This window comes from Paramisgurnus dabryanus, chromosome 12 (assembly GCF_030506205.2).
Source record: "Paramisgurnus dabryanus chromosome 12, PD_genome_1.1, whole genome shotgun sequence".
NCBI lineage: Eukaryota > Metazoa > Chordata > Actinopteri > Cypriniformes > Cobitidae > Paramisgurnus > Paramisgurnus dabryanus.
In genome coordinates this window covers 11,340,882-11,619,912 of record NC_133348.1, presented here as the reverse complement: position 1 = coordinate 11,619,912, position 279,031 = coordinate 11,340,882, and the positions used below count along the sequence as shown (strand labels likewise).

Sequence of the window (279,031 nt, the reverse complement as noted above, 5' to 3'; positions counted from 1 at the left end):
TGAAACTAAACTTTTGATTTTTTTACTCCAATGTCACCTTAGGGGCTCGGTAGATTGTTCACACAAAAATGTAAATTTTGTTATTATTAAAAGGGATAGTTCATACAAAAAATTTAATTTTGTCAATAAAAAGGATTGTTCACACAAAAATTAAAATTTTGTCATTATTTAAAGGAATAGTTCACACAAAATTTAAAATTTTGTCATTACTCACGCTCAAGTTGTTAAAAACCTGTATAAATTTCTTTGTTCTGCTCAACACAAATTAAGATATTTTGAGCAATGTCTGTAACCAAACAGATGTGGGGCACCATTGACTTTCATAGTATTACAGAAGTCAATGGTGCCCCAGTTCTCTTTGTTTATTAACATTCTTCAAAATATTGTTATTTGTGTACAGGTTTGGACAACTTGAGGGTGAGTAAATAATGACAAAATTTTGGGTAATCTATCCCTTTTAATGTATATTTAAGTGACTCAATGGATGTCACTTCATGAGCGCTTAAAGTTGTCTCTGGTACAATGTAAGCAGATGTTTATGTTGGCTGATAACGTGGAAAAACAACAAGGTGATAAAATGAAATCTTGGCGTTATCTCACATTTAAATCATGTGTCAGGAAATGTCAAGAATTATTTCAGTTCAGGGATCATTTACTGTTTTATCGGCTCAGGTTAACGCAAAAGCACTTGTACACTGATTGTAGTTGCTTTGTGTGTGAATGGTTTGGTGATTTAGTGTCTAAACTCCATAGCCTTTATGTATCCTATGTGTGTGTGTATTTAAGAAACTGTCTAGACTTATGCCATCATGAAAATTAAGCATCTTGCCACCCCTAATACATTTTACTAATGCAAAAAAGAAAGCGATTTAAATTGCAAAAACACATTTTGCATATATTTGTTGTTTTGCCTTTAAAATGCATAGTATTACATTCTGTTACATTAAAAAACAAAAATGGTAAAATAAAGAAAACTTACCAGTCATGAGAACGTGTTTTTTAAATACAGAATTGTTTTAATTGTCATGAAAATATATCCCAACACAAAAAGTTTAAAGCCTAAATTGTCTTTATTTACTTTATTTTTTGCAAATTGAAATCTGACCTAGTTGTGTTTTTTGTTTACCCATAAACATGAAAGGTTTCAAAGAGTTTGATCTGTTAACATAAAGCCACAGATAATATATTTACATGTTTTATAGATGCACGTACACACATCATTCATCTTTACAGAATTATGTGCATCGATATCTGAAACAGCTGAACAAGAGGGGCCCTAATTTGACCCCAACTTTTAAAAACATTCAGAAAGAGTCCAAAAACCAAATGTTACTGTTTTCTTTCATGTCTTGCATTTTGTTTTAAAGCCTTGGGTTATGAGAGAAACAAATGGTTGATATACCGATATGTTAATGAGCTGCTTATAAATGTATTATTTAAGCAAGTTTCGCTCCAGGGAAGTGATTAGTTTATTGTGGCATAAGTGATTTCCTCCGGATCGCATATTGATTGTTCGTGATAGAGCAGGCGGCTTGTTTGCCAAAGAACAGTTGAGATTACGGACTGATAAAGTGCTATTTTACCTAGTGGAAAACCTGATTTGTCTTTTGCTTTGTTTGGTCTGAACGTGTGTTTCGTGCTCTATGAGAGAAAGCTACATTTGATGCATTTCATCCCATTCTAGATAAAAGTCCTTATTTTTGGAAAGTAATCGCTGTGTGTAAACATTGACTACTTCATGTTCCTAATGCACCACAGGCTTACAATAGGATGGATTATATTAAAAGTGCCATATAATGTAAAAATGTATTTTCCTAGGCATAGATGAAATGTAAACCTTGTGCATGCAAAACACCAGTGGAAAACAGACCAATCTCAATACAACAAAGACTGTGACGTTACAGTCCAGATGTACGTCCCAACATTAAAGGGATACTCCAGTTTAAAAAAAAATAGACTTATTTTCTAGATCTTCCTTACAAAAATTTGTTTTCCTGTTTCAGAATCTATTCAGCCAATCTCCGGGTCTAGCAGTACCACTTTTAGCATAGTTTAGCATAAATAATTGAATCTGATTAAACCATTAGCATCATGCTCAAAAATAAACAAAGACTTTCGATATTTTTTCTATTTAAAACTTGACACTTCTGTAGTTACATCGTCTACTAAGACCGACGGAAAATTAAAAGTTTATAAGTTAATTTATTTAAATGTAATTTATTTAAAAGGCAAGAAATTTTGCTCCCCTTGTGATGTCAGAAGGGGTTAATACCGCCCCTTAATCTGCACTATCCAACCACGAGACTGCAATTTAGTGCAGAGATTTGCTCATTTGCATTTAAAAGGAGACTCCCAAAAACAGCACATTTCTGCTCACACCTACAAACTGGCAATTTGAACATCTTATAATAAATTATCTATATGGTATTTTAAGCTAGAACTTCACATATGTACATATTGGAGCACCAAAGATTTATTTGACATCTTGAAAAAGTCTTGTGAAATGTCCCCTTTAAATTAAATACAATATTGTTACAATGCAGTAGATTACATAGTGAATGTTAATGTTTGTAAACAAAGACGTGCGGGCCCGGTCGGCATAACAGGTTAAAACAAAGTTGTTACTGCTGAGTTAGCGCTATATGCTAGTTAATGCTATATGCTAACGTTTAGGCTAAGTTCCACTATTGACGTTACAGTTACGTTTTGCAGGTCCATACTGAAAAAAACACAAACTTACCACTCAGAAACGTCCATTAACAATCTCCAAACAATTGATTATTCCTCAAAATCTGATACAGACTCAAACATAAGATCTGTTTACACACACACAGAGCTACTGAAGGAGAAACAGCCAATCAGAGCAGAGCTCAACATTATTATTCATGATCCTTTCAAATAAGGTAATATTAGATCATTTCATTCTAACCCCTCGTTCAGACAGCCAACGACAAGCAGTAGCAGAGCGACGCGATCTCATTAATTTCAATGGAAACCTGGCGACTTCCGGCGACACGAGTGACAGTGACCGTTGGCGACCGTATGGGCGTGTCCAGCGACGCGAGAAAGTTAAGAAAAGTTTAACTTTATGCAAATGTCGAGCGACTTTCGGGAGCGACTACCAATGAGAACAAAGCAGTGGAGTTCACATCACCCTTCTCTCGTCAGTTAATGGCGTGGATGGTACTCATTTGTTTATGACAAGCAGATTTAGAAACGCCTCATTGAAAGAGACAAGCGACACACAGCGATAACGTCGCTGGCTGTCTGAACGAGGGGTAAAGGACAAATCCTAGGGTTGATAATTTTTTAACTTAATAAAGTCACAAACCTTCTGTGTAGATATCAGAGAACAATTTAACAAATTATTTCAGTGCATTCTTTGGCACCTTTAAATTATGATTTTAGCCTTTCCCTGTTATGACATTTTTTTATATTTTAAAATTCCTACCTTTGATCCCCAATATATGCTTTGGTTTAGTTATATTTGATTTCTAAGAAGAAGAAGATCGCAATGAATGTGAGTGTTGCCAAGCCAACTATGAGCCCTGAATTTCAAATGACTGCACTGTCAAATGTGATATCAGAAATCCTCATGCTCTTCTGCGACTACATGGGCCATTTAAGGTCACACAGTGTTGTTGACTGAACAAAAAAGCACAAAATCACACACACACACACACACACACACACACACACACACACACACACACACACACATAGTCGTTGTGTTGAATCCGAGCAGGAACGTGCAGGCAAACAGCCAGGGTTAGTGTGACTCGAGGCAAACAGATCCTGGATACTTCACAACTTCACAGAAATTCATGCCGCCGTTTGCCGTGTTTGTTGCTTAAACAGATTTTCCATAAATGATGCTACAAATAAAACTGATTTTGTTATACAATTTTCCGACTGAGGCCCTGAAGCGGAGACATCAATTATCAACCGCTGGCCCGAGAAACCGCGAACGTATTTGTCAGTAATAAAATTAATCAGATTGTTATTTTTCACCTAATTGCGCTGTTGTGACAAGAACTCTGTTGTATAAGCAGCGTAAATGTGTCCGGTGTTTTTGCATAAATTATTCTGCCAATAATCACACAGCTCTTGATTAGCGGTTTTGTAAGAAGAGATGATTTGAAATGATAGATGGTGTATCTTGACCCGAAGGTTAGGTTAGATTTGGTTAGAAGAGGTTAGATTGAGATTAGTGACGAGCATCGCTCGAATGTTTTGGTTGCGTAAGAGATGAATGAGCCGCTCGTTACGCCGGCAAGAAATTGCTTTCCAGATAATGATGTGAACCAAAATGACGCTTTGGAAAGGACACTGGTTCACAATGTTACCATAGTGATGTGTCGCATGCTTGTCTACGTTTGACACAGACATCTGTCACCCTGTTCTTTCATCATTTTTTGGTTGGGGTTTGCTAAGACAAGTATACACACATTTTTACATTCAGTGAAGTGAACAGTGAAGTGGCTTTTCTAATTATTGTGGAGTGTGTCCGAAAGTGTACCCTCATTCCCTACATTAGTTTGCTAATATAGTCCACTTAAATGAGTGAATGTCAAACACTCACGGTCCGTTCACATGGGGCGTAAGCGTTAACGCTTCCAATTCACTTTTAAAGGGTGACGTCATGTGTTGCCGAACTGAATTGTGGATCCATCGGCACCGCATCAGTGCCGTTGCTCGTGGCAGAAGTTGAAAATTTTTCAACTTTTCAAGCGGTAACGCGTGCGTCAGCCAATCTTTATGCAAATAACCTAGGCAGAACCAGCCAAGCCATTTAATCTCGCGACTAATTGAGCGTTGCTGCTAGAAACGCGCAAGTTGAAAAATCTGAACTTTGTCGGAAAAACATCCTGCGTTAACCAATCAGGAGCTTGCTCTAGTAGTGACGTGATTACAGGAAGCGAGCGGGGTCGCATAAGCCCATCGCATGACGCGAAACTTCCGCGTGAATGTCTTGATGACTAGAATTTTATGTGCGGCTTTTACGCGCGAATGAAGCTAGTACACTTTAAGGGCCCTATTTTAACGATCTGAAACGCAAGTGCAAAGCGCAATGCGCAAGTGAGTTTGTGGGCGGATCTTGGGCGCTGTTGCTATTTTCCCGACGGGAGAAATAACTCTTGCGCCAGGCGCAAATCAGTAAGGGGTTGGTCTGAAGTAGGTTCATTATTCATAGGTGTGGTTTGGGCGTAACGTCAAATAAACCAATCAGAACGCTATCCAACATTCCCTTTAAACGCAAGGGCGCAAGTTCCATGGCGGGTTGCTATTATTATGACGGATTTACCAGGCACAGGCCAGGAGCGGTTCACAGCCGAGGAGACCAACGTTCTTGTAAGAGCAGTCAAAGACAGAGAAGTTGTTTTGTATGGGGATGGGAGAAACCCGCCCAAATCAGCGTAGGTTAAACAGGCGTGAGAGGAAATAGCCACAATTGTCTCATCAGCTGGCATCCCCATCGTTGCGCCAAGCGCTACAATGATGTCAGGAGACGGGGGAATCCCAAGCTTGCCAGCATAAATCGGGCACGCCGTGTAACGGGAGGTGGATCTGCCTCTACACAGATCTGCGTCCACCCTCACCGTTGAAAGGGTTTGGGGGCTTTGAAATCGGACCCAAGAAACGCAAGCAAGGTCCAACCGCAAAGTACACTTACAAATCAAGTTCATATACATTAAGGTTTCTTATGAAAACATTTTAATTATTATTTACATAAAATAAACGTAATACAGCCACACTACAAACTTAAGAAAATATTTTAATCGTTATTTGCATGAGAATTTTTTAACGCAGCCACACAATAAATAAAAACTATCACCACAATGCTCACCACTACGATTCCCCTTATCTCATGTGTTAATATTTTTAAGTGTAACAATTTATGATTTGCAAAAATAACTGTTGCATCTGTGTAGATTAGATAAGCAAAGTGTATGCGCGTTGTGCACACTATACATTATGGTCAAGCATGCGCCCTTAAAATAGCATAATGAACCACGCGCAACGCGCCACTGACTTTAGACTAGTTTTTTTTGGTCAGTGGCGCAATTGTTTTTTGAAACTGCAAAATAGCATCAGGGATGGTTTGCGCCGGAACACGCCTCCTTTTTTGCGATGAACCGCCCAGGGAGCGCAAGTTCATTCCCTAGTTTGCCGACGTGCGTCTGTGGAGGGAAAAACCCGCTGTGCGCCGGTGCAAAATACGAATGATACATGCGTCACTGACAAAGTCAATTGCGCTGGGTGCGAGATAGGGCCCAAAATGTTCAAGCGTCCAACTACGTGCGGTACACGCGAATTTGACGCCTTAAACGCATCTGGTGTGAACCCACAGTAAGAGTTTAGTGTTAAGTGAGTGTCTTGCAAGTATTTTGTGAGCATCTCTTTCATCTTAAACCTTTTCGTATTTTACGTATATTACGCAGCAGGCACGTATTTTGACATGACGCATGATGCACGTAGGTTCACATGATGCTCCGAACACATATTTGGAATTTGCGCCCCTTGAAAAGAGAAATCACCGGCCACCACTGCTCCCCCGCTAAACGTAACCATCACAGCATGAAAGTACCAAAACGTACCAAGAAATCGTACAAATTCATACCTCCATGTGATTGCGTTGACTGTTCTTAGTCTCAGTAGAGTAAAAATAGCAAAGATCTCTGTCAGTTCACGCGTGCTGTTAAATACGCTGTAATGGAAATTTTGTCCTCTCAAGGGCTTAAGAAACTGTCCGTTCACATCTGCTGTTTGACACTCGTGTGCTCTCTCTAACAAACAGTGTGCGTAACGATTCCAGCTGCTGAATACTAGAAGCGTTCATTAAACCTAAAACCCCACACCTGCCCGTCCACCCCACCGATTCCCGCTCGAAATTACTCGCCCCGGTCGTGACCTCGTCTGACCCCCCCTCCGTCAGGTCTGCTCTGGAGTCGCTACTCCACTGGGCTCCGGCCAAAGTGCTGCTTTCAGATTGAAAGGCTGTTTCCCATCACCCCACCCCTGGTGTTCCCGACAGAGGGCCCACCACGGTGAGCTGAAACGCCTCGAGTGTATGCGCCATCCTATCCTCATTTTCCCTCTCCGTGCACGCAGCCATGAATCAAGCGCTGATTCATCAAAAAACTTTGATGAGTGATTCCTGTTTTCTCAAGAATCAACTGATCCTGCGGCGAAGAGTTATCTTGCCATTCGCCTGCGAAACCGAATCTCCGTATTGAAATATTTAAGAGCGCCGATCACTCCTGATAATAATTATACGGCCGGTCAGTGCTGCTCCGGTAAAAAGAAAAATGTTGTTTTACTCTGGATAAGCAAAACAAATGAATTAATAAAATAAAGTCCACTTGTCCTTAACAGACCTCAGAATCATTCTAACAATTTTACATTTCATTGAGAGTATGTGAGTAATCCCTGTAACAATTCCTTTACTCTTTACCTGAATTAGTTAACTTTACTAGAAAATTGTGTGGAAACCCGTTGCACAAAATCATTTTAGTTTTTAAACAGGGTAAAACTTAACAGGTTAAGTTATATTAAAGTGCACCTTTTTCGTTGCTAAAAAACTTTATTTTGTATAATACAATGTGTTTGCGTGGTGTTAAAAAACACATTATTTTCCACATACCGTACATTTTAGTAGCTCCAGATATACTGCTTTCCTCAAACACATTGATTTTGTACAAAAATTTGTACAATTTGAAAAGCTCTGTGTCACCGATTGGCCAGCTAACGAGATGTTGGAAACGATAACTTGCTTTACGAATCGTTTTACGAAACGATTACTTTGGGATTTGTACCTTTTGCGTATCGTTAACGTACTAATACACACTTACACACACAAGGAAATGTAAAATCGTGAATCGGACCATAGGTGCCCTTTAACACATGGCATTAGTAGTCTTTACTAAAAAGCATTAGTTCACATTATGATTTTGTTTGAGGATATATTTTATGAAATAACTATTAAGTTGAACAAAAATAGTACATTTAAATTAATTTTTAGTTCAATTAACTTAATTTTTTTTATTTATTTTGTAATATCAATTGCACTGTCCAACATCTCCACTTAGTTAATTAAGTTCAAATATTTTCTTTTCATTATATTACTTTTAGTGTTATAAATGGTATTATAACACAATTTATGATTGACTATAAATCAATTATTGAATAAACTTGTCCCTCCACATAAACACATCCTAAAACTGTGCTTTTGACTTGCATTGTCTGTACTATGGAGAGAAACACAATAACATTTTCTAAACAGGGTTCATGTTTACAGTGATCACCTGAATCTTGACTTCACAATTGAATTATTTACAACAAAACAACATCAATAAAATAAGAGATTTAACCTCTATTACGTTTTATGAAAAATATTTAAGTAGTTAAAGTTCTTATCAGTTCTTATTCTGTGGAAAAGCTTAAATAGATGTAAAGGATTATGGGTATATTCCTCACTACATGTTCTGATAATTTTAAATTTAATTTACTTAAATGTTTTAGTTTGAAGAATTCTGTATGTTTAAAAGTTTAATGAACTTTTAATGAATTTTTGAGCATAGGTCCCAAACACAAAATATTAAGTGATGTTTACTTCATTGATTAAGTAAAAATAAATATCTGGGTTTTTAAGTTTAATCAATTTAAAATTAAAATTAATTTGAACTCTTTTGACTTGTAAAGTTGAAATAAGCTAACTGAACCTTATTTTATAATTTAATCTGAACCAACTAGTCAAGAAAGTTAAATTGAATTGCAAATTTCAGAATTGCAATTGCAAAGTTGATTAAACTTAAAAATTTAAGTGCAAAAAGGATTTTTTTACAGTGTCAGAATGCTGTGCGTGGTTGCCGTGGCAACTCTGAATGGTTGCTTAGACGTTCTTAAGATGTTCTAAGTGGTTTTGGCATATTGCTAGGCTGTTGCTGTGCGGATGTTATTAACGTTACATTACATTACATAATTACATTATTATTAAGACATTATTAACTAAGATGGTCTGAGTGTGTTGCTATAGGGTGCTGTTTATATAAGAAATAAAGTTTAAAGTACTTTGTTGTTGCATACAAAACTCTTCTGTTGGACTTTTCTGTTTTTTTTTTGTGGTGGAAAATGTTCTAAAATTTATTTAAAGAAATAGTACACCGAAAAATGTATATTCTGTTATCATTTACTTACCCTGTATAAATGTCTTTGGTCTGCTGAACACAAATATATTTTGAAAACTGTTAATAACAGATCTGGGGCACCATTCACTTCCATAATATTATTTTCTCCTACTATAAAAGTCAATTGTGCCCCAGAACTGCTTGGTTTCAAACATATTTCAAAATAGCTTCCTTAAAAAAACATTTTAACAACTTGAGGGTGAGTTAATGATGACAGATGACAGAAAGAAATGGTTATTTTGATAACCACTGACCGAAAGGTTCTTTGAGGAACCACAAATGGTTCTGGTACAGTATGGCACCGTTTAGCACTTTTATTTGTAATTATTTGTTGCTATGTGTTTGCTTAGATTGCGTAAAAAACATCACACCTCTTCTTAGGCCAGTTTCCTCCAGTTTGTCAGACATCTGTGTGCAGCGCAGACCAGTCTTTACCAAATTTTATTGGCCAAGCTCGATCCCCCTGGAACCGTTCCTGGTTCTTGTCATTGTAAAGCACCTTTAATAAAGTTGTATAGTGCTGACTGTAAGCGCACAGCCAGTAGGAGCCCTCCTATCAGATCCCTTTTCCTGGAAAGCACATTTTTAGTGCGGCCTAAACCGGAATACGCGGTATTGTGGAGTATAATTAACAGTAGAGTACAGTAACTGTTTCAGTGGGTTACACGACAGCCTTTCATTATGTAATCGATGGTGGTGTGGTGGAGGACATCTCAGGGTTTCAGAAGCCTCCAGTCCTCACAACACATTGCACTTAATGAGATTGTGAAACATACTGTACTAAAGACAATCCTTTAACCCTCTGGAAATCCTTTAACAATCCTTTAACTTCCCTGTAAAGAGGTCTAGTTCTCTAGTAAAGAGATCTGGGCAGATGACTTTGTTACGTGCTGTCTATAAAGTCTGTGGCCTGGACGGTCTGTGTTAAATCTGTTGCACACGTACATGGTGCCGTTTAAGGGAATCACTACAAATGGTTAGGACAGAAAGTACACTTCAACAATTTACTGCCAGGAAGATGTGTAGAGTTCATTTTAACAGCAATGCTTTGTAGAGAGATTTCTGGGAAAGATCAAAGGCAAGTTTCCTAGTTGTTAATTTAGGTACACTCTTAGTAAAGTCAATTCAGAGAAACAAATAATACATGTATTGATGAAACACATTAAACAGACTGTTAACTATGTAGTACTGAATTGTGAAGTTACACCGTTAAAAAGTTTATCCACATTTCTGTGTTCAGGATTATTTGGGCGTGGCTAAAACGGTGGCTCGATGATGCACCAGAGCCACCGAGCATGGCCCCACCCAAAACACAATCGCAACTATCCATTTACGTCTTAGTGGTATTTGAAAGATGAGAGAGACACCTTGAAAAAGAAGTCACCGGCCGCCACTGGTCCTTTTATAGAAATAGACTATGAAAATTGCAGAATTACAGACATTTGGATTTTCAAAATTGAGCAATTTTTGAGACATTTGAGATTTTTTTCTGAAACTTGAATGGAAACAACTGCTTATGAGCAATTCCGGTGTTATGGATGTGACATTTGCAGTCAAGACTTGAAATAATTTCTCATACATTTTTTTACCTACTACAGTATATGTTGAACCATCTGTTTATATTTTCCTTAACCCCAGAGTCCAGAAATCAGAAATATATCAGTCATGCTTTCTGTTTTAAATGAAGGAAAAATGGATGCGTTATGAATACTTGGGAGACAACCAAAAGCAATAATACCCAACTCTTTAAAGAACATTTAATATTTATTTTCAGAAAAAATGATTGTGCATTTATGAGGAACACTGTAAACAATTAGCTGTAGTTATGCAGCTGTTTGCCAGTAACTTACTGTAGATTTACATTGATGTTATTTACTGGCAACAGTTTGTTTTCAAAGTGAAATGAACATTAATCATTAACAAGTCTTTGTCTTTACAGAATAAAACTAAAATAACAGCCTCATGTAAAGTATTCCAGGAACCAGCAAACAGTAATACTGTAATTTCTACAGATTTATTTTACAGTAATAACAACATTATGGACATTGGTTGCAAGTAGATTTTTGTTTAATGCCAAAAAAGGTAAAGGTCCATGAAGATATTTTTCCTTTCGAAAAGGAAAGATAAATTTCCTTTCGAAAATGTATCATTACACACGAAAATGAACTTTTTAAACTATAAAAAATAACAATAAACTGCTTAAAAACTTTTACCGCGACTTATATTTAAAGCACAAAGTATTGACATCTAAGATATCACAGTTCCTCCAGAAAAACGTGATTATGCGATCGCATGATTCAATGCATAATCAGCAAAAGTCTGCATATTTATGCAGGGGCCTAATTTTTTCAAATACGCCGCACTTTCACCGCATAAATTGCAGGTTTCTGCACACAAAATATGCAGGGCTTGCATGATTTCCTAATCCCCGCATTTTTGTAGCAAAAAGTAACATATATCTTAGCTGAAAGTTGAAAAATTTAGCATTTACATTACAAAAGCACAGCCTTGTCCCCTGTTGCTATGGGAGCGTTATGAAGTGACGTAATTACACCACGTGAACATCAATGAAAAGCTGCAAACCCCAACCGCAGTTTATAAGTTCCCACAGTTTTTGTAAGTTTCTGCAGTTTTTGCAAGTTTCCGCAATTTAAAATTGCAGAATTTTAAGTAGCATAAAATTGCATAAATATCCCACATATTCCATTGCATTTTTTTAAGAAAACGTGCCGCAAGATCTAGGATTTTTGCCCACAACAATCACAAAAAACTCAGCATTTTTCTGGAAGGACTGGTATCAACATGGTTAAAAACTTTAGGTAAAAACTTTACTTTCATGATAAGCTTGACATTTGCATGGAATTGACCTTACTTTTTATTTTGCACAATGGCTGCTTCGTGAACGAATCGGTGAATCAGTGGATAAAGAATCTGAAGCACAGTTTACATTATTGCAAGAGTCATAGTCAATGCATGTTGCATTATTTAGTTTATTTGAATTTTTCTATTTTCTGACATCTTTCAGAGACACCTTCTTACAAAAACACTAAAAAGTTTTTGCTCTTTGCTCCCCCTACAGGTTGGAAGCGGAATTGTCCATTACCACTGTCGTAAATACTGCAGCATAGCTGGCTCTGATTGGATTGTAGGTCTGCCGTAAAGCAAGTTTTTGTAGGTTTCACTTGAACTACAGGACCGCGACCCGATGGTTGGAAAACTTCTTTAGTGCGGTTTTGGTCGATAGAGGGCTGCAAAACGAATGCGAAAGTGCCGTTCACCCTGTTTCGAGTGGATGAACGACTGAAACTTTTTTGGAAACTTTACTTTAAGGTTGCTTTAAGTAATATTAAGAGAATAGTTTAAATTGATGTCATTGTTTACTGACCAATTTTTATCACATTTCACTGACCATTTCATATTATATATCTTATATATTGACATATGTGACCCTGGACCTCAAAACCAGTTTTAAGTCACATATAAATATTTGAAGAATAGCCAACAATACAATGTATGGGTAAAAATGATAGATTTTTTAATGCCGAAAATCATAAGGATATTAAAGGTGGGGTGCATGATCTCTGAAAGCCAATGTTGATATTTGAAATCACCTAAACAAACACGCCCCTACCCCAATAGAATCGGGACCTTCTTTTGATAGACACGCCCCTTACTGCTGATTGGCTACAAGTGTGTTTTGATACTCGGCCCGACTCCCTTTTCCAAAGCGTTTTTTAAAAATCACACACCCCGCCTTTAAGTAAAGATCATGTTTCATGAAGATCTTTTGTATATTTTCTACTGTAAAAAAAAAAAAAAATATATATATATATATATATATATATATATATATATATATATATATATATATATATATATATATATATATATATATATATATATATATATATATAATATTTATCATTAGTAATATGTGAGGGACTTCATTTGGAAAACTTTAACGGGGATTTTCTCAATATTTAGATTTTTTGCACGATTTTTATATCTCATCCATATATTGTCCTATCCTAACAAACCATACATCAATTAAAAGCTTATGTGATGAAGTTTAAATCCAATTTCAAAAAATGACCCTTGTGGTCCAGGGTTACATATATATTTCTTCCTCTATATTTTAGTGAACTACCCTTCAAGGTATTATGCACTACCTTTGTTTGTACATAAATGTTCACAACCTTGTGCCATCCATCTGTTTAAAAATGCTGTGTGAATGTTAATACATTAGTTTGTGTTCTCCTTCAGGTACATTAGAGATGTGTTTGATGTCCGTCTGCTCCTGTCAGATGAGTTTCCCCTGTGGGCACAGAGCCCAAACCACTGGAGTTCCCTCTTGAAATGGCGCCAGACGGGCAGCGTTAATGGCGCGTCGTGGACGTGACGCCACGTGTACTCACGTAAAGCAAACTGAAGAGCATGCGTCATGTGATTTGGAGGGACACGCTGTTTTTCAAGCTATTTCTAAGGTAGTTACGATAAACTGTATCTGTTTACTTGTGTGTTTCTATCTCTCTGATAACACATCACTAGATATCAGCAAGCGAGATGTTGTTGTTGTTTTGTTCATTTAAACGTGTGTCGACACACTTTGAACGCATTTCGAAATGCATTGACTCGTGACAACACTTTAAACGCATCAAAGCCACACAAAGACTCTTAAAGGTACATGGTATGATTTACAGTAAGATACCGTGAGAAAGCAGTCGCAGAATTAATTATCATAAATGGATTTATAAATAATTAAAACAATCAAAAATAATATATATATAATATTAATAGACTGACCCAGTTTTATATGTGTGTGCTATTGTATTTATGTCTATGTTTGAATGGTGTCACATTACTGGTTTTACGAAAGTCAGACTCGAATGTAAATTCGGCCTTGTCCGTCACGTCTGCAGTCTCAGTCTCGTAGGGACCGTGTCAATTTGAATGGCGCTTTAGGGATCATTAACACGAGACAAATGTTTGCGTCTGTCTGTCATGTATCTGACAAATGTCTTGGGCTGTTGCACCTGTGCGTCGTGCTGTTTTCTCAGCATCTCACGGCATTAACAAACTTGTCCTGAGATCCCCTTTGTCCTGAGCCAGCGGCCCCGTAACAAACTTTGATAATTCTGCAATAAGACCTAGATGATTGTTATTGTTATCGTTGAGTAATTTGGCTCGTTCTTCGGTTAGTTTCATGGTATTTGTTGACACAGTCTGATAACACATGCTTTGTTGTCGGATACGTGTAATAGTAAATGAGCGTACGCACGTATTTCGCAATGTTTTGATGACATTGAGAGTTAATTGTTTTCCCCCCGAGCGAGCACACAACGGCTTGCGTCACATCACATGAGTTACATCAGGTTTGTCTAAAAAGCAAGGGTTGTGAAGTCATTACGATAACTGTTCGTGTTGCCCGTCAGGTGACTTACTTGGCTTGTGTTTCTCAGAAGGGAAATGAGTTTGTTTGTCTGTTGAAAGCAAAGTCCACATTTCTTTGAGCGTTTTCAAAGGGGCAATTGAGGACAGCGCAAGTTCATCTTCAGCTTGCACATACTCCACAATTCATTCAAAAAGAAGCAGATACAATCTTATCTTCACTTTAAATCATTACATTTTTTATTCAGGAATGTGTGTAATATGATCCAGCTGTACATCTTTAAGCAAAGTCAAGACCGCTGTCAGACGGTCACCCTATGGGAGCTGTCATACGTGATTCTGGTGAAGATCTTTTATTAAATCTTGTTATCTTGTACCAGTGAGGTAAAACTCCTGGGGTTACGGCAGACGTATGTTTAACTCAGTTAAATAAACGTTTCGGACACTCCTCCAACAAATCTGAGGTTCGTCTTAACCAACAAGCTATTTCCCAGAAGAAAATCATATTGCTTAGAAGTGTGCATCATAGTTCAGAAGATTTGAAGATGTATTATTTGTAATTGCAGATGTTGAGACACTGCTGAGATCTTTTCTACAACTTTTTTGTGATCACTGAGGTTCAGATGTGAATATTTTCAAGTTAGTAAGTTTATAACTTAAGTAGATGATTGAGAAGATTTTGCTAATATCACAATGTTGATGTGCCTTGCAATAACTCCAATCTTACAATTGTTTAGGTTGTTTGTTTATTCGCCCAAATATGACCAACAGATGCGTTTACTAAATTAGCGCCTCATTAGATACTTTCTAGATATGTTGCAGTGATGTGTGGGTTGATCAAAAGTGAGTGGGTGCCTGTGGCCCCGGAGTCATCCAAAAATATTTTTAATAATATTCGAGTCATGTTCGGTCGGGTCTTTTGAAACAAAGATTCCAATTAACTATTTTAAACTATTACTACTTTTTAAAAATTCGAGCCAGGAAGCGGGTTGGGTACAATATTTATTTTTTGTTGTCCGAGTTGCGGGCGGGTTAGTTGAAAACGTCGGTCAGTTGTGGGTTGTTCATACATTGACGAGCGCATCACTGATATATTGGGATTTCATTCTAGTATTTGTTGAATTTCAACAAAAGCAAACCTTGGGAGTGACATAAAGTCACCCAACAGCAAATGTAAAAGACCCTTAAAAAACAAAACAAAAAACAACTCATTAGTATTTTAATTTGAACTTGTTTTTCTGCAGTATTGAAGATCTGAAAACACGGCATGTTTTTTGTTATTTTGACCTTGTTTGACCTGTTGCAATTTTTAGTAAATAAATGCAAATAAAACATAATTTTTATTAAGAATATGGCAGAAATTATGTTGGTAGTTGACAGAATAAAAAAATCATTTTACTTAAACACATACCTACTGAAAGGGACCGTTGAAAACATGTCTTAATCTTTTCCCCGACTGTACTGCAATATGATTTTTAATTTAAACCAGCGATGATTAATTGTATTTATATTAGGCGAGAGCAAGGGCGAAAGTACAATTTTTCAGAGAAACATAATTTTAAAAGATAACGTTTTAGACAGAGATATATATATTTTTGCTGTGGTCAATACCAGGTGGAATTTTGAACAAATGTAAAATGTCACTTTAAAAATAAGTAGTGAATTGTTAGATTTTTGTTGTCACACTTGTTTTAGTAAATATGCATGACTATGACCTTGTTAATTTGTAACTGCAAATATATTTTGTTGTTTATCTTTGGAAAAAAAATACATTTTCCTTTTAAATTTCAGTTTTATCAAATGTTTCAAACGCAACCTGACAGTACAAACTTGAATTGTTGAAAATAAAAAATGTCAACAGTATGAACACTATGACAATTAAATTAAATTAGAATAATATCAATTTAACATAATGCAACAGAATTAGCTGCAGGACAAAAGTAACAAGTGATACTTTCTTCCCAACAGAAACTCCTGAAATTTCAACCTGATTTACTTTTATTTTGAAAAACTCTTCAGGATGTGTTAAAACACTAAATAACCCGTAGATTCATGAATATAACCTCAATTAATTGCCCCAAGGGGATAAATAAAGCTCTAAACTATGTATTGTAACACATGAAACCAGAAACACAACCCCTTATAAGAAATAAAATCATAGTTGAAAACAGCTTTCTGGACCTACACGCGCAAAACGATAACAAAAAAAACGCAATAATTGTCAGCTCTGTGAAAGTGCTAAAGATGATTCATAGTTTGAAATTCAAATGTAGACAGGGCTTGAAGAAAATCACTGTGTTACTTTCGTCCCACGTTACTTTTGCCCCGGTTCTCCCCTTCACATTATTACACTTTTCAGGCATTTTGAGCAAATAACTTACCAATTAATTATAAAATATAAAACACAGCATACCAAACTTACAACATACTAAATTTTTCTTTCAAAAAGTACAGATATTTCAAGGTCAAATGCCCATCCGCTGTAAATATCAGATTCAGTGTACTGTTCGTCTATTGGCTCTCGTGTCTTGCGGCCGATTGCATCATTACGTTAGGCTGGAATGTGAAGCGCTTGGTTCGTCATGCTCTTATATTCAAGTTCATATTTATATGAGCCCTGACTGTGTGCATTGCGCTTACAGGGTTCTTCAAATAAAGTGATTTTATGGCTTCAGTTTGCAAGGGTATTTATTCTTTATAATCCTTTTAACTGTTGTTTATTGGTTAATTTATGCAATAAATCAGTGACTGTACTTTTACTTGCGTGTTTTATATTTGACTTAACCTAACCATGGGTTGTCATAAGCTGCTGGCCACTAGTGGACGTTTTTTCCTGTTATGTAACTTTACGTCCTAATAAGCTGCTTGCACAAACAAACCATCAGGTTGTTATTTGTTATTGTTTCGATAACTTGCATACTATAACCGAAACAATTACTTATGCACTTATATATTGCTGTTGTTGTGTTTTTCTAATTGCTTCTATTATTTACCTTATTTCTAAAGTGTAATTTATAGTCATGCGTACATGGTACGCCATAGGTTAAAGGCGCTCTAAGCGAATTGGCGCGTTTTAGACCATAAAACATTTTTTGTTACATACAGCAAACATCTCCTCACTATCTGCTTGCTGCCTGTCCGCTGATCAAACTGTAAAAAAACGCGATCTCTGTAGACAGCCCAGGCTTCACAAACTGCAATATCAACAAGTGGCCAAACCTAGCATCACAAAACAAAACAAAGTGTTCCAGCCAATAAACGACAAAAAGGATTTGGGGGTGGGGGTTGGGCGCGTTCATGAAAGCACGGAAGGGAGGGGGAGGAGTTAGCTACGCTCCGTCTGTTTGAAAACAGTTTCAAACGTCAACAATAACTAACGTCTCGCAGATTCGCTTAGAGAGCCTTTAAGCATACGCTGTGCATATCCTGACACGCATCTCGCCAAAAATGTAACATTACCATTCTCCATTCTCCCGTCAGGTAAAAAAATTCATAGGCATTTCACTTGCGATGGTAAAAGATGGGCCAAGTTGAGGAGTGATCTAACTCATTTAGTCATTTAGCAGACGCATTTATCCAAAGCAAATAAAAAAAGCATCTGCTAAATTACTAAATGTAAATTTAAATGAAACAATCATAAATAACGACTAAGATTACTCTGTGTTATATGAAGCCCCTATGGGGAAATGTAGCAAAAATTAAATAAAGTTTAGTTTCACGTGCCCATGTGAAGCTATCGCGTGCTCACTTGAAACTCTCGCGTGCGCTTCACTTGCCCACATGAAACTATCGCGTGCTCGCGTAAAACTATCGCGCGCGAAAGTTTCACATGAAACCAAACTTTAAAAAAAATTCTGCACATGAAGGTTTCGTGTGAGCACATGAAACTAAACTTTAGATTTTTTACTCCAATGTCGAATTTATTAAAAAACTAATTTTAAAAAATGAAATTGCTTTAGTTTAAAATCTGCTTTGCATCAGACAATAAAAAAGGGTCAAATGTGTTTAAGTTCTCTTGTTCATTATACTGATATAAATAATCAGTTTAAATCATTGGTATACATGACACGGGAATGACCTTTCAATTCACTCTAATCTTATGTAGATAATCCAGTAATCACATATTCACATGAATCATAAACAAAGAGTTGACACAGTTGAACCAAAACCAAAAAAGATTATGGTCTTTGTCAAGCTGTATGGATCCATAAAACTGGAAACAAAAGATGATTTATAGAAGATAAGAAGATAAGATATAAAAGATAAGAAATTTATATTTGAACAACCTTTGACTTCTACGGAGCCTCTAAGGGGACATAGAGCAAAAAGTAAATAAAGTTTAGTTTCGTGTGCGCACGTGAAACTTTTGCGTGCTAACGTGAAACTATCGCGTTTTTCTGCACATGAAGGTTTCGCGTGAGGACATAAAACTAAACTTTAGATGTTTTTACTCAAATGTTACCTTAGGGGCTCGGTAGACTTCGAAGGTTCTTTCCAGAACCAAAAATCCATTGTTACAAATAACCTTAATATAAAAATGTACAATTATTTACAATTTGTACTGTGATATTAAGGAATCAAAAATGGCTCTTCTATGGCATCTCTCTGAAGAACCTTTAAGGACCTTTATTTATTAAAGTGTATGTATAAAGTTTGAAAGGTTTCAAGTATCCTGAATGAGTAACAGTGACTTTGCTCAATGTGGGCGTGTCTTCCTGCGTCTTCCACCAATCTGATTGCTCCTGACTGAGATCTCCTGCAGTGAGTAAAGGATCAATCCAGGACAGAGCACCGCTGACATTTCACACTCGTCTGCGATTTTTCTCTGTTGTCCTGTTGCTTTTTTCTCATTATGTTGTTTACACAGAGCGTTCACAACAGGGTTTCTCTTCGAGCGTGGCTGTGAAGCTCCGTCCTCCGTCAAGGGTGATTACATAATATCAAAGCATCGACGGTAGGAACCGAGCAGGGCTTTTATTTCAGCACAGGACGACCTAAATTCACCTCGCGCTGCAGGAGGAAGCGGCTTTGTCAACCTCTCACGGTTCACGTCGGGTCACACAATCATCTGTTAAGAGGTTTGAGGGGTGTAACTGTTTCAAAAAACAGATCTGGGGCCAGAGTCTGCCAGATTCACTGCACAACAATTTATAGCTGGCTTCAGGGCCGACGTTTGCCCGAGCTGCAGAAAGCTGCGATGTTCTGTCGAAGGGCTTGTGTGGGCTCTGTTGAAGAGAGAAAATGTGGTTATAATCTGTCATCAAAGAGGTTGGCGAAGGCTTTTCAGCAGCTGAATGTTGTGAATTGCAGAAGTGGAGAAATCATAGAAGCACAGATCCAAGATGAATGATGGCTACGAGTCAGTATTTACATTTAGATTATAAACGGATAAAATCATTTGCCACTGAAGTGTTTTATTGTAGACACGATGACTTAGTGATGTTTGCCAAGACAAACATCACGTTTGCCATTGATCAAACATTGTAAATATTAATATGCACCCTAGATATTGAATTTTGTCCGTAGAATCCATAGACTGTAAAAAATATGGACGACGTATGGCGTCTCCATAGACTTTTATTGTAAAAAAATGAAGCCAAAATATTTTGCAAAAAGCTGCTGATGTCATTTGGAGCCAGAATATCCGCAGTAGTGATCGTGAGGTGGAGCCACTGTATCTAAGCCCCACCTACTTACCTGTCTGACACCAGGTGTGCCTCATACCATATGTATACTAAAGTCTACATGTCTTACGGCGGAGTCTCTAACATCATCACCTGGCGGCCATCTTACTTGAGACAGCTTGCTCACTCGTAGCATTGTGTTTTATTGGTGCAGGTACTTTTAAATGACCATAACTTGCTCAGTTTTCTACCGATTTTCAAACGGTTTGGTTTCTTACAAACGTTATCAACGTGGCTATAATTCTGGATGCTTTAACATTAACGTTTATAACAAACCAAACCGTTTGAAAATCGGTAGAAAATTGTGCACTTTTGGTCATTTAAAAGTACTTGCACCATTAAAACACAATGCTACGGTGCAAACTTTGACCTCCATATGCCAGCCTTTATTATACATATCTATGCCTCATACATCCTGAAAAGTGATCGCCCCCTGGTGGCTGGATGCAGTACAAGTCATAAACCCTGCCCTCTCCATGCAAACAAACGGGACTCGGGTCAAAATAAAAATTAGATTACACTTTCATAAATATTTTCAGAAAGATGGTTTTGGTCCTTTAAAGGTATAGCAGAAGATTTTCCCGAATTTTTAAAAGAACCCTCCACTTTAAAAAAAAATGCACATGCGCAACACTCTACCTGCTTCCGAGAGGGAACGCCTATTACCGTGTGCACGAGAGAGCATGCACGTGCGTAGTTCTTCTCTTCGCTCTGTTTACAAGTTGCTGAAACATTGAGATGTTTACCGTGTCTGCGGGGTTCGGGACTTGTACCAGGGCTAGCATCGCTAATCATAGCTACATTAGCATCGCTAATCATAGCTACATTAACTTTTACTAGCAGTAATTTTAAATGGATTTCTCCAAATAGCATCCCAAACTTTACCTGTCGACTGAGGCATCAGTGGGAAGCCCAACCTGTGTGAAAGAGTCTCCCAAAAACACTCTGGTCTTGTTTCTTTCTTCAGAGGCCTTTCTCTTCTTGTCATACAATTCGTAAACACTTTTTCTCTTGTGACCCTCAAACATTTTGAAAAAACACGGTGAGAACGCGAGCTTCAATGAATGGCTGAAACCGTAGCCCACCACACATATACACCTGAAAGTGCGCATGCACAGAAATCGAACCTAGGGACGAGCACGTACGACGGCATTACGTAAACATATAATCAGAATGATTGACAACTGGGATGACCGATAGTCTTGATGATCCACCCGGAAAAATAAAATCTTCCATTATACCTTCAAGGCAGTTGTTATACTGTATATGTTAATTATGTTCATATACTGTTCATTTTTACGATAAGTTTATAAAGTTTAGCTAGTAATTTTATGCTATAGAATGGGGCGTGTCGTTATGATTGACATTTGTGATTTACAACTTCTCTGAGAGGACTGTCGGAGCTTCGAGGGAAGATTGAAGTTATAACTAACTATTAATTTTCCATTTCTGTGTTATTTCACACCGACAAAATAAGTTGTATTTAACTTACCTTATTTAAGCAAGCCAGTTTAATGAGACGTTCAAGGGGTGTGGTTGAATTGGGGCGTGCCAGCATTTTGGTGGAAGTTTGATACCGAGGCTCCGCCTCCGGGTTCCACAGACAATTCCTTCTGCGCATGCCTTGGCTCCAAACTGACGTTTTTGCGTAACATGTCAGCGCCCATCGTCGTACATTTTACGTTCAGTTCATTACAAAGGAAAAAAGCAGCGTTGCGTCGTCCATCTTTTTTTACAGTCTATGTTTGACACAAACTCACAAATCAAGTCGTCACACTCCTTTTTATTAACTAACTTAAACCAAAACTTATTAGAAACAAACACTTAAAGTTGCCATGAAACAGATGTAGCGATTGTCTTCTTTCTGTATCGTGACATATATCCAAGTGAAATAAGCTTCTGAAATGAGAAAAAAAGACTTGATTTATGAAAAAACTTCAAAACAATGCATTTGTAGGAATCTGACAAAACATGACATAACTACACCTGTTTGAAGTTGATAGAGTCAGCAAAGTTAATTTTATGAAAAATCCAAAGTTACCACAAAAATTACCACATCCATACCACTGGTAACACTAAAAGACTTTGGCATTCACAAAGGTACTAACAATATCAATATTATATTGTTTGATTGACATTGCGACAGACAGCTTTAAGATCTACTGTATAATGCATCTAATATAATGTTACACATCAAATATTCTGTGTTGATTTCTACTGGGATTGCATACACATGCTTCAGATCTGTCAGTCAACACGAGGAAGATCTTTTCGAGTCTTGTCGCTTTTAATAACTTTTTAAACATGAGGTCCCGGACTTTATCTCTCCTAATAACTCTTTTAACATCAAGTAAGTCCTGCACTCGAAACCAAAATGTCAGACACGCAAGTGGATGGACACGCATCCTTTGTGTGTTAGTTAAACATTTAGGATGGTACACCTCTCAGAAAACTTGCATATAAAGATAATTTTAGATGTTCAATGATCATTTAGAGCATTGGATTCGCTAGACGAGGACATAATGTTCTTATTTTTATGAAAAAATTCTGACATATTTCGACAGCACAGGTCACATTTACTTTCTAATGCTGCGTTCACACCAGCCGCGAGTGATTTCAATGTTAACCTCTTATGGAACGGCTGAAAATCCACAAGGGGGCGCATTTGTTCCTCAGACGTTGCACAATAAACATGACATCCGAATATATTCATTATAAATCGTGAATGAAAAGTGAGATTCGAACGAATGTCTGTTAGTGAACTTATTGTATACACTATTTATATCGTAATTCGTTCAGAAACGTCAAGATTGTGAGATGAACAAATCGTTTTGGATTAAAAGGCTTGGATATTCCATTTCCTTGGACTTTTGGGGATTTATGAACAATTTGTTTTGGACAATTTTACCGAAGCGGATAAAGGAAAGATTTTGAAGGTAAGTAAATATCCTAAATCGGCGCCGCCCGGTTCAGGTAACTAACAACTAGATTACAGTTTTATGACTGCTAAAAATCATATTATGCTTTCTGTGTGCGCTTATTGGAATCCCGAAAGTCTAAGCTTTACTGTGATGTGCCGCATGACCGTATATTTTGAAGATTTAATGCTTCAAAGTTACAATGACGTAATGCAGCCTCACGTGCAAGGGAGGGGGTGTGCCGTGTACGGCACAGTGTTCCTTATCAGGTTAAGTCAATGTGAAGACGCGTTGATGCCTGTCTGGAGGTCTCGCAGCGCGAATGAGGCATTTAGTGCGGTGCGGTAGACGCGATTCTGCCTCATTCGCGCGTCTAGTTCACACGAATGCCGTGAATTGAGCCTTGCCGCGGCAAACGTGCTAGTTGTTTGAACTTTGGCAGAAAAACGCGCTGCGTTTACCAATCAGGAGCTTGCTCTAGTAGTGATGTGATTACAGAAAGCGATCGGAGTTGCAGAAGCTCCTCCCATGACGCAAATTTCGGCATGAATGTCTTGATGACTAGAATTTCTCACCCAAGTAAACTTAAACTGTTCAAGCGGCAAACTAGGCGCGGTAGACGCGATTTTTACGCCTCAAACGCATCTGGTGTGAACCCATCGTAAGGCTGCTTCTCAACTTATCTAGATCAAGGGTCAAAAAGAAATTGCACATTGCGTTAATTGCACGTCAATAAAATTAGTGGCGTTAAAATGAAATTTGCGCTAACACATTATTTACACCCTAATTTGTTTTATTAATGAAGCGCACATATGAGTAATTTATAAAATATAAATTATTTCATTAAAAAGTACGTTTTTAATTTTATGGCGACTTTAAAAGTATATCAACATGACAAGAAAAAACCATCGCTGGAAAAATTTATTTTTAAGTTTGTCTCGCATCCCATTCGTTTACACGTAGAGGGCGGAGTTTATGACCTATACTGCAGCCAGCCACCAGGGGGATTGAAATATTTTGGCTCAGCTTTTTCAGATGTGTGTTGCACATCAGGTTGAATCACGTGACATGTTAGGCAGAGGTGTGTTGTGCTAAAACCTTAAAAAAATATATATTTTGGTTAAAAGCAACCGCATACCGGCATTTACCCCAAAATCACAGCAGAAAGCTTTGAAGCACTGCATTTACTTCCGAAAATGTCCAATTTATTTAGTACTGAATTGTATTAGATAGTTTTATGTTAGTCTAGTTGTGTTATTAAGTCATGTTGAAAACATATGTTTAACTAAACAGACACTGTAGATATCTCCCAGCATGTGTTTAATACAGAAGAAAAACTAGCCTCTAAGTGAACCTTCATCTTAGTAATAACAGTGTAGGGTTTTATGTAGTGCTTAAGTAGGTCAAAGGTAAATCTTGGCTGGAAACCTGCAGGAAATACAGCGCAGTAAACTTTAGTTGTGAAAAACTTTTGGACTGAATGTTTGCAAACAGCATTGCTCTCTTGTGTTGTGGCTTAGACAAACATGTGACATTTATGCCCTTGCAGTTGTGAGAAATATTTATTATTTTGTTCTCTGTGTCATTCATAGAAATTTATGGTGCGCTGGTTTTTCGAATGCTTTCATAAGAGCAAGGCCCACCTCGGCTGGAGTCCAACAACACAGCGAGACCCTTAATCGCATTTCTTGACTGTTTTCCCAGAGCTTCTCAACATTTTACGACTTTGCTCTAGGAATATTCCTTTCTAGGAATAGATTGCATGTTTTGCCAGCGCTGCATGTGTGTTTTGCTATGTCTGAGAGTTTCTCATCTCTTTCTTGCTCGCAAAGGGCTGCGAACGTGCATTAAAATGCAAACCTTTGCATGGAGTTTTAGTTTTCTTTTAGGCTTTGATTTGCTCTGTGAAGCACATTGGAATATTCAGTAGAGTTTGTTTGGAGTTCAATGTTCGCGCGCTAAGCGTTCATTCGTTTTATGACATCATCATCTGTTGGACCAAGTCATCTCAACACGTTACAATTAATTTCTGCACTGACATGCGCCTGTGCTTTTAAACACAACCATGTGTTCGGTCCAGCTGCGCTGTTTGTGTTGCCCTACAAACAATTGTTCTCAAAATCTGCTGGTTTGCATTCTTGATTTATTGAGCTGATGTCATTCATTTGTGGTAAGGAAATCCAAGACCTCACCAGATGCTTCAGCTGAAATCTTGTTAAAAGTCCAATCAACGTTTCTTTTTTGAAAACACGTTTGCAGAGACACAACTCGATGAATCGTGCTCTGGGTGGTATGTGAAAGCATCACAGACGTTTTTATAGCGTTCCCCCTGCGTTCTGAGGACTGGTTTACGATTGCCGCGGGAATCCAAACGTTTTTTCGGGTTCGAGCTCGATGGCGTAGAAGTAGGGGGCTCGACGTCTGTGTTACTGTGAGAAATTTAGGCCTCTTAAATTTCCATCCTTTTTTTCAGCGTGTGGCTTAGATCCTGTAGATGTTGGAAGTGAAACTTATAAGCACAAGACCCCGTCCGCACTTTGGATTTACCACCGCTGTGAAACCATAGACAGTCCCGCGCCGAGAATGAAAGGCTTGAAACTAAAAATGTCAGCGTAGAGCGATACCGGTTGGTTTTTGTTCCGGCAGTAAATATGAGCTGAAATAATTATAGCAATAAATAACACAGACCCATAATTACTCTGTTCAGTGAAAAAATACTAGCCATTGCATTCCTGCACCCCCTTAAAGAGTGGGAGGTAAGAAAGGGAAAGCGTTTATTATAAAAAAAAAAACACTTTCGAAAGTATTAGTTCTTCATCCAAATTTTTTATCCAACACCTTCATTTATCAAAATACACAAAATATTAGCAATTCCATGCAAATGTCAACATTAGCATAAAATATATATATTTTAAATGTTTTTAACCATACTGATATATCAGATGTTAATATTTAGTGGCTTAAATACCAGTCCAGGGCTTAATTGTTCATGCATTTTCATGCATAGTTTTCAGGGCTGTCAAAAGATTGATCATGACTAATCACATACAAAATAAAAGTTTGTTTTGCATATTATATTCCTGTATATATATATATATATATATATATATATATATATATATATGCATGTATAAATTTAAGAAAATTGTATTTATGTATATTTTATTTATTTCTTAGTTCTGGGAAAAACATTAATCGCATACAAAATAAAAGTGATTTTTTGCATAATATATGAGTGTGTGCGCTGTGTGTAATTATTATGTATATATAAATACACAGACATTCCTGTATTTAAGAAACATTTACATGTGTACAGTTTATATATATTTATTTATATTTTATATATAAACAATAGAAATGGATATATAAATAAAAATGTTTTGAAATGTATATATGCATGTGTGTGTGTTTAAATATACATAATAATTACACACAGTACAGACACATATATTTGGCAAAAATGCACTTTTATTTTGTATGTGATTAATCACGATTAATCTTTTCCCAGATCTATTATTTATATATAATATAAAATATATTCAAATCTAAAAATATGTAAGGGATAATCCACGGCCAGCCATGCATTAAAGGGTTTTAATGCACGACGTAGAGGCGAAGAACCACCCGACGCGTAGCGGAGGGTGGTTGCCTCTGCGAAGTGCATTAAAACCCTTTAATGCATGGCTAGCCGTGGATTATCCCGCTTATACCTTGGTTATTTGCCAAGTTAAAGCTGTAATTAATGTTTACAGTGTAATTTTAACCGACAGGTAAAAAATGACGGTCATCTTCTTAAGTTAAGGCTCGCACTCCGTCCGCTTTAAATAAAGTAGTGCCATTGTATTGCATTTATTTAAATGAATTATCATATTTATTTAAATTCATTAAATAATTTATGAATGACAGCCAACACTGACAGTGACAAGGCAATCTTTATTTGAACTAATCATTTATTTAAATGAATTATGTAAAGTGTGAAATAAAACCGACGTCTCTAACCACGATTACTATAGATGGTTTCATCGGACGCACGTGATACACGTCTGGATCCGAACCTTACTTCCGGTTTCGTTTTTTTAATGGTCTGACTAGTTGCTAAACTGATCTCTTGAACAAATGCCTCGTCGAAAATAACAAATGTTTTGGTTTCCTAGGTAATCTATGTGTTGTTTTGTTTGCTTGTTATATAAATAAACTATGTTTAAAGAATTTGTTGTTATTTATTATTAGCGGAGTTTACCGGAAGTTACGTGCGGACCGCGACAGCGGCTTGTTTATGTTGTTACCGCTGAAACGGTCTATATAAGGACACATTACATTTATTGAAATGGATTAAATTAAATGAAAACAAAAATCAAACAGTTGGAAATCTCTCTCTCGCTCTCTCTGCAAGTGTAACTGTGTTACTATGGTTACCAATGTTTATAGTAGTGGATTAATTTCTAACTTTAATCAAACTGACTGGAACTACCTGTGCGTTAAACGGTTTTAATGCACACCTTCCAGCCAATCAGAATCGAGTATTTAAACAGACCATGGTATAAATAAATATATACATGTACATTTTCTTACATACATACATGCATGTGTGTATTTATATATACAAAATAATAACACACAGTGCACACACATATTATGCAAAAACTAATTTTTATTTTGTGTGCGATTAATTGCGATAAATCTTTTGACAGCCCTAATAGTTTTATTATTTCATCATTATGCAAAAATAAACTTTTATTTTGTGTGCGATTCATTGTGATTATTCTTTTGACAGCCCTAATAGTTTTATGCAAAAACAAACTTTTTTTGCGTGCATTTAATTGTGATTCATCTTTTGACAGCCCTTATAGTTTTTTTTATTATATTATTATGCAAAAATAAATTTTTATTTTGCGTGCGATTAATTGCGATTAATCTTTTAACAGCCCTAATAGTTTTATTATTATGCAAAAACAAATTTTTATTTTGTGTGAGATTAATTGCAATTAATCTTTTGACAGCCCTAATAATTTTATTATTTTATTATTATGCAAAAACAAACTTTTATTTTGTTTGCGATTCATTGCGATTAATCTTTTGACAGCCCTAATAGTTTTATGCAAAAACAAACTTTTATTTTGCGTGCAATTCATTGGGATTAATCTTTTGACAGCCCTAATCATTTTATTATTTTATTAATATGCAAAAAAAACTTTTTTTGTGTGGGATTCATTTCGATTAATCTTTTGACAGCCCTAATAGTTTTATTATTTTATTTTTATGCAAAAACATACTTTTATTTTGTGTGCGATTCATTGCGATTAATCTTTTGACAGCCCTAATAGTTTTATTATTTCATTATTATGCAAAAATAAACTTTTATTTTGTGTGCGATTCATTGCGATTATTCTTTTGACAGCCCTAATAGTTTTATGCAAAAACAAACTTTTTTTTTTTTTGCGATTCATCTTTTGACAGCCCTTATAGTTTTTTTATTATATTATTATGCAAAAATAAATGTTTATTTTGCGTGCGATTAATTGCGATTAATCTTTTAACAGCCCTAATAGTTTTATTATTATGCAAAAACAAATTTTTATTTTGTGTGAGATTAATTGCAATTAATCTTTTGACAGCCCTAATAGTTTTATTATTTTATTATTATGCAAAAACAAACTTTAATTTTGCGTGCGTTTAATTGCGATTCATCTTTTGACAGCCTTTATAGTTTTTTTATTATATTATTATGCAAAAATAAATGTTTATTTTGCGTGCGATTAATTGCAATTAATCTTTTGACAGCCCTAATAGTTTTATTATTTTATTATTATGCAAAAACAAACTTTTATTTTGTGTGGGATTCATTTCGATTAATCTTTTGACAGCCCTAATAGTTTTATTATTTTATTGATACGCAAAACAAATTTTCATTTTGTGCGCGATTCATTGCGATTAATCTTTTGACAGCCCTAATAGTTTTATTATTTTATTTTTATGCAAAAACATACTTTTATTTTGTGTGCGATTCATTGCGATTAATGTTTTGACAGCCCTAATAGTTTTATTATTTCATTATTATGCAAAAACAAACTTTTATTTTGCGTGCGATTCATTGGGATTAATCTTTTGACAGCCCTAATCATTTTATTATTTTATTAATATGCAAAAAAACTTTTTTTTGTGTGGGATTCATTTCGATTAATCTTTTGACAGCCCTAATAGTTTTATTATTTTATTGATACGCAAAACAAATTTTCATTTTGTGCGCGATTCATTGCGATTAATCTTTTGACAGCCCTAATAGTTTTATTATTTTATTTTTATGCAAAAACATACTTTTATTTTGTGTGCGATTCATTGCGATTAATCTTTTGACAGCCCTAATAGTTTTATTATTTCATTATTATGCAAAAATAAACTTTTATTTTGTGTGCGATTCATTGCAATTATTCTTTTGACAGCCCTAATAGTTTTATGCAAAAACAAACTTTTATTTTGCGTGCGTTTAATTGCGATTCATCTTTTGACAGCCCTTATAGTTTTTTTATTATATTATTATGCAAAAATAAATGTTTATTTTGCGTGCGATTAATTGCGATTAATCTTTTAACAGCCCTAATAGTTTTATTATTATGCAAAAACAAATTTTTATTTTGTGTGAGATTAATTGCAATTAATCTTTTGACAGCCCTAATAGTTTTATTATTTTATTATTATGCAAAAACAAACTTTTATTTTGCGTGCGTTTAATTGCGATTCATCTTTTGACAGCCTTTATAGTTTTTTATTATATTATTATGCAAAAATAAATGTTTATTTTGCGTGCGATTAATTGTGATTAATCTTTTAACAGCCCTAATAGTTTTATTATTATGCAAAAACAAATTTTTATTTTGTGTGCGATTCATTGCAATTAATCTTTTGACAGCCCTAATAGTTTTATTATTTTATTATTATGCAAAAACAAACTTTTATTTTGCGTGCGTTTAATTGCGATTCATCTTTTGACAGCCTTTATAGTTTTTTTATTATATTATTATGCAAAAATAAATGTTTATTTTGCGTGCGATTAATTGCGATTAATCTTTTAACAGCCCTAATAGTTCTATTATTATGCAAAAACTAATTTTTATTTTGTGTGAGATTAATTGCGATTAATCTTTTAACAGCCCTAATAGTTTTATTATCATGCAAAAACAAATTTTTATTTTGTGTGAGATTAATTGCAATTAATCTTTTAACAGCCCTAATAGTTTTATTATTATGCAAAAACAAATTTTTATTTTGTGTGAGATTAATTGCAATTAATCTTTTGACAGCCCTAATAGTTTTATTATTTTATTATTATGCAAAAACAAACTTTTATTTTGTTTGCGATTCATTGCGATTAATCTTTTGACAGCCCTAATAGTTTTATTATTTTTTCATGTTTCTTTCTCATAAATGCGCACACAAAGTTAAAATAAAATAAATACTATTTGTTCTTTGAAGAGCCATCCCTTCTCCATTTGATGAGTATTGCTTTTGGTTTGTGCATTTCAATTCAAAGTATCTTGTTTTCCCAAAAATGTCATTTCATAACATACAGTACAGTGGTGTCCAAAAATATTGCTATCATTGGTAAATATGAGCAAAGAAAGCTGTGAAAATAAATCTACACTGTAAAAAAATTCCGTAGAAATTGCAGCTGGGTTGCCGGTAATTTACTGTAGATTTACATTTATGTTATTTCATAATGTAAATTCCCCCTCATTGTCAATTGTTTAACTTTAATGAAATATAATATTTTTGTGATTTTTTTATTTTAATTTAAGCTTTAATTAGATTAATAGATTCATTTTCACTGATTTCTTTCCTTCTAGTACCAAGCTTGCCAATATTTTTGGCCACCATTGTCTTATAGGCTGATATTTTTCTGATGTCTGGACTCTATCATCAGGGGTTTAGAAAAATATAAACAATATAAATATTTTTAAATTTTTGACACAAAATGTTACATCCATAACGCTGGCATTGCTCATATATGGCATTAAAGTTGGCCGTGTGACTTCATTCAAACTCTTTCTGTATGCAAGAAGCAAAACTAAACACAAGTTGTAATTGCTTGCACTTTGTCCCATTGCTGTATCAAAAAACGAAAGCATCACGTCCACGCCAATGATGCATGAGACTCGACGTTTGTTTTCATTGACATCTAACCTGCATCTTCGAATCTGAGTAGTATTTGAACACTAAGCTACACGGCGTACTAGTCACATAAACGAATTTAATGGTGTAGTCGTTATTCCTTTGAAGCTCGACAGCTTGATAGCTTACTATTTGTTATCATTAAACCGAACGGAGGAGATCAGACATTCTCTAAACAATCCCGCTGTGATCTTCAGAAGAAACCCTTAAGGGACAACATGAGTTTGATTGGATAATGACAGAATTTTGATCGCCCTTGCCGGATTTTCTTTTAAGGAATTGCGTGTTCCGCTCTCCATCACTTTGGGAATATTTAGCTTTTAAATTCTCTGGAGTATAATAAGACTGAAGTCCATTACAGGAGATCATTGGCCGACTTTGTTATCAACACCATCAAGTGGATGTAATTAGGGTTGTAAAAGCCTCCAGGTCTCAGGCAGAGGTATGAGATGTGGAAACACACATGGTTTTATGATGAGGGCATCTGGATCTCATCCAGCACAGTAATATTAAAGCTCCAGCCGAGATGTTTGTACTTGTACACGTATATCAGCTTACGCGTTACGTAAACTGTGCGGCTGCTAACGTATATGACTGGATGAAGCCTCATGCGGCGTGAACTTTGCCCGGAGACTTGATTGTTTCCATGTGTTTGTATAGAGGACGGGATTGTTGAACGTGACAAAATACTTCACGCGGCGCGGGAGTCCTTTCTGTTCTTGTTTAGTTTTAAACGCTTATGTCTTGTTTTTATGGATGTCTCCTAATTTCAGTATATTTTATAGGATTTTGTATCCGACGAGGTCATTGAAGTTTTCATTTCATGGCTAAATAACACATAGTGTACAGTAAAAATTTATTTATCATTGGTAAGTGTTGCTAAGGACTTCATTTGAAGTCGATTTTTCGATATTTTGTACCCCCAGATTCTAGATTTTTAATAGTATCTCCTCCAAATATTGTCCTAGCCTAACAAATACATAAATGGAAAGCTTATTTATTCATATTGATGTAAATCTCACTTTCAAGAAATTCACCCTTATGACTGTGGTTCAGGGTCACAAATGCTTCTTTAATGGCATCTCTTTGAAAAAGGATTAGTCTATTTTCTTAAAAAAATCCAGATAATTTACCCACCACCATCTCATCCAAAATGTTGATGTCTTTCTTTGTTCAGTCGAGAAGAAATTATGTTTTTTGAGAAAAACATTCCAGGATTTTTCTCATTTTAATGGACTTTAATAGAGCCCAACACTTAATACTTAACTCAACACTTAACAGTTTTTTTCAACTGAGTTTCAAAGGACTCTAAACGATCCCAAACGAGGCATAAGGGTCTTATCTAGCAAAACGATTGTCATTTTTGACAAGAAAAATAAAAAATATGCACTTTTAAACAACAACTTATCATCTTCCGTCGATCCTGTGATGCGCCAGCGTGACCTCACGTAATACGTCATCATGTCAAGACGTTGTTGTATGTGGAATGATACAAATTAATGTCTTTGTGTCAGTTTATTGTTTACAATGGTCCGCAAATGTGCGTTTCATATGTAACACGTGACCTTTCCATGGCATTACGCAATTACGAAGAAAGAAGAGAAGTTGTGGTTAAAAAGGACATTGTGCCATGGAAAGGTCACATGTTACATATGAAACGCACATTTGTGGACCATTTTAAACAATAAACTGACACAAAGACATTAATTAGTATCATTCCACATACAACAACGTCTTGACATGATGACGTATTACGTGAGGTCACGCTGGCGCATCACAGGATCGACGGAAGATGATAAGTTGTTGTTTAAAAGTGCATATTTTTTATTTTTCTTGCCAAAAATGACAATTGTCTCTCTAGATAAGACCCTTATGCCTCGTTTGGGATTGTTTAGAATTCATTGAAACTGCAACTTTAAACTACATTAAAACTGTAAAATGTTGGGGTCCATTAAAGTCCATTAAAATGAGAAAAATCCTGGGATGTTTTCCTCAAAAAACATAATTTCTTCTTGACTGAACAAAAAAAACATCAAAATTTTGGATGACATGGTGGTAAGTAAATTATCTGGATTTTTTTTAAGAAAATGGACTAATCCTTTAAGCACCTTTATCTAATCAGCCATAACATTATGACCACCTGCCTAATATTGTGTAGGTCCCAGTGGCGGCTCGTGACTGCTCATCCGAGGGGCGGTAATTCAAAATCAGTGTTCGGAGTGTCATGTTAACCATGTGCATCATGTGTTTTGTCAAAATAAGTGCCTGCTGCACACACGTCAAAACTGTTTAGCGTCTGCAGCAGGCACTTATTTTGACAACACATGTGATGCACACAGGATCTCTCGATGCGCAGAACACATATTTTGAAAAAAGGAACCACACACATGACGGGCTACATACATGTTGTGACAAACTTCGCATCGAGTGCCCTCGAAAAAGGAGGCACCGGCCGCCCCTGGTAGGTCCCCCTTTTTACACCAAAACAGGTCTGACCCGTCGAGACATGGACTCCACTAGACCTTTCAATCAGAACCAGCATGTCCTGTTGGATCGGACCACACGGGCCAGCCTTCGCTCCCTACATGCATCATTGAGCCTTCACAGCTTGGTCCTTGGACCACTTTTGATAAACCACTGCAGGCCGGGAACACCCACTAGAGATGCCATTTTGGAGATGCTCTAACCATCACAATTTGGTCCTTGTCAAAGTCGCTCACATCCTTACGCTTTTTTTGCTTCTAACACATCAAATTTGAGAACAAGTTAAGTTGATGTGTTAGAAGCAGAAAAAATGAGCAAGCGTAAGGATTATGCATACGTTCAGGTGCACTTAAAAACCGACTGTAAAACGTCCTTGCAAGTTTTTTCAGGCAAAGTAATGAATAGTGTAATTGCATTTTGTGCAGGAATAAAAGATCGGATTAATATGAGTTTAGCCAAGACTTCTTTATGTGGTCGAAATGTAAATGTAGTAATAGTGTTGCTAAGGACTTCATTTGGACAACTTTAAATGTGATTTTTTCAATATTTGGATTTTTTGCACCCTCAGATTCCAGATTTTTAAATAGTTGTATCTTGACCAAACATTGTCCTATCCTAACAAACCAAACATCAATGGAAAGCTTATTTAATCATCTTATTCAATTTTAGATGGTGGTTTTGTGGTCCAGGGGCACAAATTCTTCTTCAATGGCATCTCTGTGAAAAATCTTTTAAGCACCTTTATTTCAAAGAGTCGTACAACTCGTAAAGTGTAAATATAAGTAAAATTTTTATCCTTATTTCCTTTATGTAATATAACAGAAAGCTCTTGTGTTATTTTTCTTCTTTCAGCTCGGGGAAAGAAAAGATTTCATTGTGGTCCAAAGCAGACACATCACATGTAAAAACAACACTACAATGTTAATAGTTGTAAATTGTAAAAAGTGTCTGTCAAATGCATAAATGAAAATATTTTGCTGCTTATTATAGTATGATTTCACAGAACATAAAGCAAGATAAACTGTAAGATCTGGACAGTAAGGTCTCGTATGGCCGAGGCAGTTCTGGATTAATATCTCCCAGCCAATCATTTTTTTTATTGGGATGATATAAAACAACAGGGAGGCATCTGAGGAACTTAACAGCCGTGCTATGCTGAACATCATTTTGTTAGTTAATGAGTTGAAATGGTTGCGCTCACTATGAAAACTTTTACATTTTAATTACTGGCAAAACTTTCTGTTGACAAAACAGAAGAGACTTGGCTTTGAATCCAATTGGAAACTGGGTCTCCTCAGGTCAGGGTTTAAACCCACCGTCACCCTTCATTTGGCATTGATCCTGAAAACTGTAAAGTACAAACACTCGATCAGTCTGTGCTGGCGTTTCACCATCATTTCTCTGTAGAAACAGTCAGATCAAACCCAATCATAATTCATCAGAACAGAAGAAAGGATTGAAGAAGGTTTCTTGAGTCCACTATATTGGCAGATACTATATGCACTTCAGTAATTTTGTACATTAACTGGATGCAGTAATAATAGTGTAAATTTTTTACATTTATTTATTTTTTTAGGAAAATTACTGGTAACACTTTACATTTGTATTTGTTAACAATTAGTTAATGCATTATTTAACATGAACTAACAATGAACAATACTTCTACAGCATTTATTAATCTTCGGCATTTACTAATACATTTATAAAATGAAAAGCTGTAACTGTTATGTAAGGAATAATTGACGACGGGCCATTGAATTATAAGAAAATAATGCACACCCAAGGTGCAATGCGGCACAACCGGAGTCAATTATTCCTCTTATACCACGGTTACCAACACAAACATTGCTCTGGTGCCTATTTTTAAGACATTTGAAAAGTTAGGTGTGCGGTTATCAGAAATTAATGCATACCCACTGAACATATCTCAGCCAATCAGAATACAGCATTCAACAGACCCGTGGTATAACACTACTGTAGTTAATGGACCATAAACTAACATGCACTCAAAAATTTCAATGTTTGGATTTACTTTGTCAACTGCATCCATGCAATTCGTTGAAGTAATCTCATCAAATATATTAGTTCATTTACAAAAGAAGTTTAAGTAAACGTAACAGACCTTAGTAGTGTCAACAAACAACAATTCAGTTAAAGGGGACATTTCACAAGACTTTTTAAGATGTCAAATAAATCTTTGGTTTCCCCAGAGTATGTATGTTAAGTTCTAGCTAAAAATATCATATAGATAATTTATTATGCAAATGAGCTGATCTCTGCACTAAATGTTAGTGCTTTGGTTGGATAGTGCAGATTAAGGGGTGGTATTATCCCCTTCTGACAACATAAGGGGAGCCACATTTCAATGAGCTATTTTTTCACATGCTTGCAGAGAATGGTTTACCAAAACTAAGTTACTGGGTTGATCTTTATCACATTTTCTAGGTTGATAAAAGCACTGGGGACCCAATTACAGCACTTAAACATGGAAAAAGTCAGATTTTCATGATATGTCTTTAATAGTGTGTGAATTTTTTTTATTAATAATGACAAAAAATATTAATAATTCCATTATATAAACTCCACCCCTTTAAATTAGGATCACCTATTTAAGTCCATAACTGTCTGTATTGGTTTAATTAATCTGTTAAGTTTATGCAACAATGTTATGTTGGCTAAACAAAGAATTTTAAAGTAAAGCTGAAAGAACACACTTTTATGTTAACTCAATTAAATTAAGTTCACACTGTTTTTTTTTACAATTTTTATTTGTCAAATATTTTAGTATAAACTAGTTATAATAAAAATTTTACAAATCAATTAGGAAAATCAATAGTAAATAATAATAAATAAATAAGTATCTTACAAAATTAACCACAAGGAAAGCACCTTATCAGGGAAAAAACAAGCATACAGTGATAACATACGTGTCTATATGTCCACAAAAACATTGCCATCTAGATTATCTCGAAAATTGTAAAACATTTTCCAAATTGACCAAAATACATAGATTTAGATTTTATTTTTCAAAAAAATAAGTAATTTTCTAAAGCAAAACATTAGGCCATCCCTTTTATCCAATGGGACACAGTATGACTTTTTGTCCAATAAAATGCAAGATTCCTTGTTTGCTGGAACCTGATTAAGTAAAATAACTGTATTGAAATAAACTAACATTAACAAGGCTAAATACATGCTAAAAACACAATTTTTCATTGTTTGTTCATGTTAGTTACTGCATTTATAATGTTAACAAATACAGCTTTATTGTAAAGTGTTACCAAATGACTATAATGAATGCTGCATTATTGGGAAAATAAAAACTCTCCCTACACCAAACCCTAACCCTACCCAATAAATACTTTAATTCTTAATAAACACTCGTAAGGCACTTTATTTCCACTTTTCGAAAATGTTCTTAAATTTTATTGAAGATAGATTAGAATCAGTGACATTGTGTCAAAAACCAGTCCACGAGCCATACACATATCGCCTGTGCCACTGAAGCCATCGCTATCAACACAGTTTTGTTTTTATTAACTTTAGTGCTCCAACCAGACATCGTCGGACAAAGCGAATGTAAAAAGACACTCTGTTTGAAAATACCCATAATCGTGTGGACAGAGCCTGAGCGAACGTCAAAGCCGAAAACACTTCTTCGATGGCATCTTTCAGCACTTTTCTTTTTTAAAAGTGTTGAATCTCTCACAGGGATTTCGAACACTCTTCCGATGAAATATACAAACGTTGGACATCAAATCATTCCTGTGATCGGTGATAGAGTCAATCCTTTTGTTGAAATGGTGTCTTGAAAACAGGAAGCTCAATTTTAAAACAGAACATCGAAGCAGATTATGACCAGATGAGGGTCAGGGGAACGTCGCCCCTGAACGAATAACAGCACCTCTTTTGAGAAATAAGAAATGACATGTCTTAGAAGAAACATACTTTATGCTTACTCAAATATATAAATCTGATATGAATATCTTCCCAAATTAATTGATGATTGAACTGAATGCAGTCTCAGAAACTAGGTGAAGGATCTCAAGATTCCCTCACGAGTTTAATGTGTGCCATGCAGCGCATGTGAGGGCGATCATCCATGAAAAATGACAGGACTCATCTGGGACATCGTTTCAACTTTCAAAACATCAAAGATGTCCTTGTTTATCGGCTCAGACTCCAGTGTGTCATATTTACACTTAAGAGAGTATAAATGGCTTTGGCATTATTAGATAGAGATCAGATGGTGATTGGTTTATTTATCTTGGAAGTACAGAACATCTGTCCTTCATTATTCTCACTTATACAAAAATAATTTTGAAATAATTTATGCGTTTGCGTTTAAAAAAAATGAAATTTTAAGTATTATCTGACATTAAAGCAAGTAAATCCACATGGCAATGAAATCTAGATCGGTGTCTCTCAAGAGATTTTCAAGTTCACACAATGTTAACAACCGAGCGTCAGTGTTAAAACTCATCTGTGAACACTTTCTGTCTTTAGTTTGGAGTGTCTGAGATTGAATTCAGATGTTGTACCATCATCCATGTGATGCAGAAAGGTTCTTCAGATGGTAGCCAAAAATGTTTCTTCTTATATTATCGTTTCGCACCTGTAATGTGTAATTTTAGTGATGTAAAAAATCTAGATTTTTATGAAACCTTTGTTACTTTAAAAGCCTTTTTATCACATGTCTGTAAGTGAAACACAAGCTGTCATACAGGTTTGAACTGCTCATCTTTACACAAATGACATTCATTTCAGTCATGTTAGGTTTGGTGTCCATGCAGCAGTTTTTTATTTTATTTTTTAAGTTAACCTACAACTTATTACACGTATTATATCAGTGTATTGTGTTACTTATCAAAAGATGACATCATCCTTTAGGAAGTGACATCATTTTGGAACTTTTGAAAAAATAAGAGCGTGAACATCAGTAAGTATTCGATCATTTCCAGTATGTTTTGTGGTATTACAGTTGTTAGTTCTTCGCATTTCACACGATTACAGAATCAGTATGGTAATATATGATAATTATCAAAAAGCCAGAGCTCTGTATTTAAATCCTTTGATCTTTAAAACGGTTGGGTTGTTTTAACCCAATATTTGGACAAACCTAACTGTGTGATAGTGCTTGCTTGTTTTAACCTATTTTTGGGTCAAATATGAACATTCCTAGCAAGCAACGGCCATCTAAACTCAGCCCAGATGTTAAGGCTTAAACAAAGGCAAAATTTGACGTTTAATCGTAGACATAAAAATCTTGAAATAAATCAATAAATGAATGAAACCAAATAGTTTGTAATCATTTTTGACTTTGCTTACATGGTGGTATATCAGACATCTCAGTTTTTAAAGATATTTAGGAAAAAAACGAAATGAAATCCAATTTCAAAGTTCATTTTGGTCAGAAGTGTGTTACTTAGCTGGACTATATCGGATTTAAAGTTAACCAAGACCAGGGGTGTCAAACATAATGATTGTTCCGCATGATAATTTATATATTTTAATTAAATACTACATTCATATTTTAAAATCTCTTTCACGCGAGACGCAGCAGTCGTAAGTGTCTTGTTCATTTTCAATAGGAGAGCGGCAAAACACTTCTGACCTAGACGGTGAAATGACGGTGATAGCTTGCTGTGTTTTCTATTAAATTAAACCCAAGTTAAACATAGTTAGGTTTGTCCATATTTTACCCGTGCATGAGTTGGAACAACCCAGCAATTTGTGAGTGCGTGCTCATTTTAATGCCCCTTTAAAGGGATAGTTCACCCAAAAATGAAAATAATGTCATTAATGACTCACCCTCATGTCGTTCCATACTCGTAAGACCTCAGTTCATCTTCGGATCACAGTTTAAGATGTTATAGATTTAGTCAGAGAGCTTGTTGACCCTTCATTGAAAATGTATGTACGGTATACTGTCCATGTCCAGAAAGGAAATAAAAACATCATCAAAGTAGTCCATGTGACATCAGTGGGTCAGTTAACTCTTTCACCGCCAGCGTTTTTAAAAATAGTTGCCAGCCAGCGCCAGCGTTTTTCATGATTTTCACCAAAGTTTAATGCCTTCCAGAAAATGTTCTTCTTTAAATATATAAACATACAATATACCAAATGAAAGAACAGACCCTCTGCTTTCAAACAAAAAAACCCGTTTCATCCTACCTTCAGTGGTTCTTTTGTAATCAGCTTTTGAATATGGGTAGGTTTCTGCAAAAACACCACATTTTGAACAAAAAGCAGAGATAATTCCATTTTTGTGACGGACTTTTCATAGAGATCCCATTCAGAGCGATCTTTAAAACAGACACGGACATGCAGCAGCTTGCCATAGGGCAATACTTCCGGGTTTAAAAAGTTGCAGAAGGGCGCCACCTGGTGGATAATAGCGGTATTGCGGAAAGACGGAAAATCTCGTCATTGGCGGGGAAGCGTTTTCTCTTAATTGACGAGATATCTCGTCAATGGCGGTGAAAGAGTTAAAATCAAAAATACATTTTGGTCAAAAAATTATTCAACATTGTCTTCTCTTCTGCGTCTATTGTGAAGCAATGCGTGGGACTAAAGTCACATGACTGCAGTGACGCGGCTGACGTGTTATGTGATGTGCCCCAGCTGTTTTTTTTGTGAGCCTGGGCTTTGTTTACAATCTAACTGTGGGTTCACACCAGCCGCGTTTGAGGCGTCAAATTCATGTCTACCGCATCTAGTTTGCCCCTTGAACATTTTGAGTATACTCTCTTCATTCGCGCGTGAAATTCTAGTCATCAAGAAATTTATGCGAAAATTCGCGTCATGGGAGGGGCTTCTGCGACTTTGCTCACTTCCTGTAATCACGTCACTACTAGAGCAAGCTCCTGATTGGTTAAAGTGATGCGTTTTTCCGCCACATTTTTTAACTTGCGCGTTTACTGCAGCAACGCTCAATTCGCGTGAACTAGACGCGCAAATGGGACGTAATCGCGTCTACAACGTCTCTCTAAATGCCTCATTCGCGCCGCTAGACCTTCAGATGCGCGTCAAAGTGTCTTCACATTGACTTAACATTGAAATCATTTGCGCTTGATGCCTCTATCGCGGCTGGTGTGAACGCAGCATAATGCTATGTACACACCAAACACGGGGCATCGCATTACTCACTCTAGATTACTCGCGGGATTTAACTTTGTGTCATGCGAATTTTTCGCTCGAGTTATATATTTTTAACTTGGGCGAAGACGCGTTTGAGGCGAATAGCGCGTGTTTTTGCAGCAAACGCGCCACCCATATCGCGTCATTTGCATCGTCCTACGTAAGGACGCGTCTGATCGCGTCTTTGCATTGACTTTGTATGTAATCTACTTTGTTGAATCGTTGAACTCGTTGAACTGGCCTCTTATGTGAACCCAAAGTACTGCTATGTACACACCAAACACGGGTCATCGCGTTACTTGCTCTAAATTACTTGCGGGATTTAACTTTATGTCGTGCTAATTTTTTGCACGAGTTGAATATTTTTAACTTGGGCGAAGATGCGTTTGAGGCGAAAAGCGCGTGTTTTTGCGGCAAATATCATATCACGTCATTCACATCGCCCCACGCGAGGACGTGTCTGATAGTGTCTTTGCATTGACTTTGTATGTAATCTACTCGCGCAAATCGTTGAACTCGCTTATGGTGTAAACCCACAGTTAGGGAGACGCACGCTGTAAGTTTGAAAAAAAAAATTCTTGCAAACATGTCTGAGGATAACACGTCATCCACGTCACTGCAGCCACGTGACTTTAGTCTCGCGCATGCGCTTCACAACAAATGCGGAAGAGAAGACAATTCTGAAAAAGTGGTAATTTTTGGACGAAAATTTATTTTTGATGCTTCAACACATTCTAACTGACCCACTGATGTTACATGGACTACTTTGATAATGTTTTTATTACCTTTATGGACATGGACAGTATACCGTACGTAGACATTATTTTCATTTTTGGGTGAACTGTCCCTTTAATGTAAATAATCAATAATGAGTTTTGACCAAGGCGAACTATATTTCTGAAAGTGTACAATTCTCAAAAAAACAAAAACAAATGAAGCCTGCCCCTAACCCCAACATCACAGGGACGAAAGCAAGTTGCACAAAAGCATATGAATGTGTTCGTACAATTAATACGAATTAGCCGCCTCGTAAACAACGAAACATTGTGCGATAGCAGCTTTGACTGTGTTTGGTATCTAATGAAAATCTCTTTACAGTCAGTCTTCACACAAGAGAGTTGCTGTGAGTTTTGGCTGTTAACTTTGAAGCGAAGCGCTATTATTAGCCCGGGAAGGCAAATGAGGACAAGCAGCGAGTCCATGTTTCAGCTCACATGATGAAACGAGAGAGTTTCTCCTCGCATTAATGATTGGAGTCACGACTCGTGTGTTTGTAAGGAGGTCAAACCCAAAAACTAGTTTGTAAAATTTACTCTCAATGATAAATGTGTCACAAGCAAAAGAAGCAAATAATCCGATTATACTATAATACAAATTAGCCACCTTGTAAAATACATACGCCATGATGGTAATGTGCATAAGCCCAAAGTCTATAATTTTTATATAACATATAAAAATATATATATATTTTTATATTTATATATATATATATATATATATATATATATATATATATATATATATATATATTTAACATTATTTTATTTATGTCATTCAAAATATAACCTAGATCTACACTGTTAAGTGTTTTAAGTATAATCAACTTGGATTTACAAGTTTTTTTATCTTGACTAGTGATGAGTTGCTGTAACTTTTTGAATAAAATTAAAATAACTTAAGCTAATTCAACTTTATTTTATAAGTTACAGTACAGCAACTCATCACTATTCAAGATCAAATAATCAAGGTTGAAATGATTATGCTTAAAAATGTGTATGCACATTTTTTACATTGTATAACATGTGAGAGTTACTACAGGAAATCCAAGGTTTTCCGACATACAGTAAATATTTGTATTTGTTGAAGTGAGAGGAATTTTATCTGTACAATCCAATCTGTTATTGTGATACGTGTACGATCAAGCAATTGAGGACAGTTCACTCTTTTAAATGTGTAACATTGACTTTATCTGCGGTTCCTAGAATCCCAGTATCCTATCTGAGCATTCATCCCTGGAGTCGCGCTTTGATCGGATGTTCCAACGGGACACAAATGGGTCTTTGTAAACAGGAGCACAAGCTTCGTGAGTCACATCTAAAAACCAAGAGAATCATGTCACAACATATGACACAAACAACCACTGCAGAGATCACTCACACAAACCCACCCAGAGACCCTCAGGACATTTGACTAACACATGTCGAAACATTGAGCAACAGTGACCTTGTAAACCCTTTGCATTTATATACCTGGAATCTCTGTGTGTAGGTGTAAGTGCGTACATTATAATCCTGACAACTTTCTTTGTATGATGACACATTTGTTAAGACCATACAATCATTGTCATCATTTACTCACCCTCATGTCCTGTATGAGTTTCTTTATTCAGTTGAACAAAACACGAGATTTTTGATAAATGATCAGCCCGGACAAGTTGAATTTTCTTTGTTGCCCTAAAAGAAATAATAATTATTAATGTGAACTAAAACAAGAGTACATTTAATAACTTACAAATTCATGTCATTCCAACCTAATTAAGCAAGTTCAATAAACTTCATTTAGTTACTTTTAGTGTTATAATAAATGACATAATAACACAAAATTTATGACTGACTATAAGTCAGTCATTGTATAAACTTGATTCTCCACATAAACACACAAAACTGGATCAGTGGAGAGAAATACAATAAAATGTGCTGAACAGGGTTCATAAGTAAACACTGATTAAACGGTGACAAATGATAATCAATAATATAAAAGATTTAACCTCTTGGACATTTTATTAACACATTTTTAAGTAGTAAAAATTTTAATCCGTTCTTATTCTGTGAAAAATTACTTAAATAATCAAAATATTCAGGCACAAGGGATTATGGGTATTCCTTACAACAAGTACTGATCAGTTTAAGTTTTTGTCACTTGAATATTTTAGTTGAATTGATTTTAAATGCTTAAAAGTTTAATAAACAATTTTTAAGTTAATGTGCCAAACACAAAATATTAAGTGATATTTATATCATTCTTTAAGTAATGACAATATCTAGATATTCATGGCCATGGTAAAATTTTCATATCAAAAAAAATAAAATGTAAAGTTCTCTTAATGAATAATGAGTTTTTCAAAACAACCCATATTGGCATCTGCATATATAATTAAGTTTGGAGCGTTTAGTTTAGTGTAAATGACAAAGATTGACTTAAGCCACGAGGACGCTGGTGCGGAATTTAGTGTTGCCAGATCTCGTTATTAAAAATCCTCTTTAGATCTAGCAATGTATTGAAATAAATAGTGTCTCAAAATGTTCTTAAAGTCGCCATGAAATGGAAGAGGGGATTGACTTATTTTCCCCGTGGTAACGTATATCTTAGTGAAACCGCTTATGAAATGAAATAAGGCAGGGCTGGATTTGAATTTCTCTATCAAGATCTGATTGGGTCGTGTTGCTAATCACTGTGATGTTCTCCTGGACTCCGCCCACCTGCCATACCATATGACCAGAAGTAAAGAGAGATCGTTTTGAGAAGGGGAGCAGATTTGTGTTTTTGATTAAAGATTATGAGGACAGATGAATTTTTTAAAAATAATAAAGCTCACAGATAAGTCATTTTTGTAAAAAAAAAAAAATACCACAATATTCCAAAACAAATGATAGTTTTACATTTTATTTTCATGGCGACTTTAAGTTAATCTTAAGAAGTACTAAAGACAAATTTGGAATATTAGCTACAAAATTTGTCTGAGAAAGTAGTGGTGCGCGGGGCACAAACTAACGCGCGGGGTTAGTTTTAACACGGACTGTTTACATTGTTGCACAGGGTTGAGCATTTAGTTTTTTCTGTATTGTTTTCACACTGCCAAAAGATGATCTGGTAAATTTTTTCATCATATGTTTTTTTTTTCGGTTTCTGAGTTGGGTGTGTAAGATACCAAAACCAATGCTATGTCATATTAATCAGTGTCTTGTTGACTAAAACATAGCATCGTTTTGAAATCTGTCTGCAACTCTTAACAACTTTTATGGTGGGCTTGAAAATATTTTGACCCAGCGGGGATAATTGTAACGCTGTGTTAACCCCTCAGCACTTACGATATGAAAACCGCTAACGTTAGCGTAATTCTTGCCGTTGTTTTAAATCGGCTACACACGAATGATTGCTGGCTGCCAACAAAATAAATGTGCCTGTCTTATCAAAAATCATGTGTCAAATGTCTTTAATATTGATCGAATAAGGTCATGTCAAAGATTAAAATCATAACGAGTAAGAGAGAGGGTAAGTTGTAACGTTTGCACTTCTGGTTTGGTGTAATTGTCCAAGAATGGTAAGCAAAAGAAACAAACTTCAAATGTTCATTTCTAGCAGAGATGTGTGTGTTGCTTGTGTAAAAATATAATTAGTCAAACTCAAATATTTTTTGAATGATTGAGCCAAAACCAAAAAGTTGTGTCCCACTCTCACCTACATTTATTAGTGCACTTTTCTCACCATGGGATAGCATTTGTTAACTCTTAACACCCCAACTTTGTATTTAACAGAGTAAAAATACACTGACAGAAGTTTCATTTTTAGGTGAACTATCCATTTAATGCCAATGTATAGTAATTGTTCATGTTAGTTCATTAATGTTAACAAGATAACTTTTTGTAAAAGATATCTCTGAGAGTTACACAATATTTTTAAATGCTTTAACCAGAGTCACATTGCTAACCCTTAATCTGTCAATAACAAAGAAAATCTAATTTTGAATTCCGTCAATGTTTTGGAAAAAATAGACACTAAAATCTAAAAAATGTGACCGTAAAGTCCAGACTAAAGTCTCATAATCTCATCATTAGATTTGGAGCATCAAAGTTAGATTTTTCTCATTGACATGAGCTGAGTTTTCACAGACAGGTTCACACATCTGTAATTGAAATGTTGTCATCTTTTGCAAAACAGTTTATAGAAAAAAAACCTGTTTTAACTCTTGGTTGGCAGATCATCAGTCATAAATACTGAACATATTTGGTGCAATGTCTTTTGAGGTCAAGAAGAACAAGAATCAGCAGTTTTGACAGCCTGTAAGCTTTGCGTCTTATATATTCCCCTATAGAGAAGCTCTTGTTTTGTTCTGGCTCATATAGATGAACGACTTAATGTTTTCCTCCTCTCTTCACGTGAAGAACACAGAGTCCCATAGATCGCTCATCTCACTACGTCAATAAACCGTTTAACCTTTACTTAAGGTGCACTTCTGTTTTCTTAAGCAGGCAGATGTCAAATTATTACCCTGACCCTGTCGAATGTTTTCTCTAGGGGGTCAACCCAGGTCAACATTTTGACAAACTGCAAATCTGTTGCTGACTTGAAGCTTTTCTGTTGAAGGTATTTGCATGCCTTATCCATATGTGTATGTGTTAAACCTGTTATTTGTTTATTGATGTACAGTATCAACATTTGAATCATACATTTAGTGCAAAGAAAGAAAAAATGCTGTGATGTATACTTACAATTTTACTTTAGTTTCATCTTTTGTCTTCAGTTGCTTCATTCCAAATGTAATTATTTATTTTTTCTTTAGATTTTGGGGAGAAATGTGACCTGTAAACACACAGCGGTGATTCATACTTTACAGTACATAAACATAAGAAAAAAATAAAAAAATGGAAAAAAACGTATATATAAAAGTATATTATATCTGTAACCATACCAGTCAATGACACCAGCAAATATTTACAGATGATATCATGGCCTTTATCCTAGTATGCAGTCTTCATGTACCGGGTTACAGAAGTATATCATGATAAAAAATATTCAAGACCAGAAAAAAGTATACAAATTTTCCAGTGGCATTAAAGACTAACTATGACTAACTAAGTTCACAACCTCACTCCTCAGTCACGTATTATGTTCAGGTTAATATATCTGAGCGTTCGGTGTGGTTGTCCTTACGTGTCCCTTATAGTAGAGCTGAGTTAACAAAGCTTAACTATTCAAATGAATATGCAAACGTAACCTTGACCTCAGGTTAGTGACTGTTTTCTCCTCTATTACTCTTCAGGGTCCGGTGTGAATGACCAGCAGCACAAACCTCTTCGTTTCTCGTTTATACTAACACATATTTCTACAAACATGACACAACTAAAAGTTTTAACAGGAAATGTAAGTTTGCTAAATCACTATGAGATCTCTGACCCTCACTATTCAACCCAGTATCACGAAATTACACACCTATAGTCACGTAAATTTGTGAGTCTTTTCCGTGACACTGACACGTTTACATGAACATATCACGTATTTCTGTTTACGTGACAATGACACACAACTGTTTTGTCCTATTTTCTTACCATTGTTGCTTTGGTTTAGGGTTAGATTTACATAAAATGACATTCTTGCCCAAACCCAACTCTAACCCTAATGCCAGACGACAATGGTTTAAAAATCAGAAAATAAAAAAACAAATCAAGGAAATAAAGAAATAAACCAATACTTAAAGTGACATCCTAACGCAAACACCAAATCTAACCCTAAACCAACGCGACAATGGTGTGAAAATAGGAAATGATCTGCTGCTTCATTCCTTGTTTACTGTTATATACCCTTACCTAAAGGATTATTAGGAACACCTGTTTAATTTCTCATTAATGCAATTATCTAATCAACCAATCACATGGCAGTTGCTTCAATGCATTTAGGGGTGTTGTCCTGGTCAAGACAATCTCCTGAACTCCAAACTGAGTGTCAGAATGGGAAAGAAAGGTGATTTAAACAATTTTGAGCGTGGCATGGTTGTTGGTGTCAGATGGGCCGGTCTGAGTATTTCACAATCTGCTCAGTTACTGGGATTTTCATGCACAACCATTTCTACGGTTTACAAAGAATGGGGTGAAAAGGGAAAAACATCCAGTATGCGGCAGTCCTGTGGGCGAAAATGCCTTGTTGATGCTAGAGGAGAAAGCTGATAGAAGAGCAACTTTGAGTGAAATAACCACTCGTTACAACCGAGGTATGCAGCAAAGCATTTGTGAAGCCACAACACGCACAACCTTGAGGCGGATGGGCTACAACAGGAAAAATTGGAAAAAATAGGAAAAAGAGGCTACAATTTGCACGAGCTCACCAAAATTGGAGAGTTGAAGACTGGAAAAAATGTTGCCTGGTCTGATGAGTCTCGATTTCTGTTGAGACATTCAGATGGTAGAGTCAGAATTTGGCGTAAACAGAATGAGAACATGGATCCATCATGCCTTGTTACCACTGTGCAGGCTGCTGCTGGTGGTGTAATGGTGTGGGGAATGTTTTCTTGGCACACTTAAGGCCCCTTAGTGCCAATTGGGCATCATTTAAATGCCACGGCTTACCTGAGCATTGTTTCTGAGCATGTCCATCTCTTTATGACCACCATGTACCCATCCTCTGATGGTTACTTCCAGCAGGATAATGCACCAAGTCACAAAGTTCGAATCATTTTAAATTGGTTTCTTGAACATGACAATGAGTTCACTGTACTAAAATGGCCCCCACAGTCACCAGATCTCAACCCAATAGAGCATCTTTGGGATGTGGTGGAACGGGAGCTTCGTGTCCTGGATGTGCATCCCACAAATCTCCATCACTGCAAGATGCTATCCTATCAATAAGGGCCAACATTTCTAAAGAATGCTTTCAGCCCCTTGTTGAATCAATGCCATGTAGAATTAAGGCAGTTCTGAAGGAGAAATGGGGTCAAACACAGTATTAGTATGGGGTTCCTAATAATCCTTTAGGTGAATGTATACTGAAAACTTAACACAGTTTTAATTAGACAATCAACTTACTTCATTGTTCATAATGAACATGTAATAATGAATTATGTAAGGAAAATTTAAAATAGAAATTAGGACCTAACTGCGGTCTTTGGATGGTTGTGGTTGGGGCCTACGCAGAGTGACATCTGAAAACACCAACAGATTGTCTCACTGGTGAGGTTTACAGGAATTGAAAAAAGAGTGGGCAAATTTTTAGGGTGGTTGTGTACACAAACGAGGGACACACAATTATGCATTTAAAAAGTGAATTCCTCATATTAGATGACCTTTAAACATAACAAATGATCTTGTTATCCATTGACTAGAGATGTGCTTGTTCTTCCGATCAGCGATTTATCTTTTACACCATTTAAATGATTGAAGATTGAAACAGAAGATTGATATATTCACAATACACAGCACATATCCCGATGGTTTAAGCATAACTTGTTGCTTGAAGAATTTATAATGTGAGAAATCTCTGAGTAATGGTGAGATAAAGTGCGGATGCTTCATCACCATGGAAACAACAGAAATGATTACACACACGAGCTTCGCTTCACATACTGTAGAGAGTTTACTGAAAGCCATCAGCATCAGATAAATATTTGAGTTTTACAAAGAGAAGAGACATCCAGCAACAACAAAGATGGTCCATCTTACAGGACGTTAAAAGCAGAAACATACAGACATGTTGATACTGAGTGTGATGGTTTATCTTCCGTAGAAGATCTTAATGAATCCTGTGGCAAGGTTTGCATGAAAATAAATCATGTGATGACTAAGTATTTAGCCAAACAAATCTACTCTGACTTCAGAAGACATATGGTTGACTTGTATAATGCTTTAATAGCGAATGCCACTAGACTTAAAAGGGCTACGGTACGTGAAAGATCTTTTAAAATCCTCATTTTGGAAAACATAACATGATGAGGGTGGGTAAATATGGACAGAATTATGGACTTTTACAAGATGTAATATAAGTCTCAGGTGTGCCCAGAATGTGTCTGTGAAGTTTAAGCTCAAAATATCCCACAGATCATTTATTATAGCATGTCTAAAATGACCCTATTTGGGTGAAAGCAAAAACGCCCTGTTTTAATGTCTGTACCTTTAAATGCAAATGAGCTACAGCTCCTCACTCTCTTGCAAACAGACAGTAAGCGCTTTTAGTTAAAATAGTTCTGATTAATACAGTCTGAGACAATAGTATCTATCAGACAGAGTAAAACTCGCTAAGGGTGGAAACTATGGTAATGCAGGACTGTAAGTGGGCGGGGCTTTAGCAATGTGACCTCACATTGATAAGAGAAACAAAACGATATGTCTAATGAGACCGCTTTGGTTTAATGGGAATTTTTTGCATCACACACATTATGTCCAAACACCTTGTAAAAGTGGATTTTGCATAATGGGTGCCCATAAAACGATAGTTCTCACCAAAATGAAAATGGTCTTTATTTGTGTTCAGCAGGACAGAGAAACGTATATAGGTTTGAAACACTGAGTAAATGATGGCAACATTTTCATTTTTGGAGTGAACTCTGTTAAATAGTTTAGGTTTTAATTTCATCTTGACTTTAGAGTTAAAGGCTTTGTTCACGGCACAGCATTACAACATTTTACAGCTGTCATACTGAAACTTCGATTTACCCCAAACTAGGGTCGCGGGCGGGAAACCAAATATTTTAGGTGAAAAGCCCAAAGCTCTCTGTGTGAAAACAAAAGTCATTCTGGTTCAAATAAAAGCATCCATAATAAAGCACATGGTAAGGGAGGCAGCTTTGAAAATATGGTATTGATTGCTGTTGTGCATTTGAACATTTCACCTGAGATATAAATGATATATGTTAGATCTGTTTCTCTGGGTTTGTGTTCTAGGTCTCGTCTGGTCTCTGTGTCTTCGGCTTCGTCCTCAGCTGAACTCAGTGCAGAGGTATACGCCTGTCAGACAAAGGAGCTGCTCAGGAACAGAACAGAAAACCGCAGGGTACGCAAGGATGGCCAAACTACGGTGATGTTGCTTATCTGTGGCCAACCGAGCGTTAGCGCCTCCCCGCTGAGCGACCCGCGGGCGAGAGAACAGACGCACAACATGGGCATGAAGACGCTTTCATGTCCTGCAACAGTTTAAAGCTAAGCAGGTAAACAAGAGTGTTTTACAAAGAAAACACAGCTTGGTGATAGGCTAAATGAGATCAACCAAAAGTTATTTACTTAAAACATAGCCAGAAGAATCTATATAACTTATGCACTATGTTGCAAGTCTTATGAAGACTCCACAGAGTAAGGATCAGACTTCTCGTTAGCTGAGAGCTTCGATCTGACTATTTGTAAGTCCAGAATGTATGTTGGACTGCTCGTCAGTCCAGAGCAAACATCAGACTATTTGTGAGTCCAGAGCGTAGATCGAAGTATTCGTGAGTCCAGAGCGTAGATCGAAGTATTCGTGAGTCCAGAGCGTAGATCGGAGTATTCGTGAGTCCAGAGCGTAGATTGTATTTGTCAGTCCAGAGCGTAGATCGAAGTATTCGTGAGTCCAGAGCGTAGATCGGAGTATTTGTGAGTCCAGAGTGTAGATCGAAGTATTTGTGAGTCCAGAGCGTAGATAGTATTTGTCAGTCCAGAGCGTAGATCGAAGTATTCGTGAGTCCAGAGCGTAGATCGGAGTATTCGTGAGTCCAGAGCGTAGATCGAAGTATTCGTGAGTCCAGAGCGTAGATCGGAGTATTCGTGAGTCCAGAGCGTAGATTGTATTTGTCAGTCCAGAGCGTAGATCGAAGTATTCGTGAGTCCAGAGCGTAGATCGGAGTATTCGTGAGTCCAGAGCGTAGATTGTATTTGTCAGTCCAGAGCGTAGATCGAAGTATTTGTGAGTCCAGAGCGTAAATCTGAGTATTTGTCCGTCCAGAGCGAAGATAGGAGTATTTGTGAGTCCAGAGCGTAGATCGAAGTATTTGTGAGTCCGGAGCATGGATCGGAGGATTCGAGAGTCCAGAGCGTAGATAGTATTTTTCAGTCCAGAGCGTAGATCAAAGTATTTGTGAGTCCAGAGCATAAATCAGAGTATTCGTCAGCACGCCCGCCGACAGGGGGGGACAAACGGGTCTGTTGTCCCGGGCCCAGGGTGGGGGGGGCCCAGAGGGGGGCCCAGAACCGGAACTTATGGAATAATTGTTAAAAAATAAAGAAAATATTTGATTCATCTGATTTCAAGTTCAGTACGGTCAAATTGTCCGGTCAGACTCAGCACATGTCCGGTGCTCAGAAAAGAAAAGAAGAAAATATAGGACTTATAGAGGAAAATAGAATTTCTAATTCTCCCCATTAGGAATCTGTGACCGCAGATATAGTCACTGCATCGCGTGTGTTTGTGAGTAGAAGTCTGTGCTGTTTGCTGTGAGGTTTTTATGAGAGAAAGCACAAACTATTTAATATTTAATATGTAAAACTTGAATTTGAAATAAAACTTACCGCGGATAAGTTAATGAGCTCTCTGTCGTCTCTATTGCTAAGTGACGTGACAATTATTTATTATTTCAAATCCGTTTACAAGATAAATATACATTGTGTTGTTAAACAGATGAAATTATTTTGATATAGGCTACATTCATTATGAGAAGCCTTTTCTTTTTACTGTTACACTGTAGACAGTAATATATGTATTTTATATAAAACTCTATGGTCGTGACAGCACATTATCCATTAGGCTATCTGTTGGTTCATGTTGGTCCAGTTTAATTCAGGGTAATCCTTTAATAAAATGTAATTATAAAATATTTTATTGTTTTGTAATATTCACAGCGCACATTCTCTCAGATCGTTTTAAAACATTTTTAATTATTCTGCAAAATTCCGCATAGATTTTGCAAAAGAAATCCGCAGAAATAGCAAAAAATAACTCCTTACACAGATTCCTTACACAGCTGTACTACTCTTGCAGCAATTAAAGCAGTTCAGATTTTTTTTAAATGGCAAAATAGTTATATTTCTTTTTTTATTTACATTTTAGAGTATTTTGTTTGTTAAAGTTTTTTATGATAGCCAACAAGCGGTTAGCAGCCGACAGCAAGTTGACGACATGTTTGATGAATTGAACTCTCAAATCAACACTTCACTTGCCTATAATAACAACTATATAAAATATATATTTTCAGCATATCACAGTGTTAGTTTAAACGTTTATTATCAACACACACTATTTTTAAAAAGCGGAGGCAGGTTGCTCTGCTGCTCGCAGCTGCAACGGGTGCAGAAATAAAAAAATGAAAAGGGCTATAGCTACAAAACGAAACGAAATAAACATGAAACCGAATAAACATGCAACCTGCCTTATCTTACAACTTCGCTATGCATATGTCTTGGATGCTGTTTGCATAGATTATGCGCAGTATCAAAGGTTTTAAACTAGTCCTCCATTAATATTTTTTCCCGGTGCGCTGAAGGTCCTGCTGTTAAATACGCAACAGCTGCATTGTAAATGTGTGGCTGGCTGTGCTTATAGCGGACTCGTGCTATAGGTTAAAAGTCTTACTACGTTTGGTTGCAATCATCGTCTGTCAAAAGGTTATTTTAATTAAATTGAAAAATATAAAAAGATGGAGAAGCCTAAATAAGCCCGAGGTCCGCCCGCGTATCAGCTGTGACGTTAAAATTGGCCCGAAACCCGACCCGAGGGGTGTAAAAAGGTCGGGCCTCGTTGGGCTTGGGCTGAAATGCAGGGCTCCACCCTCAGTCTCCACCCTCAGTCGCATTCATTGAGAAAAATCTAATGCCTGCTCATCATGAAAGCTCTTTACAAAATAAAATCCCTTTGGGGCTTTGGTTCAAAGGCGTGCATGTTTGGAGAAATATTGATTGATTTTATATGTTTACTTCAAATTTCTAAAGAGAGGAGTAATATTTATTCAATTTTTAGTCCAAACACAGCATATTATTAGCTGAAGTTGTTTTACTGATATTTCCAATAGTCTGTTCATAATTCATACATGATTATATTATATTTTGCGTCAGTATACAGTGTCAGTACTACATTAAACTACTATATAAATGTTTTATACAATGTATAATATGCAATATTCGTGGGTCCTGAATCTGATAATGCCAAATGTCTTGTTACCAGTAAAAAGTAAGTGGGGGGGCCTCCAAGATTATCTTGTCCCGGGCCCAGGCAAGACTGTCAGCTGGCCTGTTCGTCAGTCCAGAGCAAAGATTGGAGTATTTGTGAGTCCAGAGCGTAGATTGGAGTATTTGTGAGTCCAGAGCGTAGATTGGAGTATTTGTGAGTCCAGAGTGTAGAACGAAGTATTCGTGACTCCAGAGCGTAGATTGGAGTATTTGTGAGTCCAGGGCGTAGATCAGACTATTCGTGAGTCCAGCAGTAGATTGGAGTATTTGTGAGTCCGGAGCATAGATCGGAGTATTTGAGAGTCCGGTGCATAGATCGGAGTATTCGAGAGTCTGGTGTGTAGATCGGAGTATACGTGAGTCAGGTGCGTAGATCGGAGTATTCGTGAGTCCAGAGCGAAGATATGACTATTTGTGAGTCCAGAGCATAGATTGGAGTATTTGTGAGTCCGGAGCGTAGATCGGAGTATTCGTGAGTCCGGAGCGTAGATCGGATAATTCTTGAGTGCAGTGCGTAGATAGGAGTATTCGTGAGTTCGGAGCGTAGATAGGAGTATTTGTGAGTGCAGTGCGTAGATCGGAGTATTCGTGAGTCCGGAGCGTAGATACGAGTATTTGTAAGTGCAGTGCGTAGATCGGAGTATTCGTCAGTCCAGAGCGCAGATCGGAGTATTCGTCAGTCCGGAGCGTAGATCGGAGTATTCTAGATCGTAGTATTCGTGAGTCCGGAGCGTAGATCGGAGTATTTGTGAGTCCGGAGCGTAGATAGGAGTATTCGTGAGTGCAGTGCGTAGATAGTATTTGTCAGTCCAGAGCGTAGATCGGAGTATTCGTGAGTCCAGAGCGTAGATAGTATTTTTCAGTCCAGAGCGTAGATCGAAGTATTTGTGAGTCCAGAGCAAATATAGGAGTATTTGTGAGTCCAGAGCGTAGATTGGAGTATTTGTGAGTCCTGCAGTAGATTGGAGTATTTGTGAGTCCGGAGCATAGATCGGAGTATTTGAGAGTCCGGTTCATAGATCGGAGTATTCGAGAGTCTGGTGTGTAGATCGGAGTATACGTGAGTCAGGTGTGTAGATCAGAGTATTCGTGAGTCCAGAGCGAAGATATGAGTATTTGTGAGTCCAGAGCATAGATTGGAGTATTCGTGAGTGCAGTGCGTAGATCGGAGTATTCGTGAGTCCGGAGCGTAGTTCGGAGTATTTGTGAGTCCGGAGCGTAGATCGGAGTATTTCATGAGTCCGGAGCGTAGATCGATGTATTCGTGAGTCCGGAGCGTAGATCGGAGAAATTCGTGAGTGCAGTGCGTAGATTGGAGTATTCGTGAGTACGGAGCGTAGATAGGAGTATTTGTGAGTGCAGTGCGTAGATCGGAGAATTCGTAAGTCCAGAGCGTAGATTGGATTATTCGTAAATCCAGAGCGTAGATCAGAGTATTTCTGAGTCCAGAGCTTAGATTGGATTATTCGTCAGTCCAGAGCGTAGATCAGAGTATTTCTGAGTCCAGAGCTTAGATTGGATTATTCGTCAGTCCAGAGCGTAGATTGGATTATTCGTCAGTCCAGAGCGTAGATCAGAGTATTTCTGAGTCCAGAGCTTAGATTGGATTATTCGTCAGTCCAGAGCGTAGATCAGAGTATTCGTGAGTCCAGAGCGTAGATCAGAGTATTCGTGAGTCCGGAGCGTAGATCGGAGTATTCTAGATCAGAGTATTTGTGAGTCCGCAGCATAGATCGGAGTATTCGTGAGTGCAGTTCATAGATCGGAGTATTCGTGAGTCTGGAGCGTAGTTCGGAGTATTTGTGAGTCCGGAGCATAGATCGGAGTATTCGTGAGTCCGGAGCGTAGTTCGGAGTATTCGTGAGTCCGGAGCGTAGATTGGACTATTCGTGAATACAGAGCACAGACTATTTATGAGTCCAGAGCATGGATCAGACTCCCAATATTCCAGTTGTTGAGTAAAATATTTCTCATCTCCAGCAGGGAGTTTTGTGAGTGTGTCAGGAATACACACAGGCCACACAAGCATCAACTAAATTAGGTTTAGCTGGGCCTCACATTTACCTTGTTGATGCTGTTATGTATCTTCTGTGCACAATAGACTTCATTCTGCAGAATAATGAGATTTGATGAATGCCCTGGCCTTTGCCTTTTATAACACTCTGTGATTATGTCGAACCAGAGTAACATTATTACTGCGTTTCCTTTGCCCCATTTTTAATTGTAATGTTGGACAAAAAAAAATGGAAAAGTGCTTTTTGCTGACCAATAATTTTGTGGGGTTTGAGGTATAGAGGGCTGTACATTGCAGCAGAACATTTTAATGGATTCATAAGCTCATGAAGAAACACTGTCAGAAGTAAATTAGGCTGTTTTGTTTTCAGACTGTAAGCTACCCAGGTTCTTTAGACGCTTGTATAATTGCACAGTGTTCTTGTTGCATAAGAAGGTGGGGGTGCATGCCGGGTTTAATTATAAAGAAAAGAACAAAAGAAACATTGAGGTGTTATTGTCGAGTCTCAGAGCAAGTTAATTCCTAGAATGAATTTTTCCCAACCATATGCCGAACCGACCCTGGCAAAGCTAAACACACATGCATTTTCAATTTACTATTTGTTCAAAAAAATCCTACAAAAGCAAAAGTGAAAGTAATTGTATGCATGAGTGAATGTAATGATTTAGCTTTGAAGGCAAATCAACATCAGGCTTAACATAGAAACACTGATTATAGATCAATGCAGAGTATATACAAATTATACAGCAGACAGTATGCTCCACACAGAGATCTGATCTTGAGATACAGTTTTTGTCTGTGGTACACATGCATACAGTTTCGGAAAAAAGCTTTGCAGCGATGTTGCCAGGGTTCTTATAGATTTATGTTAAGTCTGTTTTATGCATCAACAGGCCAAAAGAGAGTCATACAAACTTTAGAAAAAGATGCATGTTTTAAAAACAAGTAATATTTTAAAAAGTGAATGCCTTTTTTGGTTGCACATTGAAGTGGCATAACTGTTTGTTTTGTAAATATAGTGCCATGCTCACAATTAAATTAAATCTACTTTCACAAACAGTTAGGGCAGACACGTTATGATGACACAAACACCAATGAAGTACCTCAAAACTTCATATGATGTCTTTCAGAGCTTAATGATAAATTAAGTTGCGTTACCTGCAGCTGCCGCTAGATGGCCCCATTAAACAGCAGATGCGCAAACTCCATATAAAGTTACATAGAATAGACATTGGACATATAGGCCTACTAAATGCATTACTTTACTTAAAAGATACTGCTAAATGCCATTTGTGTATTTTCATAAGGCAAAGTGAATAGGATTTTTAAATATAAGGACAACAAAAATGATCCTGTGAATTTAAATTAACTATATATATACACTCATCTAAAGGATTATTAGGAACACCATACTTACACTGTGTTTGACCCCCTTTCGCCTTCAGAACTGCCTTAATTCTATGTGGCATTGATTTAACAAGGTGCTGAAAGCATTCTTTAGAAATGTTAGCCCATATTGATAGGATAGCATCTTGCAGTTGATGGAGATTTGTGGGATGCACATCCAGGGCACGAAGCTCCCGTTCCACCACATCTCAAAGATGCTCTATTGGGTTGAGATCTGGTGACTGTGGGGGCCATTTTAGTACAGTGAACTCATTGTCATGTTCAAGAAACCAATTTGAAATGATTCGAGCTTTGTGACATGGTGCATTATCCTGCTGAAAGTAGCCATCAGAGGATGAGTACATGATGGTCATAAAGGGATGGACATGGTCAGAAACAATGCTCAGGTAGGCCGTGGCATTTAAACGATTCCCAATTGGCACTAAGGGGGCTTAATTGTGCCAAGAAAACATCCCCCACACCATTACACCACACCAGCAGCCTGCACAGTGGTAACAAGGCATGATGGATCCATGTTCCCATTCTGTTTAAGCCAAATTCTGAAAACAGAAATCGAGACAGGCAAGATTTGTCCAGTCTTCAACTGTCCAATTTTGGTGAGCTTGTGCAAATTGTTGCCTCTTCTTCCTATTTGTAGTGGAGATGAGTGGTACGCGGTGGGGTCTTCGCTGTTGTATCCCATCCGCCTCAAGGTTGTGCGTGTTGTGGCTTCACAAATGCTTTGCTGCATACCTCGGTTGTAACGAGTCAAAGTTGTTCTTCTATCAGCTTGCATCAGTCGGCTCATTCTCCTCTTTATTAGGATGTTAAACAGATCCTCAATAAATCTGAGGACATAAAGCAACTCTTCATATACATCTACTTTAAATCACTTTAATGTGTTTACATGGAAAATACTCAGTAGCTTTTGCCTATTTATTAGAGTGTTTTACAGTTTACCTAAGATTACTGTATATCAGTGGTCTCCACGGGCACCATGTTGCCCGCCCGGAGTTTGTGAGTTGCCCGCCAAAGCACATTCAATTAATAGCTATTTTAATAAGATATTTTTTTATATCAGTTCGGCTTCTTTTATGTATGCTAACATTTTAAACAATGATAAAACATATCAACAATTAAAATAAAATGAATTAACAAGTAAAACAAAACAGTTTTGAGTAGACTATATATAAAAATGTAGACCTCCAGATTGTTTTATCAATTGTGGTAGCCCTCGCTCACAAAAAGGTTGGTATACCCATGTTGTTTATGCTGGGTCCTCAGCTTTATTTTCAGTAAAATTCAATATAATTTACAATGGCTTTTGTATGATGTTGGACTGAATTGTCCCCCAAATGAGATCTTCACTAAATCAGACACCTTATAAATACATACAATAAAATACAACCATAATAAATCACATCAAATACATATATGACATCTGTCATGACAGCGTCCCGACAGATGCCGACCTCAAAATCCCAACTGTGACCTCATACACGGCAAAAACCACCATGTTCACGGGAAACGCTCGCAAGCAGTTTATCCCGAGGCTTTTGAGGAAGATTGTCGGCCCTTCGTTACGTACAGTCTCAGTAAAACAGTGAACGAATCCTCTGTATCTCTTCTGCTCACGGACTCCATCCATCTGCAAACGGGCTTTGATCACATCCATAGGCGTCCCGACAGACCAGCCGGCCATTCCCGCAACACCGCCAGCAAACAACACAGCACTCCAATCTGTCAATATGACCACACCAGTGAGTCTACATGCGTCGGGAAAGTATAATCACATAAGACATTTCATTATAGCTTTCATTAAAAGGAGATGTTTGACAGATTGATCACAATGGAGTTGATCTGTTCTGACCAAAGTCTGTCATCATAACATAAGATTTGTGCACTTTATTAGAATGTTAGGCTTTTGAAACGTGACAGGTGAGACTTACTTAAAGAAATCATGTGACTTTAAAATCCTCAAAACATAATGCACAAGTCACCCAAAGTTTATTCTGCAGTTGGTTTGACTCACCCGGCTGCTTCTGTCCTGGTTTGGTAAGTTTTGAACATAATGTGTCGTATGTTAGGAAGTATGTAGCGTAGGACGGTCCGTCCCTGCAGGCCAGTGGAAGTGCCCCTTTGTAAAGTCCTAAAATTCCCTCCTCTCTGGCAACAGTCAGCAGACAGTGGATCGGTCCACGATATTTGGCTTTCGGACAGTTAAATCCACTTCTCTGGCCCTCGGTTTGGCACTGAAGTCGAACTTTTACGATGTCACCGGGTGACATCACAGAAATCTGTGTAAGAACATCGATACATGACACTGACTGATCATAATGTCATTCTCAACCTGAATGCTTTATTTTATTATGCGATTGTTTCTATCATGCTAAACAAGTTACTGTTAGGCCATAACATCATTAATCTTAAATGTAACCCTGTCTGTTTACTATTCTCTATAAGATCATCCTAAAAACATTGTGTGAAAATATAACCTTGATATCCTTAATAATATTGACCGAGTAAGATCATGACAAATATTTAAATGCATGTGAAATCAACTTTGATGCTCATCTTATTATTGGATTGAGACTTTAATCTGGATTTCACCGACAGGGTGAAACTTTGATATTTTGATTATCTTATGCAAAGACAGTCATACACTTTTAAAGGATTACTCAACTTTCATTGAAAAAATCTGATAATTTACTCACCCCCATGCCATCCTAGACATTTATGTTTTTTTTTGTTCAGTCGAGAAGAAATTAAAACTTTTTTTAGGAAAACATTCCAGTATTTTTCTACACATAGTGGACTTTAGTGGACCTCAACAGTTTATGCTGCGTTCACACTAGCCGTGGTAGAGGCGTCAAGCGCGAGTGATTTAAATGTTAACTCAATGTGAAGACGCGTTGACGCCTGTCTGTAGGTCTCCTGGCGCGGTAGACGCGATTCCGCCTCATTTGCGCGTCTAGTTTGTGCAAATTGAGCGTTGCCATGGGGAAACGCGCGAGTTGAAAATTTTAAACTTTGGCTTAAAAATGCACTACGTTAACCAATCAGGAGCTTGCTCTATTAGTGACGTGGTTACAGGAAGCGAGCAGAGTCGCAGAAGCCCCTCCCATTTCCGCGTGAATGTCTCAATGATAGCAAACTAGACGCGGTAGACGCAAACGCAGCTGGTGTGAACCCACAGTTACCGATTCAATGCAGCTTCAAAGGACTCCAAACGATCCCAACAGAGGCATAAGGGTCTTATCTAGTCAAACGATTATCATTTTCACCAAAAAATTAAAAAATGAACTTTTAAACTACAACTTCTCATCTTGCACTAGCCGTATGATGCGCAAGCGACCTTACGTATTATGCAATCACGTTGAAAGGTCACGCGTTACATATGTGAAACGCACACTTGCGGATTAATTAGACGTTAATTAGTATTACACATACAACAACGTCAGAACGGTCCTCATTTTCACACTTGTAAACACTGGGGCGGTAGTTTTGCATACGTCATGTGTGACCTTTCGACGTGATTACGTAATACGTAAGTTCGCACTCGCACTGGCGCATCACACAAAGACAGAACTTGTGGTTTAAAAGATTTTTGTTTTGTTTTTGACAAAAATTATGATAGTTTTGCTAGATAAGACCATGATGCCTCGGTTGTGATCGTTTAGAGCCCTTTGAAGCTGCATTGAAACTGTTGAGGTCCACTAAAGTCCACTATATGGAGAAAAATCCTGGAACGTTTTCCTCAAAAAACGTAATTTATTTTCGACTGAACAAAGAAAGACATAAACATCTTGGAGGACATGGGGGTGAGGAAATTATCAGATTTTTTTATGAAAGTAAAATGTGTGTCAGTAAGTGTTTCTTTACTGTAGATTTGTAAAGATCCCCTGACCTGTGTCACACCACCTGCCAAACCTGCCAGGAAAATATCCAACTTGGTGTTGGGAGCACCAGGCCCGTGAATTAGACTGAAACACTGCAGGCAGTTTCGATAGGTGCCGAACACCAAAGACAAAGTCATGGATATAGTGGTGACAGGCAAAACCATTCCTTTAAAAAACCCATGAACCTGGAGAACGGCAACAGAGGAAGAGAAATGAATGAAACGGGTGTGCCAAAACTACATGTTTACATTAGATAAAGAACTGAACTTTAAAGCGGGGGTCTAAAGCTGTGTCATGCATTCTGACTTATTAACTCATTCTCCGCCAGACTTTTTTTTAATTGGCTGCCAGCATTTTTGTGATTTTCACAAAATGCCTTCCAGGAAAATGTTATTTTATAAATATATAAACATGCAATATATTTAAAATAAAAGAACAGACCCTTTTCTTTAAACAAACAAACAAACAAATGGAAAAAAACATTTCATCATATCTTCATTTGTTCTATTTTTATAACCTCTTAAATATGGAAGGGTTTCTTCAAAAATACGCAAATCCGACTGACAAAGAAGTGGGTATACGCTGGACTACAGCACTGGGTACTCAAGATTATTATGAGACGAGCAGAAATGCTGTGTTTTATTTGACATTTAATACTGAAGGTTTGGTTTGTTCATATTACTAACCATATGAATGAACAAAAGTAATGATGACACAACTATCATTTAAGCATTTGAACAAATGTAAAGTTCTTACCCCTTCATTTCTTATCGTTGTTTTGATACATTGCCAGATTCCAGTGAACTGTTTTTGAGTTTGAATTCGGACCTGTGCAGGTGTCACATAACCACATTTAACATTATATTATCTTTTATATTTAGCTTCAATAATGACACATTCAATTTGTAGATATTCAATGCAATATAAGTATTAAAGAGATAAGAGTATACTGTATATACAGTGTTCTAATTATGTCAAAGATTATGAGGGGTCCCCTAGCTAGGCCCCACCTGACCAAGCCCCCCATCATTATAGGGTTGCCGTGATTTCACAAAGATGTGATCTAGGATTAACGTTTTAATTAAAGAAACCTCAAATTAATCTCAAACTAAATCTAACCATTTATTACCCCTCAAATTAGTATGAAATAATAGTTTGATAAAAAAAAATTTTAAAAGCCCTTAACCCAATCCTAAATCTAACAAACTGTCAATTCCTCCAGAAAACAGCGTGAGGCGCACTTGAGAGTTTACATTTATAAGGAAAACTTTGGTGTAGTTTATTGCAAAATTGGGACAAATAATGGCCAGTATCGCTTTGTGGCAGCGCAGCACAAGAATTTTAAATTCATGTAGTATTTTAATTTAGGGGACCCCTCTAATTTATATGTTTGCGCTTTATAGGGGATTCCTCAATGCTTTTATGGGGTCTGGGACCCCCCAGCCCCCCTCATTTCGAACACTGCAAATATTTAATACAGTATAGTGTTTGGATAAATTACTTTTACAGTATCCAGTGGATAGCCAACAGCCACTCCACAAGCTCCTGTAAGACAATAACAGTAATTAAAGTGGATTGTAAAAAACACAGTCTATGATATATAAATTAAACATAATAGACTGAATAAATGTACAAATGCTGTCACTGGGACGTTACACCTTAAAAAGGCCCTATTATGTAGCCTTTAAGTACCAATATGTACCTCTGAGGTACCAATAGGTGTACTTTTTGAAAGGGTCCCACCTCAGTGACAGTTTTTGTACCTTTATTTCTGACAGTGTAGCAGAATAACATTGCAGTAAGTCTCACAGTCATATAGCTCAATTCATTGTATTGCTTAATAATAGAAATTAATTGACATGATTACTTTGCTATCTCTGCTTTTGACATAATAATAATAAATTAAACAAACAACAAAAAATATTTTATTACTATTATATTTCATTGTGATGAATTATTACTTTTATTAAACAATTATTATTACTATTACATAAATAGTTATATTATTCATATTAAATTATCCAATGCATCACAGATTATATAAGCCGTATTAAACATGTCATTATTTTGAGCTAACACGAGGTCATGTAGTTCAGTGCTTACGTCATACTTTACCTTGACTTTAAATAAATACTGCATTTTGCCAAAAACATACAAATAAAATATATTTTAAAGAACTGTATAAACGGCACGTACGGTGCCTGCAGAGCACACTGTGTAATTTACACAAATAACAAACTTTTTTCTGCCAAGTAAACGGACCCCAGTGTAGCAAAAGCTAAAGCATATCATATCTCAGTACCATATAACATTATATAACTACCTCCAACTGATCCAGCAAGAAAGTCGGCCAAATGCATTCTCGTTCCTGTTAGTTAATGTCATTGTTGTTGTTGTTATGTATAACTAGAGTTGCAGTACATCGCTGAAACATGTTTAACTTGCTGAAGGTTCAATGCAGACTGGCACGTGTTTGTTGTTTTGTAACCAGTCCCTCAGTCTCACGTGGTTCCGTTGAGAGCTGCTTTGATCATACATATTCATATTTAAGGCAACGATAAACATTTTATAGACTAAATGCGTACAGGGACACAATGTGCATCGTATCAACCAAATGCAAGCTCTTTTTCACTTCTTTTCTGAGAGCTCATTTTAATATTTAGCTGTACGTAACATTTTACTTTAGGTACTTAATTTGAACAGATGACAAATGCATTTTAGATTGAATACTGAAACATGATGATGCAATACTGCAGCGAAATTACGGCTCCGGTGCGCACTTTCGATTCGTCAACGAAGCATTCGTTTGAGCCGAATCTTATTTGTAATGATTCAGTTGAACTGATTCACAAAGCGTTGACTGTGCTGTACTTTCGAAATGTAAACTGTAAATTATTGGGAAAACTACAACATGTATGGTATGAATAGCAATAAAAACCAAATAACACGAATGCAACCAATATAATTGAATATTAGTAGTTAATAACTATCTAAATAAAAGTCGTATCTAAATCGTATTAAATTACTATATTGAAGAATCTTTTAAATTTTTTGTCTTTTTTAACGAATCGGTTAGTTCGGACGGTTAGTTTGGATAAAATGACTCTCCTGAACACCAGTCCTACTAAGGCAAAGGCGTTTCTCATGAATATTAATCATTCTGTTTGGCGCTTTCCCGTGACGTACAATATGAAAGGCTTAAATACTGAATATAAATTAGATTTGAAAACGTGCGACGATAACCATCCAATAGAACAGAAGCATCTCTGATGAATATTAATAACACTCCTTCGCCATAGTAAGACCCGGAAGCGCGAGTGACGCCAGCACCAGGAACAGAAATCCTCTTAAAATACGTGAGTCGCAATTGGGCGCACGCACACACACCTCCTTCCGACACCAGTCCTTCCAGGGCCCGGTACACAAATAGACAGTGAACCGAGCAGGTGCTAGTTAATGTAGTAGGTTAAAATTTACACTAGAGTCTGGTTAATATACAATTGGCGCAGACTTCACCCTGACAAGTTGCTTGGGTGCTTCTACGTCATCGCGTGCTTGAATGAATTACATTACGTGAAAGACCGCTGAATTTTAACGCATTTCATCGCAGGACGGGCCCGAGTAACTAACCAAGGTTATAAATCGATTAAAACCGAGTTATCTCTGCTATAAACCTGAAGTGAAGGTGCTTTAGGCTGCGTTTAAATCAGTGATGGACTTCCTCGCTGGCTGCATGGGAGGTGAGTGAAAGACCTCGTTCACTAGTATATGCGAGTTTCATATCTGATAAGTGAATGAGTAGATTAGGACAGTTAAGCTGGTTAGGAGATGCTAACCCACGTCTAATGTGACAGGGCGACTGCATTTGGGTTTGTAGTATGTTTGATTGTATTAATTTAATGTGCACGTGCATTGATCTAGTTTGCATCCTACTGTATGAATGTGTGTAAATTATTTATCGATTATTTATTGAATTTAAAAAGCAGTTTTTTTCTGTAATTACACAGGTAGAATCAATTGTTTAATTATTTATAGTGTAACAGGAAGCCACGTCATTAGGTGACAGTGAGACACGTGACAACACATTGAGTTTATTCTGTTTATTAATGAAGTGCATAAAGTCTGATAAATCTGTACATGATAAGAAACAAAAATCTTCTACTTTATGTTGCAACAATTTAATATTATAATGTTTTATAATTTATTTATTTATTATAATTTTTGTAATTAAAGTTTTGTTTACTTTATTGTTGGTTTAGGTATAACAACAACTGTAACTTTTCTTTATTGTTAAACATCATCAATGTTGAGATCAGGGTTTGGCTGTGCAATTAATCATTTTTATTTTACATTTTTGATGGAAACAATTACAAAAGCAAGATAATCAAGGTAAAACGATTATTGTGCGATTAAAACGATGGCTGTCAAAAGATTAATCGTGTAAAAAATTTTGTTTGCATAATATATTTGTGTATTTATATATATATTTGTTAATGTGTACAGTGCACACACATATATTATAAAAAAAAAGTTTCTTTTGTATGCGATTAATCACGATTAATCTTTTGACAGCCTTGATTAAAATATAAATCGCATGCCACTGGACCGATGTGTTTGTAAGGCACTTCTGAAGGTACCACTGCTTTCTATTGCAACACTTGTTTTATAAAAAGGTTAAATGAATTCTTGTTTTCAAAGTCATTGAGTAATGATTATGAGTTGTGTTAATTAATCGCGATTATAATAAATAAATAAATAACCGTGATCATGACTTTGCCCATACTCGAGCAGCCCTAGATCAGAGTTGTGACACAACACAGGATGTTATATTGTAACTGGTTGATTTGGTCATAGTCCAGAACACTTTAAAGATGTTACAATTAGTAACACATTCGTCTGTGTGTTTACATTTAAAGTTACATTTTAAACATTTGTTTTTAATTTAGTTCAGTTCCGAGCGTGCCGGCACATGTACGGCTATAAATGTTATGTAATAACTGAATAATACAAATGCACAGAAATAAACAACAACTTTCACCTTTAGTTTCAAAGCACCAGTACATCTTTGTAGGATCAACCTATTCTCTTGCGTAAAACATGCTTGCGCTACTGTGAATTGCATTTCCAGGAAGGGCCCAGAATAGCCCCCTCCCAACAATCTGCACATGTCCTGTGAAACGTAAAGGAATCCACACACCCCTGTGTGGGCCAATCCCATTCGGCGGTGCTGGCACTGCGTCTGTCTAAGCCGGTTGTGTTTCATTTTAGTAACATGAAGACACAGTCTTTCATAAACGTTGTTGTTCTCGCAGGTGTCATTATGAGATGATTGCGTCACTGCTGAGCTTTAGTCTGGCTGGGCTAAGCTGCCCTATAGGGATAGTTCACCAAAAATTTAAATTTTGTTTTCAAAACTGTATACATTTCTCTGTTCTGCTGAACACAAGTGAAGATGTTTTGAAAAGATTTAATAAGCAAACATATTTTTTTCTATGGAAGTCAATGGTGCCCCAGATCTGCTTGGTTTCAAACTTCAAAATATCTTTCTTTGTATTTAGCAGAATAAAGAAATACAAGTTTGAGGCTGAGTAAATGACGGAATTAGTGAAGTGGACAAATAAATATTGTTAATGCAATATCCAAATATAAATTATTTCCAAAATTATAAATATTTCCTGTTTAAATATACTGTATGGCGTATATGTATTTTTGGAGAGTTGTTAAACCCTGTACTAAAACTTAGTGCGTAAATCACCTGACTGGTGCGTCTTGTGCTTATTGGTCCTGCCATGCCAACGCCTTCATCTTGACAGCCCACCCATCAGAATGTAAAGTCCAGTGAACTGAGTTCAACTGTGTGGTCATTAGTGTCCTTGGGATTGTGAAGTGTAAACCCCATGATATGAAATATCCTGTGACACACTGAGAAACTTTGGCCAATACCTGAGCTGTGCTGTCGGCACAAATCCAAAAAACAAAAAAACCAACAAAATTTAATCAGATTCTTATACAGCTGTGGTTAGCCCATATTTCAAATCTGCCTGATATTTTTTAGAGATTTATTACACAAAATTGCATTCAGAATGCAATTGCATTGTATTTCTAGTAAATCAGTTTTTCTTTTTTTTTTAGGTGCCGCCGGGGTCCTCGTTGGACATCCGTTTGATACGGTTAAGGTAAGTAAACATGTTTGCCAAGAGATGCTGTCATCTAACCTGACGTTGTCTATGCACATCACTCGAACAGCAAGGCAGTAAACAGTTTTGACTGCTATTTTAGGTTGATGTTTAATGAAGGATTTCGTTACATATCCATTTCATTTTTGAACCCTGTTACTTGAGATCTGCTTCAGTTGCTGAGTTTCAATGCTGGTGTAATGCATGTTCACTGGAAAGCATACAGTATCTTATCTGTATATTAGTATAAAACTAAAATGAGTTACACTAAACTATATTTTCTATCTATTAGTGCTTTTAAAGCAGTCCAACGGTCCAGTGTTTTCCAACCTATCTTCCCTTAAGGCCCCCCTAAATACATATTCATACAATCTGAGCCCCCCAACCCTCATCTATCTTTTCATTTGATTTTGCCGTTATGATGACAAGCACGTTGAGATGGTGTAAGCAAAATTTTAATCATTATTTTACACAAGATAATATTTTAACTACCTTATCTTTGCATTGTAATGATGTGATTTAAAAAACATTTTTTTATAAAATTATTAGTGGAATATTTTATGCATCTTTATTTGAGCTCAAGGCATATCGGATCCCCAAGAACTCTGGCGCCCCCTAAGGGGGGCCCAGGCCCCAGGTTGGAAACCACAACAGCAGTCCAAGACCAATTTTAAACAATGTGACTTTTGAATCAAACAGATCTGCCACTTCGGTGAACTTAACGACATCGGCCAAAAGTTAACAGAAAGTAGGAGTTTAGTCATTATTTCAAAACCAGCATGACTTTTGTGCTTAGTAGAAGAATGACAAAAAGTCATGCGGGTGGGGAAGTGGACTATTTTACATAACCCTTCATGTTATTTCTCATAAATTCATGCAGTGAAGCCGATATGATTTATATGTCGACTTCCCAGTGTAGCACAACAGAAACTGCATAAAACAAAAGCTTGAAGAAATAAATCAAAAATACCAAAAAATAAATAAATTCAAAACTTGTCTCTGAATTTTTGGATTAAAAATGTGACCCGCCTGTGAAAACCCAGCTAAAGTCATTTTTCAGTCAAATATGTTATTTTTACATAATAAAATCATATAAAGTTGAGAACATTAGAAAATATTTATTTTAATACTGAGTAAATATGCCAAAGATTTGATGAATTTCATTCTCAGAAAATGTTTTTTTTTTTAAAACAAGCTTATATTATTAATGCTGCAGCACAAATAAACCATAAGTCGCATGTCTACGTGTCGCATACCACGTAAAAGCTGAGATTCTCCTGTTTCAGTGATATTTGACTTAAATATTTGATATATCCCAAATCATTAACGATTAACATTGGCTGCTAACATATATTTTGCATTTTGAAGTAGACGCTATCTGACTAAGCTTGCGCTATTTAATGTGCACTTCCGCTGTACGATACCTTAGAGTTTTCGCTGAGCTGCGCGTCCGGTGTGCGACCCCCTTTAGTGTTCGTGGGTTTGAGGACGAGACAGGGAAAGAGAAACAAAATCCTATTAGTGTAGGGGCTGTTCACATATAATGTAAGTGTCAATCAGTATAATGGATGAATGTGTGCCCGGTCATGGACAAGCTAACTATTGTGGCATAAGTATATTTACTAGATGAGTTATGTGAATGCTTTGTTCAAGAGAGATTTCTTTAGTTTAGACTTAAATTGATCGACTGTGTCTGATTCTCGAACAGTGTTTGGTAAATCATTCCAGAGCTTAGGGGCAAAGTAATGAAGAACCGGGGCGGAAGTAAGCGATTTTCTCTTTAACGCATGTTACTTTTGTTCCGCTGCTAATATTGTTGCATTATTTTGAACATTTATATGATTCTAATTTCCATAGTGTTTATACTGTTGAAAACATTTTTTATTCTTAACAATTCAAGTTTGTGCTGTCGGGTTGCTTTTGAAACATTTAATGAAACTGAAATTTAGACAAATTAAACAAGTGTAACACAAAAAACCTAGTAACAATGCGCTACTTGTGTTCAAAGTAAAATTATACTAAAGTTGTCTTACCATTTTTTTTTATTCCACCTGGTATTGATAGACCACACTTTTATCTGTCTAAAACATTAGCTTTTAAAATTAAGTTTTTCTGAAAAATGGTACTTTCGCCCCTGCTCTCCCCTAGTAAAAGGATCGACCACCTTTAGACACTTTTAATATTCTTTTGAATGCATGCTTCAGGCTCTGAAGTCCTCAAGCACCAGAATTCAAAAACTGGATTTTTTCGACACATAGCAACTTCAAAGTGTATTTAAAATAGGGTTATTATCTTGTCAGAAGTTGAGCTGCAAAACGGATAAGCTGTTCCTGGAATTTTGAATACAATTTTGGACAAAAAATATTTGCACTGAAATAAGAACCAGGCTAAAGTTACAGTTTTACTCCTTGCCCTGCACTGACCTGATTGTCACACATGTGATTTAATATTATGGTCTGTTTTCACTTTCTCTCTCTAATGATAGAAAAGAGGTTCCTGAAACAAATGATATAAGAATTATCATGCCTAAAGGGAACATGGAGACAATCAAAGTCAATGTTGAGGTATTTTTGTGTAGTGTAATGTCAATAAAATCATTCATTTCAATATTTTTCATGTCATAAATAAAAGTTTAAGTATAGTATATTGAAGGCGTAGCAGTGATCCCATGGGTTTATCATTTTTATTGTTTTGACTACTTGGACGCCCTCAATCTCAAAATTAGATTAGCCGAGATTTCACAGACAGGGTCACAAATGTTTTTAACATAGAAATGCATATCCGAATATTAGACAATGACATGGAAAAAATAAACATTAAAGTAATGCACCACTTAGCTGTCTTAAAGAAAAATCACAGTTTGTGAAAACAAACAATGTTTCCAGATGATGGAGAGCATGATCGATAGAAAAGTCACATCAAGAAGCTTTTTTGTCATTTTAGCCATACGTAGTAGTGCGGTACACAGTGAAATGAGACCATGGTGCTACATACAGACAATGAATTTCATGTTCAATGTTCAATTTATATATAAAGCACATAATAATACAACAAATGTTGACAACAGTGCTGTACATAGAAAAAGGCAAAACAAACTTGACTTCACATTAAACCTTATAGTAATAAAACAAACAATCACACAAATTCTTGGAGGAGCAGTAATACAAACACATTTCACTACTAATGAAACTACAAATTAAATAAAAACTAACAGCTAAGGACTAAAAAAATAAGTTTTGACCAAGCCACATAAAGTGCATGTTTGCAACCTAGTGCAAACAGTGCCAGATAAAAGAAAGCAGCAATACAATACAATATTTATACTGCATAAAATAAATATACTGCCAACCAGTACAGGATTTTTCCATGTTTAAGTGCTATAATTGGGTCCCCAGTGCTTCTATCAACCTAGAAAACAAGAAAAAAATCAACCCAGTAACTTTGTTTGGGTAAGCCATTTTCTGCAAGCATGTAAAAATTAGTTCTTTCAGATTTTGCCTGTTTTGTAAGTTAGGTAGCAAGGACAATTACAATAATACCGTCCCATTAAGCTGCACTATCCAAACAAGACACTGCTGTTTAGTGCTGAGAGAAAGAGAGAGAGAAAAAATATTGAACAGCACAATTGAGTTTCAATTACTACAAACCACCATCATTGTGATCAGTGTTTGCATTTCATCAGCTCATTGGCATTTTAAAGGACACACACAAAGCAGCACACTTTTGCTCAGGTCTACAAAGTGACAATTTTAACACGCTATAATGAATTATCTATGGGGTATTTTGAGCTAAAACTTAACATATGCACTCTGGGGCACCAAAAGATTTATTTTACATCTTTAAAAAAGATCTCATAATATGACCCTTTAAAGGGATTGTTCACCCAAAAATGAAACTTTTGTGTTCATTTAAATTTCTTTGTTCTTCTGAACACAAAGGTAGGAAACAAAATCACCATTGACTTCTATAGTTAGAAAAATATTACTATGGAAGTCAATGATGTTCAGAAACTATTTAGTTACAAACATTGCTCAAAATATCTTCATTTGTGTTCAGAACAAAGAAATGAATACAGGTTTGTACAGTAACAACATACTTTTAACGACGCATTTTTCCAAGAGTTAAAGGAACACACCACAGTTTTTCAATATTTTACTATGTTCTTACCTCAACTTAGACAAATTAATACATAACTATCTTTTTGCACTTTATGTTTGTACAAAACGTTGTGAATGTGTTAGCATTTAGCCTAGCCCCATTCATTGCTTAGGATCCAAACAGGGATGAATTTAGAAGCCACCAAACACTTCCATGTTTTCTCTATTTAAAGACTGCTACATGAGTAGTTACACGAGTAAGTATGGCTGTGTTTACACTCTGCATTAACATGCGACCTGTATTCGGATGTTGTCCACATACACATTGAAAAGACAAGTGTAAACGCGTCTGTGATCGGAATGTTATCCGATCTGTGTGTCCTGATGCAGAGGTAGTCGAGGACGCTTTGTGATCGGATCTCATTGTAATGTAAACGCAATCCAGCCATCGTATCTGCATTTACAGGTCAACGTCACACAAAACCCCGCCCACTATCTCCTCTCACTGACAGCTGTCAAAAATAAAGGACGTTAGGTCATGGAGCGCAGGTGAGAAACACATAAATTCATATTTGTGGAGCAATGAAAGCTACGCTTAAAAGTATAATAAATCGATATACAAAAGCATCTTAACACTGCTAACTGTATTTAAGTTATTCAGGCATATTTTTATGTTACAACTATTCATAGTGAGATTTAATATTTAATGGCAGAATTCAGGATCGTCGTTATAATGTTTGAGTTTCCATGGCGACAAATCAACGTGAATGTTGCGCTTCTTTCTGGTCAATCGGCTGTTTCTGTCTCATTTAACACATTTTAAGTTACTTTAAAACACGTACCAACCATAATAACATTAACCAAATAAATTTAGTCAGTGTTGGTTTTATGCAAGGTTATTTATATGTGTTTGTAAATTACATTACTTCTTACGCACTATGAACAGGAAATTGTTAGCTCTTTTAATTAAATCATATTATTACCAGGAAACATAACTAACAACATTTTATGGTTAAAATAGAAATATACATATAAGTTCAGGCAGAGCCAAAAGCCCGTTATTAAGGCAGAATAAAACAGTGGAGTCGGTCATGTTTCACACGGATTTTGTTGTTGATTTAAAGCATGCGGGTGAAAGTCAAGTTCAGGTAAAGTTTAACAGAACATTCATCCGCGGTGCGAAAACCCTAAATCATGTGGCTAAAGACAGCCGTACCCATTTTGATTGACAGCTATTCATCCAGCGCGCCTCCCTGCACGGTATCCGATCACACATCCGGATACAGAAGCCACTTTGATGTGGACAAATGTAAACGCGCCGTGTCCTGATATACGGATGATCGGATCTGCGTGAACGGATCACCGAGATCGCATGTTAATGCAAAATGTAAACACAGCCTATGGTGGCACAAAATAAAACATGACGATTTTGTAATACAATATAGTTCTCATTTTTTATCCGCTTAAAAAAATCCTCGTTTTAGTTTGTGCCACCATACTTACTTGTGTAACTACTCATGTAACAGTCTTTAAATAGGGAAAACATGGAAGTGTTTGGTGGCTTCTAAATTCATCCCTGTTTGGATCCAAAGGAATGAATGGTGTTAGGCTAAATGCTAACACATTCACAACGCGTTGTACAAAGATTAAGTGTACACAGTGGAAAAAATATTGGTATGTATTAAAGGTAGGGTAACACATTTTGAAAAATGCTAACGGTAGCCGCCTAGCAATGAAATCCCGATCCCACCCTCAAGTCAAATTGCCATCCAAAGTCACGCCTCTTTCCAAAGACATGAACACGCACAGATCAGACGGTCACGTCTCATGTCTCATTCACCAGTGAGAAAACTTTGCAGTACAAAGTGAATAACACTTCCAAAATAACCAACATAAACAACTGGTTTACATCAGAATTAGTTTAAGCACACGTTCGATTGTGTAGACGTAGTAACTATATCGTTATGCTAATCCGGAAAACGAACACAAATTTCATAAGCAACACAACGTTTCATCAAAGTAGAATATCTGAATCCATCTCAGTACAAACATATCGCGTACCTACCTTACCAAAATAAACAGTGCAACGACCCTTTCAGACCCTTTGCCTCCTGTAGTTGTTTGTATCTCGCGGTAAAGCAGTAAAGTTACCGATGTTAATTTGGGTTTTTGCTCTTGCTGATCCAGGCAGTTTTTGCTGTTGTTGTTATAAAAGATGCATTTAGTTTTGTTGCTCCTGTGTAGGTTGTCAATTCAGCAGAAAAGTTTGGTGTTCTCGCTGTTTACAGCCAGAGCGCACGTGAACGCGCCGATGACGTATGGTATCTGCGTGGACTCGCTGCGCGGTGGGAATTCAAATTACGCTTACGTATGAGGGACATAAAAGGAAACGTCCGTTTGGACCGAAATCTATGATTTGTTGAACATTTTTTGGTCCTACGCCTTTCACAGATGACATAAATTTTTACAAATACATTTAAACAACTTAACACAGTGATTGCTATCAGAATGTGAGGAGACTTTTAACCAGCATAACTAAAAATGTTTCAGGATCAAATCTGTTACCCTACCTTTAATTTGTCGAAATTGAAGTAAGAACATACTAAAATGTTGAAAACCGTTTAAGGGTTTATTTTTTAAATGTGTACTTTAACAACTTAACACTGTACTTTGTTAGACACTTAACACGGTTTACTTCATTTGTATCTTTGTTGTTTGTAAATGTTATAATTTTTTTTGTCTTGAATAATTGCTCTTTAGAAATGAAATAATCTGCCTGTGTCTCTTTTAGGTTCGTCTTCAGGTCCAGAGTATAGATAAACCTCTTTACAGAGGCACCATTCATTGTTTCCAGTCAATCATACGTCAGGAGTCTGTAAGTAGTGACTTGTCTTTTCATTGGCCTTTGTGTCAAATTCAGAATTTCTCAAATCGAAACAAGACATTTTCACTTCCCTACACATTTTTTAGTAATTCATACTTGTAATCACGCCAAGCACTGAGTTAGATCGCCATCAAGTAGCTGAAATTCTGAACTGTTTACATTAAAGTCAGACTGATCTCAAAATCAAGTGCATTATTATAATATGAAATATCAGTTTGTTTATTTTTGTTATTCACCTTGTGATCCATTAAATAGATCTACATTAAAATGTAAATAAATTTGGGCGCTCTTAAATATTTACTTACTTCCAGTTGTGAAACTCTGTCATCTCCTCAACAGGTGCTTGGTCTTTATAAAGGCATTGGATCTCCCATGATGGGCTTAACGTTTATCAACGCCATTGTCTTCGGTGTGCAGGGTAACACCATGCGCTGGTTGGCCGAGGACACACCCATGAATCAGTTTCTAGCGGGGGCAGCGGCCGGCGCCATACAATGCGTCATTTGCTGCCCCATGGAACTGGCCAAGACCCGTATGCAGATGCAGGGCACTGGCGAGAAGAAGTCATCCACGAGAAAGCTGTACAAAAACTCACTGGACTGCCTGGCTCGCATCTACCAGCGCGAGGGTCTGCGGGGAGTCAACCGCGGTATGGTTACCACTATGATCCGAGAGACCCCGGGCTTCGGCGTCTACTTCCTGGCGTACGATCTGCTGACGCGCTCGCTGGGATGCGAGCCGGAGGACCCGTACATGATTCCAAAACTACTGTTTGCCGGCGGCATGTCGGGAATCGCGTCGTGGCTCTCTACGTACCCCGTGGACGTGATAAAGTCTCGCCTCCAGGCCGACGGGGTGGGGGGGAAGTACCAGTACAGCGGCATCATGGACTGCACGCGGAAGAGCATCGAACGCGAAGGCTTGCGAGTTTTCACGCGCGGACTGACTTCCACCCTCCTCCGGGCTTTTCCGGTCAACGCCGCCACGTTTGCGACCGTCACCCTTTTCCTCATGTATATGCGACCCGACGAGGGCCCTAAAGACTGCGAAACGGCTCCTGCGCATCACGCGGCACTGCAGCAGCAAACGCAGCCAACCAGTCTGTGAGTAACTTTTTCTGACCACCTGACGGAAGGAACTAGTTCCCAACTCGTGGCTGACCTGTTACTGAAACGTTGTTATGCAATGTGCATATCTACCCACTGCAAACAGAATTGCACAACTTTCTGTAAACATGTACAAAAATTTGATCTCTATAAACTGCATTTGTAAATATATTTTTTATATTCCATAATATTTAACAAAACTGCATTCTCTTTTCTGCCTTACAAGAACAGAGAGAAAGGACGAATCCGACCTTTGAAAGTTTTACGATTTACCTTTTTTGTTTAACTTGGCAGAACTAGATAAACTAGTCTCTTGGCCTTGCAGATACCTGCTACGCTGAAAAGATGCAAAGTGATCTCTAAACAAAGCTTAGCAAACTCTCATTCATTCATACAGCACCAGGTGGGGTTTAAATTGACGCAAAGAAAAGACTAGAAAGACTTTTTTTTGTTTGTTTTATACAATCAAGCACAGTGCTCAAACAGTACTAGTTTTAATCATGGCGTCTACTTTTGGGCCAAACCCCCAGGCTTAATCCTGCCAACCTAACCAATAAAATCGACTATTTGGCACTAGAAAATTTTTCTAGCAAATTTGTTATTGCAATATTTTTTTTAATATTCTGAAATGTAAATCCAAGCTGCTTTCCAACCCTTTTTTTATTGAAAATATAAATGAAACTTTGGCCCACTATTACATTTTTTTACTTCAACGCTGGATGAAGTTTTCTCGCATTATCAGTCTTCCAAAAAAAAAACGGACAATTTGAAAGAACCTCAGTTGATTATGTTCTCACACTTGAGTCCATGTAGCTTAACTTTATGGTTTCTGTTGTTCACAACCAAAGGTTTTTGTCCTACACCCAATTCTTTTCCTTCCATGTGTGTTACATAAAGGAGGTGTGGATGGGCAGTGCTGAAAATGATTGCAATATTTGCATGTTTTCTGTGTATCAGTACTGCTATTATAATATTCAAATGGCCTGCTGTATTTGAGTCACATCTTTAAATGAACTACTGCATGTGGGTTGTTACTGTAAGATCAGTATATATTTTATGTTTGTATATATCTAGGCTTTATATTTTTTCCGCGTGTAAATAGGTGTGTTGCATATGTTTGTCGTCAGAAGTCCTGACGTTGAAATGCACCTTGAGAAAGAACTGTATGAGGGCATTTTAAAAAAATGTGCTGCTGTTTTTGTAAATGTTACATGGTTGTATGTTTTAATGTAAATATTTAGTATTCGATTGTGAACGGTTACAACTAAATACTTAAATGTCCGTGAGAAATGTAAATAAGCGGTGTAAACTGTATTTTATGGAGTTAAATCGGTTGCAATAGTACTTAAGTGAGTTTTAATTGTAATAGATTCTTATTTTCCTGTCTGTTATTACTGCTGTTGCTGAAGAGACAGAACAATAGAAAGTTTGAGAAATTGCTGTCTTATTTTTGTAAGAAAAGCTCAGTTCAGCATTGCTCCCATTTGAAATGTAGTTGTCCTCAACCAGTTTACAAATTGCTTTTGGTCGACTTAAATGAAATGTGAAAATAAATGGGATAAAACAAACTCTTTCCTGTTGTTTTTTGTCTTAATATATAATTTTATTATCATACACAACATAATGTAAAATTCAGTTTTGGGTGAAATTAAATTGAGCGCGATGCTTTTACATGTAGATGGAGTTAAAGTGAAACAAAATCTTAAAGGGATAGTTCACCCAAAAATGAAAATCATGTCATTAATTACTCACCCCCTAACTCGTAAGACCTCCGTTCATCTTCGGAACACAGTTTAAAATGTTTTATATTAGTCCGAAAACTTGTTGACCCTTCAATGAGTGCGTTTATTCTGTGCATTATAAGTGGATAACTATCAAAAATCTGCTTATTATAGAAAACTGTTTTCATGCGTTTACATGCAAATCAATAAACCGGCTATGCAGACAACTGCGTTTACATGGGACTTGGAGAATTATCAGCTTTCTCGCAGGCAGTGACGTCACCACATATAGTACACAATAGTCGATCAAAGAGTCAACGACACATCTGTCTTAAGCTGTACTGTTGTATCTCTCCTCGTGTCTGCAGAACCTGTAAATGTAACATGAGCTTTTATTTTCACAGTTTCTCTGCCAACTGCTTTAGTCAGGCGGAGACTTTTATGCGTTACCTTGCGCTTACTTCCGCGTGTGACGTTTATCTTTCATACGCGGAGACATGCGCACATGGACAAAACCGTGAGAAAGCCGGTTACGGTGTTTACATGCCACGCGAAATCGGCGTAATGAGCAAAAAACTACCTGTGCCGATCGGTTTTTGCTTAAGCCGTTTAGGGGCTTTCCCCGATTAAAGAAAACAGTTTTACGCGTTTACATGACCTCACGTGTTATCAGTTTATTAAGCATAATCGGCGTAAGACTGTGCATGTAAACGCACTCATTGAAAATCTATGTACGGTATAATGTCCATGTCCATAAAGGTAATAAGAACATCATCAAAGTAGTCCATGTGACATCAGTGGGTCAGTTAGAATGTGTTGAAGCATCGAAAATACATTTTGGTCCAAAAATTACAACTTTATTCAGCATTTTCTTCTCTTCCGGGTCTGTTGTGAAGGGCATGCGCGAGGCTAAGGTCACGTGAGTGCAGTGACGCGGCTGACATGTTATCTGGTGCGCCCCAGCTTTTTTTTTGTGTGCCCGTGCTTCGTTTACAGTCTGAGGGAGACACACGCTGTAGTTTTGGAAAAAAAACTTCACAAACATGTCTGAGGATAACACATCATCCGCTTCACAGCAGTCACGTGACTTTAGTTTTGCGTATGCGCTTCACAACTGATGCGGAAGAGAAGACAATGCTGAATAAATTTATTTTTGGACCAAAATGTATGTTGATGTTTTTATTACCTTTCTGGACATGGACAGTATACCATGCATAGATTTTCAATGAAAGGTGATCTTGGACCAAATATAAAACATCTTGAACTGTGTTCCGAAGATAAATGGAGGTCTTACGAGTTTGGAACGACATGAGGGTCATTAATAACATTATTTTCTTTTTTGGGTGAACTATTCCTTTAAGGCAGTAATTCTCAAAGTGTGGTCCGCGGACCACTAGTGGTCCACCAAAAGATGACCTAAACTAGGCAAGTGTTTATACAATCATCACTTATTTAAGTAGATTTTAATGCACTTGCAAAACTGTGATATCAGTTCTTGCATTTCTGTTTTAATACGTAAAAATGGATCGGTTGGCTAAACCACAGAGGAGTCAAAATAAAAGATCAAGCGTCAACTGAAAGCAGCTAAAATCCACAGATCTATTAGTTTTGAAATGAAATAGTTTTTGTTCATGTGTAAAATCCCTGTAATTTAAGTGATTTTGGACATTAAGGGGAAAACATTTTTTCGGTATTTTATTGTTACCATAGTTACAACCATAGACGTCATATACCCACCACCTCAGTTTTAAATTAATGGCTTTTTTGAATGACATTAAGTGGGACCTAGGCTGTTACAGTATGTTTAATTGCATTTTTTTCACACGTGCAGTTTGTTGTTCATATTAACCTGCAACTCATTTCACATTTACTTTATAATTTCTGAACGTAACATTGCATTTGTTTTTAAAAAAATAGTTTTTGACTTGAAACAGTTGCATTTTAAACTTAAACTTAGCTTATCCTTCCTATTTTGTTGTTTTTTGGGGGAGTGTTAGAGTGGGATTCTGTTAGGTGGTCCTCAGAAAAAAATTGGAAGATAAAGTGGTCCTTAGGCTGAAAAAGTTTGAGAAACACTGATTTAAGGTATCTTAGCAAACACTAACCAAGCTGTGGTAGATCAGTTTTGTTCGACATTGCAAAAAGCATTCAAGAATAACACCTCTGTTTGAAAGTATATTTAATATTTAATTTCTATTACAACTTAAAAGCATATGCCAAACTCTAAGCAAATTACAGTGTAATTTTTCATTTAACCTTATCGCAGATAGTTTTGCATGAATTATTTGTCTACAATTTGTCTACAAAGAAATTTCCTGGTATAATGTGTTAGGTTAATCTTCAAATGAGTGAACAAGCAAATCTAGGTCTGCAGGCTCAACTGCTGAGTCATTACTCATCTTGAGATTTCTTTCCAGGCACACCATCTCTGGTTTTAGCACGCAGTTTGTTTACTTGAGATTCTGCGATGTCCGCCCGCTCCTCCGCCTCCTCCAGCTCATGCTGCAATTTACGTAATTTAGCCAAGCTGACATTTGCCTGCTCCTCAGCCTCTTCAGCAGAACGTTTGTAGGCCTTTACCTTCAACTGCAGCTTGTCCACTAAATCCTGAAGTCTTGCCAGGTTCTTGCGGTCCTCCTCGGTCTGATAAGTAAGCTCTTTAATGCGACGCTCATATTTGCGCACACCTTTAATGGACTCTGAACCTCGCTTTTGCTCCGCTTCTAACTCGTTCTCAAGTTCACGGATGCGGCCCTCCATCTTCTGAAGCTGTTTTTTCCCACCCTTCATTGCCAGTTGCTCAGCCTCATCCAGACGGTGCTGTAGGTCCTTGATTGTTTGCTCCATGTTCTTTTTCATCCTTTCTAGGTGTGCGCTTGTGTCCTGTTCCTTCTTTAGCTCCTCGGCCATCATGGCTGCATCTGTGATGGCTTTCTTTGCCTTCTCCTCTGCATTGCGGTTCTCCTGCACCAGCTCCTCCATCTCATTCTGAAGCTGAAGCAGGTCAGATTCTTGTTTCTTTTTTTGGTTGATGAGGCAAGTGTTTTGGGAGTGCAGGAGTTGCACCCTTTCTGTTGCTTCAGTAAGTTCCTGCTCAGCAAGTTTCCGACCCCTCTCGGTTTGTTCCACCACAGCTCTCAGTTCCTCTAGTTCTGCTTGGAGGAGGTTGTTTCTGCGTTCCAACAGGGCACCGTTTTCCTTAAGATCATCATTACTGTGAAGTGTGTCATCCATTTGGAGTTGAGTATCTTTTAAACAAGACTGTACTATCTTTAACTGTTTTTGAGCATCGGCTGCCTGTCTGTTGGCCTGGCTTAGCTGAATTTCCATTTCATTAAGATCTCCTTCCATCTTCTTTTTTACTCTCAGTGCCTCATTACGGCTTCTTGTCTCTGCCTCAAGAGAGGCCTGCAAGGTTTCAATCATACGTTGATAGTTTCTCTTCGCTTGTTCCATTTCCTCATCTTTTTCAGCCATCTTGCGTTCAATGTCTGCCTTTACCTGGTTGAACTCTAACTGAGCTCGTAGGATTTTGCCTTCTTCGTGTTCAACTGAAGCATCAGCTTCTTCCAGTGCAGACTGTAACTCTGCTTTCTCCTGTTCCAACTGTTTCCTTAGTTTTTCCAACTCATGAACAGTCTTTCGTCCTTCACCCACTTGATCTGTTAGGTCTGAGATTTCCTCCTGTAGATTCTTGTTTTCTCTCTTAATGGTTTCAAGGTGATCTAGAGTTTCTTCATAGAAATTTTTTAGCTTAAAGAGCTCAGTACTCAAGCTGCGAGCTTCCTTTTGTGTTCCTTCAAGCTCACATTGTGACTCCTCATACTTTTGTTTCCACTCTGCAATGATTTTGTCAAAGGATCTCTGTTTTTTGTCCAGGGCAGCTGACGCAGCATTAGAGCGTTCAAGGTCTAACATCAGATCTTCAATCTCATTTTGTAGGCGATGTTTAGTTTTTTCAAGAGAAGAACACTTTGCATTCACCGCTTCCACTGCCTCTTCCGCTTCTTGCAGTTTTTGAACAAGTTTTTTCTTTGCCTCTTGCAGTTCCTCCGTTCGCTGAATTCCATCAGTTTCATATCTTGCCCTCCATGTTGCTACCTCTGTATTGGCCTTGGACAATGCTCTTTGGAGCTCAGCTTTTGCTTCTTGTTCCTCCTCGAATTGTTCTCTCAGCAAGTCACAATCATGCCGCACTGACTGTACGGCATGTGCAAGTGCATTCTTTGCTTTAACCTCTTCCTCGAGTTGCCTTTTTAATTTAAAGTAGATTTTAATGCACTTGCAAAACTGTGATATCAGTTCTTGCCTTTCTGTTTTACTACGTAAAAATGGATCGGTTGGCTAAACCACAGAGGAGTCAAAATAAAAGATCAAGCGTCAACTGAAAGCAGCTAAAATCCACAGATCTATTAGTTTTGAAATGAAATAGTTTTTGTTCATGTGTAAAATCCCTGTAATTTAAGTGATTTTGGATATTAAGGGGAAAACATTTTTTCGGTATTTTATTGTTACCATAGTTACAACCATAGACGTCATATACCCACCACCTCAGTTTTAAATTAATGGCTCTTTTGAATGACATTAAGTGGGACCTAGGCTGTTACAGTATGTTTAATTGCATTTTTTTCACACGTGCAGTTTGTTGTTCATATTAAGCTGCAACTCATTTCACATTTACTTTATAATTTCTGAACGTAACATTGCATTTGTTTTTAAAAAAATAGTTTTTGACTTGAAACAGTTGCATATTAAACTTAAACTTAGCTTATCCTTCCTATTTTGTTGTTTTTTGGGGGAGTGTTAGAGTGGGATTCTGTTAGGTGGTCCTCAGAAAAAAATTGGAATATAAAGTGGTCCTTAGGCTGAAAAAGTTTGAGAAACACTGCTTTAAGGTATCTTAGCAAACACTAACCAAGCTGTGGTAGATCAGTTTTGTTCGACATTGCAAAAAGCATTCAAGAATAACACTTCTGTTTGAAAGTATATTTAATATTTAATTTCTATTACAACTTAAAAGCATATGTCAAACTCTAAGCAAATTACAGTGTAATTTTTCATTTAACCTTATCACAGATAGTTTTGCATGAATTATTTGTCTACAAAGAAATTTCCTGGTATAATGTGTTAGGTTAATCTTCAAATGAGTGAACAAGCAAATCTAGGTCTGCAGGCTGAACTGCTGAGTCATTACTCATCTTGAGATTTCTTTCCAGGCACACCATCTCTGGTTTTAGCACGCAGTTTGTTTACTTGAGATTCTGCGATGTCCGCCCGCTCCTCCGCCTCCTCCAGCTCATGCTGCAATTTACGTAATTTAGCCAAGCTGACATTTGCCTGCTCCTCAGCCTCTTCAGCAGAACGTTTGTAGGCCTTTACCTTCAACTGCAGCTTGTCCACTAAATCCTGAAGTCTTGCCAGGTTCTTGCGGTCCTCCTCGGTCTGATAAGTAAGCTCTTTAATGCGACGCTCATATTTGCGCACACCTTTAATGGACTCTGAACCTCGCTTTTGCTCCGCTTCTAACTCGTTCTCAAGTTCACGGATGCGGCCCTCCATCTTCTGAAGCTGTTTTTTCCCACCCTTCATTGCCAGTTGCTCAGCCTCATCCAGACGGTGCTGTAGGTCCTTGATTGTTTGCTCCATGTTCTTTTTCATCCTTTCTAGGTGTGCGCTTGTGTCCTGTTCCTTCTTTAGCTCCTCGGCCATCATGGCTGCATCTGTGATGGCTTTCTTTGCCTTCTCCTCTGCATTGCGGTTCTCCTGCACCAGCTCCTCCATCTCATTCTGAAGCTGAAGCAGGTCAGATTCTTGTTTCTTTTTTTGGTTGATGAGGCAAGTGTTTTGGGAGTGCAGGAGTTGCACCCTTTCTGTTGCTTCAGTAAGTTCCTGCTCAGCAAGTTTGCGACCCCTCTCGGTTTGTTCCACCACAGCTCTCAGTTCCTCTAGTTCTGCTTGGAGGAGGTTGTTTCTGCGTTCCAACAGGGCACCGTTTTCCTTAAGATCATCATTACTGTGAAGTGTGTCATCCATTTGGAGTTGAGTATCTTTTAAACAAGACTGTACTATCTTTAACTGTTTTTGAGCATCGGCTGCCTGTCTGTTAGCCTGGCTTAGCTGAATTTCCATTTCATTAAGATCTCCTTCCATCTTCTTTTTTACTCTCAGTGCCTCGTTACGGCTTCTTGTCTCTGCCTCAAGAGAGGCCTGCAAGGTTTCAATCATACGTTGATAGTTTCTCTTCGCTTGTTCCATTTCCTCATCTTTTTCAGCCATCTTGCGTTCAATGTCTGCCTTTACCTGGTTGAACTCTAACTGAGCTCGTAGGATTTTGCCTTCTTCGTGTTCAACTGAAGCATCAGCTTCTTCCAGTGCAGACTGTAACTCTGCTTTCTCCTGTTCCAACTGTTTCCTTAGTTTTTCCAACTCATGAACAGTCTTTCGTCCTTCACCCACTTGATCTGTTAGGTCTGAGATTTCCTCCTGTAGATTCTTGTTTTCTCTCTTAATGGTTTCAAGGTGATCTAGAGTTTCTTCATAGAAATTTTTTAGCTTAAAGAGCTCAGTACTCAAGCTGCGAGCTTCCTTTTGTGTTCCTTCAAGCTCACATTGTGACTCCTCATACTTTTGTTTCCACTCTGCAATGATTTTGTCAAAGGATCTCTGTTTTTTGTCCAGGGCAGCTGACGCAGCATTAGAGCGTTCAAGGTCTAACATCAGATCTTCAATCTCATTTTGTAGGCGATGTTTAGTTTTTTCAAGAGAAGAACACTTTGCATTCACCGCTTCCACTGCCTCTTCCGCTTCTTGCAGTTTTTGAACAAGTTTTTTCTTTGCCTCTTCCAGTTCCTCCGTTCGCTGAATTCCATCAGTTTCATATCTTGCCCTCCATGTTGCTACCTCTGTATTGGCCTTGGACAATGCTCTTTGGAGCTCAGCTTTTGCTTCTTGTTCCTCCTCGAATTGTTCTCTCAGCAAGTCACAATCATGCCGCGCTGACTGTACGGCATGTGCAAGTGCATTCTTTGCTTTAACCTCTTCCTCGAGTTGCCTTTTTAGGTCCTCGAGTTGCTGTGTGTACGAGTTTTTTCCTCGTGTGAGCTGAGAAATCAAACACTCCTTCTCCTCCATTTGTCGTCCAAATTCTCCATTTTCAGTCAGCAGTTTGGCTTTCTGGGTAGACAGATCGTGTAGAACTCTTTGGGCTTCTTCAGCTTTTGACCTATGCTCATTCATCTGGTCTTCCAATGTGCGGCACATTTTTTCAAGATTGACTTTTGCCTTCACGACACTCTCCATGTTTGAGGAAAAGTCATCCAGTTCCAACTTTAATTCAGCTTTCTCCTTCTCTAACTTTTGTTTGACCCTTTGCAAATTATCAATCTGTTCTCCTAGTTCAGCCACACTGTCTGCATGCTTCTTCCGAAGAGTGGCAGTTGTGGTCTCGTGCTGACGGGTCGATTCCTCAAGGTCCCTACGTAACTTCTGAAACTCAGACTCCCTTTTTTTATTGAGCTCCACTTGAGTAGATGTGGCTCCACCTGCCTCCTCCAGTCGCTCACTGATGTCTTCCAGTTCCCGAGAAAGATCAGATCGCTGTTTCTCAACTTTTGCACAGGCTGCACGCTCAGCTTCCAGTTCTTCCTCCAGTTCCTCAATTCTAGCTTGATTTTCCTTGAACTTTTTCTGAAGCTGCACCGAGGAACTTTGCTCATCTTCAATTTTTACATTGAGCTGATTTATTTCAAAGTCTTTCTTTTTGAGTTTTTCTTCTAGTTGCTGTTTGTCATTTTCTAAATCCATTACATTTTCTTGAGTCAGTTTTAGATCTCCTTCCAGTTTTCTCTTGCTACGTTCTTGGTCCATCCTTACTTTTTTCTCTTGTTCCAGTGAGCCCTCAAGATCATCCACCTGTTGCTCAAGCTTAACTTTAGCTTTTGTCAGTGTATTTACTTTGTCCTCCTCACACTGCAGGTCATCCAGTGTCTGCTGGTGAGCCTCTTGAAGAGCTTTTTTCTCCTTGGTTAGTTTCATTATGTTTTCATCGAGAGATGCCATTTCCTCAGTGAGATTTTTCACTTTGTTCTCCGTAGCATGCTTTTCCTTTTCAACCTTGGCCAGTGTCAGCTCAAGATCATCTATATCTTTCTTGAGTTCAGAACATTCATCTTCTAACTTACGTTTTTTGGCTGTGAGATCTGCATTGATCTCTTCCTCATCCTCTATGCGTTCTGACAGCTCTTTGACTTTAGCTTCCAGCTGGATCTTGCTTTTTATGAGTTGTTCACATCTCTCCTCAGCATCAGTTAAAGTGTCTTGCTCTGATTGCACCTGAAGTACCAAATCATTCTTCTCTTGGAGAAGAGTGACCATCTTCTCTTCTAACTCTTTTCGTCTGGCCTCAGATTTTTCCAAAGCTTCTTTTAGTTTATTGAATTCATCCTTCATGTTTGCCATCTCTTTTTCAGACTCAGCACTCCTTAACAGAGGTTTAATCTTAAAGAACAGTTTCATCCATGGCCAATTTTTCACCCCAAGGAAAGAACGAAGGTTCCACTGGATGACCATGAGGGCATCTCTGCGTTCTACCAGTTTCTGAAACTCTACTCTCATAAGCAAGCCACGAGCATAAGCTTGGATCCTAGTGAGAATGCGAGCAAGTTGGTCATCACGCATCTCCTCCAGTGTGCCCAGCAGGCCAGCTTTAAAAAAGACTTTAGTGTGTCCAAATTTGTATTGGGTGTGGTCAATATCCAGTGACCCTAACAGCTTCTCAGCACTCTTCTTGTTCTCAATGAACTGTCCTTCCGGGATGGCAGATGCATTTAAGATCCTGTATCTCTGTTTGAAATCACCATAGAGTATCCTGTTTGGAAAACCTTTCCTGCAAATCCTGATACCCTCTAGTACACCATTGCAGCGAAGCTGGTGCATAACAAGGCAGTTGTCCATGATTCCAGGAGTCTTGATCTCGTTTGGAATCAAACAGCGGACAAAGTGTGGGTGTGTGGTTTTCAGATTGGTCATTAATTTGTTAAGATTTTCTCTGTGGAGGGCAGACACTGTTTGAAAAGATGACCCCTTTTTCTTGGCTCCTTTCCCACCTGACTTTTCAGCCCCATCTGTTGCTGCATACTGTGAAAAGAGAGTGCTTAACAGCTTTAAAGAGGATTTTTGAAAGAGCCCAACAACTGTTTCATTCAGTGGGTCTTTGTTTTTCACAAGCCAGCCGGTAATATTGTAATCTACAATTCCTGCATAGTGGCATAAAGCAAAGTGTGCCTCTGCCTTCCCTTTCACCACACGTGGCTTCTGGAAGATGTTGGTCTTGCCCAGGTGGTTGTCATATAACTTTGATTTGAAAGTCTGATCACTGGCCTTTGGAAACATGCACTCTTCCTCCAAAATGGACATGATACCCAGAGGTTTCTCAATCAAATCAATGCAAGATTGCAGGTCCATCCCAAAGTCAATAAACTCCCAGTCAATTCCCTCCTTTTTATACTCCTCTTGCTCCAGCACAAACATGTGGTGGTTGAAAAACTGTTGCAGCTTTTCATTGGTAAAATTGATGCAGAGTTGCTCAAACGTGTTTAAATCAAAGATCTCAAAGCCAGCGATATCTAGCACACCGATGAAATGTTGCCGATGTTGCTTGGTGTCAAGGGACTGGTTGATTCTCACCACCATCCAGTTGAACATTTTCTCGTACACTGACTTTGCCAGTGCACCGATTGAGTAATACACTTGGTCCACACTCTGTCCTTTGGTGACATACTCATTGCCCACTTTGACCCTTGGATGGCAGAGTCCTTTCAGCAGATCAGCTGAGTTCAGCCCCATTAGATAAGCTGCCTTATCTGCAGATTCTGAACCATCAGCCTCTGCCTGCTCTTCACGCTGTTTCTGTTTAAATTTCATGTTGCCATAGTGCATGATAGCACCTGTCAGTTTGTAGACTCCCATCTTTTCTTCTGATGTAAAGCCAAGAACATCAAAAGCCTGGTCAGTTGCAATCAGCTCCTCGCTATCATTGATAGACTGAACAGTTACTTCTCCTTGGGAGATGTAAGAATAGTCATATGGATTGTTGGTTATCAGCAGCATGTCCAGTAGTTCAGGCTTTTCATTAGACAATATCTGGTAAAAGATATGGTAATTCCTCTCAGCTTTCAGCTGGAAGGTCACACGAGACTTTTCTAGCAAGTACGTTTCGATATCAGCGGAAGAGAGTTTACCACTTGTTCCAAAATGAATGCGGATGAATTTTCCAAAACGAGACGAGTTGTCATTTCTCACAGTTTTGGCATTTCCGAAAGCTTCAAGTGCAGGGTTAGCCTGAATAATTTGATCCTCCAGGGTTCCCTTGCTAGGGTCTCTCTTTCCAGTACCTCCAGCAGAAATGCTTGCGAAATATTGGATGACTCTCTTGGTGTTAACGGTCTTTCCAGCACCGGATTCTCCAGTGATAAGGACAGACTGGTTCTCCCGATCAGTTAGCATGTACTGATAAGCATTGTCTGAGATTGAGAAGATATGAGGAGGAGCCTCAGTCCTCTTCTTACCTCTGTAGGCAGAGACCACCTCTGAATCGTACACCGGTAACCACTTGTACGGGTTGACGGTTACGCAGAACAGCCCTGAGTAGGTGTAGATCATCCAGGCTGCGTAACGCTCTTTGAGGTTGAACAGCACTGCAGGCTCATGAAGAAAAGTGAGCATGGCCATGTCTTCGATTTTATCGAATTTAGGTGGGTTCTGGGGGTGAACATCTGAATCCTTGACGGTCACCGTTCTCCCATCCTCGGTTTTCACAGTGACCTTTCCATTGTCCTTGCTAACGATCAGCCCCTTCACAAATTCCACTTTTTCATCCACAACAAAGCATTGCGTTTTGATGTCAAAGGGTCTTGTTTGAGCTTCGAGACGCTCTTTATCAGACTTTCTCAGGAAGGGAGCGGCCTTACCGAACTCTGCCATCATAGCATCGCCCATAGTGACTGCTTGAGTTTTCCAGGCACAGTAAGAATTGATTAACAAGTTTTGACGTAGGAAGCTTTAGAGAACACAAACCACTAGTGCTTGGCTTTTATAGAGGGTTAGAAAACCCAAATAAGGAGGCAAAGGAAAGAATACAGGACGAGCAAAAAAAGAACATAGGTTGTTATCAAGAGTTTAAAGTGGTGTGAGGTTAGCAATGAGACCTTTAGGTGTTGTGTCCTTATATAGACAAGTGACACCTTCCAGACTGCTATGTACTGCCCATCCTTTGGAAATATTAGATAAGCCAACCTGAGCAAGTTTTTAAGGTCAGTATTATATTTTCAATAAACGTATAATAAACTATACCATGTGCTACATTAGTTTAACACTTTAAAACCTGTTTAAAACCTGCAATGGTGCATAATTTCTTTGTTTAAACATTAGTTTTACTACATGTTAGAAAAACCTTTTGACACACCGCATTATTAGAAATTGTGCTCACTGATTTACAATAGTACATATATTTATGTGAATCTTATGTGAAATGCTAAACAAATCACTACTGAGATGCACTCAAATATTTCTTTAATCTTCCTCTGTCTGCATAGCAGTGACTTTATCAAGGTCTTCTGATAGACACAGCAGACGCCTCTGTGAAGGACGTTTCAAAGCAAAGCATCTCCACTCAACAACACGCATAGCTCTTGAAATAGCACAAGTATGAAGATAAATCTGTTCTGTTATCTGACTCTGTATATTCACTCGAGCTCAGCTCATTCATTAAAAGCTATTCTTTTGTAATCTGCTGCATTGCAGTGTTCCTAACAAGTGATGGAAGCAAAGCTATTTTACATTTAAGAAACTACTGGGTTCCAGTTTCTAAATGTTTAGTGTCAGCTCGATAAGGTTCTCAATTCAGAGAATTCAATTAGCAGTGCTGTTGTGGGTTCAATTCTCAGAGAGATACCTTAAATACCTCAGAGAAAGCTGTCTGCCAAATGCATTAATGTGACCCTGGAGCACAAAACCAGTAACAGGATTATATTTCAACAGCCAACCGTACATTGTATAGGTAAAAATAATTATATTTTCTTATGCCAAAAATCATTGGGATATTACGTAAAGATCATGTTCCGTGAAGATATTTTGTAAATTTCCTAACGCATACATATATTAACATTTTTATATGTGTTGCTATGGACAACTTTGAAGGCGGTTTTCCTCAATATTTAGATTTTTTTGCACCCTCAGATTCTAGATCTGCCAAATATTGAACTATCCTAACAAACCATACATCAAATGAAAGCTTATTTATTCAATATTATTATATAAATCTTACAGATTATGTATAAATGTCAATTAAAAATTACCCTTATGACCCCATACAAAAATATATTTTCATATAGAATTTAAAAATATACAAAAAATGGTCAAACTATATATTTGCTGAAATATATTTTGAAATATACTGATTTTATATTTATTCAATATTATTATATAAATCTTACAGATTATGTATAAATGTCAATTAAAAATTACCCTTATGACCCCATACAAAAATATATTTTCATATAGAATTTAAAAATATACAAAGAATGGTCAAACTATATATTTGCTGAAATATATTTTGAAATATATTGATTTTATATTTATTCAATATTATTATATAAATCTTACAGATTATGTATAAATGTCAATTAAAAATTACCCTTATGACCCCATACAAAAATATATTTTCATTTAGAATTTCAAAATATACAAAAAAATGGCCAAACAATCTATTTGCTATATTTTGAAATATGTTTACCAAAAATACATTTTTTGATTATATTCGATATAGAAATATAGAAGCTTATATATTCAAGTTGCGTTGGAAGAAAAACTTTACAAATGTTACAAGCCTGTTAAAGGAATAGTCTACTCATTTTCAATATTAAAATATGTTATTACCTTAACTAAGAACTGTTGAATCATCCCTCTATCATCTGTGTGTGTGCACGTAAGCGCTGGAGCGCGCTGCGACGCTACGATAGCATTTAGCTTAGCCCCATTCATTCAATGGTACCATTTAGAGATAAAGTTAGAAGTGACCAAACACATCAACGTTTTTCCTATTTAAGACGAGTAGTTATACGAGCAAGTTTGGTGGTACAAAATAAAACATAGCGCTTTTCTAAGCGGATTTAAAAGAGTAACTATATTTTATGGCGTAATAGCACTTTTGGGAGTACTTCGACTTGGCGCAGTAACACCCTACCACCAAACTTGCTCGTATAACTACTCGTCTTAAATAGGAAAAACGTTGATGTGTTTGGTCACTTCTAACTTTATCTCTAAATGGTACCATTGAATGAATGGGGCTAAGCTAAATGCTATCGTAGCGTCGCAGCGCGCTCCAGCGCTTACGTGCACACACACAGATGATAGAGGGATGATTCAACAGTTCTTAGTTAAGGTAATAACATATTTTAATATTGAAAATGAGTAGACTATTCCTTTAAAGTAAAAAATATTTTCAACTGCAAAAATATACTTTATATATAATTTTCTTGTACTTTAACATTTTATACAAACTTTTATATTTTGGCCAGGAAAATTTGAAATGTATTTGTTGCCCCGAAATACATTTTGAAATATATAATATACTATTAATATATGAAGGTTCAAACTAAATATATGTTTAATTAAGATTTATTTTCTACAAAATGTATTTAGCATATATTTATAATATATTTTTGGCCAAAGAAATACATATTTTGCCATATGCGATGGTTTTGTGTTCCATGGTCACAAATGTAAAGAAAAAACATTGAGCATGTATCCCAGGTGTAAAAGTGCACTAAAACACTTTATCTCAAAGTTAATGTACTATTTTCAGGCACAATTTTTGTACTTAATATTACAAAAATTGGCTTTAAAACTTTTAAGGATAAACCTATTTAAATACACTAAAATCATTTCAAGTATTACTGATATTTAGTATACCCGTTTAACTGCTCTAAGGCAGTGGTTCTTAACGTTATTCCTGGAGGCCCACTGCTTTGCACATTTTGTATGTCTCTTTTATCTGACAGACTCAGTTCAGTTCATTGAGATCTCTTCTAATGAGCTGATGATTTGAATCAGGTGTGTTAAATAAGGGAGACATACAAACTGTGTAGGGCAGTGGGCCTCCAGGAATAACGTTAAGAACCACTGCTCTAAGGCACTACTGAAGTAAAACTAGTTTTAATGATTACATTTGTAATGTTTATACAATTATTCAGCACAAAATAATAAAAATTTACTTTTAACATTCAAGTATACTCTACCTGGGATGCAGAAATATTTAAGTAAATCAAAATGGGTTTTTTTTCTAGTAAACTACCTTTGATTTGCCCTTAATATTAATATTGATGTGCTTCACACAAACGTTGCCTCTCAACCCAATCTTCTACGTTCATATATTTGAAGATATCTTTTTAATGTCTGTCCATTTGCTACAGCACAGAGAATTAAGTGTTACATGAGTTCACACCAAACCTTATCAGGTAATAGATTAGCTGACATACTGACACCTGCTGTATATTTTAAGAGTGTTGTGCACTTCACATACAACATCAAGTCATCTGGTGAACTTTGTGTGGATCTAAAGATGGAAAGTGACAACATTTGTAAAAGTTTGCGAGCACCATTGTAATGTTATCACTTTTATAGAGTGTAATTTATTAATGTCTGTTTCGAGAATAACAAATATGTTTTAATGGTTTTCTGTAGGGACTGTAGATCTGTGAAGTCATTGTCTGTTGAACAACACACAATCGTATTGTTTGACAGTATAGGAGCAATATAGCAGAGCTCAGAACATTTTATGGGTCAACTTAAAATAATAAAAAAGAAAACATTTGCAATGTTACTAACAATATTAGTAAAATTATTATTATTTACTATCTTTATACACATCATGAATTTAAAAAGAAAGGACATTTTGCTTCATATATATATATATATACATTTATCACCAAAGGTAATGTACAACAATAACAATATTTTTTTCTAGGTCAACATGAAATTAAACGTAACAAGTTGTACAGACTACGGTTTCGAGCTCAGAAGTATAAATCACATTTTATCATATGGAAAATCTTTGCATGGAAAGGATTGAATGACTGGTGTGAAAAAGTTCTGCTTAAAGTGTTCCTCCAGTCATCCGTTATAATATAAACCGATCATTGTTTCAGTGAAACTGCAGTGGGATCCCTCGTAATACCAGAATTTTTTTCTGAAAGGTTTTTTAGTTCAAAAATCTTCGGCAGTCTCAAAAGTGCTTGTGAAAAACTCTGGCAATGTGAAGCACATCATGTTGGGAACTTTCGAGGTTCTTCTCAGCAACGAGACATGCGTTTACGGTACTGTTCTACCAGAGGAACCAGACAGCGAGGAGAACCACACTGCAGCAGGAAGGGATGCTGGAGGAGATCACAAGCGCTCGATCTCTTCAGTGGATCACGAGTCAACATCGAGTCAAGAAAGTCTCTCAAAACAGGCGAGATCTGCGGGGAAGAGAAGATTTTGGACTCAGACTACATACACGGTAAACAAAAGTCCCATACTTATGTATGCTGTACACAATGTGACACTTAAATGAAATGTTAACATTTCTGCTCACTAGGGGTCACATTTTTTCGTGTCAGTTTCACGTATTGGTTACTCAATTGTTCCTATTTTCTTACCATTGTCGCTTGGGTTTGGGATTAGAACAACTTTCTGTTACATAAAATGAAATCTTAACCCAACTCTAATCCTAACGTCAGGCAACAATTGTTTAAAAATCTGGATTTTTTTTAAACCAATAGTTAAAGTGACATCCTAACCCAAACCCCAAATCCAAGTGACAATGGTTTAAAATAGGAAAAACAACTGAGTAACCAATTTGTGAAACTAACACGAAAAAGAAAGTCCGTGGTATGGACACGGAAAAATGCGGAGATCGAATGACACGGATAAATGAGCAAAATATTCCATGACATACCAAAGAAATTTGTGAGATCAGGTTGCAAAAATAAGAGATTTTGCACAAAAAAAATGTAGCTTAAGCTATAATATTAAGTAATTGATTTATGTTTTTCTAGTTTTACCTTATTTATATTTCTTGCAGTAGGTGCTGGTTCATCTCTCAGTCTCTTCATAGCTGCTATTGGTGTCTCATTAAAGTATGGAGGTTCTCCATCCACCATCTCCACCACCATGATGCCCAGAGACCAAACATCCACCTAAAAACATACATATTGATGTTTACTGATATAAAACATCTTACTCCATATATCTGAATATTGCAAATTACTACTAAACAGATTTTTTTGTGCTAAAATTAAAATGCTTAGAAATTATCTTGCACTTGAGAATTGGAGATACATCATTGATGCACAAATTTAAAACATCCATGTTTTCTGTTGATTTTACAACCCACCTTTTGTCATTTCTTTTAAGAAACTTAGGAATAAGTCGATTTTTAAAAATCAACATTATTTGTAGCTGATAAATGTGGGAAAATGACCAGCTCATCATAGTACATCTGCCGGTTATTACAAACCTCAGTTTATCTCGATTTAATCAACATTTCAAGTGTTTTTTTTCACCTCAGTGCCGTACGGTGTCTTTAAGACGACTTCAGGTGCCATCCAGTACGGAGTTCCGACTAATGACTTCCTCTTGGGAATGTCTTTGCTGATCTGAGCACAGAATCCAAAGTCTGACAGCTTCACCTGTATGACAGATTATATGAGAAAATGCATCAATGTTCATCAAGGTTTTTTTAATCTGTAGCTGCATTATAATTCACATATGTAAAACACACACTAAATGCAAATTGTAGTGTAATGAGAAAGTGTAGTAAGACTAGCTAAAAAAATTACAATTTTTTTGATGACATTCATCAATCTCTTGCATACGGTTTGTCTTATGATCTGATTATTTCTTAAACACTGTCATAACCATGAGATGTGAGACTGGGTAAGATTGTGAAAGTAGGGGTGAGCAGGGCACAAACTAACGTGGGGTGCTTTTGGTCTTTTCCTTTAACTGTCAAAAGATGATCTCCTGTCAATTTGTTAAAAGTTTTGTTTAAGATATTGAATGTTTGAGTGTTTTGGAGGCATGAAAGTACATTTTATCATTGTGTGTGTAAGTCACCAAATCCAACCTTATATTATTTTAAACTCTGTTTAAAATACAATGAGGTATACAATGATAATGAAATGAAAACACTATTCATCAAAATTATTTTTTATGATGTAATTGTGCAGCTTTTTCAAAAAATCTATTTAAATGCATTGATGCATAATACAATGGGTCAGTGACAGAAACGGTTCGGCAAGATGGGAAATTAAAAAATCTTTTTTAAAAACTAGTTTTAAAAGCACGCATCAGGTTTATTTCAATGCACAGTGTATTTATGTTAATTTTATGTAATAAAAAACATTTTTATGATAGTTAAGACTGAATGGACCTGAAAATGTCAAATTGGTGTAACCGGCAAAAGCAAAAGCATTAAATAACATTTTAAAATAAAATTTTATTAGTTATTTTTAAATGTAAATTTTAATGCGTTTTTGTAATATTTGTCCTGACATATGCTGAAAACAGCTCTGTTTTCTAAATAATCTTTGACAAATAATGCAAAAATGTATGTAAAAAATAGATAATTATATTTTATTCCACATTTTTTTATATATATATTTTTATTAAAAAAAAAATACTAGTTACACCAATTAAAAAAGACCCGTTACACCCCATTGACATTTTTGCAATTATCCCCCTCTTTCAAAATGAAATAAAACCAGAAATTTAGACTTGGTCCTCATAAAAGAGAGTGAATGCAAGTAATCTGCAAATTTATTTTAAAATTTTAACCCTTTTACATTTAATTGAACCATACGGACACAAAATAATTAACGTCACGTCATTGACCCATATAAACAATATCCACCAGAATTTGTAGCAGAGATGTGTTTGTTGATTGTTTAAAAAAGATTCATCTAACTCAAATATTTTTTGAATGATGAAGCCGAAGCCAAACGTGTTAGGTTGTGCCCCGCTTTCCCCTCCTTTTATGATTCACTTCCCTCCTCAGTCTCCGAATTGTTCAAATAATTTTATATTGGCACAACGAGACATCTGATACTGTAACTCTGTGTGCCAGCACTGATCATTAGATTAATAATATTGTCTAGTAAATATATTTTGGACAATGAACAATTTTACTACATTTAGATTAACATTTATGCATATGGCAGATGCTTTTATCCAAAGCGACATAGAGTGCATTACAAGGTATACATTTTTATCAATACGTGTGTTTCATGGGTTTGAACCCTGCTCCATTAGCAGTGCAAAAGGTCATGGGTTTAAACCCAGGAAACACCACTGAGCTATACAGGAGCATGATAATATAAATAGTACTTGACCCCTAGTGGTAAATCTTTACATTAAAATAATACAGTGGCAGTTGCTGCTATAAGATGTGGTTTGAGTTCTTTCTTACCTTTCCATCGAGTGTCAGTAGTATAGAGTCACTCTTGATGTCTCTGTGAATGACACCTTGAGCGTGAAGATAACAGAGAGCCTGAAGTACAGCTTCACACACTGTAGCTATCTGCTCCTCTGTCAGTCTAAACACACAAATGCAACATCTTTCATTCTGGAGGCAAACCTGAGCTTGATGTAAAAACGTTCAGTGTGTAACAGACAAACTTTAGTGAGTAATAAAAAACATTATATAAATAAATCACAACATAAGAGTGAATGAATAAGGTCAATATTATCCGGTTATGAACTATTGCTTTCAGAACTTAATTGGAGGAATTAAAGGTTCAGAATAAAGCCAAGTCTCTATGACATTCTGTCCTATATGGCTCAGATCCCTACATCAGTGTATGTCAACACAAGAGGTTGCTTTAACTAATTATTTTACATTTTTGACGGATTATTTTTAGCAGTGTCGAAAAAGTCTGTAAGCCATTACACTTACTGTACAACTTTGTTCACGAGTTCGCATTAACATGTAATCAATAGGGTTGCCGTGCTGTCAGAGGAGAGGGCTAGTTTGAAATATTAGTCTGACCCTAGAGTATTCCCATTTCTTTAACTGGTATAGATGTACAAGCAGAGAGTGTGGTGATGGGATGGAGGAGGGATGCTGCAAAAAACTCTAACGGGACGGATGTAAAGAATGACTACATATGGGCCACCCCACCAAATCAATGCAATTTCTGTCCCCGGGACATTATGGGGCATTTCTTGGACAGGGATTAGACTAGTCCTAGACTAAAATAAAGTGTCCAAACTGAAAACAACTTGCACTGACATATTTTAAAATACATCAGTGTCCTTAATTTTGCCTCAAAATGCACGCCAGTAATGTTTTAAGTAAGGCATGTTTGTTAAAACTAGTTATATTTCCTAAAAATTAAACTAAGGCTTAGTCCTGGTTTAAACTAATCCCTGTCCAGGAAACCACCCCTATATGTATAAAAATGCAAGAAAACTAACTATACATTAAAAATACATTTTATTATTAAGCAACGTGTTTTGCATCTCTATACTTTACCTTTAAATATAAAGCTTGAAATTCTTCAGATATCTTTGTATTTGCATTTTTGTGTGGATCCATATCCCATCTTTGCAATATTTTTTTAACTATTTAAAAAGTCATAATATTTTAGATAAAATGCACATTTAGTCAAATCACATTTTCAAGAGGAAGTTACATAATCATTTCTCATTTTCTTTTGTGTATATTTTATGATATTGATGCTATGAATATTAATGTGAATGCCAATCTTAATGTTCATTCCCGTTACCTGTATTACTTATTTGATGTTTATCGGTTTATTTTAAAATAAAACATTTTTGTAAATCACTAGAATTTGCTGAGTATTTTCATGCTATTAGCACATTTTTAATGCAGCTATATTTCTTGTATTTGCTAAATCTATACTAAAAGCCCTGTTACCAAAATGCCTCCATCCTCCATTAAGAAACCATGTAAAAAAATAAACTTGTTTCCTGAGATTGACCAATGCCCATTTGAAAAGTAAAATATGTGTGTTATTAGATTTAGTTTTAAAAAAAAATTTAAAAATGAACTTCAATTTTGAAGAGTTACAATGCAATGGAACCAATTCAGCGCGGATATGTGGGATTACGTGAACATGCTCCTGCCGAATTTAGTTAAATAAACTTCATTAAATGTGGCAAGAGCGTATCTGACCCAGAGCCATATGATTATAAGGACATTATTCGACTCTGATCTGAACTAATGCGGCGCTGCGCAGACTGATCTACGTGAAGTTCTGCGACAGAGCGATTAATAAACGCTCCCGAAAAACTCTCGCGATACGTTGATGTCATGTGCTGATAGATCTGCGCAGCGCTGCTGAAGTTTAACACAAGCAAGATCAATCTTCACGACAAAATTAAAACTGCAAAGAGAAGTCGTCTGTCTCAGGTAAAGACATGAAATCTTATGTCAATAGATTCTGCATTCATTTGCCTTGATGGTTTTTAGAGACAGTACAGTGTCATAAAGAAAGTCATTCAGATTGTTAACATTTTAATCGCAAAAGTGTTTTGTAATTTGATGTGTTTATATTTGCTTGTTCAGGCACAAAGGTCGTGTGTTTTATCGCCTCCACTGTCACTGCGGAAAAACAAACATTTATTCATCTGGTTCATGATGTTGAAAAGGTAAATAAACGCACTTTCTCTGTTGATCCTACCTGATCTCATGAAAATATACGTGTGTGTTTTACGTAAAGTGTGGTTGTACCACACGAACATTTACTTAAGTTTTCATATACACACACAAACGTATAATATCGACGTATTAACAGGACTAATAGATTCATTATTTACATAACAGCTTTATAGACGTACTTGTACGTATTCCTATTCATAAATATTAAAATATCGAGCATTGGCGTTTCTTCATTTTAATGACATGTTTTCCGTCATATTTTCTGACTTATTTACCTAATGAAATGTTTATGACTTTTAGAGAATTACAAAATATTAAACTATTAAAATATTAGACTACACTTTAAAATCTTAAAATGAAGAACATTTCTGTAATCATTTAACCATTTTTCAATATTTAGTTTGTTTGACACACAAAAGGCGTTTTCTCCTAAATGCAGTCTTCTCCTATGCAACAATATTTACACCAAAACACCACATAAATTCACAAAAGATGTTAATTTTTTTTTTTTTTTGCTCTAATCCACATTTTAAAAATTCATACGATTGCGACTGAACAGATCCATATTCAGTCCTTTATCATGTCAAATTTCACGTTCCTTACGAATTAAAATTAAAATATTGCGCCTCAAGAAGCATCGGGACACATTGCTTTACGGCATTGATATCAAACGTTCATTGGCTCTTGCGTGGTACATCACAGATTTGTGACATTGCCGTCTTTCAGTCGATGTACTTTTGAAATTTGAAATGCGCGCCTTGACAGAGAGAAGCTGGATTAATGTTCAGGTGGATTAATAACTGTAATACTTTTCTGTACTTTATAAACTCCAGAGAGGACCGCGGCTACAGCACATTGCCATTTTATCCACTTTTTGTACGACATTAAAAAATGCGCAATACATAAGTTATTATGATTACACTTGTCTGTTTGTTATGCTTTCAGTGCATGATTTTAATAAACTGTTTTGGGTACTGTATTAGCAACTTAAAATATCTTTTAAATGCTATATTGTTATTATTGTTACAAAAATGTTTCTACACATTTATGTCCATTAGATTGCATAATATAAAAAATATATTATATATTTAATTTTTTGGAATAAAAAGTGTTGGAGTTTGGGGTAAGGTGGTAAGATTATCGATAAAATGGTTAGGAAAGGGAAATTATACAGCAATCTTTATGGTATGAAAGATTTGTAATTTTTTTACGTTTTGTAGATGTAAAAGCATACTAATGCTACAATTAAATGTTGCAAATAAGTCTACATTTTACGCTTCAGCATCTATTAAACTTACAAAAAATATGTTTTTCTGTTTTTGAAAGTGACGTATTAGTACTAAGTATTAACCAGGCTGGTTTATCTGTTCTCTTCACAAATAAAAACACAATTTTTTAAACTTATATGCTCGTATGTTTATGATGAAAATGTGAACGAAAACACAAGCTATTAATTATTATAATTAAATTATTACATGGCAGATAATTGATTATGATGGAATTTTTGTCTGTGACAATAACTCAACCTCTGGTCTACATGCATAAAAATAAATAAAGGTTCAAAAATGGTTCTGTGCATTAATGCCCTAGGCCAGGGATGGGCAACTTTGGTCCTGGAGGGCGGGTGTCATGCAGAGTTTAGCTCCAACCATAATTAAACACACCTAAAGCAGCCAATTAAGGTCTTACTAGGCATACTAGAAACTTTAAGGCATGTGTGCTGAGGCAACTGGAGCTAAACCCTGCAGGACACTGGCCCTCCAGGACCGAAGTTGCCCATCCCTGCCCTAAGCCTAGAGGAGCTGTTTTTGGGGTGCCCAAAGAACCTTTCTTAAAAGAACCATTTCTTTTAACCTTTTTATCATCTGAACCTTTTCCCACTATAAATGGTCTTTAACATTAGTAAAGGTTTTTTATGGAGCCATGCAGCCCAAAAGAACATTTTAGGAGCCTTGTATAGAATTTTTGGCCCATTAGATAAAACGTTGTAAGTTACTGCATCTTAATATGTAATATATTAAAGGGTTTGTATTACCTGGTTTCGGAAACGATGTTGGTTAAAGCGCCACCCTGCAGGTACTCCATGATAACCCACAGTTCCTCACCCACCAGCGCGCTCTTGTACATCTCCACTACGTTCTTATGTCTGTAGTCTCTCATGATGACAACCTGTGAGACATTCAGAAGATCATTATCATGGTTTTTTATTCTTTACCGTACACTTACATTAACATAAAGCAACAGTGCTAAACGTATGTCTTTATCTTTGCAAACAGAATTTTTTACATATTAATGGGGGGTAATGCTATTTCAGGCATTCAGACTTATTAAAGCACTTAAAGAGTTTTAATCCTCATGCTAAACAAATGCAAAGTGTCAAAAAAGCAGAGTATTTGTGGGCCAAACTCACGGCGCCTCTTTCCTACAAGTTCCAGAAAGTTTATTTCGAACATGGGTACCCGTTACGTATCAGTGACCCCATATTCCTTTTATGGGCACTTCCCCCAGTAAAGCACGCCCACATGTCGATCAAAGTTAGAATGAGGCATTGTTCCTTCGTGCAGAAGTCACAGACATCACTGCACGCGACAGCTTTGTTTTATATCAAAACTCAACAATGGCACGAAACAAGAAGTGTGTTTTGGATGCAAGGAGAAGAAAGCCTTGTTCAGCTTTCCAAGTAAGGCTGCATTCAGACTAGCAGCGACTAGCAGTAGCAAAGCGATGCAATCTCATTGATTTTAATGGAAGCTTGGCAACTTCCGGCGATACGAGCGACAGTGACTGTTCCCATCCCGTTGCGTGACAAAGTTGAGAAATGTTTAACTTTATGCAAATTATGAGCGACTTTCTCTACCAATGAGATCAAGGCACTGGAGTTCACGTCATCCGTCGCTCGTCAGTTACTGGAGTGGATGGTACTCATTTGTTTATGACAATCAGATTTAGAAACGCCTCTTTTGAAAGAGCCGAGCGACACACAGCGACAAAGTCGCTTATAATGTGAATGTACCTTAAGCCAGCCTTATGGAAACAATGGATATAGTTTGTTTGTGTGTGTGTTTTTTTTAAATTCTGGATTTTGTTGAAATGTGGCAGTCCCATCTGGGTCATGAGTTGCAGGCGGCAAAAAAAATACAATTAAATGAAAATAGTTTTAAAAACCCACACTACCAGTGTGTTAATGTACTGTGGGTGTAGTTGATGAAAAAAGCCCGGCCCCACATCTCTATAGATTTGATCACACTGCACCCATATCCAATACATCTACATCAATTCCTAGAACAATGACTTCAGCAATGAGCGTCAACACAACAGTAAGAAGTGAAAGCGTCTTATTGTTGATAGATATTGGGTAACTGTGTAAAGAGGACAAACTTTGCCTTGGGTCATGTTCATATATTCATGACTGAATTGCTGCACAATGCACATCACACATGTACTGTAAGCAACAGAGACACACTGTACTTTTTACACATAATTAATGTATGTCCTGTGTATTAGACTACACGTGGACAGACACAGACCCTAAAATGACATAAAAGCACTTGAATCGCGGTAAAACGATTTTACTCACTTCATTAAAGAGCAGCTCTCTTCTTTGCTGCTTCCTCAGGTCCATCATCTTTACCGCCACCTGTCTTCCGCTGTGCTTTTCCCGTGCGATGCAGACCACACCTGTGGATCCCTCTCCGATCTTCACAAAGTTCTCCAAAAACATTCGAGGGTCTCCTTTGTCCACGACCATCTGAAGGGCCGCTTTGAACTGATCGTGGGTGACTTTGGGCTCCTCTAGGATGGAGGTAGGTGTTTGGGGTGGCCTGAAACAGGGCGATGAGGTTCCCGTCGGACTTGCAGACGAGCCCGTCGGTGAGGGTCTGGGTTGGGTCGGGCTGTCCTGTGTTGGTGGGACCGAAGCTGGAATTCCCGTGGCTTTGATGGGAGAAAATCTCAAGTCATTAGGGAAATGACGTGGGGTTTGGGGGGTGACCGGTCCGTGTCCTGGTTTTGGACTACTAGTGCCATTGGGTTTGGAAATGTAGCCGACTGAACCTATCTGTATGGTAATAAAGATCAAAACAACACCCGGTTAGTTCTTCAAACAATGAAATTGTGACTTTTTACCATATCTAAATGTATATTATGTTTTGCTGGAAGGTTCCAGGTTCACATTATTGTATTGACAATATCTGGGCACATGCCATCGAGTCATGAAAATTTACCTTGACGTTGTAGGCGGATTGTGGCCTTGGTTGTTGTGCGTGTGGTTGACCCGTGGTCACCCTCGACCTCATGTGTGGCCCATCATCTACATTGTATGTGTTGTAAAGACAGGACACGGGCCTTTGACTGTTCATACCGTCTGTTTTAGGAAAGGTAGGCCTTTCCTGGGCAACTTTGGGCAGGAATAATATATCCCGTGGCATGAGCGGTGCTTCCTCCCTGAACATGGACGCTTCATGGATGGACTTGGCTCTCGGCCGGTCATTTGCAGGGTCGTAGTTGTACCTTTTCTCCAAACCGGGCCGTGGACTTCCACTCTCCCTGTGGACTGGCTCGATCCTGGCGCTCCAGTCTGTGAACGGCTGCCCGTTTCTCTGATTGGCTTTGATCAGTCCCTGATATTCGTAAATATCTCCTTCCTCTGCCAGCAGCCCGAGCGACTGTGCCCGTTTGCGCACAGACGGGCTGCTTCTACGTAATGAGTTCGAGCTGGTGACGGACAGACTGCTCAGCTGCGCAATCGCAGCAGAAATATAGTCCTCGTGCCCGATGAAGCTGCCCCGCACGATGCTCTGCAAGAGAAGATTGTTAGATCAGTTTTGTGAGTACGTAAATGTAAACCATCATGAAATGACCCTATGGATTTTCTGTGTATGATTCATCCTTTCGTAAAATATTTTTTTATATTCAATCACCAAGAACCTGCTTCTGAAATGACTTTGATACTATACATCTTCATTTATGTATATTCACATCTTCATACTTGGTGAGCCAGAAGCCATATCACCCTATAGCCCAAGACAACTTGCCCACTGAAGCTAAGCAGGGCTGAGCCTGGTCAGTACTTGGATGGGAGACCATTGCTGCACATTGGTGGTGGTTGAGGAGATTCCCCCGTTCATATGTAAAGCGCTTTGAGTACTGAGAAAAAGCGCTATATAAATGAAAGGAATTATTATTATTTAAATTAGTAAAAGTTAAAAAATGGATTTTCAAAACTATTTAGCATTTTCAGACAAAACAATGGTACTTATATACGTTAAGATATGTTTGTGCAAGATGTTTTTAAATTAAAGCAGCTCAAACATGCATTTTGGGATTAGGATAAAACCTGTCCGGGGAACCAACGCTGTAAGTTTATACAGGGGGAGAATGAATTTTTGACAATACTTTTAAGTACATGCATTCAAAATATGTTTCAAACTAGTTACTAAAGTGTATGCTATTAAAAGACATAGCTTGGTGATTCTCACAAAATTAGACTTATGAGGTGTCATTAAACATTTTGATAAAAAAGTAAATGCTATCAAAATAAAAAGCATACAGTTACAAACATCTCTTCATGTAATTTTTTGCACATGATTTCAAATGACATACAAACCGCATTACCGCAATGTGTCCATGACTGGATTTGGGTTCTTTGACATGGAAATATTTATAATTAAAAAAATCTAAAAAATAAAAAGCTTCAGTGCATGTTATACTATAAACATTTACAGTAAAGAAAGATGTGGTGTTTGGTGATCATTGGTAAATGTAGAGACAATAATAAGGAATATAAATGTGTCCAAGACCAATTTTCTGATCCACCGCAACAATTTTCAATCATTGTTTAAGCCCTCAATGAACTAACATTTTAAAAATGGCTACCAGGTAAGCAGTTCTTATTTTTTCTCTCTGGATAAAAGTTGAAATTTTGTTTGTCATAGTACCTAGACAACTTTTTAGTTCTCATTACCGAAACATGAGCTTGTAAATGCATATATTTAATGTAATATCATGTTGCGGTAATGATAAATTTTTATAATTATAATCTAAAAAAAATTTATAATTCTAAAGGAAATATGTTTAAATCCTCTAAAAATAAAGCATTTAGTAAGTTCATACCTTAATCTTATATGTGCAAAAAAAAATGGCTTCAAGGGCTTTTTACAAAAATCTGATGCTGGACACCTTCTAAATCTGGATTTTTAAGAATCACCCAGCTGTTATCTTTGCAGACAGAAAATGCACGATTTAGTTTCAAACAAGAGGATTGAAATAAGGATTATGACAAAAATGGATTTGAAAGCATTTCATTTAACACTGCCGTTAATAATCTTGAACACTGTGGTCTTTTTTCACAGACAAGGATTAGCTTAAGCCATTAGGCTTCACTTAAGGAACATTTCACCCGTAGAAACATTAATCTTTATTGAAAGTGTGTCATATTTTTAGGCGAAATTTAACATACATTTAGATTTTGGTGCCTATTTGACCAAGAAAAGGGGTGTTTTTAGTCTCACCCCCTCAACAAAGATATTGGACTTCCTGCTTTCAATGATGCAAAATGATGATTTTACATCATTGAAAGAAGGAAGTGCAACACTGAAATCTGTATTTCTCCTGTCTCAGCATCAACTGAGAAAATGATGCACGACCATTCAAAAACATGACTGGGGTTCTAACGATACAAAGCTTTATGCAAATAGGTGAAGTGTTACTTTAAGACATTTAAGCATCATTTATAAACATGCCATAGAAAAGGATGTTACTGGTGTGTATCTTGAGACAAATTGATGACATTGGCTTATTTTAAGATCTGTCAGTGCCGTTTCAGTTGAGATGGCTCAAACATGTGTCTTAATCCAGGACTAGTCCTGTGGCTTAGTAAATTTAACTAAATAAAATGAGTAAATTCTATTTTAAAAAGTTATTCTTGTTTTTTAACCAAATTTTTGTAAAAATAACACAAAAAGGTGAGTGATTCTAAATGAACACATTATTTAAATTCAACTTAATTTTATCATGTAAAATTTTAAGAAGGGAATTAAATAATAATAATTTTGGGTTGAAACTACTTCAATTATTTAACTAACTAGGCAGTGGACTAAAAATAATACACTGTATTTACTATAAATATAAAAATATAGTGCATCATTTTGCATCCACTTTTTTGAGTAAATTCAAATGTAAAAGTAACCAAATGCTTAAATTGCTAAAAAATGTAATGTAAAACTTACTTAAAAAATTGGATGCAAAAATAATGTACTATGTTTACATTTTTTTATTAAATCCAGCATATTATTTTTTTCAGTGTAGCCTTGTCTGTGAAACGGGGGGGGGGGGCATAAACTAGCTCACCTTACAGCTAACAGACTAAACATTAACACTAACAACTTGCATGGACAATATCCACACAGACACACGATAAAAATTATTTAGCTTTAATGAGTTTAACAACAAAGAATGCATTGCCATCACAATAAAATAAGAGTAAAGTTACTTTCCTACCTTAAAATTAGTTTTTCCCCTTTAAAAGTCTGCCACATGACTATACGCACTTTCTCATGTGTCGAGGACTAAACTGAACATATGTGAACTTGGACCACAAAACTTAGTCTTTAGTCGCACATGTAGCAAAAGCTAAAAATACATTGTGTGGGTCAAAATGATCAATTTTTCTTTTATGCCCCAAATCATGATATTAAGTATAATTATGATCCATAAAGAAATTTTGCATATTTACTACTTCAAATATATCAGAACTTAATTTTTGTGAGTGGATTCAGTTCCTAAGGACATCATTTAGACAACGATTTTCTCAATATTTAGATTATTTCCAGATTTTCAAATAGTTGTATCTCGGCCAAATACTGTCCTATCCTAACACACCATACATCAATAGAAAGCTTATTTATCAGATTATTCTTATGTCAAATGATCCTTATGACTGGTTTTGTGGTGCATGAGTTGATTTGTAAATTGTGAGAGATTGGAAGTGTTACAATTGACCCATGTTACAACCATCCCTTGTTTTTCAAGCATTCAGAAATCAAAAGTGAAAAAGTATCCATGTGACATTCAGCTGTCTGTTAACCCAATAATAAACATATATTTTATTTTATTTTATGTTTATTTGACAGGGACAAATGCATAAAACATTGCTTTATAAAAAAATACAAAATAGATGCCATGCATACAGATGTGATATGAAAGTGAACATGGAGCTATAGGGCTGGGAGATATTGACCAAAATTCATATCTTGGTATAATGGCGATATTTTGAGTATTGATTTATTGTGTACTGTACTATACTAGTCAACATGTGAAGTGGATCAAAACCTTTTTATAAATGTTGTCTTAAAACCAATACCTGTTCTTGTCTTAGGACAACTTTGATTAAATTTTTTGATCCACATCAAATGTTGACTAGTATAGTATGAAGATTAGTCAATGAGTTTATATGATCGTTAAGCAGGTTTATCTAGTCATAATTAGTATGCAAAACATTCTTAAAACATTTTGAGAAGCTTATAGATGAGAACAATGAGGAAAAACATTTTCTGAGTTACAGTAACATAACCCTACATAAGACTCCATACCAAACATCAGTCAAATGTACACAACAGATTACAATACTGTATGTTAGGGTTAGTTGTGCTAGTGCTGTGTTGAGGACTATGTTATGAATGCAAACATGTTCTTTACCTTCTTTGGTTTGGGTTGCACACGTGTGATGTTGGATGGATCCACCACAGGTTTGGGTCTCTTTAGGGTTTCTATAAGGCTTTGCCATTGGGGCGGCAGTCCAACGAAACATCCCTGAACCGGGTCGAACGACGTGTGCACTCTGTGCTCAAAGTTCTTGGGTGCGGAAATCTCCAGCCTTTTCTTCTTCTTTTTCCTTTGAAACATTCCGACAACCTGTGGGAAACAAAATTCAGTCCCATCATGGCACGACACGCTCAGTTTGTCCAGCAACGCCATTGGGGTTGCAACACTGCATTCAAAACACGCACTCCACACCTCTCAGAGGAAAACCCGACCACATCCGTCAATTAAAACAAACAAGACTGAGGACGAATGTTGTTTCAGAGGTGACAGGTGAGATTAAATGGGGTGGAGACGGACGTGTCAGGTGTGAAACTGAAACCTGAAGACACGCCCCTTTTCTAAAGCAGGTCAACCTCTTCTGTTGTATCTCTCTCTCTAACAACACAACCCAGATAGAAGAAATGTGTCATGTGTTTGGCACATATTATTTTCAACCTGACACTGTGTTCTTCGTGTTTCACAGTAAAATGAGATAGTTGTGGATCAAGTTAAAATCTGGATTGGTGACATTATTAATGCACACCGAATGCAACTAGAAGAACAGAGGATACAGACCAAATCAATATTCCTGTGGGTTTACTGAGGTCACAAAGAGCCAATAACTATCACTGACAAAAAATATTGTCCACATTTTGAGTGCTTTGAATTTTGCAAGCAAGAGATCTGTTTAATATGTTTAAAAAGCTAAATAAGAGACTTTTGTGTGGTTGCATTTAAAGGTGCCAAAGAATGCATTGATGTTAAATAGTTCTCTGATATTTACATAGAAAGTTTGTGGCTTTATTAAGTGCAAAAAAAAATCCAGAGACAGTTTTACATGTCCATTTATAACCTTAGGATTTGCCTTTATAATGAGATGGTCTATTATTACCTTATTTGAAAGGGTCATGAATAATAATTATGAGCTCTGCTCTGATTGGCTGTTTCTCAGAGCAGCTCCTTCAGTAGCTCTGTGTGTGTGTAAACAGATCTTATGTTTGAGCCTGTATCAGATGAAGATACAGATTTTAATGAATAATCAATTGTTTTGAGATTGTTAATAGATGTTTCTGAGTAGTAAGTTTGTGTTTTTTAAGTATGGACCTGCAAAACGTAACTGTAACGTCAATAGTAGAACTTCAGCCTAATTGCTAGCAGTGTTGGGAGTAACGCATTACAAAATATAATATATTACATTATATATATTACTGTACTGTATATTACTGTAACGCAGTAATATAACGCATTACTAATAAAATTTTGGTAATATTTTACTCGTTACAGTCTTAGTAACGAGCGCGTTACAACAATGCATTTCAAAAATAGACGTGTTATTTTATTTTTTTTATTTTTGACCAATGCGCGCGACCAGCATCCACACAGGAAAAAGCTGCGTGTAAAATAGTAATGGCTGCGTCCCAAACAGCATATTTCCATACTATATAGTAGGTGAAAAGCACTACTTCTCATACTCTTTGCCTACTATATAGTATGGAAGTAGGCGGTTTGGGACGCAGCGTATGTCTTTTTTCAGGTGCTGTATGCAGCATGTTAATTTTTACTTTAATTTTGTATTTGACGCGTTTCTTAAAGAGCCGAATCTGGGAAGTCCGCGGCTGTATAAGCATTAACTAAAGTGGTCGCAATCAGGTCCGGTAGCGCCGCACACGCAAAATTCTGCGAATGAGAGCACTAAGTAAAAGCAAGAGAAAGTTTCTATCGGTCTCCCATGCTGCTTGAACCTCAGAAGTAAAGAGACTTTTAGAAATCTTGCCAGTAAAATCCATTTCACCACACCAGCAATGACAAGGTAAGCTAACGTTGCTATGGTTACAGTCCATATACATAATAGATTGCTAGGCTATTCCTATGCTATCTACAGTTTTATTACAAACAGCAACCTAAACTACAACATAACATTAATGTAGACTTAAACATGGTTATTTAAATAGTACATTTAAACATCACTGTTTAAGTTTTTACCAGCCTTTGTATGGGAGCCTATTTTCATTGTTTGGGAAAAAGCAGTGTTCCTCTGTTTGTCTGTGTTTTATTAAGCAATTATATGTTAACCTACATGTAATCCTTATATTGTACTGAAATGAGCTGTATTCCTTGAGGCCTGATCCTCCAATAGCACTTTTTGATAAGTTGTGTCAACCCAGTGCATGCCAGGTTTGTGCTGTGAATCTGAATTAAAAGTGAATAAAAGAATGGAAATGAAAAGAGGTTGCTTGTCTTGCCATGTTATTAGTCTATAGGTTGCATTATAGTGGGCTCTAGCTTTATTGTGTTTGGTATGTCTACCATCATTTACCAGACTTTTACCAGATCATTTGTCCATGTTTATGACTCTGACAGTCATTGTTACTGTATTTTGCCATAAGTCTTCACTGTGCCTATTCAAAGCTCGAGGGCCAACACATAACTTCTAGATTTATAAGCATCGATAAACTACATTTTAACATTTTATAATGCCTAGTCATACTTCTGTTATTTTGATGAAAGTAACTCAAAAGTAACGCAAAAGTAGTGTAACTCATTACAGTTCAGAGTCAGTAATATTGTAATGTAACTAATTACTTTCAAATGACAGTAATTTGTAACATATAATGTATTACACTTTGGAAGTAACTTGCCCAACACTGATTGCTAGCATATAGCATAAATTAGCATATAGCATTAACTAGCATATAGTATTAACTAGCATATAGCATCAATTAGCATAGCATTAACTAGCATATAGCATTAACTAGCATATAGCATAAATTAGCATATAGCATTAACTAATGCCGCTTTTCCATTGCATAGTACCCCACGGTTTAGTTTAGTTTGGGTCGGGTCAGTTTACTTTTGGGAGCTTTTCCATTGGGTGCAGTACGTAGTACCCGATACTTTTTTTCGTACCACCTCGGTTGGGGTTCCAAGCGACCCGAGCTGATACCAAACGTGACGCGAAAACACTGTAGGTCACTGATTGGTCTGAGAGAATCGTCACGTCATCGCTATAATGTAAATATTAGCTTTAGCTTACTGCTAGCTTTCGCTGTCTCAAGCAAACATGTTGTTATCTGTGTTCTGCTATAAGTTTCCAAACACCCTTTTAGCGATGAAAAACATCCGCAGGTTGAGAATCCGGGACACCATAACAGTTTTTTCCAGACTTACAGTTTGTGGCGGCACATTCGCGACGTGCACGTCCGCATTATATATGCTTATATGCAACTTGAATGAGGCTCAGCGGAGCGCCGTCGACTGACGCCACGGGTCGGGTGTTTGAACAGAAACTGTCATGTGAGACAGAGATGGTTATAAACGCGATGTGCAAACATCTATTTGTGGTGGCCAATTTTTATTTTGTGGCAGACTGAGAAATAAATGAATGTATGGGAATGTACAACAACGCTCTCACGTGTATGATGTCACAGCAGTAGGCAGCGTAAATATAACGACACGCCTATAATCCCTCCCACTCCGAAGTGATACTAAACTCGATGGACAAGCATACCACGCCAAAGTGAGGTGAGCTGACCCGACCCAAACTAAACTAAACCGTGGGGTACTATGCAATGGAAAAGCGCCATAACATATAGCATAAATTAACATGTAGCATTAACTAACATATAGGATTAACTAGCATATAGCATAAATTAGCATATAGCATTAACTAGCATATAACATCAATTAGCATATAGCATTAACTAGCATATAGCATCAATTAACATATAACATTAACTAGCATATAGCATCAATTAGCATATAACATTAACTAGCATATAACATCAATTAGCATATAACATCAACTAGCATATAGCATCAACTAGCATATAGCATTAACTAGCATATAGCATCAATTAGCATATAACATTAACTAGCATATAGCATTAACTAGCATATAGCATCAATTAGCATATAGCATTAACTAGCATATAGCATCAATTAGCATATAGCATTAACTAGCATATAGCATTAACTAGCATATAACATCAATTAGCATATAACATCAACTAGCATATAGCATTAACTAGCATATAGCATCAATTAGCATATAGCATTAACTAGCATATAGCATCAATTAGCATATAGCATTAACTCGCATATAACATCAATTAGCATATAGCATTAACTAGCATATAGCATCAATTAGCATATAGCATTAACTAGCATATAGCATTAACTAGCATATAGCATCAATTAGCATATAGCATTAACTAGCATATAGCATCAATTAGCATATAGCATTAACTAGCATATAGCATCAACTAGCATATAGCATTAACTAGCATATAGCATCAATTAGCATATAGCATTAACTAGCATATAGCATTAACTAGCATATAGCATCAATTAGCATATAGCATTAACTAGCATATAGCATCAATTAGCATATAGCATTAACTAGCATATAGCATTAACTAGCATATAACATCAATTAGCATATAACATCAACTAGCATATAGCATTAACTAGCATATAGCATCAATTAGCATATAGCATTAACTAGCATATAGCATTAACTAGCATATAACATCAATTAGCATATAACATCAACTAGCATATAGCATTAACTAGCATATAGCATCAATTAGCATATAGCATTAACTAGCATATAGCATCAATTAGCATATAGCATTAACTAGCATATAACATTAACTAGCATATAGCATCAATTAGCATATAACATTAACTAGCATATAACATTAACTCGCATATAGTGCTGCTAATTCAGCAGGCACAACTTTATTTTTAGCATTGTAACAACATTGTAATGAATTTAATGTGTGTTTTAATGTTAGAGGCATACATCTTGACTGTAACGTCACAGTTGGTGAAGGAGGAGACAATTGTGTTTGAGGCTCATGATATGTCATTACCATGTACACAACTCGTATTATTCATCTATGCTTTTAAAATGCTACTTTTGAGAAAAAGACCCACTTTTATCTCCTTCTAAGATTAAGAGATCTCAAATATCTCTCAAGCTGTGCTTAGATTTGCCAACATACTTAACAGTCATCCATTTGACAAAAATTCAAATTTCAATGAAACGCAAACATTTCTCATCAAAAACATTGTTTTGTACAGATCAGGTTGTGGATTATTGTTAGATAACAGTTCAACAAATCCATCAGTAAAAGATGAGAGAGCTAAAGTCCTTTCGTGATATTGCTTGATGTTCATCTGGATAAACATGAACTAAATGTGTGTCATCTGGACATTTGTGATTTTGTAATAAAACATTATTGAATAAATACAATTCAAAAACGTTCAAATGTGAACTGTTGAAGCAGTGATGTGTACAGAAGATGGTGAAGATGTTATACATCACATGATGTGCGACATTAAAGATCTATACAGTAAACATTATAGGCCTACAGCTTCTCTGTGGTGATAATGCTACACAAACACATGTGATGTTGTTGACACAGTGTCTAAAAACTCATAATTCATCCTCTCCTTGTGTAAATTGTCAATTGACATTTGCCATCTAGAGGATATCGAACAAAATAAAATAGCACATCATCAAAGCGTGAAAAACCTCAGACAATCGATGCAGTTTTACAAAGGCACATGCTTGTCCTTTCCTTACATTGCATATGGCTCTGCAATTGTGTTGCATATTTTTATAAAGAAAATTCAGTTTTCAAAGTGAAAAAAATAATAATTAAAAACTTAAAAATATTTGTAGCTCTTCAAACAAGATCAACAGTTCAGGAACCCATAAAGCTAAAACTAAATTTCTGTGGGCAAAAATATATTTTAAATATATGCTAAATACATTTTGTAGAAAGTAAAGCTTAATTAAATTAAATAAATTATTTTAACAATCATATATCGACATATATTTCAAAATGTACTTCGGGGGCAACACATACATTTCTAATTTTACATCCCATATGGCAAAAAATATATTAAATACAAAAAAGTTTGAGTTTAAGTGTTTTTGCATAAAATATGTGTGTTTGTAATAATTATGAATATTTTAACACACACATACATATATACATTTCAGAATTTTTTATTTATATATAGATTTTTTTATTTATATATTTTACATAGAATCATATTTAGAAACATCTATTTATATATATTTATTTACACCTGTAAATGTTTCTTAAATACATACTTGAATGTGTGTGTATCTATATATACATAAACAGCACACACTCATATATTATGCAAAAGATCACTTTTATTTTGTATGCAATTAATCTAGATTAATCTTTGCCCAGCAATAATAAAAAAGTATATTTTTGCAGGGTTTTTTGCAACCTTTTTAAACCTGTTGTTTAAGTTTTTTCCAATGCAGTGTGAATATCAATGCTTTAAAATATATTTATAAAAAAATATATTTCAAAATAAACAAAAAAATATATAGGTGAAAAATATTTTTGTATACAAATTTAAAAATATATTTTTAAAACAAATATTTTTATATATTCATTTTTTATATTTTTTAAGTAATTTTTTATATATTTATATTATTTTTTATTTTTTAAAAAATTCAGTATTGGAAATAGCTTACTAAGATAATTATTATAGATTTCAAAACAAATACAGAAATAAAAAAACCAGCAACATCTAGAACTGAAGTACTGCTGTATGCAAGCGTAACAACATTCAATGCATTTCAGTGTATGAAATAAAACAATCTTACCTGTCGAGTTGTCTTTGATCTCCTGTAGTTATATAATGGATCTGCTGGTGATCTGTTCAAGTCATTGAGTTTCCTCTTTTACTGAACCCTGATCAGAACAGAAACCAATAGATCAATAAGAATGACATTTCCAACCTCTTTCTTACGTGTCTTCAGTCTCTCTGTCTTGTTTGATCATCGGGTGTGGAGATGAACCCATGTCAAATGAGATTATGTACACATGCTGATGTATTCTAGCTAAGCATGATAAAATGTTTCTACACCAACAATCTCCTGCGGTTTCACAGACCTGCAACGCGTCACAACTTGATCATTGGTTTAAAGAATGTTACTGACCCATCTTAACCCCGACAGATATTTAGATGCATATGCCTTAAAGACACAGTAAAAATTTGGATATTTAATACCAGAATTGACAGTGTGCAATGGGTAATTCACACAGTAATGTAAAATAGTTTATGTAAAAAGTTTTTCTGAGTCTGAGGATATTGTAAAGCTCACAGTACAGTGAACACAATAAGATGAAATGGTTCCGAAATAAATGATCCGGTAATTCTAGACAGTTATGGGATTACTTCGAGGAACGCCCTGCTTCTTTAGTTAATCTGTAGCATACACCAACAGTGTTTCCGTTAATCGATGATATGTGACTGAAACATAGTTTTCTTCTCGCGAGAAGTTATTCCAAACATCACGTCAACTGATGTTGGAGGGTTTACTAATATCACATCCACCGCACTAGGCGAAGGAGACGTAAGAGGTTTATCCAAATATTAATGCCAAGAAAAGCCCCTTATACTTAGGAGCGGCAACGTATGAGGTGTGTAATAGTACATTATTTTAAATAAAAAAAGATGTAGTATTATCCAAAAATGTTGGCAAGGAAAGCGTCTTATACTTGGCACTCACCGCATCACCTTTAAGGAACAATTATGTGAATTACTCGTATTAAGTTTTCATTGCAGTCTAGATTTGCGAAATACACCTTTTCCGAATTGGCTGAAAAACCACATCATGGCAGAGTACATTTTTTTTTTTGCAATATTTGGGGTCGTTTTTGTGAAATTGACATGCTACCACTGACCTTTTTTTTCAATCCGCAATGTCAATTTGTGCAATTTAATGGGTAATGGGAACGCAGCTCCTGTTAGCTTTGCTTTAGGCCTACAGTTATTGTGGCAAAAGCACATGAACCAAATTCAAGCGTATTTTGGCTTGAAGTGGGTAAATCATAGCAGGACTATATCAGGTTTATAGTACACCTAGACAGTGAAACGATGGCGATCGCTTGCTAGGGATGAGGATGATTCTTTTGGAATAGTACATATATCTTACATACAGTACTGTCGTCAAATATTTTATTGAATTAAAAGAAATTAATTTCAATTAGTGTAGGGCTTTTATGAGACGAAATTATAGTTGAGTCATATCTAAAGACCAACATATGAGAGAGACATGCAAGCTTTTTTTACATTCATATTTTGAAAGACACTGAGACTTCCATTGTATTTTTTGCACGTCTATTGCAATGCAATGGTCTATGAATTGAGTGACAGGAACCATTTTTGAACCCATAAACACCTAGCAATATGCTACAATCCAGCCAAAACCATTAATAATAGCAACACTCTGACAGCACCCATCATCACGGTGGTTACTTTTAACCAGCCCATTCTCATGAAATGCGTATAAATAGCATGCAGTGTAAAAAGTCGTGCAAAACATACGCCAAATTTCAATTTTGTGTGCAAATGATACGCCAGCCCTTCCTGTTGACTTAATACAGAGCATCTTTTCGCATTGTTTTATGCATTGCCTTCTTCATTTTTTTTTAGTTTTTTTTTACCATTGTTGCTTAGGGTTCGAACAATTTTTTGTTACGTAATGACATCATAACCCAAAACCCCAATTCTAACTCCAACTCCAAGCAACCATGGATTAAAATTGTCATTGTCACGTATTTCCACCATTTTACGTGTCCGTGCCACAACTTTCTTTTCCTGTCAGTTTCACGTATTGGTTATTACATTTTTTTTCCTATTTTCATTGTTGCTTCAGTTTGGGGTTAGAACGACTTTCTGTTAAATAAACTGACATCTTTACCCAAACCCATCTCTAACCCTAACATCAGGCGACAATGCTTTAAAAATCATACGAAAAAATAGTCTAAACCAATACTTAAAGTGAAATCCTTGCGCAAACAGCAAATCTAACCACAAACCGAAGCGACAATGATTTAAGGAGAAACAGTTGAGTAACCAATACGTGAAACTGACACGAAAAGATAGTCGTTGCACGGAAACGTAAAATGGCGGAAATATGTGACAATGACACGGAAAAATTTGCTAAATATTTTGTGACTATTTCATGTAATTTGTGATATCATGTTATTCACGATCGCCGTCTCCCCTCGTCTTTAGGAAACCAAAACATTTGTTACTTTCAACGAGGTATTTGTTCCAGAATTCATTTTAGCCACTAGTCAGACCATTAAACAAACAGAAACCGGAAGTAAAGTTTCGACCAGATGCGTAACCGCGACAACGCACGTGTGTCCAATGAAACCGTCTATAGATATAAAATGACAAATCCCAAATCTAACCCAAACCCAAGCGATAATAGTTTAAACTAAGTTCGGAAAGGACATGGTCATGTGATCCAACCAATCTGTGCGAAAAGGTGCCTATAACTAGCGGTTCCTTACCTCTGTCCCACGACAGTATCCCTTCACTCCATCACCTCACTCTCAGCTAGTTACATTTATCCCAGTAAAAGAGGTGGGAGTACTCTGGGTTCGGGCTAAAATTCCAAGCCCTCCTCTTGGACAGGACACCAAATATGCTTTATCTCATTCCCTATCGATTACATTTATGCTAACTCGTGAAAAAACAAAAAAAAGAGAAACCAATACATAAAACGACACAAAAGATGTGCCGTATTATGTGAACGGAATGAAGTATCATATGCATGCAAAATTGAAATTTGGCGTATATATATATATCACAACTTTTCACGTTGCGTGCTATTTATACGCACTTCATGAGAATGGGTTGCTTTTAACAGGCAAACACAGGTACGTTTATATCAGAAAACGTATAACTGACACTACTGTTGGTCAGGTTTCTCACAAAATACCCTCATTTAAAGTAAAAAAAAAAGAAACCACAGTGGAAAGTCTTCGAAAAACACAAAAGCTTAACCCCTTCAGACCCTGCGTACACTGGAATGGACATCACCTGTTTTGTGGTTCAAACAAAAAAATGCTGATTAACCAATCAAAATAAGGCACACAGATTAAACACCTGAAAAATCAGGTCTGAAGGGGTTAAATTACACTGTCAGAAAAAATGGTCCCTAGTTGTGGTCCCCTTTAAAAAGGTGAAGTATTGACAGTGCAATGCTCTCTCTATGCCGGTGAAGGTTTGCTCCATGTGCCCCACTTTCTCCTCACAGTCCAAAGATAAAATGAATTGCTATACTAAATTGGCCTTACTAAATACTGTGGACTTTATAAAATACCAAACAATAGTACGATAGCTAGAATTGGGTTAATTAAAAGAAAGTTATTAATAAACTGAACAGCTCTAGATGTACAGAGATCTCAAACTGAGTTAGTGTGCATGAAGGTAAGTGAGACCGGAGGACGAGCTTCAGAGATCTGACAAACTCCGGAAACAATATCAGCTTTTAGTCACATTCACTATGATAACTTTATGAAAACTAACCATGGTTTTACTACAGTTAAAGCCAAAAACTGTTAAATTATGCCTACCACCGAATAACCAAGGTTGTGATGCAAAAACCATTGTTGCTGTAGTAAAATCCTGGTTTGGCCAATGGTAATCAATACGACAAAAACCCATGGTTAATTTTTGTAAGAGTTTAAAGTCAACGTCTAATGGTAGACACATTGTGTGATGGAGATGCTCCTCTGCATCAGGACCTGAAGGCTTGTAAAGATGTCGCAAAATACAACATCATCCATTAGAGAAACCTGATGGAGTCGGAAAGACCATAGGAAATTTGTTGTAACTCAAGACCACCACTTAATTCAATGTCTTATAGCGATGTATCAAACCCAACCTCATGATGTCACATTATGTTAACAGGCATATAGTCTAAAGGTTTGAACTAGAAGGAAATGAAACAGTTGTGTTTAAGAAAGTTAAACCTCAACGTCTGCCCTTGTTTTGATATTGGCATGAAATATGACCTGCGATATAATTTAATTTGACCCAAAATGGTAACAACAACTCACAATCTCATGTCTGTTGATCCTTTCTATGAAGTGCCTGCTTAAACCATATCAAAAATAAAACGTTTGGGTCAAAGGAACCAGAAAGTCAAGAACAAATCCGGATCGCCCATGCTGACTGATTAAGGCACATGTTCATCAAGAGTCTGTCTCCCGTACTGCTTCACCTCTCCTAACCTTCTCTCTTTCTTTGTCACTCCAACAAAGACTTTCAACACCATCCCTCCCCCTACGGAGACGGACGCCTTTTTTAGTCCAGGAAATTGTAAGAAAGAAAGAGATAAAGAGGAGAAAACACTTCATCAGTCTTACCTGAGGATCGGACAACACCGGAGTCTGGTTAAGTAAACGGCGGGTTGCTGTGATTTCACGTAACCTTACGGACGTCTCCTACATACTTCCACACACACACGGGAAGTTTCTCCTGTCAACATGCAGACTTTCATGCCGCTGCATGTTCTTGGGATTTGGGAGCGTCTTTACTAGAACTGAGTCACAACGTAACAGACTTGTAGTGTGCTCGAGGGCGTTTATAGGGGATATAAAGCTCTCCATGTGGGATTGAAGGCCATATAGCTTTGAGGTACCAATGTGCAACTTTTAGGTACTTTTTGAAAAGGTTCCTCCCTTTTGTCTGAGAGTGTGATATCTCTGTCCTAAAAAACGGACTTTAATACTCCTGCGTCTTCAGATGAGATCTGACCGGCTCAAATTGTGCTCAGGTTTGCACAAGCGATTCGAGTCAGAAAATCAAAGATGACATTTTAATCCTCCTTTAATTTTCTCATCAAAATCCAAATCATCTGAGCATCAAACAGAAAAATCAATACTATGCAATTATTTTTTACAATTTTGATCAAAGCTCAAGTAATAAACCTTTGTGCTGGGTTTATTTAACAGTCACGCATGAATCCCCTCAAAACTATTTGAGATATCTAAGGGAACTTCCAAAGCAATAAACTAACAGCACTGAAGTGAGCTTAAGCAGATCACCCAGTAGTGCAAAACTGACGCCTGAAACATTTCTGCATCCATTGAAGAATTTGTGACACACCCTTTATGTGCAAAGATTTGTACTGACATGCAGGTTAAACAATACAGCTGAGTATATGAAGTCAAGTTTACTTATATAGCGCTTTACTATGATGTTGCATTGCTTCAAAGTGGCTTTACGTGAAAAAAGAAAATAAGTCACACAAAAAAAAATGGGAAAATTATTAAATAGAAAGATATCGAGGGCTAAGAACAAGAAGGGTGTAAGTGAGATTTTGGTTCAAATGAATATGTATATAATACATATGTATATAAAATGACAAGATCTTTCTGCTGTAAAAAGGACACAAGTGAATTCTTAATCAATTTGAAGTTATAAAAGATTGAAATTAGTGCGAAAGTCAGATCAAACCTGGTCATTTTTTTGTTTTGGCCCTTCTGTAAAGTCTCTAGTTCGCACACCTTAATATGGTATTATAACATTTTTATGTGCAGGACTTCACAGTTTCATTCACAATTTAACTAGTCCACTGGACTATTAACATACATGGGTAGCACTTTATTTTACAGTGCATGTACTTACAACGTACAGATAGTACCTATGTTGTACTTATAGACAATGTGTGGTACTTTCTTTTGAGTATCTACATGGTAATTAAATGGTATTATTAGTAGTTATTACTAATTAGTAATTATGTAGTTATTATGTAACTCTAGATAAGTACTGAGTAATACCAGCTACATACTTAGAGTGTAGGTATATAGTAACTAACAGTAAACACTACTGAACTTACAAATGAATGTGCAATATAAGTAAGTACTTACAGGCAAGTGTGGGTTAATGACATGTACATAATACTGTATATAATATGATAACTAATAACAAACACTACTGTGCATACACAATGTATGTACATGGTAAGGGTGTAGTACATAGAGGCCAGTGTTAATAAGCAGCACATATAGTGTATGTATATGATAACTAATACCAAACATTACTAATGTGCCATTTTTTTGTACTTAAAGTCGCAATGAAATTGAAATGAAAAACTATATATGTATTTTTAATAGTGTGGTATTATTAACAAATGACTTATCTGTGAGCTTCATTATTTTTTAAAAATTCGTGTGTGCTCATAATCTTTAATCAAAAATGCAAATCTCCTCCCCTCCTCAAAACGATCTCTCTTCACTTCCGGTCAAAAGTATGGCAGGTGGGCGGGGTCCGGGAGAAGATCGCAGTGATTAGCAATTAGCAACACGACCCAACTTCAAACGATCCAATCAGATCTCGATGGACAAATTCAAATCCAGCCCTGCCTTATTTCATCTCAAAAGCCGTTTCATTCGGATATACGTCACCACGGGGAAAATAAGGCAATCGCTACTTCCGTTTCATGGCGACTTTAAAGGTGCAGTGCAGGGCCGGCATCAAGGGGGGGCATTCGCGGGCAGTGTCCCCCCTAAACAGGTTGTTGTGCCCCCCTACAAAGTTTTTATTAATTTAATATGTATCAAGAATAATTAAAATAAATTAAACATTGAATGTTTCATGACTTGTAATGTAATCAAATGAGGAAAATATAGTTGATATATGTTTTCTTTAATTAAAAAAGTCCAGTTTCTCTGATTGGATGTATTGCCGCGTCTCATGCGTCTTACGTCTTTAGCATATTTGTGACTTAATACTAGAAACGTGTTTTTTCGCAGCATTTTATGGATCGTTTAAAATATGGATATTAGAACATTTAGAACGAACCAGCACCGCCTGCTTCATCTGACTTCATGCAAACACAGACTGGCTCAAACTCAGAGATTAGAGGTCGAGGTGGAATTTACAAATCTACAGGACACTGTTTTAAGGAAGTTTAATGTTCTTACACGCCGTCTTCAGCTATTTTAAAGGTAAGTTAGCGTTGTTTTAAATTCCGTAAGCTTAAATGTGAAGTGTGGCTATAGACCGTTAACAGCATTATGACGTGATTATGGATAAAGCGGCTTCTTTAAAGCTAGGACGCGGTGTGCGCTGCGCTATGAAACCCATTCATTTCAATGGCTTGCGCCGCACGAGGGCGGTTTGTTGTTGCGTCGAGCAAAGCGCGAGCGCAGCGGAGCTCAGCTTGCGCGAGCGCCGCGGTCGAAGTTCAATAGTTTTGCGCATAGTTTGTGGTCTTTTGCACTTTATACGGGAAATGAGCTGACAGTCTGTACCAGTTGTATGAGTGTGTGCTTGCACTGTATTTGTTGTTTTAATGTCTTGTTTTTGCAAGTTATGGCTATTGCGTGCCCCCCCGTTGGAAGCCAAGTGCCCCCCTGTTAGTTATGGTCTGGCCCCGGGTCTGGTGCAGTGTGTAATTTTTAGAAGGATCTCTTGACATAAATGCAAAATATTATACAAAACTATATTATCAGGGGTGTATAAAGGGGTCATAATGCACCGTTATGTTTTTATTACCTTAGAATGAGATGTTTTTTTCTACATACACAGAGGGTCCCCTTACATGGAAGCCGCCATTTTGTGCTGCCATGTTTCTACAGAAGCCCTAAATGGACAAACTTTTTTTACTAAGTTGTCTCCGACGATTACATGTTTGTCCGGTGGCAGCTAACATAGTTCCTCTATGCTTTTCAAAAGCGAGGGGGAGCAGTGGACTGAGCCGTTGGTTGCAATGCGCAACCTTACCACTAGATGCCGCAAAAATGTACACACTGCACCTTTTATTGTACTTTTTAAACCCAAGCATTGAATATTGTACGCATTAACTATTGGATACTATTGTATTTTTCAGAATATCATTATATTCTGTAGAGCAATCAATAATAATACACAGAGACCGAGTACTCTTGGAACTGACTTCTTTACTGTTGTTTTGATGCTCGAGGAGTACATGGCTGCATAGCGCCATCTACAGCATAGGAAAACAAACCCATTGTAACCCAATTACCAACACTAAATACATAACATTTCCTCCCACTTAAATCAAAGGTTGTCAACACAACAAAATAAATATTTCTTTTCTTGAATGCAACTTTAAACACTACTTAGTGAACACATCATACTCTTCATGAATCTATCAGTTTTATATATATATATTAGAATGCTTGATAACGGTCAGGTGGTCTAGTGAGACGGGTAGGATAACGCTTAATAGTCTCTCCCGTTTGCAAAGTCTCTGAAGTTGATTTGTCAATGTTGCCTGACCCTGGTTTGTCCATCATCATCTCTACAAGATTGCCAGATTTCTCTCCGATGTTCTCCTGATGCGGAGGTGCCTGAAAATGATCAGGCTCAGCAGGAACTTCTGGTTCCATCTGGTTTTCAGAGGATTCAGTCCCTAGTTTCAGTAATTGATCTACATGACGTTTCCAGATTCCAGAAGCACCCACGTTAACCATATAGGAGACAGGTCCCGTTTTGGACATCACCACTCCCGGCATCCATTTTCCCCCCTTTCTGTAGTCACGAGCAAGAACGGACTCTCCAGTGTGAAATTCTCTGAATTTAGAGTGTTTTTGGCGTCGTAACTGCTGTGCATCCTGGGATTGACTCACTGTTTTGGCGAGACTAGGTTTTAGGAGATCCAGACGGGTACGTAGTTTGCGATTGAGGAAAAGCATTGCAGGTGACTCCTTAGTGGTAGCATGTGGAGTGTTTCTGTATGTTAACAGGAATCCATCAAGTCTCTGTTGTATTGGAGCTGACCCTTTTGAAGCTTTTAGAGCATGTTTGAATGTTTGGACAAAACGTTCAGCTTGCCCATTGCTAGAGGGGTGATATGGAGCAGATCGAATATGTTGCACCCCATTTGCCTTCAGGAAAAATGAGAACTCCTCAGCACAAAACTGAGGGCCGTTGTCACTGACAATGACATTAGGGATGCCATAACGACTGAAAAGTCCTCGTAAGACCTGGATGGTTTTGCTGGTGGTAGTACTATCCATAATTGAGACCTCTGGCCATTTGGAGTGCGCATCGACTACAATGAAGTACATATGGCCTTCAAAAGGACCAGCAAAGTCCACATGAATCCTCTCCCAAGGATGAGCTGGCCAAACCCATGGGTGAAGTGGTGCAGGACAGGGGGCATTTTGGATCCGCTGACAAGACTGGCATGTTTTGGACTGAGATTCAATCTGTCCATCGATTCCCGGCCACCAGACATAGCTACGGGCCAGATGTTTCATCCTTACCACCCCGGGATGGCCCAAATGCAGATCAGCTAACACCCGGTTGCGAAGCTTGGTTGGTACCACGACACGACTTCCCCACATTAAACATCCTTGAACAACTGTGAGCTCATTGCGACGTGTCACAAAAGGTAACAAGCCTTGAGGTACCTCTTTAAATTTTGGAAATCGTCCAGTTGAGACCATGTCCAGCACAGGTGACAAACTGGGATCTTTTAGGGTGTCACGTCTTATTTCAGCACTACTTACAGGCAGGGTGGCTATCTGGGCAGCATAGAACACATCCACAGTGTCCGTTTTCTCAGTGTGTGTCACCGGTAAAGGCAGCCGCGACAGTCCGTCTGCGTTGGCATGTAAGGCTGCTTTCTTATACTCAAGGACATAGTCATGGGCGGCTAATATCAGGGCCCATCGTTGCATTCTAGCTGCTGCCATGGATGGAATGCTCTTGTTGGGACTGAGAATAGCCGTTAGAGGTTGATGATCCGTAAAAAGGGTAAATCTCCTTCCGTATAAGTACTGATGGAATTTGCGAATTCCAAAAATTATACTCAGAGCCTCACGCTCAATCTGAGCATAATTTTGTTCCGCTTTACTGAGAGTCCTGGGTGCAAAAGCAATTGGCTTTTCCTCCCCATCAGGGCACACATGTGATATCACTGCCCCTACCCCATATGGGGAAGCATCACAGGCGAGACGAATGGGAAGTGCTGGGTCATAATGTGTGAGTACAGCTGGTGACGTAAGGATATCCTTCACTTCTTGAAATGATTGTTCACATGCCACACTCCAGCACCATTTCTTGTCTTTACATAAAAGCGCATTCAGGGGATTCAAAAGGGATGCCAGATTCGGAATGAAACGGCCATAGTAGTTGATCATCCCAAGAAAAGAGCGTAATTGACTTACATTGGTCGGTGCAGGTGCTTCCATTATGGCTTTGATCTTTTCTGACGATTTGTGTAATCCAGCTGCGTCGATGTAGTGACCCAGATACTCCAGTGACTGTTTGAAAAATTCACATTTTTCACGCTGCAATCTCAGACCATATTCCTCCAGTCTGGTGAGTACTTGGTCTAATGTCTTGAGGTGTTCCACATTATCCCGTCCTGTTATCAGTATGTCATCAAGATAGCAGTGAGTGTTTGGAATTCCCAAAAGGATTTGATCCATTGCTTTCTGAAATAATGCAGGTGCTGGGGCAATTCCGAAGGGTAAACGGTTATAACAGAATAGCCCTTTATGAGTGGATATGGTGAGTAGTTTTCTCGACTCATGTGCTACCGGCATCTGCAAGTAAGCGCTCGACAAGTCCAACTTACTGAATAATTTACCACCAGCCAGAGATGCAAAAAGATCTTCTATGCGTGGGATTGGGTAGTGATCTACACAAATGGCTGGGTTGAGTGTCACTTTAAAATCACCACACAATCTTACTGAGCCATCTTTTTTTATTACAGGTACCACTGGTGTGGCCCACTCACTGTACTGCACTGGTGAAATCACTTCCATCTCTGTCAAACGTGTCAATTCAGCCTCCACTTTTGGTCGAATCGCATAAGGTACTACCCGTGGCTGGAAAAATTTTGGGGTATGGCCAGACTTCAGTGTAATTTTTGCCTCAATTCCTTTCATGGTGCCTAATTCTTTTCCAAAAACTTGGAAGTGTTGTTTTAACACACTCTCCATAGTGTCTGTGGCTCCATGCTTGACTGTTTTTATGTCTTGCCAATTTAGTTTTATAGCTCTCAGCCATTCTCTACCAAATAATGGTGGTGCATCACTATTAACAACATACAAAGGCAATTGTGCCAATTGATTGTTCAACTTGACAGCTACACTGATAACCCCTACTGGCGCTAGTGCTTCACCGGTGTATGTTTTCAATATTATGTCAGTTGGCTGCAGAGGAATGTGCTGCAAGTTACTGTCATATTTTCCTTTTGAAATCAATGATACCGCAGCACCTGTGTCCAGTTCCATTTCAATCATTTTCCCTTCAATTTCTGGCGTTATACAAATGTGTGTCAGTTGCTCACTTCTAGTCACCATATACAGTGCCATTTCCTTTTCAGTGTCTGAACTGGACTCACCACTTTGTCTTACACTTGTGTCCAAATGATGTACCCGTCTCTTATCCACTTTACTACGTCGATTACTTGACTTAAACTTACTCTCGTGCTTTCTCTCTTTCTCAAAGTTTCGTTTATTTCTGCATACTCGTCCGATGTGGCCTTTCTTTCCGCATGAATGACAGGCTTGATCCTTGTACCAGCAGTCCTCGTCCGTGTGGTTCGTTTTTCCACATCTCTTACAATTACGTCGCAGTTTGGGTGAGGAAACATGCATTGCATTGACTTTAAGCGAGCTGCTGAGCTGCTGTGCTTCACGCGCGACCGTTTCCGCGGCAACAGCTATCTCTACAGCTTTTTGAAAAGTAAGTGCAGCCTCTGTGAGAAGTCGCTTTTGTATCGCCTCATTGTTTAATCCACAAACAAATCTATCTCGTAGGGCATCCTGCAAATGTGTACCGAAGTCACAATGTTCAGAGAGTTGTTTTAACACTGCTACGTACTGTGCAACGGTCTCCCCTTCCTGTTGATTTCGTTTGTGGAAACGGAATCGTTCCGCTATTATCAAGGGCTTTGGCGAATAATGTTCACTTAACGTCGCTACAATCTCCTGATATGTTTTGTCTCCTGGTTTATCAGGCGCGATCAAGTTACGTAGAAGGCTGTACGTTTTAGTGCCCATTACACTTAACAGCACTGGCACGAGTTTTCCCTCGGCGATATCATTTGCCTTTGTGAAGTGGTCAAACCGTTCAATATATGTTGTCCACTGTTCGATGGCCTCGTCAAAAGCATCAATATGCCCAATAGTCGCCATCCTAAATTGTCCCACTCCTCGGTTGTTGCTAGTGTCTTCTGCCACACCGTGTACTCTTCATTAATGTCAGCACATAACGTACTAACTCTTGTACATTAATCCTCTCCGTAAATGGTGGGTTTAATGTCAATATTTCCACTCCTCGTCGCCAATTTTATTGTATTTTTCAGAATATCATTATATTCTGTAGAGCAATCAATAATAATACACAGAGACCGAGTACTCTTGGAACTGACTTCTTTACTGTTGTTTTGATGCTCGAGGAGTACATGGCTGCATAGCGCCATCTACAGCATAGGAAAACAAACCCATTGTAACCCAATTACCAACACTAAATACATAACAGATACATGCACGTAGTAGGTACATAGTAACTACACGGATCGTAAAATAAAGTGTTGCATTTTACACAGTTATTACATAGTTATTACCACTAAAGATATAGCATAGTATACATATACCACGGTTAGTTATATTAACTAGTAAGACCATAAAATAAGATGCATTGTTGTGAAGAACTTATATTGTACATTAATTTGTAAGTACAGTAGTGTTTCTTGTTAGTTACACTATAAGTATGTATCTGGTATTACCCAGTACTTATCTAGAGTTACATAATAACTACCAAGTATGTACCACTGGTAAGTACAGTAATGATACCAATTAATTACATGTAGATACTCAAAAGTAAGTACCACACATTTGTCTGTAAGTACAACATATTTACCATATATACACACACACACACAAGGTAAGTACACATACTGTAAAAGTGCAACCCATACATGTGTTACGAGGTGTCTAATTCGTATGACCACATTCGTGCGTTTTTGTACGATTTGATTTCGCCCCTGTGAGGTTGGGGTTAGGGGTGGGGTTTCATTGTTGTTTTTGTTGTTTTCTCAAAATTATACGAACTGAACCAACTGTTAAAATGCGTTCAAGTTTCCGTGAGATCAGGCTATTTGTGACACACACAAGTGGAACCAGTGGCGGCCAGTCACGTTTTTTCGAGGGCAAACGATGCGAAGTTCATCACAACATGTATTTAGCCTATCATGTGTTTGGCTCGTCATGTCAAAATGTGTCTTCGGCACGTCATGTAAAGTTATGTGTATCACGTGTTATGTCAAAATGTGTGTCATGCTGCAGGCACCTCGAAGGGGTTTATGTTAAGGTGACCAGATTTTTTTAAATGAAAACTGGGGACATTTACTAGTTCAATGGTCAAAATATCATTAAAATCTCATTTGTTGTTATCTATAAATAAAAAAATGGGGACAAAATTTTTTTTGCAAAAATGACTTTCTTACTTAGTATTTCTGTCTTGTTTTCAGTACAAATATCCAAAAAAATCTTAAATCAAGATGCATTTTCTTCATAAGCAAAATCCTCTAAGAAAAAATCTAGTTTTAAGACAAAAAATATTAAACTAAACTGACTTTGAGCTTAAAACAAGCAAAAAATCTGCCAGTGGGGTAAGATTTTTTTGCTTATTTTTGCGAATTAAATATTTTGGTCTAAAAACTACTTATTTTCTTAGGGCATTTTGCTTATCAAGGAAATGAATCCTGTTTTAAGAAGTTTTGAATATTTGTAAAAACAAGAGAAAAATACTTAGTAAGAAAGTAATTTTTTTAGTGTTTCTAATTTAATTAATTGAACAATTTCTGTAGCCTAAATCTATTTTTTCCCTTTTTTATTCAGTGCACAAATATGATATGACATAAAATTACTTCTAAGGTACTTCAGCTGATAACATAGCGTTGTAAATGTTAAAAACAGAAGAAATAATACAAAATGTAAACATGAGTAGTTAGTACCCTAACCCCCGATAACTTGAACTGTTTTCATATCTTGATTGATGATAACTTGATGACGCTTTCTCGTGTGTCTCGTAGTAAATTCTTCTTCGCTAAATCAGTGGCGTGCAACAAAAAATCAGTGTAGCTCGAGGTTCCCTCTACTGGTGAAAATAATCATTACATGACTGCTCCGGTCTGGTACTACAAAGACTACATGTTGATCTGGTTTTTTAGTGTATTTGCTGGTTGTTATGGACGTGCTTTAAAACGGGGACATTTCCGGGGACAGCTCCAGTCGGGGACAGAACACCCAAAAACGGGACTCTCCCTGGAAAACGGGGACGTCTGGTCACCTTAGTTTATGATAAAAGAGACGCTTGCGTTTGCCAGATACTCGCTTAATCACATGAGTTAAGTGTTAAGTTATCGTCTTGCGAGTAACATGAGTGTCTCTTTTATCATAAACGCTTTCGATGCTTGTGCAGCAGACATGTATTTTGACATGACGCGTGATGCACATAGGTTCAAATGATGCGCTGAACAAATATTTTGACATGAGGAGCAACACACGACACTAAGAACACATATTTTGAATTTGTGCCCCTCTGAAGAAAAGACACCGGCCGCCACTGGTTAGAGACAAAATGACAGAAAACCGCATACTTTACTGTACGTGGTGGATAAGTGATAAGAAATGTTGAAGTACACTGTCAATAAATTTTTTTGCCAAAAAATAATTTCACTGGGGCAGTACCCTTTATAAAGGTCTAGTCAGGTACAAATACAGTATGGTACCAATGTGTACCTCTGAGGTACTAATATGAACTCTTTTGGTACCGCCCCAGTGACAGGTAGGGGCCATTTTTAACCTTTCTTCTCTGACAGTGTAGCTGATATCCAGATAGAAGCAAATAATTGTCTGTCAAAAATCATATTTTATTTTGTAAAAACATTTTTCTGTTAATTGGCAACATTCAAACTGCGTGCGAATATATTCTTTATAATATACTGCACATATACTGTATATTAGATATTCAGTAATCTAGTTATATGCAAATATTGCTTCATATAGTATTAACAAAATCAGAAAACATTCAGTAAGCAGTATTTAATTCTGAACAAAGCCAGTATAAGTCATACATATATTTACACAAACAGACCATATACAGTATACAGACACATACAGCAGACATAATATGATATATGCTAGTGTAAACATGGCTGCTGACTTAACCAGCATTAGACAAACACACAAGTAACTCACCTATAACAGGAGGTTCATCAGGTGATCTTGCACTCTATAACATTCAGCGAGTTGTGCTACAGAACACAAGTGTATAAACCTGGTTAACCATAAACACATTACTGTATGAGAGAAACTCCTGACTCAATCTTCCAGTGTGATTCTGACAGAAGTTATTTAACTTGCAAAAGAGCTCAGGACTCCTCCCCATGAGACATCAAACATTAACATACTGTATGTACAGTGTGAGAAACATGTGGGCTGAACCATCTGTACTCCTTAACACAGCTGCTTGTTCTTCTGTCTGTGGATGTGACATTGTGTTAAAATATAAACACATACATATGTATATACTGTAAACACGGCTGCCATCTCAACCTTCATTAGACAAACACACAGGCTACTTACCTATACATACAGTACTGTGCAAAGTCTTAGGCCACCATTAGATTAGTTGTTGTCTCTTAAACCTAAATGAAATGAAATTCTTATTTCTAATTTTCATCTAATGACTGCTCCAGTCTCCTCAAAAGACTTCACGATGTGTTTAGTGCAAAGAGAGTTTACAATAAATACTGACTTTTGTCAGAAGTCGTCACTTTGTTCTAAAAATTGGTACCATTTTGTGCACATATTTCCTGTATTTCTGTTTGTATCTTAAAGGTGTACTGTAGTTGATTTTTATTCAACTTTTCTTAACTACAGTTAGTGCTGTTTGTGCATTTGCAAAGTTACAACGCTCAAAGTTCAATGCATGGGAGATATTTACTTTAACAGAAATTGCTTCTAAAAACTACAGCAAATGACTGGATTGCCTTCAACTGAGCCTCTTCCTGGTGACGTTAGTGACATCACAAACCCCAATATTAACATAAACCCTGCCCACAGGAACAAGCAGCAAAGGGGGCTCTTTTCAAAACAACCAATCACAAGACACTAGGGGTGCGACAAGATCTCGCGAGATGTATCGCGAAATTAATTATGTCATGAGATTTCTCAGGGAGGTGAAATGCTGGCCGTTTCTCAAACAAAAGGCTGCATCCTTTGGAGGTCGCATTTGTAGACTGCAAACTTCATAAAGGCCCTGTTTATATTAGAGCATTTGCGGCGTTTTAAAATGAAAACGATCCTCGTTTATACTGGCATTTTAAAAAGAATCTTCATCCACACTATACACGACCATAAACGCATGAAACATGACCAATCACGTAACTGGGCATGCGCATAAAAGTGTAAAATAACTTATTACTCTAATAATAGCTTACCTTTGCGCGTTTATGCAGCCTAGGGGTGTGCGATATTGACAAAAAGTCATACCTGGGTCCTTTGCTGGCAACTATAACAGACACTATTTTTGAACCTATAAACCTTTAGCCTACAGAAATGCTTAGTGCATCAATTTTTAAAAGTGTGCTAGGTCCGTGCACGTCCTGCGCTAGCAACACAGAAATAGCTAAAAGCGCAAGCGGCTAAACGAGCATTAAATATTAATGACGTTGAGTTTATTGTTTTTATTAATTTATATTCACAAAACTTATCAACGAAACATCGATTAAAATTAAGAGACAAATTATATGAAACGAAAAAACGACATTTCTGAAAAATAAAAAAACGGAGTTATCTCATATGCAACGAAACTCTTCATATGTTGATTTGACAAAAATGCTGCATGATGCATTTTTTACAGTGTGCAGAATTAAGGTAAACTATATAAACAATAATGCTTTTTTTAAACAAAGCATAAACACGGTATAGGCTTAAGCGCAAGTGATTTCAATGTTAAGTCAATGTGAAGACGCGTTGATGCACGTCTGGAGGTTTCGCAGAGCGAATGAGGCGCTTACAGCGCATTCACACGGGGCGTAAACGTTAACGCTTCCCATTCACTTTTAATGTGTGACGTCATAAGTTGCCTAACTAAATTGTGGATCCGTCGGCGCCGCGTCAGTGCCGTTGCTCGTGGCAGAAGTTGAACATTTCTCAACGTTTCAAGCGGCAACGCATGCGTCAGCCAATCAGATTGCCTTCTGCAAATAACTTGGGCAGAGCCAGCCAATTATGTTTATGGAAGACCAGAGCATAGGTTGCGGCCACTGTGATTGGCTGTTGGCCATGCTTCAGACAAGCCTTCCGTTAAGCGATAACGCTCCTCATGTGAATGTACAGTTAGCGAGGTGCGGTAGACGCGATTACGCCTCATTCCCGCGTGTTTATGAACCTTGACGGAAAACGTGCCATGTTAACCAATCAGGACCTTGCTCTAGTAGTGACGTGATTACAGGAAGCGAGCGGAGTCGCAGAAGCCCCTCCCATGACGCAAATTTCCACATGAATGTCTCGATGACTAGAATTTCACGTGCGGCTTTCAATGCACGAATGAAGCGAGTAAACTCAAGCAGCAAACTAGATGCGAATTTGACGTCTCAAACGCGGCTGGTGTGAACCCACAGTTACCCCATAACTACAATCAAACCTTAGAAAACTCCCAATTTACAACCCCCATCCCTTTAATAAAGACAGTAAAAAATATAATTTTAAATAAGTGACTTTAACTGCAGATGGGTTTCAATGTTCATACCCTTGTATGTCTAACAAATTCCCATTATTTTTCACTTTATTGCATTAGGATTCTTTATAATTATAATTTAGAAAAGAAGTCTTTAAAGGGGACATTTCATAAAAATCAGAATTTTTCCATGTTTAAGTGCTATAAGTGGGTCCCCAGTGCTTCTATCAACCTAGAAAATATGAAGAAGAACCACCAGTAACTTAGTTTTGGTAAACCATTTACTGCAAGCGTGTAAAAAACCTAATTGAAATCTAGATCCCCTTGTGATGTCAGAAGGGGATAATACCGCCCCTTAATCTGCACTATCCAAACAAGGCACTGCCATTTAGTGCAGAGATCAGCTCATTTGCATTTAAAGACACACCCAAAAACGGCACATTTTTACTCACACCTACAAAGTGTCAATTTTAACATGTTATAATAAATTATCTATATGATGTTTTGAGTTAAAACTTCACATACGTTCTCTGGGGACACCAAAGATTTATTTTACATTGTTATTAAGTCTTATGAAATGTCCCCTTTAAAATCATGCCTATTGTAGGTATAATTAAAAAACACTCGAGCATATGCTGTCAAAATAGTTTATTAATGAATACAAAGAATATACAAATGTAAATAGTTAAGAACGTTTTCATTGAACTAGATAACGAGACACACATTTCTGAAAAATTATATTTTAGGGCCGTTGGTCTAAAAGTGCCAAAAACAAGTGAGAGAATAAACGTGCATACATGTCATTTAAAAGCTGTTCTTCAGGTCACTAATCAACCTGGATAAGATGACTTCTGTTGACTGCTCCTCTGGATTCAGAATGATGTGGAAAAAGTTTTTCCATACGGCATCTACAGGACTGCTAAAGAAAACAAACACAGGGGTTCAACAAGAAACCGCTTCAATCCAGCGTAACAAAATAATTCACAATCTTTACACATGTAGACATCACGTGTGTGCATTGATAACCGATAACACTTGATGATGATTACCTGTGATGAGAATCAGGATCTTCATCTAAAGTCCATCCCGAGTCTCCATGCACCACTTTAAGTGCCCGATTCAATACTAACATGTGCACGACTTCTGCCACGCCAATCAGATCCACCTGTGGAAGAGGAGCAGTGAAATACTGGATCACAAGTCAGTTTTGGGGATAAAACAAAACAATTCATGTTTGTTATTGATCAATGCAACCCTTGTGATACAACATGCAACGAAATATGTGAGCCTGGTAAATGAGATGTACACTGGAATCACACGTGTTTGTGTATTAGTTAGCACATCCTCTAGGTTTTAGTTTCTCCATCTGAACATCACTAGAGATGTGACTGTACCTGATAAGGTGATGCAGACTTCATCAGGAGACCCTGTGTAATATAATCCTGCGCAGAAGACAAAACCTCTGCTGTTCTCACATCAGTCTGCAGCTGCAGGTCCACAGATGCTGAGAAATCCAGAGCCATGATGTCACTGTTATCAGGTAAAAAAAACTTCATTTAACATCAACACTACACACTACTTAGCATGTTTGTACTAAACAAAATTGAAAATAGGGGTGTGGGTGATAAACCGGTAGGTAGATTAAACCGGTAGAGATTTTGGACCATTGTATCTTTCGAGGTTACGCACTCACATCACACTGCTGTGCGTGTGGTCACGAAAACAAAACGTTTGGCATGTTTTGAAGCACCGCAGTTTAAAGCTTCAGCTGTTGAAACCCAAACAACAGAGATATTCGCGCACTTGTTTTTATGTGAGAGGAGCGTGCAAACCCTGTATCATTGAGCATTTTTGCCGCTTTATTGGCCTTAAATACATATATGCGTCAAATTGCCCCTTTTTGCAAGTATCCTCATAAACACGACTATTTAGGTCAGGGGTCTCAAACTCAGATTGGCTTGGGGCCATTTCTGAGATTGACATTTAATCGGAGGGCCGCAGAGCTATTTTAAGGTTAAAAAAGTACAATATTTCTGTAAATTGACTGTTAAAATTCTATTATTTAATGTATAATATAAGCAGTGTTTTTTATCTTTTAAATATACATTATTTTATATAAGTAAATAATTTCTTAACCTTCTCTTTAATAACTAAGGCCTATTAAAACCTTGCACTAAACTAACAAATAAAATTTCTGTATACATTTATAAACCATTATAAAAAATTACCATCATTAAGTGTTTGTGTTTTGATTTATTTTGGATTGTTTACAGTCATAGTATTGACTTTATTATGTTCCATCTTTGTTGTTCCACAGTTTTAATGAATTTGCTATTACATGTGGAAAAATATGAACAAGTGAAAGTGATCCTAAAACTTCTGAATGGGTAGTCAATGTTACATAAGCTAGTTAAACGTATAAGTATTATAATACTGCTAGGTGTAATTGCATAGCAAGCTACATAATAATATATTATACTTCATTATATATAGCAGTATACATACTTTTATCCTCTGTATGTTTCTCCTCATCTTTCCTCTTTTAACCTGGGCACTTTGATGGCAATTTTTCTTATCTGTAGTTTATGTGTTGCATTACATCTACGGCTCTGCCTCATTTAATGCGGTGTCTCCATTAGAAGCTGTGACTTGTCGATGTGAGCCACACCGCAGCTCTTCTCTGAGTAACAGCTGATATTCACCCGGAAGTAACAAATCTTCTCTGGACAAACATTACAAAGTCCCGACCAGATTAACTGATCGCATGGTGAAAATGATATGATTGACGCGAGGTCCAGATGAGGAATTAAAGTCCGATCACGCATTCCGTTATCCTCGAAATCACAGAGCGCGCGCGGCTCATGGCTGTGTAGCAACGCGTGACGTGACCCACGCCACGGAGCGCAACTTCCGCTCCCGAGCACTTTAGAAAGTAAGAAACGCCTTTACTCGTTTAACACGCGTTGTTAGACACGACATGTGAACGAACCCTTAAACGTTTAAATTAAAAAAGTGAATAAAAATCTTTCTGCGGGCCAGATTATGTTATATTGTTGAAAGGTGCCGCGGGCTGCAGAGAGGGGGAGGGCGGGCCGCAAATGGCCTGCGGGCCGGGAGTTTGAGACCACTGATTTAGGTCTTCAATATTTTACTATGTTCTTACCTCAACTTAGATGAATTAATACTTACCTATCCTTTTCTAAATGCGTGCACTTAATCTTTGTATGTGTTAGCATTTAGCCTAGCCCCATTCATTCCTTACCGTGGGTTCACACCAGCCACATTTGAGGCCGTCAAAATCGCATCTACCGCTCATAGTTTGCCGCTAAGACAGTTGGAGTTTACTTGCTTCATTCGCGTGTGAAATTTGCGTCATGGGAAGGGCTTCTGCAACTCCGCTCGCTTTCTGTAATCATGTCACTACTAGGAGCAAGCTCCGAATGAGGCATCGCATCTACCGGGCCGTGCTAAACGCCTCATTCGCGCCGCGAGACCTCCAGACGCGCCGTCAACGTGTCTTCACATTGACTTAACATTGAAATCACTCGCGCTTGACGCCTCTACCGCGGCTGGTGTGAACGCAGCATTAGGATCCAAACAGGGATGAATTTAGAAGCCACCCAACACTTCCATGTTTTTCCTATTTTAAGACCGTTACATGAGTAGTTACACGAGTCAGTATGGTGGCACAAAATAAAATGTGGTGATTTTTTGAGTGGATAAAAAGAGAACTATATTGTATGGCGGAAGAGCACTTAGTTTGCAGAACTTCCACCTCTTCCACGTTTTATTTTGTGCCACCATACTTACTCATGTAACGGTCTTTAAATAGGGAAAACATGGAAGTGTTTGGTGGCTTCTAAATTCATCCCTGTTTGGATCCTAAGGAATGAATGTGGCTAGGCTAAATGCTAACACATTCACAACCTGCTGTGCAAAGATTAAAAGTGCATGCATTGAAAAAAGATAGGTGTGTATTAATTCATCTAAGTTGAGGTAAAAACATAGTAAAATATTGAATAAAGGTGGTGTTTTCCTTTAAGAGAAAGTAAACAACTGAAAAAGTAAACAGCTGAAAAAGCAAACACATGTGTAACAGTATGTTGAATCGGACTTTGGTCGTAAAGGGAAATTACGTTATTTTACTGTCTGTCATTCATGTTATTCAAAACAGCCGTAAGAGGAAATCGCTTCCTGCTCTTAACGTAATCACTTTTGTACTTTAAATAAAATATTTTACACAGTAAAAAATAATACATTTACACATTGTATGTTACTTTTCTCATTAGTAGTTATTTGTCCTGTTGCTTGTAATTAATTTCTTATCCTTATTTCATTACCATTTATCTTCAGTGAGCTTAACTTTTGTTTTTTATTTGTTTGTTTTTGTCTTCTATTTTTTAGGCTTGCATATGTTGATGTGTGACATTGGTGACAAGAATTATGAATGGTGTCAAAGATTGTAATAGCATAAAACTTTGATAAAACGTAAAATGTATCGCTATCATGATAAAAGATTTTTGTCATATCCATGTTGAAGTGCACCTATTTCATCGCTAAAAAATGCAAGGTTATTTTGTGTATTTGGTATAACACAATGGGCCCTATTTTAACGATCTGAAACGCAAGTGCGAAGTGCAAAGCGCAAGTGACTTTGTGGGCGGATCTTGGGCGCTGTTGCTATTTTCCCGGCGGGAGAAATAACTCTTGCACCAGGCGCAAATCAATAAGGGGTTGGTCTGAAGTAGGTTCATTATTCATGGGTGTGGTTTGGGCATAATGTCAAATAAACCAATCAGAACGCTATCCAACATTCCCTTGAAACGCAAGGGCGCAAGTTCCATGGCGGGTTGCTATTATTATGACGGATTTACCAGGCACAGGCCAGGAGCGGTTTACAGCCGAGGAGACCGACGTTCTTGTAAGAGCGGTCAAAGACAGAGAAGTTGTTTTGTATGGAGATAGGAGAAACCCGCCCAAATCAGCGTCGGTTAAACAGGCGTGAGAGGAAATAGCCACAATTGTCTCATCAGCTGGCATCCCCATCGTTGCGCCAAGCGCTACAATGATGTCAGGAGACGGGGGAATCCCAAGCTTGCCAGCATAAATCGGGCACGCCGTGTTACAAGAGGTGGATCTGCCTCAGGACCTGACGCCAGCAGAGGACATCGCTGCGTCCACCCTCACCGCTGAAAGGGTTTGTGGGCTTTGAAATCGGACCCAAGAAACGCAAGCAAGGTCCAACCCCAAAGTACTCTTACAAATCAAGTTCATATACATTAAGGTTTCTTATGAAAATAATTTAAATTATTATTTACATAAAATAAACGTAATACAGCCACACAACAAACTTATGAAAATATTTTAATCGTTATTTGCATGAGAAGTTTTTAACGCAGCCACACAAAATAAATAAAAACTATCATCACAATGCTCACCACTATGATTCCCCTTATCTCATGTGTTAATATTTTTTATTGTAACAATTTATGATTTGCAAAAATAACTGTTGCATCTGTGTAGATTAGATAAGCAAAGTGTGCGCGCGTTGTGCACGCTATACATTATGGTCAAGCATGCGCCCTTAAAATAGCATACTGACTTTAGACTAGTTTTTTTTCAGTGGCGCAATTGTTTTTTGAAACTGCAAAATAGCATCAGGGATGGTTTGCGCCACAACACGCCTCCTTTTTTGCGCTGAACCGCCCAGGGAGCGCAAGTTCATTCCCTAGTTTGCCGATGTGCGTCTGTGGAGGGAAAAACCCGCTGTGCGCTGGGGCAAAATACAAATGATACATGCGTCACTGACAAAGTCAATTGTGTGGGTGCATGATAGGGCCCATTGTATTCGCTTGGTTTACAATAACATTATTTTCCACATACCGTACATTTTTGTAGCTCCAGATTTCACTCTTTTCCTAAAACGCACGGATTTAAAAAGCTCTATGTCCCTGATTGGTCAGCTAATCTGTATGTTGTGATTGGCCTGAATACCTCTGACGTCAGCCAGAAATGTGACTCTCCCTACCATGTTTGAAAGATTTGGTTGCTAAAAGGAGTTAATTTACAGGCTGTGAGTCTGAAGCGGGAGGAATTATGATAATGTCGGTCTTTACTACATCACCAATGCCAGGAAGTAAACTGTTGCCTACAATCCTTGTGTTTGTTGTAGTCCAAGAAAATAGATTTTCATTGAAGACGAAAACCCCCGTCATTGTTTACTTTGGCGTTCGTACCTTTTGCACATGGTTAACATGAACTAATACACACCTACACACCAAAGGAAATGTAAAATCATGAATAGGTGCTCTTTAAAATGCCCAACTTTACAGCGGAAAAAAATATGTTAACAGCCTGGTGTTTTTGGTCTATATAACTAATTTTGCCGTTGCCATTCAACTGTGAGGGGGGTGAATTTTTTTGTAAATCATCCGTTTGAGTTATATTAAGCCTTGAAGGTCTGCACAAATTCAGGGCGTGGCCATTTGAGTGACGGGTGAACTGCTACTGCCGTAACTACCGTCGAGCTTGGTGGGCGAGGTTTCAGCAACCAGGCACCTCAGCTCCACCCACGTCCCACCCCTTTGGCCATTTTCGGTTATCCATGGTGACACACTGCCATATTTTTTACAGTCTATGGGTAAAACGCATGATTACTGTACCTGCGGTAAAAGTACAGCGTTTCTGTCTTCAGACCCGCATGAACTATGTGACAGCTATGAATCCGCTTCACCATCTCCAGTAATCGAATGACCTGATGAGGAAGATTCTTCTTCGCAAGAAGCTCAGCTTGAAGATCCTACATATGGAGCGATAAATGAAAAACAATAAGAGCTTTGAAAAACAAACAGTTTGTTAGAAGACAGTGAGAAAGCAGAACCTCAATGGGGTCTTCATGAGGAATCCTCCAGAGAGTCATGCATCCATTTTCATAAACATAACAGGAGATCTGCACATCAGTGTCCTGTTCATCGGTCGACAGTGAAGCTCTGATCTTTGAGCTGATGAAGAAATCCCAGGGCACAGAGTCGTCGTCCACCTGTACAAAACAGTACATATCATCTTACATGTCTTTACAAAGACTACCTATGACTGCATGTGTGTTTTATCCGTGTTGGTGGACCCCAAATCTCACCTTTAAAACTACAGTGCCAGTGCTAGATGAATACAGCGTGTAGTCCTCCCGCCTCCCCATCTTACTGCGGTAATACAGCATTTCACCATCTGAAAGTGTACAAACCTCTCCATTACACCCAAACTAACACAAAGTTATAGGAAAAACATTGTGAGAGTAGATAACATTTCAGGATACCGAGAAGCAGGTCATCATGGCCGCTGGCTGGAGGCAAAAGTCCGGTTTTACGATGAAAATTGGTAAATGACCCCAAGTCCACTTGGTCGAGCAACCTCGCTCTCACATCCCGACTACAGATATCTTCTGTTGTAACTTCTGAAATGTGCATAAACACATGGGTGAATATATAATTCAAGGCACATCTGGTGTCAAATCATTGGTCAGATTCTTTAATTAGTTTAATAATTTGGCATTGTCATGGATCATAAGATGTTATAGACCACCAAGGGGGTAATGGGGGATAGGTGCTTTGCTCAAGGGCACCTCAGATGCAACCTGCCAGGCTTGATACTTGAACCACACTACAAAGCCAGACTCTAACCATCAGACTTACTGATGGACAGCATAGTGTAATTGTTTTTAAATACAGATGGACTTCAGTTTATATATGATATATCATATGAATAGTATTGAACCAAACTGGTTAACTCATTCTCAGCTATTATCTCGTCAATTAAAGGATAATTTCGGTATTTAACACTTTGAGTCTCATTTCTGGTTTGTTTTGGATGAACTACAGTGATGGACACTGAAATTTTGACAATGGGTCGTGTCTTGAGTTTTTGACTCGTGAAGCGTCTCTTGACTGCTTCAGAATGGAAGTCAATGACCATGCACAAACATGTCCTTAAAACAACACTTAACGTTCATTTTCAAAACTGTGCTACTCACCGAGTGGTTCATGGTGTTCGTTGATGATTAAAAACAAATATATTGCACAATGTACGATTTCAATCAGTGTTATTTGCTATAGTTGAACTATTTTTTCTGATACCTCACAACTGCGTATACTTCCGCTCTATATTTGAAGTCTAAAGCGTTAGCAGTAGCACACTCCCGACCACTTGATGGCGACAACCACTTTTGCCGTACAAGGACGCTAAACGGAACGCGGAGTGATATATCAGCAAGCAATGAGTCTTCCAAGAGAAGTCAATGGAATTTTTCAAAATGCCAAATAAAACACGACAGAAACTGTATTTCGCTACACTACTTGTTTTCGAACACCACAAACCACTCGGTGAGTAGCACAGTTTTGAAAATGAACGTTAAATGTTGTTTTAATGACATGTCAAGAGACGCTTCTAAATGAGTCAAAAAGTCAAGACACGACCCATTGTCAAAATTTCTGTGTCCATCACTGTAGTTCATCCAAAACAAACCAGAAATGAGACTCAAAGTGTTAAATACTGGAATTATCCTTTAAGAGAAAACACTTTCCTGCCAATGACGCTTCACTGACAAGTTTTTACGGCAATCCACATTTCCGCTATCATCCACTAGGTGATGCTCTTACCCAACTTATAAAACACTGAAGCATCCACTGATTCAAAAAACAGTAAAAACTTGCTCTGAATCTGATCTTTAAAAAAGACTTTGACTAAAATGCATTATATCAGCTTTTTGCTTAAAATTTTTAATTTTTAAAGAAACCCACCTATATATGAGAGGTGATAAAAAGTGAACAAATGTGGATAGGATGAACTGTTTTTTGTTGTTTGTTTGAAAGCAGACAGTCTGTTTTTTTTTTTTTTAATTAAATATATTGTATGATTATATATAGGGCTGTCACAAGATTAATCGCAATTAATCACATGCAAAATAAACGTTTGTGTTTGCATAATATATTTGTGTGTGTGTGTTGTGTGTAATTATTATGTATATATGTATATAAATATACAACACACACATACATGTATACATTTTTTATTTATGTATTTTTTATATTTAATATAAAATATTTAAAAATCTTAAAAAATACATAAATATTCATGTTTCTTACATGCATATATACATGGATGTGTGTGTATTTATATATACAAAATAATTACACAGTGCACACTTATATATTAAGTAAACACACACTTTTATTTTGTATGTGATAAATCGCGATTAATCTTTTGACAGCCCTAATTATATATTTATAAAAGAACATTTTCGGGAATGCATTAAACTTTGGTGAAAATCATAAAATGCTGGAGCTGGCTGACAGTAAAAAAAACTCTGGTGTGGAAAGAGTTAATGACGTATATCAGTGCATAAAAAAAACTTTCTTTTATAAGTTTCATCATAAAGTGTCTTATAAAACGATAGTAGTTATTTTTTCCAAATAATTTTAGTTTGCCGTTTCATATTTTAAAGCTATAAAACTCAAGGTGACATCTAGTGGTCAAAAGTGCACAAGAAGTCAATCCAGCATACAGTAAAAACTAGGGGTGTGCAGCGGAGTCAGTATTTGTATCTGTAACAATCTTAAAATTATTTGCATTCGCATGCAACCGGAAGTGGGCGGGTCTTAAACCGGAAGTTTGTCATATTACATGAAAATGGCTTTTTAAATGAATTTTTGCTTTATTATAATTATTACTTAAATAACTGTAACTATTTATAAAAAATAATATTACAAAATTTTAATGAAAAAGACAAATAACTTGATTCTCATTAATAATAGGCATGGAAAACAAACTTCTCATTTTCAAAGCCTCATACAGCTTGTGCCTATGTGCTTTGAACTTGAGAGCGCGTTGACTGTACATCACCTTTAAGTGTTTATTGTGTCTTTCAGCACAGTTACATATGTGACCCGTTCTGTCTAAATGAGTGGGAGGTTTTCAGAAAAAATAAGTAACCTACATTAATCCCTTGTCTAGCGATTCAAATACTCTAATTAAACATCTAATACGTTTTCTGAGAGTGAAATGATTAATACTAAGATGCGTGTCATGTCTGACATCTTGGTTTCGGTTTAAAAACATGCAGGAATTTGAAAATAAAATGCAGGACTTGCTTGATGTTTAAAGAGTTATTAAGAGAGAGAAATTCGGGACTGATTTATGTTAAAAAGTTATTAAAATCGACAAGACTGGCGCTGACCGACAGATCCGAAATGCAACGCACAGACACGCAAGTACGTGCACTGACAGAATATTTCAAAAACAAAGCTTTTGACAAGAATTTATGAAAGCATAATAAGCATTACAACAACTTGGTCAGCATATTAACTATGTCCATAGCCTACAGCGTTTGCGCGAACAGAACGAATTGTTTAAAAAAACTTCAATCTTCATCTAAATTAATAAATAATCAGATATTCGTTTAAAATGTCAAATAACAGTATGCTCTATTATTTAAAAGTCAATTTTGACATAGTTCAAAACAAGCAACATGATTTTAAACAAAAAGGTAATTAGAAAGATTTAATTCAAATGTTTCAGTTGTTATTTACTTACTTTATTTACTTTATAATTGTTTATTGCAATTCATGTCATAATAATCTTCAGTTTAAATTTTGCTTTTAAAATGTTACATTTTCATATTTTTATCTATTTACTTATTTATTTTATATTCACCTAGATTGACACTGAAGCTTGCTTTAACTTGAAGTAATTAAAAGATCATCTGTGACCGAAGTTATAAACGAATATTTTATTATCAGAGTGCAGCATTTTATCAAGGTTTTCTGGTCTTGTGTAATTAAATAAAATAAAATAAACTAAAAGGGTCATTTTATTTTACAGTTGGGTTAAAAGAATTTTGATATTAGCAGCGTTTTAAAACTAATTCCAAAACGGCTGGCGTTTCTAAATAAGGGACGTGCAGAAAATGTCATTTATGTCATTTTATAGATTGCACTCATTCACTTCACACACATATTATACGTGCTTTAAGGGGTTTATAATTTAGCGCTGTTTCAGTAAACACGTGATTATGTCTGGCCGAATATTTTTTCTGTTATTCGGATGAATTCGTTATTCGTTTTGAAGCCATTATCCGTGCCCTTCCGAATAACGTATTCGGCTTCGGGGCACATCCCTAGTAAGAACACACCTGTACCGTCCCTACTTGCTAAAATGCTAAAACCAGTTTAAGATGCTTTGCTGGTTTTAGTTATCTTAAGGTTGCGGTAGCTGGCAAAAGCTGGTGGTCTTCTGACCAGCTTATAAAGTGACCAAAAACACATATACCAGCTAGCTACACAAGCTACTAGAAGGTTACTAGAATAACATTCTCACAATAAATAATATAAATGTGCCACATCAGTATGAGGGTTTTGAGAGAACTACAAACATTAGATCATTTTGCAGTGGATTTATAGCCGATGATTGGTCTTCATTTCTTACCGTCTACCGGCAGCATCTCAGATATCTCCACACCTGGACTGATCTCAGTGTTATCTTTAATGGTCTCCTGTATAACGGTGGCGATTGAAGTGCATTCCCAGTCATGACTGATCTCCTGAATAGGGCTAGAACAAAAACACATTTAAGTATTGAAAGAAATCTGTTTAATAAAAAATAAAACATACACAAAATCAATATTATTGACACAACTTATAAATGCAAATCAATGATGGTGTAGTGGGTAGTGCTCTGTTATGAGTGAAATGTGTTATTTTGTTGTAGGACCCCCTTGAAAAAGAGATGATGCATCTCAAGGCTATCCTAAAATAAATAAATTGAAATAAAGTGCAGACGCATTTTCAACAACCTAAGTTCGAATCCCATCTAGAGGTCATTTGATGATCACATACTCCTCTCTCCATCCTATACTTTCCTGTCCTCTCTTATCACACTGTCTATCTAACAAAAGCAAAAATGTCCTAAAAACATAACTTGAAATAAATTATGATTCGATTATACTGTAGTACCTGAGCTTTTTGGTCTCTGTGATGACATCAGAGTTTGACGCCTGAGGAGCTTCAGATGCAGTCGTGCTCAAATCTTCTGTCAGTTTCTGTCTCTCCGGTCCTCCGAATGGCGTTGACGCGAGTTGAGCCGCACGAGCGAATTCACACGTGTCGTTTGGACTACGGCACATGGTTTTATTCCAGTGGCCGTTGATGATGGGCTCCTCAGATCGAGAGATGGACGCCTCCTGAAAAAGGCCAGACACAGTCAAACCGCTGCGAATGGACAAAACAAAATTCAAATCTGTAAATCACAGATCTTACTCTGTCTGTGGAGTGCTCAGCTTTTGACTTTGGAGCTTTGAAACTCAATGTGGGCAGTTTTAAAGATGTTCGGTTTGTGGAGAAAGACCTGGAAAAAAACATGAGAAGATTGGGAATATTACATAGCTGAAAGAACACATCGAAAACTAAAATAAAGGAAAGAACGGTAGGATTGTTACATCTTGTTTGACTGAGGATTTTCATCAAAAACGGTGAATGGTTTTGATGTCGTCATCTTCTGCCGTTTGGGGTCACTTCCACCTGACACACACACACAGGAAATGACATCATGCTTTGAAACAGAAAAGGTGTGTTCGACTTCATGCAGCGCCACAAGAACTGACAGGTAGATGACATCGAAGTACCACGAAATTAGGCTTCTCCCTATGATTTCTCAAATCGCTCACGAGGTACTTTGATGTCATCCGCCTGTCGGTTCTTGCGAGCGACGCCACATGAATTCAAACAAGCCTAAACACTCATGAATCAGGCATAAGGGCATAAATAACCAATTTAGGTTATAACTATCCAACTTAAGCCAAAGCATCACTAAGAAAACCAGAGTAACCCACCTTCAGTCATGTCTGAACTCACTGAGCTGAATAACAAAGAAACAACAAAACCATCAGATTAAAACTTTCAATGTAGTCTATAAAGAAAAAGACGATTAACGTCTAACCAGAGTCCTGACCTTCTACTCTTAACGTCTGATTCTTGCTCGCTGAATATTTTGAACGGCGCTGATCTTATCTCGGCGGGGGCAGACTGACATTCACGTTCAGAGGTTTGGATGGATGAATCGGCATCTTCACCAACAATCTAGCAAAACAATTAAATGGTTAAACAGGACCTGACATTAATAATATGTAGGTTAAATATAACATATGTATACATTAGCAACCTAAGCAATATCTATACTGACCTGTTGTGGAGCAGCGCTGTTTTTCTGCTGTAGAAGTCTCTGTTTCTGCTCGATCTGAAGCTTTAGGTCCTGTTTCAATTTGTTTAGGTGTATGGCTTTATCTGTAAGAGAAAAGATCATGAAAAACAATTAACCTATTTGCGCCTGATATGTAGATAGATATGTACATCCAAAACGTAATAGATAAAACAATAATGCCTTGTAACGTGTATGAATCCAGCTATTTAAGATAAGACCCTTATGCCTCGGTTGGGATCGTTAATGCTATGTACACACCAAACGCGGGGCATCGCGCAACTCGCTCTAGATTACTCGCAGTATTTCTATTTAACTTCGTGTCATGTGAATTTTTCGCTAGAGTTGAATATTTTTAACTTGGACGAAGACGTGTTTGAGACGAATAGCGCGTGTTTTTGGGGCAAACGTGCCGCCCATATCGCGCCAATCGCCTTGCCCCACGCAAGGACGCGTCTGATCGTGTCTTTGCATTGACTTTTTATGTAATCTACTCGTGCAAATCGTTGAATTCGCGTTTGGTGTGTATGCCCCATTATGAAGCTGAATTGAAACTGTTGAGGTGCACTATATGGAGAAAAATCCTGAAATGTTTTCCTTAGAAAACTTCATTTCTTTTCGACTGAAAAACATCAACATCTTGGATGACATGTGGGTAAATTTGCAGATTTTTAATGAAGGTGGACCCAGGCATAACTTGCTGCCATCATAAAGATGTACGAAGGGTTTTAAGTGTAGACAAACCCAAATATTGAAGTGATTATTTCAGTAACTTCACATACCACTTAAAGCCTTGTAGTAACGCTGGGCTCTGAGCTCTTCAATGGAAAACTCTTTATCACCCTGGTACACCTGATCTTTACAGTACATGATCTGAACGTTCACGTCCTGTTGGGCCACAGCCTGCTCCTCTTGACTTCTCTGAGATGACACCAAACTCTCTACTGGGTTGCTATGGAAAAACACAAGATCACAAAAATTAAGTTGACCAATTGTTGTGTTAATAATTCAATTAGCCATAAATCCAAATTAAGCACTTATGGTCTCTGGACGTTCGGGCACTACTTCATGTATTTAGCAGATGCTTTTATGTAAAGAGACTTACAGTGCATTCAGTCTACACATGTTATATTAGCAAGTGTGTTTCCTGGGGATCGAACCCATGACATTGGCGTTGCAAATTACACAATGGCCCACCAGTTGAGCTACACTATGGGACATTGGCTCTCTCATATCACCTTTGACACACCCAGTATTGAATAAAGTGATTTAAATGACTATAAATTTGTATGTTCTGTTCTTGTTATTTCTTGTAGTTTTAACTTTTATTGATTCAGGGTTGCATCTTACTTAGCATCGTGTAGGCGACAGATAAACAATCGTATGTTAGATAATGTACTGTTGGAAAAAAGGTTACTCTTATGTTGAATTAAATATTATATTTCATTTTGATCATTTCAACTTTTAATGACAATAGTATCGGTGATTTCTTACCTCCAGTGAGGTGATATCGTGAGATCGTCCGTCTTCTGAGGCAACATGATGTTGTTGTTGTTGCGTGGTAAATCGCATTTTGCTTTTTCAAACCCTAATGCCATGAGTCCTACGCGATATAACTTGTGATTAAAATAAAGAAATGCGGGTTACTTTAAAATAAATAACCTAAACATAAAAACATGAGCTTAATAGGCTAACGTACTGTCAGTTTGCATACAAGCGCGTAACAGTCACTTTACTCATAAATATAAACTATTAAAACATTACATTAGTGTATATACATTATACAAACACGACCTAAACGAAAACCATAAAACATTTATTTTTTTTAAACGTAGTTTGAATAAAATACTGACAGCAGTGTTGTTGTCTGCTACGGCTGCGCGATTCGAGGTTTAATTTCAAATGTTACCACGTGACTGTGACGTACAGGCGGATGTTACGCATTACGTCACAAGTCAGGAACCGCTGTCAGAAACGCACAAAAACAAGTTTACTTTTTTAGAAAAGTTTATTATTTAAAAAGTTTATTTAAATATAATGCATTTTAAATATTAATTACTTTATTTATTTTAATATTTTCCTTTCTATTTTAAACATTACTGCATTGTTTCCTACGTGTTATTGCAATCATGTTGTATTTAAATGCAGGTATGTACGGACTTTTTATAAGTGCAAAATAATATTTAATCAGGGTTTTTGTGCAAGGACAGGAACTGTCTTCATCACACAGCCGTAAAAGGGTCAGGCAAGTGTTTTTTTAAGGGATAGTTCACCCAAAAATGAAAATCTGTCATAATTTACTCACTCTCATGTTGTTACAAACCTGTATACATTTCTTTGTTCTCTTCTCATGAACATGAAGAAAGATATTTTGAGGAATGTTTGTAACCAAACCATTCGTGGACCCCATTTACTTCCATTGTAGGAATAAAGAATACTATGGAAATGAATGGGGCTCATGAACGATTTGGTTACAAACATTTCTCAAAATATCTTTCTCTGTGTTATCAAAATAAAGACATTTTTACGGGTTGGTGACAGCATGAGTATGAGTAAATGATGACAGAATTTGGGTGAACTATTTAACACTATTTATTTAACACTTTTTGGGTCATTCGTAGGTTTGAAAGGTTTTCTGGTTACTAGTGGATGGTAACTAAGGTGGAAAACCCTAAACAACACGTTGTTCAAGACAAGACATTTGATGTAAAATGACACGAGGGTGAGTAAATAATTATATAGTTTTAATTTTGGGGTGAACTGTACCTTTAAAAGTGTCTGTCAAATCAATAAATGTGTATTAAAGGCGGGGTCCATGATTGTTGAAAGCCAATGTTGACACTTGAAATCACCTAAACAAACACGCCCCTTCCCCAACAAAATCTGGACCTTCTTTTGATAGACCCACCCCACATATACGCAACTCAGGCAACCATGTCAGTTAGTAGACACACCCCTTACTGCTGATTGGCTACAAGTGTGTTTTGGTAGTTGACCCGATTCCCTTTTCCAAAGTGTTTTTCAAAAATCACGCACACCACCTTTAAACAAAAAATACACACAACATTCTCTCAGTGACCATTTTATTGCAGATATATAGCCAACATTTAAATGTTTTTTGTAAGAAAAGTCAATTCTTTTTATTTTGCATGACCTTTAAATGCAGTAGCATGCTAGGTTATATAATTGGTGCTTTTCTCATATCCATTTACTGTAACATTGACTGCAAGACTTTAAAATTGTTAAGGCTGTTTACAAAAAAAAAAAAAAAAAAAACATTTGCATGTCTGGTTTCTGAAGTGACTCTGGGACTGACGTTGTAGAGGTTTCATCTAAACAATGTAAAAATATAAGTTGATGATGCAATATGAATTAAGGTACAATAAAAACTGAAATTGTATGTTCATGAAAAATGCCCCACAACGATTTGCTTAGAATGAGGCAAGTAATAATTCATGATTTTGATCACAAACTTCATCTACGGCTTTTGAAGTTTTCCAGTTACGATATTGAACCTGGGGTAAGCAAACATATAGATAAGCTCAATGTTTAGTTCATCATTACATCAATGCTTTAGGTTTGTAGTGTATAACTATAATTAATGTTTAAAAGAAAAGAGAAAATGCTTACCGTGTAGGTCAAACTCATAATCCAGCAATGCAGATGGAGATGTAAGATTATAAGATCCTTCAAAAACAAATGCTACCTCAGGCATTTCACCGAAATACTCTAAAAATAATGCTAAACTTGAATTGTACCAATGGGAGTCAGTCTTTGATTTGTGTTGAAATATACGATCCTTCCAACCGGTCTCTGAATCTCTCACAATATCTTCGTAGTTTTGACTAGATGTAATAATTTCTACAGCAGCCACGAGGGAGCTTAGAGGAACAATGTCTGATTTACCCAGAGCTGTATGATTTATCTTAAGGATGGTTGTTACATTATCTGTAAGTTCGTACTTTGAATCAATTTCTAATACAGAATAAACACGGCCAAGATCACCTCTAATGCTCAGCGTGTCATTAAAGTCATATCTCAGTTTGAAATAATCACCACCAAATATGTCGTTCCCTGTGGTCTTTAGAGTGGATTGGAGGCCGTCAGTTTTCACAGAGATAAACGCTTCATTAGCCAAAGATCCCTGAACCATGACATTATTAGATATAGTCCTATTATTGGTTCCTTTTGAGAAAGACTCAATGGAGATGAAGGAAGGAGCGACCTCCAGCTTGAAATGATTCTCAGCATCTCCTTGTCCAATACCGTGCGAGTCTGGACTATCAAAATTGTACTTGATCTTCAAGTCGGATGTGGATTTCGGATGAGATTTGGTGTCCGCACAAAGCTGATGAGTGGCGTTAACACTGAAGGTTGGCATATTAATTTTGGCAACTGTGTCCACAGACATTACGGCCTCATAGTTGTCTTTGTCCAGAGTTAGAGAACCATCATGAGAACCTCCGATGTGGACATTGTCCAAAGACAGAAATGTGGAGACGTTCAGACCAACTCTTGTATTCACGCTAGTCGTTCCATCAAGCTTGGCATTTAGTTCTTCAAATTTGGAGGAAGTTGTGGCATTAACATGCATCAAATACTTTTCCTTTTTATAATAATCAGCATAAGCATTTAGGCTAAGAACAGACGACTTGAAAGATATTTCGGAGAAAATTAAGCCAGAAGGAATACTCGGAGCAAACTTGTACTTCTCAAGTACGAGTTTGGCATCGAAATTGATAGGCTGGTCTGTGCTGGCGAAGTCGTCCCATAAGGCAGTCTGTTCGAAGAAGATCAGGTCTTTTAATGCAGGAAACCTAAATTCAGTGAATGGTACCTCCAACGCGTTACCAAATAAATACTTGGGGCTGTACAACCCACCCATGGCTGTGTAAACGCCTGCCTCTTCCTTGATATTCATGACTGTGAAGTTATGGCTGTAATAGTATTGCTCGAAACAGACGAGGGCCACACTATTGATTTGATGTATGCCAGGGTTGAGGACAACTGAAAAGTCATTCTGGAGTTTAGCTTCTGGTGATTTACCCTCGTTCTGAAACTTGATTAAAACATCACGGGGAGAAATCACAATGGTAACCTCATTATTGAGGGAACCGCCGACATCAAGCTCTGTGTCATGAGATGCTCTTATTTCTACATTCATATCAGTCAGTACAACCTTTCCAGAAGCAACCGCCAAGCTGTTCTTGACAAATGGAGACTCTGTTTCAAGTCGAGCGTCAAACTCAAAGTGGCTTTGAGCATCCCCCTCAGCATTGGCTGCCATTTTCATCTTCATCATGTCGCTTTCAGTGTGACCGGTGAATGCGAGCTTGGCAGTGTTGAGGTTTATGTTAAAGTTCAGCTTACTTTTATGGGTGCCTTCATCAGAGAAACTAAGAAGAGCAAACTTGCCCGTACCCTCATTTTTAAGTTTCAGACTGAAAGTAGATGCCTTCTGATAGGAGACACCTTTTTGATTAAGGGTAATTTCATTGGCTAGAAGGAAAGCAGCGATGCTCATCCGGTGGTTGTAAGATGTTTCGAATGATACAAATCTTTCATTCCCTAAATTGATGTGAGCAGCGTCAAAGTCAGATGTGCTGGCTTTGGTAATCTGCTTTGGGGAATCTTCAGAAGCGAATGTATTAACACCCAGTGTTGCTTGCTGGTCAAATATCACAAAGCCTGTTATCTTGAGAGCTTCAGACAGTCTTAATTGGCTCTGTTCAGGGATGGAGAACTGTGCTTTAAAGTCTAGATTATAATTTAAACTGAAATCATATGGAGATGTTCCTTGAGATGTAACAGAAGCAGTGAAATTAGGGTGTCGCTCAGAGACGTCCTGAACGTCTGCAGAGGTTCGGACACTGTAGACAGGGCTGTGGACGTTGACCTCACTGTAGAGCTTCCCAAAAGACAAACCAATTTCAGGAGTCTGAGGAAAATGGTTGAACGTAGGGATTGCAGGAGTAGAGCTCTCATTCTGGTGCTTACCGGCCTGTCTAACATCATTCGTTCTCAGATAAGTCATGGCCTCATCCAAGAACTCTGTGGTCTGGATCTGAATGGATTTTAAAATGTGGGCCAAACGTTGAAGTGTTTTATCATTCTTGCATTGCTTTATGTGCTCCACCATCTCATCCAAAACTGTTACTATCATTTTATCAACCTCAGATTTCAAAATAAGAGCTCTCATGTTGCCATAAACAGCATTTACGTTTCTAAATAACGGTACGTCCAGTTCACCGAATAGCTGTTTGACAGTGTGAACAGACAAACAATGTTTCACGTTCTTAACAACAGTAAATATTATAGCGCTAATGCCATATTGCCTATTGATTGCATTCCACTCATGTATTAACTTGTCTACAATATTATTCAAGATGGTTCCCTGCACCAATTCATTAAACGTTTCTAATTCCTCCATGAAACTGTAAGCCATTTTAGTCACTAGTTTCTCAAATGCATCTCTGAGGTTTTTCAAAGAGTCCTCCATATCTTCCAGTGTTAATACAGATTCAGGCATATTCTGGATTAAAGCTACCAAGTAACTTTTGAGCTGGACTAGTCTTCTTTCAAAATTCAGTTCAGACACTATGTTGCTTACTTGCTGGGGTAAGGTCTCAATTTTGGAAGCAATATTCTCACTGTTAAGGAAGTTTTTCAGTGCCTCAAATGTTATCAGAAGGTTCATCCTGATGTCATCAAGAGCTTTTGACCAACTTGAAAAAATCGGCAGGTTAGTTACATCGCTGTCACTTTTTTTGTCATACTTTAAGAAACCAGAGATGGAAACGTTCTCATTATTAGCAGCAATGCTTCCAGACCCTTCCAGTCCAAGCCTCTCTGGATTATTGAAAGCACTTATTTCTTGATTTAAGGCATAGTCGTTGACTTCACACTTAACAGTCAGGATGGACTTCTGTTCAGTCAGGTTTAAGACAGTGTCGAACTTGTTCTCCAGTTTTGTTCGGATGAAAACTCTGTCTAGGTCATGGGTGGATGAGACTTTGCACTCATGAGAATGAGCGAAAACAAACGGCTCTGCTTTTAGATGAGCTTTTGTTTGAATCTGGGAATTCTGCATTCCGTACACATCGATGTAACACTGCGCTTCGGCATCAACGTTGAATTTGAACAGAGAACCTGTACCATTAATAGTGGTGTCAAATCGGAAACTCTCAGACAACAAATTGATCAGATTTTTGAATCTACCAACATGTCCAGCAATCTCAAGTTCTGTGTCGTGTCTTATCTGCATTCCCATTATACCTCCGGTGGTCTTGCACATGGCAGTGCCAGTCAGATTTTTGTAGCTGATGTCAAACGTGTGCTGCACCTCATCTAGAGTCAGAAGGCTTATCAGTGACGTTGTACCTCCGGAGGATAGGCCATCATTGTTGATGGTCAGATTGGCTTTGTGGGACGCTGCAAGTCCAGTTAGTCTAGCAGAAGCATCACTGTTAACCATCAGACCATTGGCATCCAGTGCTCCTGTAATCAGGGAATGGACCCGTTCTGCAGAGAGGTCAGCGGAGGTCTCAATCTTAACCCTGGCTGCGTCCATACCAACTTGAGCTTCAGCTGTGTTTTGGATCTTCAAACCGAAAGCCGATGATTTGGTATCTGATTTTAGAGCAATCTGGGATTCTTTGAAGGTAAGCTCTGCAATGTTGGATAGATAGTCTTTATATAATGCTGTTTTGGACCAAATTGACAATTCTCCATTGGTGAAAGCTGCATTAATGGTGTTTTGAGCGTAAAGTGTTGAATTTGTTTTCAGTGATGTATCAATCTTTGCTTCTGGCCTGACTAGGAGGAGTGAAACAGACTGAGTAAGGATTGCAGAACCGTGTTTTTGACCAGCCTTGAAGGATCCCTCCAGGTTTACATTTCCAGAGACCTTTTCTGCATCAACTCCAACCTGTCCAATATGCTTCAAAGAAATCTGCACTCCTATAGGACTAGTCACTTCAAGTTTGCTACTGGATTTGAGACTTGTCTTTTCACTAAACTTAAGTTCCTCCACAACACTGGCACGGACATTCATAAGCTGGTGGGTAACTGTTGTCTTTAAATAAGCATCGACAGAATCACCATGTTTCCTCTCGATCATTGCAGATCCTGCAAAAGATAAAGAAAATGTATTCAATAATATGCATGCAGTGCATGTAGTACTTTTCTTTCTGTATTTATTCTTCACACCAATTTAGCATCTATGGCTATATTCATTGTGAGAACTGTTTAATCCAACACAAGTTGATTCACACAAGTTAATGCATACACAGATTTGGGACGGGGCAATTTGGTGTCTCCAATTTACCAAACTTGCATGTTTTTGGCCTGTGGGAGGAAACTGGGGTACCCAGAGTAAAGCCACACTGACACAGGCAGAAAACTCAAATGCAAACTCCACACAGAAAGGCCACCTGACCTAGCCGGGGCTCGAACCGGGACCTTCTTGCTGTGAGGCAACAGTGCTCATGTAGTACTTTTAAAGACTTTTACCTTCAACCTTTAGAGAGAGGAGGTCAACAGGACTTGTTCCAGTGACTTGAGCTTTAGCAGAATAACTTGTGTGCTCAACAGGATTTCTCCCAACAAACGCATCCGCTTCCAGGTTGTAGAAGTTGCTGTCTAGTTTTCCGGACACCTCTGCAGTTCCGAGAGTCGGCACATGCAGTGAAACACTTTCTGGAATGATCGCCTCTGGAAGAGAAATGCCATGGATGTAATGTACCATGTTGGTGTACTGTACAATGAGGTGAGTTGATGTTAGAAATGAAAATCAGACCTGTTGCTAATTCTCCAGCCCAGGGCAAAAGTAAAGTCATGGTTTTGTAATGCTCTCCAAAGGTATATTTCGCACCACCCTCTCTGTTTAAAATCCAAAAATAAAATGGCTTTAGTTAAATTGTTGTGTGTCTGACATGTTTTCTTGCATTATTAAGCATGTTCATATCAGGCTCTTATGTTTGGGTTCAGTAATTTTACTTCAATGGCAATAAAAAGGTTATTAGTCAGTATTAAAAGTAATTGAATTTAGTCATTTTATTGATATTTGACAAATTAAACTGTCTTTCACTGCAAAACCCTCTAAGTGCTACTTACGATCAAACACTGCAAATGATGAAAGTAGGAATGTAAAAATGAAGAAAACTAAACCATACATAAGGGGGCGCTGTGATGCATGTGGCTGCCACATTGGGGTTGTATTCAGGCCGAAGTACTTACAAGGCACCTAAGTTTGAATGTTTCCCAGTCCAACCCGATCTCTCTTCTGAATAAAGGTACAATGCTGAAAAAGTTGGTCAATATCCTTATATTTTTGTAAACTGCCTTTAACCGGGTAAAAACCTCTTGCAGCTTTGGAATTGAAATCTGACTTATATGCGCACTCATTCATGAAATTGTTTTCTGTGCAGAGGATTTTTTTGATAAATGTCATTTAACTAATTCTACCAACAAACCAGTATTTCTAAGTGGCCTGAGGCCAAGAATAAGCGATTTGAAGCAAATATATTTGATGAACGTATACTTTAATAATAATAATTCATTACAGTTATATAGCAGTTTTCTGCAGCAGCACTCAAAGCGCTTTACATATGAAAGGGGAGATTCTTCTCAACCACCACAACCAATGTGCAGCATCCACCTGGATGATGCAACGGCAACCATAATGCTCCAGAATTCCCACCACACACCAGTTTTATTGGTGGAGAGGAGACAAAGTGATATAGCCAATCAGTCAGTGGCAGCAGGTGACTTCTTTTTTCGGGAGCGCTCGATGCAAATTCCATCATATGTTCTGAGCGCCGAGTGCGTGTACTGTATGTGGATCACGTGTCTTGTCAAAATAAGTGCCTGCTGCAGATGCGTCTGAAGGGTTTATTATAAAAAGAGACATTTGCGTTTGCCAGATACTCTCATAATCTCATGCGTAATCAAAGTTTACTGTTAAGGGAGTGTCTTGCATGTATTTTGTGAACATGAGCGTCTGTTTGTAATCGGTTTTGACACTCGTGCAGCAGGCACTTATTTTTTATCAAAACACAGGATGCACATGGTTCACATGAAGTAACAAACACATATTTTGAAAACGCAAGCAACACACATGACACTCCGAACACATAGTTTGAATTAGCGCCCCTCAGATGAGCAGTCACGAGCCGCCTCTGCAATAGGTGTATATGGGGATGATCAGTAGGCCAATGGGCAAATTTGGCCAGGATTCCAGGGAACACTACTCCCTACTCTTTTGGAAGGAGATCCTGGGATTTTTAATGACCACAGAGAGTCAGGACCTCGGTTTAAAGTCTCATCCAAAGGACGGTGCCAAGAGCATTCAAGCAATATTGTTATTTTTTTGATGGACGTTTGAAACATACAGAATCACACTACTGTATATAAATTGCATAAACTCACACATTAAAGAACAGTCTTTCAGGAAAGCTGATCTCATCCAGGAAAGGAACTCCCAATTCCTGCATACATTGAATATGGAATTGTTTCGTGTACTTTATTTTGATTATTTATTTTTGGTTTACTTTCTCTTAAGGTGATAAAAAGACATTGAATAGTTTTTCTTCTTACCTCAACTGATTTTACCAGGATACCATGGATGTTTATTTGATTCTGGGTAATCTGGTCATCAAGAAGACTGTTGACCATGGCTTCAATAGGACTGGAAATGATGCTCTGAATCTCACAACTGACATTAGACTTGACATCGCCTTCAATTTTCTTACCATCTGATATTAAATAAATATTTCTTATGCTCTGAATCATCCTACAGGTATATATCATTTGTGCATAATGTCTACATCATATTGATAAAATTAGATAATTGAACAATTCATGGCCATGTACCATATTTCAGAGTGAGTTTTTGAATAGAAGTTGTTGCTGGGAGTTTCAGGTTACATTCAAACTCCACTGTCAACTCTTCATCAAGCTTCATATTTGCTGTGACTTTAGATTCAACATGAAGAGTTGGGATGAGAAACTCAGCGGAGGCCATGTACATCTGTCTGTTGAGCTTTAGTGTCGCTGTGCCCTCAAAAGATGTTCCTGTTAATAAACACATGAAAAAAAACTAAAATTATTTGTCCTTTAAAGGGGCATTATTTTGGTAATTGCGCTCGTACCGTCAGCCTTTATGCCAACTGTGACCGTGTCCGTTTCATCCACGCTGTCATAGGTGATGGTGGCCGTGTACCCTGTGACCTCTCCGGTGGCCTGCAGCTCGATATCAAATCTAAACAAATATCCAGATGTTTATGGAGAAAATTATTTCAGAAGTCATTGAATAGCAGTACAGATGAATTTTGCTTACTTGCTGTCACCGTTAAGAGTATAATGTGGAGATTCATCATTTGATATGGCGTCATAATACTGCAGGGATTTACAATACTTCAGTCCAGGGAAGAAAACACTGCATTGTTCTTCATCAATACGCTTCCCAATGGCGGGAATTGTTTTAGATTTGCCACCAACAACAGACAAAAGCGAATTACTGTATACAAAGAACAACAACATCAGGCATGTTTTAACATTTAATTTACTTGTACTGACTGTGAATATATCTTACGTGATGCTGATGATCTTAGTTGGGTCTTGAGGAACAGGAACAGTGATCTTGACCTGATAGTTCCTCATCGAGAACTTTGCTCTGACGCCACTCTCGTGGTAGATGGTAGTGTGCATCTCCAGACCGGAATTAACATAGTCAGGAAAGTGAGCGCCAAATTCAGTCACAAGCTCGATGCCGGCAGATGGCATGAAGGCAAATTCACCCTGTGGCGCATTCATATTAGTTTTATAGCATACATTAAACATAAATGTTGTGTTTAAATGTAACTCTATAGCAGAAGTGTGGACTCACTGTGTGTGAATCAAAGTTCAGTCCTCCTGTGATCCCTGCACTAAAAACACCAGACAGAGCAACTCTCAGTGGAAATCCAGAACCGGTGGGCAGGTAGAACTCATTATCCATGAAGATGTAGTGAAGGAAAAAGTCATTGTCCACACTTGAGAACAAACGTCTGAGGAACTGTTTCATAAATGTGATGATTTAATACATTTAAAATGAGGAGTTCTTATAGATTTATCCTAGATTTATTCTAGTTCTTTTCATCATGTAAACAGAATACATTTGGGAGTTAATGCGTATCACTTGGCATCAGCCATAGGCATATATATACACAGATACCCCTCTAATTGCTTGCGTCGATGAAGCGGTCAAATGAGGAAGGGGCTCCCAAACTGTTCATTTTGTGAACCACTTAAATAGGTATAATCCATCCAAAATATGAGGAAATACACATTTTTCCCTTTTATAAATGAGTATTTTTTTTCCTTGTCTTTTTATTAATGAAATGTAAGTTTAACTGCAAAATCAAATAACCTTATGGTCGCTCATATCAAATATATCATATAAAAATCAATGGTAGGACTACACTGTCTTTGTGTTATTCACCGCAAACAGTCAAGCGACTTTGCGCGACCCACTTTATCCAACTGTGCAACCCACAAGTCTGAAAACCCCTGAAATGTAGCATCTATGTATATTTATATGTCTATGGCTGACTGACAATGCTGGTGTTATGCATACACTGAATATGAACCAGTGACTGACTTTAGGAACACAAAAAGTATTCTTGTCGCTTCATGAAATGAAGATTGAACCACTTAAGTCACACTGACTATTTAAACTCTTTTCCCGCCAGCGTTTAAAAAAAAAGTTTTTTTGTGAATTTCACAAAAGTTTAATGCCTTCCAGAAAAGTTTCTTCTTTAAATATATAAACATACAATTTATAAAGAGCAGACCTGCTTTTAAAAAAAAAATTTCATCCCATCTTCATTTGTTCTCTTTTTATTTCCTCTCAAATATGGGTACTGTATGTTTCTTAAAAAATACAACATTTTTAACAAGCTGAGATAATTGAATTTTTTAAAAAGACTTTTGTTAGAGATTAGATTCAGAGCGATGATCAAAACATACACAGAGTTTTTATTGTTTTTGGATCAGTGGATGCATCAGTGTTTTTATAAGTTGTGTAAGAGCACCACCTAGTGGATAGTAGCAGAAATATGGATTGCTGTAAAATCTCGCCATTGGCAGGTAAGCGTTTTCTCTTAAAGCGTAACTAAACCCCTGGTCAGAGCCTGACTCCACCCACTGGCAATATTTGAAAAATGCAAGAAAAGTGGGCAGATCCCAAGGAGATAGAGGGGACGAACCAAGTGTGTGGTGAGATCGTAACAAGGGCGTGGTGATCTTGAAACTGCTTATGTCACAAGTCATTTTTTGGACCCACCATCCAATAGGAAAATTCAACTGCAGTAGCCACCGTTCAACCTCAAGAGGGCAGCACTCAGACGTTTTTACACCATATATTGTAGTATTGAAACACTTTACATCCAAATGTCAAAAAACTTACTAAAAGCAACGAACAGCACTAATAAAGACCCATTCTTACAGATCATTAACTAAAAAAAGTTGGTTTAGGGTTTAGTTACTCTTTATTTGACGTGATAACTCATCAATGGCAGAGAAAGAGTTAACATTGTGTGTATTGCTATTCTGAGCCTTGAAAGTTGTGTTGCGTTTCTGTTTGTGGGGGATCAGAAAGCTCTTGGATTTCTTATGGTTGTGGAATGACATGAGGGTGTGTAATCATGACAAATGTTTATTCTTGGGTGAACTAAAGCTTTAAGATTTGTAAAGGTGTACTTACATCATTGGGAAGCATCTTGGGAAGATTCTTAATGATCTTGCCAGCTGTGCAAGCCATCACCTCCATATCCTTTGTTTGAAGATAGCCAAGTTCAGCACCTAGAAGTCTGAGGTACACCAGAGCTTCAGGAGAATCTTGAGCCTTCAGGTTTTCAATGAGCTTGTTGACATTTTGACTGATTTCTCGGAGTATACTTTGAGTTGCCTTTAGCACGTACACACAAACACAACAAAACATTATCAATGCATCTAATATGCTATGAAGAAAGATTTTAGGTTGCTAATTTCACTTATTTAAAATTAATAATATCATCATTAGCTAAAAATAAAACAATTAAAGCATGTGTTTAATGTGACCTCACATTAATAACAGAATCAAAATGTTTAATGAGGATTAAAAAACAAGGAGCGGGAGGATTTTTTCATCGTAGGGTGGTTGTGTTCACACACTGCCAACACACATTGTGTTCAAACACCTTATAAAAGTGGATTTTGCATAATAGGCCTCCTTTAAACAATTAGCTGTCTGATAGTGGGAAAAATTGATTTATCTGCCAATAAAGATTATAGACTGATATATATTCCTAGTAATAACCTGAAATTAGTTTAAGTTTAGGCACTAAATGAAAGAAAAATAAATGTAACCTAAATAGTAATATTAGCTAAAACTAAATTTTTTTTACTAATAATAAAATGATAAATGCTCGTAGCAAAATTATACAATTTTTAACTCAAATTAAGTTTCAATTTAGATTCAAAATATTAATAAAGTAAAAATAAAATAATTTTGCTGAATACCTGTCTCTTCTTCCTGTCATTTCTCAAGCCTGGGATTATGTTATTCAAAATATCATTGACCTGTATGGGCATCTTGTCAGCAGCATAGAAAATCGTCTTCATCGCTGTGTCTGGGAAAAATCCATTGACACCAAACAGGGACTCAACAAGGGGCTCGAACCCTTTACCTTCCATGCCAATCTGCGGGCAATATATTTTAAATTTTAAAGAGATGTTAAGCCATTCACATTAAAATACTGGAATTAATTTTAACCTTGTCTGTAAAATCCAGTCCAGTCTTATAATCTAATAATGAGATTGGGAGCATCAAAGTTTGATTTCACATTGATTTCAATCTTTGACATGACCGTACTCAGTCAATATTAAAGATATCAAGATAAAATTTTCACAGAATTGTTTTTACATTATGTAGAAATCTATATGTATACCTCAACCAAGTCCATATCAAATCCAAAAGCATTTAAGGTCATATCCAACATGACTTCTCTGGGCATTTCTTCTGGAGACTCAAAGATCATGTTTCCCTCCAGTGAGCCCATCTGATAGAAGCGAGAGAATTTACTTGGATCCATTAGTGTCTCAACATCATTGCCCTGAAAGGCATCCAGAATCTTCTGCCTCAATCTAACAATCACAGATTTACAAAGTCAAGTCACTATAGTGCAGAGATGAGCTACGAATGAATTATGTATGCAGGGCCATTTCTATGCATAGGCAAACCAGGCAGTCGCCTAGGGCAACACCAGCTGCAGCGGGCGCCTAAGGGTGCATATTTACATTTTGACTGCTTTACTGACATTTGAGTGTTACATAATCACGTGATTTTTACATGACTTGTATGTATTATTTACATGTATAATTGTATGATCTTGTTTGGGTGGGGTACCAATAGAGGTTTCGCCTAGGGCATGGAAGGGCAACTTCGGTCCTGGAGGGCCGGTGTCCTGTAGAGTTTAGCTCCAACCATAATTAAACACACCTGAAGCAGCCAATTAAGGTCTTACTAGGCATACTAGAAACTTTAAGGCATGTGTGCTTAGGCAAGTTGGAGCTAAACTCTGCAGGACACCGGCCCTCCAAGATCGAAGTTCCCCATCCCTGGCCTAGGGCGTCAAAATGGCTAGAAACGGCCCTGTGCGTATGTCCTGTTTTATTCATACTTCAGGGTCTCTGGCACTGTTGAGCTCAGGATGTTGCTTATATGTGAGATGATAAAGCTTTTGGCTTGAAGATTTCCTTCGGTGTGGAGTGCCGATGCCAACCGTGCAAGCTCAGCAGACCTGGGATCCTTCATCAGGATGAGATAGGCAGCAACACGCTTCTGTATGGCTGCAGATCCATCCAGAACAACATCCATGAGCACCTCCCTGCCCTGCATGAAATAAGACTTAGACATCAAGCCAGTCAAGCGTTATGATTCATACGCGAAATAGTTTTACCTCCACTGGTACGGGAATCTGTCGGAAAACCTGCACCGCAGCTCGCTGGACGGGGGGAGATGCAATCGGCTGGTTGATGCATTGAATAACAGCAGACATCAAAGCCGAGCTTGCAGCTTTCATAGCATCCGCCATGTTGCCAATGACCTGCAACATATAGAGTTAAAAAAACAGTACAAAAATTTCATTTTGAGGATTTTTAGGAATTTGTATGAACACACCTTCAGGGACAGAAAGATGTTTTCCTGGTCGCCGGTACAATCACCGATCCGTTCAAGGTTGTGAGCGGCAACTGACTGGATCTCACCGGTGACTCCCTCGGTATCGTACAGCCTTGTGTCACATAAATAAAATGTGGCTGTCATTTGTAATAAAACTCATACTGCTAATGTATGTGGAACAGACATTATAAGCATGCACAAGGTTGCAAAGTTATGTATATACGAAGTTAAAATGTTTAAAGCTTTACTCAGGAAATTAGTTTGTAAAGTAACCTGCAATTTTATGTTTTAAACAGAGATGGCGATAAAGAGGCAAAAGTTACAGATTGCAGTCTTTATGAATCACAGTTTGCTCCTAGATAAAATCTCAAGATCCCTCACCTTCTTACAGCATTGCTAACGGCATAGTAAATGGGTTTGCTTGGCTTGAGCTTTGCCATCTCCAACATTTCCCCCACAAGCACGCGAGAGGGACGGGGCATCAATCCCATGCCATATAAAGCAGCGTCAACCTCAAACGAAGACCTGTCCCAACTCTTGAAAACCTGCATGATAGCCCTGTTGCATTCTGGTGAACCGCACTGGAGTAGCGCCTGGTAAGTCAAAGACTGCGAGATCTTCAGGGCTTCAGGAACAGCAGCAGTCAGAGTTTCAGCATTCATCCGCCGGATCACGGCTATGAGCTTGTGGGCCAAGTGAGCTCTCTTGTGTCCGTCACTGGACTTGGAAAGCTGAGCGAGTTCACTTACAACAGCAACAACGGCATCTTTATCCTGAACTGGACTCATGTCAACACTGCTGTCGGGATGTAGGGGTTTCACGTTGGCCACGTCTGAAGGAATGATAGTTGATGATTATTCTTCAGCTTTGGAAAACCAGTAGGGAAAGTAGGGAATAAGGATGTTCCTTACTGTAGTTAAAGACTCTGTCATTGTACTTAGTAACTCCCAAAAGCGTTACGGCCTGTTTCCCGATATTGGTCACTCCGACTTCTCTGGTTGTCACCAAAGCCATGAAGACAAACAGATTGCGAGTCAGACGTATCATCCAGCTACTTTGATCAAACTCAATAATCTACTGTACTTACTTGTGAGAGAAAGGCTCAAGAAGATGCTTGTCAGTGCAAACGCCAGAGGTCATATGGTGCTTCTCATTGTCAAAGATGTAGTTGCAGGTCTGCGTGCTCCTGATCAGCTGAGCAAGATGATGGTGCTTTGGATGAAAGAAAGACAATCTGACTTGTGTAACTTTGCTTTTTAGAAGATCATAAATGGGTAACAGTACTCACCATGCCAGTAATGATGGCCAGGGGACTGGTGTGATCCTTAACTGGTTTGAATTTGTCACATTGGGACAGGTCTCTGTTCAGGGTGATGTTTCCTCTGGTGTTTACAGTGTAGTCAGTTGGGCACAGACCATAGATGGTGGGCTGGAATGGAAATATCAACATGTCACTTTCATTTCTCTTTTTATTCAACCGAGATTATCAACTGACCATGTCTTTGTTCTTCTCCTCTTCCAGTAGAGGAACAGCAAGAGCAGATATGATTCCTCTCTTGATGTTCAGAATGTTAATGAGTTCATCTTCCTCAGGAAAGAGTTTTATGTTGTTGTCACCCTCAACTGTGAACTTCAGATGATGCCTGAGCAAAGTGACATAATGGTACATTCAGACTACCAGCGACTAGCAGTACAGAGTGTGACGCGATCTCAAGGGGCATGTCCAGCGCCGCGACAAAGTTGAGAAAAGTTTAACTTTATGCAAATGATGAGCGACTTTGGGAGCTACAACCAATGAGACTTCGTTCAGTGGAGTTCACATCATCCGTCTCTCGTCAGTTACTGGACGGTACTCATTTGTTTATGACAAGCAGAATTAGAAACACCTCTTAACGAAAGAGATGGGTGACACACAGCGACAAAGTTGCTTGTAATGTGTATGGGGCATAAGTATGTTGAGCAAACATTTGAGGAGCTCAGATGCAAAAGCCACTAAATGCCTATAAAATAATGATATTAAAGCAACACTATGTAGTTTCCATGTAAAAATGACTTACAGCTCCCCCATGTGGTTGAAAAGCGCAACAGTGCCTGGTATCAGACACTCTTCTTGAGGCAGGGGGAGGGGTGTGGCTGTGCTTCCTACCCTCCACCGCCACTTTCAGAGTGTGCTTGTAGCAGCTAGGAGGCTGCTCAGGTTGCAGCAACAGTACAATTTGTCCAGTTAAAAGTTGTTCTATCGCTGAAATAATTTTAGAGACATTATTTAAAGGTAAATAAACTACATGGTGTTGCTTTAACCAAATGCTCTTGTTTTATACGTCAAATCATCTTTCGAATACTTTCAATTAAAATCCGCTTAATCCTGTAGAGCGTTCTGTTCCCCCTAGACAGCAACGCAACTCACAAGTTTCAAGGCTCAAAAAGGCAGTAAAGACATTAAAATAGTCCATGTGACTACAGCGGTTAAATCTTTATTTCATAAAGCGATGAGAATACTTTTTGTGCTCAAGTCGATCTCTGACACGGATGCAGGAAAGCAGTCGGCAAACACCGGCATTTTGTGTCTTTCATAGACATATTTATACATAGATGGCCCATGAAAGGCTCGCTGCTATGCAAACGGTGGAATGAGGCTCTCGGATTTCATCAAAAATGTCTTACGCTTGATTCACACGTAGTGTAGGCGTAGACGCTTCCTATTCACTTTTAACGGGTGACGTCATGTGAATTGTGGATTCGTCGGCGCCGCGTCACTGCCATTGCTCGCGGCAGAAGTTGAACATTTCTCAACTTTTCAAGCAGCAACGCGTGCGCCAGCCAATCAGATCGCCTTATACAAATAACCTAGGCAGAGCCAGCCAATAATCAGTTAATTACATTTATGGAAGACCGGAGCATGTGTTGTGGCCACTGTGATTGGTCTTTGGCAACGCTTCAGACAAGCTTTCCATCAAGCATTAACGCTTTCGTCCCGTGTGAATGTACCGTTATGGGTTTGGAACAACATAAAGGTGAGTAATTCCTGACAACACTTTCATTCTTTGGTGAATTAACCCTTTAACAGAGCAAAGGTCATGGGTTTAATTCCCATACTGATAAAAAATGTGTTTACTTGCAATGAATGTACTGTACAGTAAGTTGCTTTGGATGAAATCATCTTCCAAAAGCATGAAATGTAAATGAGTTAGTCTAGAAGATTACTCACTTCTCCATCGCAGCTTTAAAGTTTTCAGTTCCAGCGGCCGGTTCAAACACAGGCTTTCCATCTGCATTAACATCATTCACTTCACGCAGTGTACACTCGGTAGTGTGCATGATGTAGCTGCATGGACCTGGAACCTTAATCTCAACCTAAAATATTTGCAGGTTTGTTTTTGACTTTATTACTGCCAAAATAAATAAAGTAAATGGAGTATCTGTATATCTTTAAACACAAACCTTGCAGCTGACCCTGGCGCCGTTATTTGCCCCATTTAAAGCATTCAAGGACTCGGTTTCATAGTGGTATTCATACTTGTGGAAGCTCTTGTATCTTTTGTCCACTAGGGGCAGTAGAGCAATTATTTCAACATATGTATAGTATTAAAGGGGTCATAGTGTGAAAATCTGACTTTTTCCATGTTTAAGTTTCCATAATTGTGTCCCCAGTGCTTCTATCAACCAAGAAAATGTGACAAAGATCAACCCATAACTTAGTTTTGGTAAGGCATTTTTTGCACGGCCGTTTTGTTGTTTTGTAGGTAGGTAGCAAGGCCAATTAAAATAATAATCTGCACTATCCAACCACGGCACTGCCATTTAGTGCAGAGAGAAAGTGCGAGAGAGAAAATAATTGACAGCACAATTGAGTTTCAATTTTAACAAACCACCATCATTGCGATCAGTGTTTGAATTTTGTCAGCTCATTTGCATTTTAAAGGACACACCCAAAAACGCGGAAATGGGAATTTTAACAGGCTATAATACATTATCTGTGGGGATTTTAATCTGAAACTTCACATAAGCACTCTGGGGACACCATAATATCATAATATTTAACGTATCAAATAAGTAATGTGTGTGATTGTTTAATATCAAAACTGACAATTAATATTGAATTTAGATTATTTTAACTGTGCATGCAGAATGTAAACCTTTTTACATTATAGTAGAAAATAGTAAAAGTAGTTTCATACTCAAGCATGGTGCTACTGAATCTCCTTTGTCCTGAGCCTCTGTAATACAAAAAAAATATAATACATGTTAATACTTCATCATTAAATACAGTGATTACGATTCTTTATTGAAACATGAATGCATGCCATATTAATGTTATATTAATGTAAACTGCAGAAGCATATCAATAATCTGTCTACAGTATAATCTGACAAGAGATCCTGAAGAAACATAATTGCTAATATCAGTATAAGCTGTTGTATCATGACTTACTGGACAAAGTGAAGATAGCAAACAGCATCAACAGACCGAATTTAATTTCCATGACGAGTTCAAGCTTTCTTTTGGTTTTTGGTTTAATCTGGACACTTATAGCAAACCAGACTCAATGATGGACTGTTAAAAGTTCAGCCCCACTCCAAAGTTCATATTAAACCAACACATTTCGAAAAATTTGAACATAAATAGGCTGAATGCAGGACCGAAATTTCTCAATTTTCTATTCAAACATTGGAGTGTAATTCGGATGTTGGCAGACTTACTGTACTGCTTACTGGATTTTATAATAGTGACCTTTAACCTTTTGCACCAATGAAAGATTTAGCATTTATCCAAATATTAAGTCAAGAGAGTCAAATCAGCTTTATTGTCGTGCCACTATATGTACAGTCCACGGTGTTACACATTTAACACATTACACAATGTTATAAATATACACATTTTACAAAATATATCACATTCAGTATTGGATGTCACTTTGAGTGAAGACTAAAAAAGCAAAGCAGAGATTAAAGAGAATCTAAATAGAGATAATCACAAGGAAATAATTTCATAACTCTTAAATATGATCATAAACACAAAACATCTGGTGCAATACACAGTGTCACCAACAGGGGGCAGAACAGAACTTTACACTTGAGCTCATGCGTTTACATACCTTTAGCAAAATCTTAGTATTTAAGAAAAAAATTAAAGGGTTGTACTTGTACACTGCGCCTTAAAGTTGAATCTAATCTAACCTAAAACAGGATATTTTACATAACAGATGTTTACCTGGAGTCCAAACACAAAAATAACAACTGAATTTATATATATAACCCATTCAAAAGATTGCATAACCTTCATTTACTAACCAAGCAGATCGGGGGCACCATTGACTTTCATAGTATTATTTTTTTTCTGCTATTGAAGTCAATGGTGCCCCCGATCTCTTTGGTTAAAAGCATTTTTCAAAATCTTAATTTGTGTTCAGCAGAACTTAGAAACTTCAGGGTGAATAAATGATGACAGAATTTTCAGGGTCTTTTTGCACTGCAAACAATGACTTTCTAACTTATTTCAAAAGTATTTTTGTCTGGTCTTCAGTATAAATATCTTAAAATTCTTAAATTAAGATGTATTTTCTTAACGAGCAAAATGACCTAAGAAAATAAGTCTAGTTTTTAGACAAAAATATACAAGTTAAGTGATTTTGTGCATAAAACTAGCAAAAAAACTGCCAATGTGGTACGCAAATTGTTCTTGAATTTAGTGTTTTTTCAAGTTTGTTTGCTTTTTAAGAATTTTCTTATTTCAATTTCATTGTGACTTTTATTGAGTCATTGGTATAGAAACATTAAAATTGTGAGATCAAATGTTATTCTTCTGTCTGTTAGCAAACATGAACATATCTTTTTAAGCTTCTAATGGCCACAAGAACTTATAACAAAGTAAATGGGAGGGGGGTGAAAGTTTTTGTGATTTATCACTGTTATCTACACCACTGATCTGCAGAACATTTTTGGTTCCCCAAACAACACAAGCCCTCACACAGACGATGATTCCCAGATGAAGCCGTGATGGAAAGAGGCGGAGTTTGTGTCTGTGTGTGTCTTTGTCTAAAGTTGTATGGCCCCCATCTGTCCAAAGACATGGGCGGAGACACTTTGAAAGTATGCGTGTGTGTTTGGTAAGATGGGCGGGGTCTATAGTGGGAGTTTCAGACTTCTGAATGAGGTCTGTAGTTTTCTTTCAGCTCTTAAACCCTCACAGCAGTGTGTGGTGGCTCACAGATGTTTACAAACACTGGATTATAACTTCAACAGAGACGGATGAGGACGGAGAGACGTGGCAGCAGAAATGAAGTTTTACATAGTTCGAGACACTATGATCCTTAAGCAGGACTGTGGGGTATGAACAAAATATCACTGCATCTCATATCATTGAATGGGCAATTGCATATCACAGCTATAATGCTTGTAATTTTGCAGATTTTTGTATTAAATAATTATTATGTGTTTATGCCTATTTTTAGTCATTGTAGTTAATACTTAACTATCAAGTCGACCCACTCTCTATTTCATATCATATTAAACTGTAAATAATGCAAAGTTTTGCTCCTTCATAGTTGCACAAGTAAATCAACTTCAGTAAAGCATCTCTACACATTTCTACTGATAAACGTCATCATACCGTCCAGCCCTAATGAAGCATCTCATGTTCAATAAAAGTCACGGCCTAAAAACATCCACAGACATAAAGACTGATGAAGAAAGATGAAGAAGTGTTTTATGTTGCGAGCGTGTCTTCTGCTGTCTCTGCTGTGTATCTGCGCTCACATCTACGTGGAGTTCAAAGACTTTTGGCTGAAGGTTTTTGGACCCCAAAAACCAGTGTCGTACCTCACGAGTCACAAGAACGTTTCCAAGCCAACATCTGCTTTGAGAGATGCTGGATCGAAGTGTTGTCCACCAGTGAAACATCTCAGAAAGGTGAGTCTTTCTGGTTGTGTTTTTCCAAACACGAACAACATGACCTTTCTTTTGGCTGAATGGTTACATAATGAACCTTTAATGTCTGAAGAAGGTTTTTGTTTCATAAAAGGTTATTTGAAGTGAAAAAGGTTCTTTGGATTAGAAAAATGTATGAAAGAAACAGTTCTTTGACTGAATGGTTCTTTGAGGAACCAAAAATAGTTCTTCTATGGTAGTGGTCTTAAACTTTTTGGCCCCCCAGCCACCATCTCATGCCCCCCAAGGGTGCCCTGTCCTCCAGTTAAGAACCACTGTTCGATGACATTGCATTGAAAACCTTTTAAAGGGACACTTTATTTTGAAAATATTTTCATTTTCCAGCTCCCCTAGTGTTAAACATTTGATTTTTACCATTTTGGAATCCATTCCGCTGATCTCCGGGTCTGGCGGTACCACTTTTAGCATAGCTTAGCATAATCCATTGAATCTGATTAGACCATTAGCATCGCGCAATATCACTAAGCCTGCTGCAGCCATGTTACGGCAGCAAAGTCCTTGGTTATTACGCCAGAATGAGAGTATAGTTCCTAACCATACAGCCTACAAAATCAAAACTTAGAATTTTCGGTCGGTCTTAATACACAATGTAACTACAGATGAGTCAAGTTTTAAATAGGAAAAATATCGAAACTATTTGGTTATTTTTTTAGCGCGATGCTAATGGTCTAATCAGATTCAATGGATTATGCTAAGCTATGCTAAAAGTGGTACCGCCATACATGGAGATCAGCTGAATGGATTCCAAAACGGTAAAAATCAAATGTTTAACTCTGGGAGCTGAAAAATTAGCATATTTTCAAAAAAAAGTGGAGTGTCACTTTAGAGGCGTTTCACATTTTGCGTCTAAACCGTGCAGAAAACACAACTGTTGGTTGGTTCTTGTCGCATTACCTGCGGGGCACTTGTGGCATTCTGAAAAGTTGGAAAGTTTTTAACTAGATGTGGTGCGTATGCGCCTGGAAAAAACGAACACGTCTTCCGTTATGAGCGAGTATACCGTGCGCCTACATTTGAAATAACGAACTTGAGTGCGCAAAAGACGCTAAATGTGAATCGCCCTTTATGCACCTTTTATTTTAAGCGTCTGCATTTACTCACCAAATCTAAATTAAAGGCTATTTGAAAGATAAAACAAAGATTTTATTTCTTGCTAATTTTCTTATTTTTCTCGCATAAAGCTCTCCTTCGGACCTATACAACACAAAAATCCATTCCTCTGGCCAAAAAAATGTTTTAAATATATGCTAAAAACATTTTGTAGAAAATAAAGTTTAATTAAATATAGATTAGCAATTTCAATATTTAATTTTAACCTTCATATATTACAAAATGTATGTCAAGGGCAACAAATACATTTCTAATTTTACAACCTGGCAAAAAAATATATTTCATATTTTTTTTTTTTAATATATATTTCAAAATATTGCCAAAAATACTGGTGAAAAATAAATTTTTGTAAACATATTTCAAAATATACTTCAGCACATGCACTGTAAAAAGTGAAAAGTTGGATCAACTTAAAAAATAACTTCAATTGGTAACACATAAAAAGGTAAGTTATTTCAACTTAAATTTTTCATTTAAAGTGTTTTCAGTTAAACATTTAACCAACTGAAGTAATTTAGTTGATCCAACTTTTGACAGTATTTTTTTTGCAATTTTTGTGTATTTTGAAATATATTCAAAATTATATCTGTATAAAATATACAGTATTGTTTGCCGTATGGGGATACAGACGATACGAACAATCGTTTCTGTTCTCTCCTTTCCTTCAGTTGGGTTTCCTGTAAATGCCGCTGACTGTGCATGTCAAAAAGTCTCTCGAACAAAAGCGCATTCAAACTCTTCTGCTCTTCGGTTCACACTAGATGTGGATTGTGACCTTTGACTCGCATGCTAATGAAAATATTCAAGCACTTCTCACAGACAGACCCACACATACACCACACACAAATTCACACAAGATGACGAAAAGCAGAAGATTATCTGATGTGGAGATACAGCGTGACCGTGACATTACAATCATAGCTCTGCTTCGGTGGGCTGGAAAATGGAGCAAAGTTTTGAATGGACCGTGTGTTTTACGAGATGGGTGTCATCTTAAAACAGGTTACAGCAGGACGTACAGGCAACAGGTCAACTATTATATTTTAGGATTTAATTTCTCTAGGGTGAGGGCACAGCCAACACAAGATGGAATGTACAAACAAGAAGAGCTGATGTTTGCATCGACTGATCACTTTAATATGTCCAGTCAACTTTGCATTAGATGCAAATTTATATTGAATCAGCATGCATCACTACTTTTGAACTGCTGTTGATGGAGAAATATGTCTTCCAGATGTCTCCTTCATTATGGTGTGGCGTCTTGAATGTTATTGCAACTCGCATGCATTAGAGAAAAACTTCACCCTCTTTTGCATCTTCATGTTCAACACATTCACATTCAGAAAGAGTAAGACTGGTTTCCAGGCAACTGCTGTTATATTTTCAGAAATTTGGGTCAATGATATTCTCCCACGTTCCAGGCAATTCCCACTTCTCCTCTCATATCCCATAAATGTTCCAGTTGGCATGTTTGATATCATAAGTATCACTTTTAATTCAAAAATCTAAGTTTTGAAAGGAAGCAGTCGGTGACTCACGGGCGCGAGCCGTCAGCGTGTTCGAAGAGGATGTGGACAATTTATAGAAACCGGCTGTGCAAACAGAGCTGAAGACTATCGCCACATGTGCAGGAATAACATGAAAGTCACCGTCATTTTGCCAAGATTTTGTCCTGGATCAGCATCTTTTTCACAATAAACTACTCCATTAAGTAAAAGGGAAGATAGGTTGATGGTCTCTTAGTGTTCCTGTTGCTTTTCAACGCGGAAAAGGTCATAGGTTCGATCCCCAAGGAACCCATACACAAATAAAGCTGCTTTAAAGGTTCTTTACATTTATACCTTTTCAAATCTGAAGAAGCTGTTTTCACATTTTTTAACAATAACCCTAAAAAGCCATTCAGCCAAACACGATTCTTCTATCCGACCTTTTTTCGCACCATATAGCACCTTTATTTTGAAGAGTGCATGCATTTTGACAAATGCACACTTTGTATTGCACTGCAAGTCTGGGTAAAAGCATCCCTCAAATGCATAAATCCAAAAACCCAACCCAAATTCTGAAGTCTCATTGGTTGAAATGAATGTCTTGCATTGCTTATACTGTAAGTCATTAGCTGAGATATACTTTCACATAAGAACTGGAAATCCACCATTAAAGCAGACCTGGCACGCTTTGCAATGTGAACTGCACTACACATCTGAAGTGAATTAAACTCAAAGCACATTTAAACTCTCGCACACCATACAACAGATGCTGTATAATTTGACTTAGCAAACATTAAAACTAGAGATGCATCGGCCAATAATCGGCACAGGTCGATAAAAAGCAACCAGCAAATGTAACTAGTTTAGTGTTCAATATTATTTATAAATGAATAGCATTCAGAAAATATAATGGTCAGAATTTAGTTAATGCAAGTTAATATAGCTATCAAACTAATGTATTTGCAGATATCTGTTTGAATAATTGGCTCGGTATCTGTGGAAACATTTCATATCGGTGCATCTCTAATAAAAACACATGACATCAAGGACAGAGTATTGAAACACTTGAACAGATCTACATTTACACAACATTATATCAATGCTCATCAGTCTCACTAAACTGAAACATTTAGAAATAATAAATGAAAACTTAGTATGGACAAGAGAGACAAACGAAGAGAAAAGCATGCAATAAAACGTGTGGCGAGAGGATCAGCTCATGAGAGAATGTTTGTGTATCCCCAGGTGAAAAAGTAGTACACTTCCATAGTGTACTTAAAGTGCTTTATTTTCGCACACTAATTTTGTACTTAATATACTAAAAATTCATCTTTAGTACTTCTTAAGATGTTCTTAAAATCATCTAAGTGTACTTCACTGTGCTATTTTGAGACACCATGAATATGAACTAAAATGCATTTTTAACATACTATCTCTGTATTAAAAAATTTATTTACTTAACACTTGAATTAAACTTGAACTCAACTTTCATACAAAGATGGGTTCAAGTTTACTAAAAGTGGTATCTAAATACATTTTTTAAATACATTTTTAGCACATTTTAGTTCATATTTATGGTGTCTCAAAATAGCACAGTGAAGTACACTTAGATGATTTTAAGAACATCTTAAGAAGTACTAAAGATGAATTTTTAGTATATTAAGTACAAAATTAGTGTGCGAAAATAAAGCACTTTAAGTACACTATGGAAGTGTACTACTTTTTCACCTGGGTCTCGTGTATGTTTGACATTTATAAGAGCAAGAATAAACTCAGGTCTAAAAAAAGCTCAGCGTTGGGCTCTGGAATCCTGTAACCAAAATAGTAAAAGAAGCTGAATGAGGCCATACGGATAATTCACATCTCTGCTGTCTCTGAGGAAATCTGACACAAAGAATCTGACCATTGTTGGCCATACTAAACTACAACCATGACACGATGACTGTATGTCTTCTACCGCCCAAAATCTAGGATTTTTGACTTTATTTAATCCTCCACCAAGTGTGATCTCTTACGGCACATCTCTTCTCAACACACCACATGATTTGAGGATCAGTTCTGTCTGTAGCACAAGCTGAACATGTGACATGTCAAAGGTTAATCCTTATAATGAAGAGCAAGATTCACAGGCGTTTTGTATGTTTACTTTGATAATGCAAGACAGCGGGTCAAGTGATCAGCATTGGGTTTGCTTGTGGAGATACCCATAAAGCAATAAAATCCCCAGGTGGTACTGATAACCTGGACTCAACCTTTTCTATTTCTCTCTCCTAAATTCCAGTTCACTGAAGGTCTACTGAATCTATGTAATGGCATATACACTCACCTAAAGGATTATTAGGAACACCATACTAATACTGTGTTTGACCCCCTTTCGCCTTAAGAACTGCCTTAATTCTACATGGCATTGATTCAACAAGGTGCTGAAAGCATTCTTTAGAAATGTTGGCCCATATTGATAGGATAGCATCTTGCAGTTGATGGAGATTTGTGGGATGCACATCCAGGGCACGAAGCTCTCGTTCCACCACATCCCAAAGATGCTCTATTAGGTTGAAATCTGGTGACTGTGGGGGCCATTTTAGTACAGTGAACTCATTGTCATGTTCAAGAAACCAATTTCAAATGATTCGAGCTTTTTGACATGGTGCATTATCCTGCTGGAAGTAGCCATCAGAGGATGGATATGGTCAAAAACAATGCTCAGGTGGGCCGTAGCATTTAAACGATGCCCAATTGACACTAAGGGGCCTTAAGTGTGCCAAGAAAACATCCCCCACACCATTACACCACCACCACCAGCCTGCACAGTGGTAACAAGGCATGATGGATCCATGTTCTCATTCTGTTTACGCCAAATTCTGACTCTACCATCTGAATGTCTCAACAGAAATTGAGAATCATCAGACCAGGCAACATTTTTCCAGTCTTCAACTGTCCAATTTTGGTGAGCTCGTGCAAATTGTAGCCTCTTTGTCCTATTTGTAGTGGAGATGAGTGGGACCCGGTGGGGTCTTCTGCTGTTGTAGCCCATCCGCCTCAAGGTTGTGCGTGTTGTGGCTTCACAAATGCTTTGCTGCATACATCGGTTGTAACGAGTGGTTATTTCAGTCAAAGTTGCTCTTCTATCAGCTTAAATCAGTCGGCCCATTCTCCTCTGACCTCTAGCATCAACAAGGCATTTTCGCACACAGGACTGCCACCCCTTGACCAGGACCACACCCCTAAATGCATTGAAGCAACTGCCATGTGATTGGTTGATTAGATCATTGCATTAATGAGAAATTGAACAGGTGTTCCTAATAATCCTTTAGGTGAGTGTACATTGTATGTTGTGATGCTAATGTTTCATTTTCATGTTTGGTGTCATTTTAAAGGTCATGGTGCGAAGGTTAAAAAGGTCTTAGTATAGCATAATCTGGACTCGTGCTAGAGGTGTGTCCTCCTGAGGAGATCTAGATCACAGATGGTTAACAATCCCATTTGATGCCAGATTGGAGAAACCTCATCTAAAGGCGAAATGGTATAAACTTAAAGGAATAGTCTACCCTTTTGCCATATTAAACTATGTTATTACCTCAACTTAGACGAATTAATACATACCTATCTTTTTTCAATGCGTGCACTGTACAGCGTGTTATGAATGTGTTAGCATTTAGCCTAGCCCCATTCATTCCTATGGTACCAAACAGGGAAGCCACCAAACACTTCCATGTTTTCCCTATTTAAAGACTGTTACATGAGGAGTTATACCAGTAAGTATGGTGCCACAAAATAAAACTTTTTTTTGGTACCATAGGAATGAATGGGGCTAGGCTAAATGCTAACACATTCACAACACGCTGTACAGTGCACGCATTGAAAAAAGATAGGTATGTATTAATTTGTCTAGGTTGAGGTAATAACATAGTTTAATATGGCAAAAGAGTAGATTAATCCTTTAAATTAAAACGGAGTGGGCTCGGTTTAAGTTTAGAGTAATGTATTAACATTATTAGATTTATATCTATAACCTGACGTGATTAAAGAGCACCTATGGTCCGAGTTACAATTTTACATTTCCTTTGGTGTGTAAGTGTGTGTTAGTATATGTAAAAGGGACGCTCCACTTTTTTGAAAATATGCTAATTTTCCAGCTCCCCTAGGGTTAAACATTAGATTTTTAACGTTTTGGAATCCTTTCAGCTGATCTCCGGGTCTGGCGCTAGCACTTTTAGCATAGCTTAGCACAATCCATTGTATCTGATTAGACCATTAGCATCACAAAAACAAATTAACAGAGTCTGGATGGGTGATGGGTGGCTCTTTACAATAATAATAAAGTTTATAGTCATTTAAAACTCACTTTGATTCACTATAAACTTAAGATTTGCATTACAACACCTTACTCTTTTGAAACTTCCTACATGTTTGTGCAGATTCATCGATGGAAGATTAAACTCGAACCATGGGCCACCGCAAAACACAGCCTGGAGGAAGAAGCAAACAGATTCCTTACATATATCTCTACACCAAAGGTAATATATCACACAAAACAAGACTTCTTATTGACTCTTCTTCTGAAATAATTTATAAACACATTTTTATATCTTTGTATTGCACTTTTCATATTACTGCCATACAACTTTGGGTTAATGCATCGACATGTAAATATAAAGCTAATTATCAATCAGCAATACTTCAATTAATCCAGTCCTAAGCTAAACCTAAACTTACTTCTGACTAAGATTTAAAAAGGTCCCTTTGTGTTTCCACTAAGCTGTAAAAGCAGAAGATGATGAAAGAAATGTCTTGGTTTGTGTGTGTTTAGGTGTCCTGTGAGAGACCCGAGTCTGGCCTGTCCATGTTTGACAGAGAGGATAATGAGTCCTGGGTTCTGTGTTTGGACCGCAGATACAGTCTGACTCAGCGCATTGTCTCTAAACAGTGCAGGGTTTACTCGCTCAGGTGTGTGACACGCACAAAAAAACAAATTTTTACACCTAAAACTTTCACTTGTAAGCGGTCAGGTGCATGCAAAGACATTTCTGCATGCACACACACACAACTCTCTCTCCTGTTATCCATCACGGCACAGTAAGAAGGTCGTGTCAGGATGTGTGCCATATATCATCTCCATCTCTTGGATCAGCACATTTTACTGCTCATTATTATCCTGTATGTGTGTGTACTGTAACTTACTGTAACTGCAAGCGTGTCTATGATGGAAGATGATCTGCATTATAATCGCAAAGCTATCGGCTGCGACTGCGTGTGACCTGCAGGCAAAATGAGCAGCTGTTAAGATAAACATCTCTAACACTTCCTCAACAACTCAAACTACATTAACATACATGAATACATCAGAATTAATTCATACATACATTAACACCTTCATATGTTTTGTCATGTTTTAGCCTTTTCTGACAGTCTCTATGGGGCGGTTTCCCGGAAAGTGATTAGACTAGTCTTAACTAAAATAAATGTAAGAGCAGTCCAAACTGAAAACAACTCACATATCATTAAATATGTCAGTGCCCTTTGTTTTGCCTCAAAATGCACACAAGTAATGTTTTTAGTAAACATGTTTGTTAAAACTAGTTATATTTCCTAATTAAACTAAGGTCTAGTTCTGGCTGTCCAGGAAACCACCCCTATATGTTTGTGCCTCAGATTTAACACTTTGGTGTTGCAATGCAGTTTGAATTGTAAGCCACTGTTCGTTCCAACTATGAAGTCACCCCAAAATACATTTCTAGATGACCCACCAGCAAAAACCAGCTTTGCCAGGACCAGAACCAGTTAAGACCAACCAACCAGCTTAGCCGAGTTGGTTTTAGCTGGTGGGTCAGGTGGTCTTGCAGCCTGGTCAAGCTACTGTAAGATCACCTTGACCAGCTAGGAAAGTGCCTAAAACCCCTTTAAAATCACCCTGATAAATTAACTAATTATATGCAGCCTACTGCAATTTTATGTTTCAAACAGAGATGGCGATAGAGAGGCAAAACTTACAAATTGCACATTTAAAGGAGTAGTTCACTATAAAACAAAAATTTCATGATAATTTACTCACACCCATGTCATCCAAGATGTTCATGTCTTTCTTTCCTCAGTTGAAAAGAAATTATGGTTTCTGAGAGAAAACAGGATACAGGATTTTTCTCCATATAGTCAGGGTTCCCACAGGTCCTTGAAATTCTTGAAAGTTTGTGAATTGAGGGGGGGATTCAAGGCCCTGGGAAGTTTCTAAAAATATACTTACATAGATACAGGTCACTGAAAGTGCTTGAATCTATTTTATGCAAGAAAAAATTGTTGTGTAGGATAATATCATAATTCTAGACTTTTTAAGCACACGTGTTAAACTGTTGGCTTTATATCTTCTGTATGTGAATGTTGATTCATACTAAAATGCTTTTTTGCATAGTTGTGTTTGACACATGAAAACGTCTCTGGTTACGTATGTAACTGTTGTTCCTGAGAAGGGAACGAGACGCTGCGTCTCCCTTGCCATACTTCTTGCGTCCCTGTAACGCCTTCTTTGGCAATATTTCAGATAGCGATATACTTCCTGGCTCCCGCGTCACCCTGTCTTTGTTGTTAAGCCTCACCATTGGTTGAATTTGATATACACATTCAGACGCACTTACCCCTGAAGGCGTCTCCAAAGTGTCACCGCAGTGACGCAGCGCGAGTTCCCTCGAAAGGGAACTGTAACAATGTATCTTAAAAGGTAACACGATGTAACCTTGCTCTCACTTGAAATGTGTCCCGACATTTAGTCCTTGAATTTGAAGGTATTGGACCTGGAAAGTCCTTGAAAGGTCCTTGAATTTGAAGTTAACTAAGGTGTGGGAACCCTGTGTAGTGCACTTTAATTTCTACACGATCCCAGCCAATGAATAAGGAAGGGTCTTATCTAATAAATGTTAATTCATTATATAAAATAAATAAATATAACTCGTGATGTGACAACATGACATAACCAAAAAGCTACACAATTGCGATCGGAGCGGTCAGACTGAGATGGATTTCTGGAAATGTGATTTGAAATCACCTTTGGATGTAGCCTGAAACGGATTCGAATAAACGGATTTCATGCAGTTTTGTCCGTGCACGTTCAAAATGTGGATTCCAATGATATCATATATGCACCAAAATTGGGATATGGACTGACTGTTGTTGGAAAGGTCATGCTTGGTGTACGGTCTAATTTTCTCCTCCCACTTCAAAATCTATTTATTTATTTTAGTAAAGGGTGTTTGACTTCATTTTTGATGCATGACTTGTAAACACTGGATCTGTACTTCCACCTTGAACAACCTTAAACCATTATACCCCATTGAAGTGCCCTTTATGGAGAAAAATTCTCAAAAACCTTAGTTTTTTTTTTTGTCCGAGGAAAGAACGACACAAACGTGCACGTGGGGGTGAGTAAATTATCATGAAATATTTGTTTTAAAGTGACCTATTCCTTTAAGTTTCTTTCTGTAGTCTTTAAGAGACAGTACCACTGTTTTCAGTCACCCAACAGCAAAATAACCTTTCAGAGAAAAATCATACATTAATCGGATCCATATGTGGCCTTGTCCTGACGGTTTAAAGTCACAGATTTTCCAGTGTGTAGAGCTAATGTTTGTGATATATGTAATACGTTCAGCAGGTTAAAGCAGGGTCAGAAGTGATACTGTATGTTTGCATATGATTACTTACAGACAACATTTTCTGGATTTCTTTTCTTCTCTTCCTCGCTCAGTTTGCTAGGTTTCAAATGACCACACTGTAAAATTATTGTCAAATGTTACAACGTGGTGCTTGTGTTTAGCTTTATGTAAGCACATCAGCACAAAAGGAACGGATTATGTAAGAAACTTCTTCTATTAGATGATTTACATTAGTATATGGCATCAGATTTCATAAAAATGTTTGAGCATGTTTGAAAAGATTACAGTAAACAAATCTAAATGAATCATTAAAGAGTGTTAGTGAGACAAACGTTGCTCTCTCCATCTTCTCTGCAAAAAGACGTCCAGACCGACCATTAAATCACAACGCAACAGAGCCGTATGAGCAAAACATCTTTTATTAAACATACTCGAGTCCTCCAGCGCTCTACGGTTTTTGGCTCAGTTTTTGTCCTTGAGGTGGAATGGATTCAAGATCTTATTTCTATTGCAGAAAAGCTTTTCATTTTCATCATGAATCTACTGACACACTCGAATGCTCTTTAAACGCTTGGATGAAGTGTTTTAAAGCTGATGTAAAATAGTTAAATAAATTCAATATTTATTTGGTCATTGTTTGGCCATTGCAAACAGTACACAGTTAGGCCAACTCTTAATGACATAGGAGAGCCATTTATTTCATACTTTATTTATTATGTATGAAAGAAAGAAAGATTCTTCAGATTTGTATGGTACAATTAGTCCCAAAATGGTTTTTCTATAGCATTGCGACGCACCTTACACTATATTCAATGGTAAATGAACTGCATTTATATAGTGCTTTCAATAGACTCATGGCCATTCAAAGCGCTTTACAATTTGCCTCACATTAACCAATTCACTCACTCATTCATACAACGACGGCGGTGTCAGTCATGCAAGGTGCAATCCAGCTCGTCAGGAGCAGCTGGGGTTAGGTGTCTTGCTCCAGGACACCTCGACACTTGGTCAGGTGGAGCCAGGGATTTGACCACTAACCTTCTGGTTTGTAGACAACCTGAAAGTGAAGTGAGTATTTGCCAATGTATGGTAACCCATACTTGGAATGTGACCTCTGCATTTAACCCATCCAGTGAATAGTGAATACACGCACTGCAAGTCGTGAACACACAAACACCCTGAGCAGCGCCCGGGGAGCAATTAGGGTTAAGGTGCCTTGCTCAAGGGCACCACAGTCGCAACCCGCCGGTCGTGAGCCTCGAACCGGCAACGCTCGGGTTACAAGCCCGACACTCTAACCACTAGGCTACAACTGACATGAACCACTGAGCCACTGCCAAGGCTGTTAGGGATGGACGTCCAATGGAAAACATGGATTGTTAAGATAAGAAGGGACATCATTTTGAGATAAGAGCAGCGCAATGTGTATATAAAATCTGTTTTGTTATTAACCCGTTGGTTAATCATTCATTTCTAATGTTGTAAGCATGTTTACTTATTGACTTATTTTTTTAAACACTAAAATAGTCCTTTAAGTAAGTGCATATCTCCAATTCGTACAGATAACAAAAAACGCAAGGCATGAATATGTTAAAAACTTTTCTCCAGTAAGTTTTTTAAGCATATTGTCCGAAATCACCAGAAGCAGGATTCATTTCTAACTAAATAACATTTGTACATAACTTACATACGGGATTCATTTGGGGTTTTACCTCTAAAAATACTTGCACAAAGAACTATCACATAAATAGCTTTTTATCAAGTCAATCACATGTTCATGTCTAAAAAACACATAACGGAGAAAATCCATGGGACATACTCGTATGCAGGGCTGGACTGGGACAAAAATTCGGCCCTGGCATTTTGGCCCAAACCGGCCCACACTACATACACTGCAAAAAATTATTTAAGAAAAAAATGTTCTTAGTATTTTTGTCTTGTTTTCAGTAAAAATATCTAAAAATTCAAAAATTAAGATGTTTTTTCTTGATGAACAAAACGACCCAAGAAAATAAGTCTAGTTTTTAGACCAAAAATATCAAATTTAAGTGATTTTGTGCATAAAACAAGCAAAAAAATCTGCCAATGGGCTAAGCAAAAATTTCTTGAACATTTTTCTTAAACACTAAATGTAAGAAAAATTTGCTTACCCCATTGGCAGATTTTTTTGCTTGTTTTATGCACAAAATCACTTACATTTAAAATTTTTGCTCTAAAAACTAGACTTATTTTCTTGGGTCATTTTGCTAATCAAGAAAAACCATCTTATTTTAAGAATGTTTAGATATTTTTACTGAAAACAAGACAAAATTACTAAGAATTTCTTTTCATGAATTTTTTTTTGCAGTGTATAATTACAAATACCACCCATCTTTGCACGCCTTTAAAAATGTATAGCAATAATAACTCCAATTCCACAAAAGCACTAAACCCAATTAATAGCAGGTAGAAAAGAGTGAGAGTTGACACAACAAACACTGCTAGAACGTGTTATTTATTAATGCAATAAAACTGTATAATCCACACTTATGAATCCTAAAACAAGCTTCATGCAATTGGCAAAATTTGCCATTGGATTGCTGACTTATTACAAAATACAAGTGCTGCTTACAGTAATATTGAAAACTGATTATTACTTCCAGTACTTACAGGAAAGTATTCACTACATTCACTGAACTAAACTAGTGTGATTACAGTAATAGAGATTTTTAACATTATCTGTCAAGTGTGTTGTTATACAATAAATATACAAAATATTTTTCTGTAAGCAGATCTCCTCGATTGTTTGATTTTGCTTGAAGAGAAATGATAAGTTTTGAAACAGACAATCAACGAAAAATCTACGAATCAGATACACTCGTAGCGACAGAGCAAAGAGTGCAATTATTTTAGTGCAGCTTTATCACCATATTTTGTGTTTTTGACTCAGCTTTATCAAGGGGTATCCATCTAAACTTGTGTTTTGAAAGCAGTTCTGCTTACCGCAGGCACTACACTCACTTCTCCCTCGTCTCTCTCCCTCTCCTCACTGACCCTTGCGTGCTGGTGCTACCAGTGCCACCGCTGCCGCCACCATCATCATCACCAGCGACGCGAGATGAAGGTCTTGTTGCCGCAGAAAACATTTGTGTGTTTTTAACACATTTTGCAGCGTCTGCCTGAAGAGCCTGCTTCTTTTTGTCGCGCAGTTTTTCTGCGCCTCCCTTGCGTTTTCTCTCTCTCTCTCTCTCTCTCTCTCTCTCTCTCTCTCTCTCTGTTTTGACACGTGAACTGACTGACGATGCACGCTCGCTTGCACAGAGACCAAAGCGGTGATTGGGCCAGCCTAATGTCATTAAAAAAAATAACCAATGGGCTGCTGCTTAAATGTGAGTGGGCCGGTCTATCTAGGAAAAGAAAGGATGATGAGTGCTCACACAAACATAGTATGAGATCTATGAGATGTATCGGCCCAAAAAGTATGTCGGCCCACCGGGAAACTGCCCGGTTTGCCAGATGGCCAGTCCGCCCCTGGTTAGGTTTCGTTGCTGTTGTTTTTTTCATGAAATCATTTGAAATACATTCGCCGTCGGTGTATGAATGTGTGAGTGAATGGGTGAATGTGAGGCTAATTGTAAAGTGCTTTTGATGGCCATAGGTCTGTTAAAAGCGCTATATAAATGCAGTCCATTTACCATTTTTTACCATTACGAGGTTTTAGTGCTATTTAGCACTCATTTTTTAGAGTGTACCCATACGGCAAAAATAAAAAAAATTTCTCTGGCCAAACATATATTTTAGCCAAATACATTTTGTAGAACGTAATGCTCAAATGAATATATTTTTTAATTTGGAAATATATTTAGTTTTATCTTTCATATATCAACATGTATTTCCAGTGCAAGCAAATACATTTCTAATTTTACAATTCAATTTTTTTTACCTAAATATATTTTAAATAAATGCTAAATACAAAGTATTAAAAAGTAAATTTTTAAAGTTGAAAATATATTTAATTGTAACCTTTATAAAAAATGTATGTTTGCAGGTTCGTAACACAAAACTTTTCTTCCAATGCAATGTGATTTTTTATTTATTTCTTTAGTTTGAAATATATGGGGAGCTAAATATATATATTTTTAATGCTTTAAAATGTATTTACTTTTAAACATAAATATTCCAAAATATATTTCAGAATATATATTTATTTGCTGTATGGGATAACATGCTTACAACATGAGAAATTACCAATTAGCCAACAGGCTAATATCCAAAACATCATACGTCATCATATGTCCCTTCTCATTTTAACAATCCATGATTTTTGCGGTTTTGTGTCTTGTGAAAATTTGTAAAATGATGTATTTTCTGGCTAAATGACTGATACAAAACAGTAGGTTAAAGGGACAGCAAGTAGGGTTTAAAGTGTTTTATTAATCAAAATCAATGTCTTTATTCATAAATATGTCCTGGTGTCAAATGACCTCTGCCAGTGATCTGACTTTTTTTTGTAAGCTTAGAATTTCTTCTCTTACATTGACCGGGTAAGTCCAAGGAGGCTTGCATGCCGTTCCGCCATATTGATAAACTATAATAGCAGAGAGGGACAAAAAGCACTAGCCTACCAACGCGTTTTCATGCAAAAAACGTGAACCAGCTGAAACAGACAAGGAGATCAGTGTTTACTTAACGGCTACCATAGTTGCAACGCACATTTGGAAAAGCGAGGCGCTAGAGAGCACTGGTTCGTTTGAATGCAAAATACAATTTCACCACTAGAGGGGATAAATCTTACTTATTGTCCCTTTAAAGCGTCCATCCCTCACAGCCTCGGTTTGAAATCAACATGGCGGCGTATAATAATGCGTATTTTTAAGATGGTCATGCCAAACATTAAACTTGTGCATAACTAACCGTTAAAGTTAGAAACGAATGACACTCAAATCACATTGCTTCAGGAAAGCATTGACATAACTTAAAGGAATAGTCTACTCTTTTGTCATATTAAACTATGTTATTACCTCAACCTAGACGAATTAATACATCCCATTTTTTTTTCAATGCGTGCACTGTACAGCGCATTATGAATGTGTTAGCATTTAGCCTAGCCCCATTCATTCCTATGGTACCAAAAAAAAGTTTTATTTTGTGGCACCATACTTACTAGTATAACTCCTCATGTAACAGTCTTTAAATAGGGAAAACACAGAAGTGTTTGGTGGCTTCCCTGTTTGGTACCATAGGAATGAATGGGGCTAGGCTAAATGCTAACACATTCACGACGCACTGTACAGTGCACGCATTGAAAAAAGATAGATATGTATTAATTCGTCTAAGTTGAGGTAATAACATAGTTTAATATGGCAAAAGGGTAGACTATTCCTTTAACTGAACATTTAGACTTATCAGATGATCAAATGCCAGGAGCTGAGACACACCTAGAGATGAAATCAACCATCCAGAACACCAGCGCAGCTGCATTGCAACATGCTATATAACCACTGTTAAACCACATTATGGCATCTCCCCAAGCAACTTGGCTTCAGTTTTGCACATATAAACAACATTCAGCTCATTCTGAGAAGTGAAGCATCTGTCTTATGTACTATGCATTCCTAATCTTGTTTCTTCCTCTATGTCCATCCATAGGCTGGGATCAGAAGATGATCGACTGGAGCGGGCTTTAGCGGGTTCAGGGTGCGAGGTTCACTGTTTTGATCCCAGTATTAGAGGAGCTCATCTACAGGACTCAAACATGTGGCTCCACAAACTCTCTGTAGACTGGCGTGATCCAAACCCAGCGGTACCGCCACAGAGACAACACAGCAGTACCAAGAAACTCGCCACCATCCTTAATGACTTCGGCCATAGACGGGTGAGGCTGAGAACAGCAAAATAAATACAATGCACTCTTACTCCGTCAATATGAAAGATCAAGGTTACTGTATATTTTCACAGAATGGTCCTTACATTATGTAGGATGATTTTATGTACAAAACAGTAAATCACTAAAAAAAGACTTTAGTTGGGTTTTCACGTGCAGGTTTATGTCTATATTATGTGTTTATCTAAAGATATTTTACAGGTTTACATCACTTAAATGTGCACTTGTGTGCAGAATGACTACCTTATGGATCTGATTTAGTGCTTTGCAGTTGCCAAACTATAACTCAAGCAACAAACCTCTAACTACTTCGTAACTTGAACTATATCCAAAAAAAAATCCATTTATAAACGTAATGCTCTTTCCACCTGAGCAACACTTTAGATTAACAGTTTTAATTCAAGTCGTGTTTTCTGAACAAAAGGCCAAACAGTGATGCTAGAGATGAACAATAATGAGTTGATCTTAAGACAAGAAACCATTTCTCTTTCTCTGCCAGGTGGAAAAAACCCAGTCATTCAAATTCATGTGCATGAACTCACTGTACAAGTATTCACAGGTTTATCACTCTCTAAACGTCTCTACAGTTATTCAATCTACATATATTATAATGTTACATGAGACATACAGCACAGACACTTCGACCGTAAGTCTTTTCAGTGAATTTAAAAAAACTTCTGTATGTTTATATTATTGCAACTTTATTTCAAGTTTCATCAGACAGCTAAATTCATTTCAAGTAGTTTATTTTTTATTGTTATACCATGGGGCTGTTGAATGCTTTATTCTGCATTATTTTTTAATAATTCAACAGCACGTCAATTATTCCTTATTTATACCACAGGGCTGTTGAATGCCTCATTTTGATTGGTTGACAAACATTCTAAGGGTGTTCATTTTTTTCAGTAAACGCACATCTATAAAGTAGTTCCAGGTCTGTCGACCGCATTACAGTTTCATATCACACTATGTTTAACTTAATTTTTTTACTTTCAACAAATAAAGCATAAACAAATTAAATTGAAAATAATGAATGAAATGATTAAAAAGAGAATAAAATTAGCACAGTTAATAAACACTGGTGCTTTCTTGTTCAGTTTTGTTATACATAAAAAAAAAGAATATATAAATATTGATAGGCCAACTTGTTCACATTGTTCTCAAGACTTTTGTTAGGTTTTCACAAGGTGTGCCTCATACGTCTTAAAAAGTAAAGCTGCTGGCTCTTTGATCGCCCCCTGGTGGGTGGCTGCAGTACAAGTCATAAACCCCACCCTCTACATGCAAACTAACGAGATTCAGTCAAAATAAAAAAAATATTTACACTTCAAATAAAATTTAATTGTATTTGTCAACCACATACTCCATAGAGGATTATTATGATTATTACAGTTAAACGCAACCGTTACATTATGAGGAAAGAATGAAACTACGATTGTATGTCTTATGTTTTTAACTGAATGGCGTATGTAGTCAACAAATACGACTTCCGGAAGGCGCACCGAAATCCTGAACCAGGACGCGTCCGGGAAGAATGGCACGTATGGTCACCCTATTTATGGAAGACCGGAGCATGTGTTGCGGCCACTGTGATTGGCTGTTGGCCACGCTTCAGACAAGCTTTCCGTCAAGCGTTAACGCTTTCGCCCCGTGTGAATGTACGGTAAGGGCGGTTTTGCGGACAGGGCTTAAGCTAGTCCCAGACTAAAATGCTTGTTTGAACAGTCTTTATTGAAAACATCTTGCACTGACACCTCTTTCACTGACATGTCTTTAATTATATCATAGCCATTGATTCGTCTGAAGATGCACACTAATAATGTTGTTACGGTACATTCACACAGGACAGAAGCGTTAACGCTTGATGGAAGTGTCACAAGTGACAAAACAGGCGGAACTAAAAGTGGCAGGAAAAAGTTCCGCCCGGACAGATTTTCGTTCAACCACCGGCACTTCCTGGTTCCCCGGATAACGTAAATCAGGGCAAACACACATCAGGTGTGTACGATGAGCGGGCGAATGATTATTGGGTGACTCACAAGGGCTGTGGATTATAAAAGAGGCGTGTATCACACAGAGGCAGGGTTCGACTAGAGGCGAATTCACTTCCGCCTTGGGCATCGCTACTACACGCTCCCGCTGAAGAGTCTGCAAGCCCCGTTGATCCGTCAGACGCTAGAGCGAGCGGAAAGAGTGCGGGGCAGCAAGAGGACCCGGACCTGTCGAAAAAGAGACCAAGACGGAAGTTGTGAGTACATGTATTGAAGAGTCGCTAAATTAATAACTCACCGTTGTGTGGAAGGATCTTTATGTTTATAGTGGCCCCACCGTAGAAGGACGGAGTCGGTGGGCGTGCCAGGTAAGGACGAGGTGTGCAGAGCGTTGTAACGGGACGGCGCTCCAACGGTTTCCCCCGGCATCAAGCTGGATCGAGTGTGAGAATATTGGCCTTATATTTCACGAAAGAGTGTGTACTGCTGTGGGTGAGTGTGCTAATTTGACGTGTGTGCACTGGAGTGTTGCAGTGTAGTGCTGTGTCTCCTGCCATTCATACTTACCCCAGGTCCGGTTGAAGTACCGTGTGTGTAGGCTCGTGGAAGTGCTGAAATGGTGGTACCATCGTGGACCTACCTCATTATCCCCCCTGGCTCGTGTGTATCTCGTCGCAGAAGGGAAACTGTGAGTACGGTGATTGAAGCATTGTAGCAATAACCACATGGAATTGTAAAAGCCTGAAAAGCAAACTAAGAGTTATACTTACCTTTCACGCCTATGAGTCCCACGTAACATGTCAGCGAATTAAGAGCCTGAAAAGCAAACTAAGAGTTATACTTACCTGTTTCGCCTGCGGGTCCCACGCAGCACATCTACAACACTTGGAACAAGAACCAGAGTATAAATACTCATTTATTCTTGTGATCACAGGAAATGGAGAAAGAAGGACCTCTGAGGAACCGGAGAAAGGACCTACCTCTTTCAATGAGGCATTGCTTTGGCCCCGTTCAGGGGGACGCCGGGCTCCAACGAGGGAGGTTCTCCCATCACAGGTGACCACTGGATTTCCTTCTAGTGATTGTGTGTTCTTCTTGCCTCTAGGAGTTGAGGAGGGCGCCACGTGTGCACTAAGGAGAAATAAAGGAAGCCACGATTAGAACGCCAGAAAGGGATCATACTTACCGAGGACGAAGGAGCTCCGTCCTTTCCCCTTGGCCCCTCTCTCTCTTCCCCTGCAAAGAAGAGCACGACAGACATTATTTGAACTCCCTTTCCCCTCCCCATTTAGATTTTAATTAATTTAAATAAAGCTTGTTTTAATTTTCACTTATCTGGTCTCGTTGCTTGGTCATTGGGGTGCTTTTGGGGACCTCCTCGAGGTGGAACGTCCGGAGGGGCATTAGTGGCCCGCTCCGGCAGGTGACAGAAGGCTTGCCTGAAGCCTTGCCAACAGCCAATCACAGTGGCTGCTACACATGCTCTGGTCTTCAATAAACGTAATTGGCTGGCTTTGCCTAGGTTATTTGCATAAGGCGATCTGATTGGCTGACGCACGCGTTGAGAAAGTTGAGAAATGCTCAACTACTGCCACGAGAAATGGCAGTGACGCAGCGCCGACATACCATTATAAGGTATATTTGTAAAAAACAAAAAACTACTTAGCCCAATATATCTTAGGCCTAGTACAGGCTTAATCTAAACTGTGTCCGGGAACCCCCACCAAATGATGATTAAAATGAATGTAACAAACGTTACTGCCATAATAGTAAAGAATGATAGATTTGACTGGGAAACATTACCATCGAGTGATCTTCAGCCATTATGTCCCAGACAGAGATCTCCTCGGGTGTTTGTGGATTTCAGAGGTTCACTGCATCACATCCACTCCTGCTGGATTAAATCAAGTCCTGGCCTACATTTTTCCTTGAATATTTACGGAAAAGCATTTAGTTCTGGAAGTAAAAATGGGTCAGTACATGAATAGTGTTTCATGATGACTTTAAGAGATCAATATGGAGAAGAGCTCTTTTAATTTGCACCTTTAGAGAACATTAAACATCAGAAGTCTTCAGAGACCTGAAGCAAAGTCAAGACTATTTTTATCCTTGAAGGTGTGAATGTTTTTTTTTTCTTTAAGCTAAGCAGGTTTTTTTCAACACCAGAGAGAGGACCATCATTTTAATACAGTGTTATAAAGTGTGTGTTTGTGTGAAAGAGTAAGACAGGTTTTCTTTCTGAAGGACACTCCACAGGTCTTTCGGTTCCCGTGAGTGTTGAGCAGTAATTCAGGTCAGTCTTCTGCTCTGCCCTCCTCCAAATGTTCGTCTTTAAAAAGAGCTTGTTCTACTTTCTCTCATAGTTCACCCGGTCCTCTCCGAGAAACTTATATCCCACATCACATGAAGAGTTTTACTTTATCTCAGAGATTGACAGAATGGCAGAGTTAACACCATATGGAGGAACAACGGCTCGATGCCAAAATGCTTCAAACGCTCCAATCTGTGGTCACACAGGACTCCGACTAACAGTTTGATTTCTCCTAAAAAATGAAGGCGGAGATGTGTGAAACACCTGTTCTTGAGATTACGGTTAATTAAAAACTAAACATTTACTAATAACACATCTGTCGTATATTAAACTCTTTCACTTTCAGTCCAGATACAACATTTAATGTGCTTTATATCTATAGAGGTGACTGAAGACCAGTATCTCTTATATATGGCGACTGCAAGCATTTACATTTGTATTCCATCATTAGTTCTCAGTCTGGTTTAAGCGATAACTAATTTGATATTTCTCTTCAAGGTGGACGTCTTGAAGGTGGACATGGAAAGTGCAGAATGGAAGATTTTAGAGAATTTGATTCTAGAAGAAGTATTGGATTCAATCGGCCTGCTGCTTCTAGAGGTGCACCTGCACTGGGCGGGGTTCGAGGTGGGCGGAGATGAGCCGTCTGTGGTACGCTATTGGTTCAGCCTGCTCAGGGAGTTGGAGCGTGCTCATTTTCTCTTGTACCACAGCTACAGTGATTCAGCGAAAGCACACGTCTTCTTACACAGAAACTTCAAGAACACAAGCAGCTCTTACATACTGGGCTGGGTGAACACTCAATTTTTCTCACTATGATAAGAGTCACGAGTCGAGTGTTATGCTTTAATGGTTTCTCTGTGGATGTGTGTGCTGTTATAATGGCCTACATTATTTTGAGAGGGACCTTGGAGATGGGAATTGTCTCCTAGAGCTCATCGGGATCATCAGATAACACATGTGGGGGAACTGTGGTCGTATCGGTCCCTGGCTGCTGTCAAACAGGGTTGGATTATTTTTCTAGATTAAAGTGGAACTCTGTGCTAAAATAAGCTTTATTTTTTCTATGTGGGATTATTTTTGTACCTTCATTTTCTTTCAGATGCTGTTGTCGTACAGTGAACATTTCCAATGGATTAGAACAAATCTTATAAACTAGTGATGCACCGAAATTTCAGCCGCCGAAAATGGCATTATCGGAAAATATAAACGAAAAATAAATAAATGTAGCTCCGCCTCTCCTGTCAGTGCTAAGTGTTATGTTGGATTCACACCAAACGCGGTAGAGGAGGCAAAAACGCGCTGTATTCACACGTTGTTGGACGCTTCAACATTTTGAGTTTACTCGCTTCATTTGCACGTGAAATTCTAGTCATTCGAGACGTTCTTGTGGAAATTCGCGTCATGGGAGGGGCTTTTGCGACTCCGCTCACTTCCTTTAATCACATCACTACTAAAGCAAGCTCCTGGTGAGATTTTTCGCCAAAGTTCAGATTTTTCAACTCACACGTTTCGGGCGGCAACGCTCAATTCTCGTCATTCACGCGAACTAGATGTGCGAATGAGGCGGATTCGCGTCTACTGCACTTAACGCCTCACTCGCACCGCGAGACCTCCAGACACGCGTATACGCGTCTTTACATTGACTTAACATTGAAATCACTCGCGCTTGATGCCTCTACCGCGGCTGGTGTGAACACAGCATTAGGGTTGTGCTGATATACGATACTATTTTCTATAGACGATAGTCAAACATATGGCTGACAGTGGGCCTTTGTGAGGATAGTTGGCATGTTTGCCCATTATAGTTTTAAATTATTATTATAATGCTTGACATATGCGCTTTCTTTAGAGGTTGGTGGGCACACAGGGGTTTAAAACCAGCAAATGAACTGTTCCCGGTTCCTGGCACGCAAGTGAATGGGCATCAATGACGCACTCGGATTAATGGCATCAGGTTTAACAAGGTTGCGGTTGTGACAGTGTTGTCAAATCAGCTTTTTTTGTCCGCCAATCCAGTGGATTATATTTAATAAGTAAACTATTGCCCCGCCCCAAACAAAATAGTGTATCGCAATCTCATAGGCTGATGATAGGACGATCTCACTATGGAGCATATCACCCAACACCACTAAGTGTCTTACCTATTGTTTTTATTAAAATAATTGTATATTATAACTTAAAGGCGGGGTGCACGATTTTTGAAAAAAGCTTTGGAAAAAGGAGTCGGGCCGACTACCAAAACACACTTGTAGCCAATCAGCAGTAAGAGGCGTGTCTACTAACCAACATCATTGCCTGGGTTGCATGTGTGGGGCGGGTCTATCAAAAGAAGGTCCAGATTCTGTTTTGCGTACTACAGTTTTCTAGAACGTCACATCAAAAAGCTGTTGAATTTGATAGTCGCATAAAGTATAGTTTGTTTTTACCTGTATGTTTAAAAGTACGTGCATGGCTGGAAAGCATAGTTTATTTGTACACAGACGTTTGATGCATGAGCATTGCGACAAAATGCAAACACGTGTATTGGGCTACATACTACTGTAAGTGCATGCGCAACCTACACTTACAAAGTATGCATCCGGACCCTACTGTACATGTAAAACCGTAACTATACTTGTAACTTAAAATTAAATTAAGTTGTATTTTTTGTCTAATTTTGGTGTTACTTTCAAAAAAGTGTGACTATTTTATTGGTTTGTAGTTTTTCCAACTCACCAAATCAATATGTTTTATAAATAACTTTTTAAAGGGCCATTTTCAGTTTAGGTTTTCAGCCAAGCGCATCCAGAATTTTGGCCCAGAATTTTCATTTCGGTGGATCACTACTTTAAACACAAGCTTTAATAAGTAAAAGTGAATGTTAGTGTTAATCTGCTCTTCTTAGTTATCAGATACCTCACCTGCTTTCAGCTGGGTCGACATACTTTAAACATCTATCTAAGATGCTTTAATAAAGTCTATATATAACTTGTTTATACAAGTATCATATTTGACAATAGTTTCATTTTTTTTTTTTTTAAATGAAAGCTCTGTGCAGAGAATATATTTATTACGTTATATACTGCAAATCTGCCAAATTTGCCCTTGTGCTCAAACCTCATTCAGATTTATTTATTCACATAAAACACAAGAACAAAATGTTATTAACTTTTGGGTGAACTTTCCCTTTTACGGTCATGGCTTACAACACTTGTGTCGTCATTATAAAATACTAAAATTTAAATGCTGAGAAAAAAGGGCTTTGCTTAAACAACAGACATTTATTCATCATCAAAAAGAGAGAAAAATCTGACACAGTGAAGATGCCAAGCATAACATTTTCAACAATTATAAAACAAAACATGATAAAACCACCTGCATCTGATGCTAGTTCTCCGCTGTCTTTATGTTCTCGGGACTGGATACCAGCCCAATAAATCTCATCAACACCACAGCCTGAACTGCGTCTCAGGATGAAAGGAAAAATTAAAAATAGGAGACGGATCCTGATCTATTTCTCCGTATCTGTTTAGTCCCAGAGTTTGATCTGACCGTCCCAACCGCATGTGATGACCTTCGAGGTCTCGTGGGGATGCCAAAGCGCACTGATGCAAACTTTATCATGAGCTTTGATCCGATGGTACAACTTGGTGGTTTTCCAATCCCAGATATTCAGCTTCCCATCTGCATCACCAGATACAACATAACTGTGGAAAAACACACAGAGAGAGAGAGAACGAGTTATAGATTAACAGAAATATGGATTAAACTCAATTCAACATGATGAAAATTCATCCCAAGAAAATGTTTATGGTGTTTGTTTATTAAAAACTCACTTCTAGCAATGTCAATGTGTTTTGTTCACAAAAGATCTGCATGCAAAGTTTTTGCTCAAAAAAATGGTTTTCTGCACAGATTCTGATCAAACTTTCATCTCTCACAGTAAGAGTGATGTTTGCCTTAACCTGGATATGTCTGTTTTTAGATGTGTGTTATATTTAAAGTCTCTAAGCAGACCCTGTGGGTCCTGGTGGTGTAAATGCAGAAATGTGCTCAGGTATGCAGTCCTTAGTGAACCACATCAAGACTCAACATGAAATAAAATCAACCTTAAAGAAGTACTTTCTTTAAAAAATTTATATATTTACACACCCCCATGTCATCCAAGATGTTTATGTCTTTCTTTGTTCAGTCGAGAAAAAATTCAGTTTTTTTGAGGAGAACATTTCAGGATTTTTCTTGATTTAATAAACTTTATTGGACCCCAACAGTTTACAGTTTCAATGCAGTTTAAAGGGCTCTAAACAATCCCAAATTAGGCATATTATCTAGCAAAATTATATTAAATAAAAATAAAAAATCTGCACTTTTAAACCACAACTTCTCGTCTTGCATTAGCCTTGTGATGCGCAAGCGCGACCTGACATAATTGCGTAATGCCATAGAAAGGTCACGTGCTACATGTGAAATGCGCACTTGCAGACCATTTTAAACAAAAAAAGACACAAAGACATTAATTTGTATCATTCCACATACAACAACGTCGCAGCGGTCCTCTTTCTCCACATTTGTAAACACTGGGGCGGTAGTTTTTCATACATCATGCGTGACCTTTTGACATGATTTCGTAATATATAAGATCACACTACACTGAAAATGAGGATGGTTTTGCTAGATAAGACCCTTATGCATCATTTGGGATCGTTTAGATCCTTTGAAGCTGGATTGAAAATGTGATGAAAATCCTGAGATGTTTTCCTCAAAAAACTTAATTTCTTTTCGACTGAACAAAGAAAAACATAAACATCTTGAATGGGGGCAAGTTGTCTGAATTTGTGGAATGTGGAATATTCCATTAATATTCATCTTTACTTTTATTGTGCATGATTTATTAGTGCATGTCATTATAAAGAATATAAAAAATAATTATCATAATATTTGGTAACGATTTAATTGACATTAGAGGTTACTATTAAGTTGCTTTTTATATGTTTTGATTTATTTATGCATTATATTTATTTTTTGTATATTTTTATTTCATATGTATATGAATTTCAGTACAAACCCCAAATCCAATAAAGTTGGGACACTGTGTGAAATCAGAATGCAATTTTCAAATCTCCTAAACCCACAATCGAACATAAAACACATGTGTGACCCATGCAGGCATATGAGTTGGAATGAGCAAATTTTAATTGGAATCGGACAAAAAAAAAGACATTTCTACACCTGCATGAAGTTGACAGAGTCAGCAAAGGCAATTTTGATAAAAATCACGAAAATCCCTGCATCCTCTGTGTGAATCTTCTCAAAACCAATATTTTTAAAACTGTAATTCTGTGTATATATCAGCGTCCGTGTGCATGGTTCAGATCCGCCAGTCAGTGCAAGGAAGATTGTTTTTGAGTCTTTTCGCTCTTAACAACTCCTTCAAATACCAAACTGTATCTCTCTGAATAACTCTATAAACATCAAACAAGTCCTGCACTTTATTTTCTAATTCATGCATGTTTTAAATCCGAAACCAAAATGTCAAGACGCGCAAAGTGGATGGACACGCATCATTTGTAGGTTAAGCATTTAAGACGGTACACCTCTCAGAACATTTTTACTTTTTTTCGTCTGTAGCTCAAAATTAGGCAGTGTGCATTTTAACATATTTGGACAGCACAGGTCATACATGTTATTAACTCTTTCCCCGCCAGCGTTTTAAAAAAAGGTATCAGCCAGAACAAGCATTTTTTATGATTTTCACAAAAGTTTAATGCCTTCCAGAAAATTTTCTTTAAAAAAAAAAAAACTTACAATATATCAAATGAAAGAACAGACCCCCTGTTTTAAAAACTAACAAACAAACAAACGTTTTATCCTACCTTCATTTGTTTTATCACCTGTCAAATATGGGTAGGCTTCTTCAAAAATACCAAATTTTGAGCAAAAAGCTGAGATAATTGCATTTTTGGTGGATCTGGCGGATAATAGCGGAAATACAGATTGCTTTGTGGAGCATTGGCAGCGTTTTCTCTTAATTGATGAGTTCAATTGGCAATTTCCCCATCAATGGTGGGGAAAGAGTAAAAAAAAGAAATTACGTAATTTTATTACATTTAAAAAAAAAAAAAAAAAACTTTTCTTGTTGTATCCTCATTATCAAAAGACCTTTAACTGTTGAACAAGAAAAACTGAGCTCTCATTCGGTCTACGTAAGTATTGACCACAATTATACAGATACTGGTTAATGTGATTCATACCTCATGTCAGGAGAGAAGTCCACCTGACAGGCATATCCAGCCACCATGTGACCTTTGAAGACCTTTTTCTTGTTAAGACGGAATCTGTTCTGAGCTCCAAATATCAGGATTTGATTATCCATCGACTGACAAGCCAACCATTTACCTGTGACCAAAAAAACACAGAGTCAGATTCAGTACCAGACAAAACATCAGCATCATCACAAGATAAAGAAAATAAGATAAACGTACCATTAGGTGACAATGTTACAGCCGGCATTGAATGCATACTGGGCTCAGCAATGTATTTGAAGTCCACAGGAATATCCCTGAAAAAAAAAAAACATCAAACCCATTAACATGTTTTTGTACATCTCTGATTTATATGGACTAGTTGTCATACTTAATACAATATAATCAGCTTTAAGTTAATTTCTAAGATAAAACCTTCAAATCTTGACAACAGGAAGCTATTGAATATCACCAAACATCTCTGTTGCTATGAGTTCTTGTCTCATGAACAACTATTGGAGTTTGACATATAAACACATCTCTAGATGTTGTAATAAATGTGATAAAGTCTGACTCACCATTCCCACACACGCAGACTTTTATCATCAGACGTACTGACAAACCGACGGTTTTCATCCACAAAGGTGATTGTGTTTACCGCGCCCAGATGTCTGTCATATTCCTGAACAACTTCCTCTGTGCGGATGTCCCACTGTACAACAACAACATCATCCAAACATGAATCTTGAGCGTTTAATATCAGCTTATATAATGACACACACAGCTCTCCATTACCTGCACAATCTTTTTGTCGGACATCCCGGCGACGAACAGGTTTTGTTTGTCCTCATCTGGGTTAAACTTCACGCAGTAGGGAACTTTTCGGTTTGTGAAGCGCGAGATGCACTTACCTAAAACCAACAAATTGAGTTTTTAAAGGACTTCAGCGAACAAATTGACTATTGACTTTTGTAAAACACATTTCTGTTGTCATTAAGATCTGCTCTACAGGATCTCAAAGCTTTAAGTTTTTTTGAGGTTCAATTTCAGACGTTAAATGTTAAAAACATCACCTCATGTTGCCTTGACAAACAACAGATTTGAGAAAAGTTTACAGGTCCAAACCAATGCAGATTGTTTAAATAATATTAATGAGAAGCTAAAGAGGACATTTTACAAAACTTTTTTAAGATGATAAATAAATCTTTAGTGTCTCCAGAGTACATATGTGAAGTTTAAGCTTAAAATGTCATATAGATCATTTATTATAGCATTTTAAATGCAATTGAGTGAATCTTTCTATTAAATGGAAGTGCTGTGGTTGTATAGTGCAGATTAAGGGGCAGTATTAACCCCTTCTGACATCACAAGGGGAGCCAAATTTCAATGACTTTTCACATGCTTGTAAAGAAAGGTTTACCAAAACTAAGTAACTGGGTTGATCTTTTTCACATTTTGTAGATTAATAATAGCATTGCAGATCCAATTATAGCACTTAAACATGGAAAAAGTCAGATTTTCATGATATGTCCCCTTTAAGCTGTGATAACCTTGAACTACCCAAATGTGTGATGGCTCCCCCTCCTGGTGGAGAAAAGAGTAAGACCACAGTACCCACCGTTTTCTTTTCCATACAATACTTTTCCAGATCTAGAAATTACTAAAAATCTAAATCCATACTTTTTAAAAATGCGTAGGAACCCTGACTATTTACAAAATTTAAATCAGCATTTACAAAATTTAAACTCATTTCTAAAATCTGATTTTAAAGCACTTTTGTGGTTTGGTTTTAAAGGGTAAAAATCAGCATGTGGTTGTCTTCTGTTCACACTTACAACAACTAAACTGATCTAAAACTAGCAAAACTAACAAAAATATACCGCTGGATAAATGTGACAATTTGATTAAAAAAAAAACTTTTCTTCTCAAATTCATAAAAATCTTTGCAGCCCAGGTCATCTCTTGATGTGTTTGTGTATTATCCTCACCCGTCTCTGTATCCCAGAGTTTGAGATATCTGTCATAGGCGGCGCTGAGGAACTGTGTGCCGGTGTTATTGAAACACACATCTCGCACGGCTTTACTGTGACCTGAGCAGACAGAAGACATGCTTTTATTATTTATCCAGAACACATTTAATATTCAATCCATTAGGATTTACAACAACTGATGAAGAACGCATTTATACTGCATTCCTGTGAATCGTAGGCATTCAAATGAGTCTACATCAAATACAAAAAGCCTACGGTGGCGTCCAGGTAGGCAGATCATTTAGTTTCCAGAGAAAGGCAGAAGGTCGGCAAAAGAAAAGCAGAGCAGATAAATGAAAATATAAAGAGACGGGCAACAAAGTTCCGTTTTTTCCTATAGTGTGTATCAATGATGGATGACTTCCACAATTCAATGTTTATCACTGGACTCGAGGTCAAACCTTCCTATCGGTCTGAAAACTGTAGTCATGGCGATGTCAGGAACCCATGGAGACGAGAGACGGCACTTGTTAATGATGCCTCGGCTCGGCAAGATGATCGCGACCTTCAATCGGTCTAAAGACCTTAGATGTCAATCAGTAATCCTTTATAAATATTTGAATGTTAAATGAGAATACGCCCTAACGTCCTTGCAATATTATTAAAGATTTCCAGCACCAAAACTATCATTTAATGACCTCTTTAACAAAAAAGTCATAACATAAAGTGTCATTTTATTATAGCATCTTTAAAATAAATAAAGCAATGAGATATAGCACAACAGTAACATTTTTCCTGTTTATTTTCTCCCACACCTTAGTTAACTTCAAATTCAAGGACTTTTCAAGGACTTTCCAGCTCCAATACCCTCAAATTTAAGGTTTAAATGTGGGGACACATTTCAAGTGAGAGCAAGGTTACATTGTGTTACCTTTTAAGATACATTGTTACAGTTCCCTTTCGAGGGAACTCGCGCTGCGTCACTGCGGTGATACTTTGGGGACGCCTCCAGGAGTAAGTGCGTCTGAATGTGTATATCAAATTCAACCAATGGTGAGGCTTAATGACAAAGACACGGTGACGCGAGAACCAGGAAGTATATCGCTATCTGAAATATTGCCAAAGACGGCTTTACAGGGACGCAGGATGTATGGCAAGGGAGACGCAGCGTCTCGTTCCCTTCTCAGGGAACAACAGTTACATACGTAACCCGAGACGTTTTTATGCGTCAAACACAACTATGCAAAAAAGCATTTTGGTATGCTTTTTTCAGAAAACTTCTTGCATTAAATAAACTCAATCACTTTTAAATGACCTGTATGTATGTATATTTTCAAAAACTTCCCAGGGCCTTGAATTTTCCCCCAGATTCACAAACTTTCAAGAATTTCAAGGACCCGTGGGAACCCTGTCCATAGGAAAATATTATATTAAGGGTGTGAATCGTCACTGTTCTAACGTTTCGGTTGAATTATTTTGTCAATGATTCGATTACTATTGTTATGCCAGCAATTCGTTTACAATTATTATGTTGCCGATTCAATCCGATATATTGATGCATTGCTCCACAGGCAAGTCTATTTTCCTCCAACTTTTACAGTCGCGACTCTTTCGAGAGAGAAAGACGCGCACATGCACTGCTTTTTAAATAAAATTATTTGTTTTTATGCAGCAGAAATCGTTCACATTAGCATCACAATTCATCGTAAAAATTATTATTGAACAGCCCTATATTATATTGTGTTTAAATACTGAATAACAACTTCTAAGCTGTGACCTAAAATAAATCAAAATCAGTCCAGTGGAAAAATGGCACTGTTGCTATGACCTTCCCTTCAAACACCTAACAAACATCAATATAATTCAGCTCACATCTTTAGCCGAGCGATGGCTCTGATAGACCTTGATAAGCAAAGTGAGATGATGACAGAGCTGACAGGGATCTCATTATTCAGATCATCCATCACATGTGTTTTAAAATCATAGCATACAGAACGAGTCATTAAACACGGATGAAATTTCTTTTCAGATCTGTACTGAGCTAAAAACAGAAACACTTACCGATAAACGTCCGCACGCATCTTCTTTCATTATAAACCTCCCACAACTGCAAGAGAAGACAAAACATTCAGACACACGACCTTTTAAAAGCAGTTTTCTTTTTACATTACATGTATGCTTTATCCAAAGCGACTTATACAGTGCATTACAAGCTATATATTTTTATCAGTATTTGTGATTGATCCCATGACTTTTTGTGCCGCAAACACAATGCTTTAGCACTGAAGCATTTTAATTAAATGCAGTATCTTGCAGTGTGACATTTAATAAAAAAATAAAAAAATTTAATAATGTGTTAGTCGTCTACATTCGACTTTAAACGACCAATGCCTCAAGACAAAACACGCAGTCACGAGAGATGCAAGAACCAACTTATATTAATGATTGCTTAAATACGCTAAAAATAGTATTCTTTCACAAACTTATATTTTCGCTTCACAAGACATTTTTGTAAAAACCCACTGGGGTCACAAGGATTGCATTTATGATGGATACCCTTTTTGCATGAAATTTTTGCATTACAATTCTAGAAGAAGCCAGGATGTTAAAATAATTAAACTAGAGCTGCAACTTACGATTATTTTCATAATCCATTTATCGGGCGACTATTTTTCAGATTAATCGACTAATTGGATAAAGTATTATAGCTAAATAAGGCACTAAATTAGGGTATTCACGTGTAGAAGTGTACTTTTAAAAGTGCAAAAGCCACACACTACTACAGAATTTTACTAATATATTTTTGATTTAGATATTTTAAGCCTTAAATAAAAAAAAAGTTTGTGCAGCTTTTAAGTAGTAAAACATCTTTAAATGTCAAAATATCAATTAACAAAATGAATTGAGTCTTCAGGGATGTGCTGAGAATTTGGCCACAGATTAATAAACTAATTTTAATCTTCAGATTTAGACCTTGATGAATATTAAGATTATTTGTTATTAACAAAATAAATAAGCCATTATAATATGAAAGTGGTCTTATACATGCGTTGTTACTGTAATAAAAACCTGGATTCATTACTATTTTCATGAAAACCCGACAACAATTAAATAAATACAAAGTCATTTATATTAAAAGGAAAAAAAAATATTAAACAGCGTTCAACTTGCTTCCGTGCTTTTAACCACGAATTGACAACAAATGTCATAATAGACTTTTATCAATTTTATCGATTAGTTGTTGCGGCTCTAAATTATACTCTGATTGTGTTCGGCTGAACAGGACACTGCACTACAACCAATTACACAAAGACTTTATAAATGTAGTAAATGGTGCTTTTGATTTGAAGCAAAAAAAGTCCATCTATCCTTCACAGAAGTCATCCACACGGCTCCAGGTGGTTAATAAATCATTGTGATTTTGTTAGATAAAATCTATATTTGAAACGTTACAAACTAAAATAACACATGCAAGAGAGTGTGATTCCAGCGAATGAATCAAGTAAATCACAGGGTAACTTTATTTTTTGGCTGAACTCTCCCTATAACACACTATTCACTTCTATCTGCACATTACATAATATGAGTAACTCGCTGACTGTGTCTTGAAAAACAATCTTACCTTGATTTTACAGTCCATGGAGCAGGACAGCAGCAGATGACCGGAGAAGGGGAACAAACGAATGGCACTGACACCCTAAAGACAAAAAACACACACACATTCAATGTCTCTGCTACACATGACTGAAAATACAGCAGTTTGACTGCACAAAAACAAAGATCGGACCTAAGAAACAGCCACAGTTATTCTCAGTATGTCAGTATGAGGTTGAGCTATGAAAACTGTCTAAGATTTCACAATGCTGTGTGTGTGCGCATACTCCTCTGCCCACAGCAGGAACACAAACAGTGAATACTAATGCCACAAGAGCAAAAATAGACAGAACACAACAAAAAACATCCCATCCCAATTAAACAGAATATACAAAATTGAAATAAATACATGAATTATAAAGAAATATAATTTATAGCAGAGATGCACCAATATGAAATATTTCCACCGATTATTCTGATATCTGACGATACCGATAGTTTGGTGGTAAAGTTAATTCGCATTAACTAAATACTAAACATAATTTTTTTATAATATGCATTTATATAATGACCATTAATATTAAACTAGTAATGTTTCTTTACATTTTCTATACACAGAGCTCAAATTCATTGCATTTGATTGACATGATATATCGGCCATGACTATCGGCTAGAGGTCGACCGATTTATCGGCCGGCCGATTTTTGGCATATTTAAAAAAATCAGCTTTGGCCGATTTTGCTGCAAAATTAGGCCAATTAATAGGCAGGCGCATCTGCGGGCACCTAAGCGTTGTTGTAGAACTCGTGACGCTGCCTCTTGCTGCAAGCAGATCGCTTCCGTCCCGTGTGTGTGCAGCCATGCCTTTGTTCACAAACAGCTTTAGTAAACGATGGCGAGATTGCGCGAATTAAGCAGCCAGTACAACAGCACGATGGGCTTATACTACCGTGCAAATACTAGGCTCATTTCATGTGATTAATGAGTGATGATGAGTTTTGTTTGCGTGACAGAGAGAGCAGAGCCACGCGCGCACGCTTTCTGTTTAAACTGTCTCCCTGCTTTTATTCCTCAAAACAAAACTGACTCGATGGCGAAAGGTCTGAAGACCAAATCATATCCACCGAGGAAATGTTTTTCGTGTTGTTACAGTAACACTTTGTTTACAGTTTTGCGCTGCTCAGCCTGGATTACAACACAGCTTGTCCGATTCGCGAACTGACTCCTTTGAACGGATTCGTTTGAATGAACGGTTGAAACAACAGATCTGTCCCAACACTAAACTCACAAGACGTCACTGTCAGCACAATCAGTCACTTATAGCGCCTCAGAAATGAGAATGTAAATGTGTTTAGAAAGATTTGCCCTAAATAATCTCAACTAAAAAACATAGACATTCAACTTTACGATGAATAAATAATTTATCAGGTCTACCAAATAAGGATTTTATCCTACAAAGCAATAAAAGTCATGGTAAAAAACTGATCAAAGATGATGACAGCAGAGTGTCAGGTAATATCTGTGTCTGATAAATGCATGGTGCAGAGGAGGTTGTAAAACTCTTCAGAAAGACCAGTCATAATTTTTTTAAATACTTTGACTTAAATAGTGACATTTTTACATTTAAAATATCTGCTAATGATGAGAACATTTTGATTATTATGTACATATAGAAAATCGGCCAAACATATCGGCCATCGGCTGCCCTGATTTCTAAAAATCGGCATCGGCCAGAGAAAAAGCCATATCGGTTGACCTCTACTATCCGCTGTTTTTAAACAATCTGTCAATAGCGTAAAAAAATGCTTTTATCGTTCATTACCGATATATCGGTGGATCTCTTATTTGTACAGAATAAATTATATAAATCGTATTATACAACAACATACTAAAAAAATTCAGAGCATCAGTAGCAGCTCCGTTAAAGATTCGCGCAAAACATTTGCACTACTTTGCATTGTTTTCTAAACTGCTGTCACATGACTAAAACATTATTTTGATCGTCTCGCGATAAGTCATTCCAAAAATCACGCCGACGGGTGTGTTCGACTTCATACCCCAAAAATACAGAAAGAGCGACTCGAAAGCATACAGAGTAACCGACTAACGAATCGCTCCTCTGCATTTTGATGTAAGGCGCTAGTCGGGTTCTTGTGACGCCGAGCACACCTCTGTCTTGTCCTCCAAATATAACATACTGCACCATATTTTATTTTTACGCACGTCTGGTGCAGTGGCGGCCGGTGACTTTGAAGTTCATCACAACATGTATTTAGCCCGTCACATGTGCGGTTCATCATTTCAAAATGTGTGTTCAGCGCGTCATGTGAACCATGTACATAATGCATCTTGTCAAAATAAGTGCCTGCTGCACACGCATCTAAAGGGTTTATGATAAAAGTGACGCTCACGTTTGCCAGATACTCGCTTAAAGGCGTTCTAAGCGAATCTGCGAGACGCTAGTTTTTGTTGACGTTTGAATTATTTTCAAACAGACGGAGCGTAGCTAACTCCTCTCCCTCCCTTCCGTGCTTTCATGAACGCGTCCAATGGTCTAACCCCCACCCCAAATCCTTCTTGTCGTTTATTGGTTAGAATACTTTGTTATGGTTTCTGTTTGTAGGTTTGGCCACTGTGTTGTTATTGCCGTTTGTGAAGTCTGGGCTGTCTACAGAGATCGCGTTTTTTTACAGTTTGATCAGCGGACAGGCAGCAAGCAGATAGTAAGGAGATGTTTGCTGTATGTAACAAAAAATGTTTTATGGTCTAAAACGCGTCAATTCGCTTAGAGCACCTTTAATCTTGTGTGTAATTAGAGTTTAGTGTTAAGTGACTGTCTTGCGAGTATTTTGTGAAAGTGAGCGTCTCTTTTATCATAAACCGTTTAGACGTGTGTGCAGCAGGCACGCATTTTGACAACATGCAATGTGGAATACAGAGCAACACACGACACTCCGAACCTATATTTAAAATTTTCAAAAGAGAAAACTCGGAAGAGAAGTCACCAGTCGCCACTGGTAAGGTGACCTGTAAATGTAATTTCCAGTTTTGGCCTGAAAAACCACCTCACCCGAGCGTAAAAGCTTTTTTGTGATATATGGGAGCTTATGTGACTTTGCTGTGGGTGCATTTTCAATATGTGCAATTTGAAGGGTAAAGGTTTGCTCACCTTGGTGTGTCCGGTCCAAACGTGCAGCTGTTTCTTGGGTAAGTAGCATTTGTCTGGAATATCTGGCGAGCGCAGGTTGACCCCCACATCCTGAGGAATGTGCAGATAGGAGCGACCTTGATAGTCATATGCATCTTTAACTGAAAAGAGAGAGACGGAGAGAGGCAGGTTTAAGAGATTATACAAATATGACTGAACGTTCCTCTGTTCAGTAACTCTTCTCGTAAGGACCACATGTGTTTAGACATCTGAATGATGCTGGTCACAATATATGTCAGTAGAACTGTCTGTGTTGTTCAAGTAGAGAGACGTCATAATGACATCACATTGTCTTACTGTGCAGGATGGTCTTCTCCTCGGCTGGAGCCTCCTCCTCATTTTTCCCTCTCTTCTGTCGTTTCGCTGTGATCTCATCCAGCTCCTTCTGCTCCTCCTGTTGGACAACATCAATCCAGGTTATGAAATCAATCCGCTAAGATTTCCATCACTAGCTGAAGGCATTCTCACACCTTCACAACAGCATGGAAAACTCTAGGAAGCCAAGTCACAACTTTGATAACAGCTACGGAGATTACAAATGTGACCAGAAAGATTTTATCATTCATAAAGCATTTACATATCAATCCTTCTGAATATTACACCAAATTTTTAGCGTGTATAGTATCTCACCTCAGAGGGTTTGGCCACATCTTTCTCATCCTGGTATTTGGCCCAGGGTCCCAGAAAGCTTTCAATCTCTGCAGCCTCTCCCCCTTTCACCTTCTTCCTCTTTTCAGATTTTTTTGCTCCCGACTCAAAAACAGTCAGCCCTAGTGGAGGGAAATTGATTGTGAAACGGATACATTTTAATTTTGTTTAATTTCCCTTTCACACCATAACAGTGATGAATAGTAAAGCCAAACATTTATAAGCTGCGAGATGCTCAATAATCACCTTTATTTTTCTCAGCCTCTTCTGTCGCTCCAATGTAAGTGTTGGATGAGATCTGACTGCTGCTGTCCACGGACGGATCCAAAGCATAACCTGCATAACACAAACACAACAAATATCTTGAAAATGAAATTCAGTCTATACAACATGATCTGTCATACAAACACGAGTCACATTTCTTTCTCACCGAATGTAGAAAACGTTCTCCTCTGCTGTTCAAACATGAAGTCATTGACGTGGGCCGGTTCAGCGAAACCAGACAGCATGTTTCGCGGCGCAGCCATCTGCTGGGTCCTGAATGGGTTGACTGGTCCAAACTGAGATAAGAAATGTCATTACTGATAGATGAAACGTATATTTGGGTGTCTCGGTCTGTATGTCTGGCCTGTCTATCGGTTTAATGTCTAGCTCTTGGGCTGTCTTGCATGTCTTACCTCTGGAGCAAACATGGTTTCAAATTTAGGATTGTAAGTGACTTCTTTGAGCGCTGGATCAAGATGCACCCCTGTCTCAACATCTTCCTGAAAAAGACAAACACATAAAATACTTAAAATAAAACCATGACATCAAATAAAACAAAAGAACCACTCATAAATCACATTATCTGGTTATTATCTTTACAGATATCCAATATCCTTCAGAGTAAAGGTATAATCATTTTGTAATTTAACTCATTGCATATTTTAACACATTAACAGCCTGCATTTCCTAAGTCACTGCTTGTTGCATAACGACACAGCACCCATCTAGCATCTTTAATGTCAAAAACGTAACTTATCACTGGTATTTTGAAAACTTTAAAGTACTTATGATTCCCAAACTGCTGCTATCTAGAAATGCAACACACTAGGTTTTCAAACCACAGCCATTTACTTTATGTGGCGCGTTACATTTGTACCTTCACAGCTACTTCAGGCGCTGAATTTAGGACCGCTAAAGTTGTGATGCTGCTGGATTTTACAGGCTGAAGGTGCGCGATCGCATCTGGATCCACTTTCTGCGGTTCGGTACCAGATTCGGACTCATTTTCTGAATCTGAGTCGCTGCCGTAAGAAACGAGGGAACTCGCCGTCGCCGCCATGTTGAATGTTATGGCTCCTTCGTCACCAGATCCTTAATAGTCTATAGAACTGAAATACAAAATTTAATTTCCAACATTCATTTTATGACACATGTTTAAGCTTTATATTGATAACATCTAAATTGTTATTTTTATATCTCTTAGTTGCTATAAAGACGCAGTTATTTAAATATAGCAACTAAATGTTTTTATTTATCTTTTAGGACCTACTTAAGATAAGCGACTTGTCCGACTTCATGCGGCGCCTCCAGACCGACAGCCGGATGACTTCAAAGTTTCGCGAGAGCGATTTAAAAGCAAACTCCTCGTATGATTTCGCAAAACGTTCTCGCGGTACTTTGACGTTTTTGGTTGTCGATTCTTGTGGCGCTGCATGAAGTCGAAAAGCCGATTGCCTTTAAAGCGCGCACGTGGCGACATGTACGCGCATTATGTTATGTGACACATTAGTTATTATTTATTTCACTAAACATATAGCTAAAGACTTTATTTGACTGTTTTGGTGACTTAAACCACATACTCTCTCTTTAAACTTTCGACCTCTATATAAACGTCAGCCAAAAGTGACGTCAGTTCTTTGTACCCTGTTGCATCAATATTATATAATTATTTTCCGTATATGTTTGTCCTATTCTACAAAATACAGCACATATGTACACTGTAGGTATGTATACACATACGACTAGTTGTACTAGTTTGCAATTTCTTTACAAACTAGTTTTAAGGTCACAGAATATTTGTCCCTTAGTAGAATCATTTTATGTGTAGTATTCCTAAAACATCACATACAGTAGTGCCTTTAAGATATTTGATGATGAGTAATTCCTGTATGCAGAGATTTGGTGTAAGGGCGTGGTTTGAGAGCAATATTGACCAATTAGGTCAGGGATCCCGCTTTGGGCGGGTCGCAGCGTTGCAGCGGCTTCTGGGCTCCAACAATAGAAAGCGGGACGTACCATCTGCAACCAAAAGGGGTGGAGCCACAAACACTGACATCCAGTATCGTTTCTCCACACGAAAACAACAGAGTCTTGTCATTCATGCGTTGATTTGTTTTATTTTGCATTACAGGCAGCCGTGAAAGGGATTAAAGCGGTGCGTTTTTACTTACAAAGTGCTGATTTTTCACAGCGGATCCCTTTTCCAGCGGAGACGGTGCGGTTGTCCGGCGGTGGTCTCTTTAACGGGATTCACACCAGCTGTATTCAGTACTGTATTTGAGAAAGGAACCTTGCACAACTGTACACTGAAGAATTTTAAAGGAATGAACCGCATTCTCGGGAAAATCATGGAAAAATAAGAGTGAATTACATTTTGTTCAGGTATGGTGTTTTATGTTTGCTTGTTTTGAAGTATGCGCTTACTTGTCACTTATTGGATTTGACATCAGTTCCTTGCTGTTAAAAAAAAGAGAAATTCACGATGCAGCTTTGCATGGGAATGAAGTGAGAAGAATTTTCCTTTACTATTTTGTGCATTTATTTTTTTCTGGTTGATGCATTGGTCACGTAAACGAATACTGCCTGGCCATTCAGGACTGAATGACAGGTGTGGGTTGAATTATGTATGTGTGCGAAACAACTCGCATAATGCAGTCGGATCTATCCTGAATACATGATAGTTGATGTAACTGCATATTTTAGAGATATATTATGATATGCTTTCGAAACATGAAATTAGGCAAGCAATTCACTGCACTTGGGAGGATGTATCTGAGATTGATGCATTCAAGGGGGAATGGGTCTTTCACATCTGTACGGCACAGGGCAAACTATCACACCAAAATGCAATGCAGTTTCAGTGCCGCCTTAAACAACGTGTACTCCAAATTAATGTAGGCATTGCAAATATTTCCTTGTGTTTGTTACTATGTGTTTTACTACATGGATGTTTTGCTAGATAGTAGATTTTATGTAAATGCCTCTAGACTGGAGTGCAGTTTGTGCATGCAGGGGGAAGGGCAGCACACACTGCGAGACTCGCTTTGTGAAACCTGAGACTTCTGAAGGCACAAAGCATCTCCATCGCTTCTCTGATCATTAACGTTTTATTCGTGATGAATAAAATAATGGCTTATTTTAGTATGCAAGCATACTTGTTTTCGATCTCGTGCACTGCCATTTTCAGTTTTCGCTCTTTCTGTGGCGAATGAGGTCCGATATGTGATATCTGAGAAGACATGATTCATTTTAATGAGTCGGTTCGTTCGAAAGCTTCCGTTCACAGAAGTTGTTCTCAAGGATGCGTTTAACAGTAACATTAGGTTGTTGTTTGAACTTTAGTATTTAAGTTATAAATGCCGTCATTACTTTGATTATGTTTTTGCTAAATCTATGCCCCTACGATAGGGGTTTACCACAGTTAAAAATATATATATTTTGTAACCACAAAATAACCATGATTTTTATAACCACGGTTTTCAAAAAAAAAAACATAGTTAAACCATGGTTAGTGTAGTAAAACCATGGTTTTGCTGATAATCACACACACAAAAAAAACATGATTACCAATCTTTTAACACAATAAAACCATGGTTAATTTTTTATAAGGATATGATCCTGCTCAAAACAGTTATGTTTAATATTGCTTGTTTATGCTTCTAACATGTCACCAACCCTACAGTTTCTTAAAGAAAGTTCTAGCTCTCGCATGTGATGCATTTCAAAGATTTATAAACAATGATCGAATCGTTTCTCTCGAATCGACTCAAATGAACAATTCGTTCGCGAGTCGATCTTCACTAGTGTATTATGTTGTATTATGACCGCATGCTTTTTACGAGATGAAAACATGACCAAGGCGATAATAAACAATAACACAGGTATTCTATCTATCTATCTATCTATCTATCTATCTATCTATCTATCTATCTATCTATCTATCTATCTATCTATCTATCTATCTATCTATCTATCCATCTATCCATCCATCCATCCATCCATCCATCCATCCATCCATCCATCCATCCATCCATCCATCCATCCATCCATCCATCCATCCATCCATCCATCCATCCATCCATCCACATCCATCCATCCATCCATCTATCTATCTACATTATCTTTTCATAAAGTACACACAATATTCATTGATATACAAAATAACGCAATATTTACCTCATATTTTTCACCATAAACATGAAATGCAATCTAACCCAGCAGGCATATGGCCGACCTTAAATATTGAAATATAGTCAGTTCTTGTTTCAACGTTGAAACAACGTGGATACAACAGTTAATGCTAAATGGTTGCAAAAGGTTAATAGAATGCTTAAAAATCAACGTTGAAAGTTGGTTGAAATAATGTCAGTTGTTTGTTCAACGTTGTTATAATGTTAAAACAGTGGTTAATGCTAAACGCGATATAACAGTGATTCAATTTGCAAAATAAAAAGGTAATTCAACATTGATTCAACCTTGTCCTTAACGTTGGTTTTTAAGCGTTTTATTAACCTTTTGCAACCGTTTAGCATTAACTGTTGTATACACGTTGTTTCAACGTTTATGTCCTTAACGATTTTTGGGCAATGCCAAACAAAGAATTAAATCAAAGTTTTATATCATTATGAATATTTGGTTTATCACTCAGCCCTATTATACAGGTAAACAGAGATGCTGCAGAGATGAAATGGTGGTTGGATGTGTCCTAAACTCACTGTAGATTTCAGCTGTAAGGGCATCTCACACACAAGAGTCTTTGTTCATGCTTTCTGATCAGCCGGGCATCCCACAAAGACCCATCTGTATGTGTAAAACTGGGGGTCAGTGTCTAGTTAATGTCTGTGTGTGTGTTGTTGTCATCAGCCATCTTTGCCAGTGTGTTACAGAGATGTGATGCTTTGACGGATGAAAAGTTGGCAGGTCTTTGAGCGTTCAAAGAGAACGCCGTCCATGAAAATCAGACATACAGGAAAGCGTAAAACTGGAAGTTAAACATGGATGCTATCTTGAGCATAGCAGGTGCCTAAAGATCCCACCCTGTGTCCCTATTCTGTTCTGTAGAAATGGCTAGTTTGTTCAAATCTTTACCTTAGTATGATCAAAAATAATAATGATATATGGGATATGCTTATAGTCATAATCTCAGTCAAAACAGGTTTTGGAGAGACCTGGGAGAGTCATTTAGAATCATTTGAATATTCAAATCTTTACAGCAACACATCAGAAACAACATCTGAACATGTCCATGGAGCTCATAAACGCAAAACTACTTTTTAGGGATACTATCGTACACAGCAGTAACGCTATCGAATCGTCACCTGTTTGTAAGCGAGAGCAGGCAAGAATCCACCCTAACTCTGAGAATGTAACCGGACACCATGCTCGCAACAACCACACCATCATACGCTGGCATTGTTCTCCACCTGTCTTCTGCCACTAAACAAGTACAAACAAATAAATACCTCTGACAAGCCCAACAAACTCTTTTCAATCTCAATTCAAAAGACTGCGTGAACACAAAAGTGTGAGTTATTGTGACAGTATGACAGGTCTGTACTAGGAGCATCACTAAATGACATAAAACAAGGTGATAGTGAAGGAAATTCTGCAAGGGCAGTGAGAGACGCTAAAGGGAGAATTCACTACGACACTGCCGGTGTTTTTTATTTGCACACTGTGTTTGCATTGCTGCACCGCCTGATAGACTAATGCAATTATGCATATCAGGTAACTGAAGCCAGAAAGATAAGAATCTCATAGAGACATGAGTATGGGCTAGCAACCAGCAACAACCATTAGCAATCAATCACGATATCCTGGTACTGTTTTCAGCAGACAAGATCCACTCACATTTCAGCAGACAGATCCACATAAAAAGGGCTGCAAGGTACTAAAAATTATTGAAATATTGCAAAAATTCATATTGCAATCCTGCATGATTTTAATGGTTCATGGTTTAAGCCGATGCAGATCGCAGAGAGACTTGCGAGTAATGGTGCGTTCACACCAGATGCGGAAGAGGCGGCAAGCGCGAGTGATTTTCATGTCAAGTCAATGTAAAGAGCAAATAGACATCCGTGGTAAGCATGAATGGCGCGGATGGTGAAGAACTGAGCAGTGCCGCGTGATCTGCGCGAGTTGAAAAATCAGAAATTTGGCAGAATTTCACGCTGCGTTAACCAATCAGGAGTGACGTGAGTGACGTGATTACAAGAAGTGAGCTGAGGCAGAAAAACAAAACAACAATGCAGAACAATTATCATCGCTACATGAGACATCTTTATACTTTTACAGGAATTAAAAGGATCTTGTTCGGAAGAAAGTGAATGACGAGGTCGAACAATTTGGTAAGTTTACTTAATTTCAGCTATATAAGCCCCTCCTATGATGCAAATTTACACGTAAATGTCTAGAATGACTAGAATTTCACACACGAATGAAGCGCGTAAACTCAAAAAGTTCAAGCATCTAACTACACGCGAATAGCGCATTTTGCCGCCTTTTCTGCGACTAGTGTGACCACACGGTTAACAATGCCTTTTTTCTAGAAAAAAATGTATGCAAGTTAGTTACAAACATTTTAATTTTTAAACATATAATGTAAATTGATTTTACAAATTTGAAGCATTATCGTACAGAATATTGTATACAGCATTTTGTTTGCACGTTAATGAATACCGCATTTATTTTCAATATCAATATATAAACATATTACATTTTTAAATATATTTAATATAATATATTCAATATTTACTATAAAGTATTACACAATATTATATACTGTAAAAAGTTGGATCAACATAAAAAATTACTTTTACAATTTACGTAACACCCAAAAAATTTAGTTTATTCAACTTAAAATTAAAAAAAGTATATTTTTAAGTTAATCCAACTTTTCACTTTTGACAGTGCAGTATACAAAATTATAAATGCATTATACAGGAAATACACAAAATTAGTTGCGACATATCCAAGAAACATCTTATAATAAATACAATTTTCTAAGTGCCCATTTGTCAAATGTTAGCTGGCACAGCAATGGTCTGCTGTTTTATGATACATATGAACTTGAAAGCAACTTGTTTCCCATTCGATTCCCAGACACAAAATATGATAATTGAAGGTAAGCTGGATGAGCTAGAGGTTGGGCGGTGTTGCGACACAGCCTGCGGGCGGTCCGGTCACAGCGACTGGGCTGATATTTAATTACAGCAGGCCATAAATTTACATTTCACAAGCACATAATTTCACTTCCCTCCTCTGCTGCCATCCACTCGAGCCACGACTGACGACAGAACGCTTCTAAATGCATCTGACCCCAATTTTCTTCTGGCCCAAATACTACTAAACTACCTACTGTTTCGATTCCAGAGCCGGTATTTACAGAAAGCGGGTGGGTGTTCAATTATGGTTCGCTAAACTGATTTGCATGCTAGCTGTTTTGCATGGCGGATGGAGGCGTGTAGTGTTCAGTTCTGCCCTGATTCAGATAAGTCACTTGTCGAGTACATCACCAGATTTTTGCAAGAAACTTGTGATTCATCATGGCCCGCCTGTAGCTGCATTTCTATTACAGATTTGCGCAAAACTTTAGGGTTATTTTCTAAATAACTATTGCGAAATGACGGCGTTTCCATTAATTGATTATATACACTAAATGAAGTTTCTCTCGCATTAAGTCATTCCAAACATCACGTCGACTGATGTTGGTAGGTTTACTTATATCACATCCACCGCACTAGGCCTTATTTTTTAACCAGAGGAGACGTAATCCAAACACTAATGCCAAGGAAAGCCCCTTATACTTAGAAGCAGCAACGTATAGGTGTTTCTTGTGGGTAATAGTACATTATTTTAAATCAAAAGAGATGTAGGAGTTTTATCCAAACATAATTGGCAAGGAAAGCCTCTTATACTCGGGAGCAGACATGTATGAGGTTTTTTTCCTGAGGTTTTAGTTCTTACCGCATTATCTTTAAATAATAATTATTTGACTTAGTTGCATCAGGTAACCTGAAAATGTGAATAAACTTTCGATTGCAGTTTTGCGAAATACACCTTTTCCGAATAACCTAAAAAACACCTCATGTGAGCGTAAAAACTTTTTTACGATATATGGGGTTTATGCGAAATTAGCTGGGTTCCCAACTGTCCATCACAGATGGATTCGCCAAATTTTGAATAAAAATCCCTTGACTTACAAAAAAGATTTTATGCTCGCTTGAGGTGGTTTTTGAAAAAGAGTTTAAAAAAAGTCAGCGTGCCCTTGCTGTTAGTGCCTGCATAAAAAATTCTGCATTTCTGTTTCTGTGCACAGCATTTAGTTTGGCAATTACAAGCTGCACTGCTCATAAATTTATATCTTTCTGGCTTATAAATTTATATTCTTTCTCTATTTTCTAAGCTTGCCTTGTTTTATTAACTGTTGGTTACTATGTTACTAATACCACTCGAACAACTTGATGGAAACGCCCCTAATTTGGCTGTTAAATTCAAAATGTTTTGTGAAATTTGAAAAGATTTGCTTCACGTTTGGATGGAAACCCTGCTGTTGACATGTTTCCATTGGCCATATTTTCAATTTGCAATGTAAATTTGCGCAATTTTAAATGGTAATGGAAACGCAGCTAGTGATGCGTCGATAAGCAAATGTAACATCGGCGACAAAACATGAACCAATAAGAATGAACCAAATTGATGATGTAGGCACTCTGCATGTTACATTGTAGACAGCTTGACCTTTGTGCAGTCAGAGATGATTTAGGAATTGTCATTAATAATTAAATCAATTACATTCAATTATTTCACCTACCTTTAGGTCATGTTTATTAAATTGAATAAAAACACCATAAAATAATACAATTAAGAAGTCATACATTATGTGTATATAAATTTGCTTTGTTTTCCTGTCATTTGACTCCTTTAAACCTTTATTTTATTAAGGTTTGTAATGACAGCGTTCCTTTAATCATGTCAATGAGACATTAGTGTTTACAATCAATTAACTTCAAATACATCTGATAAGGGAAACTGCTGCACATTGTTTAAAGCGAAAGGAGGACACGGCAGAGAAGCGATAATGAGAATCGTTCACTCCTGCTTCATTTTCCGCCTCCCTGCATTTATTTTTACGCGCTGCCTCCAGACAGACAGACACATCAGAAACATGGTGTGTGTGTGTGTATAAGAAAGATTGTGAGTGAGAAACACTGCCCTTGTTTGATTTCTGTGGGCAAGACAGAAAAACTCCTACATGAAGTCGATCGCCCACATTAGATCAAGTGAATAAAGTTTCCGGTTGGGGACGGAAACGCTCGTCTCTTTATTTGAGATATTCTTGGATGTTGTGGGTGTCTGCAGGTGGTCGGATTTACGTGGATATAGGGCTTATGTGTGATTATAGATGTTTATATAAATCAAAATGGTTTTTAGCAAGCAACAGCCGTCATTTAACTGTCTATAGTCCTGCTATGGGTAACCCACTTGAAACTTGAATTTGTTTTCGTTTTTGCCAAAATAACTTGGATATCTGATATTCCATCATGCAAGCAAAGTCAAAATGATTACAAGCTGTTTGGTTTTATTTATTTTATATAATTTATTTATTATTTTTAGCTATGGTTAAACGTCTATAACATTTTTACTGACAGCCCAATTTAACTTTTAGCCTAGACGTCTGGGCTGTGTTTTGGGCAACTATTAGACATCTTTTAAACGCAAAATTGCTTGCTGGGCTATTTAGTATATTTTTTTATTTATAATTTATATATTATTGAACTTTTTTAATGTTAAAATATTAAAATGATTGAAGTCACATTGCTAAAGTTACTACAATATGACAGCAACCTTCGTCCACAGCAGGAATAAGCGCTCAAGGTCGAAACTGAAATGCCTAAATGTCCACCAAGCTCCTCTGTTTGACCCTTTAGGGTCAAAGGTCACAGCTGGGACCCTTCGGGTGTAATCGTTACATAAACGTCAGCAGTAGTGGTGGAGAGGACCAATCATGCGTCTCGTCCCGTGAATCATGTGATTTGTCCTGACACGCATTAAGTCTTTTGTATCAAACCTCTCCGGGGACTCAGATTCACGTCATATTAACACAGCACACGCTTGAGGCGGAAATCTGACCGCTGTTGTTAATGTAAGACGAACACGATTTGTCACACACACGCAGTTACTTTAGGCAATGGTGCCCGGTGACAAGATAAATCTCTGTGATGGAGCTATAATGCAACATAAAAACAAATTCAGAAGGATCTATTATTTGAAAAAAGATCTCGGTCTTCTTCAGATCAATAGAAATCTAATGGGGTTGTCATTTTGACTGAGGGTTTCGGTAAAAGGGAAAATGGGATTACAGAGGCGTATTCAACCACTGTCTTAACTGAGCAAGACCAGAAGCACAAATATTAACCCAGTAATATACAGGGAGTGTTCTGTGAAATCATTTTACTAGCGACGCTTTACAATATATATATGTTTTGATCAGTATTTGTGTTCCTTGGGAATCAAACAAACAACCTTTGAGCTGCAAACACAATGCGCTACAAACAGAGAGCTCTTCATTAAAAAAATAAAAAATTCATCAATTTGACCAAAGTGCAATTTATACTTGTGCGTAGGCTATACACCGTAGGTTGTATAGCCTACGCTTAGCTCGTAGGCTGCGTAGGCTGTGCTTAGGTCTTTGTAGCCTGATGCTCATCTCGCTAAAATTTTCACAACGTGTCTGCTCTATGCAGAGCGCAAGAGTTGTGATTGGTCCGTTGGGAGAATTCAATTATAGTGGTTGAGATAATCTCTTAATACTTTCTTACAACTAACTTTTAATAATGATAATATCATATGTAGACAAGCTTTTGTAATGTGTTCTGTTTGCTTTTTCAGATTTTATTCACATTCACAAGGGACAGTTCAGTCAAAGTGTAAATTACCTCACCCTAAAGCCATCCTCGAAGTAAATGATGATCCTCAGACGAAAACAATATTAGAAAATGTCCTAGTTGTGCCAAGCACTTTTCATTTTCGGCTGAACTATCCCTTTAACGTACATTAAAAACTACAATCATGGCGGCACGGCAAATCTTATTGGTTCTTGCGTGTCTTTTGATTAGTTGTCATATGTCTGTTGAGTCACTTGACATCGACTTCATGCGGCACTACCTAGACCGACAGACGGAAGACATCAAAGTAAACCAAGAGTGATTCGAAAGCAGACGCCTTTGTATAATTTTTCAAATTGCTCTCGTTCAACCCAAAGCGACAATAGTGAAAAAATAGCGAAAAAAGAGACAATAATACATAAAATGACACACAAAAAAAAGTTGTGCTATGGACACGAAAAAAATATTTGTAGAAATTTGTGCTGAGTGACACAAAAAAAGACGGAAATCGTGTCCATGAACTCAAATAAACAAATCAAATATTTCGTGACACTACCACGACTTGCCTTGAGATTGTGTTGGCTAATTCATACAGATTCAAGTAAAATCCTTAATTTATAGAAATAAGATATGTAATGTAAAAAGAAATCTTTCAGATTTCAAATAAGAGCAGAACTCAAAGCTTTATTTTCTAAATAAATACAGCAAATGCCTCAATGCAGTGCCATCACACTGACATCCCAGAATTCCCATTATTTCTAAAATACACGTGGGAGGGGGATGAACAGCATGGCCTATCTTTAATCCAGAACACAGGCCAGTGGCGATATACAGTCTATTCCAGGATGTGTTAAATCAGAGCAGCCATTGAGAAATGGAGAGCAGCGTTGACTGTAGCCTCACAGCGGGCGTTCACTTCCTACAGATCTCATTATGTACAGGGGGAAACAATTTGGCACCAGCTACAAATCGATGCTCTTATCATTGTTCAGTATTGCAGGCGATAATGGCTCCTGTTTCAAAGCCTAGTGAGCTACATAGACAGCTTCATTCCAACATGCTGGAAATGCATCACACTATTAAACATAAAAACACGACATGAAACATTTTATTTTAAACGCCTGTTATTGATTGGTATCGAAAGAAAGATGTTCTCACTTTTGTTGCAGTGCATTCTGGGATTGTTTCAGAAAGATGAATTTAACATTTTGGCACCTCGGCATGGTTTGATCCAATGTTTTGTCTGCCAGTCATTGGAGTCTGTGTACTTGCGGTAAATGGGCCAAGTCTGTATCAGTCTCTTGCCTGATAAATTGGGCTGTATTTGTTTTTAAAAGCCATCAATGTTACTGCGGCCTAATGTGTCTTGAAGAGAGGTCACATGACACACACAATGCATCCATTGACATTTGTCTAAACAGACAGTGTGGTTTTTTGAGATTAATGGCTCTGTGTGGCCACACACAATGAACTCCCACTTCCCCTGTTATTTCGGAGCGACACAACGTTGTGGCCTGTGTAGGGTTTTCTAATGGAACCACTCCGTGTGTCTTTGTATGTTTGAAGAAAGCTTACTTTCCTTTCATTTCAATAGTACCACCAGTAGTCCTGAATGTCCACAAATAACCCATCTTGGCTCGAGATGCCAGATTGCCATACTGTGCCCATTGGCCCCACACCCAGTAAGAAACCCCTGAGGTCTTCTAGCCTGGAGAAATGCCTCTATTCATCACAGATCCATGATGGAGGCTGCGCTGTCTCAATGAGCACAGTTGGAGTTAATGGGCCAGTCATGCGACTCTCGGCGAATCCGGCAATGCTTGATTGATAAAGTCACAACAAAACCATGACACACAACCTTTCAGTGTAGACACCTACATCTCTCACCAGCTCCAGGTGAAGCAGTATTTTTGTGGAGAAATTATTTTAAATCATAAAAACTGGAAGAGTATTAAGGAGTTGACACTATGACTGTAGGGTTTTCATCCAAACGTGTAGCGAATCTTTTCAAAATTCCCAAAAAAGCTGATATGTTAGACGATCAGTCACGTGGGTTTAATGTTTGCTACATCAGAATTTATTCGGAAAATGCGTTTCCATCTCCCGTTATTCGCATTTACTTTCTTCGCATGAATCAGAAACCACTTCAAAAACCAGCAAGCGTAAAAACTTCTTTGTGAATTAAGGGATTTTTATTACAAATCTGGTGTTTCCATCACTAGTTTTTTATGCGATACTTCAAAATGCTGGGTTCAAAAACCCAGCTAGTAACTATAACTATAGTAGCAAAGGGAATATGCCCAATTAGGTTACTGGCTCCAGTTTTCGTGTCACTCGCACAAATGAAAACAATGCTGTTCTTCACTTTCTGATACATCTGGACGTATCAAACCAGACATGTCAATAAGCTTTAGACATGTCTATTCACTGATAGACTTGCGCGACAACACCTTATGTGAATTTCCCGCTCGAGAATTTTTTTATTTGCGCAAAAGACACAATTGGAGTGAAAATTGCACGTTTGCGGTAATCACATCACCTCATTTGCGTCACCTGGTGCAATTATCTACTCGTGCAATTAAATTCGTTTTTGGTGTAAAGATACCTTAACAATATTAGCATCCATACTAACGGACGATATCAGTATTGTTATGTTAATTCTATTTAGTACAAATATCTAAAAATTCTTAAATGAAGATGCATTTTTTGATGATCAAAATAACCTAAAAAAAAAAAGAAAAAATTTGTCACAGTAATATAACATGTAAGTGAATTTTTGCTTAAAACAAGCAAAAAAAATCTGTCAATGGGGTAAGAATTGTTTGTAAAAATTTTCTTGAATTAAGTGTTAAGAGTTGTCCACTTTAAAGATGGGGTCCATTGACTTTTTATAGTAGAGAAAAAAATACTATGGCAAGTCAATGGGCCCCATCTATAAAGTGGACTACTTCTTTAACAATTACAAAAGTTAACTTATTTCAAGATTTTTTTTCATACCCACTGACTGGCAGATTTTTTGGCTTGTTTTATCCACAAATTCACTTAAATTTGATATTTAAGTCTAAAACTAGACATTTTTTCCTAGGTTATTTTGCTCATCAAGAAAATGCATCTTGACTTAAGAATTTTTTGATATTTGTACTTAAAACAAGACAAACATACTAAGAAAGTATTTTTTTCCAATGAGTGCACTGAAAAAAATTATTCATTTAATTTACTCAATTTTTTAAGGTAAGTGGTTGCAATCAATTTATTTAAGCTACATTTAAACACATTTTTTTTCTTTTCTGTTCTTTTTCTATTTTTTTTTTTGTTTGTTTGTTTGTTTAAATGTAGCTCAAATAATCTGATTGCAACCACTTACCTTAAAAAAACTGAGTAAATTGAATGAATAATTTTTTCAGTGTGATGGAAATGCCAAATTTCTAATAAAAAATCCCTTAATTCACAAAAATGTTTTTACATTTGCTTAAAGTGGTTTTTAATTTATGGGAAAAAGAGTAAATGCGAATAATGGGTGTGAACTCTGCTGTTCTTTCAGTTATTGTTATGGTCCATGGTGTGTCAGGTAGAAATTCACATCATGGTACGGTGTTGTCTGGCTTGTCTGTGAGCTATAATGCTGCAATATGATCAGATGTAAAGTCATCAGCCCGTGTTTATAATCCAACCACAGCCTGTCTGACCGGTCTAACAGCAATGTATCCACCAGCATTCAACTCTATACAAATGTAGTTAGTATGACTAACAAAAGACGGGATCTAGACAAACTCACACGCTCTTAGTATTTGCACGTGAAACCATGAAACAGCTGGTTAACACCCAGTCGGTTAAAACATACCATTATTGTTTAACAATTACAAAGAAATCTGTATTAGTAAATTAATTCTTATAATATAAAGGATAAATAGTCATTATTAGAATAGTTTATGCAAGATTTCTAAAACAGCTTAGTTCTAAAATTGACCAAAATGTTTGCCAAGGTTATATAGTAACATATAATATATGGGATATAATCAGTTAAATCTTTACCAGTTAAAGTTTAGTTTCTTTGACTATTTCCAGGCCTAAAATTAACTGTGATAATATGATTGGCTGTTTTAAAGGGCTCATACGACGTTGCTAATAAAAACATTATTTTGTCTATTTGATGTAATGCAACGTTTTCACGGTTTAATATTCAAAAAATACATTATTTTTCAAATATCGTTCATTATTGTAACACGGTGAAACACAGTGATTTTACAAAGCTCATCGTTCTGATTGGCCAGCAACAATGCGTTGCGATTGGCTATAAATCAAGCATTTGATTACAACACAGCGTCTCCACGACATGGCAGCGGCAGCAACAATACAGCAAAAATAAAAGCTACACCTTCTTTCTTTGCGTATACATTTGGGCGGTGTTATTCAAATCTTCTCTCACAGTGACATAGATATTTGGGGGCGTGTTTGAAAGAGGCGTTTTAGGATGAAAGAATATCTCTTTGGGTTTGAGACTTTAATTTTTGCAACTTTACGGATCTTCTATTTGAATGAACAGCTTTTAAGACTCCAAAGACGTAGAAAAACATAAAATCGCATCATATGACCCCTTTAATGAAAAAGCTGGACTACTGTACATCATGTTGAGCGTTGCAGTTTCTCCCGTTCATTTTTCAGTACGTTTTCTCATGTCGTCCCTGAAGTGCTTCACCAGCAAACTCGGTGTAATGAAGGTTCTTCTCAGCTAAATAAAGGCCAGTTTTCTCTCTTTGTGTCATGTACACTAGACAAACACAAGCCTGTTATTGATGGCTTTGATTTCTGCCTTCACAGCTTCTTCAGTATCATTCATCACTTCGTCCTTCAACACGCTTTGAGTCCATAGCATCTCCATACTGTTCAGACCGAACACATATTAAAGAACAGAAGCTCGGACAAATTCCTCTTTATGGTTTGCTGTTGATGTCGCATTTCACCTTGCCATTGACATTCGTTTAGTTTTTCTTTCTATCTAAATAAGGCTTCCTGCATACTTTTAATGTAGACTTTTGTTTTCGTATTCATAAAAGTCGACTCTGTCTGTCTGGAAAATTGGTATCTGCTGACGAAAACACGCCATTTAATTCAATTAAAGGATATATCTAAACAGGTAAAAATACAGTATACTTAAGTGTACTAAAAAGATACTTAAATATGCAATTTTTTCTGCGTTTTCAAAGCTTTGATTGTGTTTAAAGTGCACAATAACATGTGTTTATGTTTCCTGTGTAAAAATACTAAGTATTTATTTTACATCTTTATAGGGCTGTTTTCACTGTTATAAAAACGAGCTGATGTCTTCCTTGTTTTATGAAGTCCCTCTATCAGAAATTAGGGATGCACCGATACCGATACTGGTATCGGGTATCGGCCTCGATACCACATTTTCTAAAGTACTCGTACTCGTTAAAAGTCCCCCGATACCTGGAATCGATACCACGGTCTGAGAAATGTCTATGTTTGAGCGGCGTGGAAGGGGTTAATGCCTCTTGTGTTGTCCAAAGAAGCAGAGTTTACAACAAACTGGAAAACTAGTCCTTTGTTTTTTTGTTAAATGATATGACTAAAGCTGTTACCTGTAAATTTAAATCATGTTTTTTTATTAAGTACTCGGTATCGGTATCGGCAAGTACTGAAATGCAAGTACTCGTACTCGTAATCCAAAAAAGTGGCATCGGTGCATCCCTATCAGAAATACGTAACAAGTTCTGATTGTGTAGCTGGTTCAGTGTGTTGGGATTCGAAGACAGCATCTAAGCGCATGCACGTTGTCTGGAAAGGTCACGCCAGATTGATGAAGCTGTTCAAATTGTCAAATTGTCTCGATGGAAAACCAACAAAAACACTTTACTAATGCAGCTTTCGTCTTCTCTGTGTAAGCGCAACAAGGTTACGCGCTTTCTTGGTGTTGGTATTCCTGTAGATGGAGGTTGGTCAAAAACTCAGAATATTGTCGTCATCTAACTGGGAAGTAGAGAGCTGTCCAAACCGGCCGTCCTTGATTCTTTTAAAGTAAATTTATCGCTTGGCATTGAACTTTGAACTTTATAATTTTACAGGTATTATTTATACTCTAACAGCAACATTACAAACTAACTAAAGTTGAGAAATGGGATCATGAAAATGGCACCTTTAAAGCAACACCAAAGAGTTTTTTTTACCTTAAAATAACGTTTCCAAAAAAGTTTCAGTGGTTCATCCACTCAAAACAGGGTGAATGGCACTTTCACATTCGCTTTGCAGCCCTCTATCGGCCAAAACCGCACTAAAGAAGTTTCCAACCGTCGGGTAGTGGTCCTGTAGTTCGAGTGAAAACTACAAAAACTTGCTTTACGGCAGACCTACAATCCAATCAGAGCCAGCTATGCTGCAGTATTTACGACAGTGCTAATGAACAATTACGCGTCTTACCTGTAGGGGGAGCAAAGAGCAAAAACTCTTTAGTGTTGCTTTAAATACCAGCAACAGTACATTTTAAATGCACTGTTATTTTTTGTGCTAAATAAAAAGTGTAAAGTTAAACATTACAAATATACTAATTAAAAGTATAGTTCTACTTTCAGTGCACTTGAAAAAGTATACTAAATAGTGATTTTTAGTGTATTAAAATAAATGGTGTCTTAAAATAGTTAAGTACACTTGTTCTTAAAATGCGTTAACTGGAACTGTCCCGTGAGCAGGACACCCAAGTTTACTTCAATATTTTTCATGTAAATGTCTATTACGACAAACTATATATTGTTGGCAAGGTCTAAGAATGTAGTTTTCATATTTTAAAACCTCTTAGCAGTAATAATAAATAATAATAATGCAGTAACTGTAATTTATTAATTTGTGACAAGAGTATGCATAATTTTATGGATAATCATTTTTTGGATAATTTTATTTTAAGTATACTTTATTGCATTATTTTTATTTATAAATTTAAACTGCTATAACAATTTCTTCTTGTTTAATATTTTTACCTCTAGACACTTCTGTAAAAAAATGTAAAGAGTTTTATTTAAAGCAAGACCAAAATTAGACATCTAGACCAAAAATTAGTGCGTGCAAAATAATGCATTTACTAAGTGTACTTAAAGTGAATTTTGGTGCCCTTTTTACCTGGTTATAGTACTTTTCACAATTTGGCGTTGTTGTGAACCAGCCTAACAGTAAATACAAAAAAATTAAACAAGGACGAACAAAATACAGCAAACTGAATTTAATGTGTGAGACATCTTTTTGCATTAAATGATGAAATAAGGGAGAAGAGAGTTGTATTTAGATACACATTATTCACAGACAACCTTCTGGCATTTTAAAGATCTGATCAAGCATGCAGTATAGATGGGGAAATGTGGCAGTTTTTAGACGTTACTTCATTTGCTTAATTTCCCAAAAATGAGGTGCAGCATATGCAAATGAACCACGATATCATCAGCAGGCACAATTTATTCTTAGTGAATTCTGTTGTGTTGTCATTCACACGTTATACAAGTTATTGACAGATTTTGAGTTTGAAATGTATTGTAATCTCATATCTACTCAAGCTAATGATAAACATGTCCTCACAAACCCTGAGAAAGTCAAGTCTTCAGCAAGTCCATTGCTTTAAAGGCAGTGGTCACCAACCCTGTTCCTATTACTTCACCTCCAACCCCAATCCAACACACCTGAGAACCTGCTGATCAAGCTTTTAATGGACACCTATAAAATAAAGGAAGGTGTGTTGAAACTAAATGATAGATCTCCAGGAACAGGGTTGGTGATCACTGCTTTAAAGTTTAACTCGTTTTGTAGATCCTGCTAAAATAAAATTTCCCACCAAGCTGTTCTGTGTCCCCATACAGGCAAGAAGTGAGATTAAACACCGTCCTGCCATCTGCTCTGTGGCATTTGAATTAAAGTTTAAACCGTGCATCGAGCTGTAGATGTGTGACCAGACTACGCATCACTGAGAAGTGACAGACTCCAACACAAAAGAATGAATAACATGTGAAAGAAATATATGTTGATTTTACCCGTTGTTAAAGTGGTAGTGCATTGGACTGAAGAACAGTTGCAACCCCAAGGTCATGGGTTTGTTTCTCAGATAATGCACACATACTGATAAAGTGTCCAGCCTGAATTTTCTGAATATAGGTCATTAATGGCATAGTTTCAGAAGCCTCCTATACACTGCAAAAGAGTAATGACTGAAGAGGCGGTCACGCTACACTTTAAGCATGCAAATATTTTCCAGACGTTGCTGCGAATACGGGTTGGGAGCGCTTCGTCCAGCTTTTCAGTGGACAGAAAGGTCATGCAGTAATGTACCAATTTTCTACTGGTCACATGTCTGCGCGTCATACGAATTTGGAGGAGGTACCAGACTTCAACTTGGTACACAACGAAATGCAAAATATCTTTGTTTCCGGTCTGACGCATTTGCATGGATATGAATGGAAGTCAACGGAAGGAAAAGTGTTGCAGCGTAAATACCTTGAAATTCTTAAATCGATATATAAGCAAAGTGAACCAAGATATTAAGTCTTGTTTTCTGAAAAAAATTATGAAAATCATGTGAATAAAAATGTCTGCAAGATAATTAACTTGAATTAAGTTTATTAAATCAAGTTGAAGTGGTAGCAATCAATTTATTTAAGCTACATTTAAACAAAAAAAATTTGAAATACAAAACAAAACAACCTTTGTTTAAATGTAGCTTAAATAAATAGATTGCAACCACTTAGTCTAAAAAATTAAGTAAATTAAATAAATCTTTTTTTTCCAGTGTACCCCACTGACAGACTTTTATGTTCTTTTTTCAGAAAGACTTAATCTCTTAAATCATTTTGCATCCAAGTAAACATGCATAGCCTACGGCAAAAATATATTTTCAAAAACAGTTTTGTATTATGCTTATAAAAATGTATTTTTCACCAAATATATTTTTTGGCCATTTTATACAAAAATATATTTTAAGGCATTTATATTCCAGTCGCATTGAAAGAAAACTTTGTTTATATTACAACCTGTATACATAAAAGGTTTGAAAAGGTTAAATATATTTTCAACTGCAAAAATATACTTTATAAACTTTTAATATATTTTTGTCGTAAATGGGTTGTAAAAGTAGAAATGTGTTTGTTGCCTCTAAAATATATGTTGATATATAAGGGTTACAACTAAATATATTTTAAAATTCAATAATATATTTAATTAAGCTTTACTTTTTACAAAATTTATTTATCATATATTTAAAACATATTTTTGGCCAAAAGAAATTAATTTTTTTGCCATATGGGTATACTATATATTAGGCCGTGTTTATAATTGACATGTTTGATATATGTGAACACACATGGACCAGAGACAGCCCAACAAACCAAAAACAGGATGTGATATCACAAGACAGCAGGATGAGCGATATTCTATTTATATAACACTTTTAACAATTGTTTAATTGTTTCAAAGCAGCTTTTAAAAAAACAAGAGAGAACACAGAAAAATCAGAGGACAGCAGCTAAGATTAAACTGTACTAGTGAGTAGAGTAATAATGTAACGTATAAAAGAGAGTTCAAAGTTAAGCCAATGTCAGCAGACTCCCTAGCGGTTAAAAAACTAGGAGACAACCCTGTGGGGAAAAAAGTCCTTGGGAGAAAAAAACCTTGAGAGAGAGCCAGACTTAGCCGATCTTAGAAGATATACTAAATCTTTTTTTATACAATTTATGAGAATTTATATTCATTTTTACTCCAGCATGCAGCATTGTTGTTGTGGTTGATCGAACTTCTGTTGCATAAAATTTGTCATTAAAGCCGACCAATCGTGGGGTGACCTTATCCTTACGCATTAAGGTTTGTTATCTTAAGGTTCGCTGATAAAATGCTAGTGTAAACCAGGACTTAATTTTTTTTTGGTCCGAACCAAAAGAACCAAATAAACCGAACTACAAGTATGAACACATCCTTAAGGTCTTTACAAACCGCGACGTTTAAGGTCTGCGCTTATTGTTGCTGTTTTACGAGCCGTTATTCTGCCTTTACACCCAAGCGATTTTCACTGGCGATGAGCCGATAATTTGGAATGTTTAGATATGTATCCTGAAAAAGAGGAAAAAATACTCCTGATCCACCTGATGATTCTCTTGCAAAACCGGCAACAGATTTTTTTTAAAAATCAAAAAGAAATCCTTCTGAAAATCAGTGTGGACGGGGCTTTTTTAGATTTAACACCAGTTTATTCATTCAGACAGTAAAATGCGATATCATGCTTATCTATATTCTTTTTCTTTTACATTATTTTTATTTGCTGGTCTAGACACACATGCATCAGACAGATGTTGCATCGCAGCTGTTTTTCAGCATCTCATGGTGTGAGTACTGACAACATGTCAGGCTAAAAATACTTGCACTTTTCCCTTTAGGTCTGCATGTTTTTGAAGGCAAGTTTTGAGTACAGTTACGCTGAGGGTTTTTTGTCTTTGAGGATGAGGGGTTACAACTCACATGAGCTGAACTCTGAGACAGACGGGTGGCAGATGAGCTTGTTAAAGAAAAGTTAAGTGTCTCTGTGTGCTTTCAGTTAAGACCCTGTAGATGAGTAGATAGGAAACATCACATCCACGGACAGGCTGCTGTATGCTGTAGTCTATATTAAACCTGACAGCTGAAGCAGGTGCACTTTACTTCAGTGCTGTCAGGGTGTTTGTGTGTGTGTCATTTAAACGAATATTGCTCTCTAGCGCCTCGCTTTTCCAAATGCGTGTTGCAACTACGGTAGCCGTTATGTAATCAGTGATCTCCTTGTCCGTTTCAGCTAGTTCACGTGTTCTGAATGAAAACGTGTTGTGGAAAAGTGTTGGTATCTTAGTGCTTTCATGTTTTCAGTCCTAGCTCTTCCAATATTAAATATATGGTCTACTTCCTTGTAGCCCAAGTCATGTGCATCCATCCTTCGCAAAAATAATCCAAAAGGCTAAATACAAGAGGTCTAAGGGTAATCAATGCGATTTTGTAAGAGAAATGTTACAAATGGATTTAAAACTTTATAAAAGAAAATTACTAGCTTCCGGTAACGGCGCCATCTTAGACTCTGCTGCATTTAGAAGAGCGTATCAGTGTATGAAAAAGTGCGTACACTACGCTTACATATTTTAAACAGATTTTTAAATAAAACCCATTTGCTTGGTTTAAATAAAATAAATAAAAACTAAGTAGGGAACAATAACAGAAATAGCCATGCCAACTTGCTACTGTAAACAAAACTATTGCAATGCTTGTCCCGCCTTCGGGTTGTCCTGATTGGTCCAATTTATGGACCTAACATTGATGATCAAAAGTTGAAATGGACACGGCACTCGTGTGAGAGACACCGCAAAAGATGTAAGATGAGCGCTGAATGGCCAAACACATTCGTCTTGCAAGTATTAAAAAAATTAGAAAGTATTTTTTCGGAAAATATAAAATTAGCGTAAGGGAATGAAAAAATGTGTCCGCCCTTAGCGGCTTTGCTAAACAAACTTGTGGTTGCCACTTAATATGTAACTTATGCACCGAACTGGAAATCCTGTATCGAATGGTTCGGGACAAATACGTTTACGTTACACCTTTAGTTTTATAATATATTTGTTACTGTGCGTTTACACCAGACGCTAGCGTGAGTGAAGTTAAATCAATGCAAAGACGCGAAGGTATGCGCTTATGGCGCGTCGCGAATGACGCGCAGAAGGTGTGGCGTGGATGGCACGTTCCGCGCGAATTGAGCGTTGCTGCGGGAAACGTGCGAGTTGAAACTTTGGTGGATATTCGCGCCACATTAACCAATCAGGAGCTTGCTCTAGTAGCGTGCAAAGTCGCAGAAGCCCCTCCCATGACGCGAATTTCAGCGTGTACGTCTCGAATGACTAGAATTTCACACGCGGATGAAGCAAGTAAACTCAAAATGTTCAAGCGTCCAACTATGCATGAATGCCGCGTTTTTGCCGCCTCTATCGCATCTGGTGTGAACGCACAGTTAGTCTATCTATGCTTTATGCTTAAAAAAAGTAAAATTATCTGCCAGTGGGGTAAAAAAATTAAACAATTCAAGTTTCAACATAATTCAATAAACTTAATTCAAGTTAATTTTACCTACCCCTTGGTAGATAGTTGTACTTGTTTATTTACATAAAACAAGACTTAATCTTTTGTGTCATTTTGGTTATGAGGGTAAATGTATCTCAAAATAAACATTTTAATATTTTTGCTGGAAATCAAGACAAAAAAACAAAGTAAGACTTGTTCTGCTGTCTATTTGGGGCAACAGTATATCAATGTGTGTAAAAACCTTTCCTCTGAAGACATTTGTTTTGAGATCATCTGAAACCAGGAGCCAGGTAAATGTCTGAAAGAGAGAAACATTGAGCTTTTCAATTAAATGATTTGTCGATAGGGCTGTCTCGTCTCATCTTGATGAATTTTCTACACAGCAGAGTGAATTTAAACAGACCCTAAGCAACACAACACGACCGATCAGATTCATTAGAAAGAGATTTTGGTGTGAACGGCTGTAATTTCTCCTGAGTATTCAGCAGTATTTAACATCACTGTCGAATGGAGCGATGCGAATCCATTTCTCTGAATGAGTTCTCCTCCCTTATTCTTCACAGATCCGTGTTAGACTCCAAAATAAATGTCAGAGCTAATTCTGATCAGGGACCACAGAGAAAACGGCTTTATGTCAGAAATATCAAGAGATTGCGCTTGTTTGTGTTTTATAAGTCTATAACCTGACTAAGGTCTAAGCTTCTAGAATCTGGTAGTGTTTTTGTCTTCCCCTGTTGTCTACTTACACTGTTTATTGCAGCACAAATGCAGTTTATTGGTAATAAAATTTTTCAAGTGCATTTCCCCCCTGTTTCTACACATTATTTATCATGTAACTGTTTATGTGCGTGTACGTACAGTAGGGCTGCACAATATATCGTTTTAGGATCAACATCGCAATGTGCGCATCTGCAGTAGTCGAAAAGAAAACTCTTTCGAATGTCTTTGCCAGTGTCTCACTATATGAAAGAACTGTTTCATACTGCAGAGAGAAATCTTTTCACGTTGCGAAAGACCCTTCAAAGAGTTCAATTATACGATCTGGTCGCTTGACATGAGGTATACCGTCACGCAACTATTTTCCTCAAGCAGCTATACAAGAAATGCAAGGTAGACATTATTTCCTTCAAACAGAGCTCATCTGAGCTCATCAGAACTTTCAAATCGTCTGGTAAAGTCATTGATTATTGCTCATACATTGCAGAAAAATGAAATATCGCAATGTCATTTCCCCCCATAGACTGTAAAAATATGGACGTAACGTCACCCAAAGGTTTGTGAAGAGCTTTTTTGAAGCCAATGGTTGGCAGAGCCTGCCGTCCCCATCTTGGCAGCGTGTCATCGCGCATCACTTGCGGATAACCGAAAATGGGTAAAGAGGTGGGATGTGGGTGGACCTAAGGTCCAACACCACGCCCGCCTAGCTCAACATTAGTGACAGCAGTGGCTGTTCACCTGTCACTCAAGTGACCATGCCCTTAATTATGCAGACCTTTAAAGCTTTAAGGTGCAGTGTGTAAATTTTAGTGGCATCTAGTGGTGAGGTTGCAAATTGCAACCAACAACTCAGTTTACACCTCACCCTTTGCTTTTGAAATGAATAAAGAAGCTACGGTAGCTGCCACAGGACAAACATATCACCGTTGAAGATAACTTAGTAAAAAAGTTTGTCCATTAAGAGCTTCTGTAAAAAACATGGTGATACAAAATGGCGACTTTCATGTAAGGGGACCCTCTGTGTATGAGGATAAAAACGTCTCATTCTAAGGTAATAAAAACATAACGGTTCATTATGAAAGGTCTTTATACACCACGGATAATATAGTTTGTATTTTATTTTGCATTTCTGTCAAGAGATCCTTCTAAAAATTACACACTGCGCCTTTAATATAATTTCTATAGACCAAAAAAATTTGTTCCAGTTTGTAAACATATTTTCTGCTGTAAAGTTGGGCATTTTAACATGCAGCCCGTCAATGAATTGCAGTTTAAGTCACTTCCGTATTGGCTTCATCAAAGAGATTGGAAGGTTGCCCCTAGGTTCCCCCCCAAACATTTTGCAGCCCCAACATACAGTATGTGGGTCAGTGACAAAAACGGTTTGGCAAGATGAGAAATTCAAAAATCTTTTTAAAAATTGGTTTTAAAAGCATGCATCAGGTATATTTCAATGCACATAGTGTATTTCTGTTGCGTTTATGCAAAAAATATATATATTTGCACCATTTTAATGAAAGTTAAGACTGAATGGACCTGAAAATGTCAAATGGTGTAACCGCCAATTGCACCAAAGAATGAGAAATATTAAATATTTTATCCACCTTGATGGCATGTAAGCATAATCATAAAAAAATAATTTAAAAAATATAATTTTACATTTAATATAATATAACATTTAATTAAACCATACGGACACAAAATAATTAACGTCACGTCATTGACCCATGTATCAATATGACCCATAAAAAGATCATCCTATCGTTAGCATGAGAGATCGCCGATTCACGATAACTTATTTATTTATTTGTTACTCATTTATGACAAGCCACTGGATTGGTGGACAAAAAGACGCTGCTTTACTCTAAGGGCAGCTGGCAACAATGCCGCTATCGGTCATATGTCTGACTGTCGTCGATAGGCGATACTATTGTCTATCGGCACAACCCTAGTATGCATGTGCAAACATATTGTGTCCAGAGTCAGGTGTACAGGCAGATAAGAGCAAAGCACTCTGGGATATTTGCATCGGCTCTCGCTGCTTATTTATTCATGCGACTTGACAAAGAAGTGCTCGGCAAAGGTCACAGCGGACACAGCGTGAACATTCAATTACATATGAAAAGTCAAGAGCTGATCCAGGATCTGCACAGTCACTTACAGATTAGATACAGCATCGGACTCTGATTTCCTCTCTGTTCTAAACATCAGACGCAGTCGGTGACATTTCAGATACTCTTCAATACTCAGTGAGGTGGAGCAGACATCAGGATAAATGCTTATAGTGATGTTGATCTGATAACTTCATACTGCTTTCTGTACAGACTGTATATCAACTTCAGTTTTCTATGTCTAAATGTTAGTAACTGTTTTGGCAGACAGTGCAGACAATGCAGTAGTATATAGTATGCTACATTAGGGCTGTCAAACGATTAATCGTGATTAATCGCATACAAAATAAAAGTTTGGGTTTGTGTAATATATGTGTCCTGTGTGTAATTATTATGTATTTGTAAATACAGAAACATTCAAGTATATATTTATGAAACATTTACATGTTTGTATTTAATTTAATTTAATTTAAGTTAATTTAATTTAATTTAATTTTTCTGAATTTATACATGCACCTGTGTATTTATATATTTACATAAAAATTACACACAGCCTGCACACAGATATTATGCCAACACAACCTTTTTTTATTCGATTAATCATGATTAATCATTAGACAGCTCTATGCTACAATACTGTCACATGTGTTTAAGTCATCATATGATACAGTATCTGAAGCATTGTGCACTGATTTTAGCAGATGTTATCCAGGTATGAAGATTGGCATACTGCACACATGCATACTACATATCTATAGGCTATACTATATCCTACAGGCATCCTCATTAAAACATAGCTAGTTATAGTCATTAACTGAGCTTGTGCATTACGAATCTATAAGCAGAAGTTTGTATATTTTAGTCTAGTATGATAAACTACGTTAGCATTGCACTTCACTGCTGTAGCTGAATAAGACGAGCGCCTGCACAAGCGTGTGTGTTATGTAAGACCGCAAGGCTCGCAGACATCTCTTTCCAATCCTTTGTATTCTCATATGGGAGACCTCAGGAGATTCTAATGGAAACCAGCTGTTGGTCCGATCACACCTCCATACGTCCAGCGCTTTCATTGGCTGTGAAATGAGTCGTTCACTTTTTGATTGGCTGTTGCATTTTTTCGTTGTCTGCGATTGGTCTCTGTCTGTCTGCAAAATGAGTTATTGTATCACAGATGAGCCTGCGCTTGCAGGGAGGAAAAGAGTGGGCATGAAGTACGATCCGAATCGAATCACACAGGCCGAGTCATAAAATATGCCTTTGTGATCCTTCTCGAAGTCCTTTCCTTTCTAACTCACATTGCACAAAAGAAAACTGATATTTTGTCTGTGTGCAAAACCAATGAGCGACCAACAAGAGTATTATAGGTGAGTGGGTTGGCGTTTTGTATGCAGATTGCATGAGTTGATGAAGTTAATTTTGTGTATTTGCACTAACAAGACTTTAGTGTTTGGCAATATAATATATCACATTTTCCATTGTTATTCGGTCATAATCACAAAACATACATTACATCATGACTTGGATACTCAGAGGAACGTCTCTAGAGGACCTGAAGGCAACACAAGACACTTCAGATCTCCTCTATTCCTGTTTAATATCTCAATTTTTAAAAACATACTGGCAGTCCCAGAACGAAATAGTTTTGTGTGATGATCTGATCAGATTCAAAGAGAAAGCTCACAAACTTGAACCCTAAACATTGCAATCTGATTAAAATGTTGGTTTACATGCACATTCTATAAAATCCGATTCAAACGTCTGCGCAAGCGCACAGCCAGGGTTGCCAGATTTCCAGCTCAATGGACATTCAAAACTAGCCCAAAATCATAGCCTACATGCCAATAACTAATACACGAAATCCTTTCATCTTTATCCTGCAAAAAAATCAACTCGCTGAAACAGTTTAAAAGTAGCCCAAATCTGAAGTCAGCAAAGAAGCAGAGGACTTGGCAACGCAGCACACAGCATCTCTCATCAAGTTCACCCTTTATCTCTGGATAAATGTACAAAATCAAAGTTGAGCTGGAGAAAGTTATTCTTAAGAAGTTTTCAGATAAAGGTAATAAAAGCAAACTCAAAAGGCACAATGCTATTTTATTGCTTTATGTGATGTTATGAAAGACATGAACACTACAGCAGTGGTTCCCAACCTTTTTTGCCCTAAGTACCCCCACAGCCCTATCAGTAAGGCTCAAGTACCCCTTCATCGAAACTAAACCTAAGTTGTGTTTTAAAGACAAATAATTAGTAATATTTATTAATTTTAAACATTGAAGTAAAAAGCACTGACTGATGAAGCATGTTTATTTCAACAAACCACTATCATTGCGATCAGTGTTTGCATTTTATCAGCTCATTTGCATTTTAAAAGACACACCCAAAAACGGCACATTTTGCTCAGCCCTACAAAATGGCAATTTTGACATGCTATAATTAATTATCTGTAGGGTGTTTTGAGATAAAACTTCACATATGGACTCTAGGAACGCCAAAGACTTATTTTACAAATTAAAAAATTTCATCATATGACCCCTTTAAGGCCCAGATTTATTAACGGCTTGCAAAACCATCATTTTGGCGTTTAATAACGACTGAACTTACTAAAGACACGCAGTAGATATTTAGCTCTGAAAATGTGTTATTTTTGTGACCTTATTGCATTTACATTTGTGGAAGTTTTCCTTTTGAAGCAACATTAATGCGAGGAGAGTATTACATTTTGCCAGAGGAACATACTTAAAAAAAAATATATAAAGAGTTTGCCAAGCCAAGCTATGTTTAATTTGCTGGAGAAAAGAGGAGAAGTCACGAGGAGAAGTCAAATCAGGTATTTCAAAACTTTTTTACCGTTCATATTTCGTCTTACTTTCACTTAGCTGGAATTTCACACTCCGCAGTCCGCATTTTCATTGCGATGTCCTGCCGAGTTCTCTTATTTGCGACCTAATTTGCGCTGCTCTTAGTAGATTGTAATGGTCATTATAGAAATGTGCTTGTGTCATTATTGTGCCTGTGTATTTTATTTGCGCCTTTGTAGTAAATCACACGCAAATTATCCACTCCGGCGCTTATTTGGAATTGAGCTCTCAAGTCCTTTTTAGTAAATGCCCTAAATTTAATAAAATCTCAATTTAAGTTACTGATAATTAAAGTGTGCAAATAGGTTAAATTATTCTGTTCAAATATAAAGAGAAACAAAATGTGAAGACATTCTTTATAAATACAAAAGACATCATACGGGACAATACATGTTAGCCAAAAACAATGCAAAAGTTTTTTTGCATAATTTGAAAATGTAATGGCAGCGGGAATGAATATTATAGCATTATTTGAACATTATTTATAGTTTATAAACTTTGTGTCTTTAGAAACTATTCAGGTTCATTGAAAATAGTCAGATCGTTCTTGAGTTGGACATCGCTATTGCGTTTTGGATCATGCAGCGCATTTACTCTTGACAGCTAATTATATTAATGATAAGATTAAAATTACAAAGTTGTCCTTTTTACAATGCTTTCCTCACAAAAATCAATCTTAGGTAAATGACTGGACAAACGAAAGACATTTTTATTAAAAGTAAATGAGATCAAAGCAAAATGTAAATCTTTTCGCGTACCCCCTGGAAACTCTTCACGTACCCCCTGGGGTACGCGTACCCCCGGTTGGGAATCACTGCACTACAGCACGTGACCCTATTACCTTAATAATGTGTGTTGCCATTGCCTCGCTATTGTATGTTTCTGTGATGAGAATCATGTGATGCGTAAATAAGACGTAAATATAAGACAAGAATCAAGAAATTGTTTTGCGCATGTGCACATTGTATTTTTTTATGAAAATACTACAATTCACACGTTTACATGCGTACTTTCTCCTGATGATCGGATCACAGATCAGACTACATCAGGTTTGATGATCGCGCTGAATCTGATCTCTATCAAAAGTCCTTTACAAAAATTTGGTGTTTTTGAAAAAACCTACCCATATTTGAGAGGTTGATAAAAAGTGAACAAATGAAGGTAAGATGAAAGGGTTTTTAGTTTGAAAGCAGAGGGTCTGTTATTTCATTAGATATATTGTATGTTTATATACTTAAAGAAGAACATTTTCTGGAAGGCATTAAACTTTGGTGAAAATCATAAAAATGCTGGCGCTGGCTGGCAACTTGTTGTTGTGTTTTTCACTGGGATATTTTGAGATATTTGGCGTGTGTGTGTTTCCTAAGAGGACTGGGATGTTTGAATATTTACAGGGAGGGGGTATCAGGCAGGGGATTGAGGCGAAGGGGGTGCAATGTCCAACATCCCAGTGTGCGGTTGCCGTGGAGATGGAGAACTGTAAAATAAGACTCAAGGGATAGGGGTGTCTTTTTAATTTCCTGTCTTTTTCATTGTGCTAATTGCTGCCTACATTTCCAACACCGATCTTCTTATTCAGTCCAGAAATACAAGACACACCGAGCAGGGTGTCCCAATATTTCATTAAAGTTGATATGAATTCAAATTAACTCTATTTTTCTGTGTCAAAATAATAATTTTATTATTAATAATAATAAAGGTTTATGATTCATCATGTTACAGCAATAATGTAACCACAATGATAGTTTTTTAGTTTTTATGTTACAGTGAAGCAGATCATTGATTTAGGAAACATTTTTAATATTTAATATTTAAACAATTGGTGAAAGATATTGAAACATCTGATATAAGATATTAGCCACATATTGCAGATGAGCAAAAGCTCACACATGACATCTGAGTCTTGATGTTTATTCTGCTGATGTGAAATCTTATCGTCTTACTAGATTCTTCCGTATCTCCAGTTGACTGTCCTAGTTTTCAGCTGCATGTTTCCATTTTTAATCTACACGGCAGCACTGTATTAATATTCTTCAGAAATTCAGTTTAACGTTTGATTTAATAATAAACATATTAAGAGTTTATTAAGTAAGGGAGAATGTATCGCAGAAATAAGTCCCAGAAGCTTAGGGTCTTGAATGACATTGAAGGGGCTTATTTCACGATAACAACTTGCTGCCTATACATTATCCCGCTTATTACACAGCTATTTACCTTATAAGTTAAATATTGAGTTTAAGTTTCCGAGCTTTATCTGGACTCGGCTAGGGATGCACCGATACCGATACTGGTATCGGGTATCGGCCTCGATACCACATTTCCTAAAGTACTCGTACTCGTTAAAAGTCCCCCGATACCTGGAATCGATACCATGGTCTGAGAAATGTCTATGTTTGAGCGGCGTGGAAGGGGTTAATGCCTCTTGTGTTGTCCAAAGAGTCAGAGTTTACAACAAACTGGAAAACTAGTTCTTTGTTTTTTTGTTAAATGATATGACTAAAGCTGTTACCTGTAAATTTAAATCATGTTTTTTAATAAGTACTCGGTATCGGTATCGGCAAGTACTGAAATGCAAGTACTCGTACTCGTACTCGTATTCCAAAAAAGTTGTATCGGTGCATCCCTATACTCGGCCTTGACTTGATAAAAGGTCTTTGGTCTTGACTCGGGCTAAAGTTGGACTCGACTACAACACCAGGGACTTTACAGTTTCCATTTTGGATAAAGCTGCTTTGAAAGGAGGTGTGTTTAATAAATGTGACTTGAGATAAAGCAACTGATGCACATTTTTTCAGAATCAAAGCCTGAAACCAAACCTTAATCTTCAGAAAACACATCTATCCTCCTTTATTTGTGTTTAGCATCTTTTCATTATATCTTCTCACTTTCTTTCATCCTTTTGATGCTGTGAGGGTAACAAAAGCAAAACATCTCTTGTGTTCGGTCTATCAGTATTTATTCAGATGAAGTTTCGTCATTAAAGGATGCAGCGGTTGAGCTGAAACTGACGAAAGGCTTTGAGTTCCACCTTAAAACATTTGTGTGTTTTTTGAAGGTTAGGGGATAGATATGGCCCGACAGTGAAGAATGTTTAATGATACATGAGCGTCTTTATCACTCACAGCTCTGAGGGGTTAACCTCTGCTGCCATGGCAACAGTGATGTGATGATAAGGTCATGGGTACACAGGGTCAATGGGGCTCAAGATGAAAGCTGTTTAAATATATCTGTGTGTTTAACTGTGAGAAAGATGCTGTGGTACTGTTCAATACAGCAGCACTGCCGCTTAATCTTTTTAAATTATTTGTATATGTACAGTATACTAAGTTCATGGATGGATGGACAGACAGACATAGAGATAGAGAGATGGATGGATGGATGGACTGCCGAACGGACAGATAGATATGGATGGATAGACAGACAGACAAACAGACAGACAGACATAGAGATAGAGAGATGGATGGATGGATAGATGGATGGATGGATGGACGGACAGACATAGAGATATGGATGGATAGATGGATAGACAGACAGACAGACATAGAGATAGAGGGATGGATAGATGGACGGATGAACGGATGGACTGATAGATAGGGATGGATGGATAGACAGACAGACAGACATAAAGAGATATAGAGATGGATGGTTGGATAGATGGATGGACAGACAAACAGATAGATAGATAGGGATAGATAGACAGACAGAGAGACAGACAGACATAGAGATAGAGATAGAGATAGAGATAGAGAGATGGATGGACGGATGGATGGATAGACAGACAGACATAGAGGTGTGGATGGATGGATGGATGGATAGATGGATAGACAGACAAACAGACAGATATAGATGGATGGATGGATGAATGGATGGACAGACATAGAGAGATGGATGGATGGATAGACAGACAGATATAGAGAGATAGATGGATGAATGGATAATAGATAGGGATGGATAGACAGACAGACAGACATAGAGATATGGATGGACAAACGGACAGACAGATAGATAGGGATTGATAGACAGACAGACAGAGATCGAGATAAAGATATGGATGGATGGATGAATAAATGGATAGATGGATAGATAGATAGATAGATAGATAGATAGATAGATAGATAGATAGATAGATAGATAGATAGATAGATAGATAGATAGATAGATAGATAGATAGATAGATATGGATGGATGGATAGAACCGTAGCAGCAAACTTTGTGAAAATTAATATTTGTGTCATGTTGAAAACTTTTGTCCACAGCTGTAGTTAAAGGATTTTGGTTATGATGAAGTTGACATGCTGTTTAAGTTGTGTCTTTCTGAGTGCACTAAATCAATAATACACACTTAATGCAATAACTTCCCATACTGAACAGGTGCACATTCTCACTAAAGCTCACAAGAATTCTCATGAACATCTCACAGCTGCTTATGTATGTCTGAATAAATATCTGGAACTAATGTCTCTCTCTCTCTCTCTCTCTCTCTCTCTCTCTCTCTCTCTCTCTCTCTCTCTCTCTCTCTCTCTCTCTCTCTCTCTCAGGTGTGGTGGTTGGCGGGCGTGAGACAGGATGCCGCTGGTGAAACGCAGCATCGAGCCGCGTCACCTGTGTCACACGGCTCTGCCGCACAGCATTAAAAATGAACTGGAGTGCGTGACAAACATCTCGCTCGCCAACGTCATCCGACAGCTCAGCAGTCTCAGTGAGTTTATCATCTGTGAGATGATGCTAAACTTTCTTCAAATATTTAAAACATCCTTTTTTCATTTTAATGTGTGTAGCTTTAATGAAGTATGAATTTAGGGATTGGATGAAGTATTGGAAAGTTTGAATAGTATAACTATAAGTATAGAAATTAAAGAGTTAAACAGGTGATTAAATGCTTTAAATGGTTTATAAACAGCCGCCTGTCAGCGTGTATGAAATTGAGTCGGGTCTTGGGTTTAAGACCCAGTCTACCCGTGCGCCTATTGATTTTCCGTCCCGTTACCATTCACAATCACTCTTATAAAACTAACCTGGAGTATATGAGATCTTTAGTGCCGTCATATATATACGCTGATCTACTGCTGGTGTGTGTGTGGGTTTGCAGGTAAATATGCAGAGGATGTATTTGGAGAGCTCTTTAATGAAGCACATTCCTTCTCCTTCCGAGTGAACGCGCTCCAGGAAAGAGTCGACCGCCTGTCAATCAGTGTCACTCAACTCGATCCCAAAGAAGAGGAACGTATGTACACACACGCACGCACGCACGCACGCACACACACACACACACACACACACACGCACACACACACGCAGACACACATATCACACAACAGACACAAACATGCACACACACACGCACGCACACATGCACACACAAACATGCACACACAAACATGCACACACAAACATACACACACAAACATGTGCAATTGTGCAAACAGACAAGCATGTGCACACACACACAAACGCACACATACACACAAACACACACAAACACACGCACACACAAACATGAATGTACACGCACACACACAAACACACACACACACACACAAACATGTGCAATCGCACACACAGACAAACACGTGCACACACACACAAATGCGTGTATACACACAAACACGCATACACACACAAACACGCATACACACACAAACATGCATACACACACAAACATGTATGTACACGCACACACACACAAACATGCATACACAAACATGCATACACAAACACACACACACAAACATGTGCGATCGCACACACAGACAAACACACACACACACACACACACACAAACATGTGCAATCACGCACACATACAAACACACACACAAACACATGTACCCACACGCACACACAAGTGTACACACACAAACACACGCACGCACACACAAACATGCATACACAAACATGTATGTACACACACACACACACACACACACACACACACACACACACACACACACACACACACACACACACACACACACACACACACACACACACACACGCACACACACTATAAAGTGTGAGTTAATGATGTTTGCCAGTACTGTCCATCTGCTTACTACCCTACATAGACGACTGCCCTCTACACTTGTTCTTACTTAAGGTGACAAAGTCACCAGATATCATTTGATTTCATTAAAAGTTAGCGATTGATTGAGTTATGTGTATAAATAAATAAAAGCAATAATAGCTTATAATGCCTTAAAATGCTTCCTAGGTAGGGCGCACTAGTCGAGAGAGAGAGAGAGAGAGAGAGAGACAGATGCACCTTTGCCGTTCTTATCAGTCCGAAACTATTTCAATTACGCAGCGCACCATGAACTATGTTCTCTGTAAATGAGCTTATTAATGAAACCGAACCCATCAGGATAGCACCATTTTTCATCCACCGGTCCATTTAAACACGATCCAACAACAGCTTCTCTTCATCCGCCGCAGAGGGATTGAATTCAATAAAGCGTTGCAGCTTCTGTCTTTTGTGAAGTGTTAAAAGGGTAATAACTGTAATGCCAGATTACTGCCATCTCCTCTGACGAGACCCTGTTAACATCAGTACAGAGAAGAGAAGAGTTTTGTTCCTGGACGTGTTCTGCTCTCAGGATGTTAGCTGAGATTACTATTACAATAGTTATTACTTATAATTAGTGCTGGGCAAAGATTAATCACGATTAATCGCATACAAAGCGAATATTTTTTTTTTGCATATTATATGTGTGTGTACTGTGTGTTATTATTATGTATATTTAGCCACACACACATACATATACTCATTTCAGATTTTTTTTAATTTATATATAAATTTTTTACTAGTGCTGCCTTACGATTAGTCGTGACTAATCATTTGCAGAAAAAAAGTTTACATAATATATGTGGGTGACTGTGTATAATAATTATGCATAAATACATTTTATATTTTATATTATATATAAATATAAATATTTATTATATAAATATTTTATTAAAATTATACATGTATGTGTGTGTATTTATATATACATAATTATTATACACAGTACACACACATATATTATGTAAACAAAAACTTTTATTCTGCAAACGATTAGTCGTGACTAATCGTGAGGCAGCACTATTTTTTACATTTATATAAAATATATAAAAATATAAATAAATATATATACACATGTAAATGTTTCTTAAGTAATTACATGAATTTGTGTGTGTGTATTTATATATAGATAATAATTACACACAGCACACACTCATACATTATGCCAAAAATCACTTTTATTTTGTATGCGATTAATCGCGATTAATCTTTGCTTAGCACTACTTATAATATGTAAAATAGCTATTCTAATGTTCAAGAGCTTCACAGATGCAGTGTCGTTATGTGACTGCTATAGCGCCCCTTGTGGCACTGCAGAGAATGCAAGGTACGCATGCATTGCATTATAAATTGCAGAGACATTTAGGACACTCATGCATTCACATACCACCGATACGAATTCGCAGGTCAGAGTTCACCAGACTTAAACTTTGGCATGCAATAAAATGCAAAATATCGTCACACAAGATTGTGTTTCCAGTCTGACGCATTCGCATGCGTATTAATTGAAGTCAATGAAAAGCGTAGCGTGACCGTCCCCCATAAATCACAGAGAATAATTTAAGCAAAAGTAAGAATGACTGGCAACATCACTATCAAGTTGTGTTTTGCAAAAAATAGAGAATAATATTATATCCGTATTTTGCCTGAACGTCCGTCACACAGATGAACAATTTGCATACTCGATAAGCTAATTAGCATTAAATTACCATAGCAGAATATTGAAGCAGAAGGATTGGTTTGTGTTCTCTGAAACTAATTATAGAGATTTAATGATTAAAATGATGACTATAGCAGCTATTCATCTGGTAATAACTGACCTGACATCTGCAACGGTATTCTGTCAGTCATCGTTTTAATTTCCCATCAGCCTCAGCGTCACCACCTGTCTGTCATTTCTACAAGCACAACCAGATTGTGTGTAAAGAGGCAAACGTCATGATCATCTAATGTTAATCTTGTGTACCTATAGAGTAGTATTGGATGGATACAGGCCAAATCCTTCAACAACAGAAGGTTCATGTAATTCAGCTCTTTGTAATGTGAGACCTTATCTATACATTTAAGATTTAGCATTTACAATGATTAGCAAACTCAATGCAAAGCAGTAAGAAACCATATGAATCTTTCAGTACAAACAACACATGGAGGTTTATATTTGTGTGTTTCTCTCAGTGTCTCTTCAGGATATCACGATGAGAAAAGCTTTCCGCAGCTCCACCATTCAAGATCAGCAACTGTTTGAGCGTCAGTCTCTGCCAATCCCGATGCAGGAGACCTACGAGTTATGCGAGGAGCCTCCGCCCCTCAATATTCTCACACCCTATAGGTTAGTACATCAGTGTGCCCTTTTTTTATTGGTCAGTTCTCCACATGGTCAACATCTCATTATCATATTTCAATTAAAAAGAGAGGTTTTATAACCGGGTGAATGCATGTTACACATCCCAGCATGAAATAGCCGCCAAAATTATCGTCTAGGTCATTGGTCTCCAACATGGTGCCAGGGGGCACCAGGTTGCCTGCACAGAGTCTGTTAGTTGCCCACCAAAGCACATTCTATTGATAGCCTTAATTTCAATATTAATTTATTACATATTTTTGGTTTCTTTTATGCATTTTAAACTAGGGATGCACCGAATCCAGGATTCGGATTCGGAATCCATGGGAGGAGTGACGTAAGAGGAAACTTGCGCATGAATTAAATTTCTTGAAAATAAACAACACAATACTAAATCACTAAATCACAATAACAAAATCATGCAATATATGTTATTTACAGCAGTAATCTGATATTAAATCGATTTGCACAGATTAAAGGTGCAGTGTGTAAATTTTAGCGGCATCTAGTGGTGAGGTTGCGCATTGCAACCAACGGCTCAGTCCACTGCTCACCCTCATTTTTGAAACGCATAGAGAAGCTACGGTAGCCGCCACCAAAAAAAAAAAACATGTCATAGTCAGAGACAACTTAGTAAAAAAAGTTTGTCCGTTAAAGGCTTCTGTACAAACATGGCAGCACAAAATGGTGACTTCCACGTAAGGGACCCTCGCTGTATGTAAATAAAAAAGTCTCATTCTAAGGTAATAAACACATAACGGTTCATTATAAAAAGGTCTTTATACACCCCTGATAATATAGTTTTGTATATTATTTTGCATTTCTGTCAAGAGATCCTTCTAAAAAGTACACACTGCACCTTTAATTAGTACTTCACCTCCTACGTGACATCATCATCTTTTTTTTAAACCAACATGGTTCAAACGACGTATGTGCGACAAAGTTACTATGCTTTCGGGAAACAGTCGTGACAAGGTAGTTAGTTTCTCCAACTTACCTATCGTACTATGTTGGTTCAGCAGCGAGTTACATCGTTGTTCGGAGGTTGTGATGGTTGGACGTCCACAGCATGCGCTTTAAACTATTGTTTTGTATCAGGATGCTGATTATTTATCCATCAAATTTCCACAGGACAAAGAACCTCAGAAAACGTGAATTTTTAAAATTAGAAGGGAAGTATGACCTCATTTGGGATGAGAATAGCGCTTTGTGTAGATAAAATTAGTTTTGTTCGTAGCTTGTTGGCTAATTTCTCATGTTGTAAGCATGTTACAAAACAATAGGTTTAAAACGCACGCTTTGCATGTCCATCCCTTACATCCTCGGTTTGTTATTCAGGTTGAATAAGACGTATAGTGCGCTACTGAGGGTTTATCTACATCACTTTTTTAATAGTTAAAAAGTTTAAAGTTATTCAGTTGCTCATTTGTTTCAGTGCCGTGAGTAGCACCCATTATTTTCAAAAATATCCTTCAGGGGTAAAAAAAGCCATTTGGAGCTCACCAGTCATGATGATGTGATGACTTTCTAATGACAAGTGATTTGTCAGTCGAAACTAAATACATATTAATGAATAAATTATTTTATGAATTCAAACTAAATTTAAATATGAGTGCAGCAAACTTATCCAGACTCTCAGATTTTCATTTCCTACCTCGGGATGCCCATGATAAACTCATATGTGATAATTGCTTGATTTCAGCTGGATTGTGTTTCCTTTTCTTCAAACGTTTTCCATTTTGCCTCAACCTCCTTTAGTAGGCTGAAATGAAATGAAAGAAAATGAGAAAGTGAGATGACAGTGATTTGATTCAGGAGAATGTGAGAAATTTAAAGGAATCTGGTGGAGGTGTAAACTTCACGCTCACACATTTCTGTGCAATTTTCAGCTCTATTCACACCTCTTGTTTTTAACATCTTCAGTCGTTCTGATAGATCTTGGGTTTCAAAACGTTGAAGAAGTCTTAATATTTATGTATTTGATTTTAAAAGGTTACTTTAAGTCATTTCAACTAAAATTTTAACTACACGATAGACTTAAAAGTAATTAGCTAAATGAACAAAATAAGAAATATATCATTTCTTTCATACATATGAAGCAATATGATAATATACAGCAGGGGTCTTCAACTACTCTTCTACGAGGGCCAGATTTTAGCTTTTATTAGTCCTATTTTTACTTTTTATATATATTTTACTTTTATCTGTTATATATATATTTCTCATGTATTTTTTACTTTTACCTATTATATATAATAGGTAAAATATATATATATATATATATATATATACACTGTAAAAAATTTCCCTGTAAAATAACAGTAAAGAGCTGGCAGCAGAGACGCCAGCAGTATACTGTTATTTTTACGGTATTTATACGTAAAATGACTTTACGGTAGTAGTCTGTAAATTAGAAAAACTGTATTTTTCTGTATTCATATAATTAACAGTAAAGAGCTGGCAGCAGAGACGCCAGCAGTATACCGTTATTTTTACAGTATTCATACGTAAAATTACTTTACGGTAGTAGTCTGTAAACCAGAAATACAGAATACTTCTGTAGTCACACTCTTAAATGATTTCACCGTCTAATACAGTAAAAAAATAAATGCATATTTCTGTGATTTATTTGGAAACTAAAATAATATTGTTTAGGTTAAAGGAACAACCTAAACAATATTATTGTAATTTCCAAATAATCACAGAAATATGCAGCATTTTTTACTGTATTAGAAATAACATCAATTTAGCAGTTTCTAAAAATTATTCATTGATATTTAAAATATCTGTCTCCCAATGAACTTGCCAATGAATTCCCAGGGCTAAAGACAGTTGCTTAAGATATGCATTATTGTGAATATTATGCAAAATAAGCAACAAAAACTTCCAAATCAAACACCTTTATTTCAAAGAGCAATGTCTATGTCAACATGACTACAAAAAAAGTAAAGAAAATAAATCCAGTTGGACAATGCTGAAAAGAGCCTTCTAGAAGTAAACAGAAACAGTAGTGTCTTGCTTTAGACTATGGCAATAAACTTAACATTCTTAAATTGCTCGTCAGAGACTGCCCCTAATCCTTACCAAATGTGAAGGGCATAACCTATAGTTTACTTTTTTATTTAAGACATAAGTTTGAAAACATACCTAAGGCCATTTTGAAACTATTATAGTACAGTAGAACATTTTGTCAGGATGTATCAATAACATGCATAAAAACATTTAGGATGAAACCGTAGGGTAGGCACCTGTGCCACTGCAAGCTAGACTTGCAGGTTACCTCTTAAAATTGTCCTGTGAGGTAGGTTTGTGTTTTTACATCTTAGTTCTTGTGGATGAAGTGACGATCATCACTTTGATAGCCGCTGTTCCTCTCTGCAGCATTATTCCAGTGCTGCCACTGTCAAAGAACAAAAAACAATTATACTCATAAATAAACTAAACAATCACGAATATAAAGTATAAACTCCAAGCTAATGCTTATGAAGTAAAAAATACCAGTACTCTTGTGGCTAATTGTGGCAATACCAGACTGTCAAAACAATGAGAAAAAGATTACCGTATATACTCACAGATCTATATGAAGTTCCATTAAAAAGTCAAGTAGATTCTTCAGTAGCATGGCCACATGTGTATTTGACTGCAGAAGACGACTTCTGGACCATCACACCTTTCTTCTAGAGACAACCTTGCTTGATGATTTTGGCATTTGTCCCTCTCTCTGGATTTAAATCAATGAAGCGCCTGAAATCAAAAGCAATTAATTGTTTTTTGTCTTCTTCATTGCACAAATTGAGTGGATTTAATGACATCAAATGGAGTTATAAAAAAGTCTATACCCTGTGTGTGTGTGCGTGTGTGTGCGTGCGTGCGTGCGTGCGTGCGTGCGTGCGTGCGTGCGTGTGTGTGTAGGTGTGTAGGTGTGTAAGTGTTGAGGCTTGAAATGTAAAGGGATAATTCCATTTTATGCATAACATACAAACACATTAATTTTGAATTCCACAGGGCAGGCTGTCTCATCTTGATACTGAAGGCTGAAAATGTAGTAGGTTGCAAACATAGCAGCAAGTCCAATTGCAAATGTTGGTGTGATGCCCTTAAAACTTAACAACATGGAAATACTTGTTACTTTGTTTAAACATTTGTAAACTCAAGATGAATGGCCGATAAGATATACAATGCTTCAATCAATGAATCTAAATTAAATGTATATTACCAGGTATCAGGCGAGGACTTGCAGGAAGACTGAGAGTTGTCTCAACGTCAGCTGCAGTGGCAGACACCTGAAGGGAACAAATACATTATCCTTACCATAATAAGATTTTTAAGAAGAAAATTTATAAAAAGGACAATAATTAGTAAACACTCGGTGGAATGTAACCAAGAGGTGAACGAGGTAGGCTTCTGAAGTACCTACAATCAAACTTTTAAATATATTTGACATCCAAAATTTAAAGGGTAACAATTTACATGCAGCATCCTTTAAACCACAAAATAATTTACACCTCTCTTTTTACATATGTAGTAGTACTCTCACAAATTAGTACACACATTGCATTCACAAAGAGTCCAGAAAGACAATATTTTACACCAATTTGGCGTTTAAAAAGAAAAATGCAAAGTTCAACTTTAACCGAGCTACAATTAGCTTTATTTTCTTGTTAACTGTTTGTAAAACACTTTTCATTAAAGTCAACACAAACAAAATAAAACTCAACAAAACCATCTCGGTTAGTCGATGTTCATATAATCCTATGGTTTGGTTGAAATACATTCTTTAATAAGTGTTGTTTCTCAAATTCAGTAGTAAAAGTAATATTGTTAATGGCTATTCAAATCTAAGCCTCACTGTTAGATGACACGTTTAAATCCCTATAAGATAAGCTTCTATCAGTTGATATCAAGCATTCTTGGCAATATGAATAAGATTTGAATTACCGTTTCATTTGTAGATGCAAGACCCGATCAATTTGATGAAGAACACTTGACGATGTGCAGCACGTCATCTAAATTGTACGTCCTCTTCTGGAAAATCTCCTATCCAAATAATGGTTCCCGAAATTCCATCCAGGAGTTAATGGCAAATTATATCTGTATTTTTTAAAGAAAATTGACCAAAAGTAATAGGCTAGCTTCAATTTATAAGACTAACATTTCTTAGCTTCTGACCGTGCTCCAAATTCCCCAGTCAACACGCATTTTCGAGAAAATACTGTATTGTCCTGTAATTTAAAACATCAACTTACTGTTGAGGGCCTCTGTCTTGTTGCTCCAATTTAATCAGCCCACAATGCATTGCTAACTACAGTACTAAACTGTTTAACATGAAAACAGTATTTTACTGTTGAAAATTGGCTGTTAATTTACAGCAATTGCTTACAGTGTAGGTAAAAGTAAAAACTCAAATTTTCTGAAAACGCCTGGACACTGGTTGCTGTGTTAATGCCCCGCCCCTCCTCCACTGTGATTGGACGGCCGTGTGAGAACTGATATTGACGAGCGGAGCTTTTTACCCAAAGTGGAATATTTTTCAACTCTTTGCGCTCAGCGCTGAGCACGGAAAAACCACAGAGCGCCGGTTTTCAGCACAGAAGAAAACCGCTAGCTGCTGGCTTTTTTGAAAAATGCAGAGCTTCCATTGAAAGCAACTGAAAACATGCGCCGGCCGCGGGTGTAAAAGCTTTGGTGTGCACGCCCCCTTAAACGTCTTGTGTTTATAACTGTTTAACTTTTATGAAAAGTATTTACAACATATAGCCAGTCTTCTCCTAATGACTAAAATTGCACTTCATGTTTTCTTTTTTAATATTTGAAAGATATATAGGCTAAATCGCCTTTCCATTGTACACTACATTCGGATGCGAGGGTCGGAGTTCGCCCCCTAGCGGCAGTCATAATGAAATGTCAGTTTAATGGTAAATCAATGTCAACTTAGGAGAGAAGCTCATTCCAGCGCAAGAGCCTTTAATCTACGAATGTATTTATAGTTAATCATTTACTTATCAATCTAATCAAATTTTTTTTTTTTTAAGGAGTTAAGTGTTACTAATAAAGTTAAACAAAAAAGGATTCATCACTTCCGGTCAATGCGTCACATGCGGTGTAGTCGCACAAGTTTTTTTTATGCATCCAAACAAAGCTCTCCTTCCAGGTTTATCAGCCGTCATTTGTCTTGTACAGTGGAAAGGCCGGTCGTCACATGATTTGCTGACTCTGTAGACGTCTTTAAGACTCAGCTAAAAACCCATCTCTTTCGCCATTACCTCACTTCCTAATATAGGACTTACTATCTTTCTCTATTTTTCCTTTCTCTTTATCTGTACATTTCATTAAAAAAAAATCCTAACCAACCCTCGTCTATGTATACTGTTTTGGACTTGATGAGACTATTTCCAGTGCGCTTATGAATTGCTGTTCTTGTGTTGCTATAATTGCTTTATTGTTTTACCTCATTTGTAAGTCCCTTTGGACAAAAGAGTATGCTAAATGACAAAATGTAAATGTAAAGGTAAAAGTAATGCTGAATTTAAATCAGACAAAGATGACAGGCGGGCCGGATAAAGATGATTGGGCGGCCAATTGACTAGCCCTGATATATATATATATATATATATATATAAAATGTAAGGAATAATTGATGACGGGCCATTGAATTATAAGAAAATAATGCACACCCAAGGTGCAATGCGGCACGACGCGAAGTGGAGTGCCGTTACACCGTGGGTGTGCATTATTTTCAAATAATTCAAAGGCCCGGAGTCAATTATTCCTCTTATACCACGGTTACCACAAACATTGCTCTGGTGCCGATTTTTAAAACATTCAACAGGTTAGGTGTGTGGTTATCAGAAATTAATGCATACCCCCGGAACATTTCTCAGCCAATCAGAATACAGCATTCAACAGACCCGTGGTATAAATATATATATTTGATTGTTAAAGTAATGCTGAATTTAAATCAGACAAAGATGATATATAATATATATAACAAATAACTTTAATATTTGGCATCATGATTATGTAAGCCAGTAAATACATGTAAAATTTTTGGTTCATGTTTTATGTTTTTTGATTGGCTTGCATGGTTTTATTCCTCTCCCTACACTGCCGCCCATAGGTTTGGCATAGTTAATATGGCGCTCGATGGCGTATTTATGCGGGTTGATGCAAATTACAAGTTTTTTAAAAACGATGTTGTGTGCAAGATGTTATTATTGAAAACAAGGCGGGGAAATATTAGTTTTTCTAAATTCCCATATGTGTAAATGGGGCCTTGGTGCAGGGGTGCCCAATCCTGTTCCTAGTATACAACTAATGCACACTGTGAGAAGAGTATGCATGCAATGCACTAAAACAGGGGCACACAATCCTGTTCCTAGTGATCGACTATCCTGCAGAGTTCAGTTCCAACTCTACTCAAACACACCTGCCTTCAATTTTTAAGTAATCCTGAAGACCTTGATTAGCTGCTTCAGGTATATTTGATTTGGGTTGGAGCTGAACTTTGCAGGACAGTCGATCGCCAGGATTGGGCACCTCTGTTTTAGTGCATTACATTGCATACTTTTCTCACAGTGTGCATTAGTTGTATACTGCATATTTTGTCAACTGCAGCAGATTATCAGTGTACTCCATACACATGCTACAGGAAATTCACGATATGCAAACAGTACTGCATACTTAAAGTACATACTTGTTTCTGTCTCTAGGGACGACGGGAAAGAGGGTTTGAAGTTTTACACCAACCCGTCGTATTTCTTTGACCTGTGGAGAGAGAAGATGCTGCAGGACACAGAAGACAAGAGAAAAGAGAGGAGGAAGCAGAAGGTAAAAGAGGGCGGAGTCCTGCGCAAGGGGGTGTGGTTTATTGGAGATGACCTAATCAAAAATCATTTTCTGGGATCGAAGTGCTGTGTGAATGGTGTTTTAAATCCAACATAATTTTTTAACTAATAACAGGAAACTTTTTATGCCTTTTGGCTCTTCGTTTACACGACAGCTGCGTTTTAGGATCTTGAAAACAATTGTGTTATTGTTTCTGTGTAAACAACAAAAATGTAAATCTGTGAAAACGCTGATGTTATGATCATATGTATTATGTGTTCAGTCTTTAGGCACGTGCAAGTAAATGCAGCATAAAGGACTATGTTTGTGCTACTCAATATAATAAGTTTTTTAACGCTTCTCTAACAAAGATTACAAAATTATGCCGACAATTATAGTACACCTACTTTATTCTTCATCCACTTTATGGTTCACCCAAACAAAACTGCTCAATGCTTTGCCATCTTGACTGTGTATGTGCGCAGGCGTGTAGTGTTTCTTTACAAAGTAACATCGCCATCTACTGGCCACAGCATTTTTAGATCACTTCCACATCGTTGTCGTTTAACTTCATGTATCTTTGTGTAACTTCAGTGTCCCTCAACAACAGGGTTAATCAGTAGTGCAGATATATGCAGAGGCATAAAAAAAACGTATCATAAAAACTGAATTAGGAATGATTTGGTGCAGGGAACATTAACTTGAACTTCAGGCAAACAGATAAATATAGAGCGCCATTTAACTGATAACACAGCGTCATCCGCTTACTGCGAGTCATCTTTATGGGTACAGTTTAATACGTTTGGCTTTAAGCCTCTAGGAAATGTTTTTTTCTTGTGGAAAGTACACAAGTACAACATTTCAAAGCAGTACATTTTGTGTCCATATATTTCCAAGTAGCCGCACAATAAGTGGTTTAATGTACATCCAACTGGTTGTTATTACAAATAAATCTCTTCAGAGTGACACAAGACCACTCTGCTTCATGTCCTGATCACCCTGTCAGGATTTATTTTGTAATAAGACACACAAACACACACAGCATTAACAGTAAACACACAGCTGTGCATTAACCGTAAAGACACAAAGAGAGTAAAATGAGATTTGGACAAACTGATGATGATCTTGAGTCTGAAACGCTGATGTTTCCTGCAGTCATTCAATACTGAGAGTGAATAAATCCTGAAGAATTGAGACTGGATGATTCGATTTAGACCAGAGCAGATTCAATTATAAGAGTGACTGATCTCTGCTGAAAGTACAGAATCAGATGTAAATCAGACATCAGGTGACTGACTGCTCCACTAACACACGCAGCTTTACTTATTTTCTCATTCTATACTCCATACACTGTGCACTTATACTATACACACTACTTAGACATCTAGTGTATGAATTTTATATAGCTAATGTCATCCTAGATAATATGCGTATGTGTGTGTGTGTGTGTGTGTGTGTGTGTGTGTGCGCGTGTGTGTGTGTGTGTGTGTGTGCGCGTGTGTGTGTGTGTGTGTGTGTGTGTGTGTGTGTGAGAGAGAGAGATAGAGAGCATCTGCACAGTACACTGATGCCAACTGACTGTGTTTGCATGTTTGTGTGCGCGTGCATGCCTGTGTGTGTGTGTGTGTGTGTGTTATGTTGTATCACTTGTGTGTCTCATAAGAGCTCTGAGCAGCAGGAGTCCTGTCGCCTGCAGCGCTGTTTGTTGTGTGGATTTAAAACTGTGACACAGTGTTTGTTTGAGGGTCACAATATGGATGTGTGACACTTTTATACACAAATATTCCTACATCTAAATACAAATTAGGTTTTGTATGCAACCATGATATATAATCTCAACAAGCAGAAATATGGCTGTAAGGCACATGACGTCAAGTCCATAACAAAGACGACAAGTGAAACACAACCAAAGCAATAACTATGACAACATAATGACATGATTCTGTACTTTATTATCGTATTAATCTTCCTATATTTTTTAACATGAATTGGTAAATGTGTATAATTACTGTTTCGGTAACACTTTACTTTACAATAAGGTTGTATTAGTAAACATTAGTAAAGGCATTTACTAACATGAACAAACAATGAATAAAATGTTTTAGCATTTATTGATGTTTGTTAAAGCTGCAGTCTGCTGGCCTCTCTATCGCCATCTCTGATTAAAATATAAAATTGCAGGTATTTGTGGATTAATGTGCTGTGCGTGGGTCAAAGACGAATGACGTTTTTAAAACTTTTCCCGGGAAAACCAATCCGACAGGTTTATCATTATTATAGGCTTAGAATTGTGAATTGAGGCAGGCAAGGACACATTTTTTTACACATTCAATAGCAGATTTTTTGTTTATTTTGAACTGAAAAATGTTACGGATTGCTGCTTTAACTCTTGACCCACCAGCTTTTTTTAAAAAAAAGTTGCAAGTCAGCGTCAGCATTTTTTATGATTTTCACAAAGTTTAACACCTTTCAGAAAATTTTCTTCTTTAAATATATAAACATACAATATATCACATGAAAGAACAGAATTCAAACATTAGTTCTCTTTTTATCACCTCTCAAATATGGGAAGGTTTCTTAAAAAATATAAAATGTTTAGCAAAAAGCTGAGATAATTTCGTTTTTGTGAAAGACTTCTGATAGAAATCCGACTCAGAACGATGATCAAAACATACGCTGGGTTTGAACTGTTTGACGTGAGCAGTTGCTTCGGGGTTAAATAAGTTTGGTAAGCGTGCCATCTGGTGGATAATAGCAGAAATTCAGATTACCGGAAAAACTCGTCATTGGCAGGAAGGCGTTTTCTCTTAATTGAAAAGTTAACTTGTCAATGGCAGGGAAAGAGTTAATGTTAGTTAATACCAATACAGTTACTCATGTTTGTTCATCATGCAGTAACTAATATTAAAAATGTTTGATTTTAAAAATGCATTAGTAAATGCCGAAATTAACATGAACTAAGATTAATAAATGCTGTAGATGAACTGTTCATTGATAGTTCCAGTTAGCTAATGCATTAACTCAATGGTTCTCAAAACTTTTTGGCGTGCATCCTTTCGTGAAAATGTATGACATAAAACTTAAAATTTGAATTAAACAAAACCTGTTCAATTATACAATGTTGGTTAGTAGTCTTATTTTTGAGGTTTAAATGCACTGAATTTATAATAAATTAATGTATTTTATAATATGTCATTAAACTAGGGCCTGGCACAATCTTAGGGCCCCCAGTTTAAGAACCACTGCATTAACTAATGTCAACAAATACAACCTTACTGTAAAGTGTTACCAATGTCTCCGTTAATAATACGTTTTTTTACAAATGTCCCTAATGTAAAAATATTTAGCTTACTTATAGAGAGGTAGGGACAAAAAGTATGAAGTAGACATACACAAACACACACACTTACACACACAGTGCTGATGTCAGCAGCAGTCAGCAGTAAATTAGTGACAGCAGTAATAACACACACAAACACACACACACAAAGAGAGAGAGAACACAGAACAAACACACACTCTTTCTACCGGGAGGAAGACAAACATCTGTCAGACGGTTTGATATATTTATTTCATTTCTTTAGTGTTTATAGGGTTAATATTGTGTGCATCAACAAGACAATTTTAATTGTGATATTTTGTTGTATGTCAAAATTATTTGTATTTGCGTGTGTGAGTTCGAAGTTGTTTCATTTAAGTATCAGATGGTCTCAGATATTTCTCCTGAAATTGCTTAGAAGAAATACAAATAGAAACAGAGTATCGGATTTGTAAAATGAATGTAGGAAATGATACTTGGCTCAATTTGATGAGTTCATATTGAAATCTTTACTTTTAATGACTCAGTTTGTTGAGATTTGTGAGATTTCTCTGGAGAAATATCTGAGAGGCCGTTTAAAGTATAAAGATGCATTTTGGTCGATCGGATCACAAGTGGACGATGCTAAATAAATACAGGTGTAAACGGGGTGTGTGCAGGGGCGTCATACATCAGTTTTTTAAGGGGGCACATTGTGAACAGAAATACTGTATTATAGAGCGTTCACAGTCTTTTCTGACAATCTCAGCCCCCTGCCTTCATGTGAAAAGAAGCAAAATAAATGTGTTTACGTTCTGTTTAATGACTTGTTTAATTGTACCACTAATGCATTTGCACAACAACTGCGTTATGTTAGAAAATTAATGTAATTTTAAATGCATTAAGTATATAAGCAATGAAAATGACAAAAACAACAGTAAAGTGATTGATTTTAATGTTCAACGCTATAAAAGCAATAATGCTGTAATCTACACTTTTCATTTATTTTCATTTGTCTTTTTAATTGCAAATATTAAACACTTTTATATAAAATTATTAGAGTAATGCATTTTTGCACTAAATTTGACCTCATATGCAAACTCTGGCATTGTACCAAGATGAATTTAGAAATCTTTAACTTTAAGACTATCACATTTGAACCATACATTTTCTACACAGCGGAGGTTAACTGCACATTAACATACTGAGGTTTGGAAGTGTTGTGAGCGTGTTTGACAATGTTTAAATTCTTTAGATAACAAAATACAGCAGCAAGATGATGACGTATGCGCTGTTGCATCTGCCGCCTGAATGAAGCAACATGCAACACAATTAAGATCCTATCAAAAAGAAAATCATATGTGAAAATCTTTAAAAAAAGGTGACTAGGATGCAGCGCAGAACTGATAATATTGCGCGTATTAAATAGATAAAAAAACAATTAACAGATTAATGGACGCGTCTTTGATTTGGAGGATGTATGCAAATTCATTTGGCTTAAATAAATGAAGGGGTGGGGCATGTGCCCCCTTAGTTTGAAAAGATATGACGCCTCTGTGTGTGTGTGTGTAGAGAGTTGATGATGAAGCACACATGTGTGTGTGATGTTGTCCACACCTCATCACTTCTGCTGGAGGTTCATTGTGTTTCTCTTTTGTTTTCTGTTATTTCATCTATGTGCTACGAGTCCAGGATCATTTCACGCTCTTTGAGCATCTGTTCAGTTCTCCTGCAGATAAAATCATAACCTTTAGATGTTGTTATTTTATATCAGTCCTCTGTATTCATGAGATATATTGTACATCTCTGTTTTGCTTTCATATCATGATAATTCCTGAAAATCCTTCATATGGTTGTTAGTTTTGTTAAAGGATATATTTGTGTTTTACTCTGTGTTAAATTGTGCCGTTTGGCTCTTTTGTGGTTTTGTTTTATAGTTGCAGGATCTTCACATGTATGATCAGGTCTATAAATATTTAGACCTTCCAGTGCAGGTATGTGGACCAGCACAGAAAATATTTCAGCATGTACGAGTGCAGAGAAAATGTAACAATCGACACTGATAACACCCACCATCATCACTGCTGACACGTCTGTTATATCATCTGAGGGGTTCTGTCCGCATCACAGTTTAAAATCATACCTTATGACGGGTTGAGATGTTTCTACGCAAGATACTTAAACAGTGACATACAAGACACTAAGGTCGTGTTTACACTGCAAGTGGCTTGATTCATGTGGCAAAGATCGGATATGACCCATGAATGTCTAAGCAGGAAAAGTGCATGGATTCTGATATTCTCAAACCAGTTTTAGGCCTCGTTTAAAGGTGGAAATAAATCAGATACATGCGTTCGTATCTGGATTGTAAGTTGACAGATCTGATATTCATGTGTACGTCATTGAAAAGCAACGTTGGCAAATGACGTCAACTCGGGTGGACACCACCCACGATCACATGACTCTTCTTAGCAGCGCCATGAAGACAACGCCTAATGATAAAGTTTTATATCTTGTTACAGAAATAAAGTTATATATAAACCTTGCATTATAATTTAGTCTGCGTCCATTGCATATCGCATCGTTTTACATTCTCTGCCCTATTCAGATGGTAATTGTTTTTCATAATTATGGGCAATCTAAGCGCATTGTCAAAAGCGTATTGCGCACGGTCTAAATGGGCGTGTCTGAATCCACTTTTGCTAATTTAACGACAGGAAAAATGGTTTGTGCGCCAGCGCACGGTCGAAAAGGGTTGTTCCTATTCTTGTAATGAGTAATGAGTGTGTTTTGGGTGTAACGTGCAATAAACCAATGAGAGTCTTTTCTCTCATCCCCTTTAAAGCCAGCCATGTTTAATCCCTATTTAGATGACAGAATTTGTAAACTGAAAAACTAAGCGGAGGAAGAAGATCCCCAGTTTAAGATTAATGTTAAATAATTGTGTTGGTTTTCACTTTTTTTATTAAAACCTTTAAAACCAGTTTTCTTTTAGTCATGCAAGTAAAAATAGCAGGTTTTTAATTGCTTTAAATGTATGGCTCTCTCGCTCCTCATTTATGTCCCTCAATAATAATATTTTACATTTCAATCCTTTAATCTTTCATATTTAATAGTGTTTTTGTGCTGCTGCGCATCCATGTATGTGATAAGCAAACCCGCGTTGTCGTCCCCGTTTATAGGCACATATTTCTAACGCGCTCATTAAATAACAAAACAATATTGCATATATATATATATATATATGTATATAGCAGGTTTTGTTGGTCAATGGCGTAGTCTATTTTAGTTGCCTCAAAATAGCAACGCGCCAACAATGCGCCTGAACACACCTCGTTTTTAGACCAGAACGCCCATGGGCGCAAAATGCATTTGCTATTTAAACGTGGTGCTAAACGTGAAAATTATCATTGCGCCGGGTTGAAACTAGCAAAAGACACTTGCGTCGCACAATGCGACGGGTGTATGATAGAGCCCTCTGTCTCTAAAAATATATTTGCATGGATGTGTGAGTTTATTATTTGAAACGCCTGGAAATGTGCTGCATGTGTGGTTATTACAGTATCATTTAAATGACCCAGATACTTTATTATTTGTATATGTTGTATAATTAAAAACATTTTAAAATTGTATAAAGCACTTGTCGCTGTGAATAATAGACATTTGAAACGTTTTCGTGATTTTCTTCTCTTTATTTAGATCAGCTCAGATAAAAGATTGTGCCCATACTTATCATCATTTCAGTTATTAAGATGTCAATGTTTAAAATGTTTGCAAATAAAGACGTGACCCTATGGTGCTTTTTAGTGGTCTAAAAGAGAGTGCAGAATAACTTTTGCATTGATCCCTTTTATAAACTTAAAGATGTGGATTCAGACGGCAATTAAATTACCACAAGACCTTGGCATTTGTCAAAAAACAGTAGGTTATTCTGCTGGGAATTTTAACGTGGGTGGTCGAAGATAAACACAGATATTTTGGATTCCAAAAGCAATAAAATCACTGACTACCCCTGTAAATGATGAAAATACCTTACGTCCCCGTGAGAAACAATTACCGTCTGAATTGTGCTCTAGTCAACAAATAGATATTGGGAATCAAGACTTGCAGTGTAAATGCGGCCTTGAACAATAACCTGAAATCATGTAAACTCTGACGTAAAAATAATTTACAGTGCATAATAATGAAAAATGAATGCACAGTATTGATCATTTTAATTTGGTATGATTTAAAATAAACCACTGTGATTTCCAGATGATTCACTCGTTCACAGACGTCTCAACAGCGTACATGTGCTTTCTCGGTTTGGCTGCTCTTTTAACATTGTTTTAAATCTGATTTGTAACATTCTTGCTCTGAAATCGAATGCGACTCGATCTGTGTTTGTTTCCCGTATGGCTGACTTGAGCTTTTCCCAGTTTGTGTTTGTCTGCAGAAACTCTCAACAGTTTTGATAGGACTGACGTTACTGTTGTTCAGTGAATCAAACTTAAGTGAATAAAAAATTATCTTGGATATTGGATGCTGTAATTTAGTTTTTCATCAGAAAGCGTCAGTCAGGAAACTTTAGGTTTTGGATGCAAACATTTTATTTGTGTGTGTGAACAGGTTTGGTTATACCGATGAGATCCAAAATGGCTTTGGTAATGCAATGAAACCTGTTGAACACAGACAAGAGCTCATAAATGTTTCAGATTATGCAATAATGTGCACGGGAGGTTTTTGTAAATGTGTAACATCTACTGATTCCTACAGTAAACAAATAAAAGGACATTTGTAAGACGTCACTTATTTTTGCTTTATTTCCTCTATATTTTTTCCCTCAGTTTGTTGAGATGTTTGTTTGGCTTGTTTGCAGTACTAATCTCTCGCTCACACATCAGATCAGATCATTATTAGATAAATCGTCAGGATTTACCTGCGCTAGAATCTAAACTGTCTGTCTGTTGTGTCTGTCTGTCTATCTTGCAGAAGAACATCGACCGACCTCACGACCTGGAGAAAATCCCACGTGCTCCTCACGATCGTAAGAAAGAGTGGCAGAAGATGGCGTTAGGGGCGGAGCTCGCCGATGAAGACGCAGACGACAAACACAAAGACACGAACGGTTCGGCCATGTACAATGATGCCAGGTATAAACATTTATTGCATTCTTTGTGCATCCACGTTTTTACTTAAAGGGCCCTATTTTAACGATCTAAGCGCATTGTCTAAAGCGCACAGCGCAACGTGTAAATGGGCGTGTCCGAATCCACTTTTGCTAATTTAACGACGGGAAAAATGGTTTGTGCGCCGAGCGCATGGTCGAAAAGGGTAGGTCCTATTGTAATGGGAGTATTTTGGGCGTAATGTGCAGTAAACCAATGAGAGTCTCAGCTCTCATCCCCTTTAAAAGCAAGTTGCGCTGGCGCTATGTCTAATCCCTATTTAGATGACGGACTTTGTAAACTGAAAAACTAAGCGGAGGAAGAAGATCCCCAGTTTAAGATTAATGTTAAATAATTGTGTTGTTTTTCACTTGTATTGAAATTGTTATTTTTTTATTAAAACCTTTAAAACCCGTTTTCTTTTAGTCATGGAAGTAAAAAAGCAGGCTTGTAATTGCTTTAAATGTATGGCTATCCAATATCATCAAAAAATAATTTACAAGTATGTAAGATAAGGTTTGTACTCTAAAAATACTTTATTTGTAACAAACAGGAGATAAAGAATTTACAAACGGCTCTCCGCACGTTTCAGCACTTTGGACAGCGGTTTTTTAGCAAAGAGTTTTTTTAAGCATTACTTAAAAATGTTTCTCATCTCACCATATCCGCAGGTACAGAGTCATCATATAATAAATCCGTGAGGTAGCATTTAAAAAAACATTTAAAAACAGTACTTTCATGTACTTTGTGATAAGCAAACCCGCGTTGTCCTCCCGTTTATAGGCGCATATTACTAATGCACTCTTTAAATAACATAAAACACATTGCGCCATTGACTTTAGACTTTAGACCAGGTTTTTGTTGGTCAATGGCGTAGTCTATTTTAGTTGCCTCAAAATAGCAACGCGCCAACAATGCACCTGAACACACCTCGTTTTCAGACCAGAACGCCCATGGGCGCAAAAGGGGGCGCAAATGCATTTGCTATTTAAACAACACGGCGCTAAACGTGAAAATTAGGGTGGAAACTAGCGAAAGACACTTGCGTCGCGCATTGCGCTGCATTGCGCTGCATTGCGCCGGGTGTAAGATAGAGCCCAAAATCTGCTAATGATGCTAGAAATGTTATTAACTCTTTCCGCGCCATTGGTGAGTTATCTGGTCAATGATAAGTTTTTACTGCAATCTGTATTTCTGCAATTATCCACTAGGTGGCACTCTTACACAACTTGTAAAACACTGAAGCATCCACCGACCTAAAAACTGTAAAAACTTTGTGTATGTTTTGATCATCCCTCTGAATCTGAAGTTCTTTACAAAAATGCAGCTTGTTGCTCAAAATGTTGTATTTTTAAAGAAGCCTACTAATATTTGACAAAAAGAGAACAAATTAAGATAGGATGAAACTTTTTTTGTTTGTTTAACTCTTTAAACAAACTCTTTGAGTTATTAAACATTTGCATTAAAAAAACCGTGTTCCTGAAGAGTTTTTATGATTATTTGTAATACTGCGATTTTATTCAATTTATAAAAAACAATGAAGCAAAAAAATATTTATTAATTTAAAACTTTGTGTATGTTTTGATAATCATTATCAATCTGATCTCTAACAAAATTCCTTCACAAAAAATTCAATTATTTCAAATTTTGGCTAAAAAAAATATTTTTGAAGAAAAATACAAATATTTAAGAGTTTATTAGCAGAGAAAAAATATAAATAGGATGAAACGTGTTGGCGGGCATCTTTAAAAAAAAATAGCGGGGAATGAGTTAAAAGCAGAGGGTCTGTTCTCTTTTATTTGTATTTTATTTGTATTTGTATTTGTAATTGTATGTTTATATAGAGAAGACATTTTTCTGCAAGGCATTCAACTTTTATGAAAATCCTTAAAAATGCTAGCGCTGGCTGGCAACTTAAAAAAAAAAACCGCTGGTGGGGAAAGAGTTAATTTCGAACAATTAATTTCTTAAATTTAACTTTTTTGTATTAATAGTAGGGTTAAAGTTCATCCATAGGATTGTTTGTAGACAAAGATATTAAATATAAAACAAGATTAAGCACTCTTATTGCTACGTATTGGGGACAATTCAACACTTTGGTGACAAAAGTCCCACCTTCCAGTTAAAAGAAGCAATCATCAATCGATAAAGACTTATGATGATGATGATTCTCTAGGGGCGGAGCTCTGTACAGAGTCACGTGAGGTTTTTTACAACTTGTGTGCATGCGCAGTTGCTGAAACGACAGAAAATGTTGTTTTTTACAGCAATCTGAGCTTAAGAAACAAACGTTATGGTACAGTTGATCTTAGGTTTAATTGTTGGTCCGAAATATCCCGCAGCACTTTGCAGTTTGGGCGGCCCGCCTAAGCTGGGAAACCCTACCGCCTTAACTATGTCGTCAAAAAAAAAAAAAAATTTGCTGCACAAAAGGTCGTCAAGTGCATCTCGGAGAATAGCGTGGACGCGCTTCACACCACGAGCGGGCACACACGCCACATGGCCGAAAAGAGAGAAAGACATGGTCAGTCACTGTCTGGAGGATAGCCAGTTGATAAAACGCATGTCTGTGAGAACTGTAGGTGGACTTATGTAAGCCTGTTATTGTATTAGTCTATAGTTCTTTCAAATTTAAAGTAAGTTAGCTGGTGATTTTGTTGTTTGAGCAACCTGCTAGCTAGGTTTCACGTGCCTGTTGATTAGATATAATTGTTGAGCGCTCTGCTCACGTTATTTATGTGCATTATTTACATACTACAGTAGTTACACTCCTTTAAGATAATGTCATTAATAGTGGGAAATAATCTTCACGCTATCCATCATTGTTTGCCAGACGTTCTACAACATCTGCTTCAGTTTGTGTTTATTAACCCTTTAGTTTCACTTCACCACAGTTATTCTCGTTAGAGGTTTCTGTTAAAAACATTTAATTCATTAAAAATCTAGTATGTAGTTCATTTTCTGTCATATTTTCTTCAAAATTAAGTTTAATTTGAGTGTTTTAATAAAAATATTTTCATTTTCATTATGACGTGTACGCCCCGCCCCTTTGATTACCACGCCCCCCGCCCAACCCTACCACCTTAACTAACAAATTGTCTGCGGGAAACTCTGAATATGTTGATTTATTTATTATTTTATTACTCTGTCTGTCGTTCCCCATTCAAGTAGATAGGACTTTAGTCTTTCATGACTCAAATAACTGCAAACATGGATGCCTAGTGGTGTGACTTCCCTATAGGGACTTTGGTGTAGATTATTGGCATTTAAATCACTCCTTACTTTACGCTGTGCTTAAACTACACAATGAGATATCCTGCAAGCAGCCATTGATCCACAATTCAGTCTTTCAGAAATCTCAGTATAAAAATCTATTGAGTAGTCTGTGACCTTACATCTATATTTAACCCAAGTCTCTGTGTGCTATAGGCAGATGTATATCGATCAACTAGACGGGCCGTTCTCTTTGGCTGCTTTACCGTACTCACAGATGAACGAACTCCTGAACAGGACAGGAGACAGGACATACGGTCGACCGCACGATCCACCACCACCGCCACCTACATACCCACCAGATTTTAAACCAGCCTCTGTTCTCAGGTACAAGCAGACATCAGATCTTTAACCCCACAGATATTAAACATACATTCATGTATTTATGTCTCTCTCTCTCTCTCTCTGTGTGTGTATTTCAGTTCCAGCTCAGGTTTCTCCGACAGCCTCCAGCAGTCTCCGGCGCGCACCCCCGTCTTCCTCAATTCAAATGCCGCGCCTCCGGCCCCTCCACCTTTACCCCCGCCCCCTCCTCCTCTCCCTGCCACCGCCGGCCAATCAAGTTCCCGAATGCGAGGTGCGGCCCAGCTCCCCGTCCATCCCCTTCCGTCCCAGCAGCCTCTGGCTATCCCCCCTGCTCCCGCCCCGCTCCAGATCGCCCCCGGAGTCTTACACCCCGCTCCCCCTCCGGTGGCCCCGCCCCTTCATTCATCGCCTGCTCGCATGCAACAGGACAAGGCCCCGTCCACTGCCGGAGATGGAGCCGTCCTGCCGCCGCCCCCTCCTCCTCCTCCTTTGCCACTGCAGGGAAACAGAAGCTCCTCCCCCGGCCAACCGCCCATCATGCCCTCCTTCCCGTCAGGAGCCGTTTCGTCATCACCCGCTCATTCGGCTCACGAGGGCAAAAGGTATCCCTCCAACCTGCCGCCCATCAGCGACGCCCGCAGCGTTCTATTGGAAGCCATCCGTAAAGGTGGGAGGGGCTTAGCTTAATGGAATAATCAGAAGTTGATTTATTCATAATTTTTAAATGACCTGTAATTGTCTCTGTGTCCGCAGGCATTCAGCTGAGGAAGGTGGAGGAACAGCGAGAACAAGAAGCCAAACACAAGCGTGTAGGAAACGACGTGGCCACAATCCTCTCGCGCCGCATCGCTGTGGAGTACAGCGACTCGGAGGACGAATCGGAGTTTGATGAAGTCGACTGGATGGAATGAGGATCACATACGAGTTTAGGAAAAACAGCTGAGATCTCGGTTCACCTTTACAGGTTATTGGGAACATTGAGTCCCTCAGTTGCAGTTTAATTCAGGTAACATCAAGACTGCAGATGTCAGCGTGTGATGTTCCCAGAATGCTTTGCTTTAATGTTCTTTTAAACCACACCTTCACTTGTGATTGCATATGGTGAATGATAATGTTTATGTCAATTTTCATCTGTTTGACATTTGTTTCGAAGTAAGAACGACTAAAGGGTTGTGGTAATGTTAAGAGTTAAACAGCAGCGCCCTCTACTGTCCACTAAAGAAACTTCACACGTGCAGTCTCTGAATTGAACTGATGCTTATTATAGCTCAAATCTCATTACAGTTTTACATTTCATGTCATGATGTTATTATATGGCTGTGATGGGGAAAAAACGAACTTTTTAAGAAGTCAGATTACTAACATTAGTGGATCTCAGGATGAAACTTGTCACGAATACACGTGCGTCGTAAGAAAGAAAGAATAAAAATGATATTTGGCTTAAAGGAAATGAAGGATATTTAAAACCATTCTGCAATGTGGAAAACATAATCGAATCATTTAAATGCCATTAAAATTGACTAGACTGCCATTTTACTGTGGCCTCGTCCCAGTAGTTTACTGTAAAAAGGACACATTACAGTAAAGCAAATTTGGGGAAATTAAAGTCACAGTGGTTATAAAATCAGGCCTGATTTACTTTATAATCACATTTTATTTTGATACGTGACTGTGTTATTATGAGATTCACGCATTAAACCTTGTTAAACGTGTCTGTCGATTGTAATTTATTCCATTTCTGGATTTTAAAATGTTCGTCAAAACATATAAACAGACTTTGTGAGATTTTAAGGCAAGCAATCACACAATGTCTTGGTACTGTATGTTTAATAGAAGAAGGTGAAGTCATTTTTAAAGCTCACTGTCTGTGTGTGTCTCTTTCATGCCTTATGGTTTGTATAAACGTTGAGGAGTTGAATGTATTTGTTCTCTTACTTCTGCCTGCATTTCCCAGCATTCGCTGTTTCTATGTTGAAGACGAGGAAAAAAGAAACTAAGAAATTAAATACTGTATACCGTGTTATGTATGTTAACTGTTTACTGTAACAGTTTGCTTGAATTAATAAAAACTAATGTTTAAGGTTCTGTTTGTTTGCGATTGTGTTCATTTCCAAATACAAAATACAATGAATTTTAAACATAAATACTTAATATGCATTTTGTTTTGTAGGCCTATATGCAATTTGTGTACACTGTATAAAGTGAAAGCTGCTATACTAAAAAAAAAAAAACTTAACACCTAAAACAATACAGTTTTATAAACTTGTATTTTCTCACTTTAAGGGGTGAAAAAACTTAAAGGTGCCAAAGAATGCATGCATACAATGTGTTAAATTGTACTCTGATATCTACATAGAAAGTTTGTAAATTTATTAAGTGCAAAAATTATCAACCCTAGGATTTGCCTTTATAATGAAATGGTCTAATATTATCTTATTTGAAAGGGTCATGAATAATAATGTTGAGCTCTGCTCTGATTGGCTGTTTCTCCTTCAGTAGCTCTGTGTGTGTGTAAACAGATCTTATGTTTGAGTCTGTATCAGATGAAGATACAGATTTTGAGGAATAATCAATTATTTGGAGATTGTTAATGGACGTTTCTGAGTGGTAAGTTTGGTTTTTTTCAGTATGAACCTGCAAAACGTAACTGTAACATCAATTGTAAAACTTCAGACTAAACGCTAACATATAACATTAATTAGCATGTAACGCTAAATAAACAGTCACAACTTAGTTTTAATGTGTAAATAAATGTTGGGGGCGTTCATCTCGACTGTGACATCACAGTTGGTTTCCAGCTATCTTTTGCATGCACGAGTTTTCAAAGGAGGAAACAATCATGTTTGAGGCTCACAATATGTCATTACCGTAGTACAGAACTCTTATTATTCATTTTTGCCTATACAGTTTTACATTCTATGCACTCTTAGGGGCTAGTCACACCAACCGCGCTTTAAACGCTTCGAAACGCAAGGCGCGACGCACTGCCTTTTTAAAAAGGAGCAGTGCGACGCGGCTTTTTATATTGCTAAGCAACCACCGAGTCAGCTGTCTTGTCAATCAAATATTGAAGTGTGAGCGCTCTTTTGCTTTTAACTGTCGTATTAGCAGAAACTTTAAAAAGAAGATGCTTGCTCTGACCTTGTTTGAGGATGAGATGTGCACAAACACGGGGGAGAGAGTGAGCGAGTGAGTCCGGTTCTTCAAAGCAACTGTAAACTTCCCTCACCACAACGTAAGGCCCGCCTATCCCCTCATTTGATTGGACAATGGAAAGACGCGAATGACGTCGGGTGCTTCTCCGCTCTCAGCATTCCTTCAAAGGCGCGTGCTGCGGCCGGTGACAAAAACCGCAAGGCGCTCAGCGCGCATAAACAGCGCGCAAACGCTCCCTGCCCATTGAATATCATTCAAATAAGGCGCCTGCTACTGCCATAAATGCTTTTGGTGTGACTGGCCCCTTAGAACGAATGTGTTAAGGGGATCGCACACCGGCCCCGCCGCTCAGCGCCGTGCTATTCTAAAAAAATCGAACACATTGTTTTCTATGAGTATACGCACACCGGCGCCGCCCAGCTGTGACTCAGAAAGTTGCTCAAATCCGTCGCGCCACACAGCGCCACTCACATAGTTTAACATTAAATAACATCATATTTGTCCCAAATCATTAAAATCATATATTTTGCATTTTGAAGTAGACGCTATCTGACGAAGCTCTCGCTATTTAATGTGCACTTCTGGTTTACAATACCTCCAAGTTGTCCTAGACGCGACTCGGCGCGACGCTGAGCTGCGTGGCTGGTGTGCGATTCCCTTTAAAAACAACACATTATTGTTGATTGTGGGACGACACACTAAATGCGTTGTCCCAGAATTCACCCATCACTGTTATATTATTGAAACAACACATTTTGTATTTTAACACAAAATCAACACAAAATGACACATAATGTGTTAAATGCTTAACGCACAAAGATGTGTAAAAAATTAACACATCCTTTCTAAGAGTGTGGCACCTTTAAAAAAATACTTTAATTGGTAACACTTAAAATATTTAAATATTTTCAACTTTCATTTTTTACAAAATTTAGGTTGAAAAATCTTCATATTTTACGCATTACCAACTGAAGCATTGCCATATGCTGTTACCCTGCTTTGGGTCAAAAAGGGACAAACCAAACCGATGGGTTAAATTAACCAAGAACATTTTTATATTTGACCCAGCAACCCACTAAGTTACTCAAAAAAGTAATTTATTACTATTTACTACACTCTAAAAAAAATTGTGCTACATAGCACTAAAAGCTCGTAATCATAGGGGAACCATTTTTAGTGCTATATAGCACCTATAAAGCACCTATGAAGAACCATCCGGGGGTGATATAGCATCAGAAATGGTTCTATATAGCACAATATGGTTCTCTATAGGTTCTATATGGCAATTAAAATGGTTCCCTGTAGCCAGTGAACAACTTTTGGTGCTATTAAGCACCGTTTGTTTTTAGAGTAATTACATCTTCAATCATGTAATTTAAAAAATTTACAAATGACTCTCTCCAAAAAGTATTTAAAGAGCACTTATGTCATTGCTACAAAAAAAAAAAGGTTATTTGGTGTATTTGGTGAAATACAATGTGTTTGCATGGTTTATGGTTCAAAAAAAATATTTTCAACATACTGTACATTTTTGTAGCTCCAGATTTCGCTCTGTGTCCCTGATTGGCCAGCTAATCTGTACGTTGTGATTGGTCTGAATACCGCTGACGTCAGCCGGAAATGTGACGCTTCTTACCATGTTTGAAAGATTCGCTCACAATCCAATACTAACAGGAGTTAGGGAGGAATTATGATAATGTCGGTCTTTACTAAATCACCAATCCCAGGGAGTAAACTGTTGCCTACAATCCGTGTGTTTGTTGTAGTCCAAGAAAAGAGATTTACGTTGGAGACCATAACTCGCGTCATCGTTTACTTTGGGGTTTGTATCTTTTGCATATGGTTAACGTACTAATACACACATATACACCAAAGGAAATTAACAAAAACTTGAATTGGACAATAGGTGCACTTACTACTAATTACTTGATACAAAGAGCTCGAATAAATTATATAAAAGTAAATAAATTGTTCTGGTCAAACTTTTTAAGGTCCAATTCTCACTTTTACCTAACTACTTTTGCCTCAATATAGTCCTAATTACTGCGTATTAATACTTAGTAAAGTAGTTGTTAAGTTTAAGTATTGGTACGAATTGGGTAGGATTAAGGTTAGTATGTGCCTTTTAAGTATTAATAAACAGCCAATATCTCAGTAATATAAAAGGAATATTCCATTTTCTTAAAAGAAAAATCCAGATAATTTACTCAACACCATGTCATCCAAAATGTTGATGTCTTTCTTTGTTCAGTCGAGAAGAAATTATGTTTTTTGAGGAAAACATTGCAGGATTTTTCTCATTTTAATGATCTTTAATGGACACCAACACTTAATACTTAACTCAACACATAACAGTTTTTTTCAACGGAGTTTCAAAGGTCTATAAACGATCCCAAACGAGGCATAAGGGTCTTAGCTAGCAAAACGATTGTCATTTTTGACAAGAAAAATACAAAACTTTTTGTCTAGGTCCAGTCCAGCGTGACCTAACGTAAATGCGTAGTGACGTAGGGAGGTCACGTGTTACATATATAAAACAAATTTGCGGACCATTGTAAACAATAAACTGACACAAAGACATTAATTTAGTATCTGCTGACATACAACAACACTTGTAAACACTGGGGCGGAGTTTCGCGTTCGTCCTCTGAGACTCAAAACTGTTACGTGTCGTGTTGAGTTAAGTGTTAAGTGTTGGTGTCCATTAAAGTCCATTAAAATGAGAAAACTCCTGCAATGTTTTCCTCAAAAAATATGATTTCTTCTCGACTGAACAAAGAAAGACATCAACATTTTGGATGACATGGTGGTGAGTAAATTATCTGGATTTTTCTTTTAAGAAAATGGAATATTCCTTTAATTAACCAACTAGTTAACAGTGAGAATTGTAAACTACACTAGAGTGTAACCATTATTCTTATTAACTCACTAAAGTATTTAAAGTGAGAATGATACATTAAAAACATGTATTTTAATGTTAGACTTTAAATGTTGATGTTAAATCCTCTATTATATTTAATTATTTTTCAGTCCATACACAGTATTTGTTACATCAGAAGTAACTGTAATTACATTACTGCGTAGTCCCTTATTTTACTTTTTTAAGGAAAAAGTAATTAAATTACAGTAACTATTTACTTAGTAACTAGTTACGCCCAACACAGATTAACATACCTACAATATGTCTCCGTTTAATCAGGAAAGTGCATTAGAAAAATTAAAAATGAGATGTTGTAATTTCCTATCTGACCTGTGGATGTCGCTGCAGCATTTATAACAGATCCACAGGTTGTTTCAGGCACTAAAATAAAAGCACAATTTAAGCAGCTGTTGACTCTTTCAAACTCATAAACCTGTATTTTCACACAGTTAATGCATTATATTCTCACAAGTAAAGAGAAACACCAGTTTCACACGAAATAGCAAAGCTGATGTCATTTTATCTATGCCAGAAATATTATAAAGTCTACAGTAGCCTCGCTGAAATTTAGTTCTTACAGTAAAGTTATATTGAGTTTATGCCAATGACTGCACATGAAACACAGCTTTACCATGCTGTACATGAAGATACTCTGGAGGTTAAACTTGACCTTCAGTCTGTATGCCCTGGTCAGGAAGCTCCTTTAGATATGGCTGCTGGTGGAGATTCAGGAGGACATTTACCACATTCAGCTCTCATTCTTCTTTCATCGATTCCCTGCAAATAAATGAAGATGTTGTTTCAAACCCAGCAAAACAGTGTGGGCATGATAGCAACAAGCTTTTGATACCTAAACAGAGACATCTCTCTAGGGTTTGAAATATATTTTGCACTATATAACATTGCAACACTACATGTGGAGGAGAGAAAGAGAGAGAGGGAGAGAGAGAGGTGCACAGTTCTAGATCTGCATAGAGACCAAAATATTTACTGCACCTCCACTTTGACCTTCATTTACCTATTTCATAATAAAATACTTCAACACTTCAGTTGATTAGAATTTGTGATCATTCCAGTTATAATTGAAGTAACAGGTAAACATACAGATGAAGAGGAGGGTGAAGAAGAGCACATGTGATGTATAACATCACTATGAACTGTGTCCATATGACTGTGCGGCTGCGCTGTGGGTGTGTTGCTAAGATGACTGGAGACACATTAGAAATTCAGATGGTTTGTGTGGGCAGCACATGCACAAAACACTCAAGAGAGCGAGAAACCCAGCACAGAAAACACAAAACAGGGGCTTCAATATCGTTGTAGCTTAAAAAATGTTTCTGCATTTGAGAAATCGTGAATTTAGAAACGGCAGAAGTTCTCAACCAAGCAGTAACTGAGATCTGATGGAGATGGAGGAGGTTATAAATGTCTGGGTTGTGAACAGATTCTCACGCTGAATTTAACACCAGCGATGATGTCACATTTATGGAGGCAAGTAACGTCTGCTGTCTCTGCCCAATAGTGTTTAACTACACATGAAACCTCTGATGTCACTTACATTTCCCACATCACCACATTATCATAATTATATCACAATATTCAAGTCTGAGCTGCTGTTCATATCCTCTGATTCAGAAACAAAGCTCATGTTAAAGGATCCATGTATGATTTTATTCTTATGATAAGAGTCACACACATCACATTCATCATGTTTGCTCTATACTGGACAACTATAGATGTTTAAACATAGATATAAATCTCATAGATTCTGTTCTATTACAGCGGTCCCCCTCACAACAGGCTTTCTGTACCCACAGTGTTCTGGCAGCGATGTAACCCATCAAAAGAGTGTTGTGATTTAACACGGCATATTAATGTGTGTCAAAGCGATTAGATTACAACATTACGCTCTTGTTTCAGGGCATCCCCGCCCTCCAGTCACCTTCACGGCCCACGCAAGGCGATAAACAGCGGGCATGTGAGGGTCTGTTCAAACACAAGGCCTGATAAACCTACAGACATGTTGTGTGTGCCAGTCTGGGCACAAATAAAGGTGGCTGGTCAATTATATTTTTAAAAGCACCTCAATGTGAGCTAGGTGACTTTTTTACTACCGATAGAAAGATTTTGTGGATGTTAAATGTTTTTATTTAACCATACAGCCCAACAAAGACACGTTTTATGTTTAAGAGTCTACAACCTGTGGACACACATGATAGTGATGGGGATAATGTTATAGGCATGTACCTGGTCCACCTGCCTGCAGTGATGATGTCACTGTTGACTGAATGAATTTATGAGCACAGAAACATCTCGGCTCAGAGGGTTTCACAGACGGACATTAATTACTGCCTGAGAAGATGTTCAGGGCCAAAGAGTGCAAAATTCATGACCGTTTGATTTCTCTTCACCATAAACAACGTTAGTCAGAGAAAACAGCAGATGCTTACCAGGGCAACAGCAGAAAGATATTCATTGCCTTTAGTGGCTTTAAGTTGGTTAAAGGTCACATAACAACTATACTAATTGGCATTTGTGTACTTTATTTTATTTAATGTAGACAAACTGCAGCTATTTTACTTATCGTAGTGTGCATCGTATGTATTGTTTCATATAAGGCATTGGGCAAATCATTTTGTGAGCCTCCATTAAATTTGAAAGTGCAAATGCATCTGCTTTGATCAAATATGATCATGTTATGACAGCTATAAAGTGGAAAACACACAAAAGAAAAACAAAGTGCATTATGCAACCACATTCATACTTGCAGACAAATGCAATAAAACAACAGCTCAGGTGTAGTTTCAGCTCTTGTTTTATTTGTGTTCATTGTTACGTAAAAAACGTACAGTCAGGTACAACATGAGGAGTTATAAAACCCATCACACACGAACTCTCCAAAGACGCAGGCCTACGCAATACTGCTTTGGCATCTAGTACTGTACAATAAAGTGCAACATTTGGGTCATCATAAATAATATAAATATACATTCCCCACGTGATACGTTGCGGTTCGTCTTGTTCACAGCGTTTGGAGACGCACGGTCGCGCTCCAGAGTCTTATTAAAGTGCAATTGCGCGACAATCGTGTCCATACTTTAGCACGTGTAAGAGTTTCAAAAAGCCCACGTGTGTAGAGCTACACCTCGCTGGGAGACCTGGAGCGATACGAGCCGTTGGTGTGAAAGCAGCCGCAGAAGAGCACACATATGGAGCGTTGGATCTCCGTGTTCCTATATGCGTAAATGATGGGATTGATCATGGAGTTGTAGGTCGCGGGCAGCAGCGTGGCGTACGTGTACACCGGAGGATACTCGCGCTGTCCGACCAAACAATAAATGGCGAAGGGGAGCCAGCTCGCCCCGAAGGTGCCCAGGATGATGGCGAGCGTGGAGACCCCTTTCTTGGTGGCCACGTAGTGCGACGTGGTGAAGAAGTGCTGCTGGAGGGCGATCTGGTGCGCGTGACGGCACACTATCTTGCAGATTTTAAAGTACAGGGTTAGCATGAGGATGAAGATGATGAAAAAGGACGTGGCCAGCAGGGTGAGGTTGGTGCGCTTCAGCGGGCGCACGATGCTGCAGGTGGACGCGTCGTCCAAGCAGTTCCAACCCAACACGGGCAACAGGCCGAGGCACAGAGACGCGCCCCAGCTGCCCACGAGCATGAGGTGCACGTACTGGAGCGTCTTTTCCGAAAAGTACGTCAAGGCGTTGTAAAGAGACAGGTAGCGGTCCACCGTGATGGCCAGCAAGCTGCTGATGGAGGCTGTGAAGGAGGCCACCAGAAAACCGACCGTGATAAGGCTGATGGTCTCGGAGGAGATCAAGTACTGGAACGCAAAGTTTAAAATTAATCCCATCCCCGCGAGGAGGTCGGCGGTCGCGAGACTACCGATCAGGACGAACATGGGGTTCCGCAAGCTCGGCGTGTAGACGATGATGGCCACAACGATGGCGTTCTCGCAGGCGATGACGGTGCCGGAGAGGCACAGCATGATGTCCCACGGGTTCACGTGGAATGCGAGACCAGCCGAGGACAGCGCGATGCTCTGGTTGCCGTCAAACTCTTCGGAGTCCAGCCACAAGGAAGGCGGCGAGCCCGCGCTGCTCTCGTTGGTGGCTGCGCTCTCGTTCATTTCTCAGAAACCGACCTGGAGAGATGAAAAGCATATATGAGCTCCATGCAGTCAGCACTCTTAACAAACCAGACTTTACCGTTCAAATAAGATCTAAACCATATGAATTTAGTGCTTTCATCATTTAAAATAAACACGTGTTGATGGACAAATACGAATCTGTTTTAGGAAAAACTATTTTCCCTGTCCATGGTTCTGAAAAAAAGTGCGCTTTCGGTGATTTATATCAAATACGCGTTGTTTTAGAGCGCATAATTCTTTTCTAAAAGTTACACTTTCATATAAACAAGACATTGTTTAGTATATGATCTGGATAAATTGCAATCTGTCTTCCTGTGTGGATGGAAATAAAAACAGAAACCACTGTGCGGACTTAAATCAGTTTATTTCATGTTTAAAATGATATTAAGCATTAATATAAGTTAACTTAATCACATTGCGCGGAGAAAAAGAAAGAAAGAAACATTCATTTAGGAAGAAACGGCGATGCGCAATCGGAGCTCTCCGCGGTGCTGAATTACGCGCTTTCGGTTTGTGCGTAAACAGATTCAAAAGTCTCATTTCTTATGTTTGTCATGTAAACAAATGTCGTACCTCGTCATTCATATGATGGAAACCGGACCTTTGAGATGGTGAAACTGTCTCGTCTGTTCTTCTTCAGTGAATCCCTTATTCCTGCTTTGATTCCCGGACATGAGTCGCGGGTCTGGCGCGGTACGGCAGCGGAGGCATTAGACACGCACGTGTGGTGATCGCGCGGGGGCTGTGAGTGACTGCCGCGTGTGGGTCCGAGCTACCGCTAATAAACCCCTATGACGTCAGCAAGCCATCGCCTCTCAACCGAGCAAGATCCTTATGAACATAATGAGCATCACTGACCTACAGTTGAATTGTTGCCATTGGTTTTCTGCTAAGAACTAAACGTCAACTACAAAATGTGCACAGTCGGAAATTTGACAACAAAACACAAGTTGTGTGTGTAGTTATTAAAGCGCACTTTCACATGGACAGACATTTGACAACGAAAGTTCATGAACAAAGAACAAAAGTAACTGCAAGACTGAAACTAAGACAAACTTTTAGAAGCGTTTTTTTTTGCTGCTTGATTTGTTATGAAACACAATGACAGTGAGATAAAATAAGAACAAGATGTAACAGGCCATAACAATATAATATTTTCATTTAAAAGTGTCTTGTATAGCTGAAAATCATGATTTAATTTTCTATGAATTAGTTATGTCAATTCCGTTACCAAGGTAGAGTAATAGTGTTGACAGTCACGCATGTATTTGTGTGTGCGTGCGTGATTCTCAGTGTTGACTGTCAGTTCTGTTATACATTGTCAACACTGTAGCTTGATAAAATAGTTTGACTGTAACAGAATTACCACAAAACAGGAAATAATGATTTTCAAGAACCTTTTACAGAAAATGTTATATTGTTATACCACGGGGCCTACGTGAAACTGACACGGAATAGAAAGTCCGTGGTACGGACAGGGAAAAATGCAGAGATCCGTGACAATGACACGGATAACTGAGCAAAATATTCTGGGACTGTAACATGGAAATTTGTGAGATCAGGCTGCTTTGTCTGATACTGTAATGCTGGTGCATTAAGCAGTCAATGGCAGAGGATCCAAGTCCAGTATATTTTATAAAAGTAAATTCAAACAAACAGGTACAAAACATAATCCAAAAACAGGCATGGGTGACCACAGAGACAGAGAAAACAGAGCATTACACTAACATACAGTTAACAATCACCGACATCAGACAAGGCAAACACTGCGGTTAAATACACTGGTAAATGTAACAAATGAAACACCTGGGGGAACAATCAGCACGCAGACCAATGAAACAAAAGAACTACAAAGAACTACAAAACATGGCAGACACAGACAGAACTTCAAAATAAGAGACATACACAGGGGAACACAGAACAGAGTTCATGACAGATAGACTCAAACATAAGATCTGTTTACACACACACAGAGCTACTGAAGGAGCTGCTCTGAGAAACAGCCAATCAGAGCAGAGCTCAACATTATTATTCATAACCCTTTCAAATAAGCTAATAATAATTTAATTCAAAGGAGAAATCCTAGGGTTGTAAATGGACATTTAAAAACATTTCTTGATAATTTTTGCACTTAATAAAGTTACATACCTTCTATGTAAATATCAAAGAACAATTTAACAGATTATTTTTGGCTTCTTAAAAATATCCACCAGAGCAATGTCTGTGGTATAAGCAGAATAATTGACTCCGGTCCTTTGAATAACTTGAAAGTATTTTTGTCTTGTTTTCAGTACAGATATCTAAAAAATGTCTTAAATCAAGATGTATTTTTCTTGATGAGCAAAATGACTTAAGAAAATAAGTCTAATTTTAAGACAAAAAATATACAATTTAAGTGAATTTGTGCTTAAAACAAGAAAAAAATATATCTGCCAATGGGGTGAAAAATCTTGAAAAATAAGTTTACTTTTTTCTTACACTGCAAAAAATGATTTTAAAGAAAAAAATTCTCAGTATTTTTGTCTTGTTTTCAGTAAAAATATCAAAAATTCTTAAATGAAGATGCTTTTTCTTGATGAGCAAAACAACCCAAGAAAATAAGTCTAGTTGTTAGAGCAAAAATATCAAATTTAATTTATTTTGTTCATAAAACAAGCAAAAAAATCTGCCAATGGGGTAAGCAAAAAAATCGTGAAAATTTTTCTTAAATACAATAAAAAAATTTCAAGATACATTTTCTTACCCCATTGGTAGATTTTTTTGCTTGTTTTATGAATAAAATAACTTAAATTTGGTATTTTTGCTCTAACAACTAGACTTATTTCCTTTCTTATTTTCATTTTACTCATCAAGAAAAAGCATTTTAGTTTAAGAATTTTTACTGAAAACAAGACAAAAATACTAAGAAAATATTTTCTTGAACATCATTTTTTGCAGTGTAAACACTTAAGTCAAGAAAGTTTTTTCACCCCTTTGGCAGATATTTTTGCTTGATTTAATAATACATCTTGATTTAAGAAATTTCAGATATTTGTACTAAAAACAAGATCAAAATACTATGTAAGAAAGTCATATTTTGTAGTGCATTTATATGAAGTACATACTCATCGACTTTTAATACAGTATGTCTATATGTGTAGTATGTATATGGTTAGTGTGAATGAAATTCTGATATACTACATTTGCCATGTTAACCTCACATGATACAGGTGAATTGTTAATTTGGATGCTTTTAAACAAGTGCAATATTTCCAACAGTTGTTCATGGTTGCCAGTAACTTACTGTAGAAGATAAAGATTGAAAATGTTTCATGTTCATTTAACTTTGAACAAACTATTGCCAGTAAATAACATAAATGTAAAATCTACAGTAAGTTACTGGCAGCTAGTTGCTAGTAATACCCAGTAATACTGTATTTCTAAAAAAAATGTTTACAGTGTAGAGCCGTGTTACCGCTTTCTGACGTTTTTATAAAAGACGACGCCTCTCTTTCTTCTCCGTCTTTATTGGATGACTCGTCTCCCGGGGGCTCACGGGATAGTAAAGTGTCCATCGAATGCACATCTCAAAATCTTGTTTGAAGTAATAGATCATCTGGATACTTTATGCCTACTGTATTTTGAATAGTAGGCGGATTCGGACGCAGTGCAAATGTACCTGTACTTACATAATCAACCATTTAGTGAAACAAAACTGCACATTTACCAGTCATTAAGTTTGATAAGAAAGTCACAGGTTTACTGCAAGGTCAAACACACATCTTAATGTCACTTCAGCCCACAGTCCTGCTTTCAAAATGAATTTAAACTAGTTGCTTTGGATACTCATCAAAGAATATGTAAGTGGACGTTATGGAGATGAAAATTGTTAACTTTTGATAACATGGTACAAGTACTTTGCGATCAGTACTACTTTTCTGTAAGGGATTTAACTGCCACAGATCTGCAAAAGCTGTGAAAGTGTTTCAGTTGATGAAACATTACACTAACCTGAGTTTCCAATAGCGCCCATGAGGTAAATGTCCTGTTCACAGGTCTCAGATCAGCTCATCCTGTGAAATATTAATGAAAACAGCACCTTCAGTCCTTTCTACTTTCATAAAGCAACAGTGCTCGTCCTGGAGTCCATCTGCCTCTGTCTCACTGTTACTCTTATGAAAGGTAATTTACAGGACGTTCCTATCGGAGCAGAAGAACCTGAATGTGTGTACAAAGATACAGAGAGATTTTATACATGAAATAAATAAAAAAATTAAATGCAGAGTAAGAGAGGAAAGCAAAAAGCTATTCTGAAATTAATTCCTGCAAAAAAAAACATTCAGTGATGCCTTTTCTGTCTGTTTAATTGTCTGCAAAAAGAATGAATCAGAAGTCTGCTCAATTTAGGAAAGTATGAAGCAGTAGTTTTTAAACAAGTGTATATTATTATATAATAAAAGAATGGTATGTTATTGGCTTTAAATGCCTAAATAGTGTAATGTGTAATATAAATACAATGAATCCTGGCCATTTAAATTGAAAAACGTATCCCAATACATGTCATAATTCCAAAGTAATACCACAATATCTTAAAGAGCACCAATGGTCTGATTCATGATTTTACATATTCTTTGAGTATTTAGAGAAAGATATAAAAAACATGACGTCATTTTCGTCATCAGGAGTGTCTGCAGTCATCCGCGCGGATGGTCCGATTGCCGCAGACATTGTGTGTACAGTCCGCGTACAACTGCGCATGCACATGAAAATATTTAGACAGGACACTACACTATAAACAATTATACAGTACAAAGGAAATTGAAAGCATTTGCACACACACTATCGTTTTTTCTTTTTTACTTCATCCAAGGACAGAAACTGTAGAGCATTTTTGCCTCCATAATGTTTGATTTCTGTTCTTTGTTTTCTTGTGGTTTGTGCTAAAATGTGTGTGCAATGGTGGATCGGGAACTTTTCTTTACCTATCCTAAATGTTTTAATGTACTGTAAATTTCACCAAATCAGTGCTGCCCTGACGGCCTGGTAGAGTAATAATTTGTATTGTGTACATGTCGAACGCGACCATCCACCATTTCCAAATATACATGGAAAGCTGCGCTGACGTGTGCACGCGCGACGCAGACCTGGAAAAAAGTACTAGAAGACTAGAAAACTATGTTGGCATCAGTATCTAACCAATTGATATCACTTTGTTTATGTAAATGAGGAAGAGTCATATCACTCCCCGGTTAAATACGGCGTACCACAGGGATCAGTTTTAGGCCCTATCCTATTCTCGTTATATATGTTACCTCTAGGAGACATTATCAGGAAACATAACATAAGTTTTCACTGCTATGCGGATGATACCCAGCTTTACATCTCGTCACATCCTAGTGAAACCCACCAGTTCTCTAAGCTAACAGACTGCATTAGCAATAGTGTCTAATTTAGTATTCAGGCGTTCTTTGGCACCTTTAACCAAAACTGGTTCTTTTATGGCATCGCTGTGAAGAACCTTTGTATTGCCTTTAGTTTTAAAAGTCTGGTCATTGAGGTCTTATCCTATTATTTACCTTTGGTCAGTTTCTAGAGGTTTGATGTTGAATGTTTATGCCGCTGTTGGTATCCGGCTACACTTCAGCTCATCCAGATACACAGCTGCTCGTCGTATCTCTTATCATCTTTTTCTCTTCCAGTATCCTAGAAACCAGCGTGGATACGTGCACTGAGTCTGACACAGCTGAGGAAAACACATCATTAGAAGAATGCCAAAAAAAAGAGGAGTGAAGGTGAGAAAGACTGAATAGTAAACAATGCAAATAAAAAGAAATGTTTTACTAAATCAATGGAAACTTTCAATAACGCTTGTGTATAAATAATGCATTATAACAGCTTCTGATTTCATGGTTTTACAAATAACTATAAAGTCACAGTTAATAATATTTTATTGAGTGGTCAATATCACAACATAAACTTACAGAATTAGAGATGAGAAGATTAAAGCTTTAAGTCAAATTAGTTCTCATAAAAGATACTGCAGGAGGATATATGTAAGGAATAATTGACGACGGGCCATTGAATTATAAGAAAATAATGCACACCCAAGGTGCAATGCGGCACGAAGTGTGTGCATTATTTTCAAAAAATTCAAAGGACCGGAGTCAATTATTCCTCTTATGCCACAGTTACCACAAACATTGCTCTGGTGCCTATTTTTAATACATTTTACAAGTTAAGTGTGCGGTTATCAGAAATTAATGCATACCCACGGAACATTATCAGCCAATCAGAATACAGCAGACCCGTGGTATAATCAATAATAGTATCTCTCTCTATCTTACATGATGTAAAGTACTATAAAAACACCCAAAATAATAATTCACCAATGACAGTGAAGGACAGTGAAACATTGTATTTAGACAAAACACATACATCAAAGAGAATCAACCAGAAACAAACTGAAGCAAAACCAAAAGCCAAAGACTACTCGTGATATCTTTAAAACTTAAAAACATTTTACTCAGACTATTTTTGTCAGCGCTTGAACTATTCAAGAGTGACACACACATCCCAAAAAAAGGAAAATGCCATATTTTCCATCAGCGTCTCATTAATGTCCGGAGATTAATCGAGTTTTAAAATGGCTTATAATCATCAGCACTTGACTGACTGTCTGACCGTATGTGTGCACGAGCACCTGCTGCTGCTCACAGACATGTGACTCATTTCTATACTCGCTTGTGCACTGGATCCAAATTCACGAGGCACATGGACGAAGAAACGAGACACAGTAGAGAGAGAGAGAGAGACAGAGATATATATAGACAGATAGATAGAGAGAGAGAGATAGAGACGATCGAAAAGGTGAGGAGTTTTCAGACTTTTCCAAACACAAGTAAACACTGATATTAATAAATAAAAAACAAGTAGCTCATAATAAAACAACAAGAAACAGAGGAAAGACTCTGTAGGAGACACCGGGGCTAGCTGCCACATGGCAAGGTTATTACATGGAATATCTCAGTAACAATGACGGCTGGTGACTTCTATTTGCAGATAAAAGTTTCTGCTTACATCATATATGTGTGTGTACTGTGTATAATAACTATGTTTATATAAACACACACACACGCACACACATATGCATACTCACCTAAAGGATTATTAGGAACACCTTCTTCGTTCAATTTCTCATTAATGCAATTATCTAATCAACCAATCACATGGTAGTTGCTTCAATGCATTTAGGGGTGTGGTCCTGGTCAAGACAATCTCCTTAACTCCAAACTGAGTGTCAGAATGGGAAAGAAAGGTGATTTAAGCAATTTTGAGTGTGGCATGGTTGTTGGTGCCAGACGGGCCGGTCTGAGTATTTCACAATCTGCTCAGTTACTGGGATTTCCACACACAACCATTTCTAGGGTTTACAAAGAATGGTGTGAAAAGGGAAAAACATCCAGTATGCGTCAGTCCTGTGGGCGAAAATGCCTTGTTGATGCTAGAGGTCAGAGGAGAATGGGCCGACTGATTCAAGCTGATAGAAGAGCAACTTTGACTGAAATAACCACTCGTTACAACCGTGGTATGCAGCAAAGCATTTTTGAAGCCACAACACGCACAACCTTGAGGCGGATGGGCTACAACAGCAGAAGACCCCACCGGGTACCAATCATCTCCACTACAAATAGGAAAAAGAGGCTACAATTTGCATGAGCCCAACAAAATTGGACGGTTGAAGACTGGAAAAATGTTGCCTGGTCTAATGCGTCTCGATTTCTGTTGAGACATTCAGATGGTAGAGTCAGAATTTGGCATAAACCGAATGAGAACATGGATCCATCATGCCTTGTTACCACTGTGCAGGCTGCTGGTGGTGGTGTAATGGTGTGGGGGATGTTTTCTTAGCACACTTTAGGCCCCTTAGTGTCAATTGGGCATCGTTTAAATGCCACGGCCTACCTGAGCATTGTTTCTGAACATGTCCATCTCTTTATGACCACCATGTACTCATCCTCT

The 279,031-nt window shown here is 37.4% G+C and overlaps 10 protein-coding genes, 2 long non-coding RNA genes and 1 pseudogene across 21 annotated transcripts; 3 read left to right on the top strand and 10 right to left on the bottom strand.

Moving 5' to 3' along the window:
• Positions 1–42,923: 42,923 nt before the first annotated feature.
• On the bottom strand, positions 42,924–47,105 carry LOC135737930 (uncharacterized). Its single transcript, XR_010528621.2, has 4 exons — positions 46,658–47,105; positions 46,458–46,548; positions 43,327–43,421; positions 42,924–43,062 (listed from the first exon to the last, which is right to left on the bottom strand). It is a non-coding gene; the product is annotated as an uncharacterized lncRNA (long non-coding RNA).
• An 11,417-nt stretch (positions 47,106–58,522) lies between these two features.
• slc25a47a (solute carrier family 25 member 47a) lies at positions 58,523–63,789 on the bottom strand. 2 transcript variants are annotated; one of them, XM_065256436.2, is made up of 6 exons: positions 63,484–63,789; positions 62,668–62,705; positions 61,917–61,988; positions 61,169–61,345; positions 59,294–59,558; positions 58,523–59,001 (listed from the first exon to the last, which is right to left on the bottom strand). In XM_065256436.2, exons 1-6 carry the CDS (start codon positions 63,518–63,520, stop codon positions 58,706–58,708), a joined length of 885 nt encoding a protein of 294 aa, XP_065112508.1. In that variant the 5' UTR covers positions 63,521–63,789; the 3' UTR covers positions 58,523–58,705. The 2 variants fall into 2 exon arrangements, with proteins under 2 accessions (XP_065112508.1, XP_065112507.1); XM_065256435.2 differs by having other exon boundaries at positions 62,662–62,705; positions 63,484–63,775.
• Positions 63,790–64,513: 724 nt separating this feature from the next.
• Positions 64,514–76,991, top strand: slc25a29 (solute carrier family 25 member 29). 2 transcript variants are annotated; one of them, XM_073811377.1, is made up of 5 exons: positions 64,514–64,900; positions 67,293–67,336; positions 69,822–69,900; positions 74,225–74,308; positions 74,657–76,991. In XM_073811377.1, the coding sequence occupies exons 3-5, from the start codon at positions 69,859–69,861 to the stop codon at positions 75,422–75,424; spliced, it is 894 nt and encodes a 297-aa protein (XP_073667478.1). In that variant the 5' UTR covers positions 64,514–64,900; positions 67,293–67,336; positions 69,822–69,858; the 3' UTR covers positions 75,425–76,991. The 2 variants fall into 2 exon arrangements, with proteins under 2 accessions (XP_073667478.1, XP_065112511.1); XM_065256439.2 differs by lacking the exon at positions 69,822–69,900.
• Positions 76,992–79,522: 2,531 nt separating this feature from the next.
• Positions 79,523–81,179, bottom strand: LOC135738407 (myosin heavy chain, skeletal muscle-like). Its single transcript, XM_065256438.2, has one exon. It carries the CDS (start codon positions 81,060–81,062, stop codon positions 79,536–79,538), a length of 1,527 nt encoding a protein of 508 aa, XP_065112510.1. The 5' UTR covers positions 81,063–81,179; the 3' UTR covers positions 79,523–79,535.
• Positions 81,180–82,324: 1,145 nt separating this feature from the next.
• LOC135738406 (myosin-6 pseudogene) lies at positions 82,325–88,270 on the bottom strand (annotated as a pseudogene).
• A 3,069-nt stretch (positions 88,271–91,339) lies between these two features.
• On the bottom strand, positions 91,340–128,854 carry pak6b (p21 protein (Cdc42/Rac)-activated kinase 6b). 3 transcript variants are annotated; one of them, XM_065256441.2, is made up of 10 exons: positions 128,715–128,854; positions 113,321–113,408; positions 106,558–106,773; positions 102,087–102,659; positions 101,441–101,920; positions 99,899–100,032; positions 95,650–95,776; positions 93,746–93,871; positions 93,245–93,379; positions 91,340–92,659 (listed from the first exon to the last, which is right to left on the bottom strand). In XM_065256441.2, exons 3-10 carry the CDS (start codon positions 106,762–106,764, stop codon positions 92,492–92,494), a joined length of 1,950 nt encoding a protein of 649 aa, XP_065112513.1. In that variant the 5' UTR covers positions 106,765–106,773; positions 113,321–113,408; positions 128,715–128,854; the 3' UTR covers positions 91,340–92,491. The 3 variants fall into 3 exon arrangements, with proteins under 3 accessions (XP_065112513.1, XP_065112514.1, XP_065112512.1); XM_065256442.2 differs by lacking the exon at positions 128,715–128,854 and adding an exon at positions 117,888–118,042; XM_065256440.2 differs by lacking the exons at positions 113,321–113,408; positions 128,715–128,854 and having other exon boundaries at positions 106,558–107,235.
• A 2,984-nt stretch (positions 128,855–131,838) lies between these two features.
• bub1ba (BUB1 mitotic checkpoint serine/threonine kinase Ba) lies at positions 131,839–146,703 on the bottom strand. Of its 3 annotated transcripts, none has more exons than XM_073816299.1 (17): positions 146,295–146,702; positions 145,936–146,057; positions 145,224–145,393; positions 144,427–144,527; positions 144,196–144,323; positions 144,077–144,102; positions 143,684–143,765; positions 143,505–143,592; positions 143,202–143,428; positions 142,675–142,799; positions 138,512–138,649; positions 138,335–138,423; positions 138,080–138,238; positions 137,862–137,998; positions 132,594–132,729; positions 132,249–132,364; positions 131,839–132,118 (listed from the first exon to the last, which is right to left on the bottom strand). In XM_073816299.1, exons 2-17 carry the CDS (start codon positions 146,037–146,039, stop codon positions 132,004–132,006), a joined length of 1,941 nt encoding a protein of 646 aa, XP_073672400.1. In that variant the 5' UTR covers positions 146,040–146,057; positions 146,295–146,702; the 3' UTR covers positions 131,839–132,003. The 3 variants fall into 3 exon arrangements, with proteins under 3 accessions (XP_073672400.1, XP_073672401.1, XP_073672402.1); XM_073816300.1 differs by having other exon boundaries at positions 145,936–146,044; XM_073816301.1 differs by having other exon boundaries at positions 131,839–132,115; positions 145,936–146,703.
• A 989-nt stretch (positions 146,704–147,692) lies between these two features.
• On the bottom strand, positions 147,693–165,195 carry apobb.2 (apolipoprotein Bb, tandem duplicate 2). Of its 2 annotated transcripts, XM_065256444.2 has the most exons (26): positions 165,074–165,195; positions 164,821–164,859; positions 164,084–164,187; positions 163,851–163,996; positions 162,138–162,285; positions 161,931–162,071; positions 161,730–161,854; positions 161,554–161,636; positions 161,024–161,474; positions 160,643–160,754; positions 160,422–160,568; positions 160,143–160,354; positions 159,411–159,606; positions 158,983–159,162; positions 158,186–158,389; positions 156,329–156,496; positions 156,035–156,240; positions 155,780–155,959; positions 155,592–155,701; positions 155,314–155,514; positions 155,038–155,195; positions 154,870–154,928; positions 153,239–153,321; positions 152,953–153,153; positions 148,072–152,568; positions 147,693–147,956 (listed from the first exon to the last, which is right to left on the bottom strand). In XM_065256444.2, exons 1-26 carry the CDS (start codon positions 165,123–165,125, stop codon positions 147,943–147,945), a joined length of 8,217 nt encoding a protein of 2,738 aa, XP_065112516.1. In that variant the 5' UTR covers positions 165,126–165,195; the 3' UTR covers positions 147,693–147,942. The 2 variants fall into 2 exon arrangements, with proteins under 2 accessions (XP_065112516.1, XP_065112517.1); XM_065256445.2 differs by lacking the exons at positions 163,851–163,996; positions 164,084–164,187 and having other exon boundaries at positions 165,074–165,159.
• Positions 165,196–166,797: 1,602 nt separating this feature from the next.
• Positions 166,798–190,851, top strand: mettl24 (methyltransferase like 24). The gene is made up of 6 exons (XM_065256449.2): positions 166,798–166,969; positions 167,187–167,550; positions 174,605–174,703; positions 174,997–175,133; positions 183,458–183,683; positions 188,493–190,851. The coding sequence occupies exons 2-6, from the start codon at positions 167,335–167,337 to the stop codon at positions 188,811–188,813; spliced, it is 999 nt and encodes a 332-aa protein (XP_065112521.1). The 5' UTR covers positions 166,798–166,969; positions 167,187–167,334; the 3' UTR covers positions 188,814–190,851.
• A 322-nt stretch (positions 190,852–191,173) lies between these two features.
• Positions 191,174–204,990, bottom strand: cdc40 (cell division cycle 40 homolog (S. cerevisiae)). Its single transcript, XM_065256448.2, has 15 exons — positions 204,780–204,990; positions 204,316–204,402; positions 204,069–204,198; positions 203,885–203,974; positions 203,621–203,760; positions 203,288–203,384; positions 202,952–203,091; positions 199,811–199,885; positions 198,250–198,295; positions 196,207–196,308; positions 195,014–195,129; positions 194,797–194,930; positions 194,459–194,535; positions 194,228–194,372; positions 191,174–191,683 (listed from the first exon to the last, which is right to left on the bottom strand). Exons 1-15 carry the CDS (start codon positions 204,960–204,962, stop codon positions 191,506–191,508), a joined length of 1,740 nt encoding a protein of 579 aa, XP_065112520.1. The 5' UTR covers positions 204,963–204,990; the 3' UTR covers positions 191,174–191,505.
• A 943-nt stretch (positions 204,991–205,933) lies between these two features.
• On the top strand, positions 205,934–262,883 carry wasf1 (WASP family member 1). 2 transcript variants are annotated; one of them, XM_065256450.1, is made up of 10 exons: positions 205,935–206,284; positions 237,088–237,248; positions 237,639–237,773; positions 240,785–240,938; positions 248,660–248,777; positions 254,010–254,066; positions 257,044–257,204; positions 260,649–260,819; positions 260,915–261,465; positions 261,552–262,883. In XM_065256450.1, the coding sequence occupies exons 2-10, from the start codon at positions 237,116–237,118 to the stop codon at positions 261,707–261,709; spliced, it is 1,638 nt and encodes a 545-aa protein (XP_065112522.1). In that variant the 5' UTR covers positions 205,935–206,284; positions 237,088–237,115; the 3' UTR covers positions 261,710–262,883. The 2 variants fall into 2 exon arrangements, with proteins under 2 accessions (XP_065112523.1, XP_065112522.1); XM_065256451.1 differs by lacking the exon at positions 254,010–254,066 and having other exon boundaries at positions 205,934–206,284.
• LOC141279862 (uncharacterized) lies at positions 242,605–267,542 on the bottom strand. The gene is made up of 3 exons (XR_012334692.1): positions 267,506–267,542; positions 267,205–267,255; positions 242,605–242,712 (listed from the first exon to the last, which is right to left on the bottom strand). It is a non-coding gene; the product is annotated as an uncharacterized lncRNA (long non-coding RNA).
• Positions 267,543–269,693: 2,151 nt separating this feature from the next.
• On the bottom strand, positions 269,694–275,125 carry gpr6 (G protein-coupled receptor 6). Of its 2 annotated transcripts, none has more exons than XM_065256452.1 (2): positions 275,024–275,125; positions 269,694–271,027 (listed from the first exon to the last, which is right to left on the bottom strand). In XM_065256452.1, the coding sequence occupies exon 2, from the start codon at positions 271,010–271,012 to the stop codon at positions 270,014–270,016; it is 999 nt and encodes a 332-aa protein (XP_065112524.1). In that variant the 5' UTR covers positions 271,013–271,027; positions 275,024–275,125; the 3' UTR covers positions 269,694–270,013. The 2 variants fall into 2 exon arrangements, with proteins under 2 accessions (XP_065112524.1, XP_065112525.1); XM_065256453.2 differs by lacking the exon at positions 275,024–275,125 and adding an exon at positions 271,607–272,035.
• Between the last annotated feature and the right edge of the window lie 3,906 nt (positions 275,126–279,031).

Coding starts and splice junctions, on each gene's coding strand:
- slc25a47a (XM_065256435.2), bottom strand. CDS start 63,520: ATGCATTTGGCCGACTTTCTTGCTGGATCAGTTGGAG. Junction 62,706..63,483: donor TCTTGCTGGATCAGTTGGAG/GTAGTTATATAA, acceptor ATTGTCTTACAG/GAGCTTGTGGAGTGGCTGTT. Junction 61,989..62,661: donor ATCCACTGGATACTGTAAAA/GTAATTTATCCA, acceptor ACACCTGCACAG/GTCCGAATTCAAACTCAAAA.
- slc25a29 (XM_065256439.2), top strand. CDS start 64,873: ATGGACTTCCTCGCTGGCTGCATGGGAG. Junction 67,337..74,224: donor ATCCGTTTGATACGGTTAAG/GTAAGTAAACAT, acceptor TGTCTCTTTTAG/GTTCGTCTTCAGGTCCAGAG. Junction 74,309..74,656: donor CAATCATACGTCAGGAGTCT/GTAAGTAGTGAC, acceptor TCTCCTCAACAG/GTGCTTGGTCTTTATAAAGG.
- LOC135738407 (XM_065256438.2), bottom strand. CDS start 81,062: ATGTTAGACCTTGAACGCTCTAATGCTGCGTCAGCTGCCCTGGACAAA.
- pak6b (XM_065256440.2), bottom strand. CDS start 106,836: ATGGCGTTGCTGGACAAACTGAGCGTGTCGTGCCATGATGGGACTGAA. Junction 101,921..102,086: donor AATCCGCCTACAACGTCAAG/GTAAATTTTCAT, acceptor ATTACCATACAG/ATAGGTTCAGTCGGCTACAT. Junction 100,033..101,440: donor GAGAGCTGCTCTTTAATGAA/GTGAGTAAAATC, acceptor AATGTCTCACAG/GTTGTCATCATGAGAGACTA.
- bub1ba (XM_073816299.1), bottom strand. CDS start 146,039: ATGGCATTAGGGTTTGAAAAAGCAAAATGCGATTTACCACGCAACAAC. Junction 143,766..144,076: donor GAGTTCAGACATGACTGAAG/GTGGGTTACTCT, acceptor TGTGTGTGTCAG/GTGGAAGTGACCCCAAACGG. Junction 132,730..137,861: donor ACGCTGTACTTTTACCGCAG/GTACAGTAATCA, acceptor ACCTGATAACAG/TGACATCATGGCTCTGGATT.
- apobb.2 (XM_065256444.2), bottom strand. CDS start 165,125: ATGGAAATTAAATTCGGTCTGTTGATGCTGTTTGCTATCTTCACTTTG. Junction 164,188..164,820: donor TTCAGTAGCACCATGCTTGA/GTATGAAACTAC, acceptor TACTGCCCCTAG/TGGACAAAAGATACAAGAGC. Junction 160,755..161,023: donor GTTAGCAATGCTGTAAGAAG/GTGAGGGATCTT, acceptor ATGTGACACAAG/GCTGTACGATACCGAGGGAG.
- mettl24 (XM_065256449.2), top strand. CDS start 167,335: ATGAAGAAGTGTTTTATGTTGCGAGCGTGTCTTCTGCTGTCTCTGCTG. Junction 167,551..174,604: donor CAGTGAAACATCTCAGAAAG/GTGAGTCTTTCT, acceptor ATGTTTGTGCAG/ATTCATCGATGGAAGATTAA. Junction 174,704..174,996: donor CATATATCTCTACACCAAAG/GTAATATATCAC, acceptor GTGTGTGTTTAG/GTGTCCTGTGAGAGACCCGA.
- cdc40 (XM_065256448.2), bottom strand. CDS start 204,962: ATGGCGGCGACGGCGAGTTCCCTCGTTTCTTACGGCAGCGACTCAGAT. Junction 203,092..203,287: donor GGAGAAGACCATCCTGCACA/GTAAGACAATGT, acceptor CTCTCTTTTCAG/TTAAAGATGCATATGACTAT. Junction 196,309..198,249: donor ATGCGTGCGGACGTTTATCG/GTAAGTGTTTCT, acceptor CTGTCTGCTCAG/GTCACAGTAAAGCCGTGCGA.
- wasf1 (XM_065256450.1), top strand. CDS start 237,116: ATGCCGCTGGTGAAACGCAGCATCGAGCCGCGTCACCTGTGTCACACG. Junction 237,249..237,638: donor CCGACAGCTCAGCAGTCTCA/GTGAGTTTATCA, acceptor GTGGGTTTGCAG/GTAAATATGCAGAGGATGTA. Junction 248,778..254,009: donor AAGAGAGGAGGAAGCAGAAG/GTAAAAGAGGGC, acceptor TTTGTTTTATAG/TTGCAGGATCTTCACATGTA.
- gpr6 (XM_065256452.1), bottom strand. CDS start 271,012: ATGAACGAGAGCGCAGCCACCAACGAGAGCAGCGCGGGCTCGCCGCCT.